Source organism: Ochlerotatus camptorhynchus, unplaced genomic scaffold, assembly GCF_037179485.1.
Source record: "Ochlerotatus camptorhynchus isolate MF236.1 unplaced genomic scaffold, CSIRO-AGI_Acam_v1.1 ptg000180l, whole genome shotgun sequence".
NCBI classification, from domain to species: Eukaryota; Metazoa; Arthropoda; class Insecta; order Diptera; family Culicidae; genus Ochlerotatus; species Ochlerotatus camptorhynchus.
In genome coordinates, this window is record NW_027040670.1 from 755916 (window position 1) to 983635 (window position 227720).

The 227720-nt window shown below is 39.6% G+C and overlaps 2 protein-coding genes across 5 annotated transcripts; both read right to left on the minus strand.

Annotated features, from left to right (window-relative positions):
* Positions 1 to 273: 273 nt before the first annotated feature.
* Adcy2 (adenylate cyclase type 2 Ac76E) lies at positions 274 to 197268 on the minus strand. Of its 4 annotated transcripts, XM_065222882.1 has the most exons (19): positions 196364 to 197268; positions 195070 to 195801; positions 167180 to 167511; positions 79574 to 79704; positions 79129 to 79326; positions 57800 to 58342; positions 56826 to 56953; positions 44272 to 44430; positions 43995 to 44127; positions 34329 to 34797; positions 23359 to 23591; positions 22990 to 23216; positions 22673 to 22874; positions 14700 to 14956; positions 14307 to 14469; positions 13779 to 14099; positions 12231 to 12245; positions 4521 to 4763; positions 274 to 1872 (listed from the first exon to the last, which is right to left on the minus strand). In XM_065222882.1, the coding sequence occupies exons 3-19, from the start codon at positions 167244 to 167246 to the stop codon at positions 1741 to 1743; spliced, it is 3621 nt and encodes a 1206-aa protein (XP_065078954.1). In that variant the 5' UTR covers positions 167247 to 167511; positions 195070 to 195801; positions 196364 to 197268; the 3' UTR covers positions 274 to 1740. The 4 variants fall into 4 exon arrangements, with proteins under 4 accessions (XP_065078954.1, XP_065078953.1, XP_065078952.1 ...); XM_065222881.1 differs by having other exon boundaries at positions 195070 to 197268; XM_065222880.1 differs by lacking the exons at positions 167180 to 167511; positions 195070 to 195801; positions 196364 to 197268 and adding exons at positions 113514 to 113830; positions 128427 to 128693.
* LOC135701918 (uncharacterized) lies at positions 173788 to 176368 on the minus strand. The gene has a single exon (XM_065222866.1). It carries the CDS (start codon positions 175938 to 175940, stop codon positions 175224 to 175226), a length of 717 nt encoding a protein of 238 aa, XP_065078938.1. The 5' UTR covers positions 175941 to 176368; the 3' UTR covers positions 173788 to 175223.
* Positions 197269 to 227720: the final 30452 nt, after the last annotated feature.

Genomic DNA, 227720 nt, shown 5'->3' on the forward strand with positions numbered 1-227720 from the left:
AAGTTAATTCTAAAATTTTCAACTAAACTTTTACAGAAGTATCTCGTTGAGTATATAATAAGGGTTCTTCTACCACTTTAATTTCAAAATTTGACCGACTCAATTCTTAGAAAATCAGTCATGAATATTCAGTGTGAATTTTGGAAAATGTTGTAATTTTAGGAAAAGTTTTAGGTTACCCCAAACTTATGATCAGGAGTGTACGCCTGTAGGTAGGCGATGAGCAATACTGGCGCTCATCGCAAGTCGGTCTCATTTGCTTTTTTTTTTTTTTTTTTTTTTTTCAAAACTGAGTTTTTAGTGGAAATGGTAACTAATCACCTAGATTTTTATGATACTGGATGAACACAGCAACTTTGTTCTGAGAGAGTTTGGAAAACAGCCAAAATGGTTGTCACATCACTTAAGAAGCAATGGTACAAAGCAAACTTTAAACGCGTTTTCTCGGCTTGTTGATTTTTCCTATAGGACAAGCATGCCATGAGCGGCAGAATAGGCCTATAGTATAATAATAATAACTTTTTGCACGAAAGTTGAAAAGATTTGTTCTGCATAGTACTCCTAATCCAAGTCCGCGTTTTGGTCAAAATTGAGCTAGTTTTGAATTTTTGACACGCAAATGAATAGTTTCGAGTAATTTTTCATACATTTGTCAACACAAAATTAAAAGTTCTCAGGCAAATTCAAATCATAACCAAATTTGCTCAAATTTAGCACAGTTGTTGGGTACCTCAATACACATCGAAAAAGCAGCGGGGACAGGAGGATGTGACCCACCCTATTGAGTAACATGTGTTTTTGTGAATTATTCAATTTTAAGTCGGTCTCATCGACCTTGTGTAATTCTTATGTTGGTCTGAGAGGTGCCTTGCCTTGAGTTTCAGCGGAGGGAACAACAAATTCTATAAAAAAAAATGTGTGGCTTTAAATCATTAATCAGTGATTATGCAAACATATCTAATCGTTGTTGTTGCTTTTGGTTAACAGGGTCTACCCATTTTTTAAGCAAACATTATTTTGCAAAATATTTGTTAGTTGGTCAGAAATAGAGCTGCACTATTCGACCATTGGTCGAATACAAGCCCTGTGAGGCTGTGTGTATATTTACTTGAATAGCAATTCATATATGATCGTTTTGGGAAATACTAATGACTTTACCAAAATCCATGTATCTAATTTGTGATGTTGAATTTTAACTATTTAGCGCTTCATTTAAAAAAAAGGTTAAGTTTGATTCAACTAAACAAGTCTGCCTATCATTATAGCCAGTAAATTTAGTTGCTTGCATTTTACTTCTCTGTCTTCCCACTGTGCGCTACTACCTACCTACCTCAAAGGTTATCGATCAACGTTTCCTTCCTATCCAGTCTTACTTTTCGGTGAACAAAACTTACTTATCCAAACAAGATTGTCACGAAAGGGTATATTACGATTGTTTCAAGAGCCTTTTCTCCTATAATTGGTGTTATATCGGTAGGTCAATAATTATCCCTGCAAACAAACGAGCACAGTCTAATGTTTGCATGCCATCATCAACAACTGAATTCAGCCATGCTGTCTAGTTTGTCACCTCTTCATACACACTGTCCAGCCCCCACATGGATATTTAAATCTATCTCACTCACACATTCACGGTTTCCTGTTGCTCCTGGATTCACGGATGACGGGTGCTGACGATTATGTGGGTGGCTTCCTTTTCCTCTTGTGCTTTGCGTCCTGTCTCCCGTGTGTTTATGTCGTTTAGATCCGTTCGTCGAATGGTGTCTTCACAAAGTACGTGGTGAGGATGCCCTTCCCTTTGACGGGAATAGGTCCACGGCACTCGCAGGAATATCCGGCTGCCATCAGCACTTTTGCCGTGTTCTCGGTGACCTGTAGGAAATACAGACACAAACAGAAAACCGGGAATATGACATCAGTAAGAGACGTACAACGAGAATTTATAAGCTTTAAGAAGTGTAGCAACGAGGACGAATACACGAAGGCCAACAGTGATCAGCACAGGTGGTTGGTTCGTACAACTCTGGAATGATATATGAGTTTGAAGTTTTTAAGAGTGGAGCGAAATGCGCTTTCTTTCTGCTGAAACAGACAATATAACAGCATCAGCTACAACCTACGGCTGGTACACACAGAAAGTGATAAAAAGAACGTTATTGCTGTGTCACTCGTTAATTAGAAAGTGCTTTCTCCCCCTGGTGGAGATAAGACGTGCTGGCATTGTCACATTGCTGCTGTTTGCTGTTATTTCTGTTGGTTGAATGCATTTTCAAGTCGTTGGCAAGTTGTACAATTTGTCAAAATGACAGTTATGCAGCACTGTAAACTGCGGTCAATGTTATAGTTTGAACTGGGAGCGATAAATCTTTTCTTGGGTGATGGACAGAGAAAGATTAAGAATTTGATTGGTTGGGAAAGTCTTCTTATTTAAGTATTTTAATTACAGGAACGCAATAAGCACCTAAGTTATAGTTGTCCACCCAAAAAATGTGCAAATTATGATGCATTACGGCATCAAATCAGAATTAGAGAAAGCTTGCAAACAACTCAAGCTCTGAATTTAAAACCTGAAGTTTTTGCGGTATATGTGATTATAGGGCCAAAAAACTGATTGACAGCACTTGATGAGCCAAATGCTAGTCGAATTGCTTGTAAACGTAAGGTCGAGACGAAGCGTTTTTCGTGTGAACCTGGGGGTGCGACACATCTTAATCTCAATTTTAGATGGTCGGGAAATCTCACTTTAGCGAATCACGAAAATCTACGAAAAATCTTGTTTCAACTCTTGCATCTAAATCCATCTAATCACATCGCCTACAACTATTTGCAGGAAATCTTCAAAATCTTCATCAATCTTCTTTCTATCTACTAAGCTTGGGTGCACCTGATAACAACAAAGTCATGGCCTTCTGCGAATATTTTTAGTTCAGTGCTTCAAAGATTAAACCGTCTCAACAGCATTGGCTGTCAGTGACGATTGTCAATTTCGGTTGTCAAAACTGACGCCTAATGCTAATTTTTCTCTGAATTGGCAATATTTTGGTGCTATGAAGCGAACTGAAGGGTGATTACAAGGCACTATGGGCCAGAAATGCAGTCTAGCAGGACAAAATTAATTACTCCGAAACGAAGCGTTTCCGTGACTGGCTGTCTTCAACAAAGTTTCTTGTTATAATGAGAACCATCGCTTCTTCTTCTACTAGGCTTTTTACGCTTCTTTTACGAGCGTTTTGCCTGCTCTCAGCTTAGTGTTTTAGACATACTTCCATAGTCATTAATTGAAAGCTTTCGGTGCTAACCAATGCATAAATTTGTATATTGTATGACAAGTCCAATAATACTCTATGCTCAGGGAGGTCGAGAAAATTTTCATCCCAAAAGATATCCTCGATCGACCCGGGAATCGAACCCGCCGACTATCTGAAGCACCAAACATATCTGGTATAAATAAATAGTTAAAAACGGATCCGCTTGGGTGGTGTCAAAATCTTTATTTTATTCTCACATCCTAGAGACTTGACGTCTTTGACAAAGTTGTTTATTTATAAAAAATAAACAACTCTTCTCAAGTTTCTCATTATAGTAAGGACACAGACAAACAGACATAACACATTGAATATTTCTCATTTTAAAACATCGTCGCTAAAACATTACCGCCATCTGTTGAGTACACTGTGGTGGGCACAAAGGAATTGACTATGCCCGCTACAGGTGGTGGTACTACCAACTACGATACTTTTAAATTGTCCGTTAAATGCTTGATCGATGAAAAACTTGCGAGTGTTATGTCTGTTTGTCTGTGGTAAGGACCTTTATTGACACAAACATCGCGCTAAAATCAAACTATTTACTCTGAAATTCTAAAGACTTAGAATAATTGGTGTCTTGGACAAAGTTGTTTATCTAAAAAAAACACAACTCTTCTGAAGATGTCAAATTTCCACAGCCTACGTGTCCGAGTTGCTTGGAAAACAAAACATATTTGCATAAAAAATTGTTTTTAATCAAGGGTTAGTGGTCCAATTCTCGGCCTATGGTTCAATTTTGGACATAACGCTAAAACTCAGTTTTAAACCTACTTCGGCCTGATTTTTCTGCGGGAATGGAGTATAATGAATTGCATAATATCATTAGTAAATGAAAATTAGTGATATATTGCTTCTGTTCTGAGTTGTAGTGAAAGGCCCAAAAAAGGAGCATAGGCTGAGATTAGGATTCGCTCTCCTTTCTCGATTTTTTAACAACACTATCGGATTGTTAACAACACCAGCTTTAACACTCGATCATCGACAGCATCATACTTTATTATAGAGATTTTTAGCCACCATAATCAAGTAAGTAAGGTTTAAATCATGGAAAAGAAACAGTATTAGGTTTAAAACTAATTAACTGGCATAGAACAAAAGCGATAATTACTACCAGTCACCTGCATGTACAATAGCGTGCTGATCACCTAGTTGCGGCTACTTAGTAATTAACTGAATCAGTCCCAAAGCAAATAATTACAACCGAAAACTCACCTGCACCCGTCCCATAACGCCGCATGAATCCATCCGGGACGCAACATTCACCGTATTGCTCCAGATGTCGTACTGCGGCTTCTGTGCACCGATTACGCCGGCAATCACCGGCCCGTGGTTGATGCCGATCCGTAGCCGGAACCGTTGGAATGATTCTCGATTGATTTGATCCAGCGCTGTCATGAGTGCGATGCAAAACTCCACCAGCACCACCACGTTGTGCTCTTCCGTTCGTTTTTCGTCCTGTACGATAGATTGAATGGCCGCAGGCCGGATCGGGATGGAAAATATCAACAATGATTGAGTGCAGCTCGTGTGTGTGACGAATAAGATAATATAACCGCACACAGATGGACCGTGGTAGATCGGTAAAAAACGAAATCCGCCAGGTCATGTTCCACGAAAGAACGTTTATGGGAATGTCATCTTCCTTGCCGGATTAACTTTCAAGCAAAAAACTTTTGAACCGAAAAGAACATTCCTGGGACGCTTCCGCTGACAACGGATTCATTTTTCACCGAAAGTTGCTCCATCAGCGGTCGTCCATCTATCTGGGGGAAGGATGTCACTGCCGTGTGACAACAATGTGATGTATACGCCAAAATTAAAATTGTTCAGGAGAAGCTTTTTTCACGCGTCATAAAATAGTAAATTATTATCGCTGTTTGATTCTAGCTTGTGGGCTTCGTGGTCGTACGGTTAGGTGTATTTTGTGTGCCACGAAGTAAGAATTCGATTCCCGCTTCAGCCGGTGGAGCTTTTCCTAATAGGAAATTTCCCTCCATGGTGTTGTGTGTTGTCCGTTGTCTGTCTAGTGTTAAGTTTTCAGTTTGTGCAACTTCTGGTTGTAGAACAGTGTCAATTGTCTTTCTTTTTCAAAGCATAAATGATTTTCTCACAATTTGGTCGGCCAAATTTTGAAATGAAAGTGGTAGTCGAACCCTTATTCTATACACAAGAACTTTAAATCATTAAAATACTGATTCAAATCACCGATCATATGTTTGGGGTCACGCACGTGTGTTACTGTTGTAAGTTTAGGTGAAATTTTAGTACAAATCTAAGAGGAATAGGGGGACTTTTATGAATCAATTTTCTGTCAAACGTGAACCAGCGCCTGATTGGTTGGGCGAACGTATAGGATGCGGGAGAATTTTTACAACAGGGGGGGGGGGGGCGTGCTGTCAAATCAGCAGCCTACTGATCATTCTTGTATGAAACTGGTTCCAAACGTAAACAAACGCTGTAGGTTTCTTATGGCTTGTTTACGTTTGGAACCAGTTATGCGAGGTAGGCGACGATTGTTCGTATTTGACAGCCACCTCCCCCCCCTTGTCCGCCACACGGAGGCTAATTCTAGTATATAGCGAGCTATGTGATAGAAAACTACATAATAGCCCATAGGAACACCTAAACTATGACGTGATAGCTCATAGTTATAACTTGCAAGTTATAGTTTAGAACTATGACATAGAGCCAAATTCATTGTCGTGTGTACACTCTAGCGATAGTTTCTATATCATAGTTGCAAGCTATAAACTATTCCATCAAGCCGGAATAGTTCATAGTTTATTGGTCATAGTTTTTTGACAGCAGTCTGTGCGCGGCGCTTTTGTTTTTGTTTTAGAAACCACTCATAGACATCATTTCAAAATGAATCCGGAGTTGTGTTCGGAATATGGACTCTGGAGACAATGGGATGGTCCACCGGAAGATCCGGAACATCCGTAAAAGTGGTCAATTAATGAAATTGATCCTATATCTCCATGGTTTTTTTTTTCTAAACCAAAAATAGACGTTGTATGACAACAAATTCGGAGTTTTGACCAGACAATGGACAATGGACAATGGGACCACTTATAGATCCGGAACATTCGTAAAAGTGGTCAATTCATGAAACTGATCATAGAGTTACGCTTTTTTTTAAACCACTCATAAATTAATATGAATAATAACTCAATAAGACGGTATTTTTAAATTGCTTATTGATTCAATTTTGATGTGATGAATTAAAACTATAAAAATTAAATATAGTCCCAAACTCCAAAGAAAGATCTCTAAGAAGTCAAGAGCAAAAAAATCCAATAATTCCAAGGAATATTATTCAAAAAATCCGTTAAAGCACCTAGATGTTATTAAACTCTTCAATACCACCTAGAAATCATCCGTGATGATAAATTGATAAATTATGTCTATGAGCAGTTCTAAAAAACTATTGAGTGCTGAGATTAGTTTTCTTGAACGATCCACAATTTTTATCCGGATAATAATAATAATATCCGAATATTCCGCAGCACCATCCAATGGACCCTGGGGTTCATTTTCCAGTCACAACTCCGAGTTCATTCTGAAGAGACGTTTATTATCTTCTAGGGGAGCGTCTATGATGTTCCAGAGGAGCATTCATGGTCTCCAGGGTTTATTTTCCTATCATAACTCTGAATTCATAATTATAAGACGTCTATGAGAGTTTTCGAATAATACGGAGTTTTTGGATCAGTTTCATGAATTGACCACTTTTACGGATGTTTCGGATCTTTCGGAAGGCCATCGTATTTACGTATTTAGGAAGACACAAATTTTCGCGTCAAACCGTCAGTTTTAGCCATATAGAGTTTTGGGGAAAGTTGCTTCGTATTTTTCGGCCGATCTTTATATGTTAGTGAAATTAGGGTGGTGAACTAAATTGGTGAATTGAATATAGAAACTTTTTTATTATTTGAGATAGACCAATGCAATGTTGTAAAAAGAACAATCAATTCGAAGCATTTTTGTTTCATACACCAAATTTCTTATGGTTCATTTTTTTTTAAACAAGCAGGTTAGGGTGGCCCCTAAAAAACAGATTTAGTTGAATAACTTTTCATACGTTCATTTATCGTAAAAACGTTGTTTTGGACACATTTAGAACTTATGATGACGCAACAATGTTGCTATCTTGCTTATATTCACGATTTTTTTTTTGAATTTTCAATATCTCCAAAAAGAGCAAACCGGTTTTCAAATTTTGGATTTCATTTGATTTGGTTTTTTTTCCATTTTTGGTGAAAAAACGGTGAGAGCGTTTTTTTTTACCAAAAACTAGCCATAACTTTTCAAATAAAGAAGATAACCAACTAAGTGGTTCAGCAAAAATATGCGTCATAAAAAGTTCTGAAAGTATTTAAAACAAAGTTTCTTAGAGAAATGAACTTATAAAATGACATTTAAAGAAAGCCGATTTTCTAGGGGCCACCCTAACCTGCTTGTTTAAAATAATCATAAATAATGAACCATATGAGATAAAAATTTGATATCTTAAGCAAAATTGATTATTATATAACTTTTGAGAACACTGCATTGGTCTATCTCAAATATTTAAAAAGTTTGTATTTTCAATGCACCAATTTTATGGACCACTCTAATTTCACTAACATAACAAGATTGGCCAAAAAATACGAAGAAACTTTCCACAGTACTCCATATACCTAAAAGTGATGGTTTGGGCGCAAATATGATTGTCTTCCTAAATACGGATTGGGGACCTTTGTGCACTGGTCCCCAGGGTAAAATGTCTGGTCATAACTCCAAATTGAATCTGATAAGATGCCAATGAGTGGTTTTGAAAAAAACGGACCTTCCCGTGGTCCCAAGGGTCCATTTTCCGGTCACAACTCCCATTTTATTCTGATGAGACATCTATGAGCGATTTCGAACGATCAGAACAGCTCTAAGGATCAGTTTCATGAGTTTACCTCTTTAAGGGATGATTTTTAACCTCTGGAAGGTCATTTCGTGGACCCAAGAGTCGATTTTCCGATCACAACTTCGAATTCATATTAAAAAGATGTCAATGAATGGTTTTGAAAAAAAAAAACGTAGAGTTCTAGGATAAGTTTCATGAATTGACCACTTTAACGTATGTTCCGGATCTTGCGCATATTGGTATCCTGCTTGGTAGTAACCGGTGAAACTTTCTCCAGGACATGATCAAAATCCTGCTTTGTCATTCTTCACGCCGAGCAATCCACGATTTTGTCCATATTGTACGACTTTTCTGCTTAATTCGCCTCTTCAAGATGAGGTACGCTAAAACTGCAGCTATTCGTTTCTTTTTTGTCTAAAGCTATCGGAGTACCCATTTTTGCTCTCCTGCAATTATTTTTTTTATGATGTGCACAGGTTCATTAATCGAACAAAAATGCTCAAAAAAAAATCAATCGTGAAAATTCTATTTTATAGCACTACGTCATAGTTTTCTACTACATAGCTACTATTACGTCATACTTACTTACTTAAGGGTCCTGTGCACCACCAGCGGTGCAAAGGGCCAACGTGAAAGACTTCCATCCTGGGCGGCTGCTCGCTTTTGCCTTGACCTGGGCCCAGGTCAGATTCCTATCGACTTGCTTAATTTCCTTATTGAGGCTCCGCCGCCATGAGCCACTGGGTCTGCCGGATTCCAATCCAGCGCATGCTTGCGTTTCCTCCCCGTCGAAGTGTGTGGTCGACCTACCTCCACTTTCGCTCTCGAATTTCTGTTGCTATCGGTTTCTGATGACATCGACGATGGAGCTCGGCATTCGAGATCCAGTTGTGAGGCCACCAGGCACGAATTATATACCGCAGGCATCGGTTGATGAAGACTTGCAGCTTTTGAGTGTTCTCCGCTGATACACACCACGTCTCGCTGGCGTATAACAACACAGATTTCACGTTCGAGTTGAAAATTCGGATTTTGGTGCGTTGACTTATCTGGTTGGATCTCCATACGTTTCGTAGACTCGCAAATGGCAGCCCTAGCCTTTTTGATTCGTACACCTTTGTCGCTCTTGGTCCTGCCGTCCAACGCTATTTGGCTGCCAAGATATTGGAAACTTTCGACCTTCTCCACTGCTTGCCCCGCTATCGTAAAGTTGGGAGGGTTGCCCGTGTTGATATGCAACGATTTGGTCTTGTTGACGTTGATAGTGAGACCCGCCGCAGAGGAGCGTTCGGCTAGGTCATTGAGCTTACCCTGCATATCAGAGCGCCGTTGTGCTAGTAGAGCAACATCATCAGCCAAATGGAAGTCGTTGAGATGCTCCATGGTGATAGGCTGCCAAAGCAGCTCAAGGTTCGGTACACGGTCAATTGCACCTACCATGATCTCGTTGATTAAGATGAGCAACAGTAGCGGTGATAGTATACATCCTTGTCTCACACCAGCGCCTTCCCGGATAGGGTCGGACAAGGCTCCGTTATGCAGAACTCTGCACGTGAAAGCCTCATACTGCGCTTCTATGAGGTTGACGATTTTATCCGGGACTCCCTTGCGTCTCAGGGCGCCCCACAGATTCTCGTGATTGAGACGGTCGAAAGCTTTTTCGTAGTCAATGAATACCAAATATATGAACTCTTGGAATTCATTGACCTGCTCCAGGATGATGCGGAGCGTGATAATATGGTCCACACAAGATCTTCCGGCACGGAATCCTGCCTGCTGCCGTCGGAGAGTCGCGTCGATCTTCTCCTGTATCCGATTCAGGATAACTTTGCACAGCACTTTGAGAACAATAACATGATGCCTCTCCAATTGTCGCACATAGTCAGATCCCCCTTCTTTGGGACCTTCACTAAGATGCCCTGCATCCAGTCGGCCGGAAAAGTCGCGGTGTCCCAGATATTACAGAATAGTTGATGCAACATTTGTGTGGATAGCATGGGGTCAGCTTTGAGCATCTCCGCTGATATGCGATCGACCCCTGGAGCCTTGTTGGATTTCATGCTTCGGATAGCTGCTTCGATCTCCTGCAGTGATGGGGCCTTGGAATTGACGCGAGTGATGCGCCGCACCCTAGGTGGATCATGCCGAGATGTTTATGGCTGGTTGGCCGTCGAAGCTTGAAGAAGTTGTTCGAAGTGCTCAAACCAGCGTTTCAGCTGGTCAGTGGGGTCGGTAAGCAATTGTCCAGTCGTGTCCTTCACTGGCATCCTCGGGTTCATCCTTGCTCCACTCAGGCGTCGTAAGATATCGTAGAGGAGGCGTATATCGCCAGTGTTTGCGGCTTTCTCCCCTTCGTCGGTCAGGGAGTTCACCCACGCTCGCTTGTCCCGTCTGCAAGAGCGCTTGACTTCCTTCTCTAGAGCCGAGTACCGTTGACGGGCTTCGTTCTTGGCTCCTCTGGTTCTCGCCCGCTCTATCGCGGCTTTTGCTTCTCTACGCTCCTCAATCTTCCGCCAGGTTTCATCTGTGATCCACTCTTTCCTCTGGGTGCGCAGCTCACCCAAGTTAGTCTCGCTTGTTTCTATAAAAGCATTCTTGATGGCCGTTGTTCTTCTACGCTGCCACCTTCTGGAACGTACGCAGCTCGAGTCTTAAGTTCTTCAACAAAAGACCTTTTTACCGCTGGATCTTCAAGACGGCGTGTGTTGAACCGCCGTCCGAGTCTCTCCTCCAGTCGCTGGATCCGCGCCATGTGTAGGCGGATTTCGCCGATGGTCAGACGTGATGTCGGCGCCGCGTTTATTCCGGACATCAAGAAGGCTCCGTCTCCATTTTCGGCTGATGCAGATGTGGTCGATCTGATTTTCGGTATGTCCATCACGGTAAACCCACGTGACTTTGTGCACTGGCCGATGGGGGAAGAGCGAGCCCCCGATCACCATGCCGTTATTGCCACAAAATTCTACAAACAGCTCACCGTTCTCGCTCATTTCGCCGAGACCATGGCGTCCCATGACACGCTCATAGTCGGTGTTGTCGGAGCCGATCTTCGCATTGAAGTCGCCAGTGTAGATCTTGATGTCACCCTTTGGAACCTTATCCACGACGGCATTCAGTTGACTGTAAAAATTCTCCTTGTCCTGTAGCTCGGCAGCATCGGTTGGCGCATAACATTGGATTATGGTAAGGTTACGAACCCGTGTTCTAAATCTGGGAACGATTATCCTCTCATTAACAGGCTCCCACTTGATGAGCGCAGCACTTGCCAGGACGCTAAGTAGGAGACCAACTCCACGATGGCGGGGAGCGTTTTCACCTCGAATACCAGAGTATAGTAGTACCTGTCCCGACGGCAGTTTGTGTTCTCCAAAGTTTGGCCAACGAACTTCACTCAGTCCCAGGATTTCTAGCTTCATGCGTCGCGCCTCGTTTTCGAGTTGTGCCAGTTTACCCTGCTGGGCTAACGTCAATACATTCCATGATCCAATTCGTGTCCGTTGTTTTGCGCTAAAAGTTGTTGCAAACAACTTGTATACAAAGTTTCATGGAAATCGGAGAGGGTAACATTTGATCAATTCGTCAGTTGACGTAGAAATGCTCTACGACGAATAATTGTTTTATTTCGTGTTGTTTTTCGGTATGAATAAGATCTGTTTCACAGCAAAAAATTAATTTTGATATCACATCAAAGTGGATGCACTTCAATCGTGTCAAAAATATTTTGTAATATTACTTACCAAAAAGGACAAAATTATCAATAATACAGTGCATGAACTGACATAACGTTGCTTTTACTGCATTTGTTTATTTTTCTGGCCATAAAAATTACATGAGATTTTCGACATGATTGAAGGGCATCCTCTTGGATGTAATATTAAAACTTATTTTTTGCTGTGTTGCAAATGAAAAAAATAAAATTAAAATTAACCATATTGGCGTATACGTCACTTTGTCGTCGCACAGCAGAAAAGTCGACGAATCTACGTCGTCGGTCGTTGCCCTACCGTTCAATCGAGAATACGTACCAGCTCATTATTTTTCTGCCCGGATGAACATGAAAGTAGAACGTCAGAAAGAAAAACGGAAAAGGTATTATAGCCGAAAAACAGCTCTTGATGATAAATTTCTATTATTTTGTAAGATGTGAGTTGAATGGATTTCCCGTACGTATAAAGAGGTATCGATGTGATAGAGAGATTCTGTGTGTGGATGTTGAGCTGGCGGTGTCCGTACTTTGGCGACCAGAATGGATAAAACATATTGTGGAAAATATTTCGCTGCAAGGTAGGATATTTATGACTTTAATGGATACCGGTTCTACCGACGGAAAGGGTTGTTTCTTTTGCTTTTAAACTGTACGAACGGTTGCTTTTTTATTATTTATACCACCCATTATGGCATTTAGTCAGAAAATAGGTTCAATCTTATCCGAAGAGCTTCTGGGGGACAAGCATGGATGCTTTTATGTGGGAACTGAGAGTGTGTGCCCTTTTTGTAATCCTTTACGTTGACCACTCAATCATTCAAATTATTTCAAGATTTAGCCTTGCTTGGCAGTGGATGCTCCCTTTGGCAAGGTTAAGAAGGGTAAACGCACCAATAGTGGAGGTACGTTAGAGCATTGTGTTCCTATAGTGGCTTTACCCTATAGCGGGTTATGTAGCGTGGGTGAAAAAAAAAATGGAAGATGGAACAAATTGTTGTCCGACGTGTCGCTAGGGAGAATATCTATTCGAGAGTTGGAAAAATACACGATTGATCCAATGGGTCATTAACAAAAAAGGAAAACTAGCTCACATCTTTAAATTTAGATACCACCTGTACTAATAGGAAATTGAATAAATATATAATTATGAGAATGGGGGATTTCATTCAGCCGACTCACGATCTAGGGAAAATATATTTACACCAACCGTAATTTAACTTGTAAGAGTAAGCAAAGTAGCTTACACAAAAAAAAAACGACTCAATTACTTCGTTTTCATAGTTTTTAACACATACTTATTCCGGAAATGGGCTCCATATGAAGAGGTAGGGTTGAACCCCGAGCAAAGTCTGCGATCAAATTGAAAACTAAATTTGATGTTGTGATGTCGCTGATAATAATTACTCAGGTTGCTGTCATTTTAGTCAACATTGAGAGCAAAAAAATCTTCCTGTGATATCACATTGAAAACTAATTCTGCTATCAGTGAGAGCAAACTGAAAATTCAATTTGATGTTCATTTTTCCTGTTGATAACAAAACGAGTATTCAATTAGATGTTCTGCAAAGGCAATAAAAACTGCATATTTCTGAAGAGCAAATGCACAGCAAAGTGAAATCAAAATTTGTTATCAAATTTGTCAATCGCGTAGACTGAAGACAAATTATGATTTCAGTTTGATGTTGATATCAAAATTTGATTACGATTTGCAGTCATCTTCATGCTGGACTTTGCTCGGGACTCTATACCTGCACATTTTTTCGTGCTTCCGATCACGGAAAGAAACACATTAAACTTTCGTGCCGCACTTGCCCGAGAATGAAACTACGCTTGTAAGTAACTATTGATATGATGAGAACAAACTTACCGCTGCACCTTCCTCCTTGCCGGGACGCAGCCCGGACGCAATCATGTACGTGCTACCGATGGTTTTGATCTTTTCGATCCCGCTAAACTTGGGCTTTAGCAGAAGCTTATCAAAGTCGCAGATAATCTCGTTTAGCAACCGCAAGCACTCCAGTCCCTGCTTGTTGACGTCGGTTTCGTCGTAGAACTCCTTGTAGTTGGGTATCGAGGCAAACATCACCGCCACCGAGGAGTAGCTCTCGTGGTACAGCTCCTGCACGGCACGTTCCTTCTTCAGGAAGTGCTGTGCGACGTGGGCGGGAAGGATGTTTTCCAGCAGGATCTACCAGTGATAGTGGTTGGTTCGTTGGTTGGTTAGTTAGAATTGCGACCGTTTGCAAGTTTGTCGGGGGTAGAAGGTAAATGGGAAAGTTACGATTAATTTAAAGTTACCACAGTAGTGGGTTGTGTAAATGTCAAAAGGGTGAAACAATTTTACCAAGCTCTCCCTCTATATAAATTAGATGGAAAAGTGCTCCACGGTATTCACCTTATTGATTCCGCGCATCGTTTCCACTTCTTCCTGTTCGACTTTGAGTTTGGCTTTCCAGAGAAAATCGGTTCGTGAGACGTACTCTCCCTGGCGGTCCAAAGTGTGCAGGACGGACGCTATCAGCAGCAGAAATAGGGCACCCTGGAATGCTAGAGGCCATCTACCAGTGAAATGGGATGCAACAGATAAAAGATAAAGGAAATTAATTAAACCCTAAGAAAGGCACACTGCAGTCAGCTTCTTTAGTTCATGCATCGTTTGATGTCGGGTTTGCGGTGCTATTTAGTGTGCTTTAAAAGCGCTAATTAAAATAGCCTGTTGAGGTTATGATTAAAATGGGGTAGATGGATGATTTGAAACTTGACTGCATTCCCACTGTGCTACACTTACGAATTGTAGAGTATCTGGTAGGTTTCGAAGAGTGAACTCTGCCAGAGCAGCGAGCACTGAACACCGATGAAGAATAGCATCAGCAGCAGTTTGACGATGAAACCTGACTGGAGGAAGGCCGATACGGCTGCCAGACTGATGGCACACATGTATAAATAGACCGGAGCCAACGGCGCGAACTGCACGTCGTACGTGACCGTCTCGGTACCATTGTTCACCAACAGAACGTTTGCTATCACTAGATCGTCGAAGTTTATCTGGAATGTTTTCCGATTGAGTTAGGATATAGGTCGAAGTCGGTGCAATTGGAGTTGGAGGATACATTGTGCAACATATGTGCTATTTTTTTCAGTTTTAGGATTTCTAAGTGCATCTTTTTGCAAATTAATATTGAAGAATTGGCATGAGACGCATTGAAATGAAAAGAAAATTAATTCGTGATTGAAGAAATTGCCGGCAAGAGAAAAAATCTCGAGACTTCGATCAAAAATCAATCATGATTATAAGACTTACATATCTTTTCTAAATATATCTCGAAGGGACAAATAAATTTGATAAAGGTACTGAAACATGATATAGAATTCATTTCCTTCCAAAAGTTTTCAATTTTTGGACAAATTTCTTAGATTTGATAAAATGGGTACACGTTAGGCATACGAACGATAGGGGCTGTCTAAAGGGTGATACGGTCAAAATTTGGTCAAGGGAAAACGCGTGTAAATCGGTGAAATCGTTTATTTAAAAAATCAAATTAAATTTCTTTTTCAAGTTCAATTAGTATAAAATTCAGGAAAAATATTCAGTTAGGCTTCCGCTTTTCCAAATCCGAATTGCCGGGCCTTACGCTTGACCCCTGCCATCAGATTTTGTACAGCCACCTTGTCCACCTTCTTCGCCGCAGAAAGCCAGTTTGCCTTGAACTGCTGCTCGCCCTTAGCAGTTTTTTGGTCTTCTTTAGGTTCCGCTTGACAATAGCCCAGTATTTCTCAATTGGGCGGAGCTCTGGCGTGTTGGGAGGGTTCTTGTCCTTGGGAACCACCTGCACGTTGTTGGCGGCGTACCACTCCATGGCCTTTTTACCGTAATGGCAAGATGCCAAATCCGGCCAAAACAGTACGGAACAACCGTGTTTCTTCAGGAAAGGCAGCAGACGTTTATTCAAACACTCTTTCACGTAAATTTCTTGGTTGACAGTCCCGAAAGCTATGAAAATGCTGCTTTTCAAGCCACAGGTACAGATGGCTTGCCAAACCAGATATTTCTTTGCGAACTTTGACAGTTTCATGTGCTTGAAAACATCTGCTACCTTTCCCCTTCCTTTTGCCGTATAAAACTCCTGTCCCGGAAGCTGCTTGTAGTCGGCTTTGACGTAGGTTTCGTCGTCCATTACCACGCAGTCAAACTTCGTCAGCATCGTCGTGTACAGCCTCCGGGATCGCGCTTTGGCCGTCGTATTTTGTTTATCATCGCGATTTGGAGTCACTACCTTCTTGTAAGTCGATAGTCCGGCTCGTTTTTTGGCTCGATGCACGGTTGTAGACGATACACCCAGCTTATTTGCGGCATCTCGGAGAGAGAGGTTAGGGTTTCGCTTGAAACTACCGGCAACTCTTTTTGTCGTCTCAGCGGCTTCCGGTTTTCGATTTCCCCCCGATCCAGACTTCCTGGCTGTCGACAAACGTTCCTCAAACACTTTAATTACATTTGTAACGGTTGATTTGGCAACTTTTAGCGATTTTGCCAACTTTGCGTGCGAGTAGCTCGGATTTTCGCGATGCGCGAGCAAAATTTTGATACGCTGCTCTTCTTGCTTGGACGGCATTTTGACAACTGAAGAGTGAACTCCAAAATCAAAATAGGAGCAACATTCTACACACACACACCTTCAAAATGAGGGGTGTTCAGGTTTTTTAAATGCAAAATTGAAAGAAATACGTCAAGTTGATATTGACCAAATTTTGACCGTATCACCCTTTATAAACTACGTAGACCATTTTTAGTGACTGGAATAATGACAATGTATTTGCATAAATGTAAGGAAAAATATGGATTAACGATTTTTCTTTATTTGCTGAAAGGATTGCCAATTAAGTGTATTAATTCACTTGACCGAATTATCACACAGCGCACATTGAGGAAAAAACAGCCCAAAATTCCACTTAATTAGACGGTGCACGGTAGGAGTCCTGCAAAATATCCCATCTTATATGCAAAAAATCGGAAAATCGATTGGTGATGGTCCCGTTTAGGGTTGACTTCGGGAAGTTGTTTGTTTTTTCCCGATTTACCCCTAATTTTGGAAGAAAAATATAATTATCATCCAGAAACTGAACTTGGTGCGCTTAGATTGAGACAACGTGAACTTTATCCTTGTAGAAAGAGCTGGGGAGTTGAATGGAGCTAGTTTTACTTTAATCAGACGTCAATAAGTGGTCCATTTTTCCCGATTTCCCTTTGGCTCATAAAAACAAGCTTAACACTCGGAAAGCAGAATTTGACAGGCAAAATATTGAACTTTATGCACTTAACTATTGTACAATTATCCTGGAGATCGAAGTGTGCTCTGCTTCAAAACGGACGCGAAAAAAATCTGCTGTCAAATTGCTCGTATATTATGTTTTCGTCGCGGTTTTCCAAATTGTATCTGAAGATGATTTGCCAGTTTTAAAAATCGATAAGTTTTTTGAAGAATAGTTTTTCTTTTATGGTCGAAAGAAGGTTTTTTCCAAGTGCATTTATGACCGGTATTCCGATTACACGGGAAAAAAAGAGTTCCCATATTCGTGAACCACAGCCGTGAACCATAGTTCACGGTGTATATTTGAGAAAATTTTGTTCTGGATAGTTGGCCGTGATTTTTAGTTCACGGTCCGTTCCCGTTTTCGGACAAACAAGAATCCAATTTTGTGCAAGATTAGCTTGTGAGGCCACCGAAGTTCCGCTTTATTAAACCAGTTTTATCACTATTTGATCCGGAAAACAGCCAGCGCTGTTCGGTAAGAAAATGTCTTCGGACGAGATGATGCGCAAGAACCAGTGGGCTCTGAATAAAGCGATACGGGATTTGGATCGGGAGAAGATGAAAATGGAACAGCAGGAAAAGAAGATCATCGCCGACATCAAAAAGCTGGCCAAAGAAAATCAGATGGATGCGGTCAAGATTATCGCTAAGGATCTGGTCCGGACGCGACGGACTAAACATAACCACGAGCAATGACGAGGAACTGTATTCCAAACCTCATGATAAACAAGGAGCGGATGCACCCAACGAAACTTTTAAGTGCAAAAGAATCATTATCAATATAGGAGAAAATTCGGTAAGATCCTTCTATTGTATTATTTTATGATTCTTCAATATTGTACAAATATTCACACATTACACACAACTGCAAATAGTAAATCGGAGCGTTTGGTACGGTATGTCCGCGCATCCTTCCACCCCTGTAGATTCAAGAAATGATCCCATTCATTTCCAAGAATCATCTTTGCGGCAAATACAACGCAGTAGGCCTGGCCGTATTGATGTTTATTTAATATCTCAGTTATGCTGTAAACATCCATTAGACAAGACAAATGATTAGACCTCATCTAACCTAATCATTTTCCAGGATGCTTTCTCGTACTGGCTGCGTTTGTATTAGATTAGATTAGATTAGATTAGATTAGAAAGTGATAGTGAAAGTCAATTAGTGAAATTGATACTGCACGGATCTTTGTGGAAGATATACGGTAACTGCCTCCAATCACATATCCCTTCCTTTGGTTTTTTTTTCCGTCGATCTTGTTTTCCGTGCTGAGCACCAATGCTACCGACGTGCCAGGAAGGCAGCTCCCACACCTGGACCCTACCTATCGACCCATCAACTCATGAACCGGGGACCAACGGCTTTACTTCCCATCCGAAGGAAGGCGTGATCAGAGATGTTATGCCTCAGAACATCCCGGCGGCGCCGACTGGTATTGAACCCAGGCCTGCTGGGGTGAGAGGTAATCACGCTTACCACTACACCACCGGCGCCGCTAATCACATATCCCTGATAGTCCACTTCGTTTTGTTTTTCAGAAATTGAGATTTCTCCCAATTAAACTGAATTCTATTCTCGGCAGCCACTTTCAACACTTCTTCCACAATCTCGATATTCTCTTTTTCGGTTTCGGGCGGAATGATCCACATAAAATCATCAGACGACCACTCCTTCTCAGGTCACGGAAAACATCGGCCACAAACCGGCTGAAGCTCGCTGGACTGTTGCACAATCCGAAGGGAGTCTGTCCCGTATGACTCACGAAACTGGTATACTTCTGACTCGGCGCGGCGCTTCTACTGGCACATGACCAAATGAGTTCTTCTCAACGGTTTATGTGAACAAATTTACTGTGAATATTTTTCCTAGAAAGACTTTATGTTTGTTTTAGACGTTATTTTAATCAGAAGTGACGTATCCGTGCTTCAATTTATTGATTAAAAAAAAAAAATGTAAAATACGACATTTTGAAAAAAAAAATATATAGAGGAAATGGCTCTAGTGTTGGCATATGGATCTAAGATTGGGGCAATCGCTAAAAATCTGCTATTTATCAATTTTATCCAAGGTTGCAAAGACTCATTTCAGCTAAAATAATGTTTTTCGGAATAATAAAACCAAAAGATGGTATGATGGCATGTTTTACTTGTAACTTACAAGAAGAGGTTACAAAGTATGCGTTGGAAACATAAAACCTGTAAATTTTGCTTTCTATGAGTCACAATCAGCGATTTGCTGATCGCTGAGTGAGTGAGTGAGTGAGTAAGTGAGTTTGTGAAAAATCGCTGATTGTGACTCTCATGAAGTGAAATAAACAGGTTTAATATGTCAAACACATTCTTTGCAACCTCTTCTTGTATCATACCAATTCAAAATATGGTCATGGCATCTAATTATTATATAATTAAAAAAAAAAAACATTGTTTTAGCTGAAATGAGTATTTGCAGCCTTGTCTAAAATGGCGGCGTACGGTTTCATAAAAAGTGAGAAATACTGTCAAATTTCCATCAATATAGATATTTTTGGAATTGGGATGATGTCCAGAGACCGGAATTGGATATCTGACGCCATTTTTAAGTCCAAGATGGCAGCCTCCGGTTTCAGAAGCAGTGTCAAATACCCTACAATATGTGTATTTTCGGAACGGGGATGACGTTTAGATGCCAGAAATTGATGTCATTTCGGAATACAATATGGCGGTCAGTGGTTCAGAATAAGTGCCAAATACTCTACAATATGGGTATTTTCGGAATGGGGACGACCGGTAGATGCCGAAAATTGATGTCCGATGTGGAATCCAAGATGGTGACCATCGGGTTCAGAAAAGTGCCAAATAATTTGCAATATGGTTATTTTCAGAACGGGGACGACGTGTAGAGGCTGAAAATCAATGTCCGACGCCTAATTGGAATCCAAACGGTGGCCATTGGTTTATAAAAACCTGTGAAATGCCTAAAATATGGATATTTTCGGAAAGCGGGCAACGCATGAAGGCCGAAAGTCGATGATTGATGCCATTTTGGAATGCAAGATGGTGGCCATCTGTTTTAGAAAAAATTGTAAAGTATTATAAGATATAGTCGCTATCCTGAATTTCAAAATGATATCAGAGCTACACCCCGATTCTAAAAATACCCATATTTATGGGTATTTCACAGTATTTAAATCAGTTCCAATTTTTGGCATCTACCGGTCGTCCCCATTCCGAAAATATCCATATTATAGAGAATTTGACATTTATTTTGAACTACTGGCCTCCATATTGGATTCCGAAATGGCGTCAGACATCTATTTTTGGCATCTAAACGTCGTCCTCGTTCCGAAAATACCCATATTGTAGGGCATTTGCCACTTCTTCCGGTTTCTGAACATTACCCCAATTCCTAAAATACCCATATTGATGGGTATTTGATAGTATTTCCAACTTTCTATGAAACCGGAAGCTGCCATCTTGAATTTAAAACTGGCGTCAGATATCAATTTTTGACCGCTGGACATCACCCCGGTCCCAAAAATATACATATTGATGGGTATTTGACAGTATTTCCCATTTTCTATTAAACCGGAAGCTGCCATTTTGGATTTCAAAATGGCGTCAGATATCAATTTCCGGCTTCTGGACATCAATCCGATTCCAAAAATAGTCATATTGATGGGTATCCGGATAATTTTAACTCGGTTATCATCCGGTTTAAAATTTTCCGGATAGGGATAGGGATAATATTCAATGATAGATTGAATAATGGATAATGAATAGGTATAATTTTGATGCCTGCAAATGATATCAGAATGTGGTTTAAGATGGATTTATATTCGTCGATATTTAGTTTTGCATTATTAACTTGGTTTTTAGCCGAAGGCTAGTTCATCATGACAATTCGACAAAAAAAACTTGTAGGTACTCAAGTCCGGCTAATCCTCTGCTGGCTCACGCGCGCATATTCACACAGATATTTTCCGATCTCGATCGGGGTTTTAAGAAGCTTCTTTGTAAAACGGCAGAAAAACACAAGAAATTTACGCGGATTTCGGAATTTACGCGGTTTTTTACGCGGATTTCGGAATTTACGCGGTTTTTTTACGTGGCACGTATCCCCCACGTAAAAAGCGACTCCAGTGTAATTTGAACTCCCATCCAGAGTTATGTACTTTAGCTATTTGTTTGTATTACTTCTGCCGCAGAAGTGTTCGGAAAAACTCAAAAACTCAAATCTCATGCATGAGTTTATGCGCCTATGAGTTTTGCCTTGCAAAATTCAACGTCGCAAAAATCACAGATGAGTTTTCAGGTTCAAAAATTCATTGCTTTATATTTTGGCGTTATTCATTGTTATAACTATTGTTTGTGCATCAGGGGTTGGAAAACTAACACAACATGCATAGGCATGATATCAATTGACGTTTGAGTGGTTTTTATGAGTTTAAAGCTGGAATGATTTTTCGGCGTTGTGAGTGTGAGTGCGTGAATATGCATGAGAATCTCAAGCGTGAATTTTGTTTGCCGCATTCGCACGCGAGTTTATCTAGCAGGGAGGCTCAATGAATGAGATTTGAGAATGATTTTCCGAACACAAGTTCTGCGTGAAGTTAACGATTTACATAGTTCAAGATGCTAATTTCAAATAACAGACTAAAGTGGCAATTTGTATACGATAGATGAGAAGATGAAAGTAAATAGTTGATGGTTCCGTTAGAGTAAATTCAGTTTCTTACAAAATTAGTTCAAATATTGGGATGCTAATCACAAGCCGTTTGAGCACTGTGGAGCAAACATTTCAAAATTTGCATCAGTCTAGTATGAATTCATATAATTTTACCTAACTCGATAGATTGAACGTTCCATTTGATTCCTTTAGGTAGTTTCACAATTGTTATGCTATGCTAATTAGAGTTTGTATAGCCAGTTGAACCTTATTAAATTAATGATTAATGAATTTAGTTAGGAAATCTGGATCATTAAAATCGAGCTAAGAAAAGAGACAAAAGTCTCCATAATACAGATCAAACAAAAAGGAGTTACGTGGGGGCATTACAAGAGCAAGGCTTCCAAGAAGAATGTGAAAAGTCATGACTCGAGAAATCTAATCTGAATCAAGAAATAATTGAATTTTTCTTACAGAGCGCCTGGTTATTTCAGCAAAAATTTAGTGTTGCCAAAAAATGGAACGGGTTATTTTGAAATTTAATTTTCGATTTCGTTGATTATGGACCACCGTGAGTCATTTTTCTGACACTCACGTTATTAATAATTAATCTTTTATTAAAAACTTTAACCACAAGGAGTAAAAATACATTATTTTCAGCATCCATACGGTTTTGGTACGGTGCCAAAATCTAACGGGTAGTGTAATGCAATAAGTTAGATGGTATCGAATGACAAAGTTCTACGTTAATTGTATTGCACAATGTATCCTCAACTCCATCCCATCAAACAATTTGCTACTTACCACACTAAATATGGCACATGCCGCTATCAGCGCTGTCGAAATTAGAAATATTGCTATCCGAAGAGACCGATTGGCGGCAATCACCTGACCGGGACCGGTGGTACCGGGCGATGACAGATCCGACATCTGATGGTTGCTTAAATATAAAAATAGACCTAACGCTACGGTAGTTGCGCTCAGCGAACCAATAACGACTACATTGCTGAGGGATGAGCAAAAATGAATAGGAGAAAACAAATCACAAACCATTAATCACTCGCCGCTTCTACTGGGAACGTGAGAAAACTTCGTGATGAGACATTTCTTTGCTATCTTACCTTTTAAATACTACTATTTGTATCAGTCCAATTGATAAGAACAAAATAAACGTACAGATGAGATCATACCGGAAGCTGGCGTCCGGTTGCGTGCGGTACATGGCCTCGCGGGTAGAATTCCGGTACCACATGGTCACTGGTTGCAGTTCCTTCGGTGGGCCCCAGCATTTGCACTCACTACAGTGGCCATCCTCCGGCAGCAGGTTGGACTCGATCATGGCGATGCTCTGTAATAAAGCAAATTGATGGGAATTAGAAACACACTTCTAAATATTCGCTCAATTTCAGTGCCATCATTACGACACGTTAATGATTGTCTTTTTTTTTGCACTGCTACTGCCTATTGCTTTATTTCATCATCACACTTACCGCCAGCCCGATGTTTTTCGCCATCTTCGAGTCCGTAATGTTGGCAAACGGTTTGTCCGCACCCCAACACTCGACATATTTGGTCATTTTCGAGGACGGTCGGTTGCGCATCAGTGGCCCAGGTGTGGCCACCATCGGCGACCGGAGGCATTCGATATTGGTAATCGACATTTTCCGCATGTCGCCGAAAATAGAACTGGAGGACTTCCGCCGCTCGGCAAATGCCATCAAGCCTGCGGGTGCGTAAGAGGTGGAATAATGGCGTTTCAGAGGAAAAGTAATTACAACTTGTTAAATGGATGAGTGCAGTAAAAGAGGGGTGGGTGGTGGCGTGGTATGAGAACGTAATTGATGGTAGGTATCACGCATTTCTTTGAAAATGGCATAGATCAACGGACTCGTAACAAATAGCGCTATTTATCTATAATTGTTCATGTGGGCCAGAAGAAGAGACGGATCAAAACATTTAAATAGAAACCAAAAACAATTCGAGCAATTGCTCGGGGTATGTGAAACCTTCAATACCCCATAACAATATATTTACGATCTATGAGATTGAAAGTTTATTTTGAGTAGAATTTTTGATTTGATACCAAACACTGTTGAATGCTTTTTCTATGTCTAGAAGAGCAACTCCAGTTGAGTAGCCTTCAGATTTGTTTGAACGAATTAAATTGGTAACTCTTAAGAGTTGAATGCCTATGGCGAAATCCAAACTACAACAATTACGTTGGTCTGGATGTGAAGCATCATTCTATTAAAAATCATCTTTTCAAAAATTTTAGTTATTGAAGAAAGCAAACCTATTGGACGGTAGCTTGAAGCTTCAACTGGATTTTTTATCCGGCTTCAAAATTGGAACAACTTTTGCATTTTACCATTTATCAGAAAAGTATGCCAAATGGAAACATCTGTTAAATAGTTTTACCAAAAAATACAAGGTACTCTCTGGTAGTTTTTGATGAGGATATAGAAAATTCCATCATCACCTGGAGGTTTCATATTTCCATTTTTAATTAGTAATAGATTTTAATTAAAAAAAAAATCCCGAGACAAAATATTCAGATAATTCCGAGAAATCTGATTCTAAATAAGACTAGTAAAACCCAAACAGAAATTATGGTAGCTCTCGAATTGCTTAACAAGTTTCTTAGCTTTTTCGAATTTGTGATCAAAATTTTACCATCTTCTTTAAACGCTGGAAAAGGCTTTTGAGGTTTTACAAATTTTTTGTGAGCTGAGTTCAAAAGTTATGTTCCCCAGGACAGAGAATCGCTTTTTAATTTATTTTTACAAATCCTGTCAGTTAACTTTTATGGCAGGATCGCGTGTTCTTCGATATTGCCTCCTATGGACATTTTTCAGACGGATCAAAAGCTGAAGATCATCGTCTATTATAATTGAATCGAATTTACCTCGCAATTTGGTACTGAGGCTGCTCTTGCTTAAACTATTGAAGTAGTCAGGTTCAATAGGATAATTAATTTATTTTTTGATTTGCAAAGGAATGTTTGGATCGAAGTTATATTCCATAAATGTTCGATATTGCTCCCAATCAGCTCTATGGTAATTGAAAGTAGAACTGTTGGAATTAGAAATTATTTCTTGGGATATTTCAAACGTTACTGGAAGGTGATCAGAACCGAAGTCAGCATGGGTAACCAATTGGCTACAAAGTTGGCATGCATCAGTTAAGACCAAATCAATAGAAGAATTAGCATATCAGTAATAATTTCAATTAATGAGGAGTTTAGGAGCAGTAATGCTTCCTTAGTCAAAAATGTCTAAATTTCGGTTAGAATTATGTTGGCCAGTATTTTAATTTGTACCAGCTGAAATAGCAGCATAGGATAGCATTTTACCATTTACTCGCTGAACATTGTTAGCAGCGAGGGGAGCAGGTATAGGTGAAGAATTTGAAGCTGGGGTTATATTTGTACTTACGGGTACTAATGTAGAATTTGTTCCTCGTTGACCGTTGTAAACAGCAGAATAATTTGTACCTGTCGAGAACGTGGAGCGATTCTTACCTGTCGCTTGGAACGAGATTTTAGGATCGCTTTGCGAGTCTTACATTCCCAAAAATTGCATTCATGGTTTTCACCACAATTTGAACATATACATTTCTTCGAATCTTCCTTCGTAGGACAGTCGTCCTTTGCGTGAGAGGAATCACCATAAAGTATGCATTCAGTTGGCATGTAGCAATTTTTTTCCTTGATCCCATCCGTGGCACTTACGGCACTGGGTGAGGTTTTGGAAATTTCCTCCAGTCTTTCTGAAGTGTTCTCACTTCACTCGGACATGGAGCATAAGGCTAGATTTTTCTAAGGCCTTAAGGTTGTTTAGCTCACTAGACTTGAAGTGAACTAAATAAAAATAATTAGAAATCGGGAATCGCCAGGGCGGGATTTAATTTTACAAATGCAAGTAATTTTGCCAGTTCATCTTTGATCTGATCCAGGAATACACCACTAAGCAGAACTTTCAAGACAACCATGAACACACGTTCAGTTTTGGTGTCGTAAGTAAAACAAATGGTGCTGCTTCTCAATAATACACCTGAGAAGACGTTTGAATCCGTCCAAGGTTTCAGCCAATACACGACATTCACACCGACGGCCAACTTGCAGTGAAAACTTGAATTTCACGAAGTTCAAAAGTTCCGTGCGAAGAGCATGGACATCGAAACTAGTTATCACAATAGGGGGGAACTTTTCTTTCGTAGCAGTAAGCCGGGAAAGTTTATTAGAATTTTTCCTGGATGCTGGATCATTCACATCATTCGTGAGCAAATCAAATTGATTGCTCAAATTAATTTCATCAGAAGGAAGATCAAGAGATTGCCCGTTTCTTTTGCGCTTAGGCACCATGGCGGCAGTAAAACGTTTACCCAAATTGACCTCCAAGCAGATTATTATAAGAATCTGAAGCATCGAAGAGGAATTTTCCAAATGGATATCAAAGCAGGATTACTTCGGGTAGGGTCCAAACAAGGATCGAAGAGGAATAAGAGTCGAACAAGGTAGAACATCAATATACAGGTATATTGAGCGCTGACAAGTGTTGTTTAAATTTGTTGTAACTTTAGCTAGCTGTAACACTTCCTTCAGCAAAAAGCAAATAGATCCGAACGGCAAGAGAGCACGATGCGGACTGACTGCCCGAGTTATAGTTTTTGAAAGTTCAAGGCATTGCGAAAAAATAGTAGAAATTATTTTGACCTAGATCAATGTAGCCTGGGTGAGTTGCGGCACTCAGAGGAAAGAGTGGATAATGGATGTAACATGGAGGAAGTAGCGAAAAGAAGCAAAAGCCATGAGACAGCAGGCGAGAACCATATGAGCCAAGAACGAAGCCCGTCAACTGAACATGGCTTTAGAGTATGAAGTAAAGCGCTCTTGTAGACGAGTGAGTAAATGGGCTGGACTTCCTGGCTGACAAAGGGGAGATAGCCGTTGAAGCGTTGGTTTGAACACTTCGAACAATTTCGGTAACCAACCAGCCATCAATATCTCAGCATAATCCGCCTAGGGTGCGATGCAGGAGATAGAAGCAGCTATTCGAAGTATACAATCTAATAAGGCTCTCGGGGTCGATCACAGATCAGCAGAGATGTTCAAATCAAGAACTACTTTGATCAAATTTACGAAGCAATAAATATTACGGATGTTCCGAATCTTTCGGTGGGCCACTTAGAACCAATGACTGGCTAATACATCAAAATTGACCATTTACTACATTCCATATAGTATCAGAACAAATCAAAGCCTGATTTGATAAAATTTACACAGTAATCAATTTAACAGATGTTACGAAGCTTCTGGTGGATCATCTGGTTAACGTTCGGAGCCAATGACCAGTTAATATATCAAAAATCACCACTTGTACCTTTGCTCCCCTAAATAGCCTCTCGAAAAGCCGGAATAAAACCGGAACCACTTGGATAATCTGTTCCAACATTCAGTAGACCATAATTTAGAATATTTTTCTACTCACTGTGAAAATTTCAGCCAATTCATAGTGAAACAAAAAAGTTATACCCATGCAAATAATGCTATTCGTATGCCTGTTCGCAAAAATAAAAACTTCACCAAGCGCGTTAGGCCCTCCCCAAAAGTAAAGCAGGTGGTGTTTATCCGGTCTTCAGCCAAGATATTTCCAAAGGTCAAGGGTTCTACATTTTGTACACGAATTAAATCGACTAACTATAGCACCACCTAGAGCCGCAAATGTGAAAGTGACTCGTTCCTCCATACATTCTGTCGATTTTCCCCATACAAAATTCAAGTCCTTTGAGTGAGGGGTTCCCGTGAACCAAATGTATTTAAATTTTGGAAGGATAGACCTCGTCATCGGCAGTGAAGCCTTCTGGGAACTCCATACTGGTCGGAAGATGTCATAAGGAAATGATCTTCCATGGTTGACTGAAATACCATTCGGATGGGCTGTCGCTGGGACTGCATCCAGTCAGTCAAAATGCATTCCTCGGATCTGCAATCTTTCGACAAAGGACGATCCTCTAGAAACCGCACTCCTGAAGTTCTGGGAAATCGAAACCATCTTCGATGGTCCTATCTGTGGAAGAAAATCGCTGTGAGCGACACTACACAGCGACCACTACTCGTGATCCATCTGGGAGGTACATCGCCAGTCTTCCTCGAACTGAAAATCCCGAAGTTGTCCTAGGAAGCTCCCGGGAAATCGCAGATCGTCGTCTTCGAAGCATCGAAAATCCTGCTGCCAAGGATGCATACCACCGCTTCATTGACGAGTACCTCGAATTAGGACACATGAAGAAGCTTGACGAACCGCTAGACGATGACATTCCTCATTGCTACATCCCGCACCACGCTGACTTCAAGGAGTCCAGTACAACAACGAAGGTCAGGGTCGTATTGGAAGCGTCGTGCAAGACGTCGTCGGGATATTCACTGAACGACACGTTATTGGTTGGTCCAGTCGTTCAGGAAGATCTTCTAGCACTGGTGCTGAGGTTTCGCATTAGCTTCGTTGCTATGGCTGCCGACGTGTAGAAAATGTATCGCCAAATGCTTCATTTCGCCAGCGACCGAAGATTCCTACCAATCCGCTTCAGGAAGAGCCCCACCGATCCGATTTCCACCTACGAACTGCAGACAGTCACCTACGGTACTGCGTCTGCTCCGTTCTTGGCCACGAGGACTCTGCAACAAATCGCTCTAGATAAATTCAGCTGCTGTAGAAGCGGTCATCCACGATTTCTACGTCGACGATTTTCTGTCTGGTGCCGACGAGGTAGAATCTGCCATCCAGCTTCGCAAGCAGGTAACAGAGATGCTCAGTGCTGCTGGATTTCCAATCTAGAAGTGGGCATCAAATATTCCTGAGGTTCTCCAGGACGTTCCTCTTAAACCTCTACACGACCTACAAGATGAGCCAGCAGTTTCATTTCTCGGTCTCGTCTGGGAACCATCGAACGATGTACTTCGGTTCAAAGTCCAGCTACCACTTCCTGCTGCGATCCTGACGAAGCGTAAGGTGATGTCTTACATCGCTCAAATCTTCGACCCGCTTGGTCTCGTGGGTCCTACGATCGTTGTCGCCAAACTGTTCATGCAGCGTTTGTGGGCCTTGAAGCAGAATGGTGAAGATTGCAAATGGGATACTGCAAGCTGCAAGAAGAATGGAAGGATTTCCATGCTACTCTCCATTTATTGAGTGAAGTTCGTGTTCCACGATTCGTCTCACTGCCTAACGCTATTAGCATTCAGCTTCACTTCTTCGCCGACGCCTCCAAGGGAGCGTATGGGACCTGCTGTTACGTGTGGGCCGAAACTAGGGACGGTGTTTCGATTCAACTTCGGACGGCCAAATCCAAGGTTGCGCCATTATCCAGTCGGCATTCGATAGCCCGGCTAGAACTCGCAACTCTACAAGAAGGTGAATGTTGCCCTGAAGATATCTGCCACTGCTTTCTTCTGGACGGATTCTACCACCGTTCTCCAATGGTTACAATCATCGCCTAGCCGTTGGAAGGCATTCGTAGCGAATCGAGTAGCGCAAATCCAGCACGCAAGCGACGTGAACTACTGGAAATACATTGCTGGCATCGAGAACCCTGCTGGACTGAATCAAGTGGATATTCTGCAATGAAAGCGCTGGTGGAACGGTTCTGAGTGGCTGTCACGTGCTCCGGAAGGCTGGCCGAAACCAATTCCATCCGAAGAAGAAACGGGAGCGACTGATCAAGAAGTTCGTAAGGCAACACTCGTTGCGATGACCGTTGTTCAGGTGGACTTCTGCGATGATTTGTTTGCTCGTTACTCTGGTTTCTCCAAGCTTCGTCGTGTTACAGATGTCTGCTTACGCTACGTTCGTTCTTTACGAGAACGTGCATCGCTGCGCCTTTGTGATCCGGTAAAGTACACCACCCTCAGCATTGAAAACCAGCCTATTCCTCCACTGACCACCGTAGAGCTTCAACGTGCTGAACTTCGGCTCTGTCGTCTGGCACAACAGCAATCGTTTCCCGAAGAAATTGCCGATTTAGCCAACGGGGAAAGAGTTGCCGAGTCCATCCATCGACCAGGACGATATTCTTCGTGTCGGTGGCCGGTTACGAAACGCAGCGCTCTCCGACTACGTCAAACACCACGTCGTGCTATCTGCCAGACATCCGCTATCGACTCTGCTGACTAGTTTCTTTCACTTAAAGCTACTGAACGCAGGGCCGCAACTCCTGCTAGCAACTCTCCACCAGAAATTCTGGATTCTGGGTGGTAGAAATATATCAAAATCTGTCTTCCACCATTGCCACACTTGCTTTCGTAGCAAACCCACACTAGTTCAGCAGAGCACAGCAGATCTACCGGCATCCCGAGTCTCACCAACTCCCCTCTTTTTTTATCTGCGGAGTGGACTACTGCGGACCGTTCTTCATCAAGTCAACTGTCCGTAATCGTTCACCAACGAAGGCGTACGTAGCAGTATTCGTCTGTTTCGCAACGAAGGCTGTACACATCGAGCTAGTGAGTGACCTTACCACAGCGGCATTCCTAGCAGCTCTTCGTCGAGTGGTTTCCCGCAGAGGAAGGATCGCAGAATTGCACTCGGATAACGCTACTACATTCAAGGGTGCGTCGAACGCACTCAACCGCATCTATCGGATGATGGAGGCGAACCAGCCTACGGCTGAAAGCCTCCTAAATAAAGCTAAATAATAATAATAATAATCTATCGGATGCTTAAGACGGACCAAGCTGATCGTGACAGGATCTTCAACTGGTGTTCCGAGAATGAAATCCGTTGGAAGTTCATTCCACCACGAGCACCACACTTTGGAGGTCTGTGGGAGGCTGCGGTGAAATCTACGAAAAAGCATCTCCTGAAAACTGTAGGCAACACCAACATCGCCTACGAACAAATGGTCACGCTGTTGGCCCAGGTCGAGATGTGCCTGAATTCCCGGCCGCTCACGCCAATTTCAAGTGAGCCGTCTGATCTGGAGATCCTGACACCGGGACATTTTCTCGTCGGTTCCAACATGTTCCAGAAGCTGATCTGCGTGGAGTTCCTTTCAGTACGAGTACGAGCAGACTCAGAAGCCCCTTCAAAACATTTGGGCTCGCTGGTATCCTGAGTACTTGCAGCAACTGCAATCACGGGTTACCAAAGGATGCAAACCACCGGTTACCGTTGAGGTCGGTCGAATTGTCGTCATCAAAGAGGATAATGTCCCGCCTGCAAATTGGCCGCTCGGTAAGATCATCAAGCTGCATCCGGGGAAGGATGGTGTTGTTCGAGTTGTGACTCTACGGACTTCACCAGGGAAGGACATCGTACGAGCTATGGCCAAGCTAGCGCTGTTACCATTACCGAACCCAAGCATCTGAAGTCATCAGTGTTCCAGGTAGAGCAACCTGAAAGGGAGAACTTGTTCGAAGCACACCCGTTCTGCATTCAGGTAATTGCGGTTCCATTCCTATCAAGTCGAGTCATTCAATCTACCTGGTCTTCTTTTTTGTTCCCGGTAGATGGCGAGGATCTACCCCGGACCGATCATCATCTGCACCTGTGAATTCGTGGTTGATGATTGAAACACCTCCGTGTTTCGAGGTGGCCGGAATGTGGGAGATGGAGCAAAACCAGATAGACTGACCCTACCGTAAACCTACCACACAATACCCTACACATAGGCGAGAGAGTAGGTAACAAGAGACCGCATGCCCAAATAGCCTCTGTCCAACGCTCGCCTATAACCGATCGTGGACCGAACAGAAGATCCAACTCAAACCCCCCAGTATACATATTGTAAATAACCCCAAACAATAGTTGATAGTAACAATTTCTACGAAACGGACGTGCGGTCGGTATCTCTGTGTCAATCATATCACCAACAATCAATACGAAACTAACGATTTTAAATTGGCTCACTACTTGACTAGCCTATTGGTCCCAAGTAAACGATTAACGTACCCCATTCTAGTCGAAATTCTAGTACTACACAATGTTTGTTTTGATTCGCTATGAAAGCTTGACAGATAAAATAAGGGGTTAGTGGATTTTCCTATGTTTCGAGGGGTGAATCGATTAGCTTGGGACCAAAGAGAGTACCACAGCTGAGCCAAAAAGTTGAGCACATTTCTTCGGGACCTTCTAGTCTTAGAGTTACCTCTATGATATCACCGTCTCCTTGGTGTACTATCTCTCAAGTGAGAATAGTACTAGTTCCCCACGACAAAGGGCTTGGTCGTGAACGTTGCCGTGCGGTGGCAGTAAAAGGCATTTTTCGGTGACTGCCTAACAGCAGTGAAGAAACCCCTTCGGTGGTCGGCAATAGTTCGTTACGCGAACAGTACCTTTGTTTTACGATGTTGTGTCAAGTGATTAAGAATCATCACCTCTGTAAAGTTATCAAATAAATAAATAACAATAATAAAAAAAAAACTTTCAATGTTTGTTGGGTGATGGTACTTTACGATCGATTCGAATGTATAACTCATTTTCGGCAAAATTAATAATGGGACTGTTATGATGGTGCACAGGGCAGCTAGGCCTGGAAATTTTTTCCAAACTTTATTTTTTTTTGCAAATTTGTGTATCTAAGACATTGTAAAATTTGCGATAAATTAGATATTGTCGACTTCTAGAACTAGATTTATTTTGATTTGACATATTTATTACCAGTTTATTCAAAATGTAGCACTCCTCTATTTCGAAACCTGTTCTCGTCAAATGTTGCTTCGACAAATAAGTAATCACATGTAAAAAGCATAAAACATTAGTAGATCTTTTTTTTTTTTTAATATACCCAGCATTTCTGTTAAAAAATAAACTATTCAATATTCTGAAATAAATTCATTATCATACATTTAAGTTATGTTTATTTTTTTTTCATTGTCTGCAATCTTATTTATTTTTATAAATGTAGTTTTTTTTATTAATTTTGTGTGATATATAATCTAGAATGAAAAGAACTATCCACAAGTAATTGAAATAATTTCCTGATTTTGCTAATAATTTAAATTGTATGCATTTAAATTTGTTAAACAAATGTTGAACCTTAACTTTTAATATCTTCGATTATTGCCATTATGTTAATGGCATTTAAGCTATTGTCAAGCCTCCACTAAACCGAAGTTCGTGAATCTGAGCTGAGACTTCCGACGTAAAAATCCTTACTGACGACATTGGAACAACTTTTATTAGGAAAGTATGCCAAATGAAAACATCTGTTAAATAATTTCACCAAGAAAGACAAGGTAAGCCCTGGGAGTTTTTTGATAAGGCCATAAACAATTTCATCATCACGCGGAGCTTTCACGTTTTGATTTTTTTTAGATACAGATCTTAATTTGTCCAAATCAGTCCCAAGAAATCAAACACATTTCCCTTGAGAAAATATTCAGATAATCCCAAGCAACCTGATTCTCAATAGCACTAGTAAAACCCAAACTGAAATAATGGGAACTCTCGAATTGCTTAGCAAGTTTCTGAGCTATTTCCGAATTTGTGATCAAAACTTTACTATCTTATATAAGCGCTGGAATAGGCTTTGTGAGTTTTCAAAAGGGTTTGGAACTCGGGTCTAATTTCAAAACATTATTTTCAAAATTTTTGATCCTCGGGGCAGAGAATCGCTTTTAAATTTGTTTTTGCAAATCCCACCAGATAACTTTCATGGCAGGATCGCGTGATCTTTGCTATTGCCTCATACGGACATTTTTTCAGACGGATCAAGAGCTGAAGATCATCGTCTATTATAATTGAATCGAATTTAACCTCGCATTTTGGTACTGAGGCATAAGTACAAGAGCATAATCAGTTTCATCTTTGGTTTGCAAAGGATTTTTTGTATCAAAGCTATATTCCATAAATGTTCGATATTGCTCCCAATCATCCAACTGTTTGTCGTTTATCCTCCTCAACGACGGCGGCCATATACATACATCAGCGGGAAGAGGGTGTTTATCTTGGACAGCCCGATGGTAAGTTTCGACATAGTGAGTAATTTGCTGTGGTAAACACAATGAGCTTGTTGGGGTTAACGTCCTAAGCGTCAAAAGCAGGAATTACGAATTCGCCCAATAGGTCAACGAAATAGTCTTCGCGAATATGCAGGCCGAATATTTTAACAAACTGTCTTCCTTCGGCAGGTACAATCAATTCTCTATAGGTGAATCAAAATCTCCAACAGATTACATGATTACAGATCCTGAACTATTGGACCGGACTTGGCTACCGAAATCCAACCAGTAAAGCGAATCTATCTCCACCTTTTCAACATTCCCTGGCTCAACAACTCTTCCTTGAAAATGGAACTACAGCTTGTTGGTCCAAAATTCAAAAAAGTATTTTTATATGCAATTTGACAATTTATCTTAGAACCTTTTACGCTTGGAAAATACACGCTTTTTCGTTTCAAATTTGCTAGAACGATTACTTATGTTTAATTCAAAGTTCTACCACCAACCGTATTTTACTCTTACCTTGCACGGACAGCTTCCGGCTGCCAACACGCTCCGGTAGATGTCCATTGGTGGTGATGGGTTCAACGGGCAGCGTGAGGCAGGACTTTTTACACATTTCCTGGTCACTGTCGTCGCCATTTTCAGTCGTTTCCTCGTTGATTGTCTCTGCTGTGATGGTGATGCTGGTCTGTTTGATGAGAAGCAAGGGTGACGGCGGTGGCAGCGGGCTCATCGGAGGCTGCTGCGGAAGCAGTCGTTCTTGTTCTTCGTGGATGACGCCGGATGAGATGGATGCGTGCGAACGGCGCACATCTTCTGGTGTTTTAGGTGTTCTTGGCGTTTTGGGAGTCTTTGGTGGTTCACCCAGTATGAAGGTTTCGGTCGAATCCGGTTCGGTTATTTGAATAGTGGCGGTGGTGGCCGTGGGCGACGGGGTGTGCATGTTTGATGAGGGCGACGGCTTCGGAGGATCGTTCGCTGATGGTTTCTATGTTTTATTTTTTGTCGAAGGAGAATAAATCAAGATTGGAATTGATTAGATTTGTTTTGGTAGGGAAGATGTGGTGTTTTAGGGTTGTTTGTTTATGATATTCGGAATATTTACAGGGAACCTGTGCTTTTAAAAGTGATTTCATTCATTGGATTTTTTAAAGCATGCTTATATTCAATCGTCACAGAACAGAACCAAAAGTTTCCCAACTTTAAAAGAAAAAAACAAATACCTGAAGGGGTTCGGGCATTCAACTAACTCAATTTCAAACACTTTCAACTTCTGCTTTCCGCTGTCAAACTTGCAAATTCACGAATGTCAAGTAGCGATTTGGGCGAGGTAATTAATTTTTCTTGCTCCTGGGTATTGTTCTTGCAGATTCTTCTATTTTTTTGCATGATTACAAGAACGAAAATGACGATGACGGCGACGAAGGATGAAGGTTAATTATGGGCCAAACAGCGAGCGCAGAACTCTCCTGGGATTTAGTCAAAAACCACAAAGTAAGCGAAAGCAATCAACTGGTGGCGCTGGAAGGTTCTAAAATCCCGTTGCTTTCATTTACATAATTTTCGACGTTTAGCATGCGGAAATGCTACTTGCCCCCTAAGGATGGCTGGCGACCGGGTGAGAAAAGTTTAATTAAAATTTTTGGTTTATTGCTTTGAGCTACTAGGCTTATAGCCATTGGTTGGAGATTTGGGCATTACTTCCGCTACTGGGACGACTAGATAATTCAGTTCGCTCCATTTCATTGAAATGATATAAAAAAGAGAATTGCTGTAAATTGGTCTCACAAGGATTCACCGCAATAAACTAGACGATCATTAAGTGAAAATCTCAAGGCACATATTCTTTCTAAAGCTTGACTTCCGATTCCAATTACGATAAAACATAGGCTTTCATCCTGATAGGGAACGATGTCTATCCTAAGTTATTGTCTATTAGGCTCCTGCGGCTTTCGATGCATTACATAGGATTGCCTACTTTCTGCGTTACTTGTGATCAAAGCAACTTCGTTGAACATTATTTCTCCGTCTTGTGGTAACACGCTCGAAACAGCTCACGAGAACGTTCTAAAACAAGCAACAGTAGCAATATCAATCAGTCCAACAATTTTGATAAGCAATCGTTGTTTTCGCTCGTCGCCGTTGGCAAGAGTGGAACATGCATGCAGGGTAACCATTTTGACTTGAACCTTTTCATCGTTGCTGAACGTGCAAATATACACAAACAGGCACCCACATAAATTTGAATATTCTGTACGCAAAAGAATTGCGAATAACATAATCTTATATTCTAGATAATATTTTCTTAGTTTGAGCTGCTACCAGTGGCATCTGTTTCCATTATATGGCTTCATGATGGCAATGTACAGCGTTACATATTGGAATCTGGGAGGGGTTGAGCTTTTCGAATTGCTACGACTCGACCCGGCTAAGTAAAGTTTAGTACACCGTGGCATGGAACCCGAGCTTCGTGGGTGATCATGATTTTCCCCATGAACGCTCAAACAACATTATCAAAAGCGGTAAACATTGTACCTGAAATGCCGATGGGTTTGATGATGGTCGAAAATGGTCGTTGTGATGTGGGTGGAAGAAGCAGCAGGTGTGTTTAAGATATGAGAGAAAGGAAACGGTACATCCTGGCATGTGCTGACACGACGACCACATTGGGGGAATATCGCGAGGTGTGAAAGCTGACACGAGAAAACAACAGGAAATTCGCATACAAGGGTACACGGTTTTATTTTCGCTTTGCACGAACAAAAATCCGTTTTTTTTATCTGCACAACGGTCTGTGACCTACGGGCAGGGACTTAGCTAAGTCGCGTCTGATTTGAATTAAGTATGGGGAGTGTACCAACTATGGCACTACCGGACCTCTAATTGGCCTACTGCCTAAAACCTCGAAATTTTCAACAAAACCAAAATTTCTTGTACAGGACGTTCTCCAAAGCATAGATCGAAAAACTTATTTTGAACTTAATTTAGGCCATAACTGGCACACTTCTCTTGAACCGTTTTAAGAATACATGTAAATTTCTGAGCACACGTTATTAACGCAAGATTTGACTAAAACTTTTAAGATATTCCATTTATTTATTTATTATTATTAGGTCTTCGTTACGATCGCTCAGAATATTCAAATATAATTTTTAAGCCTTAAAAATAAACACTGTTTCGTCTTACTGAAGTCAAACAAATTATTAGCAATATTGAAAGCCCTTATGCAAGAACTTATTGGACTATAGAACGTCCTGTGTCTGGAGACAACGATGAAATCAGAGTTCTGTAGTTGACGCTGAGGTACATTGAACGCGATTTCCAGTAGGAGGTTGGCACTATCGATATTACTCTCTAAAATATTAAATATAACTAGTTGTTGCAGCATCTTCCGCCTGTCTGAGAGCAGTTCCATGTCTATTAAACGGTAGCGTTCTTGATAGGACGGGAGATGTACAAGATCGTTCCACGGAAGGTTTCGAAGTGCAAAGCGTATAAACAATGTTTGCACACGTTTGATACGAATTATCTGCGATACGGGGTCCAAACTAGGACTGCGTATTCCATAATAATGCATAAAATAAAATGATCAACCATTTGAAGGACTGGCTATTAACACAACGAGAGGATGCAGCATGGAGAAACAAGGTTAAGCCGACCCGCCTTTGTATGGAAGAGAACTACTTCTCTTTCAGAGGTAACTTCTACAAGCAGACGAAAGGAGCCCCAATGGGAAGCCTCCTATCCCCCTTCCTGTGTGAACTTTTCATGGCCAACTTGGAGATAATCCTGAAGGAGAAAGGACTATAACCAAACCATTCGTTCCAGCAAAAAATGGCCGCCTTCCATAACATCATTCATCGGATGCAGACTCTTCCACTCAGCAAAACAGGAAAGGTTAAGGAATTGCAGTACATCTTCGAAACAGCGAGACTCAACGGATACAAGGAGAGAACAATCCAGGCAATCTGCAGTGTTCACTCCGCAGTCGACAGAAGCAGGCCACTCTTGATGTGTGTAACGCGATCGTCTGTTTACTCGGCAGCAACCACTGCATGGCCCTCCTCATTATTATTCATATTCAGTTCTTTCGGTCGTTGCGTCGTCGACTTTGAAAAGCAACCGTTTCGTGATGAGTGTATGAGTGCTGACCACGTTTTGCGTTCATAAGAAGCGCTCTGCCCCTGTTGGCGATACTGCCATACAATGAAACCATTGGAAGCGGCTCCCGTTCGGATGGAGGAGGCTTATTGGATAGCGGAAGATAAAGTATTTATTGTGTTGTACCTTTTGACTATAGTTTTAAGATGTATTGTAAAGTGAACAAGAATCCTCAGCTCTGTAAAGTTAATTCGATTGAGCCTTATCAAATAAATTAACAAACAAACCAAATCCAGGCAATCATCGATAAAACAGCGAAAATTCTACAAAGGAGATTTTTTACAACACTCACCGCAGCATCAGCACCCTACGAATGTCCGTTCCATTTGATCAAGATATTACTTGTAAGCTGAGATCATAGTTAAATAAATTCGGATTATTTTCAGTTTTCACTAGTAAACATAACCAGTTAAAATCATTGTTAGGATCCACTAAATACCCTGTTAATGTTTTAGGTAAAGCATGTATATAAAATAAGCTGTACACATTGTTACTGAGTGCTCTGATCAAAGTAGGCCGCGCTGCGAAAATGACGTGTTTTTGTTTTGCTGCGTCGTTTTCGTTCTATTGAAAATGTTATAAATTTACAATTTCATTTTTAAGAAATGTTAATTTGAAAGTTCCGAAGTGATGTTGAAAAGTGCATTAAGTGAAAATTTCCAAATACTTATCCGTTGCATGTGGTGCCGACTGTTCTAACCTACGTGTAGTTACGCTTAGATATGTTTATTTACCTTTTCGTTCCTATGTCCTCGATAGGAAATATCCATCTAATTCAAGACGATAATTTCAAAACTTACTAAATACGCGTCAACCAAGTATTGCACTACTGCTTGATTGAAAGTTTCAGTACATTATCAATGGTGTATATTTGCATAGATAATGTACTGGAGCGGGTCTTATCATGTGTGAAAATAGCTTCGCAATGCTTGCGTTCTTGAAATGGGCAATTGTAGCTGCGGTAGAGCTGTCGCCTTCTAACTCCCGGGTTCAAGTTTCTTGCATTCATAAGAAATGATTGCAGGCAGATTTTATCCATAACGCCACTGCCAGACAGTGAGAGTAGGGCCAAGGGTGAATCATCATTCTAATCTACGATTCCACATACTGTTAATAACCTTTTACACATGAGAACCTCCTATCGATCAGAATGAATTGTGCATATGTATCATATATCAGCAAACATTTTCAGGCGCAAAGGAGCAACAGCATCGAGCTGATAACGTTTCTTAATTCCAAAATCTGAAGACTGCTTTGAATAATATGTTAGGTAATGGGCAGCAACAACGGACAGCTTCTATTTATTAAATGCTTGATATAACAATTGCCAGCAACGCTGGCTGGGCGTATCCTATGGCTTACCCTCGCTACTAACAAAAATCCACCCTTCCCGTGACACTTATGCGGGGTCGTAGAGTTCTCTGCATCTCTCTTAAGTAAGTGTCGGACTAACATTCCTTCCCTTTCCCCACCAGATGCAAGGCCGTGGCCAGGACAGCTCTGGTCGGTTAGAGGGAGACACATCCTTTATCTACGAGGTAGTAATTAATCACAAATTACTATCTAACAGCAACGGATGAAAGTGGGTCTCCTTCTTAACAACAGTTTGGAGCTCGTACCACCTACGACATTGTGCAACCTGGTTTATGCTATACTATGCTATGCTATGTACTAATTGTAATTAAGTATATTAACTGTATTCACTAGAATTAAAGAACATACAGCGGAGGTTAATAAGACTAAAAAATACGATTTTACGAACCGTATCTTCACCATGGAATTAGAGCCTCGAGATCAACAAACAACGGAATACAACTTTACTCAACAGGGATCAAGGAAACGGGCACATGACTTTTCAAGTTACTATCTAGGACACATCAGCGAGTACCTGCTTCTACAGGAGATTAGATTTAAGTTTACCTAGCTTCTAAGTGAAAAAGTACCAAGGTTAATATATATTTGGTAAGTTTAGTCGAGTATTAGTACAAGACACTGAAGAAGTCTGCTTTATTGGAGACGAAATACGCGTATCTGTCAAGGATAAGCAAATAAGGTAGTGGAATTAAATGAAAATTGCTAATCTTTCTCTCTATATTTATACCGGTACTTCACTAAGACGCCCACATTCATCAGGAATAAAACAACTTCAATCAATGCGTACATGTTAGCTGTTTTGCATTACGGCGAATAAAACTAAGCGCGGAAAAAGCTTTCAAAATTTGCTACAGCAACATGCTCATTAAAACGAAGTTTGCTGTTTGAATGTAATGGCCTTGCATTTGTTAATATTCACAGTCAAACCATTTTCTTTGCACTAGCGGAGAAGCTCATCAATGTCAGTCTGCAGTACCAGGCAGTCCAAGGCAGACGAGATGACTCTGAACATTTTCAGATCGTCAGCATAAAGCAGCTTACCAGAAGATATCCGAAGACATATGTCGTTGATGAGGAGTACAAAGCTTAGAGGACCGAGGACACTACCTTGCGGAACGCCAGATGGAATCTCAAGTAACATTTTGTGTTATGTATACCGCTCCCGTTTCACCTGTGCATACAATGCCTTGGTTTTCTTTGCATGCACGTAACCTATAGCTCATACCGTAGTAGGCTGTGTATAAAAGAAAATGATTTACTTAGTTTGACAGTTGCACCATGACGAAGTGGCCAATGTCGTAAAAAGACCGTGGGAGTGTCCCGGTGGACCGTCAAAAGGGTTTTAGACCGAGAAAAGAAAGGACAACTATTCGCGAAGGTGGCCACAGGTCGTCCGAGGTCAGCTCGGGTTCCGAGGGTTATTGCTGCTATCAAAAGGAAGATTCGGGTGAATTCAGTGCGTTCAATAAGGAAAATGGCAAAGGAACACGGGATCAGTGACTTAACGGCACGGAAGATCGTAAAGGAAGATTGCGGGGCTAATTCGAGGGCACGAAAAAAAAACTCACATCATTACCAACCGCATCCGGGAGCTACGAGTCGAACGATGCAAGAAAATCTTGAACTTCCTTAAGCGAAAAAATCCGGTAATCCTGTTAACCGACGAGAGCATGTTTACCGTCGATCCCGCATCAAATTCCAGAACCGCCCGGTTTATTAGTTCTCTTTCGGTAAAAGACGTGGCCGACGAGCACAAGAACGGGTATCTGACCAAGCATCCTGCTAGCGTTATGGTGTTTTGATTGGTGGCCTCCGATGGCAAAACAAATGGACCCGGTGTTCATTCCAGAAGGCGACAAAGTCAACACGGAGATCTACATTTTAAGTAAGTATGTTCTTCCGTGAATCAAAGAACAGTACGGTCCGAAGCCAAATGTTGTATTTCAAAAAGATGGGGCTCCGTGCCACATCTCGAACCGCACTCAGAAGTGGTTGCAGGAATATCTTCCGTTCTGGGCGAAGAATATGTGGCCACCATCCAGCCCCGATCTTAATCCGCTGGATTACTCAATATGGCGCGTCATAAAGGCCAAGGCCTGTTCTAAACATCACCCGAGTACAGCAAGCCTCAGACAAACATTGACCCGTACCTGGAGAGAAATGGATCCAGACTACATTATTAGAACCTGCCGTGCATTCCGGAAGCGTGTGGAGGCCGTTATTGCAGCAAGTGGAAACTCGATCGATGATTAACATAGTTTAAAATTTTTGAGATTTTTTTTTTAATGTTGGCGTTGCTGAATGGTGCAAACATTATCACGCATACGGTAGCCTTCTACAAGTCAAAATCATAATCTACAGAACCTTCATAAAACCAAAATTGTTACTTGGGATGTCAAAGGTAATGGAACGTGCGGAAGTCAGCCGAACAAAGGATAGCCAGTCCATAATCCAACCGGGAAATCTAATATGTTTTAGGCTAAATCTTTAAGCTTCTTTACAGCATATGCATGAGGAACCGTATAAAACGCTTTTGAGAAGTCGATGTAGATTGAATTGACTTGGTTTCGTTGCTCAATTTCAAGAAGTAGCACGCTCGTATAGCACAGCATGTTAGTCGTGGTGAAGCGATGTGGTACGAAACCAACAACTCGGAGATTATCGGTTTAGCAGCATTCAGCACCACTCCATGAACTAGTGATTCGAGAGCCTTGCCTAGACAGCAGAGAATCGAGATCCCACGATAGTTTTCCACGTGATTCCAGATTTGTAAACAAGGATCATGAAAGTAGTTTTCCACAGACTCGGAAAGGTTTTTGACGTAGGACTACGTCTGTGATTTCTATAAGGGGGTACACTTTGTGAAAACCGAAAATGAAACATGTTACAAAATTATGAAAGATTTTGAACGTCAATAACTAAGCTGCCCCTGGACCAATTTCAATAATTTTATCACAAATGGATAAGAAATATTTCAACAGATCTATTAAGTTTAAGAATTAATTATTTCAAAACATCACTATTGAAAATTACACGAATGTGCAACTGTTGCTATGACAATTAAAATTATCTTCGATTGCCTGCGAAAAGCGTTTTCGCTAAAACATATTTCAAAGTTAAATTCCATCCGGTCTCAACAAACGATGTTTGTCAATCACCGCGTGGTGTGTGGAGGTGTTCTCCTGTACACAACGAAAGGCTGCCTGCAAGCAGCGAGCTGCAGTCCACATGAACATCCATAGAAGGACGAAGAAGCCACACCGCTATTGATCGGAATCAATAGCTCTTTTTGAGTCACTGTGGGCCATCTATGCCAAGCGCGTCATACTAAAGAGTAGAAACAGAGAGAACTCCGCTCAAATTCCTATTCCTACACAAAACACAAGCTCCTGCTGTGGTTAACAAATAACGTTTATTATATAAGACCAAAAGGCTATCCCTTGTAGTTTTTCATCTAATGAACGGTTGAACAGCAGTGCGCGTAGTAGATCGTCTTGTGAAAGGTTTAAATTCAGTAGATGAAGTCCATAGACGGTATGAGGCGTTGTGCTTGTACACGTCTTTGAAAAAACTCGAGAAAATATTGGCGGCTTAGCCACATGTAACATTACTCGGTACAAGATTGCTGGATTTTTGAGGCTTCACGTGGAGTTAAATTTAAGTGCAATATCGCATAAATCAAGCAATGTTGATAACAAAATTGCAAACAGATTTAGTTGTGTATGCCAACTATCACTCAAAATGAAACGAGGGACGTTTTTACACAATGGATCAAATTTATATTTTTCTTCATCTATTTTTTTCATTAATAGATGAAAACATATTAAGCTCTGTAAACATGATAATTCAGATTCAGACGACTAGTCCACTCCACGAAACGGGTACAATTAAGGTAATCATCGGAAAAAGGCAAGAATTCCACAAATACGATCGCTTACAATCCTTACCGCACCATGTGAAATCCAGATGTCAGTACCTTTTTATCGTAGAATCCCTAGTAAGTTAAGACAACTGTTAAAAAGTTCAGCGTAGACATCGCTAATGATTAATCATAAATTTATTAATGATTAATGATTAGGATTTTCAATAGATTACTACTCATGCTTTTTGAGATAATAATCATAAGTAAATCATTAATCTTAATCATATGCGTCACATTATATTATTTTTTTTTGAAATTAACTAATCAATGAATAATCATTCATCAAGAAAATCCTCAGATCACGCAGCACTGCTTTTATGACTTCCCTAAAGTCACCTTAAGTTTTCGTCTACAATTCTATTTAAAATTCTTATCATTTCTTAGAACTCCAGTGTAAGTCACCCCAGAAAAATATTGAAATTCTGCCCAAATTTATCTAGGAGCTCTGCCACGAATAATTTAAAAATCACTTGAAATTCTCGCCAGAATGCTCCCAGTTTGATATCACAATAAACACCAACCACGAACACAACCCTGAAGCATCCATATTTAACCCGTATGGGGAAGGATTATACCCAAACAAACAAAAAACCTTTTCCAACCCACTCACTCATCCTATCCAGCTACACCTTTCACACCTCTTGAGCACATTCATTCACACTCAGCAGGCACGTACACAGAAGAACAACAACGAATAAGTCGGAAAAGAGTAGATGGGGTCAATTTACCTTCGGTGGCACGATAAGGTATGTTTCAATTTTATGATCCGCCAGGTACGACTCCCGGCCGGCTCCTCCACCCGGTTCCACCTCGAACCGATCGCCCAGATAATCCAGCGTGGACTTCGTGATGTGAACACGTCTTGTTGGACGATGAAAAAAAAAAAGCAAAATATAATCCTCACTGTGACATAACGAAAATAATGACTTGCAACGCTCATTTGAGGCTGGGAATGCGTTTGATTTTTTTTTTGCTATTCTACAAACAAAAATAATAACTTCTTACCCGGCCACGCCTCCGCTCTCCATGTGATTCGCCAGGGTGACATCGTCGCTCCACACGTCAAACTGCCACTTGCGCAATCCGAGCACACCGCACAGGACATTTCCGGTGTGGATGCCGATTCGCATGTCCACGTTGAATCCGGTCGCTTCACGGACGAATCTGTCAGGGAGGAGAAATGGAAACTCAGATTGCAGTCAGTACACTGAAACAAATCGACATGTACCGTTTATTGGATCCATCTTATAACATAGCAATGTCAGCATATTTATTCATTCTATGTGATGATTGATAGATTCCATTGGATTATCACTTAAAAACTATGACTGCGATATGGAATGATTTCTATCGTAATTTCACATACTTAGTACTTGATAATACTTTGCTTCGAACGTGGTTAGCGATAGGTAAGAAGTATATGAATATTGTCTGATATATTTCATGGTGAAAAACTGTTGATATGTCATGGGTGGGAACAAACATCTAGAAACTAATGGAAAATCATATAAGTTTGCACTATGAGAAAATTCAGTAAAATATACCTGTTTTCATGATGAATATTGCTCACTAAAATATATATCTTATAAGATAATCATGTATATTTTATTGGAGTTGCTTTTACTGATTTTTAACGTTTGTTGATATGTCGCGTGTAAATAGACATGTAGAAACTATTGGACTGTCATTTAACTTTGCAGTATAGGAAAACATGTATATCTCATTGTAATAGCTTGCTTTGATTTTTGACGTTTAAAGATTGTAAACAGATCTATCCCAATCATTAAATAGTCATATAGAAATGCCTTTTAAGAAATCCAACAGCAAGCATTTGTTTTTGCATGTTTTTCTGGGATGAATATCGCTCCCAATAAAATACATCTTACATGATTGTTCTTTATAAATTATTGAAACAATTTTCAACGATGTTAACGTACACTCATTCATATGATAATTGGTTCCAGAAAAGAATGTATTGAGATTGAAAAAAAAATGATTCTACTGTAATATTTACTTTGCTATGATTCTAATTGTAAGCCTTCTACACGGCTAATTCAGATTCCAGCCCTAAGTAGTACTCGAACTTCATGAGCCAGTTCTATCAAATCATATAATTTAGTCGTTGATTTATTGCACACAGGTGCTTTAAGAAAGATTTGAACAAACCACACCACCGAAACGGAACATAAATTTGTCAGTGCTATTTGTCTTCACTCTAGCAAAACGAGCATAAAGTTGCACTACATTCCATGTCGGGAGAGCTGTTCTTACTTCATGCTATTTGAACGAGCTCAATCTTGAAGTCAGCCGTGGCCCAGTGGAATCGAGCACAGACACCGAAAGCATCACACCTCAACAGATCTTGATCGAATCCCAAATCAGCTACAATAAAAAAAAAGGCACAACTGTGAAAGCTCCCACTGCCTGATGTTTATTTTTCGAATTTATTTTTAGAAATCGATTAAATATATGTGTCAGAAGAAGAAGTAAATTTCATGTTATTTTCACATAAACTTTACTTCGATTGATTTATGACACATATATTATATTGTGGTGAAAAGTATAGCTTATGCTTATGGGTTTCAAATCCATTTCAGTTAATTATTATAATTTAATCGATTTTCATTTATCATATGACGATCATATAAAAGTTACCAAATTATCAGCATTGTAAATGTATCAGATATTCATATAGAATTTACCTGACACATTTTCAATCATATCATTTTCAATGGATTATCTTATAGCGCAAATTTATTAGACTTCCACATAACAGGAATATGTCAAATTCGTTCAGTGTAGTGTGACGAACATTGGAAATCGTGGAGCATTAAAATGACGATGCAATAATTGAATTCAGGTTGACATTAAAAGTTTGTTTTAACGAGCGGAATTTGTACCGCTTCGCTTGGCATAGCTGTCCGAGTGAGTGCATCCACGCGGCAGTTTGAATACACAGCTTTATTATTTGATTGAAAAGTAGTCCCTAAGGTTATTGTGTTCAACTTGTATTATGGTTTAGTTTAAGTGGAAAGATTGGTTAGAGAAAATTGTTAGCATTGAATCGTTGTGGAAATTTCGTAAATAATGGAACGAAAGCTAAACTTCTGAATCAGTGCTGAGGTTTGTCATTGTCATGGACAGACTTTTGCGCGATAATGAAAAAAATGTTTATCACGTAGTCACTGGTGAACTTGATCCTCAGAAAAACCTTTGTCAAAATCTCATTCATTTTTTCGTTAATAACAAAGTTTCACCCAGTAACAAAAAGTGCAATTTCGTGCATTCTGTGTCACATTATTGTTATCCAAGCATTTCAGGACTTAGATGATTGTTCACTTTAACAGCTCCATGTAATTGTGTTGCTCAAGTCATTTAATTTCGTAACAAATTTAGGTAATAAAAAGTAAGAGGTTGTATGCAAGACACGTAGTACACAAGCAACACGACAATAGATTCGACGTAGGATTACAAAAGGTAGCTTCGATGTCACAGCAAAGAATAGTAAATATTAAATTGATTTCTTAACTCGATATCAGTGAAAAAGTTCGATAGGTTGAAATTCGGAAGCAATTTGAGAGTTCTATTTATGAGTTGCTCTGTCGATGTCCATGTAGTACAAGGCAATCCTGGACGATATGTCTTGAATACAAGCTCTTGCTCTTTAGTTAACTCTTTTATCAGCCATTTGTGGTCCGATGGGTTGCAAGCTAGGAAGTCAGTTTAGAACAATGCTGTGGAAATGTTTCCTCGATGTTCTTGGAGATGATAGTGGTGCGGAAAGGAAATATGTCTTAGGGAAAACACATCAATCACTAAATCTGAGTATACCAGACGGTACCTACGTTTATGCTTTTTGTTGCAAATTTTAAGCCCCTTCTACTAAAAGAATTCGGCAAGATTTTTTTGGCATACATAATTATCTTAATGAGGGGCTTAAAATTGCATCAAAAGGCATAAAGATAGGTAGCGTCTGTCATGCTCAGTGCTTGGTATAAGTATTCAGCGATTGTGTTAAGGAAACCACTTTTCCCATCACGGAAACGCCTCGTTTTCTGATGTCAAAATTACGCATTGACAAACGCACAGCATTTTTAGTTTATTCAATAGCGAAAATTAATTGCAGGAGTTTATAGCTAAAATTTATCCAATCGCGAGATAATCGCGATCAATCATATAAATTTGAGATTTTTTAGCTTTTTCTAGCGTCCTGGAGAAACCTTTACGAAGTTAAGGGAGGAGTACACTTTGATTTTTTTATGGTTTAAAATGTTCCTTGGGATGTATACTTTAATTTAAAAAAAGACTCCAAGTCCGCCAGAATATTCCTTACCGCTTTACGAAGCGATTTCCTAAAACATGTACCGGCGCGCTGAGAGAGCAATTTTATCTTTAAACGCGTTTATCTCGAAACGGGGTTTTTCAAACTGGCGTGGGAAATAACTCTAACCAGTTATTATCAAATTTGGATATCGCCTAGGTTTTCTTGTTCAGAATTAAATTCTGCTAAGAAATACGTATCAACATTTTCGATTTTGTCAAATATGGATTTTTAATCCACGATTTTGTAAGCATGTTTAGGGTGAAAAAATGGCAACAACTTTTGAAAAAAATATTAAAAAAAAAAAATCAGAATACGTATTTTTAACCCAAATTTCATTGCCAATCAGGATTTTTGTTCGATTTATGTTCCAGGATCACATGGAAAGGAGTATTTTCCCACGCCGTTTTCCGCGCGAGGACGCCCGCGCGACCTGGTGCACCGGCCACGGGGAGACGCCAATCGAGTTCAAAAAAATACAAATTGTAGTTCGAAGGATGACTAATAAATGGGTTATAATATATTTGCCTTCCCTGAGTGTTTTATTGCTTAAAAAAATTAACGAAAATGCCTTACTTTTTGGACGTTCAAAGTGTACTACCCCCTTAAGCAGATTCGCAGCAAAATTTCTAATTGATTGGCTTGTTTAGAACTAATATCCATCATCTCTGGATTAAAGTCAGACCACATTCATGCCGCAACCGACCTTGGTTTTTGAAATTACATTCCCAATGTTGCCTTAAAAATACATGGTATGTTAGATTGATTCCGCTTGATAACCTTGACAAAAGTCCAAAAATACGCTTCATAAAAATTTTGATAGTCCTCAAAAAGACCGTTTTGTCGTGATGGTTGAGTAATGCTGAGCTATTAGAGTGTTCAACACAAATCAACAGGCTGACGAGCTGTATGTTATTTGAAACGAGGGTGACGCGCTTGGCATATATGGCTCACAGCGACTCACGAAGATAGATTCCGATTACGTTGTGTACTGGAGAACAATGTTCAACGCCACGCGCCGAAAGTACTGCTGCTGCTGCTGATGATGATGATGACCGACCGGACACCACCACACACGCTGATTGAATAAGCACCGTTCAGTGAGAACGGATGGAATTCGATTTTGAAATCTGTGTTAGGGAAAGCGCTTTTTGCAGGCAAACGGTGATAATTTTGATCACCATTGCAACAGTTGGAAATTCGTGTAATATTCGATAGTGACCTATTTAAAATTAATAAAGTGTCCGATTTAGCAGATTCGTAGCAGAATTTCTAATCGATTGGCTTGTTTGGAATTAAAATCCAACCGCTATTGACAGAGATATATGTGATCAAAACCTGACCACTTTTCGCAAAGCGGTTAATTATAGATTCTTAAAATTGTACGCCCAATATGTTGTCGAAAGACGTAATCCTACGTCAAAAAATCTACACATATTTTTCACTGCACACTGGGCCAGAAATGCAAACTAACGGAGCAAAATTAATAACTCTGAAACGAAGCATTTCCGCGACTTGGTGTCTTGCGTAAAGTTTCTCATCATAATAAGAACCATTTATTGACATAAACAAATTATTCAAAACTCTTCCGCAAAGATAGCGCCACAATCTAACTTATTTCGCTGACGTTTTGGAGACTTTATATCTTGGGTAAAGTTGTTTGCCTTGACAAAATAAACAACTTTTTTGAAGAAGTCAAAACTCTACAGCCTACTGTTTTTGAGTTATTTTTTTCTCTTTGGGGATTGGTAGTAAAGCGGATAAAAAATAAATGGGATTTTTTTTTGTTGATTTAAGAGAATTCTTGAACATTGAAAATAGTATTCAAAATTTCCTACAATTATTCTTAGACCCTTTGTGAATTCTAATTCTGATTGTAGAACACTTTTTTTCTGTAAGTTTTTCCATTTCCAAGTGCCTTGACTGTTTTCCAGGGGCCATAATCTTGATGCATTTATCAAAAATGGGATCGTGGAAATTTTTCAAAGTCTTACAACTTCAAAGTTTCCTTTAGACTTGATCATATTACTTTTTATAGCGGTACTGTGTTTGACTTGGTGATTTATTAATAAAATTTATGGTCATTTTTTCAAATAATCTTTCTGAATTGGTTAAAATATCTTAAAATAAATAAATTTAACGTAGCTATTAGGAGTATGCTTGGTTATGATCACAATGTACTGTGTGTTTTTTTTTAACGTGTTTTGGCTACTATTTATGACACGTAAATATACAGCACTTTTTAAATAAACAACTGGTTAATGTTATCTACAATTTTCTCCAGGAGTTGAAGAAACACATTTTGGTAATAATTTTCTGTATATTAAAGATATTTGCATCAATAAACATTTTTCAATTTTAGCCCAACGTCCCCTTGACTTACGGTCACCGACGAACCGACATGACACAATTCTGACTTATGTCCGAAAATCGTAATTTTCGTAATTCAAACGTTCAGTGATCCGAACTGTCAAAACCATAGGATTTTTTTATCTAGATTAAAACAAATTGTCCAGAATAGATGCGGGTTCATAGCTTAGCTAAATATTTCCCGTGAACACGGAGCCAGATGTCAGTAGTGTGCTTTGGTCAGAAATTATTGTTTTTGCTATGGTCATTCATGTCGGCTTGTCGGTGTTACGGTAACATGCTTTTCACTGAGTTAATGAGTTGAACTTCCCTTCTCTTTGCCGTAAGGCCCTAGTAGCACGCTTGTCACAAATCAATTGTAGAAACTTATATACGACAGTCATAAACAAGTTGCTGTAACTTATTGTGATGAAAGTGTGCTACTCGGGGGCAGAACAGGGGACAAATGTCTGGAATCCCTACCAAGCAGTATGGAGTGGACGATTCGAAGCTGTTCAATGCAAATTCGTCAGATACGCACTGCGCTATCTTCCATGGAGTGACCCGCTGAATTAATACCGTATGCTGACCGCTGTCGTTTACTGGGTTTGGATACTCTTGCTAAACGACGAAACATATCGCAGGTCGTCTTCGTTGCTAAAGTTTTACTCGCAGAATATGATGTTCCTGAGTTACTGGCCAAAATTAATCTGTATGCTCCTGCCCGAACACTCCGTCCGAGAACCTTGCTACATGAAGTATTACATGCAACCAACTATGCTGCAAACAGTTCGTTTGTCGCCATGATTCATCAATTCAACGAAGCCTCTGACCTATTTGACTTTGACATCAATGCCTCCAGGTTTCATCATCGTTTGCTGCCGGCCAATTTTTAATTTTTAATGAGTGACTACATTTAGATTTAAGTGTTTCATTGAGACTATCAAGTCAGATGGACTATAATAATAATAAATAAATAAATGCACCCCGGGAAAAACACCCGATGTGGTTGTTCTTAGTTATTCAACTCTTAATTCTGGGATTTTTAGTGCCGAAATGCTAGCTTAAGTACTAAACTAGCACTGGGGCTTGTCATATTTATGAATTAAAAACGGGAATTCTACGAAAATTCGTAACAGGTGTTTTATCCCGGGCTGCATTTTGGGATGTTTTCCACTACTCTGGCTACGTCCATGAATTAAATGTCAATTAATTTAATTTCATGGACGAGTTACTAAGATGAAACCCTTTAAATCCACCCGCTTGGCTTGGTGGGGGCTTTTTCCACCATCCCCTCACTACGGCACAGCCCACAATAAAACCTTTTTGCATCCGATACTCGGAACTGGAGAGTAGTTACATGAGCCCGAAAAACCTACATCCTGCGGCAATTGGAAGTGCGTTGCTAATGAGTTGCCACACACCTGGTGCCACTCAGCTATTAGTGGTTGAAAACATCGGTTTTTTATCGTTTCGTTTTGATGTCGTGTGTTGCTCTAGAGGTGTTTTATGAATTCATTGAATTTTATTTATTCCTGAATAACAATGGATGATGATTTAAATATCTTCCTTTCATCTCATCATTTTTTGACCGTAGACAAAGCACCGAAAAATTCAAAATATGAGTGAATAAAAGTGACCAAAATAATCACCAAGGTTTTCTGTGCTAATGCTCATGAGCAAAGTCAGATCAAAAGTTCACTTCTTAGTGTATGGTTAAACGAACTACGGATTTCTAGTATACAATAACAGGAGGTACTATAGAGAATATGCACATAACATTGAAGTCTCACATAACATTGAGTGATTCTGAAGCTTGAGATATCCAACATATCCGCATAGGGTGTTTTGTCTCACTCAACGTCATTACGTACATAGGTGAGTTCGCGTTTGGATTTCATCGTTAGCAGTTCAGCTCGTGCCGTGCTCTGTGAGTGCATTTATCCTCTTTGCTTGCTGCGTTCTGACGTTCTGCTTCCCGGGCAAAAGACGCTTGTCAAATGTTGTCGTCGTCGTGTTTATGCGTTAGGTTGTGTTTCAGAAACGCAATCGAAGTGTGCCGTGCTATTAGATGCGTTTGTTTACCGTCGTTGAAGTTGTTGGTTCTGATTTCGGCGTTGGTCGCGATTTGAATCGACTGGTGAGGGGCTGGTGCTGCGTATTCCTGCCTGTGTATGTACTGGTGAATCGAAGCCGTTGTGTCGCGAGTGATTGGTGATGGGAAGTGGTCGTAGTACTTTTTTCTGCTGACATCCCTTTAGTCACAGCAGATAGAGTGTGTTTAGTGGTTTATGGGGGTTTCCGCTGCTGTGTGACGAAGGAACGGCTAGAGAGTTGTTTTTGACACCGGTTGAAGAAGTAGCGTCAGCATATCTATGGGAGCTCTTCGAAATCATCCTGCTGTTATGGATTCCTTTGCAACATATGAGGTGAGATCTTTCCTACATTTTTCACTTAATTTTCATTCTATTATTACATGAAACATTAAATGCTGGGTAATGGAGGGTCGATTGAAGCGAAAAGGATGGAGAGAGTGGGAATTCAAACTCCTTGTCTTTAACATGTCGTGAAAAAAGGGCGTGTGCTTCTCACCACCTTTTGGGACATCCTTATGTTGGATGGCCTGTTTTTTTACCGGTTGTATGATACTGTTTTTGGAAGGAGATGCTAATTTATCCTGTTGATGCACGTGGGCGATGTTTCCCACGTATTCACCCAAACCGTTTTTGACACTTCATACAATTAGATGTTATTAATCTTGATCAAGTCGAACAGCTAGGGATTGTCCACAGTCTACCAACAGTTGTCTTGCTACAGTGAGTGGTAATCCCATATCATATCATATCGTATAAACGTCACTACGTAGGTGATAAGTGTCAAAACTACTTTCCTCTGATGGCGCTCTCTTTGGGAAACTAGAAGAAACTGACATTATCGACGTACCCATCAACTGATGGACTGGAGACTAACGGCTTTACTTCCCGTAATCAGAGATTGTATGTCTCAGAAAATTCCGGTGGCGCCGATTGATATCAAATCCAGGCTCTTTGGGTGAGAGGCAATCACGCTTACCACTACACCACCGGCGCCGCTGGTCGTGGCATTTTTCAAATAGTCAAAAAAGTATTCGTTTTACTGTGACGCTGAAGCAAACGACGGTGGCTCAAATTAAAATTCACTCGAAGTAAAGTCAACATTGCAAAAATCTTGCAGACAAAATAACACAGTTGGGCGTGCAACCAGATTTACTTTTACTCTCTCCACGCGTCTCTTATAAAACATTGTCTCTGGCAAATACCAATTCAAAACATTCAAGTAGATCGGTTAGAAAACAGTTGTAGCTTTAATCGCCTAATCCTCTCCTGTCACTGTTCGACGGATTTCTGTACCAAAGACAGAAATCTAGCATAATATCATCATAAAGGGTGCTACGATCAAAATTTGGTTGACTTAAACTTGACGCATTTATTTTAATCGAGCATTTAAAAAACCTGAACACCCCTCATGTTGTAGGTGTGTGTGTGCAGAATGATGCTTCTATTTTGATTCTGATATTTGCTCTTCAGTTATCAAAATGGCGTCCAAACAAGTGGAGTAATGCATCAACATTTTGCACGCGCATTGCGAAAATCCGAACTACTCGCACTTCAAACAGACTTCAAACAATTTTATGGGCAGGAGTTTTATACAACAACCGGGAGGGGAATGGTGGCAGACATTTTCATGCATATGAAACTGTTGAAGATCGCTAAGAAATATCTGGTTTGGCAAGCTATCTTTAGTATCTATACCTGTGGCTTGAAAAGCGACATTTTCATTGCAACCGGGACCGTCAACCTGGAATTTTACGTGAACGAGTATCTGGAAAAAACACGATTGTTCCGTGCTGTTATGGTCGGATATGGCATCCTGCCATTACGAAAAAAAAAGTATGCCCCCAATAACGTGGGGGTAGTGCCCAAGGACAAGAACCCTTTCAACACACCAGAGTTCCAGCCAATCAAAAAATATTGAGCAATCGAACCTGAACTTACTTAAGGGTCATGTGCACCACCAGCGGTGCAAAGGGCCAACGTGAAAGACTTCGATGCTGGGCGGCTGCTCGCTTTTGCCTTGACCTGGGCCCAGGTCAGATTCCTATCGACTTGCTTAATTTACTCCGCCGCCTGGGTCTGTCTCTGCTGCGATGTTCTGCCGGATTCCAATCCAGCGCTTGCTTGCAGATTTCGTTTCCGCCCCGCCGAAGTGTGTGGCCGACCCACCTCCACTTTCGCTCTCGAATTTCTGTTGCTATCGGCTTCTGATAACATCGACGATGGATATCGGCACTCGAGATCTAGTTGTGAGGCCACCAGGCACGAATTATATACCGCAGACATCGGTTGATGAAGACCTGCAGCTTTTGAGTGCTCTCCGCTGATACACACCACGTCTCGCTGGCGTATAACAACACATATTTCATGTTCGAGTTGAAAATTCGGATTTTGGTGCGTTGACTTATCTGGTTGGATCTCCATACGTTTCGTAAACTCACAAAGGCAGCCCAAGCCTTCTTGATTCGTGCACCTAAGTCGCTCTTGGTCCCGCCGTCCGACGCTATTTGGCTGCCAGATATTGGAAACTTTCGACCTACTCCACTGCTTGCCCCGCTACCGTAAAGTTGGAAGGGTTGCCCGTTTTGATCCAACGATTTGGTCTTGTTGACGTTGATGGTGAGACCCGCCTCAGAGGAGCGTTCGGCTAGGTCATTGAGCTTACTCTGCATATCAGAGCGCCGTTGTGCTAGTAGAGCAACATCATCAGCCAAATCGAAGTCGTTGAGATGCTCCATGGTGATAGGCTGCCAAAGCAGCCCACGGTTCGGCACACGGTCAATTGCATCTACCATGATCTCGTCGATTAAGATGAGAAACAGTAGCAGTGATAGTATACATCCTTGTCTCACACCAGCGACTACCCGGATAGGGTCGGACAAGGCTCCGTTATGCAGAACTCTGCACGTGAAAGCCTTATACTGCGCTTCGATGAGGTTGACGATTTTATCCGGGACTCCCTTGCGTCTCAGGGCGCACCACAGATTCTCGTGATTGAGACGGTCGAAAGCTTTTTCGTAGTCAATGAATACCAAATAAAGGGACTCTTGTAATTCATTGACCTGCTCCAGCATGATGCGGAGCGCGACAATATGGTCCACACAAGATCTTCCGGCACAGAATCCTGCCTGCTGCCGTCGGAGAGTCGCGTCGATCTTCTCCTGTATCCGATTCAGGATAACTTTGCACAGAACTTTGAGAACAATACACAGTAACATGATGCCTCGCCAATTGTCGCACACAGTCTGATCTCCCTTCTTTTGGATCTTCACTAAGATGCCCTGCATCCAGTCGGCCGGAATCGAACCTGAAGGACCCAAAAAAAAAACTGTTGGAAGATAGTTTGTCTTAAACTGCTTCTCGCTTCCAACAGTTTTTTTATCGAACCTGAAGAAGACCCAAAAAACTATTGAAAGCGAGAAGCAGTTTAAGACAAACTGGCGTTCTGCGACGGACAACGTGGACGAAGTGATTGTACGGAATCTGATGGCAGGAGTTAAACGAAAGGCTCATCACTTGGTATTTGGTAGGCTTTGACCACTTATAGCTCTGTCAATCGCGGATGGGTTTTAATTCTAAACAAACCAATCGATTGGAATTTTTTCTACGAATCTGCTAAAATGAACAATTTATCAATTTTCAATAAGTCACTATTGAAAATTACACAAATGTCCAACTGCTGCAATGGTAATCAAAATTATCATCGATTGCCTACAAAAAGCGCTCTCCCTAACACAGTCGCCGAATATTGATATCCAGGACGTAATCCTACGTCAAATCTACGGTCATGCCTTGGATACAACCTCTTACTTTTTTCTGCATTTTATCGAAGACAACATATCAAGAAGACTGGCAACTCTTCCATTTTCTCAAATGGTATGAGATAGGCACAATCGCGTCATCTGCCGCTCAAAGGTAAATGCTGCGAACGAATTGGATAGCAAAGGTTCCATCCTCAGAAGAAATGTTCGTGTATTTGATCGTTTTTCTATGCGTTGCTTCCTCCTTTGCTCGTGCGAAGCGCTACTGTGTCTGTCGCTCAGATTCAGGCAATTTTGCCAGTCTTCTTGATAGGTTGGCTTCGATTTTATACTAGTTGAACTTAAAAAAGAAAAAAAATATTTGAAACGTGTAAATACATTTTTAGGGGCCTCATAGCCTAGTCAGTAAAGGCACGGTATTACCAAGCCGGAGGCGGCGGGTTCGATTCCCAGTCCGGTCGAGGGAATCTTTCGGGTTGAAAATTTTCTCGACTTCCCTGGACATAGAGTATCATTGTGCTTGCCACACAATATAAAAAATCATGCATTGGTATTGGCATCGAAAGCTCTCAATTAATAACTGTGGAAGTGCATTTAGAACACTAAGTTGAGAGCACGCAATAAGCTAATATGCGCTAAGCAATAAGCTTGAAATGCGAACAAGAAGAAGAAGAAATACATTTTTGTTTGACCAAATTTTGATCGTACACCCTTTATAACACGCAACCTTAGTATGATGTTTATCACGGACTGGATAAGTTTGTTGTTTGCTCAATTAATTGAATTAATAGAGGATTTGTAAACTCTACAGCTTTTCTCATAAAGACAACGCGGCTTTGGTTGGAAGCTTTTCCTGAACTGTTATTATTTAACATCCAAGTTAAGGTAAGGCCCATCACAACAGTGTTGCACAGTGGTTGACATAATAAAGTATTTAATAAGCTTATAATCTACCGACAAATTTCAGTGACTTACGAGAACAAAGGTCAGCAGAAATAATCCAGACTAAATCAGAGGATGGTGGATCGTACTTACCGTATCGCTTCAATCATTTGCAGCCCCATGTTGACACAGTTGGCGGCGTGCTGGGGCCGGGATACTGGCAGTCCGGATACACAGTAGTAGCAATCGCCCAGAATTTTTATCCGCAGGCATTGATTCTCCTGGGGGATTGCAGGGTCGGTCGGTATGTGCGTTGATTGTTGAAGATTGGCATGAGAATGGAAGAAAGTAAATTGATACCGATCAGAAATGAGAAACCAAGCTGGGCGGCGAGGGCTGCTGGTGCGTTGACAGAAATCTTCAGGGGAAAATTAAATAAATAGAATAAACAACAATTTCAACCGTTTTGATGACGTTGAAGCCGGGGTGTGGAAGCGAAGTGGAGCGAATAGTACTAGCGCCGTGTGGTGTTTGATTGGATTAGATTTGATTAATATCAAATTGGAACGATGCTGGCGATTATGTAATCGCAACTTGAGAAATTTAATCGACGATGATGTCTAACCACCGTTATGTTGTTTGTTGGATAGGGGCGTTCTGAGAAGTGAATTATGGTTGTTTGATTGGATTGTGTATTGAGCAAATATAGTTGCGTGTTTATGAGCGTTGTTTATCTGAATGTTTATATTAGTAGTGATTGCCAGATGTAACATTACAACATAAATTCGTGCTTTTAAGTAATCCAACCAATAAATCCTACCGGTACGGTGTGAAATCAGTTTATAAATACATTATCCATCAGAAAGTTTCCATCATGCATGAAGAGACTAATTGAAACAGCAGCAAAATCATCACACATGTGTTCCTAAACAATCCCCTTCCCCTCTACTATACATGTCAGCAACAGATTAGTCTTATATTGAAGTCATTATCTACTACGAATAAGAGTCTCTCCCATCACTGCAAGTAGCTTGATGACATGCGGGATGACAGCTAATTAACAAACTACACTCCAAGGGAAGAACCTCCCATTGGGTACTGCTATGCAACGGGAAGGTAATACTTACTTGTGCAATTTGATCAAACCGTCCGAACAGCTCGTTGAGTGTCTTCACCAAGTCAGACGCCGTCAGCTGTTCCGAGAGGGGCGTGAAGTTCACAATATCAGCATACAGGATGGACACGTTGTTGTGTCGTTGTACGTGCATTTCGTGAAACCGGGTCTGGCTCTGGCCACCGGCCGTTTGACAAGCGTCGGCCATTTTCAGCATTATGCTACGTTTCACTTCCGCTGCAATGTAGGCCGGTATCACGCTCAGCAGGAGCTGTTCTTGCTGTTCTCGTTCGCATTCCAGACGAACCCGTTGCTCGATTCCGATACGAGTCCCGTCGACGGCATCGATATGGGCTGCGTCGGACATGATGCGATAGTATAGGCCCGAGATGGATGCCGACGCTAGGAATATCAACTCACCCAGTAGCTGTGGGAAAAAGTAGGCCGGCAGGTCGTGGACTCCGGCCCAAAGGCGGTAGCCTATGTGCACTAGGCACAGAATTACCGCTAGCACCACCGACACCGGCCAGGAGACGGGTAGCATCGTGTGGACACCCTGCCGAGAGACAGATGGAAAGAGTGAATAGACAATCCAGATAATGGAGGGAAATTTAGAGGATTATTGCACGTAAATTACACTGGTGATAGAATGACAAAAACATGAAAATGAATGTTGTAGACGGGCGTCGGAGTGGTTGTCCAGCTGTTCACCATGGGGGTATTCTTGAAAGTTACTGACAGTAACTTACTGTTATGCAGTACGAATTTTCTTGATATTGATAGTTAACAAAATGTCTTGATAGTACTTAAGTGTCGAAAACTTGTGTATATCATTTACTCCACGTCCCAAATATTTAGTTTACTATTTCACACGACCTGCACTTCCTTTTGAAACGTTTCGACAAACTTTACAGCTCAAATATAACCATCACAAAACGGACACGGAGAGCTACCCTCAAGCACACCACATGAAAGCAAACGGTAACCATCAAAATGCTGACCATCCTTTCAGTTATGCTACTGTTGCATCACTGCCCTACGGCTCCGTTTAAAATTAAAAATGGAAATTTAACAGAAAATGCAAATTCATTATCCAGCTCCCATTCACCAGTGCAGCTCAGTGCAGTTCGCAGCCTATTTTCCCGTTTCATCATGGGAGCTAAGCTAAGTGACAAAGTGATAGCACACAGCAGGGATGCACTGTCTGGCAGGGTGAGATTGTTTGCATTGCAGCCAGCCGACCATCGCCTTCGTCGTCATTGGGGTGCAGCAAACTCCGGCGGCGGCGGCTGGGTCATTCTGATGCTGTAGAGCTTCATCGTTCAGCTTTGCTTTGGGCTTTCAGAGGAAAAGACAAGCAGCATAAAGCATTCGTTTGTTTTTTCATGTAGGATGGGAAAATAAAAGTCAACAGTCTACTGAGTGGTGGGTAGCAAGCATCATCGGGACATTTTTGCTAGTTGAGGTTATGAGACTTTTTGAAGCTTTTTTATGTTGTGTGTGTAAAGCGCAAAGCCGCAGTGTAATATTTGAAATGGCAAAGTTCCAGTGCATGAACTACTTTTTTATGGGTTTGTAATGTTTTTATGTGAAAAAAATAATGGTGATAGATGGCGTTCCTTTCAATTTCTCTCATGTGTACCAAGCCAACTCGATAGTTGTACGACAGTTGTCAGGAATTGTGATTTGTTTGAGCATGTATTAGATTTTCCTTCTGTCAGTTTTTCTGTGACGATGCGTTTCGATTTTCAAGTTAAATCAACTTCACCTACCGAACACAGGCTTCGAAAAATATCGAGGTACCATAACTATCAAAATTATATTGAACGGAGTTTTGAGAAATTGACTAGCCAGCTAGTGAATTATCAACTCCGTTTCGTTTTCGAAAAACGCCGTTAGATTTTTTTCTAGTAAATAACGGGTGTTCAATAAAAAATGAGAATGATTTCAGTGCCGTCCAGCACTCTTGTGAGAGCATCGCGACTAAGTTGCGTCGTATGGCTGACCAGTAGACTGATGCAAAATTTGAAAGTTCCACTCCACAGTGCTCAAACCGTTTCAAATTGGGCCCTGATTAGGCTCCCAAAATTTGAACTCATTTAGTGAGAAACTGACTTGGCACAAACCATTTGAAGTTTATATGGGAATTACTATGAATAAACCATAATTTCGGTTCATATCTATCTCAAAATTCCCCAATTCAATATACTTTTGAAAATGATAGCTGAGCTTGTTGAAAATTTTTCCAGCTACAACTTTGTTCAAGACCACTTTTCGATCAAATGTAAGGAACAAAAAATATTAATGATTCAAGTCAATGATGTCTTATGATTATGCTCAATCAACTGTTCAACAGGCAACATTGGTGTTTATGGCGCGTAGAATAGAGGACAAAAATCATGGCTACTATGTCACACTGCAGAATACAGTGTTGCCCACAATACAGTTGCTTAAACTTGCCATAAGATTATCAATCTCTTAAACAATTAATAACTATTTTATTTGACGTTTGGCAGTAAAACAATTTTCTGCAAAGTTGTAGCTGATAAAAATTCCCATAAGAATAGCAATAGAATTTGTTAGCAGTACAATATGTAAAAAGGCTAGAAGACAATGAACAAAAAGTTTTTTTTTCCCATAGTAATTTCCATATAAAATTCAAATGGTTTGTGCCAAGTCAGTTTCTTATCAAATGAGTTGAAACTTTTGGGGGCTAATCAGGGCCCAATTTGGAACCGTTTGAACACTGTGGAGCGAAAATTTCAAATTTTGCATGCCCCTTCTTCAATATTCATTGACGTTTTTTTTTAACAATAAACATCATGTTTTTAATAAAAAATACTGAATTCGTTGAAAAAATTTTTTTCTAGCTATATCACTGAAAAAATTCTTATTTTTTATTGAACACTCGTTAGATGTGTAAAACAAAGTTCGAGAAAAATGCACTTCCACTGAGTAGATCGCGCTGGAAGGAGCAGAAGGGTTTTAACGACCTTATGGCAGTCGCACGCTAACATTAAATAATAAAAACCTATTACCAACCGGTGGAAACTAACTATTTTAAATTGGCTCACTACTTGACTAGCCTATTGGTTCCAAGTAAATCGATTAATATACCTCATTCTAGTCGAAATTCTAGTACTTCACTATGTTTGTTTTGATTTGCTATGAAAGTTTGACAGATAAAATGAGGGGTTCATGGATTTTCCTATGTTTCGAGGGGTGCATCGATTAGCTTGGGACCGAAGAGAGTACCAGAGCTGAGCCAAAGAATTGAGCACGTTTCTTCGGGACCTTCTAGTCTTAGAGTTACTGTCATTATTACCTGTACACTTAAAAATAACTATTTTTACACGTAACTTAATTCGTCTTTGACGTGAATCATCGAACTTAAACAAACATGTGATGTAACATTAGATACTCAGAACCCGAAACATACGCAACACGACAAAAAGTGCGTTTGATTGAATTAATTTTCTCGTCTCTTTCATCATACAGGTCGCTTCCATGTGTCCTTCTCAGAGCACTGAAATTAACATGACTTTTCCGTATTGTGTATAGGAGAATTTACGTATCCTCGTCATTATAAGCAGCGTCTGCACTTATACTAGCAATTTCTAAGCGTCACGCACAAATGTGGCGTGTTTGTTTGTTGACTTTTATCTGCTGCTTGCTATTTTATCCATTCCAATTGACAGAATTGTCCAGAACAGTTTGAAAACGTTTTTACAACGCTCCAATCTTCTCAGGTGAGTGTGACTATTGTCGGCTGCCTTTTCATTTGAACTGCGTGTTAACCAGCTGTTCTATTATCGGCAACTCGATCAGCCGTATATTGTAGCGCGCATGTTTCGTTTGAAGAAAAACCTTGCCATTACAAGTTTGCTCAATCGTATTTTTTTTTCAGATTTAAACTGAATGACTCAGCAAACATTTAAATACGTTCAGCGTTATGGTGTGAAAATACAGAGAAATTGACGTTTAAATTTTGGTTGCCAAAACAGTCAAGGGGTGCCGAAGCCATCATTTTTGTTTATTAATTTATTTAATAAGGCTCAACCGAATTAACTTTACAGAGCCGAGGATTCTTGTTCACTATACAATACATCTTAAAACAATAGTCAATATCTTCCGATATCCAATAAGCCTCCTCCACCAGAACGGGAGCCGCTTCCAGTGGTTTCATTGTATGGCAGATTCGCCAACGGGGGTCAGAGCGCATCCATTGCAGAAATGGACGCAAAACGTGGGCAGCACTCACACATTCATCACGAAACGGTTGCTTTCCAAAGTCGACGACGCATCGACTGAGAGAACTTCTGATGAAGAACAATCAGGAGGACCACACAATGGTTGCTACCGAGCAAACAGACGATCGCGTGACACTCATTGAGAGTGGCCTGCTTCTGTCGACAGCCGAGTGAACACTGTCGAAGCCATCATGTACCCTACTAGAATATCCGTGCTCATTTATAATAAAAAAAACCCTATTAATCCACCAACCGGTGACAAATGTCTGCAGAATGAACCACTTTATCATTCTCATATTATTGAAGGCAGCGTTGCCAGATATACCGATTTATCTGCATTTGTACCGATTTTCGAACTTGATGCCGATATAAAGCTAAGTTTTCTCAGAATACCGATTTTTAGATTTTATACAAATTAATACCGATATTTTTTAATAATCAAAATAATTATTGCCTGCCAGAGCTCAATTAGGCAATTGAGACGCTACAATAATCCTAGGGGGAGGGGGAGGGGCTTTAGCCCCCCGTATTTATACCAATGGGAATACTTGTATTAAGTGAACATATGGGCTCATCATAAGATCATTTTTATAACTTCTTGAATTTTATTTGATCTTCCCGTAGAAGTTTCATCCAACTATCCTCAGGAATTTTTAGTTACTTCAATTTTATAGTTATTTCAACTTCCCTAGGAATCTTCTTCTAACTTCGAAAGGTTCGTCCGTCTTCTCCTGCCAATTTTGTTTTTTTTCAAGACGAGGCTCGGTAGCTCAGTGGTTACCGTTTCTGCTTACTGAGCAGAAGGTCGGGAGTTCAATCCCAGGCCCGTCCCCTTCCTTGCAATTTTTCACTTTGCCTTATTCTATACCCACTAGATTTTAATGAAAACAAATTCTTCTTTAACACCGATCGCATCACTTACCACAGTGTGGGTCCTGATCTAAAAATAGAAATTGGATGAATGCGCGCGCGTGTGTGTGTGTGTGTGTGTGTTTGTGTATTATAATCGCTCTACCAAAAAACGATCCCTGCGTGTGCGTGCAACCTTTCCCCACATCCAACATCCCAGTGATTTCTCGTGGAAGCGCAGAGGATTTCTCGGTTTCCTTCACAGCGAGTACCACGTCAACACATTCCTTCCCATTCCCTAGTTGACCTGCATTCGGACACGGCCGGCGCTGGTATTGCTAAATATTAGATCTCCAGTTCTTACACATTGAGGATGAATGTTAGTCCCAAACATCATCTGTTGGTTCTCTGTGTAATTGAAGCTGATCTGGTAATAACAGAGCAGCAACCGTGGGCGGTCAAACTGATTTTTTTTTTGCCAATTTTGTTTTTTTCAACTTCTCCGGAACTTCAGGGATGCTTCCAAAGTATTATTTTGGTTCCATTAGTTTCAGGAAAACTACAGGAACTTTAAAAAAGTTCTGAAACTTAAAAAAATTCCAGATTTTTGGGTAAGTTTAAATGTTCGTAAGGTTAAGTTCTGATAAATAAAAAAAAACAGTTTCGTTAACTTCTGTTAACATTCGAGAACACTGGAATTTCAGGAAAGCTCAAAGAACTCCAGTGAACTTCACGGAAACATTAGAAAAATTTTGGAAACTTCACAAGTTCAAAGAATTTCAGGGAAATTGAATGGTTATCAGGGCAGTTTAATTTGTTTCAGGAGAATTGAGAAAACTTTAAAGAAGGTCTGAGAACATCAGAATAGATCGGTTAATTTCAAGAAATTTGCTGAAACTTCAAAGCAATGAATTTCCGAAAACTTCAGCAATGTTCCGAGAGGTTCATGCAAATTTTGGAAATGTAAGGTATGTTACATAAACATCGGAAAAGTAATTAATTTCAAGAAAATTGTGGAAGCACTTAAGAAGTACCGAAATCTTTAAGAAAGTCCAAAGACCTTCAATGAAGATTAGATATCTTCAGGGATATTTTATAAATATCAGGAAAATTGCTGGATCATTAGACCATGTAAGGAACTTCAGGGAATATTGAGCTAACATCCCCCAAAAATCTCTTGCTTCAGCAATTGTTCCCCAACTTATCCTTGAAGTTTATTTCAACTGTTTCATCAGACTTTCTCCAGAAGTTTCTTCCAATCTTCTTTACGATCTTTATTCCAACGTCTCCTGGAAATTTCTTCCGTCTTCTTCAGGAAGTTCAATTAAACTTCTACCGGATAGCTGGATGTACCTATCGAATCGAAGTTTCTTTCGTCTTCCTCTGGAAGTTTTCTTATAAGAAGAAGAATGCTGCGAAGCTGTTTGACTTTAACAGAAAAAGAAAGCCAGCAGTCTCTTCTCGTTGCATCGATTTGGTCGATTGAAGCTGATATTGTGACGCCCTGACTATTGTTGCATTAGTATGATTGTGTGGTAAGGCAAGTAAAATTATACTCTTATGCCCAGGGAAGTCGAGAAATTTTCCAACCCGAAAAATTCCTAGAGCGGACTGGGAATCGAACCCAGCCACCTCCACCTCCTGTTTTGTAGCTGTGCCTTTACCGACTGAGCTAAGGGACCCGATGTTACGACTGGCATTTCTTCGCAGGGATGATGTTTCTGAATAATTTAACTGGCTGGATGACCTTCCGAAATATGTTTTGCGCATGCTTAATTAGTTTTTCAAGAACTGTGTCCTCAAAAGTATATGTTACAAGCGTATACTTCCGCAAAAGGCCGTGGGTAACTTTCAAATATCTCATTGAAGTGCTTCTGGAAAAATCGAACACTATTTCGCATTTCGTGACCGGGCACTTGAACAAATAGAAATTACGGTGGACCTCAAATGTGGTGTGGTGTGGTGTCACAAATATGCTTTTGCACAACACATTACAAAAATGAATACACAGCATTTTCCATGTATTAAAAAATTGACGCTTCCAAGACAAATATTAAGAAACCCAACAAACATTTTAGGCCGAAAAATAGCTTATTCAGGCAAAATTATGCTTCTTCGGCAAGAATAGCTTATTCTGACCTTAACCAGCACAAAATGTTTGTTGGGAACTTCTAGCAAATAGGGGAATTTACGTATTCTCGGCAACCTAAGCAGCGACCTTCTTTCTATAGCCTTTTTCTCTATGGAACGCACACATATGCAGTATTGGTTTGTTTACAATCTTTTGCTGCCAGCTGCTCTAACAATTTCAGTGGAAAGAATTGTCAAAAACTGTTTTGAAACGCTTTTACAAAGCTCCAATCTTCTCTAGTGAGAGCGAGTATTGTCGGCAACCAGTTTTTCTTCGGCAACCGTTCCATTTGAACTGCATGTAAATCTGCTGTTCTATTATCGGCAACTCGAAATCAGCTACAATTTGTAGAGCGTGTGTTTCATTTCAAGAAAACCCTGCTAGATTGCTTTTTCTCAGTGGTAAAAATATAGTCAAATTGAAGCTGAAAGCATAAAGAATCGTTTGCATGCATTCAGCGAAGTGTTTTCGTAAGAAAATCCAGTGAAATAGTGTTTCAATTTGGGTTGCCGGAAATAGTCTGTCATGCCGAAGCCGTCATTTCCCCTATAACCTTTCGGAAAAAAACGTGTGCCTCATCCAGAGAAAGCCAGAAAAGCTTCGAAAATCAGAAACAAATTCCAGTGTAGAAGATTTGTATCAATGCAGCTAAAACACAAACCATTCTGTTTCCACACTCGAATTCACCTCGGCTTGTTCTGCCTGCTAACGTCAAGATCCATCTAGATAGCACTTCCATTGAATGGTCGAATGAAGTAGTCTACCTTGGTCTCACCCTCGATAGCAAATTGCTATTCCGATCCCATGTGGACAAGTGTCACTCTACCCTCTGATAAACAGGAACTCCACCCTGTCCCTCAAAAACAAGCTTGCTGTCCACAAGCAGATCATTCTGTCGGCTATTGAGTATGGTATGCCAATCTGGGAGAGTTGTGCTAAGTGCCACCACCTAAAGCTTCAGAGGATCCAAAACAAGATCCTCAGAATGATCCTTAACAGTCCACCACGAACTCGTAATTCTGAGATTCACCACCTGACCGGTCTTCAAACACTCGAGAAGCGAAAGACATCCACGCTGGAAAGGTTCAAAGTCGCCTGTCTGCGATCAAACCACCAGATCATTCGTGATTTTGGCAACTTAGTTCAAGTACTTAGGTTTTCACACGATGAATTTTACCATTTAGTGCGTCAGAGTACCCTTTCGAGTTGGCAAACTGATTGGGACATTGGAAATCTTGGACGGTGGTTACATTCAATTATTCTTAATGTTTCTTCGAGGGCGTGGTTTATGTTTATGTTTATGTGAGACTTATGTCCAACCACTACTCGCTAGATGCTCATCTCAATAGAATAAACCTCGTGGACAGCAACATCTGTCGGTGTGGAAACGGTTACGATGACATCGATCACGCAGTTTGGCAATGTACGAATAATGACGCCGCCAGAGAGCGACTTTTGAATACCCTCGAGGCCCAAGGAAGACAACCCTATGTTCCTATCAGAGACGTGTTGGGAACTCGCGATATCTGCTATATGCAGTCGGTTTATGAGTTTCTTCAAATGTCTAGTATAAGAATTTAATTCCTTTGTCTTTTGTCTCTCTTTAATAGTTTTTGTTTGTCTTGTCCCCCCGTCTCGATGAGTCTCATTGTCGCCCACTGGTCACCATAGCCGGTCGAATCCAAGACGAAACTAGAACCGCACTACCGTTAATACTGGCGACAACGCTCTGATGAGACAACGAAACCTTGCCCCCAAGTTCCTCCCGTGATCCTATCCTTCGACAATGTACCTCTCTAACCTCGAGTAAGCCGCGAGTATTCGGCCCAACTCCTACTAGACATAGAATTAAGTGAATTTTGTTACAAACAAAAAACAATAAACTATCGGCTCCGTAAAACTAACGCGATTGTGCCTACCAAATAAAAAAAAAAGTAGTTAAAAAAAGTAGTTAGGTAGATTCCTGTGCTCAAGTAGGTAGGTTAGCAAATTTTTAAATTCAAACGAAAACAAGTCCTTGAAAAGGTATTCTGTAAATTAGCTCTAAACGCAATCATCACATTAGAATAACCAATTAACTAGAACAAAGATGAAGAGCCAAAGGCTAACCTATTGAAATGTAAAACCAAATGTTGAAACTTTAAAAACCAGCAAATAAACGTAAATTGTACTTATCTACTACTACTACTACTAAACAAATTACAAGAGCAACCAACTACTACTACTACTACTACTACTACTACTACTACTACTACTACTACTACTACTACTACTACTACTACTACTACTACTACTACTACTACTACTACTACTACTACTACTACTACTAAGTCAAAAAAATACCTAAGGAATGATTCACAGCCAGCGTTTCCTTCTAAGCGTCCTGCTTTTTTATTTTCGTTTCTTGCTGATAGTCTAGCTAGGCGTTATAGAAATGAAGCGTCGAACACGTATGTATGAGAGAAACAAAACACGAGTTCATTTTAGAGCTTCGAAATTGTAGAGCCCTGACAATAGTAGAGGCATCGAAAGCTCTCAATTAATAGCTGTGGAAGTGCATCTAGAACACTAAGTTGAGAGCACGCAATATACTAATCTGCGATAAGCAATAAGCTTGAAATGCGAAGAAGAAGAAGAAGAAGAAGAAGAAGAAGAAGAACTCCTAAAACATGCAAGAAACAATATTGGCCCCGAGTTTCTTTTTAAAAAATTTCTCGATGCATCATATAATGGAATCGGCCATTCAGGAAACAGTGCACTACAGTGGAGGCTTTAAATCAGAGATAGAAATTCTCACTCAGCTGCACGAAAAGCATTTCCTCACTCAAGCTACTTTTCGGTGAGTTGTGAACCGTTCACATTTTCATCTCTCCTTTTTCACTGATAATTCATTATCCTCTCTCATACATAATCCGAAAATATTTTTCTTCAAAAACAAACGAAAATACTTTTTCATCACCCATTTGGCTCTGAAAACTACCAAGAACTAAAAAAATACCACCCCAAATTGTTCGGTACCAACCCAATGTGATGTAAACAGTTGAGGCTGGGGAATTCACCGTCTCTTTTGTTCTTCCGCTGATTAAATGGTTGACCGAGTGTGACGTCATACTGTGTTATACTGTGTTAAAGAGCGGCAGAACGAAAGGGACAACGATTTCACATAGCCTCACCTGTTTGCATTTCATTGGTTTCAACCAGTCCGGCAGATTTTTTTATTTCCTTTTTATACCTTCTGTCAAATTATAAGGGTCATCCATAAATGACGATGCAATTTTCTTACCAATTTTAGACCTTCCCCTCCCCCTTCGTGGCGTTTTTTTTTTCTATACCTTATGCATAGTACGTTACAAATGTTGAAATCCCCTCTCCATTACTCCTCAGATTCTACGTAACTTATGGATGTGCCCTAACTGTTGTTTTTGTTCTTAATTTCGGATCATCGTTTGCGTGCGGAAAGTGAATTTTCAGGTGTATGAAAGAAGTGAAAAATCATTATCGGCATCAAGAATTCACTGAAAAACAAACGATTTATCTGCCGCTAATGCTCTCCGAAAAAAAATAATCGCTGTTGCTTTTCTCGCGAAAACTGCTGTGAGCGTATAATATTCTCTCGCTTCTCACATTCTCATCTATTTCTCCTAGCAGGTGAAAAATGACGTTGCTCTCCTCAAGTAGGTGAAATTTCGATCTCTGCTTTAAATAAACTTGCCTGGGTTCAACCCAAGTCGGCGCCGTCGGGATTTTCTGAGGCATAAAATCTCTGATCAAGCCTTCCTTCGAAAGGAAAGAAAAGCCGTTGGTCCTCGATCCATGAGATGGATCGATAGGGGTAGGGTCCCGGTGTGGGAGATGCATCCCTGACGTGAGTAGCATTGGTACTCAGTACGGAAACCAAGATCGACGGAAAACAAATCAAGGAAAAAAGAAAAGTGTGACGTGGTGGCTACTCAACTTAAGTTGCCAGAAGTATCAAAAATACTAATGGGAACCCTGCAGTACGCATAGTACCAAATGTGATCTTTATGATAACTTTATGTTTAAGAATGATTTATAAAAATGGATGAAACAGATTGAATTGATAATAATAGTAAATTTAGAAAGTAAACCATTGTTTAATTATTATATTAATAAAAAAAATTATATCCTGGCAAAGTCATGATATCTTACGGTACCGAAGAGGGAATCTTACTGTACCATTGAAACTTAGTATTTTGTCAACTTTAATCACCTTTTGACTCATTTTCAGCTGAATGTGTTTCGATCTGTTATAGTTTTGTAGTGTCAAAAGTCCCTATACGCTTTCATTAACGGCTATGTAAACTTCAAAACACTTTTTCTCAAAAAAAAAAAAACAAAAACCCAAGATAAAATATTTTAAAACCTTCACAGATTTGATAGTTGGGATCCATACTAACTTCCTGTGAACAAAAAACTGAGGTACATGAAAGTTGCAAAAAAATGCCTTCAGACATAGCGTGTACTGTAGCTCAATCAATCAATTTTATGTTCATAACATTCTAAAACTGCCTATCAACTATGTCCAAGAAGGATCTAAAGATAATTTGAGGTTACACCGTTGTAAACACCGTACGAAAAAATCATGTAAATTTCTGCAATATATAGCACACACGTTATTAACGCTAGATTTGGCGTAGTTTTACACGATATTTCATGTAAATTTAATCGCAATATACACATTTGTAAGCGATTTCCATGTGTATGCCAACTATAGCTTAACATTAACCCTCCGTTACTCGCGCTGTTGCATTTTGTACAACACACATGAGTTTTCCATTTCCATTTTGTTGCTGGGTTACCAATCGATCTGAAACCAACGAGTATTCCTCAAAAAACTTGTTTTGATCTAAACAAGCTAAACTTTGATTACAGTAAACACCTTAAAAATGTGGATAATAGGGAAAATGTAAATGGAAACCGCGTAAACTGTGACCATACTACGTGGGATTTGACTTAATTGATTACAACATGGAAAATATCGAGATCCTGACCAGATAGAAAGTTACTGTCTCAGACAAAGTTGTTCAGGAGATCATAGCCTTGTTGCTGGCGGACAGTAGTTCAGAATTTTCTCACTACGTAGCGCTAGTATACATGTGAAATTCTCGCATGTGATATATCTCGAGATTCTGACCAGATAGAAAGTTACTGTCTTTCACAAAGTTTTTCAGGAGGTCAATGCCTATTGCTTGGTGCTCAAATGTTCAGAATTCGCTCACTACGCGACGCTAGTATACACATGAAATTTTCATATAAAATATCTCAAATTCCCAACCAGATAGAAAGGTACTGTCTTCGGCATAGTAGTTCAGAGTTTTCTCACTTTGCGGCGCTACTATACATGTGAAACTCTTGCATATGAAATATCTCTAGATCCTGACCAGATAGAAAGTAAACGTATTCGGCAAAGTTTTTCAGGAAGTCAAAATCTTTTTCTTTTGGTGACAATAGTTCAGAATTTTCTCACTATGTGGCACTAGTATATAAATGCCTTTCTCGCATATTCAATAGCTCGAGATCTTGATCAGCTAGAAAGTTGCTGTCTTCGGTAAAGGGGAACAAGACTTTTTGACTGGTAAACAGTAGTTAAGAATTTTCTCACCACGAGGCGTTAGTATACATGTAAATTTCTTGCATATGCTATATCTCGAGATTCTGATCAGATAGAAAGTTACTGTATACGATAAAGTTGTTCAGAAGGTTAAGGTCTTTTGGCAGGTGGACAGTAGTTCAGAATTTTCTCACTTCATGGTGATGGTATACATGTGAAATTCTCGCATATAAAATATCTCAAGTTCTTGACCAGATAGAAAATTACTGTCGTCAGCAAAGTTGTTCAGGATATCACTAAATTTTTGCTGGTGGACAGTTGTCCAAAATTTTCTCACTACGTAGCGCTAGTGAAATGTGAAATTCTCGCCAGTGATATATCTCGAGATCCTGACCAGATAGAAAGTTACTGTCTTGAACAAAGTTGCTCAGGAGGTCAAAGCCTATTTTAACGTATAAAATATCTCGAGATACTGACCACATAGAAAGTTACTGTCTTGGGCAAAGTTGTTCAGGAGGTCAAGGTCTTTTGGCTGGTGGACTGAAATTAATTTTTTTTAACATAATTGCGTTTGTATACACGTGCAATTCTCGAATTAGATGTATTTCGAGACCTGGTAAACTGTCATCGGCAAAGTTGTCCAGGAGATCAAAACTTTTTCGTTGGTCGACAGTACAGAATGTTATCACTACGCGGCGCTATGATATACGTGAAATCTTCGCATATATAATATCTCAAGATCCTGAACAGCTAGAAATTTACTGTATTTGTCAAAGCTGTTAAGGAGATAAAGATCTTTTGGCTGATGAACAGTAGTTCAGAAATTTCTCAAAACTTGGCGAACAATTCTTGCATATCAAATATCATAAAATAAAAATTCAATTTAATAATAATAATAATAATAAATTTCGTTTATTTATCGATCCGATAATTTCATAATACAGTTACATACAGTTTTAGATTTTCATTAAATCTAACATTTAATCAATTCATTCCGACTTAAATTTATGTTCACTCTTATCCACTGCACACATCCTCTTTTAATTTCAGGTACTGTTCTAGGTGTTTTAACATCTCCTGGAAGGGAGTTAAACATTTTAATTCCTTTATAATAAATTGACCTTTTGCATCGATGTCATCGAGAATGGAACTACTCTTAAGTCATTAATCCGTCTTGTTCGATGCTCGTGAATATCATTTCCACTAACTTAAATTGACTTCAAATATTCTGGTAAAAGATCTTGTGTCATTTCATATATAATTGTTAACACATTGAAAACTATTCGTTCTTTAACCGATAGCCACTGCCAGGGATGGAAAATCATTTACATTCATTTCGTGCATTCATTTACATTCATTTTCCTCTAACTTTTTTCATCAACAGAATTCCGTAAAATAGTATTTGAAGCTTTTGTAGGTTTTTATATTAGCTATTAGTGTATCTAAAATCATTCTGATTGGTGTATACTTGTTGCATTGAAGAATAAATCTACTAAATACATCAGCCTATGTGGGATGAGACAAATATATTCTAGATTTCTTTTACTGGTGAAGATTTTCATGCAGATTTGTGAAAACATTATCTTAAAAGATCAATTTCACTGAAACTTCCACCAAATTAATGTTTGGAGTCTGCCTTTTATTTAAGGCAAATTTCAAAATGTCTTATCGAGGGGTCTAGAACAAACAAAAATCCCTGTATTTACATGTGCACGGACATGTAGTGTGAAAATTCCAAACTATTGTGCACCAAACAATAGGCATTGAATTGTACACGTTTACTAGCGCCACGTGGTAAGAAAATTCTGAGCTACTGTCCACCAGCCAAAAAGTCTTGACCCCCTGAACAAGTTTGCCGAAAACAGTAACTTTCTATCTGCTCAGGATCTCGAGCTATTGTATATGCGAGAATTGCATGTGTATACTAGCACCGAGTAGTGAGAAAAATCAGAACAACTGTCCACCAACGAAAAGATCTTGACTTCCTGAATAACTTTGCCAAAGACATTCTCTCTATCTGGTCAGGATCTAGTGATGTATCACATGCGAGAATTTAACATGTATACGAGCGCTACCTAGTGAGAAGATTCTGAACTACTGTTAACCAACAAAAAAGTTATGATCTCCTGAACAGCTTTGCCTAAGACAGTAACTTTCTATCTGGTCATCACGGTGTATACTAGTGCCACGTACTGAAAAATTTTTTGAGCTATTGTGCACCAAAAAATAGGCTTTGATCTTATCAACAAATACGACGACGATAATTCCACAATTTTAGACTACTCTCCACCAACAAAAAGCTTATGATCTCTAGAACAACTTTGCCCAAGACAGTAACGTTCTAACTGGTCAGGATCTCGAGATTTTCCATGTTGCAACCAATTAACACTCCGAACACGATGCCTCCGAAAAACGTGTAACGGCAAGTTTGCAACCGCACAACTTAGCCATTTCTTAATGAATTTCAAAAATTATGGTACCTTTAGAATTTCTTAGGTTTCTAGATGATTTTGATTGCAAAAAACTTGAAAATAGAGTCGTCTACTTTTTTAAAAAGCGAAAAGAGTTGTTACACGTTTTTTTGAAAGGTGTGTTTGTAGGGTTTTGCAAGTGGCGCAAGATCTGTAATTTAGATTAATGGGCACAAATGTTCACAATTAGCCAGAATACAGTCATGGTTCCTATATATGGATCCTGGAGACAACGGAACGGTCCTCGAAAAATCCGGAACATCCGTAAAAATGGTCAATCCATGATCCTGATCCTAGAGCTCTGCGGTTTTTTTGAAAACATTAGGAACTGTGATATAAACAAATATTTGGGGTCGTGACATAAACATGTACCTGGATGACCATGGGACCGTCCTCCGGAAGTTCCGGAACATCCGTAAAAGTGGACAATCCATGAATCTGATCCTAGAGCTCCGTGTTTTTTTAACATTAGGATCTGTGATATAAGAATGAATTTGGGTCATGGACCCAGATGGCCATGGGACCGTCCTTCGGAAGATCCGGAACATCCGTAAAAGTAGTAAATCCACGATCCTGATCCTAGAGCTCCGCGTTTTTTTATAAACATTAGGAACTGTGATGATAGAAATAATTTGGGCTTGTAACATAAACATGAACCTGGATGTCCATAGGACCGTCCTCCGGAAGATCCGGAACATCCGTAAAAGTGATCAACCCATGAAACTGATCCTAGAGCTACGCGTTTTTTTTAACATTAGGATCTGTGATATAAGAATGAATTTGGGTCATGGACCCAGATGGCCATCGGACCGCCAGCGGAAGATCCGGAACATCCGTAAAAGTATTAAATCCACGATCCTGATCCTAGAGCTCCGTTGTTTTCTTGAAAACATTAGGAACTGCGATGATAGAAAGAATTTGGGCTTGTGACATAAACATGAACCTGGATGTTCATAGTACCGTCCTCCGGAAGATCCGGAACATCCATGAAAGTGGTCAAGCAATGAAAATGATCCTAGAGCTCCGCAGTTTTTGAAAAAACACTAAGAACTGAGATGATAGAATGAATTTGGGGTCGTGACATAAACATGGACCTTGATGGGTATGGGACCGGCCTCCGAAAGATCCGGAACATCCGTGAAAGTGGAAAATTCACGAAACTGATCCGAGAGCTCAGTGGTTTTCTTGAAAACGTTAGGAACTGCGATATTAGAATGAATTTTGGATCGTGACATAAACATGGACCCAGATGGCCATCGGACCGTCCTCCGGAAGATCCGAAAATTCCGTAAAAGTGGTCATTGTATGAAACTGACCCTAGAGCTCCACGGTTTTTTCGAAATCATTTGGAACTGTCATATATAAATTAATTTGCGGTCGTGACATAAACATGTACCTAGAAGGGCATTGGACCATCCTCCGCAAGATCTAGAACATCTTTAAAAATGGTCAATCTTTGAAACTGATCCTAGAGTTCTACGGTTTTTTCGAAACCATGTGGTATAAGAAAGAATTCGGGGTCATGACATAAACACGTACCGGAGACGAACCAGCCCAGGGCTGAAAGTCTCCTTAATAAAGATAAAAAACACGGACCTGGATGGCCATAGGACCGTCCTCCGGAAGATACGGAACATCCGTAAAAGTGATCCAGAGGTTTCTTATATCACAGTGTTTAAAAAAGAGCTGCAGAGCTCTAGGATCAGTTTCACAGTATGATAAATTTACGGATGTTCCAGATCTTTTGAAGGACAGTCTCATGGCCATCCGGATCCATGTTTATGTCACGACCCTAAATTCTATCTTAAATCGCAGTTCCAAGAGTTTTCGAAAAAAAAACCACGGTTTTTTCACAGTTTCATCGATGATCCACATGATCAGGATCTTCTGGAGGACGTTCCAATGGCCATCCAGGTTCATTTTTACGGATCTTCCGGAGGACTGTCCCATGGTCATTCGGTTCCATGTTTATGTTAAGACTCCAAATTCATTCTAATATCACAGTTCCACGGTTTTTCGTTCTTGGATCAATTTTATGGCTTGCAATCGGGCTAAGGTCTTGTTGTCCTCTGCTGTCCGAAGAAGTCGTCTCCACTCTACTCGATCCATGGCCAGACTTTGCCAGCCTCGTAGTCTGCGAAGGGTCCGCAGGTCACCTTCTACTTGGTCGATCCATCTTGCGCGCTGCGCGCCTCTTCTTCTTGTTCCTGTTGGGGCGCTTTCGAGAACCATTTTCACTGGGTCGTTGTGCGGCATTCTTACGACATGCCCAGCCTACCGTAGTCGCCCAATTTTTGCAATGTGAACGATGGATGGTTCTCCCAACAGCTGGTGCAATTCTTGGTTCATTCGCTTCCTCCACGTTCCGTCATCCAAGGGCGCGTTTGTCCTCCACGAGCATAGTCACGGTCTCGTGGCAGTAGACGACCACCAGTCTATCTTTTAGATAGTCAACTTCGTGGTGAATTTTATTCGACCGGAGCGTCCTCCGGAGTCCAAAGTAGGCACGATTCCCTGCCATAATGCGTCTTTGAAATTCTCTGCTGGTATCATTTTCGACGGTCACCAGTGAGCCCAAATACACGAACTCATCGACCACCTCGATTTCGTCACCGTCAATCTGAACTCGGGGTGGGAGGCTAACATTGTCTTCCCTAGAACCTCTTCCTTTCATGTATTTTGTGTTTAATGCGTTGATGGCAAGTCCAATCCACCTAGCTTCAGCCTTCAGTCTGATGTACGTTTCCGCCTTCGTCTCAAAGTTCCGTGCCATGATGTCGATGTCATCGGTGAAGCCAAGAAGCTGTCTCGATACTCGTGTCTATCCCAACTCTTCTGATCACACCTTCTAACGCGATGTTGAATAGCAGACACAAAAGTCCATCACCTTGCCGTAACCCCCTTCGAGATTCAAAGGGACTCGAGAGTGTCACTCGATGCATCGTTGCCTTGACCAATCGCGTCAGTTTATCTGGAAATCCGTACTCGTGCATAATCTGCCATAGCTGATCACGATCGATTGTGTCGTATGCGGATTTGAAATCGATGAACAAATGATGTGTAAGCAAGTTGTATTTGTGGCATTTCTGCAGAACCTGCCGAATCGCGAATATGCACCCATGAATTCCTGCTGGTATTGCCCAAGAAATCTCTTGCAAATGGTGACAGGCGGCGGCGTATAATTTGGGAGAGTACCTTGTAAGCGGCGCTCAGCAGTGTGATCACGCGGTAGTTGCAGCAATCCAACCTGTCGCCCTTTTTATAGATTGGGCATACAACACCTTACTTCACTCCTCCGGTAATATCCCCTCCTCCCAAATCTTGACAATTACCCAGTGCAGCGCTCTAGCCAGTGCTTCACCACCGTATTTTAATAGCTCACTTGGTTGTTGATCTACACCAGTTGCTTTGTTGTTCTTCAGTCGACCGATCTCCTCCTTAACTTCTTGAAGATCAGGGGCCAGTAGCCTGTCGTCTCCTGCACGTGCTCCAAGGTCTGTTGCCGTGCCACCTTCGTTTTTTGCTGCATCACTGTTGAGCTGCTCGTCATAGTAATGCTTCACCCTCTCATTTTACGGATGTTGTTGGTCTTCCGGACGACGGTCCCATGGCTATCTGGGTACATGTTTAAGTCACGATCACAAATTCATTCTTATATCACAGTTCCTAATGTTTAGGTTCAGTTTCATTGATTAACCTCTTTTACGGATGTTCTGGACTTACCAGAGGTTGGCACCATGGTGATTTGAGTCCATGTATATGTCATGACCCCAAAATATTACTTATATCGCAGTTCCACATGCTTTCGAAAAAACCGTAGAACTCTAGAATCAGTTTCGAGGGTTGACCATTTTCAAAGATGTTCTAGATCTTGCGGAGGATAGTCCCATGGCCTTCTGGGTACATGTTTATGTCACGACTGCAAATTGATTTATATATGACAGTTCCAAGTGTTTTCGAAAAAAAAAAACCGTGGAGCTCTAGGATCAGTTCCATACATTGTCCACTTTTATGGATTTTTCGGATCTTCCGGAGGACGTTCCGATGGCCATCTGGGTCCATGTTTATGTTACGATCCCAAAATCATTCTAATATCGCAGTTCCTAACGTTTTCAAGAAAACCACGGAGCTCTAGGATCAGTTTCGTGAATTTTCAACTTTCACGAATGTTCCGGATCTTTCGGAGGACGATCCCATGGACAGCCAGGTTCATGTTTATGTCACAAGCCTAAATTCTTTCTATCATCACAGTTCTTAATGTTTTCAAGAAAACCACGGAGCTCTAGGATCAGGATCGTGGATTTACCACTTTTACGGATGTTCCGGATCTTCCGGAGGACGGTACTATGGACATCCAGGTTCATGTTTATGTCACAAGCCCAAATTCTTTCTATCATCACAGTTCCTAATGTTTATAAAAAAAAACGCGGAGCTCTAGGATCAGGATCGTGGATTTACCACTTTCACGGATGTTCCGGATCTTCCGCTGGCGGTCCGATGGCCATCTTGGTCCATGACCCAAGTTCATTTCTATATCACAGATCCTAATGTTGAAAAAAAAAACGCGTAGCTCTAGGATCAGTTTCATGGGTTGATCACTTTTACGGATGTTCCGGATCTTCCGGAGGACGGTCCTATGGACATCCAGGTTCATGTTTATGTTACAAGCCCAAATTATTTCTATCATCACAGTTCCTAATGTTTATAAAAAAACGCGGAGCTCTAGGATCAGGATCGTGGATTTACTACTTTTACGGATGTTCCGGATCTTCCGAAGGACGGTCCCATGGCCATCTGGGTCCATGACCCAAATTCATTCTTATATCACAGATCCTAATGTTAAAAAAACACGGAGCTCTAGGATCAGATTCATGGATTGTCCACTTTTACGGATGTTCCGGAACTTCCGGAGGACGGTCCCATGGTCATCCAGGTACATGTTTATGTCACGACCCCAAATATTTGTTTATATCACAGTTCCTAATGTTTTCAAAAAAACCGCAGAGCTCTAGGATCAGGATCATGGATTGACCATTTTTACGGATGTTCCGGATTTTTCGAGGACCATTCCGTTGTCTCCAGGATCCATATATAGGAACCATGACTGTATTCTGGCTAATTGTGAACATTTGTGCTCATTAATCTAAATTACAGATCTTGCGCCACTTGCAAAACCCTACAAACACACCTTTCAAAAAAACGTGTAACAGCTCTTTTCGCTTTTTAAAAAAGTAGACGACTCTATTTTCAAGTTTTTTGCAATCAAAATCATCTAGGAACCCTAGGAATTCTAAAGGTACCATAATTTTTGAAATTCATTAAGAAATGGCTAAGTTGTGCCATTGCAAACTTGCCGTTACACGTTTTTCGGAGGCTTCGTAGTCGGCGTAAACTTTTTTACCCACCGTATTCGGAGTGTTAAGTCAAATCCCACGTAGTACGATTTCCGTACTACCGACACCGTTTACGCGATTTTCGATTCATATTTTCTGTATTAAATATCCGCATTTTTTTTGGGGGTTAACTGTGATAAAAGTTTAGCCTGTTTAGTTAAAAACAAGTTTTTAAGGAAAACCCGTTGGTTTCATATCGATTGGTAGCTCGGCTGCAAAATGGCAATGGAAAACTCACACTGTTGTACAAAGTACAACGCACGAGTACTCGTGTTACAAAAGTTGGCGCGAGTAACGGAGGGTTAAACGAGAAAAGATTTTACGTGTAGTTAATTTAGTATAACGTTTATTCTGATCAAAAACATCATTAAGGTATGCATCTGATAATTCCTGTGATGATGTTTAACAATGATCAGCCAGCTGAAAAGTACGCTTATAAATCGGAAATAAACAGCCTGTTCGCTGCACCGTGCAGAATCCGCTCCGTGCATCGAATGCAATCTAGAAGATGAAACTACACTTTGGTTGCCGCTGCAGCAATCTATGGTTCGCTCGAGAACATATTTAACCACCTTTGGGAGCACACTCTACAACATCACGCCCCGTGATCATCGATTTGTGAAATGGTAGGTACATACGAGTTGAATGATGGGATCGGTCGGTTCGGTGTACTTACCAAAATGAGTGCAAACAGTGGCAGTGGCGCCAGCTGCGCTCCAACGGTGATGGCGATGACTCCGATGGTTCCGGTGGTTAACATGGCAAACGAGAGGGCGGCCAGCGGTGAGTTCATCACCATCGGGAAGTGCAGTGCCACCAAAATGACACACAGCACCACCGAGGCAGCGGCTAGCATCGTCAGGTCGGCCACAAGCTGTAAATCAACTGGCTTTCAATTTGGTTTTTGCTTTTTTCATCTGACTCTAGCAGGGTGCAGGTTTGCTCAGTAGGTGGGGGAGTAGGAATAAAAGATGTGTGCCGTTTTTCCAGAGCTTCAAGTGAGAAGGAGAGGTGAACCCTGGAAAAACAGTTCATGGGATGGAAAGCCTTCGTGTGCTGTTGCTCAGGCTCGCAAAAATAGGTACCTAGATAGAGGGGACGATAGGATAATTTTATCTTACCGCATTTTGCAACTGGCACAGAATGATTGATATCAGGCAGGAGAGTATCGATATTCCCAGACCGGAGATGAATAACGACTTTCGGAGCCGCTGTCTGTACCGGGTGTACAGATCGTCCAGATGGGAATTTTCTGTGGAAGGAAGACAAACGTACCCAATGAGAAAATGGTAAAGTGCTACTATCAAATGACAAACTTTTGCTTCCATTGCTTCTATTGGAGATTAGATGGATCAGACGTTTTTTTTTGAGTGGGGGAAATGGAATGATTGAATATAAACATCTATCAGACTACGAAAAGTGAAAAATCAATGTTTTTGGAAGTTTGTTTGGCTGGAGAAGATGTCAACTTGATTGCATTTGTCGGGTATAGTATAGTGAAACACAAACTAAAGACTAATGACTCAGGACTTACTGATGTTTAGAGTCTGAATCAATAATGATGTAGAGAAAACGGGTTCAAATTTAATTGTAGCACAATTCTAATTCATTTCGAATTTAAAATCCCGGTTGATGGAAAACAAAATTCAAGATCCAAGTTTGATAATTTTCCGAGACGACGAATTTTCAAAAAGTTGATATTTTATAATATTCAATATTCTGGGATTGGCGAACTTGCTTGCAGGTGTGAACATCAAGGAAAATCTAAAATGGTGATAGTTCCAGAAGCCACTCTAGAAAGTCTAAGTATGAGAAAGTATGAAATGATGAATATAATCTGTCAAAACGAATTGGACAACGATTCGTTATGTTCTTTCCTTGGATTTTCACCACACTTGTAAACCGCGCATCAATACAACCGGACGTGATAAACTGTATACTTAACTTTGGCTTTCAAATTGTCAATTCAAGAGAGTCTATCTATTACAGCCAGAAAATGATCGGTGGTGGTGCACAGATCTACTTATAGAGTAAGGGTATGTATGGAAAAGTTGTAAACCTTGAATTAAGGAACTAGTTTGATTCCGAATGCTTGGAGTTTTGAGAAGTTTTATTTTTTTAAACTAAGATCGAACTTTTGCCCCACCCCAGTTTTCAGTATATTCGTAGCTAGAACGGTGTTTTTGGAAGAGTGTTCAAAGTGAACTTTTGCCTCCACACCCCTATAAGCGTTACGTAACTTACGGATGCCACTAATATCGCTCGCTACAGAAGCGTAAATCCTATTTATACCCAACCTCAATGAATGGTAATTCTTTCAATCGTTTCCAATTTCTCTCAAATTGAAAGGGAAACGTTATCCGGCACGATCAGGATTCCTTTTTTTTTGTGTCACTAAATGGAATAAACAGATGCTCAAATGGGATGCTGAAGTGAAAGGCAGCAATGGGTCAGCCAAACTTTTCCATCACCGATTAAGGTGAATCATTGAAGAGTCCCAAAATGGCCGTCATGATGGCTGATATGCCCTATGATTTCAAATTTCCTAGAGCACAAATCTCGGACTCAGTTGCGATATTGCTCATGAAGTTCTCCCTACACTGAAGCAAACGATGAGTTCCAGTTTCATTGCTGTATGTTTTGTGAGAGCTGATATTTGTGCTCTTGAAATTTCGAGACGATAATGAGATTAATCAGAAATAAGGTTTCCGCAGCGATTCACCTTAAAATGGAAAGACATGTCAATGGATTAGGTCCTAAGTACATTTTCTTCAACGATTTTCTCTTTTGTTAATAACTAACGACTATTGTTGTGTATTAGATGCAAGATAATAGTTTCTTTCATCGAACTGTGTGTTTTAAAATCGCTGGAAGTATTTTAAATGACCCTTGGAGAAAATCTACGAAGAGAATCTGTCAAAGTTGCTTATGACCTAATCCATTGTTCGACTTGATTTCTTGTTGATTTTCTTCCCATGCCTTTCGCCGCATGCCCCAGGAAATACGATACGAAAGGTGAAAATTGCCTCAATAATACGATGAATATGCCAAAGAGAAACGATGCCAAAACGACGAGATACAGAAGGCCAAAAAAAAAAACATCAGGAGAAATGTTTAATCCCACCTGCTATAGGATGCAAACATTCCAGGAGATAGAAGGCTTCATTCGAGCTTCAAGCAAAAATAAATGTTCACTTAACTGACAGCTTGAGATACGCATATCTTCGTATTTTGCTGCGATTTTTTTTTCTGAAGGAAAAGGCTTATTAAAAGAGGAAAATCTGGGAGGGAAGGTTAATATTTTCTTTACCAGTTTTACCTTACCTTAGGCAAATTCTTTATTATGGAATGTAAGCAAATGGATGCTAACCACAGAGAAAGTTTTTTCATTGAGTGACAGGGGTGACGAAGTCAGGGGCGCAGTGAGAGTTACTGTGCCCTTGACAATCTTTTGAAAACCGAAAAAAGGCACTGATGGTTGTGCACCGTTCGAAAAATTCATGTAAATTTCTGCGAGATATAGCGCACATAAAAAAAACGCGAGCTTTGACATTTACGCTTGAGTGAAGGTGGAAGCAACGCATAGAAAAATTAGCAAATACTCAAACCCTTCTTTTGAGGATGTAATCTTTGAAATCAAATTCGTTCGAAGCATTTACCTCTGAGCGGCAGATGACGCGATTGTACCTGTCTCATAGTGTTCGTATGAGAAAATGGAAGCGTTGCCAGTCTTCTTGATTTGTTGTCTTCGCATAAATTTACGCGAAATTTCGAGTAAATTTAAGCGCAATATCGCATAAATTAGCAATATTGTATGCAAGCTTGTAAACGATTTCGCTGTTTATGCTAAGTATAGCTCAAAATTAAACAAATGGAGATTTTACGCGATAGTTAAAATTCAGATTTTTTTTCTGTGTGTGGTTAGCGTGACTACTTTCTCTCTCCAGTGTGTCTGGGTTCAATCCCAGCCAAGGGAGTTGAGATATGCTGAGGCCAGTCTTCACGGTACAACATGCACTCACTTGTTCTCCGCTTGCTATGTTCGAATATGTGCAAACCCATTTGTACACAAGCTTGTACTCAAGTACAATGAACAAGTTTACACCCATTGAAACATTTATGTTTAGCGGACTGGTGATATGAATGATGTACACCTAGTCCAGTCGCTGTTTAACTCAAGATTGATTTGTTTGCCTTTCCAAATTTACATTGCACCTGGAACCATCCGTACTCTCTCGATCGCACCAATCACGATCGAGCCAATAATAATTAATTAACCAACACTAATGCAACAGTTATAGATCGAAAGAGAGTGAGAGTTGTTGGTTGACAAAATAGAGGGTAATGCAAAGTGCACACCAGCTGAGTCATATTTAATATGACACTTTTGTTTGTGTCGAACAGGTTTGGAATAGGTGGTTGACCATTGGCAAGATTGCTGCCGGTCAACACTTTAAAAGATGATTCTTTTGCACGAAAACAACGATCTATGACTGTTACACCTTCCTCCTTTTGAGAGAATGATATATCATTCTAAAATTTGCAATGAATAGTTCCAGACATCTCAACTACATCGAGATACACACTTTATAATGGTTTTGTTTGTTTTCACATTGCTTCAATTTCTGATTTTAAAATGTTGTTTCAGTGGTATAAAAAAATGATTTTATTTTAGTTATCCCCCTTCCTCCTTATGGAGAAAGTAGGCACAATCTAAATTTTGACTACTCTATTTTTGTGTACTCTTTGTTTTTGTTTGGTGTTTTCATCTAAAAGAGAAATGTTTGGATGCTCAATGTTTGTTACTGTAAAAGGTCCTTTATAAACATTATCTTATTTGCTTCTATTTTCTTTCTGTAACATAACTTTATCATTTACTTCTATTTCAATTGGTCGGGATTCATCCTGCTGTTTAAAGTTTCTGTTAATGTTAATTTTTTCAATAAATTGTTTTGCTCGAATGAATGCTGTTTGTAATTTGTGTTTTAATTCTATATAGTATTCTTCTACATTGTAAACTGGTTCTATTGATGAAGCATTTTGAATGTTATTTGGAATGATTTTTTTTCCCGAAGATTAGCTCAAAAGGAGCGTTGTTAGTATCTGTATGCGGGGTAGTATTGTAGCAAAACGCATAGTAAGGCAACCAGTCGTCCCAGTCTGTATGAGATTCGTTGACGGTATAGTCTGGTTATGCCTACATGTCCACCAAATGCGGAGTCATGATTTTCCTGAATTATTTTGATTATCTCGTTTTCATTTTCTACAACGCGCTGAGGTTGATAGAAGACCACTGTTAAGTTTTTGAGAGATTAGTTGCATTTTTGTTTAAAAGCCTGTATGCTTATTAATTGAAAGGTACTACTAGATAGCGCTAGAGCTATTTTTTGTATGTTTAATTTTATGGCACGTTTTTCTATATATTTTATAATGTTTGTGAATTCATTTTCAATCTTTGAGAAATTCAGGGAGAATGACCCTTGAGCCAATTCTTTATTTTTCTTTTTATTCATTATTTTAGCTGTTATAACATTATTAATGGTCTCTGAGCGTTCAATGATTAAGCTCTGATTAGCTATGAGATGATTTGTCTCAGAGGCGGTTGTGTTTGAGGAGTCTCGATTATTATAATTCTTTTGTTCTCTAGTGACAGATCTAGTTTCGACTGCTCTTATACTTATGTCTTTTAACACACCTGAGTCAATGTTTATCCTTGATAATGCATCTGCTCCTACGTTCTCTTTACCTCGTATGTATTGTACCTCAAAGTCGAAGTCTGCGAGATCTAGACGCATTCTTGTAATTTTCGATGACGGTTCTTTCATAGAAAACAGATACACTAGCGGTCTATGATCTGTTTTTACTATGAATTTACGTCTAAGCAGGTAAGGTCGGAAATACGTGATAGCCCAGTGTATGGCAGTCATTTCCTGCTCAATTGTTGCTTTATTTGATTCACCTTTTGTGAATGTTCTGTTTGCATAACAAACGGGGAGTTCAAAATCGTTATGCGTTTGCGATAGTATTGCTCCACAGCCTATTTTTGATGCATCAGTAGTAAGGATACATTGTTTTGTGAAATCCGGGAATTGTAAAATTTGAGGTGATAGTAATTTGTGTTTTATTTTGTTGAAAGCATTATTACATTCTTCGGATCATTAAAATTTTTGGTTTTTTCGCAAAAGGTTGTTCAAGGGAGAAGATAATGTAGAAAAATCTGGTATGAATCGTCTATAATAATTAGCAAATACTACAAATCTTCGTGTATCATCTGCCGATTGTAGGGTGGGATAGTTTTGGATTACTGAAAATTAAGCTTTGTCGGGAAGTATCCCTTTGTTGGAGACTTGATGACCTAAAAATGTAACATCTGATTTAAAAAAGTTACACTTGAGCGGATTAAGTTTTAAATTGAATTTTCGTAATTCTTTGAAAACTTTTTCTAGATTAGCGATATGATGATTAACAGAACATCCAACGACAATTATGTCGTCAATGTACAAAAATGCACATTCTGGTGGTAATTCACTCAGTGCAATTGTCATCATCCGCTGAAAACAGTTGGGGGATACGTTTAAACCGAACGGTAATCTATTGAATTCGTAGTGGCCCGAGGAGGTGGTGCCGGTCAACACTTTAAAAGATGATTTCTTTGCAAGAAAACAACGATCTATGACTACTTTGACTATATGTTTTAGTATTACTTCTACGTGAAGTCAACGATTTACATAGTTGAAGATGCTAATTTCAAATTTCAAATTACAGACTGTAGTGGTAATTTTCATACGATAGATGGAGTAGATGAAAGCATAGAGTTGATAGTTTCGTTAGAGTACGGCAGTGTGAAGATTGCATATAGATATTAGAATAGCGAGCTAGGACAACCATCTATCGTATAAAAATTACAACTACAGTCTGTTATTTGAAATTAGCATCTTCAACTATGAACTATGACTGTTACACCATGTACAAACTCATGCGCTTGTACTCATACACTGAGGCAAATACACTAATCAATTTAAGATGGCTCGATATATGATTTTCATAAGCGTGACTTATGAATGGTTTTCGTCTAACATGAAGTAGATCTTACACCGACAAACCGACATGACACTTAATTCTAACTTATGCCCGAAAATCGTAAACGGCCGATTCAAATGTGCAGTGATCCGAACTGTCAAAACCACAGGATTTTTTTTATCTAGATAAAAATAATTTATGCAGAATAGATCAGACACGAACCAATTCATAACTTTTGCATGCGGGTGCATGGCTTAGCTAAATATTTCCGGCGAACACGGAGCCAGATGTCAGTAGTGTGCTTTGGTTAGAAATTCTATTGTTTTTGCTATGGTCATTCATGTCGGTTTGTCGGTGGATCTTATACGACTTTAATAATTTCACTTTCCCAAGCGTTGCAAGACGAGTGGTGCACACACGGATCCCGTAATCTAAACGTCTATGGTTCAGTTCCAGTCTGCTCCGTTTTATTATTTGTTTGTCAACATTATTTTTTATAAGGCAAAATCATGAGTTTCTTAAAAAAAAATTTACGTTCTTTTGGCTCAGTGTATGTGAGACAGCTTGCAAAAAGGGCAGACTAATTAGTTACCGTACACTATTAGCGCATCTTATATGCCTTTAACCTTTTCGTACGTCTATTTTTACTTTTTTATAATTTTACTTCGTGCACAATCCCGTGTGCATCCCTTTACAAACATCTGCGTATACACTTGTGAACATCGATTCATCTGAGTGTATTGTATGTAACGTACCTAAGTACAAGATTACACGTAATTTCAAACTGAACGTTCGCTTTGGTTTTTGTACACAAGCTCAAACTGGAACATGTTTTCGTGAAGACTGGCTGAGACAAAACAAATTTGCTCGCATCTTTAGTATAGTAAAGCCGTTGGTGCATGCCCATCAACATATGGGTTCTATAAGTAGGGTTCAGGTAAAGTCGCCTTCCTATCGAGATTGAGATTTACGGGATGGAACAGATACCGATCGAAAAAAAGTGCACGGTTTTAAAATATAACGGGCAATATATCCACACAATTTCTTTACGGCTTGATTTTTTCACTTAAACCAGCAGGATATGATTCAAAATGATATATTGTAACAATGGCTCTATTTCGGAGGTCTTCCTAAGCTCAGCTTGGTTCAGACGTCCTTGTAATTATCATCGTAACTCGTTTGGAAATGATCAATCATATAAATAAAAGAGTTTACTTTACTTGTTCCGTGAAAGGACAGTAAACTCTTTTCATTCATACGGCCGAATGTTAAGAGTTCCCTAGAGATACATTGTCTGAATTTTCTTGGAATTGGGTTGTTAAATTTCGAAAGAGCTTCGTTTTCTGAGCACAACGATATTTTTATCGATCGCGTAGACATTCATCTCGATTTTTAAATCAAGTTTATTTTTTTAATTTTTGACACTAAATCTATTAGTTGACAGTTTGCTCACATACAAAAGTTCCACGAAGGACGTTAAGATGATGATTTTTGCTAATGTAATCGCACTTATTTTGAATAGTTCCCGTGCACAAACATTTATGAAATTTCGGATTTCGGTTCCATTTTCAAAGCAGATTATGAATATGTATGTCAATCCCCGAGTTTCACAGTAAACCACAGGTGACCACCCAAGAATTCGGACCGCGAATTATGACGTTACTGCTACGTTTAACTCAAGAGACATCTCCTCACGCATCCAATTGAGTTTTGAGTTCAAAGTGTATTACGAGCTTGCATACATGGTCGCCCACCGCAACATAGCTCATCGCGCAATTGGACATAGTTTCAATTACCCATTGACATAGTTTTAACTTTATATCTTCTAACCTTTGATAATGTATTGTGTGAACCTATTTATTTTATGTCACTGTTTAATGTAATTTGCTTGATATGTGACTGGAACAAAAGATATGAGGTTTGAGGTTTGCCCTATTGAGTAAAAATCAACATACTTAAAAGGGCTTTTCCTCATCATGCAACATTTCATTAAAGCGTAAAGCTAGATGAAAGTAAGATCAAATAAAATAAAATAAAATAAAATGTGCGATCTTTACTGGTTAGGGACGACCCAACTGTGTTTAGAAATCCCTAAGAATTGTTATTAGAATTATCTTCCGAGTTTTGACGTAGGACTACGTCTGTGATTTCTATATGGGGGTACACTTTGTGAAGACCGAAAATGGAACATGTAACACAATTATGAAAGATTTTGAACGTTAATAAATCAGCTGCCCCTGGATCAATTTAAATAATTTTATCACAAATAATCGATTAGAAATATTTCTACGCATCTGACTTTAAGATTTTATCATTTTTTTCAAAATGTCACTATTTAAAATTGCACGAATGTTCAACTGTTTCTATGATAGTTAAAATTATCACCAATTGCCTGTGAAAAGCGATTTCCCTAACACAGATTTCAAAGTTGAATACCATCCGGTTTCACCAAACGGTGTTTATTCAAACACCGCGTGCTATGTGGTGGTGTTATCCAGTACACAACAAAAGGCTTTCTGCAATCAGCGAGCTTCAGCCTACATGAGCATCCATAGAAGGACGAAGAACCCGCACCGCTATTGATCGGAATCAGTAGCTCTTCGTGAGTCGCTGTGGGCGATCTATGCCAAGCGCGTCATACTAAAGAGTATAAACAGAGAGAACCCCGCTCAAATTCTTATTCCTACACAAAACACAAGCTCCTGCTGCAGTTAACAAATAACATTTATCATGTAAGACCACGTAGTCCTACGTCACCATTGCGAACAACCCCATACGGCTGTCCCTTGTAGTTTTTGATAAATGTTGTTGAGAATTTCCTTTGAAATACTCTTGGGCTTCTCCTTACATTCCCAATGGAATTCACGTCTTAATTACCATGGACTTTCACCCTTGGAATTCTCCAAAGAAAATTACCTGTAGTTTTCCTAACAAAGCCCATCGAATACTTTTCCAAATTACATTCCAATCCGCAATGGAAGCCCTTAATAATATTTTCCAGCATTCCCTAAGAGTTCTCTGCCAAATGCCTTTGGAATTAAGCCCGTCCATTAAATTTAAATGAATTCAATGTCGTGTAGATGCTGCTAGGAAATCACTCTTTGAATTCCCCCCTTTGCCTTGTCGTCATTTTTGCCACCCCCTCAATGCGTTCGTGGACGAGGTTAATAAGATGAAACTGTTCACTGAAAAAATAACGAAGGAACCATCTTCTCAAGAAAAGGATGAACTGTTTGCTGAGCTTTGCAAGGACGAGGGATCTGAATGATTTCTACGAATGATGTTTGATGAACCAAAAACACATAGCTGCAGTCCCAAAGTCACGAGGCTTACCGTTTGCTGGAATTTCCTCACTTACATAGGGATTTTGATCTAATTTCGGTCTTATTAAGCACATCCCGCGATTTACCATTCTTTTTTTCCGAACGGATTTGAATTTCGTTCATTTAAAATAGAAGTGACTCGTAAATTCATTACCCTTCCCATATGTACCGTTGGATATGATAAAGAGTTACAAATTATTTATATGTTGTTATAAATCTAACAATGCTTATTGGTTCCGAATTGTTCCTACGAGTTTTAATTCCGTCCAAACGCATTGAAACACCATTGGATTGTATTTGTCGTATAGATGAAGGCAGAAAAAAATGGGTTCCTAGCTCATAAAGGGTGATACGGTCAAAATTTGGTCAAGGGAAAACGCGTGTAAATCGGTGAAATCGTTTATTTAAAAAATCAAATTAAATTTCTTTTTCAAGTTCAATTAGTATAAAATTCAGGAAAAATATTCAGTTAGGCTTCCGCTTTTCCAAATCCGAATTGCCGGGCCTTACGCTTGACCCCTGCCATCAGATTTTGTACAGCCACCTTGTCCACCTTCTTCGCCGCAGAAAGCCAGTTTGCCTTGAACTGCTGCTCGCCCTTAGCAGTTTTTTTGGTCTTCTTTAGGTTCCGCTTGACAATAGCCCAGTATTTCTCAATTGGGCGGAGCTCTGGCGTGTTGGGAGGGTTCTTGTCCTTGGGAACCACCTGCACGTTGTTGGCGGCGTACCACTCCATGGCCTTTTTACCGCAATGGCAAGATGCCAAATCCGGCCAAAACAGTACGGAACAACCGTGTTTCTTCAGGAAAGGCAGCAGACGTTTATTCAAACACTCTTTCACGTAAATTTCTTGGTTGACAGTCCCGGAAGCTATGAAAATGCTGCTTTTCAAGCCACAGGTACAGATGGCTTGCCAAACCAGATATTTCTTAGCGAACTTTGACAGTTTCATGTGCTTGAAAACATCTGCTACCTTTCCCCTTCCTTTTGCCGTATAAAACTCCTGTCCCGGAAGCTGCTTGTAGTCGGCTTTGACGTAGGTTTCGTCGTCCATTACCACGCAGTCAAACTTCGTCAGCATCGTCGTGTACAGCCTCCGGGATCGAGCTTTGGCCGTCGTATTTTGTTTATCATCGCGATTTGGAGTCACTACCTTCTTGTAAGTCGATAGTCCGGCTCGTTTTTTGGCTCGATGCACGGTTGTAGACGATACACCCAGCTTATTTGCGGCATCTCGGAGAGAGAGGTTAGGGTTTCGCTTGAAACTACCGGCAACTCTCTTTGTCGTCTCAGTGGCTTCCGGTTTTCGATTTCCCCCCGATCCAGACTTCCTGGCTGTCGACAAACGTTCCCCAAACACTTTAATTACATTTGTAACGGTTGATTTGGCAACTTTTAGCGATTTTGCCAACTTTGCGTGCGAGTAGCTCGGATTTTCGCGATGCGCGAGCAAAATTTTGATACGCTGCTCTTCTTGCTTGGACGGCATTTTGACAACTGAAGAGTGAATTCCAAAATCAAAATAGGAGCAACATTCTACACACACACACCTTCAAAATGAGGGGTGTTCAGGTTTTTTAAATGCAAAATTGAAAGAAATACGTCAAGTTGATATTGACCAAATTTTGACCGTATCACCCTTTAATTGCCAAAAGATCTAAGTAAATTCATGTTTTTCTATGAAAAACTTAAAAAATCTGCCGGGAAATAAGGAAAATTGACGAACATTTTACTCATTCTAGGAATAGTATCAATAGATTGAGTAAATCTAATCTTTACTATTCTATTGTTCGGGATTTTTTCCTGGACAAACTTGGAAAAACCTGGAAAACATGAGGCAAATTGACTCATCGCTGAGTACCTGCACTTAATGTGATTTACGAGCAGGCTGTGTGGAGTGCTTCTTTTGTTTTCGAGAACAATGGGTGAAAATATGCATACTTTGTGTTGTAGCTTTTGAACTAAAGTATCGAACCAAAAGTTTTATTGATTTGTGCTCTGTGAATTCATTGGTATAAATTATTTTTTTCTACTCGATATGACCAAAATAGGCGATTACGACGAAGTAGAGCTCTACCCCATTGGCTTCCAGTCGAGCCAGCGAATCTTGGAAAAGTCTTAACTTGTAATCTAGTACGCACTCCGGTATGCAAGCACTGCGACAGAAGTACCGAGAACTGCCACATTGTTGTCGAAGAGAAGTGGCAAATAAATCTGGTTCTAGAGTTTCCATGTCTTGCAATCGGAGTTCCATGAAAATATTAATCAATCATATTAGCTTTTGAATACGTAGGTACTGCTCTTCTCTTCGAATTCCAACGTATCGGAACCGTGCCAATAAGTGCTGGGCGGACGCGAACGATTCGTTTCTCAAAACTGTTTCATGTAAACCTACTCGTGCGTAGCTATGTAAGTGTGTATACGTATGTTTGTTTGCTACCTGTCATTCATTTTGACTAGCTTGTCAATCAGTGTCTGCAGTGTAGTCGATTGCCAAGGGAAGTGGCAAATGACGAAGATGATGGGAAATGCTTGTGTCATCAATTGGAGCAGGCGTCTTGGAAAGATGGTTCTGGTTGCTTTGCTCTCGAGCCAAGGTAGATAAATACGAGCATTGCATGCTAGTGAACCTGTCTTCACGTTCGATGTAGGGTAGGAGAGTATAAAACGACCCACCGGGGCAAAACGCCCCCTTTGCATTTCTACAAATCCAGGATCAATATAAATGCAAAACTGATGGGCAATCAAATTACTCAATAGGAAAACTCTACTATGCAAGTTTGACAACTGTCAAGTGTCGCAAATCAGTAATAAAATAAAAAGCATTTTGTTTTTAAAAGATGTTAAATAAAAAATAATATTAGTGGGGGTTAGAAGGAAAAGGGTGTAAGTGACTATCATCGATTCTCTTCATCGACTTTCTTTTTCGTTAATAATTCAGCTGCAAACACATTCCTTGATTCGTGTGCCATTTTGAATGCTAGATGAGGACCTTATATAGCCGTTTTTTTCCTTAAGGAGGGCGTATTATACCCGTTTACCCTACGTCTGTATGCATTGAACTATGTAGCATGGAAGTTTAGATCATAGAGCAGATTATTCCACCCACTACATCCGGTTCTACTCAAGGGAATCAATGAAAATTGCTTTAGTAACATCCTTATCTACATTAGCAGCCATTGAAAGTGAGCGCTTCTAAAGGATAGCATGAATACGCTCGAAACAGGTGTTTCCATTCGGGTTGTGAATTGCTTCACTTTGTTGAAGGCAAACCAGAAGCGAGAGGAGATACTTGTGAGTTCAATAAATGTCAATTAGGGATCATTCCAGTAGATTGCAGCAAGCATAACTGTTTTATTGTGATCAGGGTTGGAAGGCATCCACATGATTTAGTGTTATTGAATTATCAGCTCAACTAAATTTGTATTCTGAGAATCCAATCTGTGGATGAAGCTTGCGATTTGATTCCAGATTGATTGCACAAGTGCCTACGCACTGGCGTATTTTAAGAAAAAAATCTTATCTGATTCTTGCAGTCGAAATGTTTAGATTTTCGTTTTTGAAATATGCGAAGCAGAACTTCATACTTTATATATATATACAGGGTGACTGGTTATTCGTGTTACGCCCGAAAGGAGATGAAAGTAGACCACATTTGCAGCAAAACTTGTATGGCAAGGTAGGTCGAAAAATCATTCCTTACCGAGTTATTGAGCAATTATTTTTTTTACTGATTCAAAGTGTCTCATTTTGCTCGGGTATTCATAAGCAATCATGAATGAACTTTTATAAAACATTAAACGGTTAGAACCTGATCAAATCCATCCAAGAGTATGCCTGGGGTGCCAATCGAATAGAGTGGTTAGTAAACAAAGATTGATCATAGTAGCCAAGCAATGCTTACTCTCTGGTGGGTTTTGGTAATATTCGCGAGTGCCCGAGCAAAAAGTGGTAGTGTTGCTCGGCAATGTAAAATAAATTATTCACTTCCTTTCGGGTGTAACACGCATTACCAGTTACCCCGAGGTGAGTGACTCTATCTTAGATGCAGGAATAGTTTTGCTTTGCTGTTGTGAAATTCGCGCACACTTATTAGATAAAAGGAAGATTGATGAAGATTTTGAGGATTTCTTGCAAAATGGTGGAGCGCGATGCTAGTAGATGGATTTAGAAGCAAAAGAGATGAAAAAAGATTTTTCGAATATTGATTCGTTATAGTGAGATTTTTTGATGATCTTAAATTTAGATTTAGATGTGTCGCACCCCACGAGTCACCCTGTATATGAATTTGCATTTTGGCAGGACCACATTCTCTTGATCAAGACAACTCTGTTTTTTTTTTTTCTATAAGGCTATCAGTATTCTTTGCAAAACAAAAAACTTTTTCGTAAAACAAAAAGAAACCCTCGACTCGCACTTTGGCATAAGGCTACTCTTCTCAAAACAGCTAGAATAAATGAATAAATAACATCTGATTCTTGATAATGGAGAGACTCCCCAGCATTTTTTTTTATGATTCGACTTCTTCCATGCAAGGCTCTCGAAAATGGGTATCATGTTAACAGGCCCATCGAAAGGCTCGACAGAAGTGAATTGCCATCTTTCACTTTTTTATGTGCCTTCCTCATAGCTTTCCACACCACACCCCCAGTAATCACGTGAATACATCTCTCCTAGGGGAGCACTTTTACCATCATTTCTCGAAGCAATTGTATTTCGAATATAAAACTTTCTCTCGCTTGCAACAACCGCACCGAAAAATCTCACACGTTTCGTTTCATCTGTGAGTAGCACACGTAATTTTCTTTCCATACAGTTTGATTTATTTCCCACCCACACCCTGCTGAACCATGCCGTGCGGTAGAAGTTTCATTTCCGAAGAGTCTTTTCCTTGGTTGTGTTTTTCGGTCTGTCTGCTCTGTACCTCATTCTCGCCTTATTGCACGGGATGATAAATGTCAGAAGAATATACCTGTTGAGGTAGAAGTTAGCCTTGCTGCTTCTCGATGCATCCGAATGGAAACCTACCGACCGGGAAAAGTTATCGCGCAGATTTCTTAGATTGATTTATCAAATATGGATGGAAAATTGTGCTTCCAATCAGAGTGATAGAAAACTTGTTATCCCCTGGGGTCACCGAGAATAAACATCGTTCTTTATATGTCCTTTATTTTGGACTAAAATCTGGAAGTGAGAAATTTGTCACCCATTTCACTATGGTCGAAAACAGCTGGCATACTGCCAACTCTGTAAATCAATTACGTTCTTAATTAACCAAACTTTACGGCTACATAAGTGTCAACTGGGAACCGTGCTGTAGCGGTAATGAAATCTCACTGCACATTGAGTACGACGTCAATGGAGCGAAAGACTACATTCGCTGCAGTAGCAGTGCCATCGTAAATAGCGTCACGCAGCTCTTGGATTGGCCCCAAGCGACTAAGAGGTTTGGAAATAAATCACATTAACTGATTTAATTTTAAATGTTTGACTTTGTTGGAAAAAAAAACTGTTTGATCTGTAATTAAATTGCATTACAAAAATGCATCTAATGCAGCGCTGCCCAACGTGCGGTCCGTGAGCTCAACGTGGGCTCTGGATCTCAGCAATGATATCATTTTATTTCTATTTTATTCATCATTATTAACCAAAATGCAGTTTGAAACATGTTCATCGAACGAATACAGCACATTTAAAAATAGAAACTGGCCTTTTGTGGATGGGACAATCTTGTGTTGCTATTGTTCACGATATTTACTCAACTTGAGGTGTTGTAAAATATTGCTTATTTACAATTTATTCCTATGGATAACTCATTTTCGCCAATAATACATATGGGACAGTTACGACGCATTCTACGTGACGTTTTCACCTAAAAACATCATCCAGTTTTCGCCAGGAGTCCGAGGGAATTTCGCGGATTCAGGAGTCAAAGTCCGAGTCGGTGGAAATATGCCAACTCGATCATAAGATTTAATTCAGATTGCTAAAAACATTTAATTCTATTCAAGACAGAATCCTAATATCGCAATTGTTTTTTCAAGGGTCAGTTGTTAGAAAAGTCCCAAGGTTTTTTTCCTAAGTACTATAATCTTTGCAGCTACTTTCCCAAGTAACAAATCTAGAGCTGCTTGGCTATATTCAAAATTGATAAAGGTTTTATTGCAGCTGCAACCCTTACCTACAGCTTTATGACGGTCATATACAATGCAAGTCATGGAACATTTTATAGCTATCTACAAAACCCCTATAAAGCTTATAAAAAAAACCAACTGATGCTTATGCTATTTTCACTTATTAAAGGTTTTATGATTGCTTTGAAGTATAAAAAAAGCGATATGAATTGCCTTTATAAAACCCAAAAATAAATCCTTATATTGCTATAGACGCATTTCGCGCCACATTGTATTTGGAGCTGGCAGCACCCTCTCAGAGTTCAATGAAAGTTCCTGGATGTGTGGAACGTGACTAAATATGCCACTTTGCATAATTAGTTTTTCCAAAATTTATCTAGACTAACATTTGAGAAGGGCCAAACTTTTTCTGCCGATTTCTTTTTCAAAAAAATATTATGGAAAAATGACAACTCCTACAAAAATGTGTTGTATGGATGACTTTTAGGAAATTGTTCAAGTTACCGAAAAAAAAAATACTGGAAAAATTTCATTTCAGATCTACACTGAAAAAAATCGATTTTTAAAATTTAAAGTCGATTTAAAAAAAAATGGCCATGTTTGATTTGGATGAAACTTTGCCTCATGATAGGTAATTACGTTTACTACCAACCGTCGATACATCGCGAGATGGGCACTTTTAAGGAAAAAAAGTTTTTCTTACAAAAACTTTTTCATGTCTGAACTGATTTTTTTTTTGCCATTTTCACACAAAACTAAATTTGGTCAATTTCCTAAAAGTCATCCAAACAACATATTTTTGTTGGAGTTGTCATTTTTCCATAATATTATTTTGAAAAAAATCGGCAGAAAAAGTTTGGCCCTTCTCAAATGTTAGTCTAGATAAATTTTGGAAAAACTAAGTATACAAAGTGGCATATTTAGTCAAGGTCCACACATCCAGAAAGTTTTTATTGAAATCTGAGAGGGTGTTGCCAGCTTTGATTCGATTTGGCGCGAAATGCGTCTATATAAGTAAGCGCAATAAAACTAGTTGGCCATGAAACAGTTATTTTAAAACAATTATAAGCATTCAGTTGCAACTTGTCAGAAGTGTAAATAGGCGGTTTATTTTTACAACAGAAAAGAATCAAAACTTTCCGGTACTTCCAAGCGGAGCGCAAAGAAAATCAACAAAATTGTTAGCATGAGCATGAAAAAATTTCGTATACGCGACGTAGTAGGCGCATAAACTCATGCATGAGATATTAGTTTTTGAGTTTTTCCGAACACTGAGTGTGCGTAAGAAAAACGTCAGCAATCTGTATAATTCTTCCGTTCTCGCTCGCATATACATGGGGTGACACTGTCGAATCTTGGTCCAAATACATGGAATGGTGATAGTTCTAGGACAAAAAAATTGAAATCACGCATAACTTTTCATAATGGTTAATGTACCATTCAAAACATTTCCAAATGTTTGTTAAATTCATCCGTTTCCCCCCCTTAGAATAGGAATATAGGGGAAATGAAGGTAATGTCGGCCTAAGTATCCCTAATTTGGGCCCATACATAAATTTAGCAATCGACTAAATTTTCAATACAAAGCAACCAAAAATGTCAATTAGTAACGTCCCAATAACGCATTCAACTAGATAAAATTGATAAATAGCAGATTTTTAGTGATGGGCCCAATCTTAGATCCATAGGCCAACATAGAGACATTTCCCCTACATTTGCCCTCAAATAAAAAAATGAACTGCTCTTGTAAAAAGAAAATAGTGCTCGTAATAAAATCATGAATTCAGGCATAACATTTGATAACGGCACAAAAGCATTTGTAAACAAACTTTCTAAGGCCCTTTGCACGCGAACCAAAGTACGCCCACGCAAACCAAAAACATCATCGGATAGGGGAAACTATCTCCTTTGCGAAAGTGGTATTGGTTTGTGTGGGCGTACTTTGGTTCGCGTGTGAAGGGCCTTAGAAAGTTTGTTTACAAATACTTTTGTGCCGTTATCAAATGTTATGTCTGAATTATGCTTTTCTGGTCTGCTTTCATCCAATGCACACTGGGCCAGGAATGCAACCTAGGGGAGCAAAATTAATAACTCCGAAACGAAGCATTTCCGCGACTTGGTGTCTTGGGCAAAATTTATCATCATAATAAGGACTATCTATTGACATAAAAAAATAGTTCAAAACTCTTCCGCAAAGATGGTGCCACAATTTAGCTTATTTCTCTGACATTTTGGAGACTTGATGTCTTGCGGAAAGTTGATTATCTTGACAAAATGAACAGCTCTTTTAAAGACGTAAAATTTCCACAGTCTACTGGTTCCAAGTTATATGGAGTTAAAGAAAAAAATGTCGAAAATATGGGTTTCTCTTTCTGTTTCTGGAAATTTAATGTTATATTTTTCTCTTATGCAAATGCATAAAATAAATAACTTTTGTGAAGAAACATACTGGGTTTAGCTTCAAATTTCTAAGATATTGTTGAAACACCCCTCAACATTCCTCTCCAAAGGGGGAGTTTGGTAAAGAGAGATGAAAAAACCGATTTGTACCTTCCTTAAAAGTTGTCCTAGCTCGCTATTCTAATATCTATATGCAATCTTCACACTGCCGTACTCTAACGGAACTATCAACTCTATGCTTTCATCTACTCCATCTATCGTATAAAAATTACCACTACAGTCTGTTATTTGAAATTAGCATCTTCAACTATGTAAATCGTTGACTTCACGTAGAAGTAATACGAAAACATATAGTCAAAGCCAATATAAACGATAAAATTTCAAGCGGTTATTTTTTGGAACTTCTAAAAAGTCATATATTTTCTCTAAGATTTTCACTAATGTCGCCATGAAACAAAATTGATTGCATGGTGATCCTGCCACCAACACTCAAACCTATTTTTACCACTAAAGATTTCCATATGAAAAAAAAAAGTTTCAGCAGAACAGAACAACAACAAGCCAATTTACGGTGGTTGCTTTGAAGCGATAAAAATTAAATTGGATTTATAACTGATTTTCACCAAAGCGTAATAAAACTGCTTGGATACAATATTACTCTTAAAGAGGCTATGAAAACCTTTTGTAGTGTATGGGGCTTTCTGGCAAAAAGTTTTAAGACAGCTTTATTGTGATTCTCAAACATGCTTTATAAACCTTATCAAGAGTGGTCCACTTAGCTGGAAGACGATCTTATAGCGGTGATCAAAAGGTTGTGCTGGAGCTATTAATTTTATTGGCGGTTTTATAAAAATGATCTCAAAAACCTCTAATAGAGTGCAATAAAACAAGAAATGCTACTTGGGAATACCAATGCATGAATTTGTATATTGTGTGGCAAGCACAATGATACTCTATGTCCAGGGAAGGCGAGAAAGTGTGCAGTGTGACATTCTTCTTCTTCTTCGCAATTCAAGCTTATTGCATATCGCATATTAGCTTATTGCGTGCTCTCAGCTTAGTCTTCTAGATGCACTTCCACAGTTGTTAATTGAGAGCTTTCGATGCCTGTACCATTTTTGCATTGATATGATTGTGTGGCAAGTCCAATCATACTTCTATGCCCAGGGAAGTTGAGAAATTTTCCAACCCGAAAAGTTCCTAAACCGAACCGGGAATCGAACCCAGCCACCTCCAGTATGGTCTTGCTTTGTAGCTGCGCTTTTACCGACTGAGCTAAGGGAGGCCCAGTGTGACATAGAAGCCATGATTTTTGTCCTCTATTCTACGCGCCATAAACACCAATGTTGCCTGCTGAACAGTTGATTGAGCATAATCATAAGACATCAGTGACTTGAATCCTTAATAATTTTTGTTCCTTACATTTGATTGAAAAGTAGTCTTCAACAATGTTGTAGCTGAGAAAATGTTCAACAAGCTTAGTTATCATTTTCTAAAGTAGAGTCAACTAGTGAATTTTGAGATCGATATGAACCAAAATTATGGTTTCTCCATAGTAATTTCCATATAAACTTCAAATGGTTTGTGCCATGTCAGTATTTTACTAAATGAGTTCAAATTTTGAGATGCTAATCAGGGCCCAATTTGGAACCGTTTGAGCACTGATGAGTGAAAATTTTTATATTTTGCATCAGTCTTATGGTCAGAAAGGTGAATCTCGGAACTTCTGAATATTCGTGCGATGTCTAAAATGAATGCTTTTTCTTCCAGAAGTAAAAATACATCATTCCATGGATTAAGAGATGGATCTGACCTCAGAATCAGTTTCGGTAGGACCCAAATAGGACACTTTCGAAACCTCATGTACTGTTACCTTGCGACGGTTAAGGTATGGCCTCATCCATCAATGTATGACGTAGGTAAAGGAGTGTGCGTTTGATTTGTATTGTGTGTGTGTGTGTGTGTTCTCCCTCTAACCCCCCTGGCCGGCAGTGTTATTATGGAAGAAATCTCTCTACAATGTTGCATTTATGGTCATTGTAGTCAGCTTTAGTCCGGGAGTTAGAAAGTGATACCTCTATTGCAGACCCAGCAACCCATTTCAGAATGTCTGGAGAGTCACGCCCATTCCGAGGTTACTCTCACTTACAATAAGCCCCGCATGTATGCATCACCATTATCAAATGAATATTGGTAATAGGGTTAACTACCCCATTTCAGGCCTATTAAGCACAACCCGCACTTAGTCTTTCTTAATCTAGCGCAGCTTAGCACCAAACGGAATGTTATTATTACTGATGGCTTCCAAATTTATTTACCTTTTCGTACGTACCATAAGATTTGATAAAAAGAAACCAATCGTTGAGATATTGTCAAAAGTCTAACACTGCTTCTTGACGCCAAACTCGGCATACGGATTCTAAACTCGGCCTAACGCATTGAAACGCCATTGAAATGGCAATGAATTCACCTCGGCCTATCGGATGAAGATAAAAATTGATTCGGTCGGAGCGATTCTTTTGGTTTTGGAAATAATGTGTGCAAACCTTCATATCACGCGATCTCATTGACTTCGTTCGGTAGATTATTAACAAAAGTATCGTACTAAACGCATACTTGTTAACACTGAAATCATGGATCTATTTGAAGTTTTCTGCTCCATAGGCCCAAAATGGGCGATTAGGCCGAAGTAGTTCTCTACCCTACATACACGCTTCCAGGTTCGAAAATATTCTTCCTGGCACGAATTTAGTTTATGTTTTTTTTATTGTAAAATGTATTTGGACTGGTCTCACCTTGTTAATTTGATCCTCCAATCGATGGGTTCCGTAATTTTGATTTTCTCTAAGCTTTGCATCTCATTTCGTGATGCACCTTTGTCGTTAGACTTCCTTTAACGAACACAAATTTTCTTGCATTACCATGCTAGTGCTTTCCCCAGGAACAGCAGAACGAGACATCTTTCATATTTTGTGTATTGGAGAGTGATTATAACTCTTTGCTTGCGCGATGCTTCAGGGCTTCAGCAGCTACACTCATCGCACGGAAGAAAACATCAAAAAATCGTTTTGGTCGTTCATGAGAAGTCGAAGGCGAACGGATGCAGTATCTCAGCATGTTGTTTATAACGAGTTTACGGCCGAAACCCCGCTTGATTCGGCAAATTTGTTCTCGTCATTCTTTCGGGTGTGCTAAGTAATAACCGATCACCTCTGTCTGAAGTGTACTTGGACAGTTTGCCTCGGTATGATTTGAACGTAGCGCTTCTCGACTTTTCACCGGAAAATGTGCTGAGCAAACTCCTAGGGATAGACGAATCCAAAGGCGCCGGACCAGATCGTCTTTCACCACTGTTTATCAAGAACTGCGCCGTTTCGCTTTCCGTTCCCGCTACAATTCTTTTTAATCGTTCCATGGCGGAAGGCGTTTTTCCGAGTGCTTGGAAAACTGCTGCCATTACTCCCATACATAAAGCTGGTAGTATCCACAACGTAGAGAACTACCGTGGCATATCAATTTTGAGCTGCTTGCCAAAGATTTTTGAAAGCCTCGTCTTCGATTCGTTTTATCCACACGTTCATCATATTGTTTCCGAATTCCAGCACGGATTCGTGTAAAAACGCTCTACCACTACCAACCTGATGTCATATGTTTCCTCGTTGGTCAACGCACTGGAAATGAGACAACAAATCGATGCCATCTATATCAAATTCTCTAAAGCGTTTGATAGAGTGCCGCGTTCTTGGGCGGTGGACAAATTGGACAGAATGGGCCTACCCGCCTGGTTGACTCGCTGGATATTTTCCTACCTAACTGATCGCAGTGCCTATGATATTTATTTATTTTATTTATTTATTTGTCGTCAATCAGTGTAGACCGTTTTACAATTGTTGTCTTAAGTGCTATTTTTACAATTTTGTCTTTGTTTATATTTTTTATAATATGTCTTAAGAAAAAGTTAAAACATTACTTCTAGTTGACGTTATGCGACGAATTAAAATATTGCTTTAATTTAGTTTTTGTCATTGTAAAGTCAATGTTATCGCAGTGCTTATTATATGTATCCATCATTTGGTTCAAGGGTCCAAATTTGGCATAATTCGTACGATGACGATTTGTAGCAAATATATTTCTGTTTCGTAAATGCCTAGATGGTGTATATAAATTTAAGGATGACAATAGTTCTATTGAATCAATTCGATGTGATACGATATCGTTTACGAAAGAAATCATAGCAAATTCACGACGTTCTTTTAATGTTTGGATATTTATGAGCATACACCGAGCTGTGTAAGATGGCAGAGGAAATACAGTCCAACCTAACTTGCGGAGTGCATACAATAGAAACTGCTTTTGAACGGACTCTATTCTTTCTTCGTGTGTGATTGAAAAAGGTGACCAAACTATACTGCAATATTCTAATATCGATCTTACATAAGCAATGTACAATGTTTTTATCGTATACGGATCGTGAAAGTTATAGCAGAAACGTTTTATGAAACCAAGCATGTTGTTAGCTCTGTTAATAATTGTGTTATAATGATCGGTGAAAGTAAGTTTTGAGTCCAAAATAACACCTAGATCCCTGACTCTATCACATTTTTCTACGATCTGGTTTCCTAAAGTGACTGTTATATCAGGTAGCTTTTGTTTTCGACTAATGGTAATGGAGTTACATTTTTTTATATTTAATTGTAGCAGGCTTTTTTGACACCAAGTATGGAATATTTGAATTTCCTCTTTGAATGTGATGATGTCTTTGGCATCTTTTATTTCCAAAAAAAGTTTAATGTCGTCAGCATATAGGGGAATTTACGTATTCTCGTCAATCTAAGCAGCGTCTGCACTTCTACTAGCATTTTCTCAGCGTCACGCACATATATGATGTGTCTGTTTGTTTACATTCATCTGCTGCTTGCTTCTCTATCCATTCCAATCGACAGAATTTTTCAAAACGTTTTGAAAGCGTTTTTACAACGCTCCAAACTTCTCAGGTGAGTGTGACTATTGTCGGCAGTCTCTTTTTCTTCGGCAACCTTCCCATTAGAACTGCGTGTTAACCAGCTGTTCTATTATAGGCAACTCGAAATCAACCTCATTTTGTAGTGCGTATGCTTTATTTGAAGAAAAATGTAGCATTACTGGATTGCTCGATCGTTCAAATATAATCAGATTGAAGCTGAAAGGCTAAACAATCGTTTGGACAAATTCAGGGAAGTGCGTTGATGGGAAAACATAGTGAAATTAACGTTTAAATTTTGGTTGCCGAAAACAGTCAATGGGTGCCGAAGCCAACATTTACCCTATTAAAACTTTCAATTTCTTAATAATGAAAGATATGTCATTGACGAAGAGAATGGGAGCCTTGAGGAACTTCTGAAGTGACATCAACGGGATTTGATATCTTTCCTTTGTATTTTACTATTTGATGACGGTCAGTTAAATATGATTCAAGCCACTTGAGGAGTGCGTAATGAATTCCCATTTTTTGAAGTTTAAAAAGAAGCATGGGTATGTCAATTCGATCAAACGCTTTGCTGAAATCTGTATACAACACTTCTACATGGTTTCCGTTATCCATTGCATTCAAGGAATAATTAATTAATTCGAGCAAATTCGTAGTTGTTGAACGGCCTTTAAAGAAGCCATGTTGCATAGTAGTTATTCTGTTTTTAATTTGAAGAAAGAGTTTTTCATTTACAATCGCCTCGAAAAGTTTCGGAATGCAAGAGATAATAGCTATACCACGATAATTACGTATGTCGGATTTTTTACCCGATTTAAAGATAGGCACTAAAAACGAGTTTTTCCATATTTTAGGGAAGTTTCCGGATTCCAGTGACATATTGAAAATCCAAAATAATGGAGCAGTAAGTTCAATTGCTAAAGTTTTCATAAAAACTGGCGGAACACCGTCAGGGCCAGGACCTTTAGATGCATCTAAATTGTTTAAACCCTTTAAGATATCATGAACCTTGATTTGACTTACGCTGATGTCACTTGAAAATTCTGGATATGATTCAAAATATTCACGGTCACGGTCCTCTTCTGAAAACGTAGTATATATTTCTTGGAAGAAATTTGCAAACAAATTGCATATATCATCCGAGTTCTCACCTATCCTATCGTCCAAATGCATCTTTGAGGGAAAATTATCAGATTTTAATTTGGTTTTCACATAATTGAAGAAGTTTCTAGGACAAGATTTTATTTCAAGTTCAGTTTTTAAATTATACTCCTCAAATGCCATATTCACGGCCAAATTTAACTGATCGCAAATGTCTAAATAGTATGCCAAAGTTTCTTCACTATTATATTTTTTATAAAATTTGTGCGCTTTTTGCTTTCGATTTTTTAAATTTTTCAGTTCCCTGTTGTACCAAACTGCACTTCTTCAAGAATTATTTCAAGCAACACATTGTAGAATACGTCAACTGCACATTCAACATTTCCTGCAGTTCTTAATATTGCTTGCCAATCGACAATGTTCAATCTATTTCTAATGTTATCATAATTTGCTGAATTGTAATCAAAGATTTCATCAATTTCGCAGTCGTTGGTTCTTTCATTTATGTGAACGAATAGAGAATACTCTATTGCTGTGTGAAACATTTCATTTCTCCATATGGGACTTAACGATTCAGTCACACAGAAATCTTCATAAGTATTTGTTAATAAAAGGTCTAAATAACAATTTTGTTGATTTTTCACATGGTTAATTTGATTGAGTCCTAAATTTGCAATTTTGTCAAAAATGAAATGGAGTGTTTCATTTTCCCCAACGACTGGAAGTAAGATGCTTTCATTGTCCATATCAGAAATAAAGTCAACATTGCGTTGGTTAAAGTCCCCATATATATGAACTTTTACTTCAGGGGGTAAACTAGACAAAATTTCTTCCGCTTTTCCAAAAAACTTATCATACGTGTCCTTATGAGCATTGTTTGGAGGAAAGTATACCGAAGCAAAGACATGTGTTTCGTCTGCTACCTGCGCTTTTACCCATACATGTTCGAATTCTTTAAATTTAGTAGCCATAATAATTTCTGAATTCAATTGGGTCGAAATCGCTATTAATACTCCACCTTCCGATTTTTTTTCCAGACCATTGAAAATTGCGGTCGTCTCTATAAACGTTATAATTGTTACCAAAAACTTCTTCACTTCTCACACTATCATCCCAACTTGTTTCATTAGCCATTATGACAGAGTAAGTAGAACTTAATATATTTTTGTTAATTTCATTCATTTTACCGGCGCTTCTCATGCGGTTAACATTTTGGCAATATACCAAAATTTCTGTACTGGTCTGAAGATTAGGTGAAGAAGTTGATAGTAACCTGTCATTCATAAAACTATTATCAAAATTATTTACCCCTGATCCATGTTCCGAATTTGTTTCGCTCTGCAAAGTGTCGTGATCTTCGTTATTTTCTTCCTCTATGGAGTGTGTCAGTTTTGTAGAAAAAACGAGTGCCTCTCCTTGATGTAGAGAAGTCGTCAAGTCCTGGATAATGTCGGGGTCTGCCGGATCATTGTCTTCCTCCAAGGGGTGCGTCAATTTCGTACAAAACACGAATTCCTGCATACACACGCCTCGCATGATGCAGTTGCAGCCATCCCGTTATGCAAGTGCGCTGGAACGGTACGTGGGTATACATCGCACGCCGGGTAGGGGTTTAAGATTTCCCCTCGTTGGAATTGCATCGTGGGTCGATAGTTAGCCAGTTAGCCAGATAGTTATTAACATATGAAAATATTTTTATATTTAGTATAAAAACGTCAATAGCTCTTGATCGGCGAAAGATATTGACAAGCTTTGTGTGGCAAAAATTTGCGCCTTCTTAAGATTTAAAAGTTATTTGAAGATACCTTTGCTGAGAAATTCGAAATAAGAAAACTAGAGCAAAACAACTGTTTTTTTTAGAGCTACCCTAATTCAATTCAAGAAAATACAAAAAAGTTGTTTTCTACAAAGTTGCTTGAAAATTAGCTCAGCTATAACTTTGCCGAAGAATGTAAACCTTAATTTATTCAAACAAATAAGTTAGATTTATGATTTTAATGATAATAGGAACCACTCTAGAATTCATTGTCATAAAAATGAGGGCATAACTATAAGGAACAACTTTGTTTCAATTTCAGGCTCAAAACATATCATTCCACCTAAATCTGCATTCTGGACCACTGTGCACTGGTGCAGGCTAAACGGAATGGATGTAAATGCCCGTAAATGTAATGTAATTTCTTTCTATCGAACAAGGATGGCGACCATTTTCGATTATAGAATGTTGACAACTAGTATCGTCAGAGTAAGCACTGTTAAAGATTTGGGTGTACTACTTGACAGTAAGCTGAGGTTTACCCAACACATAGCTGCAACGACCGCCAAGGCGTACGCAGTGCTTGGATTCATCAAACGAAACACGCAGCAGTTTGAAGACATTCATTGCTTGAAAAGTCTCTACTGCGCGCTGGTACGTAGTATACTTGAATATGGAGTGCTGGTGTGGGCGCCATACCATGTCATTCATTGCTGTCCATTGCATCCATGTCATGTCATTCAGATTAACCGGATCGAGCGTATTCAAAGGAACTTTCTTCGATTTGCACTTCGTTTACTTCCGTGGAATGATCCAGTTCGATTACCACCCTATGAGCATCGCTGCGCCTTGATACATCTACCGACCTTGGCTAGTAGGAGGATCCTGTTGCAGCGGCTTTTTATATTCGACATCCTGAAGAGCAAGGTAGACTCCTCAGTACTGCTGAGCAATATAAATGTAAATATTCTGACCAGAACGATCCGGCGTGCAGCTTTTCTCCGCCTTCCTGTGCACCGTACTCTTTATGGACAGAACCATCCGTTTGATGTTTGTTGTCGTCGTTTTAATGAAGTATTTGTCCATTTTGATTTTAATATATCTAAGACAATGTTTAGAAATAGGATTAGTGAATAGCAATATATGTCTGTACGATCAGTTCGAAGACTAGTAAAAAATAAAAAATAAAATAAAAAATAAAAATATTGCTCGCAATCTCCAACACCGGCGAGAGACCAGCAGCCGAGCACTTTTGCAAGCGGAAAATTTGCTGATTCACGACAACGTCGGCCACCGGATCACCACCAAAACTCGCGACGGACACATTATCAACACATTCCCGGGCTTATTCACCAACCGGACCGATCTATCAATAGAACTGCACGCCGAAAGTGTAGCATCCGAACTTGGATAACCGGGCTCCCGGGAGGCAATGAAAATCGACACCGAGCAATGGAACTGAAGCTGCGTCGTATATTTTGGAGGTTAGGTTCAAGGCCAACCGAGCCACTCAAGGAAAACTCAGGCAAAACACGATATATCACTAAATGATAACTTTATGAACACTTGACACTAGATTTCAGTACACAAATGAACAAAAAAAAGTGTTTAATACGCTTACGAAAAATACGCAGCAAAAGAAAAACACGTCAGCTTTCAAGCGCAGCCTACTGCGATTCTGTGCGTTTGATTAGTATTGTGGCATTAAAGGCCCTTCGTCCGATTTCAACTTCTGTTCAACTTTAACACTGCCGTACTCTAGCGGACCTATCAATCTATCCTCATCAGAACTTTCTCTAGCTATTAAATTATCACACTAAAGCTTCATGCTGATATAAGTATAGCATTTCCTCCCAACTCTGAACAAGTTCTGGTAAAATTTTCTAACTTTTATTTTTAACTCAAAATATTTTACATTTTAAAGCATGGCCTACTTAGTATTGGAAAAAAAAATCATTCGGATTCGGATTTGAATTAACGGATTTGAAAACGGTTTTCATTCAAGTGCATATTATTCCTTTTATTTTAAGAAAAATATACGAAACGAATTATTCGTCGCAGTTTTAAAGGAATTCTCGAACTTTTTTCTTAATACGACCGATCAAGTGGCGCACAACAGTCTCGTCCACTGTTTTGGCGATTTTACAACACCAATTTTCCTAAGTTTCCTAATCTTAATTGCTCAGTAGTTTCCAATGGGCCTGATCTGGGGACAATTGGGTGGATTGCGGGTTTTCGGAAAAAAAATCTGGACTCCGATGTCATTGTTCCATTCTTATACTTCCCGACTGTAGTGACAACTCGCAATATCCGGCCAAAATGTCACCGGACCATCATGTGACTGGATGAAGGGCAGAATTTGCTTCTGGATTTACGTGCGAATTTATCCGTAAAAACAAATGTGAATCTGCCAGGGACACCTCTTGGAGCCTTCGTCTTGTAAAATTTTAATCCTGGAAGCTGTCCGAAATCGGCCTTTAAATAGGCTTCATCATCCATAAGTATGCACCAACCGGACTTGGTCAGTAGGTTGTCATACAGCTTTCGAGCACGGATTCTAGCTAGGGTATCCTACTTGAGTGATCGATTTGGTTGGCTACTGGGGCCAAGTAAGCCTTTCACTGCACTGTACTGCGGGCGGCATCATACTTTTTACTCAAATCGTGATCGGACATACCTGGGTTACTTTTGATGGACCTCACGACCTTTCCATAGAGCTGACGGTTGGCAGTTCCACTCCAGGGTTTACTTTGAGGCTTCCGATTCGTCGTCAAGGTTTTCCTGTACGTTTTGAGCACGTGCCTATGAAAATTCACAGAAGCATGGAGAGTGTAGTGGAGAAAGTATAGGTTTAATAATCACAACGTTCGTGGTTCGAGTCCAGTCGGCAATCTGTTGGATGGAAGTAGGCTGTGCCGGCGAACGGACGCGTTCGTTTTTGCTGTCAAGATGTTTTCTCGTGATTCCCCGTTCTGAAGTGCATTTAATGAAGAACAATCCCCAGTTTAGTTTTCGAGAAGTGGTAACGGAACCAACGGTTATGGCTCAGGTAAGGCCAGTACTTTTCCGAGACCTCTTCCATCCCGACAATTTGTGACGTTGCGAACAATTTCGGCCTGAGAACCCTTTCACATCGGGAAGCAGCCGACCAACGGAAACATGGATGCCATCTTGAGAGCGGCAGAAGAACCCAGTTTACGGACAGTCAACTAAATTGGTGAGTTCGTTACAGTTTAATATTTTTTTTGCCATATACTTAGGTAGGGTAGGATGGTCTAGGACGCGCCCTGGGGTGAATTCTGCCACGTGGAATCCCGGAACTGGTAGTGAGAGTGCGGCGAGGAGCCACGTGGGGCCGTTTTGGTCTCGCCTATGTATTTATAAACATTACTTACATTGGCTTTCCTTCGAGTACGGGCAAGGTAATCGACGAGCAAAGACCTATCTCTAAATGTTTTAATGTTTGCAAATTTACAGAATTTTTAGTTTCGTGTTTCGCGATCGCGAAGCAAAATGGGTATCGTCCAGTAAAAGTTCGAATGGTGTTGGAATATTGGTTCTTCGAAATGGCAAAGAGTATTATTTTCTCGCTTTCCAAGCGGCAGTACAGGCAAAGGTGTTATATCCTAGACAAAAAGTGAGATCCAAAATCACTGTTGTCGTCATCGCCGTCGTCTTCGTGATAGTGTAGGTTTTTTTTCCTTGATTGCGTCGATCTTGTTTTCCGTGCTGAGCACCAATGCTACCGACGCCAGGGAGGCAGCTACCACGCCTGGATCCTACCTATCGATCCATCAACTCATGAACCGGGGACCAACGGCTTTACTTCCCGGCGTGGCCAGAGATGTTATGCCTCAGAACATCCCGGCGGCGCCGACTGGGATTGAACCCAGGCCTTCTTGGGTGAGAGGTAATCACGCTTACCACTACACCACCGGCGCCGCTGATAGTGTTGGTTGAACCATACGTATATTTCAAATAATCAACCGTTATTTCAATATCCGTTTATTCAAAAACGATCTTCGTTCATAGTGATTTTACTCTGCTTACTGAGCAGAAAATCATGGGTTCAATCCCAGACATCTTTACAATAAAGAGTTGATAATATTGGTTCGTTTTCTCATAGCTCCGCATTCGTGTATTTATCTAACTGCGATTGTATCAAAGCAATCATCACATCACTTATCAAGGTGTATCCTGGTCCAAAGAACCCCACCTTACTAACAAAACCTCCCTCCTGTGACCTTTGTGAGGACGCAGAGGTAAACACGGCCCCCATAACAACAAAGGTCACTTTAACTTTCTTTTCCATCTCCCACCTGGTTGCAAAGACGTGGCCGGCGTCATCATTGATCTTTAATATAAGGAGTCACTGAAACTTTTAGGGGAAATGGATGCAATGTCGGCAAAAATGACCCTAATTTGGGCCCATACATAAATTCAGCAATCGATTAAATTTTCAATAGCGATCAAAAATATCCATTAGTACCGTCCCAATGACGCGTTCATCTAGATAAAACTGATAAAGAGCAGATTTTTAGCTATGGGCCTAATCTTAAACCCATAGGCCAACATTAGAGCCATTTCCCCTACAATGAGAATTTTCGGTCACTCCTAACCCCATTCACTGTGCAATTTCACTGATTCTGGCCAATCACGGAGTAGCAACCATTGATTTGTGGAGTCAGTCCAAGCCGTCTAAGCATGTCTGATGCAGAGAAGCAAGCTACTGATTTAATTTTCAGATCTGTATGACAAGGTTGCAAATACTCATTTCAGCTAAAAAAATGTGTTTTTTTTTTTTTTTTTTTTTTTTTTTTATTCTGAAATATATTGGATAATCCAAAGCTATGTTGATCATTATAGCATTAAATTTTGAATAACAAATGATAAGACAATCTTATTCAAATGTCGTAATAATACCTCTGACCAAGAAAAATGATTTATATAATTTTCATAAAAGTTAACGATACAAATACTAATGAGGAAAGGAATTCCGCATTTCCTTTTCCCAAGTCCTTTTCCTCTCCTTCCCTTCCCTTCTTCTCTTTTCAGAAAGCGAGTAATGGCGCTATAACCATATGCCATATAGGGCTAGGACAAGAGTTAGTGCTCAGGTCCCAACCGCTAGAAGAAAATGGTAGCGAGCAAGGGCGCTATAACCTAGGCGAATACAGCATTCCCTCCGTATAGGTTACGTCCGCACACCGCTCTCTGTTGTCCTTCGACTGAGGTCGGCTGGATCGATTGAGGGATGGCAGTGGGTTGGCGGTGCCGTCCACGCTTGTACGGAGGGAGGACTGTACGCTCGAACACAAGGGGTAAATACCTGTGTTCCATTCCAGGAGATCGGACAACCAAGGAGTGTACATTAACTTTCTTAGCTCTGTCACTCCCAACGATTTATATAGCCTATTTTCAAATCCTGCATACGGAGCGGTTGGTACGGTATGTCCCCGCTCTTTGATTACCTGTGGATTAAATGTTAACCGCTGTCTATACTTATTAAGTAGACATGGTAAACATTCACTTCCACAAAAATTAACTAAACGCTACACAGTAGGCCTGGCCGCTTTATTGTTTGTTTCACATCCTTGATGTGCAGCAGGCATTAATAATGACAAGAAAAATGATAGATGTATCATTTTCCAGGATTCTTTCAAGTACTGGCTGTGTATGTGTAGACTAGACTAGACGCGCCTATGAAAATTCAACACTTTAGCCAGCTTGGACGCGGAACACGATGGATTTTCCAGGATATTATGAACGATTTTTTTTCCTACGCTCCTCTTGCATGGCGATGGTCTCCAAAACAAGCGCTTTTTATGAGCTGAAAAATACACTGCTATTGTTATTTTTGTTGTCAATAAATAGACGTCAAAAGCTTCCAAACACGTCCAGTGCTGTAATAAGCAAAAGAGTTTGTTCCATTAGTAAGTGGGTCATGGTTTAAATCAGAAAACGATTTTTAAGACCTTTAAAACCGTGTTGGGTGCAAATATTATAAGAATTCTGTTTTAAAAAGTTAAGAAATAAGACAAGAAGCTGTTTTTCACTGATTTTTGTTGGTTTTTAAGCGTCCTATTAAAAAAAAACAAACTCTGAATTGTAGTAGTTTGCATAATCTTTTCCTCAAAACATAATCAACAAATATTTAGATGTCCATTTTTGCTATGTACATTTTAACACGTCGTGATTTACACAAAATGGTCAAAAAATAATAATTACTGTGTAAATTGTTCCTTTGAAGAACTAGAGAAAGACTATATTGTTTCCATCATTGATTCAAAAGCGTTAAACAATTCCATAAGGTATTACTTATGAACCTGGAAAATCTTGGATTCATAACACTTTCCTGATTGAATTCCATAAGGGCAACTTCCCTAGCAGCACACTTGTCACTGAGCAATTGTGGTTACTTGTGTGCAACTTATTCCAGTCACAATCAAGTTGCAGCAACGTACTTCGCCAATTATCGCCTACGAGTTGGTGACGTGAGGGCAAAATTATCTGAACGCTCACGGTTCGAGTCCATGCTGCTCCATTTCACAAAACTTTTTTTTTTTGTTTAATAAGTTCATGATTTTTTTTTTGACTTGGCAATTCTATGATTTCCAGAATAGAACCTTGTGTCGCATAATCACCAGTGTTTCTTATGGAATTCATAAGTCTTTTTGTTTACCTTAGTATAAAGGGTGATACGGTCAAAATTTGGTCAATATTAACTTGACGTATTTCTTTCAATTTTGCATTTAAAAAACCTGAACACCCCTCATTTTGAAGGTGTGTGTGTGTAGAATGTTGCTCCTATTTTGATTTTGGAATTCACTCTTCAGTTGTCAAAATGCCGTCCAAGCAAGAAGAGCAGCGTATCAAAATTTTGCTCGCGCATCGCGAAAATCCAAGCTACTCGCACGCAAAGTTGGCAAAATCGCTAAAAGTTGCCAAATCAACCGTTACAAATGTAATTAAAGTGTTTGGGGAACGTTTGTCGACAGCCAGGAAGTCTGGATCGGGGGGAAATCGAAAACCGGAAGCCGCTGAGACGACAAAGAGAGTTGCCGGTAGTTTCAAGCGAAACCCTAACCTCTCTCTCCGAGATGCCGCAAATAAGCTGGGTGTATCGTCTACAACCGTGCATCGAGCCAAAAAACGAGCCGGACTATCGACTTACAAGAAGGTAGTGACTCCAAATCGCGATGATAAACAAAATACGACGGCCAAAGCGCGATCCCGGAGGCTGTACACGACGATGCTGACGAAGTTTGACTGCGTGGTAATGGACGACGAAACCTACGTCAAAGCCGACTACAAGCAGCTTCCGGGACAGGAGTTTTATACGGCAAAAGGAAGGGGAAAGGTAGCAGATGTTTTCAAGCACATGAAACTGTCAAAGTTCGCAAAGAAATATCTGGTTTGGCAAGCCATCTGTACCTGTGGCTTGAAAAGCAGCATTTTCATAACTTCCGGGACTGTCAACCAAGAAATTTACGTGAAAGAGTGTTTGAATAAACGTCTGCTGCCTTTCCTGAAGAAACACGGTTGTTCCGTACTGTTTTGGCCGGATTTGGCATCTTGCCATTACGGTAAAAAGGCCATGGAGTGGTACGCCGCCAACAACGTGCAGGTGGTTCCCAAGGACAAGAACCTTCCCAACACGCCAGAGCTCCGCCCAATTGAGAAATACTGGGCTATTGTCAAGCGGAACCTAAAGAAGACCAAACAAACTGCTAAGGGCGAGCAGCAGTTCAAGGCAAACTGGCTTTCTGCGGCGAAGAAGGTGGACAAGGTGGCTGTACAAAATCTGATGGCAGGGGTCAAGCGTAAGGCCCGGCAATTCGGATTTGGAAAAGCGGAAGCCTAACTGAATATTTTTCCTGAATTTTATACTAATTGAACTTGAAAAAGAAATTTAATTTGATTTTTTAAATAAACGATTTCACCGATTTACACGCGTTTTCCCTTGACCAAATTTTGACCGTATCACCCTTTACAAATTTGCCTCTATGGTCATTTCGATTGGAAGTGAAATTTTTGTGCTATGATTTAATGTAAAATATTGAATACGCGAGATCCAAAATAGCCAAATTTCAGCTCAATTGTGATTATCCATAAGGAACCTTTCTGCAAGGTATAATTTAACTTTTCTGAAAAACTGATAAAAATAATGGAACACAGTAAATCATCATCTCAACTATCAATCAACAAGTCAAGCACATTACACAGGATAAACCCTCAATGTGCCGTTAGCTAAAGTTTGTTATTTTGAAGAAGAAAGAATAGACTGGCAGGCAGAAAAGAAACCTTATAAAACAAAGTAATATGTTTGGTAGTGGGTGGGAAAGTTCCCCAGACATTAACCTGCTATTGTATCCTCCATTTCGATGGCAGCATCATCTTCATCTTCGTTAATCTCCAAATCCAATTTATTCGGCTTCATGATGTTATCGGGATTCCTTTGGTTGCCTAATGGGGCAAACGAAAGATGAAAACCGGGTGACCCGGCACGCGACGTCGCCGACATCGGTGGCGGTGGGGGGGAAACACTGCGTTATAATCTACAAACACGCTCTAAGTACTTCTTGGTTTGGCTTTCCGGCTCTAGTTGGGGTTTGCGTCGTTGTGTCACGCTAATGAAGAGCCGGCTTTCACTTCCTTTTTGCACTCGGTATTATTCACTTACACTGCACTGCACGGGGGTATGGGGGCGATAAGGGATGTCGGTGTGGGAGGTTTTTCACATCCCCATGTTGTCCTTGGCGTGTGTGCGCCGTCCGATGACAACGACAAAAATAGCACACACTATACGTACACACACTCTGGCCAAATGCATACGTTAAAGAGGAAGGCTTCGTAAAGTTGAGGTGGTAGCTATATGGATTTATTGCACTGGTGCGTTGCTGCAATTTTTCTGAACTGCCCCAGTATGTAAGCTGCACTTGTGACACATTCTATGCCCGGATAGAATGGATTCACTGCTGTTATGGCTTATAGTGATTCCGGTGCACTTGTCGTTGTTCGAGTATTATCGGATAGGCGGCTTCTAACGACTCACTTATATTCATTTCGGTCGAACTTTATTTGCATACCCAACTGGAATGTTCACTATCCGGTCTAGGGCATGATGATTTATATTTTCTAAAGCTGGGCAGTTTACTAGTGTAAGGTTGAATGGAATTAGCTGGTTCGTCGGTTTTCGCTTGGAAATTTTATGTGTTGAGAAAGTTATGGTTCATAAAAGGGTTCATTAACTATTCCTAATATGTCAGTGATTCACTTCAATTGAAAATTGTCCATCTCCCCCACAAAATCTGATCCAGCGTCACCGGTTTATCTTTTTTGGTTTTATTACGAACCCACTGGAACTATGCGCTAGCCCTCAACCTTAACTTATTTAGTGTTCTTTTGAGCAGTTCCTACAGTTTTCAATTGAGAGCTTTCTAAGTCTGTACCATAAATATTATTGTGAGGCATGTACAATCATACTCGATACCCAGGGAAGTTGAGAAATGGTTCAATTTAAAAAATTACTAGACCGGACAGGGAATCGAACCCAGCATGGGTCATCATGTTCATGCTGCGTCTTTACCGACTGAGCAAAGAGAGGCACCTTAGCGTGCCTTTGCTCGCAAAAATTATCCTAAGCCCACCAAAGAGAATATTAAAGCAAGCTTCATAGTAGGAAATTCCGGTAGTATCTACTTCTAACAGAATGCTTGGAATTTTCCTCGAATTTGTCTCCGACAGGGTTGATACCCTTCAAAGAAGTCCCCATGGCAAAGCAACAAGCCTTGCAGCACTTTACAGGAGAGAGATAGAGCCAATTAAAGGAGAAAAACGTCGGCAACGGAAACGAAACGCCACAGCTTGGGAATCGATTTCGATTACAGGTCGTGACATTTGCTCCTCCCGAGCTATCGGAACGAAGTGGGAAAATTGTCGATAATTGCATCTATCAACGTTTCAAACAGCCGGGGTGGAAAGTGATACGATAATTAACCACCCTGTCAGTCGGAATTTGTTCTCTGTGAGTGACGATTCTCTTGATTGGTGATCGGAATGACATTTACGGGATGATTCGTGACAACAGCGCTTAGAGGCGCATGTAGACCACTGCACGAATGTGGCCGGTCGCAGCCACACAGGTGGTGATAAAAATACGAGCAACACTACAGCTTTAATGAATACTCATGAATAGAAACCGCACCGGGTTGGATTGGGGTGGAATGAACACATACCCCCGCGGTGGAGCAAATTCAATACGATGCGGTGGAAATTAATGTAGAATTGGTTTTCTATGCTAATTAGCGTGGGTCGGACGTTGCGGTTTTCCATTTGCGTAAATTGAATTTGTGCGAAAAAAGCATCGACTCGACGACTGCGGTGCAGATGATTTGCTTCAAGGTTGAAAAGAGTATGAAAAGTGTCGTCTGTGGGAAGGTAATTGAGAAAATTTTCTCTTCAAGCAGAGCTGTCAGTTCGAATCACGTCTTGAAAGAATCTGCATTAGGTACACGTGGCAATTTCAATTGATTGTTTGTTATTCCTATAAATGAAGTTTATTTACGTCAATTGGTGGCTTGAAATGATTCAATTATCTTCGCTCTTCAGGACAGATACAAATGATTACTTGGCAATTTGGCAATTATGAATACTAACTGCTCCAAAACCGAACCGTCCAGGCGATGTGTCAAATGGAATTTGACTAAATTCCAATTATCATTATCAAGCCCCCTATAGCTTTTGACTCTGTTTGTAGCGACATGCTTTGGAACAAATTCCACTCAAGTGGGTTTTCAACAATTTTCAACACCTTTTTGGGAGAAATATATGAGCTATAAGAAGCACACATCATCGGAAAGAGACGTGCGTGTGAGATTTTTTGCGAAAGAACCTACGGGCACTGGTGGGATTCGAACGCACAATTTCCCACTCAGTACACGGGTGTAATACCAATTATACAATGGAAGACCTATGGTCTACGGATATATTTGGCTGATGTTTGAGTTTAGAATCCGTTTGCCTCCATAGTCTTTTTGCTCAAGTGTCTTCAATACACAAGAATCGCCTATTACTGAAGACATGTGCTTGTAACGCAACTACTCAGTATGAGTCGACGTGAACACACACAGCTCGTTTTTGTTCTATATCACACATGCTGGATTAGGGTTTTCCAGTGAAATATGAGTAAAACATTGAGCTGCGGGGCTTACTTCCTACCACCGGGCCGTTATGATGATTATCATCAAATTGATTACTTTTAATCATGTTTAAGTATCTTATTATGTTATTGGTAAGTTTTGCGTTATAACATGTGAAAAAGCTTATTTTGCTATCAAAGCATAATTTGCTATTGTTCTGATATTGTGGTACATTCAAACGGGGTAACAGTGGTAGTATATGCTGAATATTTTTTACAGAAATGAATGTTTTAAAATTTTATATTTTTACAACAAGTACAGTCAAGATTCCTATAGTGCGGATTTGTTCTTGCCGGATTCCTATAGAACTGATGCCACTAGATTCCTATAGTACGGTCGATCCGGCATTAACGAATACACGTAGCATATGGGATTTGAGCTAATTGGGACCAAACACTGATTATACGACAATTTGAAGAGATAACTTCCTGATGTCTTTGGAGAAGTTTGTCAGTTTCCGTTAGGACACAAGTCTGGTCCTGTGGAAGATCCGGAACATCCGCAAAAGTGGTCAATTCATGAAACTGATCCTAGAACTGCACGGTTTATTTTAGAAACCACTCATAGAAGTCTTATAATAAGAAAATGGTTAAGTTTTGACCAGAAAATTGATACTGGGGACCGAGGGATGGTCTACTGGAAGATCCAGAATATCCGTAAAAGTGGTTAATTAATAAAACTGATCCTAGAGCTCCGTGGTTTTTTCAAAACCACTCATAAATTAATATGAATAAAAACTGAATAAGACGATATTTTCTAATAGCTTATTGATTGAATTTTGATGTGATGAATTAAAAATATAAACATTAAAGACAGGCCCTTGGTCACTTGTAACTCCAAAGAAAGATCTCAAAGAAGTCAAGAGAAAGAAGTCCAAGAAATCCAAGGAATAAAATTCAAAACTTCCGTTAATAGTTCCTAGAAGTTATAAAATACTTAAATTACCCCTAGAAATCATCATGAATAAATAGAAAAAAATATGTCAATGAGCAGTTCTAAAAAAAAAACACAGAGTGTTGAGATTGGTTCTCTTGAGCTATCCACTTTGACGGATGTTCCGGATATTCCGAAGGACCATCCAATGGACCCTGAAGTCCATTTTCCAGTCACAACTCCGAGTTCATTCTGATGAAACATTTATTATCTTCCAGAGGAGCATTCATGGTCTCCAGGGTCTATTTTCCGACCAAAACTTCGAATTCATAATTATAAGACGTTTATGAGAGTTTTCGAAAAAAATACGGAGTTCTTGGATCAGTTTCATGAATTGATCTCTTTTACGGATGTTTCGTATCTTTTAGAGGACCATCCACTGCAAAATGGTCCCAAAGCCGTATTTAGGAAGACAAAAATGTTTGCGCCCAAACCGTCAGTTTTAGGTACATGGTGTATTGGGGAAAGTTTCTTCATATATTTTGGCAGATATTTTTATATTAGTGAAATTAGTATGGTGATTCGAAAATGCAATTTTTTTTTATTATTGGAGATAGACCAATGCAATCTTATAACGAGACGAACCAGCCCAAGGCTGAAAGTCTCGTTAGTAAATAAAACTAAACTAACTAAACTAAAACCAAAGCAATGTACTAAATAGTTGTAGAACAATCAATTCGAAGCAAATTTGCTGAAGACATCAAATTTATATCTCGCATCGTTCATGACTTATAATTGTTTTAAATAAGCACGTTAGGGTGCCCCTAAAAACAGATTTCATTGACTATCTTTCCATAAGTTTTTGTTCCCGTAAAAACGTTGTTTTGGAAACATTAAGAACTTATGATGACGCATATTTTTGCTGAAGCAACCAAGTTTCTATCTATCTATCTTCTATCTATCAATGGAGATTTTCTTCGAAAAAATGGTGCTATTAAATTGTCAAAATCTCTAAATGGAGAAAACCGATTTTCAAACTTTAGATTCCATTTGAAAGATCGTGTTTTTTAATTTTTGGTGAAAAAACTGTGAGAGCGTTTTTTGTTTAAAGTATTCAAGTTAACTTAAAATAAGTCGTATTTTTTAGCAAAAACTAGCTATAACTTTTAAAATAGAGGAGAAATCAACTTAGTTGCTTCAGCAAAAATATGCGTTATAAAAAGTTCTAAAAGTATCTAGAAAGTTTTTACGAGGAATAAACGTATAAATATATGTTTAAAGAAACCCAGTTTTCTAGGGGCCACCCTAACCTGCTCGTTTAAAATAATCACAACTCATTAACCATAAGAGATAAGAAACTGATGTCTTCAGCAAAGTTGCTTCAAATGGATTGTTCTACAATTTTTTTTAAACACTGCATTGGTTTATCTCAAATAAAAAAGTTTGTATTTTCAATTCGCCAATTCTATGGACCACCCCAATTTCATTAACATAAAAAAATTAACCAAAAAATACGAAGAAACTTTCCCCAAGACACCATGTACCTTAAAGTGATGGTTTGGGCGCTAATATTGTATGTCTTCCTAAATACGGCTTTCGGACCATTGCACACATTGTGTAGGGTCAATTTCGTGGTCATAACTCCAAATTAATTCTGATAAGACGCTAATGAATGATTTCGAAAAAAAGCTCAGTTTCAAGAACTGAAAAATGTTATGGATTCCGGATCTTCCTGGTGAACCATTTTGTGGTCCAAAGGGTCCATTTTCCGGTCACAACTTCTATTTTATTCTGATGAGATATCTATGAAAGATTTCGAAAAATCAGAAGAGCTCTAAGATCAGTTTCATGAATTACCTCTGTTAGGGATGATTTAGACCCTCTGGAGGGCGGACCCAAGCGTCGATTTTTCGATCACAACTCCGAATTCATATTGATAAGAAGTCAATGAATGGTTAAAAAACCGTGGAGCTCTAGGATTAGTTTAATGAATTTACCACTTTTACTGATGTTCCGGATCTTCCGGTGAACCATTCCGTGGTCCCCAGGGTCAATTTTCCGGTCACAATTCTGAATTAGTTCTGATAAGTCGTCTATTACTAGCAACGCCAGTGGTGTAGTGGTAAGCGTGATAACCTCTCACCCCAGCAGGCCTGGGTTCAATCCTAGTCGGCGCCACCGGGATGTTCTGAGGCATAACATCTCTGATCACGCCTTCCTTCGGAAGGGAAGTAAAGCCGTTGGTCCCCGGTTCATGAGTTGATGGGTCGATCGGTAGGGTCCAGGTGTGGGAGCTGCCTCCCTGGCGTCGGTAGCATTGGTGCTCAGCACGGAAACAAGATCGACGGAAAACAAATCAAGGAAAAAAAAAGTCATCTATGGCTGGTATTGAAAAAAAAAAACACGGAGATACAGAATCAGCGTCATGAATTTACCACTTTTACGGATGTTCAGGATCTTCTAGTGGACCATCTCGTGGTCCCCAGGGTCCATATTTTGGTCACAACTCCGAATTCATTCTGATAAAAAGTCTATGAGTGGTTTCGAAAAATTCGTGGAGCTCTAGATCAGTTTCATGATTTGACCACTTTTACGGATGTTCGGGGTCTTCCGGAGGACCAAAAATCTGACCTTCCGGATACAAAATTGTCCCAAAAGGAGGTCAACTATCTTGTTTATAACTTTTCAGAAGACACCGGGAAGTTATCTCTTCAAAGTTCAAATTACCCTACAATAATCCCATATGCTACGTGTATTCGTTAATGCCGGTTCGTATTGTGCGGTCCCTATTAACCGAACTATAGGAATCTTGACTGTACTGAGGTTCCTAGAGTCAATTCGTCAGTTATATGTTGATCTGAAATTAATGCATTTGTACTATTTTTTTTAGTCTTGTGACCGAACAAAAGCATTTTGATTTGGGGTTACTTTGATAATGCTCAATGAATGTAGATAAACATGAGTGAAACTCACGCAATTTAGTTTATGCAATATGAAACTTAGAATGAGTATATATTCAGAAACCACCACAATGTGGAACCAATGTTTACAATTAGGAAAAAGTGCTGATAGTATATTTAGTCATTATATTCATCATCAAAGATACCCCGTTTTACGGTACCATGAATTCAAAAGCTAATTTTGATCCAAAGACAGAATGAACTGCTAATATGCCAATAAATTGATTGATTTAAACAATATACTATTTAGATTCTTTTAAAGATTCTATATATCAAAGATTATATATCAAAAACTGTTCCCCAACTTGTTGCTTATGTCAGTCACGTCTACTCGGGATAGGGTCAAAAGCACCGGATCATTGCAAGATAGCTTAGACAATTTTTCAATTTGGCAATGAAGCTGAGTGTCGAATTTTCTCCGGAAAAATCTGAGTTGGTTATTTTTTCTAGAAAGCATTATTCAGCACAACTACAGCTTCAACTCTGAACAATATATTTAAATGAGCACGTGATTTTTACGATATTTTAAATCACATTTGCTCCAAAATACCATTATGCAATATTCGTACTCATATCGATATAACTGAATAAATCTTAAATTTGTATCAATCCCTTTTTTTTTAAATTCTCGGTGATGTTACAAACCAACTAAAGAAAATAATAATTTCATAGATCATTGCTATAATATCACTTGAAAACACAGTTTTGATCTAAGACCCGGAGACTCAAATGCATATGGGTCATTCCAGCTCAAGTGGGTAAATCACCTGTGGTCAATGTCACGGATTTAAGCCAAACTTGGCTAAAACGCTTATTTTGGCATTCTGAACAAACGCCTTTTTTGATTTTGCTCTGTAGTGCCCAGATCCTTCTCGGCAACCCTGGATTTTCGAGGTTTAAAAAAAAATTAACTTCCAGAAGAGATTACTCCACAACCAAATAAGCTATTCGTGATCTTAGAACGTCAATTTGAAGATTTTTTAATGTTGATTCTAATAGGTGCACTCAAGTTTTATTGTTGTTATGGTATCTACAGTAAACAGGCTGATTACCGGCAGGTATTCAAATTGTTAAAAAATTGCCTATTTTTGCTTTGCTCGGAATTTTCAATTTCTTAATATTTTGAGCTCAAATTTTCACCACACTTCCAGGGTTGTAGCCCAGAAGGATCTAGGCATTTTAGAGTAAAACCAAAAAGGACGCTTGTTCAGAATGCTAAAAAAAGCGTTTTGGCCAGGTTTGACTCAAATCGGTGACATCGACCACAACTTTTTTAAATTCTGTACCCACCTGAGCTGGAATGACTCAAATACCAATTGACTCAGCCCGACGAGATCTGAAAATTTCTGTATGTGTGTGTGCAATAGTGGGTCAAATTTATAACTGCTTTTTCAATCAATATGGATTAAAATATTTGAACGAATTTGGTTATAATTATCGATTTGCGCCAGGATTTTAAATTTTGGATGGGAAAATGTGGGAAACGGAACGGTCCTATTAACATGCATCCCAAAAATCCAACTATTGCTCAAATTTCTCCAAATCTTGGACTTAAATTTAGAATACTATAAGATACAACTTTGTCAAAGACTGCAAACCGATTTGATCTTTATACAAAATTTAGTAATCTTTCGCTTTATACCAACTGTTGCACACGTTCCTACAAGCCATACCTACATGTGGAGCAATATGGCTAAATTAATATTATTTAATTTTTTTTTCTCAGACGTCTAATCGATTTGCAGTCTTCGAAAAAGTTGTTCAAAGTTCTTTTTCGAATGTATGGTAAAATTTAGAACGATATTTAATGTTTTGGGTTGTAAATTAATGGGTTCGTTTAGTTTGCCATAGATTTTCTTACATAAAATTTAACATTCTCCCGCAACTCCAAATCATATCCAAATACGATCAAATTTGCCACCATTTTTGGGAATCTCAATACACATCGGAAGAGCAGTTGACAGCAGGAGGTTGTGATCCACCATACACTCTCGATCCACCCTAGAGTACAATGTATGTATGTGTGTGTTACTCATTCCCTTTTCACAGAGATGGCTGAACCGATATGAATGCAACTATTTTAATTTTGATTGTATCTATTTTCCGTACAACTCTATTGAATTTCATCCCGATCGGACATTTGGTTCTGGAGGTATGACCAAACATTTTCGATATAAAGCAGTAAAACTCTCTCACTTTTCTCGGTGATGGCTGTGCCAATTTGAGTGCAACCAGTTCCATTTTGTTTGCATTTAATTATTCCCACTCCCAACCGGGAAATGTAAGATTCTATTACAAATTTGCATGAAATGTATGCAGAATTTGCAAGGTTTCGCGAAATGATGTGATGTGATGTGAATGGACTCACCATCAGTGCAAGGATTACCAATGTCTGCAGATACTTTACCGGTTGTAAAGTTCTGCCTGATGGTTGTTGTGAATCAGTTTCATTGAAAACCTTTGGAAGACAAAACGAGCAGATAGCCATCTGTTATCACGTGACAAGGGATTGGCAAATCCACGAACCCTCGTCCAATCAACAAATCCTTTGATTCCCTTAGGCTGACCTCCCCCCCCCCTCCTAAACCCAGTATATATGATTTACAGTAATGTTCCACCACATGCTCAAAAATGTACAAACAATCCATTTGGCATTCAAAGATGATTTTAAAGACACAAAAAATGGGATGAGAAGAATTTGTCAAATTTATGAGAATCATGTATATGTATTTAAAATCAGATACGATCTCACCAAGGTAGCCTCAGGTAGCCAAGTATCAGGTTTAGCAACTTGCAATTCCTTGACGCGAATACGACGAACAATGAAATATATTGGTTCCAATAAAGGTTCCTCTTCGTTTTCGAAAACGTATGTCAGTGGCAAATCGCAGATAATACAGCAGCATGACGTACAGCTAGTATCCCTTGGGGGTTGGAATGCAGTTTTCCCAGGGTTTCTTCTGCATAGATGGTCTGATTCCTTTTGAAATGGATAATCTGGGTTCTTGGCCATCTTCTAAAATGTTAACCGGATTTATAATCAAATAAGCATAACAAACTCCGAGGAAAAAAATGAACGTCATGCTCGTTCACACGCGCAGCCTACTCTGCAACTTTTCGCGAAATGAACAGATTCTGGAATGTAGTCGATGGAAGGTTTTTAAAATAAATTTGTATTTTTTATGTGAGCTTATCTTTCAAACAAAGTTTGTTTCCCAAATGCATTGAGTCTAGGAAATCATCTCGTGAAGGTTTTATACAAAAATAAGCATTCTGGAAAAACTTGCTTGTGCGCCGCAGTCAATTGGAAGAACTGACATTTTATTTGTTGCATGGCACATATGCAGAGGATGCAAGGGGTAGATCACTCCGCACACCAATCTTGGGTCATCTTTTTTGTCAGTGTGCCGCAAGTTTGCCCATTGTGCCGATCATAGAGCAAGCTGCGATTGTTTGTAAAATACCCATCCCGGCAACCCGGTATTTCTGACACCTGGAATGTTTTTCGTTTGAAATCGCTAGGATAAATCGGATTGAGCATGACGCGGGAAATGGCGGGTGTGCGATTTTTGTTTGTTTGTGTATGATAATAAAAGTCCTGTGTTTAAAGGCAAACCAGAAACCAAGCTTTTCGTGATGTGAAAAGCAACGGTCTATCAGCGGCCGGAAAGAATTTGAACTGCCTTTTCTGGAGCAGCATGAGGTGGATTGCCTATTCTGGCCAGACATGGCATGCTGCCACTACTCAAATTCCCTCAAACAGTGGTACAGCGAAAATTGCGTCACAGACTGTGAATGTGACTCACAGTGGTTCCCAAGGAGGTGAATCCGGCCAATACTCCGGAACTAAGGCCAATTGAGGAGTACTGGTCAATTGTAAAGCACAAACTGAAGAAAAAGGGTGAAACTGCAATTGACCTGAAGGATTTCAAGCGGACATGGAATTTGGCAGCCAAACAAGTGGGAACAGGGCTCGTGCAAAAGATGATAGGCCGTGTACGAAGAAAAGTTCGAGCTATAGCCTATGGTAAGAAAGAAGACTGAAGCAATGGTCTTGCAATAAGCATACTACCTACTAATGTAAAGCTGTTATATTGAACTATGAAAAATCAAACGCAGTTTTAAGCCCCATCAAGACTGTGGTGTCCGGATTTTTTTGTGTTCAACCTTTAGTATGAGAGGCATGAATGCTAACCAGTACGCCGAACCCGTCCCCCCTGATCTAGGCTGTCCACTAGAGTGGGTCTTGTGTATATGGTGGATCACAACCCTATGCTTCCCACTGCTCTTCCGATGAGCATTGAGGTTTCCAACAATTGTACAAAATTTCAGCTAAATTGGTGATGCTCTATATTTACGGGAGAATTTAAACTTTTGTATGGGAAAATGTACACGAAATTATTCATTTGATTGAGAAAAATTTAAAATCAAAATTCAAAAAAAAATTTATTGCTCAGCACCTACCTACAGGCGCATTATGAGCTTGTAGGTATGAGTGAAGCATTTGGTCAAAGTAAAAGTTTAATAAATTATTAAACAGAAGTCGAATCATTTTGCAGTCTTCGACAAATAGTATTCCCAATCAAAGTCCCGAGGTTTTGTTTAAATTGAGCAATTTTTGAATTTTTGGCAAGCAAATGAATAGTTTCGTGTGAAATCCAGACCATAATCAAATTGGCTCAAATTTTACACAGTTGTTGGGGACCTCAATGAGCATCGAAAGAGCAGTGGGGAGAATGGGGTTGTAAAGTTGACCCACCCTACTGGTCACCATTCAATAAATCTCAATTATTCATGTCGTCCGGTCATTTTCCACAGAGATGGCGCTGTTCCACTGGTAGGAAGTGATAAAAATCCCCATAAAGAAATTGAGGGAAGTGGGAATAATTCACTTTTGGTGCATATTCAGGTCAAAAAAAGTGAACGACAACCTAAATAAATTAGTCAGGGACTTTGTCGTTCAGTTTTTTCCCGGAAATTATTGTTAAACAAGCTACAATTAAATAAAAATGATTTTTCCCTATACAGTTTTACCTGTTTTACTACCAGTCCCCAGAGAGCCAAAAAAATCAAATTTGAGAGAGAAAATTTGCTCTCACTAGCTCAATTTCTCAACATGATATGTATTTTGATGACACTCTATATGTGATTTCCCTCTCACAGACTACATAAGAGAGTACCTGATACTGCTAAAAATGTTTGGTACCTCTATATATGCGTTTTGATTAACATCCGAAGTCCCTCATTTTTACATATTCTGCACAAAAGATACTTTCTACCTCGCCCCATGCATAGAAATCGGTGGGAAATCCTGTGAATTGTGTGTACAATATGTAAAAAAGGAGGGACTTCGGATGTTAATCTAAATGCATACAGAGGCACCAGACATGTTTTGCACTGCACTGTCCTCTGATAGATGTCACCGCCGACCGCAGTGACATCTGATGGAAAATGAACGCAGAAGATTGACAAAATGATTGATTACTTTTTCGAAGGTACGTATCAGCCCACACATGCTAACACTACCATCAGATAGGGGAATTTTTTCCCTACCGGATAGTGGTGTAAGTATGCGTGAACGAGCTACCAGCTACGCCAAACCAACGATCAAATGCATTGTTTACAAAAGCTTATACGTCCCTTGGAAAAAGTAATCGAGAAATTTTGTTCATCTGAGCAAAACTGTCCAAGACACCAATCTTAAATCTTGCCAACATTTAAATTAAAAGCAAAAATGTCACTGCTCAAGTAACCATTGGCACTATCCCGCCTTTTTGGCTAAATACAGTTTAACAACAGCTAATCAGTGTTTTAATGTTCTGATTAGGCCCGTATAAAGCAGAAAGAGCCACAGATTTGGCGTATTGGTTACTTGGGTGAGCTGAAATAATCACCATAGAATACGTTTTGTCCATCCGAACGACTTTGCCGAAGACTAGGATATTCTACATGAGCAAGATCTCTGCATCCAGGATGAATAAACTTTATCATAGTCTTATTAGTGCAATTTAGTGGGTGAATTTTCAATACACTTATCCATAGTTTTGAAGATCTTGTATACCTGATAAAGAAAACATAAGTTTTTTTTTTATTTGAGATATTAATGGTTGGTAGAGAAATAATGTCAAGTATTTTGATGCAGATTTTAACATAGTTAGTTTGCTTTATTAAAGAGGCTTCAGCCTTTGGCTGGTTCGCCTCTGGATTTCATTTTGAATTAAATGTTCCCTGAGGACGCACCTATTTTCGAAAAAATAAACACAAGATGAAATTTTTGTTTAAAATGTTGACCCCAAGGTACAGGTACATTAAGTTGAAGACAGACGTTAAATTCTAGTTGGGTTGTAAGAGCCTCAACCATATTATCTGTAAGAACCTTTTTTTGTGATGCTTGTTTGTTTTATGTCATTCTCTGTTCCGCAAGCGAGTGCCAGAGAAGCTACTCTACACCTGGACCCTAGCTCAACACATGGGTCGCAAACAACTTCCCTTTCCGAAAGAGGACGTGACCAGAGATTTTTCGCCTCAGAAAATCCAATCGAACCCAAATCCACTTCCTTAACAACTTCATTATAATATATTCATAATTTTAACAGAACTGCAAGTGTACCTTAAATTTACATTACTACATTAATTCTAACTGAATTTTATTTGGAAACTGTTCCAATAAAGCTACTGGTTTATCGAGTCTCAGATGACTTTTGGTTAAGTAAAATCCTTTTTGAATATCAATAACAAAAATAATCTTGTTAAAGGTTCGTATATGATGTAAGACTTATAATATAGTCATATCTTGCTAACTTAGAAATATGAAGTTAGAAAAAATATAAAATTACGCTGGTAATTGAATTGAATTTTAGTGAAAAAAAAAACAAACGTTGAGATGGTACTTTGACTTAGAACAAATCTAATTTGCGACAAGCTTTAGAACATTTCAAACCATTACATCTACAATGTTTTTCAAAAACATAAATTGCGCATACTAATTAGAGTTGAAACAAACTGTCCCACTGCATTTACATGAGTCATAAGCCCTTGTATCTCATTGTTTCAATCGTCTCATTACTGATGATCCTCATTACCCAGAACAGAGCAACATTGCAAAACGTAAGATTTATGCGCTTCATAATCTTCGCCATAATCGTCAAGCTGCAGCAATTAAATCCTTTAAATGAGTTTCATCTACCTCAACCGTTCGTACAAACTAATTCCATTAAAACCTACACGATTTTCATCAATCTCGCCTGGTACGGCGTGATAAAATCGCCATAAACGTAACATAATCCAATAACACTGCCACTGACTGCATCTGCATTTCACTTATCTAAGGTTCTCTTGCCAAGCTACGTCCCGAGTAAGTGTACCACTCAAAATAGCTCATCTTCATCGTTTCCGCTTTAGAGACACAGAACCATCATCACCACTCGACACATTCCCATATTATATTATATATTATACATGCTGCATACATCGCCCAAGATTGCACTTCACTTCGAGCGTATCAACTCTTTTCTTCACCGTGCTGCCGCGTTGTCACTTTACCGGTAGCAGCCTTGGCATGAAGTTTCCCGTTCGGCTGTGGTGTAAATATATATCACTTGAAATCACTCATCATTAGAAGAGCGCGCACTTCTTCGCTCCCAGGCAATGCAGCCATCCAGTTGAATTGCGCTATCGCTATGACGGTGTCGTGTCGAACACTGCACAAGATTATCTCCGTTGCTTCTTTTTCTTCTTCTAAATCCGAGCGGGAGGGCAAAGGGCTGGGAGTCTCAGCACCATATAGGGCTTAGCAATTTTCAAGCACTTCACCACATGCTGCTTGTTGCTGGTCACACTCTAATGGCACTCGTTCGTACACGATACTTGGCGAAACCGGACGTCCCCAGTGCTCTGAGGGTGGAGGGTTTTTTCTGCACCACCCACCGTTATCACCCACGCGACCCTTGAAGCGCCCTACGGGGATTTACCGCCTGTTTCTCGCTTTCGAAGGACCAAACTCCGAGAACCGAACCGCACTGAACCAGACACCGACGAAGACTGACGCTCCGGTTCGAAACTGTTGCTTAATTTATTCAGGACGAACTGTTGAATGTTCGAAAAAAATAACTTGGATGGTTTTCACGACAACCAACGACGACGTCGACGACGGTGACGGTGGTTTCGAACTCGAGCCTGCGCGATGTAAAGTTCGAAAGTGACTCTTTTCTCGTGGTGGAACGAAGACATCAGGTTAGAACTTGACCTTGTACACAGCACGTGGTGTGATTGGCTTCTTGCTCTCCGGTAACACTGGGGCAGGTTTGTTTGTTTACATTGGCCTCAGGTGTATGTTAGACTGGTGCAGAAAGGGAAAATGAATGCGTATCTCTTGGCGAGCTGGCTGGGATTCTCGAGGTGATAGTAAAAAGTTTGTTGGGTGTCTATACTTTTCGATTCAAGATCAACAGCAAGCGTTGGATGAAACTAAGGATTCTTCACCTGGATTAGATGGGATATCCTGTACATCAAAAGCTACCCTTCAAACGCAAAGCAAATACTGCTGGATATCTATAGTAAAATCTTCCACAGTAGAGGCATTACGGAGAGCTGGAAAGTCTTAAACATTGTCGCCACTTTGAAACTAGGCCAGCAATCGGATTCGTCTAAATCCTATAGACTGATTGCTTTAGTTTCATGATTAAGAAAAGTCGTCGCATTGCTGATAAGAGAAGGAGTCGAATGGCTCAAGGAGACAGAGGACTACTTTTCGGAAAAGATCTGTGTATTCTGAAAGGGCAAAGGAACACAGTACGCTTTACTCTCAGTAATCAACGGCGGTCGCAAAGCCATTGCCATTCACCAACACGCTGCATTCTGCATGTTGGATATTCGTATATATGCCAATACTAATACATTATCGGATGAGGTGCAGCATTTCTGTTGAGCTGGAATATTCCTGTTGAGCTGGTACGAATTAAACCTGCCAATATTGCTTTTAGTGTGTCACAATCAGCGATTTTACGACTCATGATCGCTCACTCTGAGTGAATGCTGAATACTTTTTTTTCTCGATATACTTAAAAATGTCTATGTTGAGCGCATTTGTACCATTCTATGATGCGTATGTCTTGAGATTTTCCGACTTTTAAGACTTCATTTTGCCTACAGAACTGTAAGATCTTGACTTCTGAATAGTTTGAAGGGCATCAAATATCTATTTGATACTATTCCATGATGTTTATGCTATCAAAAGGCTCTCTTGAGCTTCATAGACTTCCATTCAGATTTTCAAGACTGCAGTGAGCCTGTAGAACTGCAAGATCTAAACCCTAGAATAGTTTGGAGAGCATTACATACCTTATAGAGAACGGTTAACATAGTGTTGTAGTGGTAAGCGTGATTGCCTCTCCACCCCAAAGGGCCTGGGTTCAATCCCAGTCGGCGCCGCCGGGATTTTCTGAGGCGTAAAAACTCTGCCATTGAGCCATTGGTCCCCAGTCTATGAGTGTATGGGTCGACAGGGGTAGGGTGCAGGTGTGGGAGCTGCCTCTCTGGCGTCGGTAACATTGGAAAACAAAATTGACGGAAAACAAATCATGAAAAGAAAAGAACGGTTAACATGGTTAACATCCATATCTTTCACGCTAAAGCCTTGAGTTAAAATCTTATCCCCAGTCAATTAACGTATGACACAATCGTGTTAAAGTGACGTGATAAAATTGAATAAATATCTTATTGAAACCTTTCGATGATGTTGTCAAATGGCTCTCTTGAACTTTATGGACTCAAAGATTTCCAAGACATTGTTCAAGACTTCATTGAGTCTGTAGAAATTCATGATTTGAACTCCAGAATGGTTTGGTTAATATTTTTAGGACATTGTTCAAGGCAGAAATTACATCTATAGAACTTCAAGATCTGAACTCCAGAATGGTTTGGAAAGCATAAAATATCTTACTTATACCATTCCATGATGTGCATGTTATCAAGAGGCTGTCTTGTGCTTCATGGAGTCATCCAGATTTCCAGTACATTGTTCAAGACTTTCATTGAGTATGTAGAACTTCAAGATAATAGCTCCAGAATAGTTTGGAGAGTATTTTTGATACCAAAACCCAATGTGGATGTTGTCGATAGGCTCTCTTGAGCTCCACGAATGGTTTTCAGGACATTTCTTCATGAGATTTTCAGGAAATTTCGTCATTTCTTCGTTGAGCCTGTAGATCTTCCAGATCTCAACTCCAGAATACTTTGGAATAGAAGGAATAGATATATCTTAATGATACCATCCCATGATGTGTATGTTGTCAGGTGGCTCTCTTGAGCTTCATGAACTCATAAAGATTTTCAGGCCATTGATCTACATTATATAGAGCCTGTAGAACTTAAAGATCTTAGCTCAGCAGTTCCATTTCAAATGAACAATTTTTTTTTTAAATATTTTGATCGACATTCTACGATTATGTTGAAACTTTGCACAGTTGTTTGTTATTGTCCAAAATGTCATTTTACATATTTGGTTCCCTAGTTTTGTACACGATTAAAACATGAAAAGGGCTTATGCAAAAATGATACACATCAATAGAAAACATATATCTCACGAACGATTTGTTTGATCAAGATGGTGTCTTCATCGAAGTTGCGGACAAGTATTGTGCTTTTTAAGAAAAAATACACACTGTTTAAAAATTATTTTATTATTTACAAAAAAAAAAAAATCAAAATTATATCAAAAGAATTAAAATTACTCAAATTGAATATATTTTAAAATTATTTTTATATAGGGGAAATGCAGGTAATGTCGGCCTAAGTGTCCCTAATTTGGGCCCATACATAAATTCAGCAATCGACTAAATTTTCAATAGCAACCAAAAATATCCATTAGTAACGTCCTAATAACGCGTTCATCTAGATAAAATTGATAAATAGCAGATTTTTAGCGATGGGCCCAATCTTAGAACCATAGGCCAACATTAGAGACATTTCCCCTATTTATATTGTAGTTTAGATAAAGTGCTACTCACTGACAATGTGCTGGGCAATTCATAAACAAACAAAAATATAAATTTTTGAAAAAAGTACTATTTTCCAAAATACTACCTACAGTTATCGAATATCTTTGAAATAGTGTTAATATTAAAACAAATGAAATATATAACAAAAAAGCTCTTAGTGCTTAAATTGCCCAAAGTTTTTCAAGATTGGACACTCACGAACAACACCTCAAAAGGGTTAAAATTGCTCTGATTATGCGAAAAGTGAATTTTAACCTACGATTATCTCGAAAATAACAACTTTGGGAAATTTAAGCACTGAGAGTATTTTTTTATTGTAAATTTAATGTGTTTTAATAATTACACCATATCAAAGATATTCGAAAACAGTAGATAGTATTATGGAAAATAGTACTTTTTTCCAATTATTCATAATTTTTTTTGTTTATGAATTGACCAACAAATACACATTGTCTGTGAGTAGCACTTTATCTAAATTACAATATGAATATTAAAAAAAAAATGCAATTTGAGTAATTTAAATTTTTTTTTCTATAATTTTGATTTCTTGTAAATAATAAAATAATTTTTTACAGTGTATATTTTTCTTGAAAGGCACAATACTTGTCCGCAACTTCGCCCAAGACACCAACTCGATCAAATAAATCGTTCACGAGATATGTGTTTTTCTATTGATGCGTATCATTTTTGCATATTCCCTTTTCAAGTGTTAGTCGTGTACAAAACTAGGGAACCAAATATGTAAAATGACATGTTGGACAGTAATAAACAACTGTGTAAAATAACAAGTAATTCTAAAAACATTGATCCGAAACGATTTGCGAATCTGTGTGGAACTACTCAGCTCAAATATAGTTTGAAGAGCATAAAATATGATATTCTTCAGCTCTCATACGCTCTCAATATCACGGGTGATATTGGAGCAAAATATCATGCTTGATATTGATTGTACAAGCTCCTTTGCTATTGTGAGACCAGGATTGCTTCCACTCAATTGCTTTACAATTTTTTTCGGAATTATAAAATCATTATATGTTATTATGATGTTTTTTACTTGTAACTTAAAAGAAGATGTTGTAAAGTATGTGTTTGACACATTTAACCTGTCAATTTCGCTTTCAGAGTGTCACAATCAGCCATTTTATGATTCGTGAGCGTTCACTCAGAGTGCGCACTCGCGAGTCGTAAAATCGCTGATTGTGGCTATCTGAAAGCGAATTTGACAGGTTTTATGTGTAAAACCCTTGCCTTGTACACTCTTCTTGTATCAAACAAGTACAACATATCAGTATAACATTTAATGTTTCCAAAATTCCAAAAATATATTTTTTATAACAAGTGAGTGAAAGCAAGCCTATGTGAGACTATTCGCAAGGTGTAAAGTTTAAGCTGAGAGTTGAATCGTCTCAAAAATGATTCCGTTGCACTTCGTTTTCTTAGAAACCGAAGGTATAATAATGCTATCTCTTTTTTCTCTTCACCGATGACAGACACGGTGCGACTGCTGCGAGCCGTTATGGAAGTTTCGGTTGTGGTGTAAAACCAAAATCATGAAACTCAATCTCACCACAGGTTGGTGATATTTGCAGCTGGTGTGTTTTGATAGCTTGATATTCCAAGCTGCGATATCACAGCTTGTAATATCAACAGCGTTTACTTGTTGATTTTTGCCTACGAAAATCAAACGTGATCTTGTTGTTGGGTGAGATTTGAATTTTTAATATTTTTCCAGCACTGGTTGAAGGTGTCGAGAAGCTGCGCATCAATCGTCACTGAGTCAATAGAACATCAAGATGTTAACTCCAGGATGTTTTGAAGAACCAAGAAGACTCAAAACGATGTTTATGATGATTAATTTACACATTTAATAATACAAAACTTTTGAAATAATGCAAAACAAGCAAGGTAATATTTTTAACCACCTCCCCATAGTACAACTGTGACAAATTTTGATAAAGGAGGTTCTTATCTACACGCTATTTTGAGGCTACTCATTTTTGAGCCGAAAATCACATCTCATACTAAACTCTACATTGATTCAATGACTCATTCTGAGTTCTCGGTGGACTAGCGATTTAAGACGCGAACCTTTTGCCAGATGACCATGGCAATACAGTAACAGATGGTGGACATGAGATCGACCACACCAACCAGCGAGGAAGAGTAAACATCGAACCAGGTACGGAAATTAGTGTGGATCTATCTACCTAGGAAATCAAGAAAAACCAGGAAAAGGCGATTCGATCAAGCTTGAACTACTTCTGAATCGCATGAAACTTTGCATCATTGTTTGTTATGGACAATGATTGATGATTTTGTGTTAATGTTGAAAACGATGACATACCATTAGCCATAAAAAGGTTAGACATACAGACGTTTGCCATACAGATGGTTGCCATAATGGGAATTATTCATAACGATAATCCAGAATGTGCATGTTAGCCATAATGGATGTCTGTTAATTCGAGTAAAATAACTTATTTCGAATACGAATTACCTGTTTGACTCATGGACGTTTGCCATAATTCATGGTTTATACTTATTTTTTGACTGGAAAAAATAGGGGAATAAGTGTCACCTAGAACAATGAAGAACATTCACTAGAAGAAAATTTAAATAAATAGAATCATGAAAAACATCAATGACAATTGGCAAATCTACATAACAGAATTTGATTTCATGTGTTACACCAATACACATAGTTGTGAATGAAATTACAATCCACAAGTTTGTGAAAAAATAACACCCAACAGTAATATAAGAACACCCGATACAGTCATTTATAGAAATCAATCAAATTTGTGTAGCAGCTTATGTTCACTTTTACTTTTTGTCTAAGATTCTATGTCATTTCTCCGAATTGCATCACCCGCTTGACCTATTAGTCCAGATTTTATTGCCTCAAAATGTTCATTATCCTGAACGCCTCGATATCCTAAATTTCAAACATTAATCACTTGGAAAAAACAGCTATTAGAAGAAAGAAGGAGTCAGCTCCATGAGAGAAATGGTATGATTATTTCAGTTGTATTTTTCAAAAGATTTCATCTGTTAAAGATCAGCTCATGATACAAAGAAGGACTCAACAGTTAACTCCAAGTTTGAAATAGATTTCTGTTGATAAACAGCTTGATTTTTTCTCTAAATTTTAACCTGTCAATGAATAGCTCTCAAAGAGAAAATAGTTTTTTAACAGACGGAAAAACCAAATGTAAACATTGGATTTACACGCTAATTTATCGAGAATCAAAACACGCCCACTAGAACTAACAATGCCATTCGATAAAGGAAGTTTGCTCTTTCAGATGTTGCTGTTACATTGCGCGGTTGTGTTTTGATTTTCGAGAAATTTGCGTTTAAAGCCATTGTTTACGTTTCTCTTCTTTCCTTTATTTAACGTCTGTCTCTGTTCCGCAATCTAGTGCCAATCACCGACGGACATCGATTGCTATCCATTGACGGCAATCGAATGTGCAGGAAGGCAGCTTTCATACCTGCGTAGGATATCGCACCCATTCAACAACACACATGGGCCGGGACCAACGGCTTTACTTCCCTTCCGAAGGAAGACGTGACCAGAGATTTTTATGCCTCAGAAAAATCCCACCACCTCGGCTGGGATTGAACCCAGACCCATTGGGGTGAGAAAGTAGTCACGCTTACCACTACACCACTGGCGCCGGCTTTGTTTGTTCCACAAATTTCAATATTGTTGATCTAGAGTTGAAGTTTTTGAAATAAATATCTTTGAAAGAACAGCTATGACATGAAGAAGGAGTCAACTCTAAAAGAGAAATAACTTTTTAGCATTACGGTTTGGGTTTTTTTTTAACTATTACCTCTCAAAGAGAAGCTCATGATACAAAGAAAGAGTCAACTCAAGAAAAGAAATAATTGTTGAGCATTTCAGTTAGAGTTTATGAAAAATAAAAATATTTGGCTAAGAATAGCTCACGATATACAGAAGAGGAAGATGGAGTCAACTCAAAGCGATACATCATTTGTGGAGAAAGATGATCATAGCGAAATAGCTTTTGAGTAGTTTCGGTTTTTAAAAACAACAACCTTTCAAATAACAGAAAGAAGAAGTGAACTCCAAGAGAGAAATAACTTTGGGCATGCATGGTTTGATTTTTGAAAATTTTCAACCTGTCAAGAAATACCTCATGATATAAAGAAGGAGTCTACTCCAAATGAGAAATGTTTTGTTAGAATTTCACTTGGAGTTTTTGAAAAATTGTATTTGTCAAAGAACAGCTCAACATATAAATAAGGAGCCAACTTCAAGAGAGGAATAATATACAAGCATTTTCAGTTGGAGTTTTCAAAAGATTTCATCTGTAAATGAACAGCGAATGATTTTGAAGGAGTTAACCAAGGTTGCAAATACTCATTCTAGCTAAAATTTTTTTTTTTTTTTTTTTTAATTATGAAATAATTAGATGCTATGATCATATTTTAAATTGTAAGATGCAAGAAGAGGTTGCAAAGAATGTTTTTGACATATTAAACCTGTTTATTTCTTTTCATGAGAGTCACAATCAGCGATTTTTCACACACTCACTCACTCACTCACTCACTCACTCACTCACTCACTCACTCACTCACTCACTCACTCACTCACTCACTCACTCATTCAGTGATTAGCAAATCGCTGATTGTGACTCATACAAATCAAAATTTTCAGGTTTTATGTTTCATACGTATACTTTGTAACCTCATCTTGTAAGTTACAAGTAAAATATGTCATCATACCATCTTTTGGTTTTATTATTCCGAAAAACATTATTTTAGCTGAAATGAGTATTTGCAACCTTGGAGTTAACTTCTTTAAATGATTTTGGAACATTTTTGCTGGATTAATCAAATTGTATTCGAGTTTATATTCGCTTAATGAATTGTGTTGATTTTTCAGCAAATGATTATGCAAAGTTTCATGCATATCGAAGATGGTCGAGTCAAACATTAATTACAGGGCTTGTAGTGAGTCACTTTTTAGTGACTTGGTAACTTTTGTCAAGTCAGTCACTAAAAAGGTTTTTTAAAGGCTAAGTTACTAAAGTCACTTTTTCTTGTAATAAGTCACTACTTTAATTTTTTTAGCGTGAATATTAGACTGATGCAAAATTTGACTTTTTCGCTCCACAGTGCTTAAATGGTTTCAAATCGGGTCCTGATTAGCCTCCCAAAGTTACAACTCATTTGGTTAGAAACAGACTTCGCACAAGCCATTTGAAGTTTACATGTAAATTACTATGGCAAATCTCAACTTTTTGTTCATTGCCTTCTAGTCTTTTTTCCATATTGAGCTGCGAAACCGTTCGATAGCCATTCTTATAGAAAATTTGCTATAACTATAGCTATAACTTTGCTGAAGATCGTTCCTATGTAAGACGAGACAGAAAAAAGTTATTAATTATTTAAGAGATTGGTAAACTTATGGCATGATCTAGCAGCTGCTCTGTAGGCAACACTGTATTTTGCAGTGTGACATAGTAGCCATGATTTTTGTGTCCTGTTCAACGCCCCAGAAATACCAATGTTGCCTGCGGAGCAGTTGATTGAACATGATCATAAGACATCAGCGCATTGAACCATTGATAACTTTCGATCCTTGCATTTAATCAAAAAGTAGTCTTGTAGCTGGGAAAATTTCCTATAAGTACAGTTGAAAGTTTTTGAAGCAAACCAATATAGTGAATTATTAGATAGACATGAACAAAAATCTTGGTTTTCCCATAGTAATTCCCATACAAACTTCAAATGGTTTGTGCCATCTCAGTTTCTCACCAAATGGGTTCAAATTTTGAGAGGTTAGTCAGGATCCGATTTGGAATCGTTTAAGTATTGTGGAGCGAAAATTTCAAATTTTGCATCACTCTAGTGAATATATTTCAAGATTGATTATTCTTTGCGTTGTGACCAAGAAATGCCCCGTAACGTGGGTAGATCACCTTTTCGTGGTACGTTACGGGATGTAAGATCTACCACCGATTCCTAGTCCTGACTTCTTCAAACTAGGGGAACAGGTTTTTTTTTCAGTAATCAAAGGAACACATCTTAGTCCTTGTTACTTTTTATGCCTTGTTGATAGTGATAAGTCCTCGGGTTGCCTGGACCGAGGATGATCTTGAAACAAGGAAAAAATGAGTTAGTTAGTATTCACCTATGTATGTGATTCCTAATCTTCTATTCGTTGTTCCCTAGTTTGAAGTGGTTAAGACTAGGGTTCTGATGCATGGTCATTATCGGTTTCATAGCTTGTTTTTGTTGTTAAGGAATCCAATTTTGACTGACAAAGGGGCGCGCCTTTGGAGGGTGCTTCAACACTCCGAAGGGTATAAATAGCGGAACCTTTCAGTTAGAATCGATTCCGTGCGATGAAGGCAAGAATGACAACTGTATCAAAACCGAATACTTCATCATTTCTCAATAGTGATGGAGTAAAACGACATGCACTAAACTAAGGACACGGGATATACTACAATAGATCAAATTACTGGTCGCAGTGGTGTTATGTCCCGAACAGAGGAAAAAAAAAAAAAAAGGAATCAAAAATATCTCCAAATGACAAAATGACAAGCGATCAACGAACCGAATAATAACGCTATGTCAGAAGTGCAAAGCAATAATGATATAATCTTCTTCCTTCTTTTTCATGACAAGCAGCCCGTGCGACACAACTCACTAGGGGTGGTAGAAGGAAACGAGCAAATTGTTGGCAAGCTGTTTCACGAAGCCGAAGATGATACACGCAGTCTTGTAAGCGGTCACAGTAGTCGACACATTTTCTGTGATATTCGACTGCCTTTGCTTGCGACAGTTGCAAAACAAGCTATCAAATTACAGTACCAAACTAAAATGTCATTTGATAGGCTCTGTCATACGACACTGTTGTCGAAGACCGTCACGAATGTATGTATTTTAGTTTTTCTCATAACAAGAGCTGCTGATGTTGTGCTTGTGTGAATTCTGAAAATAGCAAGCAACGATGTCCTAGTAATAATATTTCTGATTAGAAATGGTTTAATTTACACCAAATTGAGGAATTAGAACGAAATTCCACATGTCATATGAAAGTTATTTGAAAATTTTCTTTTTGCTCGAATGTTGTTCTACCGTTTGTGTTGTGTAAGAGAGACGACGGTAGAGCATGAGAGTACGAATACAAACAGACTGTCGCGCACGGCAACGAAGCGAGTGTAGTAAAAAACGTCAACGGTTTACATCCCTGGATACACGTGTGTTAATGGGAATTTTTTTGTTATGTCTTTTCTCGATTCATATCAAGCTATGTCCTCATCCGTGTATATTGCAACAAAGCAGGCAAGCAATATATCATTATCCTTCTACCACTCGGATCGAGCTATGTTACAGAGCGAGTTTGTCATGGTAGTCGTAGCAACCGTTTTGTCTGTATCGTTGGTTGTTTTATGTGTTTGGATTTGCTGGTTGTAACGTTTAATCGTCTTTCTCTATATACAGGATGTCTACTTATTTTTCTGGATAAAAATACCTGATTTTTCCAAGTAAGTTCAAGATCTAAAAATATTCAATGTCTTGAAGTTTCGTATTCAATGTACATGTTCAAGACATTGACAAAATTCAAAGTGCCAGAATTAAGTTTAAAAAAAATTATTTCTAGTTCATAATTAACTTTATGAAAGATTAGAGATCTTCAATGCAGTCCTATTAATTTTACAACAATTGTAGGAACTTTGGAGAAGTTCTGAGGAATGAAAGGAAATGCTGAAAATTTCAGTGAAGCTCTATATACAAACTGCAGGAACATAAGGGCAGGGTTGCTTCCACTCACTTGCTATAAAAAAATATTATTCGGAATTGTGCAATCATTAGATGCAATAATGCAATGTTGTACTTGTAAGTAACAAGAAGAGGTAGTAAAGTATGTGTTTGAGTCATAAAACCTGTCAATATCGCTTTGAGAGCGTCACAATTAGCGATCTTATGATTCGTGAGCGTTCACTCAGAGTGAGCGTTCACGAGTCGTAAAATCGCTGATTGTGACGCACTGATAGCAATTTTGACAGATTTTATGTGTCAAACATATACTTCATGACCTCCTCTTGTAACTTACAAGTACTATTTAGCATTATACTATATAATGATTTCATAATTCCGAAAAACATTTTTTTATAGCAAGTGAGTGGAAGTAACCCTGCATAAGGGAAGTTTACATGCTGAAAATATGGGAAACTTACTGGAAGCCTCAAAGCGGTTCTTTTAGTCCGTGACTTTTCAGGACCTTTCATGAAGTCCCTAGAATTTCAGAGAACTTCACAGGTGTCAAGCGAACTTGAGAAATTTAGAAAATTTGAGGGGTATTGTGCAAATTTTAAAGAAGTTCTAAGCACCTCAAAAAAGCTAGATCTAGAGGCATTTCAGATCATAAGAGCAGTTCCCGTAACTATAGTCCAGACTTTTGGAGCAGTTTAAAATCTATAATCGTAAATTTGGATAAATTCACGATAGTTCCATGATATGCTTAAAAAGAAGCATATCATGGAATGCACGAGAACCCTTAAGATGTTACGCGAATTCAGGGAAGTACAGAGACCTTCAGAGAATTTAAGAAAACTTCAGAAATATTTCAGAAGCTTCACAGAAGTCCAGAGAACTTCAGGGAAATTAGTGTGGACCTGCATATGGTTGCTAATATAAAGTTTAAGTTAGGATACCGTTGAAAAAATGAGAAATGTATCGCTTCAGTTTGAGAAGCACTTTACTTCGCAACCGATGAACCATTCTGGCGGCCCACATTACCGTGCAGGCGCTGTGTGTTGGCAGGGTCTAATATTGGACAATTTGATGTTTATAAAGTACCATCAGGTAAAACTGTATTTTTCAGCTTTTTCTCTATACATTCTTAGGTGTTTCTTAGAAGATTATCATATTGGTGTACGCTGATTCAAAGAATAAATCGTATTAACATTGAGCTGTCCATAGTTGGGTGTTGCTGAACTTGTGGTACCTGCACAACATTTCATGTGAGTACCAAAGTAACCATATAACCACAAAATAACTTTAAATTTAGGTTCAGAGTGAGACAATGCCACTGAAATATGGTTAGTAGTTGGGTATTCAGATGAAACTATTACTTTAAAAAACTAATCCACTATTTGATATTACTAACCGCACCGACCCTTCATTCCGGGTGGTGAGCAAACCTGAAGAAGAAGGAGATGACCATTAGTCCCTTCTCGGAACGAGTGTATTGTTGATGGACCTGGTCTACGATTCAAGAATGGATTAGGGTTTTTGATCTAATTTCCGTCCTACTAAGGACATCGCGCACTTTACCACGCTTTTTGGAAAGGGTTTGAACAAAACATGGAATGTTTTCATCAAAGATAACTTCTAAATTTATCCACCTTTCCATACGTACCGTTGGATTTGATAAAGAGTCAAACAATGCTGAGATATTATTAAAAATCTAACACTGTTTCATGCTTCTAAATTCGTCCTACGCGTTTCAATTCCGTCCAAACGCATTGAAACGCCATTAGATTTCCTTCGTCCTACGGATAAACGGAGAAAAAGGGGATGTGCTAGGAGCGCTTCTTTTGTTTTGAGAACAATGAGCGTAAATATGCATACAATGCGCTCTAATAGGATTTATGTTGTAGCTAATGAACTAACGCATAGGAACAAATGTATTATTATTTTGTGCATTGTGAAATCATTGATATTATTGATGATTTCTGCTCGATAGAACGGAAATGGTCGATTACGACGAAGTAGCGCTCTTCCCTATGTGATGATGAGTATCACAAAAAAGGTAAAATAAGTCGCACGATCTTCATCGAAATGTAAGTATTATTGACAACAATCATAACAATCAACTCGTATATACATTGAAATACATAAATAAAAGGGAAGGGACGGTCCAACAGGGCACCCGATTGAAACGATTTGGACGGGGAGAGTGGGAATGCCAACTCCCTGTTGATAACATTTCGTGGATAAAGGGTGGGCTCTTCTCCCACTCATTGGGGCATCTTCCTGTTTGGGGGCTTGTCTTTTTGACCAATTGGCTGATCAAGTTGCTCGAAGAAGATTCTTTACTGGTCCGTAGATGCGTATAGGCGACTTTGCCTATCGATCTACCCAATCCGTTTTTGTCCCTTCATACAGCGACCTGTTGATTACAATCAGAGGTTATTAAGCTTGATCAAGACAAACAGGGAAGAGAGCCCACTGCTGTCGGACTTAGTTTCTGTGCTACAATGGGTGGTAAACCACTATCACTATATATCACTATCTTTGAAAAATAGGCTTGCATTGGCTTTCTTCGATCTTAAGAGTGCATTCGTGGACCAGCAGAAGCATCTCCTAATCACATCAGGTTCGAAGGCGAGGAGTTAAAGCTCGATTCAAAGTAAATCTGGACGCACGGTTTAATACACCACCGCGCCCCTGGTGGTTGGAACAAAAAACGTTTGACAGGTTGATGTTTCATTGACGAAAAAAATGGTGAAAAGTTTTTCTCTATTGATCGACGCATCCCGAAATTACGGATCATTGAACTTGAGAAAAGAAAATTAATTGTGCAAAAACATCTAGAGAACCCTTCGTGGTCTGCCTCAACAATAGCAAAAGTGTTAAAATTCCCAAAGTCAACGGTGAGTCTTGTAATCAAACGTTACAAGGAGTGGGGATAGAGCACTGCGCATCTATCATAAAAGTGGCACTAGTGACAAAGAGCTGCGGAGAAAGGGGTTGAGGTACGGGAAAAGCAACCCAGGTGTCTCCATACGTGATTTGGCAAAGAAATACAATTCCAACTGAATCTGAAAGCAGATATCAATTGTGGACAGCCTTGAGACGCAGAAATGTTCCCCAAGTTAAAGTAATAATGTTGAAATGTAGGAACATTTCCCCTATGAAGTGCTCGAGTGAGTTTATAATTTCAAATCAAAATGTCCATGTAATAATGTATGCCCAATGGTTGTCTAGAAAGGTGAAAATCAACAGCTAGATTTAGTTTATATCAATTAAAAATTTAACTCTATGTGTCAAAGCAATTATTTAATAGCACCTATCAATATCGTCACAAGGTCTTTAATTTCCAATCAACTTAATTTATAGCACTTTTTGTAATTGTAAAAACCAACGAACCAGTCTAACAGCTCACTACCACCAAGGAAAACCGTTGATGAGAAGGGACGGCTTTTCCCTCAGTGTGGAGAAGCCAAAGGAGAATGACAAAGTGTAGCGGAAGCTAGGAAGTGTAGCAGCAACTCGTTCGTCTAGTAGTGACGCAACAATTTTCATTCACAAATACCGAAAGGTCGCGTACAGCAAAAACAAACTGCACAACAATTGAGGTGCAAAGTTTGGAAAAAGTGGAAAACTGTGGCTAGTTTTGATCTTCGTCCATACCTGCCTACACGGCCAATGAGAACGACCCAAATTTGAGTTTAGTTTACTCATAAATCACATAAAGTGCAAGAACTCAGGTTTTTCCAGGAAAAATTTCTTGAATATGAGAAAAGTAAAGATTGGATTCACTCAGTCTATTGGAACTACTTCTAGACTTAGTAAAATATTCGTAAAGTTTTCTCATTTTCCGGCAGATTTTTGAGGTTATCCACGGAAAAGCATGAGGCAAATTTACTGATCACTGAGTAAACTTTTAACGATTATGAGTAAACTAAACTCATATTTGGGTTGTTCTCATTGGCCGTGTACAATCGACGGAAGTGACACCGATGCAATCAATGCTCAACACTCGGTTTCTCTCGCGGTTCACGAATGAACATTGAACATAAGCATGCTTATAGCTTGCCACTACGCCCCACAAGTTGTTCGGTTTCACCTGTTTTCCCTGTTGTGCCGCTGTTGTTGCTATTTGGCGAAAGGGTAATCGTTTGTTTTGTAAACAGTGCGCTTTTTCAAAGCATTTATTGTGGCAATAAAATCCGGGCCTTGGTGTGAATGCGAATCAGTGCCTACCGAAATTTGATTTGTGTAGTAGCGGCGGTCAGTAGGCGTTGGTGTGGGAATATGTATTATTTTTCGGTATGCTGCTTCGAAACCATCAAACGATCGTTTACGAGAATAAATGTGTTAGAATTAGAGATTTTAATGAGCGTGATGATGTAGGATGAGGAAATATGAGCACTAAGCTACCATTTGCTTGTACACGGACCCGTTGACGGGGGAATGACTTCTACTTGCGTTTTCGTGGTCTGGGTGGATAGAATATTGTTTTACGACCTATAAAATATCCGTATGCGTTTGTGATGTACTGTCACGATGTGTTGTTGCTAACAAGATCAAGATGTTTTATAGGCTAATATTCACGGAAAAACGAGTCTATGCATTAGTGTCTATTTTTTCAACCACTTTTAGAACTTGTTCGAGCTGTCATAAAGTGGTTTAAATTTATAGCAGAAAAGTGTATAGCATTTAGACATTTCCTGAGAAAAACATTCAGCACTGGAAGTGTCTAAATTTTATTCAATACTGGCTGAAAAATAACTTGTGTTTTCCAACTGTACAAGTCGGCCATCATAATAATCAGTTCAACTTCGAAGTAGGTACGTTGTGCTGTTGCTTGTTTTAAGAAATATTTATACTATCAGTTTATTATTCTTATAGTTGAAAGGAAATCAACCGAACCAGCCGCGAGTGCAAAGTAGTGCAGTGGAAAGCAGATTCGGAAGGAGTTCCTGTTGGTTCCGCATTAGTGAAGCTTGGTAAGTAATTGTTTTATATCAATACCAACAATTGAAATGGCCTCAAGTCCATTTTGTAAACAAACATTGTAAGGCCATTTTCTCACAAACCGAAACCTACATTCGCAAACCTAAACCACAGAAGAGAAATCCCCCTACCTGTTCATTATGTTGGTTTCCTTTGGCGGACTTCGGTTTGCGAGAAAATGGCCTTACAAGGTTTGTTTACAAAATGGAGTTGAGGCCTTTTCAATTGTTGGTCTTGATATGTTTTCAGTTTTTTTGTTAATTTTTTGTAAACTTGTGAATGTTTGTGCACGGTCAGCGCTGGCACTCTGCCTCCCGGACGGTTATACGTGTGTGATTGGTGGTTTTCTCGCTTTCTGGGAAGTTTTAGAATCGAGAAAGAAAACGTGATTCATCATGTTTGCAAGCATCAGAAGATTTGACGCTTCTGCGTTGTTTGATTTTTTCTCTCTCGGACCAGATATTTGTGGCATCGCGAGTGATAATGTTTCATTTCAGTTTATGTACGCGCTGAAAGGTGCGTGAAAGAGCTTGGCACGATTGGTGTTGATGTTGGTTCACTTGCAACTATTTTTGCAAAAAAAAAAAAAAAAAATTAAGTTTTTTCGAAAGAAATTGATATCGAAAGTGTACCAAAAGTGCTTCTGAACGTGTTTCGCAGTTGGATACCTTTCTCGATTGCATTTTCGAGGGGACGTGTCTGCTTTTGTGGGCAGTGCGTTTGATGGTCGGTTTGGTAGTATCCTTTTAAATATAATATCTCATGTCCAAATAACCTCGATTTTCGGTCTATTGATTCAATACTTCAGTATTATATTTTCAAAACATACAATTATGCATTATGTCATTTCATGGCACATAAAACAAAAAGTGTGTGTATAGAACCCAATAATCTAGGTTATTTGTATTTTGTAAAACATCTTTATTTTTTATTATATTTTTCATTCTACTACATATTTTATATACATTATATATTACATGATTATACATAAATTCATAATGTAAATTACAATAAATACTGGGAGGGGAGGGAGCATCAGGGCATCATTGAAGTTGTAACTGGACAATGGAGTGGAGTGCCAACCGGAGTCTAGGAGGGAATGTGTACTGTCATTTTAGATAGTTACATTTCACTCCAACAGTTGCAATGAATTTGACGCGCTCTTCTTTAACAAACCATCTCGTGGAAAGCTTAACATGTATTGCGAATTTCGTTATTCATTTTGTTGGATCATATTGTTGGAAGGAGATTCTCTTATTCCCGCGGGTTTCGCGTAAGTGCCTCTGCTTACGGGTCCGTCCGACCCTTTTTGGCCCTTCATACAGCAGTATGTTGAATTCAGAATGATGACGGAATTTGATCTTGCTGTTGAGTGGAGCCGCATGCAGGGCAAGACCCAAGCTAGGATGGTGGCTACTTACATACATACATACATACATACATACATACTTGAGAATGTTTGTGCACGGTAAGAAAAAAGTACCCAATGGAAATTTCACATTTACCTACTTTTGACTAGTTTGTTTCCTTTTCTCCTTCTAATGTTGTCAAAAACGGAGAAGCAAAACCACCCAACAGGGGTAGTAAAGTGTGGGAACCCAACGTTGAGTATAATCATATTTACCTACTGTTGGGTACAACCTAGGGGCATCCCACTCTAAACTTTGTATTTCTCACGATGTACTTATAAAGTTCTAACTGAAATCTTAGATACCTATAAATACTTAAAAATACTTAAGAAATACTTATTACTAGATTGTTTCCCTGGTTGCTAGACAAATTTCTGTTGTTTGTTTACTCAATGTTGTCAGGGATTTTATGAGTTAGGTTGGATTTTGTGCATTGCGAGCGTTAAAGTATTTAGTGAATAAATCATACAAAATAAGAGATTTACAACTTCTGGGGAAAGGTCAATTATGGTATTTCATTTATGAGAATGTGTCTTTTCTTCTGACATAAGAGAAAATTTAAAAAAAAATCTGATTTCCAGCTGCACCGATTCTCAACCTTAAGTACCCGTCTCTCTTATTAAAGTAGCTATATTTGAGATAGTATCTGAGCAAACACACTTTTTCTGAACAAGTTTCATTATAATATTCACTCCTATTCCCTATTTGGATCGAAACGGATTTGTCATAAGTAATTTTTGAAAATTAGTTTTGATCAAAATAATGGTAGATAGATTAGTGATTAATTGGAATCCATTGAGCAAATTTAGTATTAGGTAGACATGTGAAAGAGAACAGAGAGCTAAATGTACACCATTTCTTTTCAAAATATGTATCTATGTTTTTTATTTGTCAAAGCTCATTTGCATTAGCTTCACAAAGCTGAAGTTCAATTTTACATTAATAGAGTTTTCTTTAAACTAATGTTAGTGGAACGAGGATCGATTACTCGTGGCATGCTCGAGATTAGGGGTAACAATTGGGTGAATAGGTGGAAGTTCTCGGGGTTTCACTGAAGTCCCCATACAGGTCTGCATAGTTGACGTCGTACCGTTTCCAAATTAACTCTGTCATCATCCTCATGTCCTCTTCCAATTGTGATGTAACTTCAGACTTCAAGAGCGCTATGGTTAGACTACTTGAAAATGCCAGTACGTCCAGCACCTTTTTCATCTTATTACGAAAATCCTCGGCAAAATCACCAAAGCAGTTGAATGATGACTGCAAATAAAATATTTAATATAAAATGAGTAACAGCAATAGTCAATTAAATTATATTCAAATCATCAAAATATCTATTTTATCCTATCAGTATGAGTATAGTGAAATAGATATTTTACTTGCCGTACAGGAGACTAACTCTTAGGTAGACATTTTGCAAAATTCACGCGTAATGTTTGACATCGAAATAAAAAAACAATTGCACTAGAAATCGAGGTTTTTGCCAAGACTTGCTATGATCAAAATAACGTCCAGATAAAAATATTTGAAAATACTTATAAATACTTAAGAGATATTTAACAATACTTAATGAGTATTGGAACTAAAGTTTAGAGTGGGATGCCCCTAGGGTACAACTAACTTACTTTTGGTTAAAAAGCCAGTGGAAAATTCCATAGGAACTGCACACAAGTAAATGAAGTCATTGTTTATAAAAGCTGTTACACCCTCTATCTCTATCTAGAAATGTAATTTTATGGTAGTCATTCATGTCGGTTTGTCGGTTCTTTTATACCTATATTTGGTAAAAAAAAAATCATCGAGAATATGCAATTCAATGATACAAAATTTGACCACATCAGCTTAAATACTTGTTTTAAAAAATGTATTCTAAACAGCTATCCAACCACACATGAAAAACTACAATTGGCCCACAACATTTTGAAGACATTTCCTCATTTGACAGCAACAAAAATTGATGAAAATAACGAACAGGTAACATGAAAATTCATATGATTAAATATTATAAACTCATCGCATTAAATACTTATTAAACTACCCACTTAGAATACTATGCTATAACTTTTTTTCCTTAAATAGTCAGCATTTTTTCATATTAATGGTGGCAAAGGACCAGGACATGAACACACTGGATTTATTCAACGGCATCTGATAAACACTTGTAACAACCTTCCTTCAGAACTGAAAAAATTCCACCGTAAGGAGAAAATTCTACCGGAACATATAAGCAATGACATCTATAAAATTGCTGAGAAATTTGCGAAGCGGGAAGCTACACCTGAAAACTTTGCATTTATACGTGATTCAATGGAGCAATGCGATGAACTGCACATGATGTTGCTTAATCAACAAAAGTCTGTCAAAATTATAATCAATAATTTTCCGCATTTCCGCTCTTATAACGGGAAGATTCTGCGAATGACTTACAAAAGGATGCATGAAAATTACAACAAAGATGCAGATTTGAGAAGCACACTTATAAAAGGACTTCTTTATATAAAAGGAGCTTTCGAGTCCGTGGAAAATGGTTTGTATATTTTAACAAATAACTTCATTTATTCACAAATGTTGGTAGGGGTGCGCCAGTGTATTGTGGGTATGCAATCGACTTTTCTGTATTTTTATCTTTGGCTGATGCTGCCATTCTACGCAAAACTGTATCGCGTTCCGTAAGGATTGTGTAGAATATGGGACACTTATGCGTATAACGGCAGAGATCGGGTTAGAAGGACCATAAATGCATGTCAGTCTATATTTGTTTGATTCTATCCACATGGGATTGTTATGCGTTTATGGGCAGGATTGTTTCGATTCCTTCGACTTAGTATTTATCAATAAGTGTACAGACCAAATTAATTGTATCCTTATTAATTATAGAAGCTTTGCGAGGTTGCCTGCGAATAATGATAAAACTCAATTCAAAAGGAGTGAAAAGGAAGTCCGATGAATCGACAGTTGAACTAGATATGGCCGCACCATTGATAAAGTGGGTTCCGGTATGTTATTGGAAATACGATTAGTAACTTTAACTATTATCGGTATTATTTGTTTTACATATTTAAAACCAAAAAACGCACGATGTGTTAACTTATCTTTTTCGTTGTGTTCTCGTAAACAAACTACCCTAATCTGTCAAATGCCTCAGGAAAAATAAAATCAGCATACCGTGAACATCCCTACAATTAAGTGAATAACATATTTGTTGTATGACGAATCCGATTCGTTTGAAAATGCTAATAGGGGTAATTATCTCCATAAGCCATGCCATAATCTTCTCCATAACCCCAATTTCATTACCATAAATCTCATTCAGGATAATTACCATTCGAATTAATAATGTTTGAGAAAAATCGTTTAGGATATTGATAAAAACACAACCACTAATTAGGTACGTTTTTTTTTATTACGTATCATAATGACCTAATGTTAAAAATATTATAAAATTATCACACATTATTACACTTATTTCATTTGTGATAAGCTTTCTGGTTAAATAACAAAAGTTTCCATCGTAAATTAACTGCAACTAATTGCTCGTACACGCAAGCTAACGCCATCGTGAACCCCCCACCCCCGTTTACAATGGCTTTTCGACCTTTTTAACAAATATAATATATATTCTTTGTACTTTTAGGATGGAGATACACTTCAGAAGAAACTAGCTGATAATTATGCTTCATACACCCGTCACCTCGTCTTTCCACCACCGCATATAATTTGCGTTGGACCAACGTTCAAAAACGGTATTTACTTCATTTACATTGAGGGTGCCTGCATTAAGTGCAAAGAGAATGCGGTTACCGCAATAGATACATTCATTAAATCATTTAAAGTGCTTGGCGTTAAGCCCCCTGCAGGTTTGAACAAGATAATTGATTTTATTTCAATACAGTGTTATAAAGTAATTAATCATAGCACTAGAGTATCAGTGAACAGCCTTTGTTCGAGCATCAGCGACTTTGAGAAGGCCAAAATTGAGAGCGATGAGTATACTTCCGATGATTCAGATTAGATTAGCATTTACATAATAGTTAGCTATGTCAACGTATTTATTGCAATACATAGAAAGCAAAAAAGGAGAGTAAAACTACATCAGATGCAACAGGAACGTACAAGCATTTTAAGAAAGAAAATATGTTTAACATTTTATTTAAGTGAAGAAATTCTAATTTTTACATTTCATGTGACAATATTTTATACTAAACAAATAACTTTTATGATGTGAAAAATAAACGTAACATAATCTATGCCAATAAGCTATTTAGGGCAGCCGAGTTGGAATAGAGAAACGACACCATCAAAATAGATCTCTTCGGCAATTCATTTGCCCGGATTGAATCACTTCTCTCAAAAGATTAATTTAAAATCAAGTGGGTCATTGTAAACATGTCGTTTCGTCGGTCACTTTTCAAATAGACCAAATTCTACATTGGTCGATACTCTTCATCCACTCTCTCTCTCTCTCTTTCGTTAATAACTCGGATCCAAAAACATGTTCAGCTGTTCTTATCGTCCAATACGTTAAAAATACTTTCTTTTAACAGACTGTGTAGAAAAATTAGCGCAAAATATGAATGCAGCCAAGTTATTAACGAAAGAGATAATCGATAAAGAATCGATCAATGTGGATAAGACGTATTGAAAAGTGACGTGAGATTGCTCTAATCCAATTCAACCTTCCTAGCTTCATTCATTTGCATGAAAATGAGAAAAGAAAAAAAAATCCATCAGACGAGAAAAAACGGCATGCATCGATGAATAAAATTTAACCACTTTTGAGAAAAACGTCTTTAGTCATTAATGATTAAAATTTAACCAGTTTCGAGAAAAACGCGTTTATTCATCCGATGAGTAAACAGTGTTTATTCATTTTATGAGTATGTGCGGGTTTTCTCGAAACTGGTTGAATTCTAAGCATTAATGCATACTTTTTTCTTAGCGTGTTGTATGATGAGAAATCTGTTTATTTAATGCCAAGTAGGAAGCGGTGTTCGAATAATAATTTGATTAAAAATACAATAAATAATAATACGCCAAACAACGTTATATTTTGTGACAAAAATTGTTTGTGTCATTTCGTGTTATTTCGCTAGGGAATAATCGTTCAAGTATTATGGTCACGAGTCTCTTTATCTCACCACCCGTAAAAAAAAGAACCATAAAGGCACAATGAAATGTATTGTAACCATACAATAGAATTTATTGTATTTACAATAAATCATATTGTCTACAACGATAAAATAACCATATGATGTATTGTTTTCACAATAGAATCTATGGTAAATGGGAAAATCTACAATAGAATAAGGGGGTTGTTATGTATCTTAACCATAGGATAAATCACTTTTTCCCGAACAAAGATGAGCCATTTACCATTAATTGTATTGTTGTTCTATTGTTGAAAATTCTTACTATATGGGACGTATTGTAAATCTATTGTAATAACAATATGTTAAAATTTCTTGTACAATATACGTACAATAAGATCGATTGTTGGTAATAGATTTTGTTGTGATTGTATTTTATTTTATGGTAATTGTATTGTTATTTTTTACCGGGCATACTTTTTAGTTTTGGACTGTCACTGCAGTCTTGAACGCAAATGATAATGATCAATAACTTAAATAAGAAAATTGTCAGCAAACCCGTTCCCGCAACTACCCCAATAGCAACAGAATTGTCATCATCCATCTTCATATGCATCGTCGGTCGTCGTCAGTTAGCATCCGACGGCCATTAGATCGCCTTCGTGCTATTCTCTTCTTTCATCATCTGTCGGCGTTGCTCTGATTACAATCGGAAGCGAGCTCGTAACGAGATCAAAAACATTGGCTGTTGCAACGACGGACGATGGCCAGCGGAGCGGATCTCAACAAAGAAGTGCAATTTAAATAAATAAACAAACATAACGAAATTATACCAACAGTAACGCGTCCCGTTCAATGTTTGGGCTTGGAATCGTTTCAAGTGCAACAGAACCTCTAAGCAAGTATTTAGCACCACCGTTCACGAGACGCACAGTCACTGAAGGTCGTTAGTCCGTCGACGATCGTGTAGCGATGGGTTCACGTTTGAGAAAATTGATAGAGTAAACAAAGTGGAAAATAACCCACTTAAAAACTCATCACCCGACTGAGAAGCTGAATTCGAAAAAGGGATGACTACTTTTGCACTAGTAGGTAAATGGCATAGTTAGTTAGTATCGTTAACGAAAACAATGGCACTGTTTACTCGGTGCAAGTTCACACTTTCAATGCTCCGTTGCATCCCGGTTGAAAGTGAGTAAGCTTATCTGTGCCAACCAACGTGTTGCAGCAGATGCTGCAGGTCGTGTCTTGCTACGCTTCAGCGTTCGTTGGTTAGCAGACAGACGGTTAGACAAACGAGAGAGAGTTCATCATCTTTTATGTAACCTCTTGTCGTGCAGGTGGGATGAAATGAAGTACGACGATAGTTAGCTTTTCATTAAGGATTAGCGTTTCCGTCGACTTGAGAAGCTAGTTAGGATTCAAGATGGATGAAACCATTTAAACCTATAATCTGAAACTGCTTCTAAGAGGATTTGAAGTTTGGGAAGCTGATGCGAAGCTAATTGCAGTCGATCTGCTTTTAACGAACAGTTAGTCTACACTGCTTCGACGTACAAATGGGTGTTGAAGGGTGTTAATACCTTTTCAAAGTGCGCAACCACTTGCTAATTGACATATCGCGTGCAATCTTCGACTATTTGCTTAAACCACATAGTTTGCATGCCGGTACTCAAATCGATTCAAGTCAATCGTCCACACCAGGAACGTTTCCAACCATTTAGATTAGAACTGAAGATTACGGAAAACGGCCACTAATGTGTTTTTAATTTTGGGAAATCATCGATTGTTGTGCACACAGCGGAACATCAACCTACTTGAACTCAAACAGCAATTGATTATCCCTTCCCGAGAAGAATAAACACTCGTCAGTCAGCACTGTTTGACGAACTCGCTAATGAACTCTACTAGCTCGAACGCCACTTAGTACCCAGGTGATTAATCAAGTGAGATAATTAATTTGCATAGCTGTAAAATATCAGCTGTGGCAGTGAAGAACACAAAGTTTCACGTCGTTACGGATCATGGATGAAAACGTGCGTGCGTTCTTTGTCGTTGCTACTTGAGAATCAGATTGGATTAATAATTATTCCAATCCCAGATGCCTCGCTCATGGAGCTAGGAGAATTTTGTTTTTAAACGCACCGCGAGACGTCACATCGGGCATGATGGACGTACGTCATAAAAGTCAGGCGGAAATGACGAATGACGAGCTATTTCGGAGCATACATCATGAATAATCGCTATTTTCGTCCGCAATCTGGAGCTGCGAAACCATATTGCCCTTGCGGAAGTTGTTCCTGTTTGTGGGATTATGTTTACACGGCGTGATGTTGTTTTGCAGCAGTGGCGATCTTTTATTTTCTTTTTCATAACATGAGGCCATTGACTTTTTCTCTTCTGGTGAATGTAGTGCTATTTTTGCTGTATTTGAATACGCAAAACAAATGGCATGTACACCAAAATTCAAACTTAAATTCCATACATGCTCTGTAAATTCCTATGAGCACTGCAATGGTAATCAATGGTAAGCAGTTAATACATTCCCGTTAATTTGGGGACGGCCCCGGCGCAGTGGTTAACACAGGCGTGTCATGGTGGTTACTCATGGTTACTCCATGAGTAACCAGCTATGATAGCCGTTTTGTTTTTTTTTTAATCAAAACTAGCTGGACGTCAAAATATCGTTCAACATGTGCCCTAAAATGCATAATTAAAATTATGGACGCCCTTTCTATAACTGTGCGCTCATATTTCTCAAATTGAGCTGCAAACATCACACATAATGTAGATTGAATCAGCGTCCTTCATTCTTTGTCTGTACCTTGGGGTCAATTTGACCCCAGGCCACTTTGAAAGGCTGTCGATGGATTTTACTAGGTGCGTCCACTGGAGTTCTGCAATACTATACCATAAGATAGGTCTTGTAAATCTGAACAACTTTACCGAAGACGGAACCCTTCTATCTAGTCCATATGTCCTAACCAGTGTTGGCAAAATCATCAATCAAATGATATTTTTCCGCTCTCATACGCTCTCAATATCACGCGTGATTTTGGAACAAAAAATCATGCTTGATATTGATTTTGACTATTCACAACGTGCAAAAATCAAGCTGAGAGTTGACCCGACACAAAAATGATTCCTTTGCACATCGTTTTCTTAGAAAGAGAAAGTATAGTTTGCTATCTCTTTTTACTCTTCACCGATGGCAGACACGAAGGGACTGCTATCAGCCGTTATGGAAGTTTCGGTTGTGTTCGGGTGTAAAGCAAAGCTCATTAAACTCAATCTCATCACAGTTTGGTGAGATTTGCAGCTGGTGAGTTTTGTTAGCTTGATATTTCTAACTACGATATCACAGCTTGCAAAAATCAACGCCAGTTTTTTGCTTGTTGATTTTTGTCTACGAAAATCAAGCGTGATCTTGGGCATTGGTGAGATTTGATTTTTTGATATTTTCCCAACACTGGTTAGGACAAACCATGTTAATTAAGGCTAAACAATTCAAAATGAATGCCACACTAGCGCCACCTGATGTAAGAATTATGAACAAAACTCACTACCTTAGTCCATCTGTACAACTATACCCAAGACGGTAACCTTCTAGTACATATGTAAGGTTAGGGCAAACAATTCAATATGAATGTCACACTAGCGCTGCCATGTGAGTGAATTCTGAACTAAACTCTTTACCATAAAATATGTCTTGTCCATCTGACAAACTTTGCCGAAGTCGGCAAATGTGTGAATTTTGAACTAAATTCTTTAACTTAGGATAGATCTTGTTCATTTGAACAACTTTACCGAAAACGGAAACCTTCTATCTAGTCCATATGTTAGGTTAGGGCAAACCATGAAAAATTTATGTCACACAAGCGCCACCTGGTGAGTGAACACTGAGCTGAACTCTTTACCATAAAATAGGTCTTGTCCACCTTAATAACTTGTCCGAAGACGGCAATCTAGTCAAGAAATTATAGTATGGCAAACAATCCAAAATGAGTTACACTAGCGCTGCCTGGAGAGTCATTTAAGAACTAATACTTTACCACAGTACAGGTCTTGTCCATCTGAAAAAATTGCGCAACACGGGAACCATTTAGATTTGGAAGTTGAGTGTTTATACAATGGTTGCTATGATGAGTTTTTACCGTTTGCTCTCCAGTTTTCAAAATGACGTCCAAGCAAGAGGAGTAGCGTGTCAAAATTTTGCTCGCGCAGCAAGAGAATCCGACGTTCTCACACACCAATTTGGCAAAATTACTGGATGTGCCCAAATCGACCGTGACAAACGTTTTAAAAGTGTTCGGGGAGCCTCTGTCGATCGCCAGTAAGCCCAGAAGCGGCGACAATCGTAGTCCGGACGTGGCAGCGATGACAAAGAAGGTGGCGGTGAAATATAAGCGAAATCCTAACCTCTCCATCCGGGACGTCGCTGGCATGTTCAATGTCTCCTATACTACTGTGCAGCGGGCCAAGAAACGAGCCGGGTTGTCAACGTTTAAGAAGGTGAAGGTGACGAACCGAGGTTACAAACAAAACACGTCGGCAAAGCAGCGGTCCCGAAAGCTGTATACAAATCTGCTCACAAAGCAGCCTCTGGGACAGGAGTTTTATACCGCATCAGGAAAAGGAAAGGTGGCTGAAATTTTCAAAACCATCAAACTATTGAAGTTCCCGAAAAATATCTCGTTTGGCAGGCCATATGCACGTGTGGTCTAAAAAGCGGCATTTTCATTACTACGGCATCACATCAAGCGATCTACGTTCAGGAGTGCCTGGAAAAGCGGCTGCTATCATTCCTAAAGCAACATAATATACCTGTGCTGATCTGGCCGGACTTGGCGAGCTGCCACTATAGGAAAAAGGCAATCGAGTGGTACGATGCAAACAACGTGGTTGTGGTACCCAAAGACCACAACCCTCCCAACAGAACAGAACTCCGTCCTATCGAACGGTATTGGGCTTGGTCAAACGTAATCTAAAAAAAAAAAAACTAATAAATTCATGGAAAACGAGCAGCAGTTGAAATCAAACTGACGTTCGGCGGCGAATAAGGTCGATGAGACCACTGTGCAAAATTTAAGCGGAAGGCACGGCAGCTCGGATTTGGCAAACCAAAAGAATAAACGAACAGTATTGACGTAGGACTATGTCTTTAATTTCTACACTGGGGTACACTTTGTGAAAACCGAAAATAGAACATGAAACAAAATTATGAAAGATTTTTAACATTAATAACTCAGCTGCCCCTGGATCAATTTCCATAATTTTATCACCAATTGATCAGAAATATGTCTACCCAATGATTATTTTCAACAAGATACTATTGAAAAAGTGGTAATGTCAAGCATTATCCAAAGTACAAATAAAAAGTGATAATGTTTTCACTGTTTTCATGAAATAAACAATGTTCCCAAACGCAGTCGTCATAATCGAGTACCACTTGGTTGCACATCATACTTCTTTATCCTGAAAAGATATAAAAGAGCGCTGCTGTCTAGCCTCATCTCATCAACACATCATTCGCTGCCAGACTGTTGAGCAGTTCAGTCGATTTGAATTCTCTCTAGTTTCGTTCGTTCGTTCGCAAGTCGAATTAGCTCCGCGTTGTGTAGTGACGCTCTCGCTGACCCAGCCATGGGTAAGAAATCGCGCGGTAACGCGAGTGCCGGTTTACCGGGAAAACAGACTCTCCCAGGAGACGGCGCGACCACCGAGCCAGCCCAGAAGAAGCAGAAGAAAACCCCATTGCCCATCCCGACAGGCGTTGCGGACCCGCAGCCGGGGCCTCCCGGAACTAAACGACCCAGACCTGAAGACAGCAGCGCCACCGCATCAGCAGCAAAAAAGCTGCTGAGCAACAATCCGTTCTCGGCCCTGCAGAACGGAGCCCAGCCGCAGTCGGACCCTGAGACGGTGCCGAAAAAAGTTAAGTTGCCACCCTTCTATGTGAAGGGCTTCCCTCCCGGGCTATGGGAGCAGCTGGATTTCTACATTAAGCAGGGCCTTCGCTGCACCATTCAACGGTGCACGGAAGGCTACAAACTGATGGTCCCGGCCGAAAAACACTTCAACGCAGTTCAGGCCCTCTTGGACAGAATGAAGCTGGAGTACTTCTCCCACGACATCGAGGCCACCAAGCCGCTGAAAGTGGTGCTGCGCGATGACCCGCAGCAAGGCCATCAAGTATCGTGACCAGCTCTACCTGGTCCATCTGGAGAAGAACTCCACAACCGTGAAGGATCTCCAGACGACACGCACACTGTTCCACATCGTAGTGAAGTGGGAGCGGTATAAACCCACCCACCGTGGCGTCACTCAGTGCTCGAACTGCCTATTGTTCGGGCACGGCACCAGGAATTGCCGCATGGCCAGCCGCTGCATCAAATGCGGCAAAAACCACAAGATCGACAACTGCGACAGCATCGAGGAAGCCACTCCCACATGCGCCAACTGCGGTGCCGCCCACAAGGCCACGAGTAAGGCCTGTCCGAAGCGGGCCGAATACGCCGAGATCCGGAAGAAGGCCTCGTCCAACAGCCAGCCCGGTCGCAAGAAGGTTCCAGAAAACAACGCGCAGAACTTTCCTCCGTTATCACCGGTCCAATCACGGCCAATTCCAGTGTTGCCGCCGCTCCCGCTCAACCAACAGTTGGCTGTCGCTGCAGTACCCGGTCAAGCCTCCGGGCCATCGACGGATCCCCCTGCTCCGGGATTGGCCGGTACAACCGGTGAAGCTACAGACGATTCTCCGCTGTCAACGGATGAGATCGTCACACTGTTGGCCCAGGCCATCATCATCAAGCGCACCTGCGCAACAAGAACACAACAGCTCCAAGCTATCATCTCCTTCGTCGCTAATTATGGACCGTGAACCCATAAAGATCGCCAACTGGAACGCTCGCTCCGTAGGGGCGAAAAACATTGAGCTTGCAGACTTCCTCCGCAAGCACGACATCGACGTGGGCCTTCTCACCGAGACCCACCTCAAGACCGGTGACAGCTTCTGGCTGCCCGACCACAGCATTGTCCGGCTTGATCGCACCAGCTCCAGGGGGGGCGGTGTCGCGGTCATCATCAAGAAAGGCATCAAGTACTGCACCCTACCCCACTACCGCACTTCCATCATCGAGGCCGTCGGCGTTGAGGTGGAAACATCGACCGGAAACGTCCGGTTCATCGTTGTCTACTGCCCCCGGCAATGTACCGTTAGCAATGGTACAGCACAGCAGTTCAAGAACGACCTTGCCATCATAACCCACACCAATGCCCGCTTTGTAATCGGAGGGGACCTGAACGCCCGGCACGAGGCCTGGCGGAACTACCAGCAGAACCAGAACGGCCGCCTGCTATTCGACCATTCCCAGCATGGTCTCTATTCCGTCTGGTTTCCGGACGAACCAACCTTCACATCACCGACGGGCAACCCATCGACGCTGGGCCTGTTCTTGGCAAACACCAGATTAGCCAAGCCGGTTGCCGTCAACGACCTGAGTTCGGACCACCAACCGGTGCTGACCGAGCTGGGCTACAACGTGGCCCCTGCACCGTGCCAGCGGAAAGACTACCATCGAGTCAACTGGGTCCAGTTTCGACGCGTGGTCGACCGCCACATCGACGACAACCCACCGCTCGACACAGTGGAGGACATTGACCGGGCCCTGGAGGGTCTCCATCAAGCCATATCCGTGGCTGACGAAGAGTGCGTTCGACGAGTTCCTGTGAGGGGTAAGTTTCAAGCAATTGATTCCCACACCAAACTTTTGATTCGGCTCAGAAATGTTCGTAGACGCCAGTTTCAGCGGACTGGGGATCTGCAGCGTAAATACGAAATGGTCGATCTGAATCGGCAGATCGCTTCCAGAATGGTCTCAATCCGGAACGAGAGTTTCGGGCGGCTCGTTCAGAACCTGGACGACCGTTCCAGACCATTCTGGAAGGTTGCCAAGGTGCTGAAGTCTCACCCCAAGCCCATTCCACCACTTAGAGTCAATGACGAAAGGCTTATCACCAACGAAGACAAGGCCAATGCAATTGGGGAGCACATTGCCCAGTCGCATTTGCTTGGCTCTACAATCCCAAGTCCACTCGAGAACCAGGTTGTGCAGTGCGTCCAGACGTTAGATGCCTCCCCTTGTGCCGTCCCTCCAGAAGAACGGATTACAGAGGAACAAATTTGCTCAGCGCTGAAACACAGTAAGAACATGAAGGCTCCCGGGTTTGACGGAATATTCAACCTAGAGTTGAAAAATCTCAGCGCGAGGGTGCACTCGCTGCTGGCTGCCATCCTCAACAGATGCTTGGAGCTGCACTACTTTCCAAGCATCTGGAAGGTGGCAAAAATCATCCCGATCCGCAAACCTGGGAAAGACCCTTCACTACCGTCAAGCTACAGACCGATTAGCCTGCTCTCAGCGCTGAGCAAGCTGTTCGAAAAATTGATCCTCAGCCGACTAAACAAGTTTGTGGAGGAACATGACATTCTTCTTCCGGAACAGTTCGGGTTCCGCAAGGGGCATTCCACCAATCATCAGCTAGTGCGGGTGATGAATAACATCCGGAGTAACAAAGCTGTATCCAAGTCCACAGCCATGGCCTTGTTAGACGTCGAAAAGGCGTTTGACAATGTCTGGCACGACGGACTTATATACAAGCTTTGTAACTCCAACTTTCCACCATACCTTGTGAAAATCACCCGTAACTATCTCCAGCAAAGGTCGTTCAGGGTGTCGTTGAATAGTTCCCTTTCGGGACAATTTCCGATCCCAGCAGGTGTTCCGCAAGGGAGTCTGCTGGGACCACTGCTTTACAGCATCTACACGTCGGACATCCCTCCTCTAGGAGACGGTTGCGTGTTCTTTCTGTTCGCAGATGACACCGCGATAGCCGTCAAGGGTAGGATGCCTCGTGAAATTACGAACAAGCTGCAACGATGCCTTGACACCTTTACTGATTATGCCACCTCGTGGAAAATCAAAATCAACGCCTCGAAAATCCAAGCGATCATGTTCCTTCACAGACAATCACCAAAACTTAAACCGTCTCCCTCCTGTACCGTAATAATGGATGGTACAAGGGTCGAGTGGTCCACTGATGTTACTTATCTCGGGATGTTGTTCGATGAGAAGCTCCTGTTCCGCTCGCACATAGAGAAAACCCTAGTTAAGTGCTCCGCCTTGGTTAGGTGTTTGTATCCGCTCATTTGCCGCAGATCCCGCCTCTCAAGGCAAAACAAACTGGCTGTTTACAAACAGATCATAGCCCCCGCGATCTTATATGCCGCCCCGGTGTGGGAATCGTGCGCTCAGACCCACAGGAACAAAATCCAGGTTGCACAGAATAGAGTGTTGAGGATGATCCTAGATCGTCCATTCGACACAAGAATAGCAGACCTCCATCAAGAGGCAGAAATTCCCAAAGTAGATTCCAAAATTGATGATATGACAACTAAATTTATTCAAAAATGCAATCTTTCTGAACATGCTTTAATAAGCAATTTGTACATAGTAGGTTAAGTGTATATAGTAGAGTAGGTTAGTTTTAAGCTGTAAATAGTAGTATTAAGTAGTTTCTCTTCAAATTCTAAAAACAAAACAAACCAATCCCACCAAGGTGGTCGACCGTGTACTAAGTCTAGGACTAATTCTGTAAAACAAATTTTGAATTTTGCCCATACCTAAAGATGAAGAAAGCAATTAAATCACTTAGTAAAAATTTATATGGTAATCGTCCAAGTTAAACTAAAATAAAGATCATTTAAACTAAAAAAAGCCTCATCTCATTTTCGCTTCGGACGCCGTGGTGAGCAGGCAGCAGAAGCAGCGAAAGCAGTCGTCTGGATCGCCGTGGCAGTGTCAAACGTGTCTCCTGTCTGATCTACGAGAAAACACGAGGTGTGCTGAAGGTGTTCGTGGAAAATGTGATCCGTGATGATGTCACCTATACTGAACACGCCAAGCGTAAGCGGCCATCGATGTCGCCTACGCTTTGAAGCGACAGACGAACTCTGTACAGTTTCAGAAATAAATCATCATCAACTTTGGCAAAAAGGCCCTTTTCTGGGCCAACAAGCTTATTACAGTAAAAAGTTAGAATAGAACCACATGCCCCAACGACCGCACAAAATGCTCTCCAGAGTTGTAGTTTTGTAACCAAACATGGAAACAGGGGTGCAGATGAGTTTGATCAATTATTTTCATCAACTTCCTGTTTGAAAAAAAAAATATACTACAAATTTGGTACGCCTACAAATCAAAAACGGAAAGAGTTAAGATAATAGATGATCGATCAATTAAAAGAACTACGTCAAGCTTCCGTTCGTACCCCTAGGCACAGATCCTTCTACTTTTTCCTTTAAATATATGAATTGAACTACTAGAAGAAAAATAAGAAGATTTTTGTGATATGAATTTTGACTGAAAGAAACGATTTTTTGTCGACCAATTTTTGCGCGTTCAAGTCTTTACACGTTATTAACGCTATATAAATGTACGCGATATTAAATGTAAATTTATGCACAATTTCGCATAAACCAATTTCATTGTTTATGGTGACTTTAGCTTAAAATTAACTTGGGAGATCTTATGCGATTGCTAAAATCCAAAATTTTTGTGTCTGTGTAGGTGCTCTCAAAGTGTCGAAATATTGTTCAACCTCTCGTAAAAAAAAGGCGCTGGAAAAAAAATCACCTGTTTACAAAAATGTCTTTAGGATGCTGAAATTGTAGAAGAGAACATAATCCAAACATTTTAAAATATGTTTAGAATGTGAATGTAACATCCGTAGTTGGTCGGTTCAGTGATGCAAAATATCATGACACTCACGTGACACTCATCTTCGCACCAACCGACTATCGCTGACAGATCGTTTTGTCACACAGTGAGAGTTAGAGCCATCACAAACAACAATCACCAGTAATGGTTGCTGCTCACGAGCAAAACGCTACACTCGCTGCTGATGATGAAAAGCACAACGAAAACAGTGAAGACTTCTGCAGTACGATCATGAGAAAAAGTGAAACGACAGAAGAAAATGAAAACAATGCCTACGCATTCCAAGTTCGTCTCGGCAGGCACGACTGTGTGAGTTACAAACAAAGCAGGCAACATGAAACGGAAGCTGTTGGGCTCACTCACCAACACACTCAAATAAGCAAGCAAAGCAGCAACTGATTCAAAACGAGCACAGATGAGTGTCGTGATTGTCGGGAATGACTAGATCGGCGATGGATAACAACAGAAGACGACATTCACCAGTTGCTTTTTACTTCTTTCGTCAACTTGATGGATGGTCATGGAGAGAGCTTTGACGAGCACATTGATAGGAATGTACAAAGCGTTACTACCATCAGCTGTTTGGCGATCGTGATTGTGATAGGTCGCAACTCTGGGTCGGTTTATAAACGGTTTTTAACGTGGAACTTCAGGACAGTTTAACTAATTTCAGGAAAATAACAGGAATTTTATAGGTATTCAGAGAAATTTGGGGAAGTCCAGAAGAACTAAGAGAAGTAGCAACTTATTAAGACAATTTCGAAATCTTTAGATATATTCCAAAACTTTGGGGTATTTCCGAAAAATTCAGTAAATTTAAAAAGCTTTTGGTATGTTCCGAGAAATACAAAAAAGTACAGAACTTCGAGACCTTTAAGGGTAAAATTACGAAAACTATAGGGCAGGTTAATGAACTTCAGAATAATTTCGTGGACTAAGATGAAGAACAGAGATCTTCGCAACGATTTTTTTTTTAAATTCATAACCATTTCAGGAACTTTGGAATTGTGGAAACATTAGGGATGTTTCAAAAATTTTGTGCACACATCTGGCAATCTACTTAATGGACAAAATTCAAAATGAATCCGCATGTCTGCTGAAGGGAAGCATCTTATGTAATTTTCAGTGCCAGTGAAAACGTGAAGTGAAGGGATTCCATGAAACTTCACCTTAAGGACCGTTCAATTAACTTCAGTAAAAAAATTGAGCGACTTTACAGATTTTCCAAGCACAAAGACTAAAAACTCGAATTTATCCTCCTATGGTGTGATCAGACCCTTCTTACTTATTCAAGTTTATTTATTTTATTGTCATTATCAGTGACCAAGCCCCCCACCCCCGTGTCATCCAGTGACGCTACGCCACTGCCTGGGGGTACCCGGAATATATCCGGGTGTAGTCTATTTGGTGAGGCTACCAATCACCTTATCATCGTATTTTAATGTGATTTAATGGGTTTTAATTATTCATATTCAAGCAACTTCCCCGAGGTACCCGTAACATGTCCAAGTGTGTCCAATGTGGTCTGGAACACTTAATACGACTTGCATTGATCTTATTTTTGAATTCTGTAGTAATTTGATGTGTCGCATGATGGTTTTGATACGTTTTCCGTTAAATCCAGCGTGAAGGCCCATATTCACCGGATCTTATTCCGGCCATATCTCCGGAACCGTTTGACCGATTCCAAAACCGTTCAATAGCGTTCAATGGGACCCCAAGACCTATCATTTGGCGCCGAGTTTGTCCAAATCGGTTGAGCGGTTGCTGAGAAACGTGAGCGCATTCATTTCGTTACATACACACACATACACACATACACACATACACACATACACACATACACACATACACACGTACACACACACACACACACACACACACTCCATCCTTGGTCCAACGGTCTGGAACGGGATGTACAACGGCGTGCTAACGCTGAAACTGCCCAAAGGAGTTGAGATCGTTGGCTTTGCGGACGACGTCGTCTTGACGGTAACAGGCGAGACGCTGGAAGAGGTGGAAGTGTTGTCAACCGAGGCAATCGACATGATTGGTAACTGGATGAAAGGAGCGAAGCTGCAAATAGCCCACCACAAAACGGAAGTGTTATTGGTCAGTAACTGTAAAGCGGTACAGCGGGCGGAAATCACCGTCGGGGAGCACACCATAGCCTCGAAGCGTGTGTTAAAATACCTGGGAGTGATGATCGATGACCGGCTAAACTTCAACAGCCACGTCGAATATGCCTGTGAGAAGGCTTCGAAGGCCATCAACGCGATAGCTAGAATCATGCCGAACAACGCTGGTCCCAGCAGTAGCAAGAGGCGTCTTCTGGCCAGCGTGTCATCATCGATACTGAGATATGGAGGTCCAGCCTGGGTTCCAGCGCTGGAAACGAAGCAGAACCAAAGGAAACTGAGCAGTACGTTCCGGCTCATGGCCATGCGAGTCGTGAGTGCGTACAGAACCATCTTGTCGGAAGCAGTATGCGTTATCGCCGGTATGATCCCTATCGGCATCACCCTGGCGGAGGACAGTGAGTGCTACAGGCAGAGAGAAGCCGGAAGAGTACGGAAAGTTGTGAGAGTGGAGTCATTGGCTAAGTGGCAACAGGAGTGGAACACGACGGAGAACGGTAGATGGACACAGAGACTAATACCGATTCTTTCGACCTGGGTGAACAGAAAACACGGAGAAGTCAATTTCCACCTAACGCAGTTCCTGTCTGGCCACGGCTGCTTCAGGAAATACCTGCATCGGTTCGGACACGCAGCGTCACCCCTCTGTCCGGAGTGTGGCAACGTCGATGAAACGCCGGAGCATGTGGTCTTTGACTGTCCAAGGTTCGAGGCAGTGCGAACGGAGATGCCCGTCCTTAACGTGGAGAATGTCGTTGATGAAATGTGTCGAGAGGAGGACTCTTGGAATGCCGTCAGCAGGGCAGTCACACAGATTATGTCAGAGCTGCAGCGTAAATGGAGAGAAGAGCAGCGATCTAGCAACGCCAGCTAGCGCTGAGAGTACGACAAGTGCATGAGCACAGCCACCCCCCGAAGTAGTCGCTTCACAGTGGTCCCGGGGGGATCCAGGCAGAGGAGAGAGTAAGGAATGGGTTTTAGTGGAGCTGCACTAGGCAACTAGTGTATACCACACCGTGCCACCTTCACTACAGGCCAGGCTTCTTGAAGCTTTCCTAAACCTTACTATAAAAAAAAAAAAAAAAAATAATAAAAAAAAAAAAACACACACACACACAGACATGTTCCGATCTCGTCGAGCTGAGTCGAATGGTATATGATGGTTTTGATACGTTTTCCGTTAAATCCAGCGTGAAGGCCCATATTCACCGGATCTTATTCCGGCCATATCTCCGGAACCAGTTCACCGATTCCAAAACCGTTCAATATCGTTCAATGGGACCCCAAGACCTATCATTTGGCGCCGAGTTTGTCCAAATCGGTTGAGCGGTTGCTGAGAAATGTGAGCGCATTCATTTCGTTACATACACACACACACATACACACATACACACGTACACACACACACAGACATGTTCCGATCTCGTCGAGTTGAGTCGAATGGTATATGGCACTCGGCCCTCCGGGCCTCGGATCGATAGTCGGTTTTTCAAGTGATATCTATACCCTTCTTTCTAAGAAGGGTAAAACCGTTATATATGTTTTGTAGTCCCATGAAAGTCAGGATAATTGCGGGATTTATAATGAAGTTCCGAGAACTTCTGGAAGTATTTGGAACCTTTATGTTAGTTCCATTAACATCAGATAAAATGCGGAATCCTTCATGAATGAGAATTACATGGAATTTCTAAGAAGTTTCGAAAACATGAGGGTAGTTCCGAAAACTTCAACATCCTTCGGAACTAAGGGCAAGTTTTAAGATCTTTAAATAAGTTCCAATGCCCTGAAGCTCAGTTCGATACATTTCAGGATAATTTCTAAAAAATCAATGAATATCAAAGAGCTTCAGGGGAGAAATGGCTGGATTTTAAACTATATGAAAATCCTAATAAAGATAAATCAATCAATCAATCAACTATATGAAAAGGAAGGTATGTAGCTTCGAGCAGGGTAGTTTCGAAAATATAAGGGAAATTTAGAGAACCTTAATGCTCCCTGTTCAGGTACAGTTAGGGGCCTGTAGCATAATGAATTCTACACCATTGTCGACCATTGTATTATGCCACCCGCCTCAGGGATGCCAAATTTGAAGACTTTTGGAATTCTGTGAAGATATTTTTCTTCCAGAGCTTCATCCAAGTTACATATTTCGCTAAGCTCTCATAATTCTAAAAAGATTTCTGAACATCTATGAACTTCTTCAAACATACGGGAAGACCGTCAACATTTTGTACGAATATTCCTGAACATCTGGGTAGGTCTCTGAAATTAAACGGAATTTTCGAAAACTTCCAAGAAGTCCAGAAAGCTTAAGATCCTTCCATGAATTTCAGAAAGATTAAGAAACTGAACAACTAATATGAAGTGACAACTTTTTACCGTGTACTGAAAATATGTGTCATCCATATCGAAGATAGTCGAGTTCGTTGACCGTCCGTTGTTGCGTGGAATCAGTCTTATGCAGAAATCTAAGCGTAAAAGCCTCACACATCGATAAGGTTAACGGAACTTCCTAGTGCCTGTGGGCACTCAATAGATTCTCGAACCATTTTGGGTTCACAAATTTAGTCGAGACATCGTGCAATACCTCGTTGAATCTGTAGAACATCGAGATCTGAACTCCTGGTCAATTTGCAGAATGGATCATATTTTACTAAAACCGTTCTATGCATCGAAACATCGCACAAGACACCGTTGAGCCTGTAGAACTTGAAGAACCAAAGTGCAGGATGATTGGTAGGACCACAGATATTTTGTCAATATAACTATGGAATCTCCACGTTGTTATGGCTTTCTCAGTCTAGGGTAATCCAAACGGTCAGTTATGTATTGCCCGACGTTTCGGCCGATTATTGTGGCCTTTTCAAGGGTATAACAGTCTACCGTTTGTTGTTAAATTTTGTTTGTTGCCACGATAAGCTCGGAGGAGCTTCCTGTATGGTTCATTGAGTTTAATTATAATTAACATGGGACACTATTAAACGGTTATTTAGAGGATTTATCTTCCTCAAAATAACCGTTGTATAGTGTAGTGTCGTATAGTGTCCCATGTTAATAAAAATCAAACTCAATGAACCATACAGAAAGTTCCTCCAAGCTTATCGTGGAAAGTCAAATAAATAACTATGTATCCTACAGAATGCATTGCGGTAATGAAGCTCTAGGGGATTAAATATTCGATCAGAATATTGTGTACTGCTTTCTGACATCGTATAATACTTTGTTGAATATGTAGAACTTCAAGATTGAATCTTCAAGATGGTCTAGATAACTCTTTTTATTTGGCGCGTTATTAGAAGGAAACTCTTCAAATATATGCAGATTTATTATTGCACGAGGTTTTGGAGATCCTGGTAATCAAAGTGTTCATGAAAATCCCATTTTATTTTTTTCTTAATAATTCAAGTAAACACTATTGCTCAAGAAACTATATGGTTATCTTTAAACAGTGATTTTTAACACCTGATTTCGTGTAGGAGTCATATATGACCCCATGAGATCGAATCGGTTTAATGTCTAAGATTTGAAATGTGTTCTTACTGAAGACATTTATTCATATCCCATACCCCAGAATCAAAATATTAAAAAATCAGGTTTTTTCTCAGGTGGTGCATTGTGCCAGTATGTGATGCGAACACGTTGAAATGACCTAAGTATTAGACGTATTTCCATACTTGAATAAATTGTCAACCAGCTAAACCTGTAATAAAACTTCATATTCCAATCTCCAGTAGAACCAGTTTGCTACTTGACTTCCCTGTTTTCACCCCGTAATAGGGAAAACAATTAATTTGATTGGCAGTTTATCCATAACTTCCATTCTTGTTTTGATTGGCCAGTGGAGCAAATATTTACCTGAATCAATGCCATCCTGGATGCGCTGAGCGTTGGAACGTGTTCTCCTAAAAGTGACCGCATCCATCGTGAAGCTGAATTCGCATTCCTTTCAGCACGTGGAATCGAATCAGCTGAATTTATTACAACTTCAGTTTTCTTCTTCTTTAAAAAAAAAAACTATAGATTTGCTTAGCTGTATTTTTTCTAGGAAAAAATCTTTCAATCACACATAATTTGCATTAGTAACAACCAAAGTTTGATGTAACATCGTGGAAATTTTTTCTTCGTGCATTCTAGCATGATTCACATTTTTCGATTTCTGGTTTCAACCGCCGCGGCTGCTGTGGTACCTGAAAATAAACGAAAGACACATATAGTAAGTTTTATGCTGATGATTTTTTTTTTTCGCTCAATATTGAAGCAGGAGTTTCTCCTGTTTTTGTGCAACATTTTCCTGTCTACGGGTAACGCTTCGGAAATCAAACGGGCTCTTTTTTACGCGTGAGAAAATGCAATTAAAATTTTATTACATCCAGCTCTTCGTTCTAGGCACGGTAGGAGTCGAGCAGTTGTTATTAAAACTGGCTTTAATGAAACGGACGAACCCGCTGACAACAAAAAGCTGCACTCTGATGTGATGCAATTTATTGTTTCCATACACATTCGATTGTAGGGATACGGTACGTTGTCAGCTTGGTAATGATATAATAATGAATTGAATTTATGGATAATTAATCCGGCCGGGCAGTGCCCCTTTGGCAATTAAATGAATCAGTTTTATGTAAATAAATTTTATACAATTTACCGCAAACCTGAAAGTTAATAACTATGTCTGTTGGTTTTGGATAATCAGGAAACAAAATCAGCAGCTTAAAATATTAACCCCCAAATTCTATCTTCTACCAGATTCCGTAATATAAGATTCTCTCCAAACGAAAATCATGATTCCATAAAGTCTCATTCGACGCCACTTTACTTTATAATACAGCACAGCACGTTTCGGCTGGTTGGTATATGTTCATGTTTTCTCGTCTTTTTCCGAAATGAAATCTCACCAGAGGCAACATGATGGGGAGAAATTGCGTGGAAAATGGGGGACATGAACAAAGCTTGGAGCGCTGCTTCCGACAAGGCTGCTACTTTCCGGTGCTTGCAAAAGTGGAAAACTTTTTGCGTCTAATAATTCCATCCACATTCCGCACCTGTCATCTTGAGCCGTAAAAGGAGAACTCTTGAAAAAAAAACAAAAATCATTCATTTCCATGGCACTGCCAAGGGTGACGAGTGTCAGTGATAAACAATCTGATCTTTTTGTTTTGGTCTCTGGAAGTGAGAAGATTGGCAGCGGAGAATCTGCATTTATTTCAATCATGTATTTTATGTTAATACTGCTGCTAGGCTTTTCACAAAGCTTCGAAGAACATTTTATCCGGACATAACATTGCTTTAAAATTTAAAGTCTTGAATTTTCTGTCACTCCATATCTAAAAAGCAAACGTGTGCAATTTGGTGAAACGTGAGCGTTTTTACGCTCATTCAACATCTGAATAATTGATTCGTGTAAAAAGCTCATTAAAATTTAAGATTGTTCATACTTGTTGCTGCGAGCAGCAGGTTCGAATGTCTTTTCCACAGACAAACGGCACCAGTATGTGACCGAGCGTGAGGTTGTTATGATAGGATAGGATTTTCCTTGTTGGGAAGAGTGAATGTTACTGGAAGGTAGAGAGGGCGGTTGTTCAAATGGTTTCCTGATAAAAGTGGGGGCAATGGCTCTTTGGGCCATTTCAGGCTTGTAGAATATATACATTAGACTGATGCAAAATTTGAAATATTCACTCCACAGTGCTCAAACGGTTGCAAATTGGGTCCAACATTTTAACTCATTTAGTAAGAAACTGACATGGTATACATCATCAACTGAATGGTATACATCATTTGAAGATTATATAGAAATTACTATGGGAAAAGCAATTTTTGTTCATATCTATCAAACAATTCACCACATCATCGCTCTGCTTTAAAAATTTATAGCAGTGCTTGTAGGAAATTCAGCTGCAACTTTTTGAAGTTCTCTTTTCAATAAAACGTAAGGCACAAAAGTTATCAATGATTCAAGTCCCTGATGTCTTATGGTTATGCTCAATCAAATGTTCAGCAGGCAATATTGGTGTTTCTGGCGCGTAGAATAGAGCATGGCTACTATGGCTACTAGAGTGATGCAAAATTTGAAATTTTCGCTCCACAATACTTAAACGATTCCAAATCGGATCCTGATTAACCTCTCAAAATTTGAACCCATTTGGTGAGAAACTGAGATGGCACAAACCATTTGAAGTTTGTATGGGAATTACTATGGTAAGATTTTTGTTCATGTCTATCTAATAATTCACTATATCTGTCTGCTTCAAAAACTTTCAACTGTACTTGTAGGATATACAACTTTGCTGAAAACCACTTTTTGATTAAATGCAAGGATCGAAAGTTATCAATGATTCAATGCGCTGATGTCTTATGATCATGCTCAATCAACTGCTCAGCAGGCAACATTGGTGTTTCTGGGGCGTTGAATAGTACACAAAAATCATGGCTACTATGTCACACTGCAAAATACAGTGCAGCGGCTTGATCATGTCATAAGTTTACCAATCTCTTAAATAATTAATAACTTTTTACTGCCTCGTTTTAAATAGAAACAATCTTCACCAAAGTTGTAGCTGAGAAAAATTTTCTATAAGAATGGCTATCGAACTGTTTCGCAGCCCAATATGGAAAAAGACTAGAAGGCAATGAACAAAAAGTTGAGATTTCACATAGTAATTTACATGCAAACTTCAAATGGCTTGTGCGAAGTCTGTTTCTAATAAAATGAGTTGTAACTTTGGGAGGCTAATCAGGACCCGATTTGAAACCATTTAAGCACTGTGGAGCGAAAAAGTCAAAATTTGCATCAGCCTAATGTCACACTGTAGAATACAGTGTTGTCCACATAAAAGCTGCTAGATCAATATCTTCAACAGTTAATAACTATTTTGACTATAGTTGAAGATGCTAATTTCAAATAACAGACTAAAATGGTATTTTTTATACGATAGATGAGGAGATGAAACTATAGAATTGATAGTTCCGTTAGAGTACGGCAGTGTGAAAATTGTATATAGAGAGTAGAAAGCGAGCAAGGACAACTTTTAGGCAGGTACAAAGGGGTATTACCCCGCCACCACTGGCAAAAAGAGATGATCACCGACTCGCTCATGTACCGGCGATGTGTTTGGAACCGTTCTATCGATTTTTACCGCACTCAAGTTGTTATCTGAAGGCATCCAGTCGTAGGTTTCGAAATTGCAGCTATTGTTACCTCTACCTCTATACATTCATCTCCTCATCTATCGTATAAAAATTACCACTTTAGTCTGTTATTTGAAATTAGCTTCTTCAAACAAGTTAATAACTATTTAAATTGATGTTTGGCAAAAAACTATTTTCTGCAAAGATGAAGTTGAAAAAATTGCCCATACGAACTTTTTAACAATACTACCGTATGCGTGATAATGTTTGCACCATCATACAAATAAGGTTCCCGTTTCACCTGTGCATACAATGCCTTGGTTTTCTTTGCATGCACGTAACCTATAGCTCATACCGTAGTAGGCTGTGTACAGTCTTGTAAACAGTCGACATTTTCGATAGCGTTCACTAAGGGCCGTTATGTCAAAGTTATGATTCATTCAATACTATGAACGCGACCATGATTTCGTTTACCCGTCTACAGCTGTCATGCGCAAAAAAAGTTTTTGCTTCCAACACGAGAATGAATCGAATGTTTTTGTTTCGTCTTTTTAACAATACTACCGTATGCGTGATAATGTTTGCACCATCATACAAATAAGGTTCCCGTTTCACCTGTGCATACAATGCCTTGGTTTTCTTTGCATGCACGTAACCTATAGCTCATACCGTAGTAGGCTGTGTACAGTCTTGTAAACAGTCGACATTTTCGATAGCGTTCACTAAGGGCCGTTATGTCAAAGTTATGATTCATTCAATACTATGAACGCGACCATGATTTCGTTTACCCGTCTACAGCTGTCATGCGCAAAAAAAGTTTTTGCTTCCAACACGAGAATGAATCGAATGTTTTTGTTTCGTCTCTTTCCTTCGAACGTATACAAAAGAGCAATGAAAGAAAACTGGAGAAGTAGACCATCATTTTCTCTCTCCCTATCGCTGTCAGTACTGTCGATTGAGTTGCGTTCATTTGAATTTGTTTACAATACTTTGAATGTCGTTTGATAGAAGTTTCATAGCCAAAGTGTTATTAAAAAACTGAATTCTCGCGTCACTTTTCATAACGTCCAATCTACATTGATCGATTCTCTTCATCGACTCTCTCTTTCGTAAATAACTCGGCTGCAGGCATATTTCGGGCTGATTTTGCTACATATTATTTTAAAAGAAAGTATTATCAAGCATGTTGGACGATGAGAATAGCTTAGAATGTTTTTGGAAGCGAGTTATTAACGAAAGAGAAAGTCGATGAAGAGAATCGATCAATGTAGATAGGACCTTATGAAAAGTGACGCAAGAATTTAATCGATTTGTCACGTTGGAAAAGTGGTAACAGGTATGTTTTGTTGATTTAGTCCATCACAACGCATTGCAGTTATGTTTTGTTTCTACTTCTAGGAAAATAATGTGGATTTAAAATCACTTGCCGATTCGCACGCGTAATGTTTTTTGACATCGGTTCTGGGGAGTGAAACGACAACAATAAGGTCAACAACGACGAGCAGCAGCCGCGGGGGGAGGAAAATAATATCGCCGACAGTACGGTCAAACAACAGCACAAAACAGCTGGAGCGATCGTCAACAACACCCTTTAGAGCCTGATCCAGGCGTCCACAGTAGGAGCGTACGCGACGGCCCTCTGCCAGAAGGAAGATCACCAGCTGGAATTTAAAAAATGAACTGGAAATGAAGAAGAGAATCACCTTCCCGACATCAATCTGGCATTTTCGCTGAAAGACGACGGTGTTAAACGGTAGAGTATCGAGGCCCGACGACGAAAGTGAAGATTGCCAACAAAGGCTACGCAAGTTGCTCGAGGCACAGCTGACCACCGCTTTACGATTGACGATGACGTCTACCTGGGAATAATCGTTTCGCACTTTACCGGGAAGTACGGTAGTGGTGAGTGTGTTTGTTATAATGTCAAGTGTTTTGATAGATTGTAATTATATTTCCTTTTACGTAGAACATCGGAAGCTGTACTTTCCGATAGCGTTCCGCTTCGAAAGGAGTCTCTGGCTGTACACCGACACCATTCAGGCCATTCCTAGCCGAACTACCAAAGTACGGTCTAATGCCGTTCAATTTGCGCAAATTTAAGGAGGAAGCCAAGGCCAAGATGGGAATGCATAACCAACAAAATGGTCGAGCCGTTCCAAGTAGTATGTGAAACACAACGAAATTGAGCGAAATGACCTACTTCGAAGGCGAACATAGATCTGGTGCTAACGGACACCAAGAAGTCGGATGTGACTAAGGAAGCTGCTGCCGCTGTCGTCACCACCACCCCACCCCCCAAAAACACCACCAAGGATATTAGTGATGCTGCTGCTGCTCCTACTGTATCTGCCGATGGATCTCCCCCAGCAGCACTCAAGGACAAGAGAAGAAGAAGAAGGTCTTTGTCGCTGGTGAGGCCAGCAAGGAAAATGCTGCTAAGGCAAAATAGAGGTTGTACTGTAAGGTGTTCCGTTATTTCCACGGCAGTGTTCAGAAACGTTTGTGTTCATTGTTTTTAACACATGCATAGGTACCAATGTTTGGATTTTTTCGTGTCTCCTCACCTGCACTCGTTCGGAATATGGTTGAACCGGCAGTTTTTAAATAAAAGCGTAGTTGATAAAACCTGAAATATCTATTTGTTTTAGCCAAGATATAATACTGCTATCCCCCCGTTTACGCGGTGGGTGGTACCGCCCACCCCCCTCTTTCTCGGCGGTCCTTAAATCAATTGAGCCGATTTTCTGTATACAACTAGATTATGGCGGACATTAATCAGAAAAAGCGGTGAGTGAGCAGTACCACCCACCGCGTAAACGGGGGAATAGCAGTAGACTGCAAATTGGTTGAGTTTATTTGTATTTTTTTTCTCTGCGTGTACGGTAGCACATTTCTACCCGTACAATCCATAATGTCCTAAGCAAGATTGATTTGTTCTTTTCGTCTATTTTCCCTTGCATTAATAACTAAGGCTCAGTTAGTGAGCAATAAAATATCCTCTTGTCATGTTTCTCGTGTCAAATGCAAGATAATAGCTTGTTATATTGAACTGTGTGGGAAATATCAATGGAAATAAAAGAAAAGGTATTCAAATATGACGAAATGCTCAGAATCAATCTTAAAGCTCTTCGTCAAGCCAATTGTACAAGTTAGGAACTATTTTCTCAAACAGTTCCTTGTTGAGCTTAACCAATAGGATATTTTCAAGGTTTGCTTCAGCGATTTTTGTTCGCTTGTCCGAAAGAACCAGTGCAAGAGCACTGAACGCGCGTTCCACGGACACCTGGTTTGAAGGTACCGTCAACAGCAGAGTTGCAACTTCGTATAGCTCGGGATGACTGAATTTTCGTGAAACCCAATATTTCCATACATCAAATGAGTAGAGTTGATGAGGCTCGAGATCAAGTGCTTTTAGCTGTCTCAGAAACGTGTCTGATGTTTGAATTCTTCTTGAGCCCGACTCAGGAAGCATTCCTCCAAACATCTGTGTCAAAAAGGCATCCAGCTCACTGTGCTGATCTTGATCTGATCCTGTTGCAGAGGTTGATGGTGACTGAGTTGGTTGGTCTACGCTGTGTGGTTTCATTCGCTTGATTCGCTCCCATGTTGCAATGATGAATTTCTGAACAATAGGATAAGAAAATACAGAACAAATGGAGGTTCAACATTCATTGAGTGACAAAAGCAATGGACTTACTCGAACTTCCTCTTTTTCTTCAGATGTGAACAGTGTAGAATTCAGGTAATTAAATCGTGGATCGATGAGAAGCGCGGACTTGAAAATCATATTGTCCTTCAACTGTTTGAGACGTTGGGTCAGTGAAGCCGTCAATGGTTCTACAAATCGGTTAGATTGAATTTTACTGACATCCATCACGGTTCTTATCCATGTCAAGTAAAAATCGTTCAGGGAAGTATGGTTGGATTGCATGTTCTTGGTTGCCAAGAAAACTGGTCTGAAAGCTGCAACATATTCCTTAATGAATGTCCACTGTTCTGTAAGATCTGAAATTTAAAATGGTAAGTGATAAATCTATGTACAACTTTTTATCAGTTTTTAACGTGTTTCACTAACCCAGCTCAGGATACTGCGATCCTAAGTCTCTGAAGAAATCCTCATGCTTTTCGAAATGCTCCAACATCGTGAAGATTCCTCCCCACCTGGTCCTAGCATAAAGGGGTGGGAGCGATTGGTTGTGCAGATCGAACACCGGTTTATAAGCTATCTTGCGGCAATTTTTTGTGACTGTAGTACATTGACGGATGTCAGCATCACATGCCTTGATAACATCGGTGACTGCTAGCTGCATTGTGTGCACAGCACACCTCACAAGCGTTATACGATTGAAAAATTCTTCTTCAATCGCTTCGGTCCAGTCTAGTCCAGGTAGCTCTTGTGATGGGTCATCTTCGTCGTCTTCAGTGGAGAGGATCATAACCTGCAAATATGACTGCAACTGCTTTACAGCTGCAATCATATTTGCACCGTTGTCGCATGTGATAGAAAATATCTGCTCAAGTGAAATGCCGTATCCTGCGAGTATTTCTTCGATTTTCGACCTTAGAAATTTGGCAGTGTGCCTCTCATTAAGTTCAATCATCCCTGAAGAAGAAATGAAATTATTTTGAGTATAAATCTATGATTTACATGTACGGCGAATCACGGGATATCCCATTCCATGCATTAAACTTTTTACGAAAAAGCTGTACTTGGAATAGTGTCTCCCTAATTATAAAGATGCAATCCGCCCTGTTTCAACTTGATAAGATGCTGTCACTTACCGACGGTCAGAATCACTACCTGCTGCTGCTCTGGGTCAAAAAATTGGATGTTGACACCCAGGATGTGTCGTCCATGTCGAGAAGCACTGTCGATTTTTAGACATATAAGCTTTCCGTTCACCAGACTTCTAATCGCGGATCGGATCTTTGTGGCAGCAACTGTTAGATGTCTGAGAACGTTAGGGCGATTCATGCACATATTTAGTGCTTCACCAATGGGTTTCAAGAGCAGTTGAAACCCTTCCCATTCGACACAGTGCAGGGGAACGTGATGGACGGTCACCAGTTTCAATATTGCTTCGACAAATGTTTGCCTGTCGATGGCAATCATTTTTTTTGATGCCTTCTTTCTCTTGGATGGTACTTCCGCCTCATCTTTAAGTAGTCCACGTGATTTGGCCAGAATGGTGTGTTCTGTACGAAGATGTCGGATAAAATTTCCGGCATCAAATTTTTCAGCTTTCTGTCGGTATTTGCAACTGTTGGCAGCATCGATGGCACACAATACAAATCCGTCTTCCGTGGAAATGCAGCCTTCCGCTAGGATCTCTCTGTATTTCTTTTTTTCGATCGATGATGCTGATACGTCCATTGCGATTGAAAAGTTTAGGATCTGTTTTAAAATCTTAACTTGAAACAGTAAAAATTGGTCGACAACAACACTAAGAACTTTTTCACGACTGTAGAATAGCAAAACAACGATAACCATAGAAAACGTAGACGTGTTCTTTTCTTACAACGTTGAACGAAGACGATGTGTGGTACTAAGAGTTGAGGAAGACGGAAAATAATCGACTTTTTCGTCCTCGCGGTTTCTTATGCAGCAACAGACGTGACGTCACATCTGCTGCTTCATAAGAACACCGTGAGAATGAAAGAGTCGACTAGTTTCCTTCCTCCTCACCTGTAGATAACCCACATTGGAACGAAGACGCTATAGAGTGAATTAGAAAGAGATAATGAAACTGCAAAATAAATGAACACGTGGACAGCTACGGTGAACGCAGTCGGTGTTTACAAAAAATGATGAATATCAAATGAATAAGATAGAGAAGTGTCGTGATGTCAAAATACATTTTTTGGCAAGCCTGTCGAACGAACATGCTTGTTACGAATGGCTTGACAAAAAGAGCATGATAATAGAGAATAAAGCGTCGGTGAACGTGACCGTTTACAAGACTGGCTGTGTATAAAAGAAAATGATTTACTTAGTTTGACAGTTGCACCATGACGAAGTGGCAGCGTATTCGTGATTTGTCCCACGCGCAAATGTCGCAAAAAGACATTTCAATAGCCGTGGGAGTGTCCCGGTGGACCGTCAAAAGGGTTTTAGACCAAGAAAAGAAAGGACAACTATCCGCAAAGGTGGACAGGTCGTCCGAGGCCAGCTCGGGTTCCGAGGGTTATTGCTATTATCAAAAGGAAGATTCAGGTGAATCCAGTGCTTTCAATAAGGAAAATGGCAAAGGAACACGGGATCAGTGACTTTACGGCACGGAAGATCGTAAAGGAAGATTGCGAGGCGAAGTCGAGGGCACGGAAAAAAAACTCACATGATTAGCAACCGCATCCGGGAGCTACGAGTCGAACGATGCAAGAAAATCTTGAACTTCCTTAAGCTAAAAAAATCCGGTAATCGTGTTCTCCGACGAGAACATGTTTACCGTCGATCCCGTATCAAATTCCAGAACTGACCGGTATATTAGTTCTCTTCCGGTAAAAGACGTGGCCGACGAGCACAAGAACGTGTATCTGACCAAGCATCGTGCTAGCGTTATGGTGTTTGGCTTCCGATGGTAAAAAATGGACCCGGTGGTCATTCCAGAAGGCGACAAGGTCAACACGGAGGTCTACATCAGGGTTTTAAGTAAGTATGCTCTTCCGTGGATCAAAGAACAGTACGGTCCGAAGCCAAATGTTCTATTTCAACAAGATTGGGCTCCGTGCCACACTCAGAAGTGGTTGCAGGAACATCTTCCGTTCTGGGCGAAGGATACGTGGCTGCCATCCAGCCCCGATCTTAATCCGCTGGATTACTCAATATGGCACGTCATGAAGGCCAAGGCCTGTTCTTAATGCCACCCGAGTACAGCAAGCCTCAGACAAACATTGACCCGTACCTGGAGAGAAATGGATCCAGACTCTATTATTAGAACCTGCCGTGCATTCGGGAAGCGTGTGGAGGCCGTAATTGCAGCAAGTGGAAACTCGATCAATGATTGACATAGTTTAAGACTCTGAGAAACATCCTCCCTTTGAATAAATAAAAAAAAAAAACTCGAAAACGTAATTTTTGAGATTCTTTTTTAATTTTGACTTTGCTCAATGGTGCAAACATTATCACGCATACGGTATATGTAAAAAGGATAGAAAATAATGAACAAAACGTTTGAATTTCCCATAGAAAGTTCCATATCAACTTCAAATGGTCAATTGATAGCATGCTTATGCATGTTGTATTAGTTTCCCAACCCCTGCTGCACCAAACAATAGTAATAACAACGCCGACACATAAAGAAATGAATTTTTGAACCTGAAAACTCAGCGGTGATTTTTGCGACGTTCCATTTTGGCTGGCAAAACTCATAGGCGCATAAACTCATGCATAAGATTTGAGTGTTTGAGTTTTTCCAAACACTGGTGCCAAGTCAGTTTCTTACCATATGAATTCAAATGTTGGGAGGCTGATCAGGACTCGATTTGGATCCTTTTTTTTAAAGCTTTATTAAAGAGATTTTTACCCTTAGGCGAGTTCATCTCTAAGTAAACGATTTGGATCCGTTTTAGACACTGTGGAGTGAAAATTTGAAATTTTGCATCAGTCTAATATACAGCCCAAGTAACATTTTTCGATTTATGAAATAATACAAGGCTACTATAAAACAACATTAATAAAAACGCTGGTCAAGACGGCTTTGCCTTTATTACATCCACCAAAACCTTACTAAGGCTAGAATATGTCTAGTCAATAAATTTCACAGGCGAAAAAGGTTTCGAAAAAATGTTTGTGGAATAACCAATTGGAATATCAATTCCAATTGAGATTTTCACGTCCAGTTGTATTGGTGCGATATGTGAGAGCGTGTTGGTGAATATTCGAGAAAAATACATAACAAATCGGTGTTAAGGTTCAATTTACTTTGATGCTTTTTGGAAAATTTCAAAAGCAGTTGTTTCCCGACGCATTATTTCAGATTGCAAAAAAATCGCACTATTTGATTCCTTTTGATTTTTTACACAAAATGACGCGAGCTTTTTGCAATCTAAAATAATGCGTCGAAAAAAACTGCTTTTGAATTTTTAAAAATGCATCAAAGTAAATTGAACCTTAAACTCATTTTGACAGGTCTACTTCATACATTTTTTAGGTTAGCCAGAGGAAAATAATAAACAACTTTACACGGCGTTGCTTCCGCCAGTGTGCGTGCGTTAAACGTCACTAATCTCTAGTCCCTCTTTTCGCAGTTCACTTGACATTTCATCAAATTGATCAGTTTACACCTCCAGTGAAGTGAAAATCTGTCAGATTCGCTTTTTCTCTAAACATCAACTTTTCGCTAAGCTGTGGTTCTTTTCACGAGTAGCTGCATGCGTGAATTCACTAAATTGAATTTTCAGTTCCAAGCGAAGTGAAATACGCTTCGATCTCTATACATGCCTTAAGTGTACTAGTCTGATAATACGAGGAACGAGCTGCAGGCCTTTTGGGATGGCTCACTTAGCGTGGATTACACACAGGTTCATATTCTTCTTAGGTGAAAAGTACCGGGTAATTGAGAAACCCTGAGATCTGTAGGCGCTTTCTCCACGGATACGATTAGCGAGTTTGATGTTCTTCGAATGATGATGACGCTTTTGGTGAACATGGCCCAACAGTAGCGTATCGCTTGATGAACAACTGTATCCGAACAGTGGCTGTGTTGCTTCTTCACTACTTCTCTGGCTGGAGCGCTCTTGCAAGCATATTTGGTAGCAAGCTGTTTGCGGGGTGTCTTTCTTTCGGTCCGCTTATCGTCTATGTTGAGCTGCTGCGCGTTGAACGATACGAATAGAAATGCGGCTTCAGCTTGTTTCGTTTGGTACCAACTATGTGATGGCTCTGTTAGGAAAGACACCTTGTGGTCTAAGAAAATGTATGGTAAATTTTGATGCTACCAATTTTAGTTAAATTTCTTAGCTGTTTAACTATTTTCATTATTTGTACTATATGACACAAAACAGCTGAATGAAGCCTCCGTCGAATGGCATATTGCATGACATATTTGACAATAATGCTTTGGAGAAATATGCGTCCGAAATCTTTCATAATTGTGTTACATGTTCCATTTTCGGTTTTCACAAAGTGTACCCCCATATAGAAATCACAGACGTAGTCCTACGTCGAAAAACAAGTTCGCCTGGGGAAATCGTTGATTTTACTTATTATTGTTAATTTAGGAAACAAAGAATAGCTATATTTTATATTAATCAATGCGTCCAGCCGAGATAATTTAATGATTTTCGGAACCTCTATTACTGCTAATTGATTTTTTTTCCTTTGGTTTGTTTTTTCCGTCGATCTTGTTTTCCGTGCTGAGCACCAATGCTACCGACGTGCCAGGAAGGCAGCTCCCACACCTGGACCCTACCTATCGACCCATCAACTCATGAACCGGGGACCAACGGCTTTACTTCCCATCCGAATGAAGGCGTGATCAGAGATGTTATGCCTCAGAACATCCCGGCGGCGCCGACTGGGATTGAACCCAGGCCTGCTGGGGTGAGAGGTTATCACGCTTACCACTACACCACCGGCACCGTTACTGCTAATTGATGAATTTATGAAATTAAAGTTATTTTCATGGAAAAACATCTTGAAAAACGAAGAAAGTAAGTAAAAACAAATGTAATAATAGCAATGTGGCGGTGGCATAAAAATTGATTTTCCATAGGCCAATTGTGAAAAAGCTATTTTGGTTTCATTAAATCGCTAACAAATACAAAACTTTTTAATTTGGCTTTAATGAAGATAATGTGCAAACTGCATTGTATTTATCTGAGACCATTTTGCTTGATCCTATTCCGTTTAGTTTTATGACGGGATTAATGGTGCTTGAAAAAGTTAAACGTAAAAATTTGTTTACATTTCGGTAGTTTTGTTGCGCGATCATTGCACCAAGTTTCTACTCCTGCGTTGGATCAACAAGTTTCATGGCATCCTCGATAAGGGCGATTATTATCCATTGCAGTTAATCAGGAAGTGTATCTGCATAACTTGGAACAGGTAGAAGCTCAATCGTTCCCAAAAAGTTTCTCTTCTCCCGGATGATGCGAGGAAGTTAATGTGCGCTTGCTTGGATTTTTGGGAACAGTTGACCCTTTCGCCGAATGCAGCCACTGCTAAGGTTCAGAAGGCAGTCAGTTTCCATCTGACTTACAACTTCTGAAGTTTCCTGTCGGCAGTTTTCCGCAGTGCCAGTTTGGCACTGATGCATGTTATTCGAATCATCATCAAAACGCGATTTCTGGAGAGGTAGGTCTGCGTTTGTTCAGATCGTGACGCAAACGCCGTTGACAATATTTTTGGTATTCCCATCAGCGTCTAATTTGACGGCTTCCAGTGCTTCGTGAACTGCATTCACTTACTCTTCACAGTCGGCTATTCTGTCATTGTTGACCGGTTCAGTTGGAGCTTTTGGGCCTCCCAGGAAGTTCTGGAATTGGAGTCCTTTTCCTTTCCGTTGACAGCATCGCTACAATTACAGTACTGGACAAAATAAATCATACACCCATATATTTTTTCTTTGGAGCTCGATACGTCAGGTAGATTCAAACACACAATAATGGTTTGTTCTGCAATACTTGCAGGTATAGAATGTTGTATATTGTATGACTTTCTCAATCATCTTTTATAAGTTGTAAAAGGAGAATTTCGGGTTGGATAAAATAAATCATACGCCTGATTTCTTATTGAAAATTCTTGTTTAATTCAACTTTCAACTTACATTTTAACACTCTCGGTATTTGGTATGACCACCCTTTGCTTTCAACATACCTACTTTCGACGAGGTTTTGTAGATATCCTGAATCGATATTCTCCCACGCTGCTTCAAGTGCTTCAAAATAAACGTTTTTGTTGGAAACCGATGCTTTATCCACTTTGTTGTCCAAGTAAGACCACAAATTCTCAATTGGGTTGAGATCGGGACCATTCTAGGACATTCTAGCGTTTTGGTCCGATTTGATTTGAAAAATGCCGTTGTTTTCTTCGCTGTGTGCTCTTGTTGAAAAATGTAATTGTATTCCAGGCCAGTTTTCAGTAGCGAAACTTCCAGATTTTCACTCAACAAGTCAATGTACACAATTAATAACTTTTTACTACCTCGTTTTAAATAGAAACGATGTTCAGCAAAGTTGTAGCTGAAAAAAAAATTTCTATAAGAATGGCTATCAAACTGTTTCGCAGCGCAATATGGAAAAAGACTAGAAGGCAATGAATAAAAAGTTGAGATTTGCCATAGTAATTTACATGTAAACTTCAAATGGCTTTGCGAAGTCTGTTTCTAACCAAATGAGTTGTAACTTTGGGAGGCTAATCAGGACCCGATTTGAAACCTTTTAAGCACTGTGGAGCGAAAAAGTCAAATTTTGCATCAGTCTAATAGACGTATTATTTTAAATCGTGGCTGGTGATTGAGTAGATGTTTATTGATTTATTATTTATTGCTATAATTTTGGTCTTTATTGGAGAAGCCTGCATAAAGTTAGATTTATTTAACTAAATCACTCGATTTTCAACTTTTTAGCAAGTGGACAAATTTTAGTGAAATTAGTGGCAGATGAATGATCTTTATTACGTCTAAAAATGAGCAAAATTTCAAGAATTTGTGTTCAATTTATGTTTAAAAAATAATTTTTTTCAAGAAAACGGCGTTTTCCTTAAATTGCTCTAACTTTTTGTAAACTCAACCAAATATGCCCAATACTGAGCCAAATATTGATAAATGTATGCTGAATCAGCTGCCAAAAGTTCAGAGACGTGTCTTTTTAACTTGTGCTTTTAGAGCCATTTTTTCTAAAATTTAAGTACTGCTGAACGTTCAATTTTGAGATACACTGTAATATACATATGCATCATACTAGGAATAGGACATACAAGCTACAGCCGGAGTGATGATCAAAACTAATGCGATAAGCGAAAAAGCCTCTTAACAAGCTCTGTCCTCGCCATTGGGGAATGGGCTAATGCCATGGTTTTCGTGATTATTTATTTAGATTATTATATTCATAGCCATCATACGGTATACGCTACGTTAATAATTTAGAAGGTTTGATGGATTTATTCCCAGTATGTAGGCTCACATACTGGTCGTATCTTATCGATAGATTGGTTAATGAATTTCATATCGATAACAAAAGCCGTAAAAATTTGATCAGTTTAATAATAGCATCATGCGGGAAATGTTTCTCAGTAGCTGTAATAGTACTTTTCATGTAATTCACGTTATCAAATCGTATTTCACATGCAATAATCCACCCGCTCTTTGTGTGATATCTGCCAAAGCAACGCTCGGTGAGGTATCAAATTTTCCGTTGTAACCGAAAACAACCGCAGTTTATCGCACATCTGTTCAATTAATCCCATAACAATGGTAGCACTTTGCATATCACTGCTGCAGCGGCGATAAGGGTCGTGCCCTCTATTTCCTTTTCCCACTGGACTTTGACTTGTTTCGTTTGACCAGAGCCACGGGATTCTTATTATCATGGTTGGTCAAACAGTAATTTGTAAGTCGTCTGTATGCGTATGCGAGGTTGAAATTGTTATCATTCCAGCGCAATGATGATAATTCCATTCATTCGCACTGTCTCCCAAATTAGCCGACATGAGGCAAGGCCAAACATATCACAATCGCGTCATATAAAATTCCATTGCTTTGATGGCTTCAGCTGCATGATGAATTGGCATTTCTGTTTGATGAGGTGGTCAAGCATCAAATGAGCAGTTACTCCATGGTGAGCTATGCCAAGGGTGGTCAATAATCGTTAGAAAGATATTTTTATAGAGAGAAAATCCTGGCCTAAAGTGAAGTTGGCACGGTGTGGTATCCACTAGTTGCCTAGTGCAGCTCCACTAGAACGCATTCCTTACTCTCTCCGGGACCACAGTGCTGGTCAATGAGCTGGATTACCAAGGTGAAGCAATCGGTTATGTCGTGTGAGTGAAACCATACCATATAGATAGATGTCTCATGCAGCACAAATATGGAATAAACACTTTCTTACATATGCTCACCAAAATGTCATAGAAATTACATTGGAAAGGTGCTTTTTAGGATTTTATTTTATTATTTATTTGCGACAGTTGAAAGCTGTGAAAGCCTCAAAGGAGGCGTTTTCCCAGAGGGGAGCGTTTTATACCTTTCGCCCCTACCTACCATTTAAGGTGTAACGCTAATCAGATATGCATTTTCGGAATAAAACATATTTTCCTGTGTTCTCAATACCAACACAGTCCAGACAGCACCTGTTCTTACTAGTTGATGAGTGGACATATTCTAAACTGCCAGCACACACACGATGCGAATGACGTTATGTGTGATTTAATTTCGAAATGAATGTTAATTAAAATGACTGCGAACCAATCTCACCGGCTGGGCCAGTTGGATGGCTGGCTTCCTATCGTCTGTGTTGCTGTGTGCCCCATACTACTGATGCTAATTCCACTTACAACAACAACAGCGCACCGATGTCACCAAGTGAGAACAGCCAGACATTCGAAACACACCAGGTGACTCTGTGCGTCGTAAATTGAACCGGGAGATTAGCCCATCGAATGGAGAGTGCAAATTCAAATTAATGCGTTTGTCAGCTTGTGCGGGACCTGCTCCTGGGCCTGACCAAATTGAAGCAACTCTCTTGATGATAAATGCCAGTTGCCTAAAATGGACAATCAATTAGTACCGAAGGCAGATACTGTTATGTGTCCTGGTCCTGGTATGATGCGTGCTGTAAAGGATTTGAATTACAAATCAGTAATAGCAGTAATCAAAATTGTTGTAATTGGTGTAGAATTGGGAACGGCTGTTTGAGCTTGGATAGGAAATTTGGAACGATTTGGAACGGGAAAACAACAGAAGGGTACACGCACTACAGATTGGCTGCATGGCCTTAAAGCAGTAAATTATCTCAGTATAATGTGTTTATCAAACTGGAATATTTCATGGATAATTAATTTAGTCAAAATTACCATTCATTCGGATTTAAATATTCAATGATATTTTTCTGAATCATCAGTGATGTACGACGTAAAAAAATATTTAAGAGCAAAACGATAAACGCCGATCAGCTATGAATAGAAAGTAGATGGACAAACGTTACAAATTATTTTGAGTAATGAAGACAGATGCATCGCTAGCGGCGATTGAAAACATACTCATCCCTGGCAAATGAGGTTTTACTCGAAGCATTCGTCCCAAATACCATTATAGCTGCCTGAATTTTACAGCCCATAATATTTACCAAGGTTCGTCGAGATACACCTCCATTCGCAAACCACAACCGCAAAGCCATTTTGATTTATGACCGATTGCCTGCGGACAAATGTTTAATTTGCCCCAATCAGCTGTGCTGCTTGGTGACGAATTCATTATATCTCCCACAATATTCAATTCACAGTGATGGATGGGTGTTGTGTGTATCAATAGTAGTGGCTAATCCTGATTGCACACTAATTTGTTTGTGGGGAACTGCCGCAAACCAGGTCACAGGACGATATCTATTGATGTATGTATGGTGTACGGTCATTTAGTCGTATGTCGATTGGCTGAATGCCGTATTATAAAAGTATTATCAAGTTGTTCAGAAGATACAATCTACACAGGAACATATTTGTACAGTACTGGATATACAAAATAATACCCCGTTAATGGGTATTCGGAGTAAATGGACAGTGGGAGTAAGAGTAAGGGAGTAAGTTAAATGTTTCATGGCTTAACTATTTAATAATAGGGTTATTATCACTTCCACTCTTCATTTACTATATTTCAAGCTGAACATTGCATTAGGTCCTAAGTAACATTGATCAATTCTCTTCGTCGACTTTTTCTTTCGTTAATAACTTGAGCACATAATCGTTTCTTGTTGTGTTTGTCATATTAGATGCTAGATAAAAGCTTCTTTTAGCGATCTGTGTGCTGAAAATACCTGGGAATATCTTTACATGGCCGTAGAAATACAAAGAGAAAGTCGACGAAAAGAATATATCAATGTTCCTTAGGACCTAATGCAATGTTCAGCTCAATTTAATGTATTCCAGAATATCCTGATAGTTACGGGAGTTGTCAAAGGCAAAAATACAAACAAAAACTAAAATTAGCCTAGCTTAGACTGGCTACACATATCAAATTGTTGCTACTCCGTGATTTATCAGAACTAGTGAAATTGGACAATGAATCAACTGAATAGGTTTGGGTTTAGCCGTCCACTTTCATTGTACAACTTTCTGTGACTCCATATTTTAAAGATCAATAACGGCACCGGCCACGTCCTTGCAATCAGGTTGGAGTAGGGAAGGACATTTGCTATTTTGTCATAGGATGGAAAATTTGATAGTAGGTCAGGTTCGTTGGATCAGGATTTACCTTGATAAATAATGCGACCATAGTTTAGATATAATGTATTGATTTCCATAATTGCCGCGAATAAGAATTGCAATCTTTAAATGCCTGGTAGGCAAACGATGCAACCCTATCAACTCAGTAATGTAAAGTGACCTGAGATGAAACCCACGGTCTTCAGCTCAGTAAACAAAAACAGTTGGACTGTACAACCGAGCGCTACACAACCTGGGTACTGTGGACTCAAACAATGTGTTTGTCACTTGGAAACCAGTGCAAACTGTCAAACGTGAGCCAAACAAGCCAGATGCAACAAATACAGTTACTGTTCTTATGCATCGTCAAGTATTGTTATCTCATAAAAATGACCCATAATACATTCACATTCTAAATTTTAATCTCAAAGACAAAAATCTACAGGCTAAGTGATGAACCCTAAGTACAGGCTAAGTGAGTAACCCTGGATGAAAGTATAAAAACCTGCATATTTTTTATGACTAAGCTGAGTTTTCAATTGCTGTAAAACCTACTTTGACGAAACATGTATGTAAACAAACTATGATAGAGTCATGGGGGCTTGAGCACTCATGGTTCAGAGCTTTTGGCGGGAATCAACAGAGAAAAGCAAAACAGTTTAAAACTTGAGAAGATTTTCAAGCAGTTTTCCATTGGCATGCAAAATAAAATCGATCGGCGCCGCAGTACCCAGTGTACAGCAAACCTGTCGTGCATTCGTCAGAAAATCCTTTTTTTTTCGCAGTTTCGGCCAAGTACTGCCTCACTAGCCATTTACGTACCGGCAACACCAAATTTTCGTTCAGGATGGAGTATTCGGAACAAATACTGAACATCTCCTTTTAAATTCTCCAAACAACCGCGACTATACGCCATGACCTGTCTAACGTCCTAAAATAATAATAATAATATCGCAGAACATTATGTAGGCCACAAACCTAGGCACAAATGCTTTTGGGCTACGTATAGCGATCGCAACATCAGTCATCTCCCCGAAAACGAATCATACTAATCATAAACAAAATCTTATCGCTTGCACCCTACCGCAAACCGAGAAACACATCAAACGTAGTAAACGCGAATCATCAGCAATGAAAAAAAAAGTCATAAGAACACCTCTCAACTGGAACGCAGTCACAATTCAACTCATGATCAGCGGCCGGTGGCGATTTTGACAGTAGCTTCCACGCACACCCTCTGCACGATATGATCAACACTTCTTCCATATCTCACACCCCGCTCAAACACTGCAAGAGCGAATATGTGTTCGGTATCTTTTCTTCTTCGAACACACCACACACGCTAAGGAAAAAAAATTAGCTCATCTCATCAAACAGTAGATAAACCGCGAGCAAGGTCACAAAAGAGAATGTGAGCACACAACCCAAGTAACATTGCAAGTTTTATGGAGGTTTTAAAGCATGCTACAAGTCTAAATCATGGTCCACAAACCCCTTATAAAACCGAAATTGTTATTTGGGAAAACACTACTGCAGCAGCAAGTCCGGAACAAAACGTTTGCAAAAACTAAACCTCCCAGATGGGGATATTTTGGCTAGACGCGATCTGGAGTTTATGCAACTCATATATGTTTTCTTTAAGAATGTTAACCATAGATTGTAAGTTTGATTAACCTTGTGTTTAGTTTGTATTTTGTGTATTTGTTTTTTGTATATTTGTTTCTGTGATAATTGTATAATTACAGAATTGATATAACGACGATAGGATTAAGTACATGTATTAGAAATATCATGCATCATTAATCATATTCCAAATATCATTTTCCCTCTCCCGATCCAAACAATTGTCATCCACTAACCTCGAGAAGACCACGAGTAATCGGTCAAATCCTTTAATTTTAGATTTAAGACATTTATAATGTATAAAGAAAATGATAATTTGGCTCTGTAAAGTTTATTCGATTGAGCCTTTAAAAATAAAGTAATGGACAAAAAAAAAACCAATTTGATTGCCTGAACTTATAAAATCCGATCACCGGATCACAAAACCACAACCAAAAAACTCACTCGAGAACAAAACGTATGCAAATAATTAATTTAATCAAATTATCAAACGCGAGAACATGCGACCGCTCTGTTCGGCTGTCTTCACAGCATTCTCACAAACGAAAAGCAAAAGGATTCCTTCTATCAAAATTAGATTTTTTCAGTACTCCTCGTTACTATCCAACTCTGTAAGCTTCGTTGGACAAACAACGATTCATTCTGAAATAACTTTTTATGTAACAAATTGCAAAAAGAAGATGTTTTCAGTGCTCGTCGTAATTTATCCAACGAGGCTTGCTGAGGAAAAGTAGGAAACTTTTGTCACATTTTGAAACTTCTTGTTAGTAAGCTTTCTATGCAGTTTTTGAACGATTTAGATTGGCTCAAATTTTGTTTTCTGAGAAGAACTAGTTCTACTTCAAAGTTCAAAAATTTAATCAACATTTCATGTTCTACGATTTTTGTCAACTCCATGTCCATGGTTTTAAATATTCCAAAAGCTTGCATTTTTCGAGAGCTTTCTTTTAAAATAATGTTAAAATTGAAGATATCGTTTTTGAGATATTTGTGTTTTTTAAAGTTACTAAGAAAAAATTGACGTGTAATTTTTTCTCAGAAAGACGTTATTTATCTCTTCAACTTTTTATCAGACGTCATTTCGATCAGAAGTGACGTTTTCGTGCTACAATTTATTGAAAATTGACAAAGACGCCATTTTGAAAACAGTAACATGATCCAAAATGGATGGTTTTTTGCTAAAATGTGAATGATTGCCCATAGCACATAATTATGCAAAATTTTAGGCAAATTGGAGCAGGTCGAGTAAATCGATTCGATCGGGAACACGAAGAACAAGACAATATAATATGGTACTCATACTGCATAGAACAAGGCGTTATAAGTCCTCCTCAATACTACACTGAAAATGTATTTTCGTTATTTCTTTGAAAACCGTTTCGTTAAAATGAATATCGTACATAAAACACAAATTTAATAAATGGTACGAAACATTCGTTTTTCCTGTCATCCGGCGCAATGCTGATATTACGCCTTATTCGTATAATATACAAATTCAACTTCGTACAATCAAAGCAACAACTGCGCTTCTTGTCTCCTAAAGTAGAGATTGTGTGTTGGAGATGGGATACTTTTTTTCTTGAAATATTGTCGGTTTGACCAATACATGCAAGCTACCACAATAAATCAAATTACTGGTCGCGGTGGTTTTATGTCAGAAAAAAAAAATACATGCAAGCAGCAGAAACAGCAACGAAATTGAATTACCGTTCCATGAGTGCTTCTTATTTGCCTTTAGCTTTACAATTTCTCGTAGTACAGATAAAGCGATGGATTAAGCACAGATCTGACGATCGCAAGGTTCATGGATCGAGTCCAGTCTGAAGCCTATTTTTATTTTTTGTCATGTTTATTCCTTCCAATGATGAAGTTATTTTTTCCCATCCTCACTAACACACTCCACATTTTTCGGTTTCCACAACCAACACTTGTGGCCCGCTGGTTGGGTGTAGCGATAGCGAGTGTGACAGTTCTAACGAAACTAGCTTCATACAATGGACAAATCAATTTCGTTGCAGAAAACAACGATTAAATTCGTAGAACAAACGAGCGATTTCGTTATATAAACGAAATTTTATTTTCAGTGTATGGTATTCCCTGCCGTCCACAGTTCAACTAAATTATGAAAGATATATGATAAATAATTTCAAATGCAAAATCTTAATCCAATTATATTTGCAATTTGAAATGCGAACAATAGAATAGCAATCACAATTATTTGACGGTAACGGCGCCGGTGGTGTAGTGGTAAGCGCGATTACCTCTCACACCAGCAGGCCTGGGTTCAATCCCAGTCGGCGCCGCCGGGATGTTCCGAGGCATAACATCTCTGATCACGCCTTCCTTCGGAAGGGAAGTAAAGCCGTTGGTCCCCGGTTCATGAGTTGATGGGTCGATAGGTAGGGTCCAGGTGTGGGAGCTGCCTTCCTGGCACGTCGGTAGCATTGGTGCTCAGCACGGAAAACCAGATCGACGGAAAAAACAAACCAAAGGAAAAAAAAAATATATATTTGACGGTCTTGACGAAATGTAATATCGATCAACGTAATTCAAACTGATGTATGAAATAATGATGCAATAGCAAAAAGCAGATACAATATTACATCAATGGATGTAATTTTGTTCGTAAAATCGATGTACATCGTACAATGTGATATTATACAACCGATGGATTGACCTGGTTGCAGCAGTTTCGATGTAATATTCAACATCTTTTTTTGCTGTGTTGTGTTCCACAATGAGAGCCACTCAATGTTTTTTTCAGACGTGAAAATCACTTAAAGTTTACGTGAAACTAACATGGAATCTGTGTATGTGGATTTCACGTAAGTTTCATTGATAATATCAGTGTCTTCGAATGGAATATCCTTTGATGTATAAGTAACAGCTTGTAGATTTTACTTGCGCCACGTAAAATTGACTAAAAAAGAAAAAATGAGACTCCATGTGATTTTTCACGTAACAATAACGTGTCAATTATTTTGAGTGTAGAAGTAAGTGTATATATTAGCCTTAGGCGCATTTTTGTTAAATTTAAGATCCACTTAACTCCAGTGGCCTCAGTACATTTCTTTACTTCTGGACAACTTCTTTTACAGTATTTCCTTGCATTCCTATTGGTAAGTGTAGTGACCAAGTCCTGTGTACGTGCTAACTTCGTAACAATTGTCAACAGAATGATTTTCGTTTGTTCTCATGCCCGACGCTAAACTCTAATCGGCGATTGATCCTGATTTTTTATCTCTGTCTAGCCTCTATATAACATTCCCTCTGATGTAAACCGGGCTGAACACATCATATGCATATTTTGCTCTGAAAGTAGACGCACTCGCAAAGCGTGAGACTGTCTGCCCGAATCAGATATGAAACTATACGATTTTCGTTCAATTGACCACTTTGTCAAGCAGTTTTGGTGTGACTTTCTACCAGCGATTTCACAAAAACTGGACCAACTAATTTCTATTTTTTTATGAAACGCACAAATGTTGGCTACTTTTCTCGAGGTTCTAGAAGAAAAAATCGCAAAATAATGTTTTATTTCAAAGTTCGAGTGGTAGTAAACGTCATTATAACTGCTCGAATGAAGTGGTTAATTGTCATTCTCGTTGCTTTCGATGTTTAGTACGGATAAGTCGGTGTTATCATTTACTTGGCCATTTATTCATTTTTATCAACACACTTAAGCATATCTAGTGAATTTATTTACAACAGCTACCATATCCACTACAGTAAGTTTACTTTAAGTTGACTGTAGGATTATAATTTACTTGATACGTACGTATAATGATAACTTCACTATAGTTTTAACCCAATTTAGAAATTTAAAGTTATACATCGATGTAATATTTGCCTATTATGCAGTAATAATTAATTCATTAGATATTTTGTTTTGAAGAAATGTAACATGTAATATTAACCTGTTACAACTTTTAAGAATTCTAAACAACTAGTATTATAAGTAACAGCATTCAAATTTAAAATATATAGTCTCAAATAAATTAGGAAAACTAACTTTTTTTAACTTTTTTTTTTATATTTTTAGCCGTAGGCTAGTTCATCTCGTAAACTAACTGTTCGCACTGATGAATCGTAGGGGTACCTGGAATATAATGCCAGTTGGAACTAGTTGCAAGTTGCGTTTTAATGTATGTTTGCTTTAGAGACCGTATCAATTTGGCAGCTCTATGTTATCAAATAATATAAATTAAAACAAAAACCAGTTTGCATTAGATATAGTGTAATTTTGTCCTTTTTTTAAGCAATGCAAACATTATTAACGGTAGGTGAAAGATATTACCCATTTGATTAAGATTAGAGCTTTTGATAAATTACCGATAAGTTTTAATATGTATTTCTATTTTATGATCAAAAACATTTTCTTTATACATTCGGGGCAAAATTCATTCCTAAGTTCAGGGCAAAATGATAATTTGACAAGCTTTGTTAGGTTCTATTCTTTCATCAGAAATGGTCCGCAACATTTCGTAGTGTATTAAGTGATCATGGGCCTATAAGACGGCAAGGAGAGTCATATTGCCCCATTGTTGGGGTGCATTTTCCCCCGATAAGTGGAATGTCCAGTTTATTTGATCAATTTCTAAACTTACTTTTTAAGGTTTTGTTTCTTAGTTTTCATGTTTGTTGTGAATATAAAGGACTAAATAATGGTTAAGAGAAATAAAGCAACACATTATATTCTCTGTTACTTTTAATTTTAACGAGAAAACAGCTTGATTTCCTTAACTGATACTCTTAACCACAGGAACCCCTACAAATGTTTTTCTTCTACATTCAATCGATCAATTTTGCTCATCATCCTCGTTGACATTCCTCTTGTCAACACAAATATTCAAACCTTTCTGTCCACCTATCGCATGTTACCTGATGGAGGACGTGGTGTCAAATCAGCCTACTGATCATTTTTGTATGAAATTGGTTCTTCTTCTTTACTTCTTCATTCCTTTATTTAACGTCGGTCTCTGTTCCGCAATCTAGTGGCAATCACCGACGGACATCGATCGCCATCTAAATTGGTTCCAAACGTAAACAAACCATGTCGGTCTCTTATGGCTTGTTTACGTTTGGAATCAGTTATAAGAGGTAGGCGACGGTCTGCGGATACACGGATACCGAGAATCTAGCCAGACTACAGCGTAGTTTGGGAGGATCAGCACTGGAGGCAGTTAGAAGTCGACTGCTCCTATCCGCGTCTGTTCCGTACGTGATTGAAATGCTGCATAAGCTTTACGGAAGATCAGAGATACTGATTAGTTCTCTTCTGAAGAAGATGATGAACGTGCTGCCACCGAAGTCGGATAACTTAGGCACCATCGTCGCTTACGGTTTATCGATTCAGAATCTCGTCGATCACATTTTGTTTATACTTCTTCTTTGATTTGTTTTCCATCGATCTTGTTTTGCGTGCTGAGCACCAATGCTACCGGGGACCAACGGCTTTACTTCCCTTCCGAAGGAAGGCGTGATCAGATATGTTATGCCTCAGAACATCCCGGCAGCGCCGACTGGGATTGAACCCAGGCCTACTGGGGTGAGAGGCAATCACGTTTACAAAACACCACCACATCAAATTGCATCACGGAAAAATACGCTGTAGAAAATTACCCATTGGATATTTTATCTTGAAAATTGGAGTAGAAGTAGTTTAGAGTGTATTGTTTACACTTTTTTTTTATCGCTGTCAGTTTTTCGAAAGTTTGAAAAAATGGCGTCACCCGAAAAGCAATGTCACGAATTGATTGCACCTGGAAAATCCTCAACTCTCTCATCGGGACATTCGAAAACAACTCGGAATCGTGCAGTCAACGGTGAGTCGTGTGATTAAACCTTACTACGAAACTCTGAGCATCGAACGGAAGGAGAAATGCGGTCAGAATGGATGTTCTGAGTGAGTGATCAGGATCACAAGCGTGTCGTGAAAGCGTTTAAGCAGAATCCCAATGCTTCGGTCAGGGATGTGGCCAAAAAGTTGAATCTTTCAAAGTCTTCCCAGACAACCAGAATGCACGTATATTCAAAGTTGTTTCTGTGATATTCAAACATATGTACAAACAAACAAATCGTATGCAATGCAAAAAAGGGCTTATACCTACAAAAGTGGAGGCCATATACGTGCAAATTTTATTTTCTTTTTAACGAGTTGATGTGACATCTTATACGATTAAACCTGTAATAAGAAACTGAATTTGAAAAGACTTACAATGTAATCCGAATTTATTTGTACTATAGTACGATGGAGAAATGATTCATCGCATGTAAGTCGGAAATTTGCATTCAATACGATTTAACTTAAACATAATGCGAAGTATGTAATACTTATATGCAAAGTTGACATAAACGGTGGTTATTTACGATACTGTATGTACATTGTTATACGACGTCTGGGTTTTGTTCAGAGAGCCAAGGGCCGGGAGGGACTGCAAACTTACAATGTGCAGAAGGCTCCAAATTGTGACAAATGACAAAATACGGTGGGAATGTCACGGGCCCGGAAACTGTACACCCAGATGCTGACATTGTCTCATGGATGATGAGACTTACGTCAAGGTGAACTTCTGGCAGCTTCCTGGACTACTGTTCTTCGCCCCTCAGCACAAGTTTGATGTTCCGGAGGAAGTAAGGAAGCAGAAACTTTCAATGTTTGCCAAGAAATACATGATTTGGCAAGCGATCTGCTCGTGCGGCAAACGTAGTGCGCCGTTCGTGATTACCGGGACTGTAAACGGGGAGATCTACCTCAAGGAGTATCTACAGAAGCGTCTGCTTCCTCTGTTGAAGTAAAAAGAGGGCCCTACGATCTTCTGGTTGGACTAGCTTCGTGCCACTATTCAAATGTTGTCTTGGAGTGGTACGAAGCCAACGGAGTCATTTTCGTACCCAAGGACATGAACACCCCCCCCCCCCCCCCAACGCACCGGAACTAAGGCCCATCGAGAAATACTGGGCTATTATGAAGCAGGCACTACGGAAGCATCCCAAGGAGGTCAAATCTGAGGAAGACATGAAAAAAGTGGGTTTCCATACAGAAGAAGCTGCAGCCAGAACAGAACCTAAAGAGTGGAGTTAAGCGTAAGGTGCGAGCGTACGGTTATGGTATTGAAGTTGAGTGAAATAAATATGCCTAAAGCTTATTTATGGGTTATATTCTATTGTCTGAAAGTTTGAAAAGAATCGGTCAACTAGGTAATTTTCTACAGCGTTTTTTTTCCGTGATCCAATTTGATGTAAACTAAACGTCAAACGAAATATTTAATATTATACTTCTGAAATGTAATACAAATCCAAAAATGACGAGCCCATGAAGCTAAATCAATTGAAATGTAACCACATATGTAACACCTTAATCAATGCAAATAATTTTTTTTACTACTACAATAGATTGAAAGTGCTGTGGATGACTCCATAGAAACGACTGCTAGTTCTCGTTTTCTCACAAATTCGGAAAACATTAGATGTTTTGTTTCCGTGGAAAGAGCATTCAACTGAGCGCAGATAATCCTATTCGTTGTAATCACATTTCGGTTTTGTTTACTCCAAAGTCGTGTATTGCGTAAAAGCAGCCGTCCTTGCTAAACATTTCGCACGTCATAACGGTGGTGGTGTTTGAATGTATGTAGATACTCACTTTCTCGCTACTGTTTACTGCTGGTCCCATCATATTGAATCCAAAGCACCCAAGCTGAACGCATTTCCACGCTAAACACACTTGCCGCCACATGAAATTTTCACCAGAACACAAGAGATCACGTTTGGATGTAGGTATCTACTCTTCCTCGATAGGCAATCTTCTCATTAGCCTTGCGCCGTCGTGCTATCTGCGACGCTCGACTAAGGCGATGTTGTACACTTTTTTTTCCCTCACACGTCATTCAGCGCCATTCACAAAATTAATTATCACAATATCGAAAACAATAACACACACTCAGCTCAGAACGGAAACCGGTATCTATATCTCTTCTGCTTGACTTTGGCAGCAATGGGTCAACGCCGGCAAGAATAGTAACGATATTTACGTTCGCACTGATGACCGGAGCCGAGCGATGCGGCGTGAATTTGCTGGAACACTTAGAACGAAGAGCTACTAATAAAGTCTGCTAATATTCTCTGCTGGATAATTGATTGCAACAATCGTACGACACGTCTGATAACTTACACACTTTTGGGGATCATGTTTTCACAGAATCACACACGCACAAGCGACGTGCCAGGCAATGGAATAGGGCTGGACTTCAAATAGATAGATAATTGCATCGACCGCACACAGATACCGTTGTCAATTTTGGAATTCGCGAATTTATAATACACGATCACAAGGTGTGCTCGCTCGCGATATCTCGAAAAATGGATTAGCTTTATACTATAGGTAAGAGTGAATGGTATGATGGACAAAAGCGGGTTTCGGGCAAATGAAGCGGTTTTGGGGTAAGCATCTGTTCAGGTCATTTTAGAATAGAGGATAGTTGGATGAAGTCGAACAGACACCGTTATACACGTACCCATAATCAAAATTCATACTGTACGAGGTGTGATATCTGTATAAAGATAATTTATTTAAAAAATGATATTTCTGATCAATAAAAGGAAATGCTTTTTTTTTAAAGAACGTTCGGTATAATTTTGACATTCTATAGAGTCACGGGATATTGAGTCATTCTCACAGATTGTCTATGGTCAGAAGATTTATAGAACAAGTCCGCTTGAGATCAGTCTGCTGATATGGAGCGATCCCACAAAATGAACATTGCTCCTGGATATGTTAATGTTGCTCATAGTGAGGGAGAATAGGCCATACTTTTTTTTGTCATGCATCATTCAGTAGGAATTACTCGAATAAATCAAATCACAGCTTTCTATTATCACATTTCAGGCATTTTGGAAATTCCCAGTATCAATTATCATATTGTTGGTAAGTAGCTTACATGAGTCATGAGCGGTAGCGCCTGAACTTAAATTAACGGCTGCCCTCAATTTTGTGCGCACTTGAACGTTTGTTCACTAAGAACTGTCCTATCCAAACCGAAAAGATTCTCCAATTGGCTTAGCCATCAAAAGGCCTCTATATTGAGATTCTGAAAACTGGATTGCCCATGCATTGAAAATGTAGCTTTTTTCTGGAAGTAACGTTAGCATATTCTTCGCTTCATTAGCACTTTCGCAGAAATACATTTGAACCACTTTGCCCACCGTGTTTTAGCACTTTCTCATCCATCAGCGCACGCAAGATTTGAAGTGATTGACAAGCCTCCCACCTGTGACCGCAGCAGTGCTATGAGGATCACCGCCGTCACGTTCTCTCAAATCTTCATCTTGTTCTTCCTCTAGTCGCACACTTTTTCCCAAATCTCACTAAACTTGCACAAGTTCACGGTCTCTAGTAAATTATTGCCTCTTATCCGACCAACTCGACCGGGTACAGGCGGTGGTGGACTCTGTTGCTTCAATACGTGGACATAAGGGGGTACGCGGGCTTCAAAACACGACGAAGGCGCTCAGGCGGGAAGATAAGCACGTCGCTCGAAGTGATTTGCGTTATTTGTTGATGTTATGAATTATTCTTACGAGCAAGCTGCCGCTCGATTCGATGGATTTCAATCATTCTGGGGGCTCCATATAGATGACAACGATTACAATCTCTAAGACTCGGCTGATTTGCTTCACGTACCTAGTCAATTTAGTCTTCTCTTGAAGTGTTTCGATGAGATACGAATCAGAACGACCGACGGCGGTGGCAGCGACGGCGACGTCGACGATGATGACGAATTCTAATGCGAAGGGAAAATTTAGCGTCCGAGCGCTCCACTCCGTTGCTGATTCGTCTTTGCGATTGGACGTGCGAGTGCGAACTGACTGGCGATGACGACGCCGGCGACGGACGGCGGTTGAAGCTTCCGAAACTGGCGCGCGATGCATGCAAACAAACGGTGCGCGCTAGCCAGTAATATACATACAGCATACAGGGATTCTGCCCGCTCCTCGTTAGAAAGTGAATATGGTAGCCGGAATGGAAGGGTTGAAGCGCCCGGTGGGTGATTTTGTTGGAAAACGGTGCACTGTGGTCCAAAAAGGCCAAATGGTGATTGATTTGTTTTTAAATTTATATGTATATTAAATTACTAAACATAAAACTAAATTTCAGGCTAAGAATTTCAGCTTCACGAACAGTTGTGACTTTAATTAAACACATAAAGTGGCGACTGAATTATGAGTAAAACTAATCAAATTAGTCCTAGACCTATCCTAATATGAAAACTGAGATGTTTTTGAACTCCGAAAAAATCTGTCACATCATAGGCGCAGATCAAGACTTCTTGATAGCAGCACCTTACAGCCCAGTGAGATTTGGTCTGGTTATTAACCAAATCATACCGGACTGGGGTCGTTTTGAGGCAACTAGCTGATTACTTAATTAATGGTGGTGAGGATAATATTAATAATTAAGGAATATAAATATTAAGGATAATACCTTAACATCTACTGAGATACTTTTAATATTCCCCGCAATAATTTTCTTATTATCTACGGTATTCTATACAAATAATCTCCATTACAGTTTTGGAATTCTGTGCAGAACACTTTCGGGATTGCCTCTAAACTAAACTCTTGAAATTCACACTACATTTATATTCGTATACTTAATAATTCTTGCTTTAATTTCTCCACAAAATTTCCTTAAAAAATCCATCCTCAGTAATCTCATAGTACCCAACACTTTCTTGAATTCAACCCCATAATTGTATAAAAATTTTAATCAGAGTTTGAAAGACACCCGTAAATTCCATAAAATTCCCACAAAATTAGTATGAATTCTATTGTGAACTTCCTTGATGAGTTCTGTAAATAGCAAAGGATATGGTATGGTATGGTAATTCAATTTGAATTCTCTTTTTAATTTTCCTAGAATATACCAGAAATTCTTTCAGGATCGAAGTAGGCCGCGAGGCAAAAATGACATTTTGTAGTTTTGCTGCGTGGTTTTCGTTCTTGTGAAAATGGTAATTTTAAAGAACAAAAGTGATGTTGAAAAGTGCATTAAGTGAAAATTATCAAATTCCTCTCAGTTGCAGCGGTCAGCCAAATTTATTTGCCTTTTCTTTCCTCTTTCCTCTATGGGATTTATCCATCTAAATTGAGACGATCATTTTAAAACTTACTAAATACGCGTCAATGAAGTGTTGCACTACTGCTTGATGTAAAGTTTAAGTACGTTATCAATCTTAGCATCAATAATGATAGCAGGCTGTGCTTGTGAACGAACGTCACGTTTATTTTTGCTGTTCCAATTTTTTTTTCTCTACTTGGGAGCTGCTCGAGTGAATTTGGCTCTACAACTAGAAGTCAAGTTAATAGAGATCTGAGGTTTGTAAAGTGTGAATCTGAACCATGAAGTCTGAGCAGTGATACTCAAATTGGCTGGTTCCACATTTCCTTTGTGGTTCGTCTTCATAAGGGCTGTACTACAATGGCTGCTTCTGAGCCCCGGGCAGCGTGTATTTTTACAAGTGGCTTTGAAACCAAGGTGGAGCCTCAAACGAACTCGTGACTTCCTGATAGTATGATGGAGATGTGGCGGATCGCTGAACCTATCAAAGGAGAACATTACTCGGGTAATTTCAGACAGATGAACCAGAATGGTTTGACGAGGAGTGCCAGCGAGTGACAGAGGAGAAGAACGTCGCCAGAAGCCGTATGTTGGTGTCTGGTACCCGTCAGAACAGAGAGCGGTACAGGGTAGCAAGGTCAGCCGAAAAACGAACCCATCGCAGGAAAAAAAAAGGCAGTACGAGGAACGCGTTATTGCTGAGGCGCAAGAAAGTATGGAGCAGAATGATATGCGAAGGTTTCACGCAACTGTCAATGGCGTGAGGACAGCGAGAGCTGGTTTTCGTGAGGGTCGATCAACGACGGATCAAATGTTTACCCTGCGTCAAATCCTTGAGAAGTTCCGGGAATACAACTTGCAGACTCATCATCTGTTCATAGATTTCAAGGCAGCGTACGATTCAGTGAAGAGAAACGAGCTATGGCAGATAATGCAAGAAAACGGTTTTCCGACTAAACTAATTAGGCTGATTCGTGCAACGCTGGATAGTTCAAAATCATGTGTACGGGTTGCAGACGAGATTTCGGCCTCGTTCGTGACCTTAGATGGGTTGAAGCAGGGAGATGCTCTTTCGAACTTGCTATTCAACATCGCCCTCGAAGGAGCGATTAGAAGAGCTGGCATGCAGAGGAACGGTACCATCATCACAAAGTCGCACATGCTCCTTGGTTTTGCGGGAGAGCAGTGGAAGAGGCGTTCGCGCCTTTTAAGAGGGAGACAGCCAGGATTGGTCTCAAGATAAATTCTACCAAAACGAAGTACATGGTCGCCGGTAGAAAGCGTGGGAGCAATCGTGGTGTTGGTAGTGAAGTGTTGCTAGATGGCGAAACATTTGAAGTTGTGGACGAATTTGTTTATCTTGGTACTTTAGTGACGTGCGATAAAGATGTTACCCGCGAGGTGAAAAGGCGTATTGCATCAGCGAACAGGGCTTTCTACGGGTTGCGTAGCCAGCTGAAGTCCCGCAGCTTGCGTACGAAAACGAAATTCGCGCTGTACAAGACGTTGATTCTGCCGGTAACCCTTTATGGTCAAGAAATCGTGGGCATTGAAAGAGGCCGATCGGAGAGCTTTCGGAGTCTTCGAGGGTAAAGTGCTGCGAACAATACTCGGCGGTAAACTGGAAAATGGCATCTGGCGGCGTCGCATGAATCACGAGTTGTACCAAGTATATAACGGCATGGATATTGTGAAGCTTATAAAACACGGCAGGCTACAGTGGGCTGGGCATGTGGCACGAATGCCGGAAGAGCGTCAAGCGAAGTCAATATTCAGCTGGAAACCCGGAAGAGGACGATAGCTTCGGGGTAGGCCACGCACGCGTTGGCTTTGTGCAGTTGAGGAGGACATTAGGTCCTTGAACGTCCAAGGCGACTGGAAACGATTGGCTCAGGACCGAGACCAATGGAGACGGTTACTTCGTTCGGCGCAGATTTGAATTCAACGAGTCATCGCCCATCAGGTACTCAGGTACTCAGGTACGAACCAGAATGGTATATGTTGGTTCCTGTCAAGAAGTGGATCATCTACAATTGGGATTGCCACGCTGAAAAGTGGCATAGCGTCTTGTTGCAGACTTGGTGAGATCGTTCTTTTTTATCGTTTTTTGTCAGTTTGTACTTTGTTTCCGTGAATCCATGTTTGAGGTTGATGATGTGCCCACGGTTTGAGAAGGAGTAAACTGTGCGTGTGATCGAACGCAACGTTTTTTTTCCGTGGAGTTTTTTTTTATTATCTATAATCGGTTGCTGATCTGGTCAAAACCAGGCCCAGGAGACGATTTCTAGTTTGTCAGCGAGTTCATTAAGACAGAAGAAGTCCTGCGAGAGCTCTCTGTTATTTCCCGCTGAGAAGCTGTTCCGAAGACAAGTAGAACCTCTCTGAGGTGTCCCATCAGTCGTCCCATCATTCGTTCCATCATTCGTCTCAGCGTTGAGTCGCAGCTCTGAACCTGACAATTGGCCACGAAAAGGCTTACCAATGCACATACACTTAGAATTTTTTTTGACATCAATTTGAGTCATAACAGATGCAAAATATAGCTCAATCAAACGTACTTTTCGTCGAGCAACGAAGTTTTAAGTCTCGGGGTACGACATGTTTGTTTACGTCTCATCTTTTATGTCAAAAATGGATTCCGTCACGTGTAAAATTAATTATTTCCAAGTGTGCATCAAAAATCGACTACATACATTCAAACATTTTTTTTATCTCAAATCGAGGGAAGACATTCCGCTCAACTACCATAAACTGGACTAGTTCATGTCATCAAGTTACGTCTACAATTTGGACTTACACGTCAACACATGTCAAGCTGCCTTCAGGTTCAATTTTCTAAACTAGGTGAGTTCGTTCCACTTTGTAAATTTTTATCTTTTCAAACCAGTAACGTTGGGGGATCACCTTTTTTTGTGGTGCCTTACTGGTAAAAGATCTACCACCGAACCCTAGTTGTGACAACTTCAAACTACGGAATCGGGATTTTCCAGTAATCAAAGGATAACATTTTAGTTCTTGTTACTTTTTATGACTTGATAATAGTGACAAGACTCGGGTAGTGGCCATCGCCGTTATGCATTTCTTTAAAGTATATTTCAAATAAAAAATATAGCTTATGTTCATAGAGTTTGCATAATTCTTTTCGCTTTGTCTTTCTCCTATTCCTTTCCCTCTTCTCTTTTCAGAAAGCGAGTAATGGGGCTATAGCCATAAGCCATAAATTACTAGGACAAGAGTTAGTGCTCATGTCCCAACCATCAGAAGAAAATGGAGCATCACTTAACCTTTCTAGCTTTGATGCTTCCAACGATCAACCAATCATATAATTACCAAAATCGGAACTTACGGTACGAGATGTCCACGTTTCTTCCATTCATTGGATTTTGAAGCATCGTGTTTAAATCTTCTATTTAAACAGGCCCGATGTCTTCTGAATCATCTTGCCCCTTAAATGCTGCACAGCAGGCCTGGCCGTTTTGATATGTGTGACACATCTTCGATGTGAAACATGTATCAAATAGACAAGAAAAATGATGGAGGTATGTCCATCATTTTCCAGGATGCTTTCTAGAACTGGTTGTGTTGGTGTAAGATTAGATTAGATTAGACTAGGTTATCAATATTAGCATCGATAATGTATTGAAGAGGAGCTTATCGTGTGTGAAAATAGTTTTGGAATGCTTGCGTTCTTAAAATGGTCTATTGGAGCTACGGTAGAGCTGCTACCTTCTAACTTCCGAATTGAAGCTTCTTGCATTGATAAGAAATGACTGCCGCTATATTTTATCCATAATGGCACTGCCAGACAGTGGAAGTTAGATTGTTAACACACACGCACACAATATCCCAGAAATTCTTTCAGATTCCATGATAGTCTACTTATAATTTCCAATATAGTCTCTTCAGGTATACGTTGTAATTCTCCTTTTTTCTTGTAATACTTTTAAAAATTATCTGGAACTAATAGTCCGATTCCTCTACAATTCTCCTCAAAACTGATTTGATAATCTCATCAAAATTATTTTGATAGTTCTTCAATGTGTCAGAATCCTAAGACCTTGTCCAAGCCCAAGAGTCATGATATTTTATTTTAATTTGATAAAATGTAGAGATTAGTATAAGCTGGTGTTATATGCAAAGTGTCAAAAGAGAGTTAATGGAATTGGGAAAATGGATGTTATGGTAATTACTAGCACACAGCATGGGTTTGTTAAAGAACGATCTACAGCCATGCTTGGCATGCACAGTTGTACACACCATGTGCTCATTTGTTAATAACTTTTCACTCAGTTATTGAAATTTGTTTTTTTTTAATAATTCATAGATTAGGATCATAGTTTACTATAAATATTCAAAGAGTAGGTAAATCTTGACATTTGAATCAATACCAATGAATGTTTACACTTAAAGTTCGAGATGTGCTGCGAGCATTTCTCACTTCATTTTTACAAAGTATCTATAACAAGCTTAAACTCTATTCTATCTACTGTTCCAAAAATAACTATGTTTCGTCAACTATGGGCAAAGTTATTAGAAAATCAGCAGTTCGTGACCAAATTGTGTATGCCAAGCATGTCTACAGCTACCAACTTGATACATTTTGTGTCATATTTTTTGAACTCAATTGATAAAGGAAATTATGTCCAAACGCCATATACTGATTTTAGTAAAGCATTTGACAGAGTTGATATACCTTTCTTTCTTTTTAAGCTATCCAAATTAGGCTTCAATCCTAGGCTGCTGAAATGGATCGAGTCGTACTCATCACGGAGGACGCAAAAGGTAAGATTTGAAGGAATTCTGCCACCATAATTAATGTAACATCTGGTGTGGCACAAGGTTCACATCTTGGTCCATTACTGTTTATTTTATTTGTCAACGATATAGAACATATTTTGAAATTTCTTCATGTTTATATAGGGGAAATGGATGTAATTTCGGCCTAAATGCCCCTAATTTGGGCCCATACATAAAATCAGCATTCGACTAAATTTTCAATAGCGCCTAAAAATATCCATTAGTATCCCAATGACGCGTTCATCTAGATAAAATTGATAAATAGCAGATTTTTAGCGATGGGCCCAATCTTTGATCCATAGGCCAACATTAGAGCCATTTTCCACATATACTGATGACATGAAACTTTTCATGGAGATTTCTAAGCACCTGATCTTCAAATATTTCAACATGAAATAGACATTTTATACACATGGTGTAAGGAAAATTTGTTAGAAGCAAATGTTATAAAATGCAATTCTATTTCGTTCACAAGAAAGCACACTGTAATGCACGACACAATTACTCTTGGATAGAAAACAATCCAAAGATGCTATCAAATCAGAGACTTAGGTGTTACCCTCGACTCCAAGTTAACCTTTGCTGATCACTATAATAACATTACCTACAAAGCAAGCAAAATGCTCGGGTTCATTAAAAGATTTAGTTTGCACTTCAATGATCCTTACACAATCAAAACACTTTACGTAGCGTATGTGAGGCCTCTTCTCTAATATTGTAGCATACACACATGTAAACCGCATTGAATCAGTTCAAAAGCAGTTCTTGTGGTTTGCTCAAAGAAAGTTGGGTTGAACGAGTTTTCCACTTCCATCTTATGAATTACATTGCATGCTAATTAATTTAGACGAGCTCAAAACGCGAAGAGAGTTCGCAATGATTGCTTTTATAAACGATATAATTTCGCAAAGAGTTAACAGCTCATAGAACTTGCTCACTGCGGAATAGAAATTTGTTTAGCATTAACAATCAAAGAACAGACTAAAGGGTGATACGGTCAAAATTTGGTCAAGGGAAAACGCGTGTAAATCGGTGAAATCGTTTATTTAAAAAATCAAATTAAATTTCTTTTTCAAGTTCAATTAGTATAAAATTCAGGAAAAATATTCAGTTAGGCTTCCGCTTTTCCAAATCCGAATTGCCGGGCCTTACGCTTGACCCCTGCCATCAGATTTTGTACAGCCACCTTGTCCACCTTCTTCGCCGCAGAAAGCCAGTTTGCCTTGAACTGCTGCTCGCCCTTAGCAGTTTTTTTGGTCTTCTTTAGGTTCCGCTTGACAATAGTCCAGTATTTCTCAATTGGGCGGAGCTCTGGCGTGTTGGGAGGGTTCTTGTCCTTGGGAACCACCTGCACGTTGTTGGCGGCGTACCACTCCATGGCCTTTTTACCGTAATGGCAAGATGCCAAATCCGGCCAAAACAGTACGGAACAACCGTGTTTCTTCAGGAAAGGCAGCAGACGTTTATTCAAACACTCTTTCACGTAAATTTCTTGGTTGACAGTCCCGGAAGCTATGAAAATGCTGCTTTTCAAGCCACAGGTACAGATGGCTTGCCAAACCAGATATTTCTTTGCGAACTTTGACAGTTTCATGTGCTTGAAAACATCTGCTACCTTTCCCCTTCCTTTTGCCGTATAAAACTCCTGTCCCGGAAGCTGCTTGTAGTCGGCTTTGACGTAGGTTTCGTCGTCCATTACCACGCAGTCAAACTTCGTCAGCATCGTCGTGTACAGCCTCCGGGATCGCGCTTTGGCCGTCGTATTTTGTTTATCATCGCGATTTGGAGTCACTACCTTCTTGTAAGTCGATAGTCCGGCTCGTTTTTTGGCTCGATGCACGGTTGTAGACGATACACCCAGCTTATTTGCGGCATCTCGGAGAGAGAGGTTAGGGTTTCGGTTTAAACTACCGGCAACTCTCTTTGTCGTCTCAGCGGCTTCCGGTTTTCGATTTCCCCCCGATCCAGACTTCCTGGCTGTCGACAAACGTTCCCCAAACACTTTAATTACATTTGTAACGGTTGATTTGGCAACTTTTAGCGATTTTGCCAACTTTGCGTGCGAGTAGCTCGGATTTTCGCGATGCGCGAGCAAAATTTTGATACGCTGCTTTTCTTGCTTGGACGGCATTTTGACAACTGAAGAGTGAATTCCAAAATCAAAATAGGAGCAACATTCTACACACATACACCTTCAAAATGAGGGGTGTTCAGGTTTTTTAAATGCAAAATTGAAAGAAATACGTCAAGTTGATATTGACCAAATTTTGACCGTATCACCCTTTATGCCAAAATAGCCCATATTATGATGTCTTGCTGTAATACATACAGTGAATCCATTTACATAACAGTGAATAAAAGTACGCTACGCTAAAACATTCTTCACGAGGTTAGCTAGGCATCAATAATAAAATATAGATGTTTTGCAAGTACTTGAAGTAAAATTTTAACAACTAGTTTTTAGGTAAAATTGTAAGACGGTCTACACTGATTAATGAAATTAAAAAAATAAATAATATTGCCTGTATCAATTTCTTTCTTTTTCGAGAAGATTGTGATCGTCCATCCTTCAAATATTGCGGTTTCCTGGAATACGAGAGGATACTCGCTTCATCTATTTTGATTCATTTTAGCTATTAAAACATTAATTCAGTGATATGGATGCGGAATATTTTGTTACCGCGAAAGAACACTTTGTCAAATGACTTTTGAGCCAAAGAATTAAGGCATAAAACACATTCTTTCTTATGTGAAAAAATAAAACGATGAGATTGGAATAAAGGGTGTTTCGATCAAAATTTGATCAAACAAGAATAAGTGTAAATTGATTAATGATTTATTAAAAAAAAACTTTTTTAAGTATAGATCTAAGTATAAAATACAGAAAAAAAAATCTGCTAAACTTCCTGAATATGAATTGCCGGACCTTTCGTCTAACTCCAGCCATCAGATTCTATACTTTGTTAACCGCAGAACGCCAGTTTGCCTTAAACTGCTTCTCGCTTCCAACAGTTTGTTGGGCCTTCTTCAGGTTCCATGGCCAAACATGTTTGGATTGGGCGGAGCTCTGGCGTGTTGGGAGAGCTCTTGTCCTTGGGCACCACCTGCACGTTGTTGGCGAAATTCGACTCCATGGCCTTTTTCCCGTAATGACAGGATGCCAAATCAGGCCAAAACAGCACGGAACGTTGCTTCAGGAAAGGCAGCAGATGGTTTTTCCAGGCTCTTGTTCACGTAAATTTCCGGGTTGACAGTCCCAGTTGCAAACGGCACCGGTGGTGTAGTGGTAAGCGTGATTACCTCTCACCCCAGCAGGCCTGGGTTCAATCCCAGTCGGCGCCGCCGGAATGTTCTGATGGGAAGTAAAGCGGTTGGTCCCCGGTTCATGAGTTGATGGGTCGATAGGTAGGGTCCAGGTGTGGGAGCTGCCTTCCTGGCACGTCGGTAGCATTGGTGCTCAGCACGGAAAACAAGATCGACGGAAAAAACAAACCAAAGGAAAAAAAAAGTCCCAGTTGCAATAAAAATGTCACTTTTCATGCTACAGGTCAGTGTTGACAAAATCAGAAACCAATTGGTATTTTTCCGCTCTCATGCGCTCGCAATATCACGCGTGATATTGGAATAAAATATCATGCATGATATTGATATTACAAGCTCCTTAGATATTGCGAGACTATTCACAACGTGCAAAACGACAACGACACAAAAATGATTCCGTTGCACATCGTTTTCTTAGAAAGAGAAAGTATAGTTTGCTATCTCTTTTTACTCTTCACCGATGGCAGACACGAAGTGACTGCTGCCAGCCGTTATGGAAGTTTCGGTTGCATTCTGGTGTAAAGCAAAACTTATGAAACTCAATCTCACCACAGTTTGCTGAGATTTGCAGATGGTGAGTTTCGTTAGCTTGATATTCCGAGCTGTGAAATCATAGCTTGCAGAATCAACCGCAGTTGTTTGCTTGTTGATTTTTGTCTACGAAAATCAAGTGTGATCTTGGGCGTTGGTGAGATTTAATTTTTTGATATTTTCCAAACACTGCTACAGGTACAGATAGCCTGTCAACCCAGATATTGCTTAATTCGGATTTTCGCGATACGCGTGCAAAATATTGATGCGTTGCTCCTCTAGCTTGGACGCCATTTTGATAACTGAAGAGCAAATGTCAACATCAAAATAGAGGCACCATCCGATATATGTTCCAATCACTTCGTTGATTTTTATGGATGAGATCACCGGCAATCGCATATATAGCCATATAGGATTAACTACCACGTTTCCGGTCTATTAAGCACAACCCGCTTTTAGTCTTGCTTAATCTAGCGTAATTTAACACCAAACGGAATGTTATTATTACTGATGGCTTCCAAATTTGTTTACCTTTCCGTAAGTACCGTAAGATTTGATAAAGAGAAACAAATTGTTGAGATATTGTTGAAAGTCTAACACTGCTTCTTGACGCCAAACTCGGCCTACGGATTCTAAACTCGGCCTAACGCATAGTAACGCCATTGAAACACCAATAAATTCACTTTGGCCTATCGGATGATGTCGGTTGGATCGCTTCATTTGTTTTTGAGAATATTGGGTGCAAACATACGCGTGATATACGCGTTCTTATTGACTTCGTTCGGTATCATTTGAACTAAAGTCTCGTACCAAACGCATAATCTACCTGTTAACGCCGAAATCTTGGATTTATTTGATGTTTTCTGCTTGATAGGTCCAAAATGGGCGCTTTGGCCGAAGTAGTACTGCAAATTTCACATGAAAATGGGGACATACGGACAAAATGGGGCACTTTCGGTAGTCTTCGCAAAACAAAACCAGTGGCATTCGGGTTCCTTCGATTTATTTTTACAACAGTATCTCAAACCTTCTGAAACCAGTGGCACTAAATAAGTGCGATTATGGGTAAGATTTTGCTCATTGTGCATTTGCATTGGATTACATCCCTTTCATCGTCTGTCTATCCAGCTTCATCTGGCAAAGCAGCCGCAGCAGCGAAATGGATATCTTTCATGACAGACCATTTTGTGCGCCACTCAGAAAGCTTCTTCTTCGTAATTCCTTTATTTAACGTCGGTCTCCGTCCCGTAATCGAGTGCCAATCACCGTGCATCGCGATTGCCATCCATTGACAAGACAACATTGGGCTGGGACACCATCGGCTATATTTCGGTTATTTTTTCGCCTCAGAAAAATCCAAACGACCTCGACTGGGATTGAACCCAGATATACTGGGGTGAGAGAGCAGTCACGCTTGCCACTACACCACCGGCGCCGTCACTCAGAAGCGCTGCCAAGAGTTCTTAGCCGTCGGAGTCCGGCCGGACGGAGAGTGCGAAAGCAATGTGTTTACGGTAATCATCATCGTCGGTTTGGCCATGATCGTGATCTAGACATAACTGCGCGAAGATGATGCTGCTGCTAATGACGGAGAGGAAGACGACGACGACGACGGCGACGATGATGAAGCAGATATGGCGGGTGATGCTAAATGGAATTAGCTAGTAGGTAGGTGTTGGACGCGTCAATGTTCTATGATTTAGCGTAAACAGTAGGGTGAATGGAGAGTGTGGTCGTTTAGAAAAAGTTGTTTTAAAACCGTGACAACCAAGGTTCCAAACAGATGTTTGCTTATTTGTTTCAATTTTTCATCGCGCAAAACATCTATAGCACTAAACGTAAAGAATGTTGTTATGGTTTGGATCGTTTCCAGGTGCTTCATCACCGCGAGATGTGATTTTTCGAGGTTATGTGTTGGTTGTATGGGGCCTCAGATAGCCTAGTCGGTAAAGGCACGGTATTACCAAGCCGGAGGCGGCGGGTTCGATTCCCGGTCCGGTCGAGGGAATCTTTCGGGTTGGAAATTTTCTCGACTTCCCTGGGCATAGTGTATCATTGTACTTGTCACACAATATACAAATTCATGCATTGGTACTGACATCGGAAGCTCTCAATTAATAACTGTGGAAGTGCATCTAGAACACTAAGTTGAGAGCACGCAATAAGCTAATATGCGAAAAGCAATAAGCTTGAAATGCGAAGAAGAAGAAGAAGTGTTGGTTGTTGTTGGGATTAATAAATGTGGTGTGATTCTGTGTTGTTAATAACATTGTTTTTGTTGGGTGACCACATTAGGTGAAAATATACCCACTTTTTGATTAAATCTGCGCATTATATGAAGTTACTAGTTCAAATGTAATAAAATCTGTCCTGGCGGTTATTTATGGAATTCATTTCTAAATGAATCCAATTCTCTCACACGCTTTATTCAACGATCGATCATCGTTCCAATCGTTCTTCCCATCAAATTAGTGCTACTAATAGCTCTGACAGCTAGTTTATTGATCTTCCTCATTAAATCCCCGCCGAAGTAAACATAATCAAATTTCCTACAACAGCCACTTCGTTACGTTTTAATGATCGAGCGTCGCACGTTTCCTTCCAAGTGGTTCCTATCCTTTTTTATTAGATCACACAAAATCCCCGCAAAATTAGTAACCACTCCTAGCCTATTCAAGGGATACACCCAAAACACACACACTTGAAGTAGCTCTACACACACAGTTAATGGCATGCACCTGTCCCACTCGATTAAATATACTACACATATTTCACAAACGGTCTTCACTCGCGGCGTCGTCTATTCCTGGTCGAGGGAGAGTATTTTTAGACTCAATGGGACCTATTTTTATCCACTTTATATTGTACGAATGGCTATCTGCTAAATAATGATACGTTGAGGAAGGTTAAATATTATGACTCTTATTTTGCCGCCAGAAAGAATTTCAAATTCATCTTAACCTAACTCATCATTTCTGAACTTGCATTTTCCGGTTGTGGTGATGGTGGACAGGGGTGGACACGGGTGGTATGCGGAGCAACTCTGCAACAGCACGTGAATCGGTCTTCCTCATATTGTTGCAACATTTTTCTCCTCACACCAACTGGTGCCAAGTATTTTTCAATCAATTTTGCTGGAATGCATACCCTTTAGCCAGAATAAAGAGAAAGGCAAGAATCCGGTCAAGTAACAGAAAACTTTTAATTAAAATTTAACAGATTTATCAACTAATCTGCAAAGTGAAAATCAAACTTATCGACAGCATCCGTGGATTAAGCCACGTGGAACAGTTTGATTGAGAATTGGGCATTGTTAGTTGTTATACAGCGTTTAGAGATAACCATCTGCCGGTACTTTCCTTCCGATTCGATTCTGTTCTGGGGGTCAACCGGTGATACGAAAATTCTGCGAATCGATTAGAAAATTATGATTGATTTCTTTTCATCGGTCCTTCTAGGTTCGGAAAAGTTGAAAAGAGTAGTAGGAGGAAGTCGATGGGCTTAAATCGATCAGATGAAAGAACGATGATTTCATTACTGTGGATGAATGCTTTTATTCGGTTAATTGGCTTTCTACCGATTTTGATGCTATGAAAGAAGAAGAAAACAAATTCATGGGGAGCGGGTTTTTTCTTCAATCAATTTCATTTCGGTTCTTCTATTGGTGTATAGATTTAGCCGGTGGTTTGTTTGGAAGAGCAGGTGAAGTGTTGGAGGGGAGGAGTGTTGTCCGTTTGGTCAGCGTCGGTTAGAGATGGGAGAGTGTCGTCGAGAACAGCGAGTTCGCCCACCGAAGCCATCCTGCAAGAACTGCAGCCACTGGGGATCGTCGAAAGCCTGGAGTATGTGGATTTGAAAGGAGCCTGCATGTTACATAACATACTGTTAGTATCAACCCTTTTTTTTTTTCTTTATTTAGGAGATTTTCAGCCGTAGGAGTATCAACTCTCTAGTAAGGAACAACGAAGACTGGATGGAGAAAATATACAATTTCAATCGACTTTTTCAAGTATTTGACCCTAGGCGTAATTCATGGCAATTTGGTGTTCCGATTCTTCGTCCAGGATCGATTGTTTTCTATACAGATGCTTCAAGATTGAACAATCAAGTGGGAGCAGGAGTAACTGGTCCAGGGATAGACATATCGGTTCCTATGGGCAGATGGCCAACTGTGTTCCAAGCTGAAATCCAAGCAATTTTAGAGTGTTCTATTATATGTTTGCGTTGAAACTATAAGATTTCAAATATATGCGTAATGTCCGGCAGTCAAGCTGCTCTAAATGCTTAAAAATCGGTGACATGTACATCAAAACTTGTCTGGGAGTGTGTTCAATCACTTCAAAAATTGTCATAATGATTGTTCCGACGAGTGGATCCATCTTACGACCCCTCGTACAATTTGGATGTTGTGGAAGATGAATTGGGAGACAATGGATCGTTTTGTTGAAACGTCAGAGAGATAAGAAATAATGATTTGTCATTGTACAGTGTTTTGAAGCAGAAGTAAAAAGTGAATTAAAATTTATATTTTCTTTTAATTAGTTAGTAACAATTAGATTTAATTACAGGTATTTGCTTAACATAATGATGAATTTGAATTTTGCTATTGAAGTTGTGAATTAATACTAACTACGAGACATATTGTAAGTAGATATGATGAAACCAAAATAACCTAAAACTAACTAAATAATAAACATTGCAGCTTTGAGCTATCGCACTACAAAAAAAGGACGATTGGCTTCGAAGAGCTCGGAAAAGAAAGTTATCGCAACAATGATGTCAACTTATATTGGGTTCCTGGTCATTGTGGGATTGACGAAAATAAAAGAGCTGATACACTAGCAAGACTCTGATCTTCTCATAATTTCATAGGACCAGAGCCCTTTTGCAGCTTATCGGCTGCATCTCTTAGAATGGAGCTAAAAGCGTGGGAATCTTCAAAAGTGGAGGAAAACTGGAAGAACACTTCCATTGCTAGGCAGCCGAAGCGATTCATTAATCCAAACATTTCTGTGGTCATTGTCCGAGCCGTTATCTCTTGAAGCTGATTGGAAAACTGCAAGATGATGTATGTCGCTTCTGTGGCATAGAAAAGGAAGATTCGGAACATTTGCTATGCCACTGCCCAGAAATTTTCATTAAAAAGCGTAAGTTCTTCGAAAAGGGGCTGATAGAACTCTTTGACATTTGGAAAACAACCCCAAGTAACCAAAAGTTCCGCATTCAACGATTAAAATCACTTCCAAATTCCGTAAAGTTCAAATAAAGTTCCGACCGAACTTTCAAGTTCCATAAAGTTCGAATGAAGTCCCGACAGAACTTTCAAGTTCCATAAAGTTCAAATAAAGTTTCGACAGAACTTTCAAGCCACATGAAGCAATCTGCACAAGTATTGATTAGTAGCAAAATTTAATGTACGTATATATGAAATGATCAGTGGTCCAAATTAATAATAATTCTTATATGTATGCAGTTCATCAACATTATATCCAAACATAAAAAAAAATAAAATGTAATTTCCTGGATTCGAACCCGTGCATTCCGGAATGCGATCTACGAACGCTAACCACTGCACCACAAATGTGTTGGAATATGAACCGGGCAAACACCAATTTAAAATTCATCGAGGTGTTGTGTTTCGTATTCAAGTCAGTCAGCTGGCACTGAAAACTCCAACAGTAGGCGGGACAACAGCTCACTTAAATATATTTCAGATGACGTAGCGGTTCGTGCTGAGACTCTCACGCAGAAGGACTGGGTTTAATTCTTCAAACAGCTCCATTACTACTACTAATGCTGATAAAACAATACACACCTGTCTTTAGAAATAACTTTCATAAAAGTACGAACTTAAATACTGGTGTAGAGAACAAAAACCTTTTTTAATTTATTTTCTAAAAGTTCCGTTCAAGTTCCGCCAGAGGCTGCTAAAAATGCTCTTCAATTATGGTACCGAAACTTTCAAGTTCTTATAACGACTTAAAAATGAGGCTGCTTAGAATTCCATAGACCACCTTAAACCAAGCTGCTTAAGCCATAATTAGCCTTTTATCAGAACTTTTGGTTACTTGGGTCTCCCAGTACGGCAGTGCACTTTATTCGAAGTGTAATGCCTTGCTGGGATAATGCTATAAGTCAAACAATGGCGATCACTCCTAATAATAGTGATACGGCATCTTGATATAGCTAAATAAAAAATAGATCATAAAAATAGTCGCAGTGATGAAAACACCAAACAATACTCGTTTTCGCATCGGCCATACCAGGCTGACACACGAATTTAAAGAAATCATCGCCACCGACATGCGAATGCTGTGGAACGGTTATGGATGTCCGGCACGTAATTCTACACTGCAGGAAATTTGAAGCAGTCAGGACGAAACATGATATCGATCCAACTAGTCTTTATACGGCACTATGCAACGATGATGACAGTGAAAAGCGGTTACTGAAGTTCCTGCATGAAGCTAATATCTATCAAACATTGTGAAAACGAGGAAAAGAGGGAAGCGGATTCAGAGGACGTTAAGGACAACAGAAGAAAACAGAGGATGATGGAGAAGAAACATACAAAGTGGGAGCAGAAGAAGACATGAATGGAGAACAAGATGAAGAAAGCTGGGCAGAAGATCAAGTGAAGAACAAAGGAAAATCAAGAAAACGAAGGAGAAAAATTGCCGCTACCTAAGGGCAAAAATGGAAGCTGATGAAGATGACAGAAGATGATGTGAAGAAAGCAGAAGAAGATGGAGAAGAAGACGGTTATGCAGAGGATAAGGTAGAGCGCGAAGCAAAACGAAAAGGGGTGAAAGAAGAGAGAAAGATGAATACAGGCACAAACACGGATGATTGATTGATTGATTTATCTTTATTTAGGAGGCTTTCAGCCTGAGGCTGATTCGCCTCCAAAAACACGGATGAAAAAGATGGCGATAAAGAAGGTGAAACTGGGAATCAAAAGAAGATTGAAGCGGATGGAAATCCGAGAAGCAGTGATGAAAAGGTAGTGGAACGAAACAAGGAAAAAGATACAGCAGTATCTGAAGCGATGAAATCTGGGCCGGAGCAGTAAAGAAGCTAAGTGTGAACTTAACAACTAACGCTAACACCACACAAAACACACTGTACCCTAACATTTTTTGAAAGACACGAATGCATCAGCAGATGTAAAGTGTCGGTAATAAACAACAACAACAACAGCAACAAAATGACGGAAGAAGCAAACAAAGATAAGTTTAGTTCTTTTCGAGTCATTAGTGCGTAGGCGTGTGCATTTGTGTGTGATCATGTGTTTGTGTACCTATTATAAATCGCTACAATCAGCATTAGTTTCCCAAAACGTTCCCTGCTACAAACCTTTCCCCACATCCAGCATCCCAGTGATTTCTTGTGGAAGCGCAGAGGACTGCTCGGTTTCCTTTACAGCGAGTATCACGTCAACACATTCCTTCCCATTCGCTAATTGACCTGCAATCGGACACGGCCGACACTGGTATTGTTAAATATTAGATCTTCATTGAAGATGAATGCAAATACCAACATCATCTGTTGGTTCTATCTGTAACTGCAGCTGATCTGGCAATAACAGAGCAGCAACCGTGGGTGGTCAAATATGCTCATGCTCAAGCATGGGATAATTCATTCACTCGCGCGAGCACCATCCTCACCTACAAACAGATTGCGAACGAGTGTAAATTCTTCCAACCAAGTGACTCTGCAGGTCACTCAGAACTGACAGCAGTAGAAGGAAATAAGGATAAACTGAAAGTCAGCCGAACAATTTTCCCTACCGAGGGAGAACCAGATTGAATGCGTAAAATCCGAAAGCTAACGATTTAAATAGCCGAGTCAGATAGTTTTTGGCTCACTGATTTAAATCAGTTGAATTGGCCAGAACAGTTTTACGGTATCTGCGTGACCTTTATGTTTATGTGTTACAGTATAACAGTTTTCTCGTTATTAATAGCAATTTAAATGTGTAAATGTATGTTTAAAGATATTAAATAGAATGTGATTCTTTCTGAAACATTATCGTTCAGTTCACTCAGCAGAATGCAATCGTAAAAGGCTCAGTATGGAAAAAAAGGTGAGGATTCATCCACACTACGCACTCATACAGAATCATTCAGGTTACGCTCAGCTGTCGGTTTTTCTCAATTCTGCGTTCATCGAAGAAAATAGAACGAAATCAGTGCGGCTCGCACAAGCTGCTTTTCATTTCTGATATTGTGTGCGTGTGAGTGAGTAGTAAATGCAAAATGAAAGATTTTTCCCATGCTTGCTCATGCTCATGCTCAATTTAATGTCGGTTATTCATTTACAAACGATTTATTACGCAAAGCCTTGATTGAACGCTATGAGTATTTGACATCTGTTTTTGATTGCTTTTCAAGGCGATAAGGCGAAAATGACTCATTGGACCTGACTGTTTTGCGCACTGCTCACGGTTCACTACGCCAAAAAAAAAATAAATAAATAAAAAAAAAACAAAAAAACATGAGAAACGTTGAATCTGGCGTGGAGCTTATTTTCTGATTCAGAAATCTTATAATATTTTATACATTTGAGCTAGGGCCGGCACCGGTGGTGTAGTGGTAAGCGTGACTGCTTTCTCACCCAAATGGGTCTGGGTTCATCCCAGCCTAGGTCGGTGGGATTTTTCTGAGGTATAAAAATCTCTGGTCACGTCTTCCTTCGGAAGGGAAGTAAAGTCGTTGGTCCCGGCCCATGTGTGTTTGAATGGGTGCTATATCCTTCGCAGGTATGGAAGCTGCCTTCCTGCACATTCGATTGTCGTCAATAGATGGCAATCGATGTCCGTCGGTGATTGGCACTAGATTGCGGAACATAGACTGACGTTAAATAAAAGAAAGAAGATTTTGAGCTAGACTAACACTTTTTGAGTATTTGCTCTAGAGAATAGTGAAATTAGGAGTTAATTGAAATGGATAGTTCAAGCCTTAACACTGCAAGAGATTTTTGTAAAATATGTTCAATATGTTTAGTTTTTAAGTGGATGACCACATTGCCGCCATGGCGAAATTGTCCTACTTTCCCCTACACTAAGTGTTTGAAATTAAAAGGGTCATGCAAAAAGAAAGATGAGAGATTAGTTGATATGATTCTTTAATAATTTGCACGTTAATTGCATGGTAATACAGCCACTCCAGCAGGAGACAAACGATGGAAACGGATGGTTATCGAAAGCAAATGATTTGCATTGGAAACTGGTACCTTTTAAGGGGACAATATTTTATGCAATGTTGAAAGCAATGTTCACTGCAAGTTAGCTGCTGCCGCCATCTTCCTCACAGAATATAGTTGCTGTAAACCTACCGATAGGGGGTAGTCTCAAGTATTGCACGATCGATGAAGTCAACTCAAAAATGAGTTGAATTCGACTCAATTTTGTCAAAAGGGGATTTGGTACACTTGAAACAAATCTAACTCAGAGAGTGGGTCACTTTTTCTCAGTAGTGTCAAGTGCACGGCCAATCAGAGCATTTTCTTTCCATACGAACAGCGCTGCCATTTATACAGATTTATCTGTATTATACAGATTTTTTAATCTTAATACAGACCCGATACAGAATACAGATTTATCACAGATTTTTAAATTACAATACAGATTTATACAGATGTTTATAAAATGCTTGAGAAAAAAAAAATCTATATCAAAATAAGTTATCAAGCAGTTCTCACTAATATCAATATATGTTATAATTTTGATATTCTTCACATATCTTTCAGCTCTCATTTTTGTTCTGTTAGCCATCAACTCCATCAAAATGAAATCAATTTGAGTTATCAGGAATAATGAAAACAACATAATTCTTGTTTTCATTTTGTTCTCACCCTCTGCTCGGGAACCTATCAAATTTCCATCGACAATTAATCATGTTATGGTGTTTTTGACAGCATTCACAACCAGAGGACCAACCGCTTTCGGATGCATATGGAGCTGGTAGTAAACGATTTGAGATTGTATGGGGATTTACAGTATTAATTGAATATTTCCAATATAAGCATGTATGTTAAATACAAGAAAAGTGCCCGAGCACATTAAAATGGTACAAATACAAGTACTCGTAAACATTTTACTTGCATTGAAAATGTATTTCGTAAGAAATTGCGGATTTTCTGATATTCTCCATACTGCAAAAATGATTTTACCAGCACTGGCGGGGCAACATCTCTCGACTTTTCGGTGTAACTACCACACAAATGATGTAATTAATTGTATTCATCTATATTAAAAATATCAAATAGTAATGAACTCGTGCACTTTTTTGCATTTAAAACTGCTTATCAGGAAGATAATGAATAGAAACTACAATCTCCATACATTTTCAAACGGCTTCATATCACTCTTATAAATAAGTACGGACGATATCACAAATGGCGCAATTATATCCCGTATGGTTAGTACGATAGCCCGATAGGTGGTTAAGCACTTTTTATGGTTATTTTGTATGCACTGTATTTGTAAAACAACAAAACATGATTAATTAAGAAAAAAATCGTCAATACAGAAAATACAGATTTTTTAATAGAGTGGATACAGATTTTTTATAAAACCACCTGGCAGCTCTGCATACGAAATTGATTCATATTTGGAAAACCTGCAGGAACTCATAGCTCATATGAGTAAATTTCGTATGGGAAGAAAATGCTCTGAATCAATTGATTTCAGTCGCTCAGTCGTTCTGGTTGGCCGTGTGCATCAAACTTTCATAGCTTTTCCAGGAAAAACTTCTCGAATATGATGAAAATCGATGAAAATTTTACTGTATCTAGGAGTTTACTAATAGACTGAATGAAACCTCTCTCGATTTTCTTCATATTCGAGAAGTTTTTTTTCCTGGAAAAGCTCGGAAAATTCAAGTCACTCTGAGCAAATAGACTGTTGGCAAAATTGAGTCGAGTTCAACTCATTTTATCGTTCGTGTCGTTTTCAGTCGTTTTTCATCGTCCGTGTACATGAATCTATTAAATCTCGCGTATTTTTTCAAATAGACCAATTCCACTCTCTTCATCGACTCGACTCTCTGTTTCGTAAATAACTCGGCAACAAAAACGTTTCCTGTCGTCTGTGACATATTAGATTGTCGAAAATATTCGGAAATAGACCTTTTTGACGTTTAATCGGCTTTCTCTATCTAGCACACATGGATGAATGCACGGTTTGTTTTCCTACTAATCTGTTTCCTTCTTGCTCGCACTTGTTCGATTTAAATGGTGCAATAGTGTGCGCCGATTAAACGTCAAAAAGCTCTATAGCTTAACACGGCCGTGGCGATCCAAAGAGAAAATCAATGAAGATAATCGATAAATGAAGATAGGACCAATTGAAAAGTGACCCCAGAAATGCTATCTGGTTAAAGGAGCAGTAAGCATCGCATGGAAAGAAAACATGCAAGTTTGGAAGTGATAGCATACAAGTGCACGGTTGCTGAGACCAACTCAAAATTTAGCTGGCGAATGAGAACGTACCAAATTTGAGTTTAGTTCACTCATATTCGCCAAAAGTGCAGGAACTCAGCCGTGAGTAAAATTTGTCTCATGTTCTCCCAGGTTTTTCTAGGATTTGCCAGGGAAAAATACCCGAATTTGAGAAAAGTAACGATTGGATTCACTCAGTCTATTGGTACTACTCCGAGACTGAATAAAATTTTCAATTTCCTCATTTTCCGGCAGATTTTTTAGGTTTTCCACAGGAAACCATGAGACAAATTTACTCATCGCTGAGTTCCTGCACTTTTGGCGATTATGAGTGAACTAAACTCAAATTTGGGTCGTTCCCATTCGCCGTGCACTGAAATAAATTTTTCCTGATTTTCCTCAAAAATCTGCTCGAATTTGAGGAAGAGCGAGGACATTTCTATGAATATAATCGGAAACAGTAGGCTGTAGAATGTTGATATCTTCTGAAAAGCTGTCAATTATTAAAAGATAAACAAATCTCTCCAAAACGTCATATCTTAATGCCAGAGTCAGGGCTGGCAAATGTCATTTTTAATGAAAGATCTCACGCGATATTTACAGAGATACTTCAGTCACTATAATCGGATAAGAAAATGATAATAGAGATTTTTTTCAAAATCTCTCGAATTTTTTGAAATGACAGAACGTGACAGTGTTAAGATCATCGTAATTACAAGCTCATTTATTGCTATTAAAGTTACTTCTACCGAGGAAATCTTAATAATGTATTCACTTTACCGATTACATTCGATTGCTTGCTTAAATTCATCTAAATAAGTTAGAAATGTTGATGTCAAAACCGCATAAGAAAGCTAATGAAAGGTAGTTTTTTCTCGTGATAGTGAGAGGACCTCTTTTTCATTGTTAAATGACGACCGTGATATGTACCAGCTCTGGCCTGAGTGTAAAGTTACACACTTAGAAATGGTAACCGTCTTCGATAATTTTTACCGAACTTTCAATAGCTGAACTGTTCGGTAAAAAGCAGGCATTTTAATTCATTAGTTTTAAAGCTTCGAAACAAGGAAAACTTCACCACAATGGCAGGATTCGACTATTTAAGCAAGGCTGATAGTGTTTTGAAATTATGATTTAGTGAAACAGCTCTTGAAAAGAGGGTCATAGTTTTACCGAAAGTTCAGCTGTTGAAAGTTCGGTAAAAAATACCAAAGCTGGTATTAATTTCTAAGTGTGTATATTTTGCCATCATCCTTGCGTATGAGTTTTGATGATGGTCCTTGTTTCAATGAGAAGTTTTGCTGAAAACTTCAAGCCACAGAAATGCTTCGTTTCAGAATCATTAATTTCATTCAGCTAAAATGCATTCCTGACTCACTGCTGCCGTTTATTCCTTAGCAAAAGTAATGTAATGGAATTATGAATGGTAGTAATGATTTTAAACCAGAAAAACATATCATGATGTCATGATAATCATCAGTTCAACGTTTCAACTTTTGGCTATATTAAATGCTATCGCACACATCAAGGGTAACAAAAAATAGTTTTATAGACCGACATATTTTTGACCACCTATTTGTATGGGACCTTCCCATAGTGCATTGGCTACAACATTGGCTCGAACATGTTGCGGGCGATGTGTTCAAAATCTTATTGACTTAAAAACCATCATGAAAAACGTCAAATCACATGACAACCCGAAAATAATGTCACTAATGGTTAAATTGAGTATGGTGGATCACATTAGCCACACACGGAAATACCACCCAGAAGCAAAACAAAAATTTGTTTTTGTCGTGATATACAAAAGTAAGAATGGTCACAAAGAGCAATGAACATCACTTAAAACTTGGTCTGAAAAATCATAATTTCAGTTTCAATCAAAGACGCTGGGTTGCTCTTTTACTGCGTGAAAAGTGGTCCGTCTTAGGGGACCATTTATTAACTACATAGACAGTTTTTAGGGATTCTTACCCCCCGTCGACAATTGTCCATACACAATTTTAAATTTGTATGGGCTGTGAATGATTGCCTCCCCCCTCCCCTAAACTGTCTACGTAGTTAAAGAACAGCCCCTTACCCCTGGCATACATTTTTCATATTTTTCACATTTTTCACAATATTGTATATTTTCACATGTTCCATACATTGAACATACCTTTATCAACAGTCGCAAAAGAAATTCAGCCTAATGAAGGGAAAAGTTACTAACAAAAGTCAGAAAACATAGCGTTTTCATCAAAAATCCTTAGAGTTGATGCTTTGAAAATTATAATGTGACAAGTCCCACTGAACGTCAGCGTTGCCGGTGGTGTAGTGGTAAGCGTGATTGCCTCTCACGTCAGCAGGCCTGGGTTCAATCCCAGTCGGTGCTGCCGGGATGTTCTGAGGCATAACATGTCTGATCACGCCAAGAAGTAAAGCCGTTGGTCCCGGCCCATGTGTGTTGAATGGGTGCGATATCCTACGCAGATGTGGAAGCTGCCTTTCTGCACATTCGATTGTCGTCAATGGATGGCAATCGATATCCATCGGTGATTGGCCCTAGATTGCGGAACAGAGACCAACATTAAATAAATGAATGAATGAAGAACTTTTGAACTTCCCAATTTCAAAGATCAAAATATCAAATGAAAGGTAATTAAAAATACTTCTTAGGAAAAATTCAATGATATTGAAAAAATGTGATTTTGTGTTGAAATACATTGATTGTATCTAATTTTTATGGTTTGTAGACAGAAGCGGAATATGTTTTTATATTTTCCTTGAAAATTAATGCTTTTTTACACAACATATTAAAAAATTAGCAATGTGTTTTTTTTTCTCTTTTTTGAGTTATATTTTTTGAAATTTTACTTTTAGTTTTTTGAAATTATTTTGCATTGAATTTTCGCTCAATACTCCTAAGCATCTAGTAGTCTAGTGAATACCATGCGTCTCCATTGATACATAGCTAACATTAATCAATGGAGACGAGTAGAATAATATCATTATATTTATAATTACCTTTCATTTGATATTTTGACGTGACCAGAGATTTTTATGCCTCAGAAAAATCCCACCGACCTCAACTGGGATTGAACTCAGGCAGGGTGAGAAAGCAGCCTCGTTTACCACTACACCACCGGCGCAGGCAAGTTCAAGAATTATAAATTAAAAACAAAATTAAAAAAAAAAAAAAAAAATTAAAAAAAAAAGAAATATTTTTTGACCATAAATGGCCACTTTAATGAAAAAATTTAAAAAATATTGTTCTAATATTTTTCGATAACTACCAATTTTTACGAAATTCTGAGATCCACTATATCGTTTTGCAATGGAATGGTATTCACAACCCATTTCCACTTATTTCCACTCTTCCTGGATCTCTCCTTGAATGATAATATCAAATAATTTGGATATCCAGCTAATTTGTCAAATCTTACTTAAAGCCCAAGAACATTTGATCCGTTGGCGAAGCGTTGATGTAAATTTGATAGTTAGACAATAGATTCAGCTTTAATTTTGCAGCAACATATTACAATCGGATCAAATGTGCGCCGGCCTTCAACCGTTTGCACTACGCGAAAAGGAATTATTTTAAATTAATTGAAACAGCATTTCGCTGTTAATATTATATTCTATTTTTACTGCACAATATTCCAGATAATGGTCATTTAAATTAAATAGACCTACCAATAATCCAAAAAGGCCCAATATAAACGTAATTCGGTTAGCATCGCATCCTGATTTATCCAAAACTATATTGAGACTTTTAATAATACCCAATTTTATGCAATTCAACTATTTATTCCTGAGCGTTATGTTTTCCTCATAATTTTCAATGATTGTGATATTATCTGGTTTTGTTCTTGATCTCTCGATGAAAATTTTCTCTTCGGAATAAATGTCCTTTTTCCAATTTTATTCTGCCTGTTTCGGAAATCAAAATGGTGAACTTTAAATCGTATCGAGGTTCGCACTGCCATTTGCGAGGCTTGCAACTGCGTTCAGATGATGACCCGATTTTGTCAGCCCCCTTTTTAAACTTTTTCTAATTATCTACGAAACCCATGCTTTCAGTGGTTTTATTGCACCAAAGTATACCTTAGATATCCATCTTGAAGATCAATGAGAAAGATTTGGGATTACGGTTATGTTAAATTATTGAAAGATACAAGATTGATGCATTCAGAGGTTGACAAAATTGGGTCATTACTGTATTTATAAAACCAAATTAACTTGTAGATGGAAGCATCACAGTAGTAAGCGGCTAAATAAAAAAAAAAGTAGAAGGGTCTGTGCCTAGGGGCACGAACGGAAGCTTGACGTAGGACCGCTAGTGGACGGAATAAATGTGAAGAGCATTTAGTTCTTTTAATTGATCAATTATCTTTAATCTCAACTCTTTCCGTTTTTGAATTGTAAGCGTACTAAATTTGTAGTAATTTTTTTCAAAGAGAAAGTTGATTAAGAGAATCAATCAAAATCACTTGCACCCCTGCTTCCAAGTTTGGTTACAAGATTACAACTCTGGAGAGCATTTTGTGTGGTCGTTGGGGGCTTGTGGTTCTGAATATGGACAAACAAGCACAGATAAATGCTATTCCAACTCTTTACTGATGTAAGCTTGATGGCCCTGAAATGGGCCGTTTTATTGAAGAGGACATCCATGGCCACTTTGACACCACCACGGCGAGCCAGACGACCGATGGCGGTTATCTCGAAGAAATTTGCGATGACGCTTGGCGCCTCCTTTACCAGACCTTTTCCTCCTTTGCCACGACCAGTCAATTGTATCTTGTTATGTGTGAAAGAGTGGACTAGCCACCACCTTCCTACTGCTGCTATTGCTGTTCACCATGCCGTCCGAAGCGAAAATGAGCTAATGACATACAGCAGCGCTCTTTATATCTTTTCAGGTTAAAGCAGAATGATGTACAACCAAGTGGTATAAAAGCTACAAAGACTCGTCCCATTATGAGCAGTTTGCTATCAAGTAGCGACACTGGCTCTTTTCCTTTTGCGTACACGGCGAATGGAAACGACCCAAATTTGAGTTTAGTTCACTCATAATCGCCAAAAGTGCAGGAACTCAGCGATGAGTAAATTTGTCTTATGGTTTCCTGTGGAAATCCTAAAAAATCTGCCAAAAAAATGAGGAAATTGACAATTTTATTCAGTCTTGGAGTAGTACCAAAAGACTGAGTGAATCCAATCTTTACTTTTCTCAAATTCGGGAATTTTTCACTGGAAAATCCAGGAAAACCCTGGGAAAACATGAGGCAAATTTACTCATTGCTGAGTTCCTGCACTTTGTTTCTTATTTCTGAGATAACTAAACTCCAATTTGGGTCGTTCTCATTCGCCGTGATATCACCTTGAAAGATATCGGCGCCGGTGGTTAGCGTGATTACCTCTCACTCCAGCAGGCCTGGGTCCAATCTCAGTCGGCGCCACCGGCATGTTCTAAGACATAACATCTCTGATCACGCCTTCCTTTGAGAAGTAAAGCCGTTGTTCCCCGGTTGAGTTGGTAGGGTTCAGGTGTGGGAGCTGCCTCCCTGGCGTCGGTAGCATTGGAGCTCAGTACGGAAAAAAAAACTCGTGTCACTTTTCAATAGGTCCTATCTACATCGATCGATTCTCTTCATCGACACTCTCTTTCGTAAATAACTCGGCTTCACAAATGTTTCCTGCCGTCTTCGTCGAATTAGATGCTAAAGGGTGATACGGTCAAAATTTGGTCAATATCAACTTGACGTATTTCTTTCAATTTTGCATTTAAAAAACCTGAACACCCCTCATTTTGAAGGTGTGTGTGTGTAGAATGTTGCTCCTATTTTGATTTTGGAATTCACTCTTCAGTTGTCAAAATGCCGTCCAAGCAAGAAGAGCAGCGTATCAAAATTTTGCTCGCGCATCGCGAAAATCCGAGCTACTCGCACGCAAAGTTGGCAAAATCGCTAAAAGTTGCCAAATCAACCGTTACAAATGTAATTAAAGTGTTTGGGGAACGTTTGTCGACAGCCAGGAAGTCTGGATCGGGGGGAAATCGAAAACCGGAAGCCGCTGAGACGACAAAGAGAGTTGCCGGTAGTTTCAAGCGAAACCCTAACCTCTCTCTCCGAGATGCCGCAAATAAGCTGGGTGTATCGTCTACAACCGTGCATCGAGCCAAAAAACGAGCCGGACTATCGACTTACAAGAAGGTAGTGACTCCAAATCGCGATGATAAACAAAATACGACGGCCAAAGCGCGAAACCTACGTCAAAGCCGACTACAAGCAGCTTCCGGGACAGGAGTTTTATACGGCAAAAGGAAGGGGAAAGGTAACAGATGTTTTCAAGCACATGAAACTGTCAAAGTTCGCAAAGAAATATCTGGTTTGGCAAGCCATCTGTACCTGTGGCTTGAAAAGCAGCATTTTCATAGCTTCCGGGACTGTCAACCAAGAAATTTACGTGAAAGAGTGTTTGAATAAACGTCTGCTGCCTTTCCTGAAGAAACACGGTTGTTCCGTACTGTTTTGGCCGGATTTGGCATCTTGCCATTACGGTAAAAAGGCCATGGAGTGGTACGCCGCCAACAACGTGCAGGTGGTTCCCAAGGACAAGAACCCTCCCAACACGCCAGAGCTCCGCCCAATTGAGAAATACTGGGCTATTGTCAAGCGGAACCTAAAGAAGACCAAAAAAAAAACTGCTAAGGGCGAGCAGCAGTTCAAGGCAAACTGGCTTTCTGCGGCGAAGAAGGTGGACAAGGTGGCTGTACAAAATCTGATGGCAGGGGTCAAGCGTAAGGCCCGGCAATTCGGATTTGGAAAAGCGGAAGCCTAACTGAATATTTTTCCTGTATTTTATACTAATTGAACTTGAAAAAGAAATTTAATTTGATTTTTTAAATAAACGATTTCACCGATTTACACGCGTTTTCCCTTGACCAAATTTTGACCGTATCACCCTTTAGATTGTTGCTTCTTCCATCGAAAATATCCGGCCGTGGCGATTCAAAGTTGATCAAGGTTGATGAAAATAATTTGTACCCCTGCTTCCAGTTTGATTAATGAGCATTTTGTGTGGCCGTTGGTTCTGAATATGGACAAACAGGCAGATGAATTCTATCCCTACTCTTTACTGTAATAAGCTTGGTGGCCCTGAAAAGAGCCGTTTTGTTGCCAAAGTTGGTGATGATTTAACCTCCGAAACCAAACAGAGTGCGTCTCTGTCACTTCAAAACGTAGATGACATCCATGGCCGCTTGCGCTTGGCGTGTTTAGTGTAGGTAACAGCATCACGGATCTCATTTTTCAGGAACACCCTCAGCACACCTCGTAAATCAGACCGGAGATACGTCACGACATCGCCACGGCGAGCCAGACGACGGATGGTGGTTATCTCGAAGAATTTGCGTTTGGTTCTGAATATGGCGATGAGTGTGCAAAATATTACGCAATTCCATCCTCCCTATTCGCACGCGCCCGAGGATCGGAAGCGAATGCCACTTCGACTTGTTTCGTCTACTTACTACTCTCTGACGACTGTGCTGGGGAAGCAGCATATGCATGTAGGTAATTGGTGGATTTGTTAGTTCATTCGACGCTTTTGGACAATGCTGGACATTTACCAGATTTTCAATAGTTTCTTGTTGAAAACCAACATTCGGCCAAGCATTGTTATCGATGCGTAGCCATATTTCTGATCGATTGGTGATAAAATTATTTAAATTGGACCAAGGGCAGCTGAGTTATTAACGATCAAAATCTTTCTTAATTTGTTACATGTTACATTTTCGGTTTTCACAAAGTGTACCCCCATATAGAAATCAAAGACGTAGTCACGTAAACAGGACGTTCACCCCTCCCCCTCCGTAGACAAGTGTAGACATTTTCGGAACACCCCCTCCTTCCTAAGTGTCTACGTAGTTTATGGACAGCCCCTAATTTACAAATAACTACCTTTCTGTAAGTTATATTATTATAATTATTTTATTATTTTTTTTTTAATCTATAGCGACAATTTTCCAAACAATATTTTGTCAATTTCTATGTTGATTTTATGAACTTATGTTCACTTTGATATTTTGTCCTTTTGTCCCTTCGACCTTTTGTCCCTCTATGTTAAATTCTACCTTTTGTCCCCCTAAGTTGCCAATTTCCTAGTTCTAAAATTTAAAAATTAATTTAGCTCACCCCCCCCCCCCCCCCCCCCTAGAACTTTCCCTTAGTTACACCATTGCGGAGCGTAAACTCAAGATCTTTCGGCATGGAATACTGCCTACTGCCGCCGGAGATTTGATTCGATCTTCTAATTGATGGAACATTTTTGTAGATAGCATGAGGCCAGCTTTGAGCATCTCTACTGATATGCGATCGATTGGGGGAGCTTTTTTGGATTTGTTTCGGATAGCTGCTTCTGTTTTCTGCAATGATCGAACCTGGGAGACTACGGTGAATTATGCCAGTGATGTTGATGGCGGTTGATCGGCGATCCTTGAAGAAGTTGCTCGATGTACTTGAACCAACGATTCTGCTGGTCTGTAGGGCCCGTAAGGAACAGTCCAGTCGCGTCTTTAACAGGCTTGCACACTTTGGTGTCGTGGGATGAGGAGGCGGATATCACCAGTTGTTACATCTTGCTCCCTTTCTTCCGCCACGTCCGCCACGCTCGCTTGTCCCGTCTGCAAGAGTGCTTGACTTCCTTTTCTAGAGTCGAGTATCCACCGCTGACGGGATTCGTACTTGGCTTCTCTCCTATAGTGGCTTTTACTTCTCTACGCTTCTTGAGCTTCCGCCAGGTTTCTCTGAGTGCACAGCTCACCCATGTTGTTTTCACTCGCTTCGAATAAATCGGATCGCTTTTATCACATCAAAATTGATGATCAAATTTGGAACATCGCTCACCCATCGCATCCCAACTAAGTATAATGATGATCATTTTTTAATCAAACTTATGCTATATTATCAAACATAATAATAGTTCACCCGTATAAAACGTACATTATTCATGGCAAGTGTGCAACAGTTCATAAATAAAATGCTTCAAAGAGAAAGGCTCCCAGGGTGAAATCAATTCAATCATTCGCTGAAAATGTGTTGACATGAATG

Coding starts and splice junctions, on each gene's coding strand:
- LOC135701918 (XM_065222866.1), bottom strand. CDS start 175,940: ATGGTTATCGTTGTTTTGCTATTCTACAGTCGTGAAAAAGTTCTTAGT.
- Adcy2 (XM_065222880.1), bottom strand. CDS start 113,676: ATGTCGGCGACGTCGCGTGCCGGGTCACCCGGTTTTCATCTTTCGTTT. Junction 14,957..22,672: donor CATGTGCCATATTTAGTGTG/GTAAGTAGCAAA, acceptor AAAACATTCCAG/ATAAACTTCGACGATCTAGT. Junction 14,100..14,306: donor CGATGCGCGGAATCAATAAG/GTGAATACCGTG, acceptor TATCACTGGTAG/ATCCTGCTGGAAAACATCCT.